The following is a 288,358-nucleotide window of genomic DNA, read 5'->3' as shown; positions in this document are numbered from 1 at the left end:
TCAAGAATACTGTGCCCAGCAAAGCTATCTTAGAAACGAAGGAGGGATAAAGACAGTCCTGAAAAAACAAAAGCTGAGAGAATATATCTCCACCAGACCTACAAGAAATGCTAATAGAGTTCTTCAAACTGAAAGAAAGAGATGGTAAAAAATAAGAAGAAAACATTTTTTAAATATTTGTATAAAAAAAATTATACAAATTCAGAATACTCTAAGATTGTCGTGTTTGCTTTGGTTTTGGTTTTAGGGTTTGCTTTTGTTGTTGCTTATTGATTTGCTTTTGTTTTTTCTGGGTTTTTTTTTATTTGTTTTTTGTCTGTTTTCACATTATTAGGTATTGAATCCAAGGGCACTTTACCACTGAGCTACATCCCCACTCCTTTTTATTTTGAGGATCTAAGTTGCTAATGATCTCACTAAGTTGCTAAGGTTGGCCTCAAATTTGTGAAATTGTTGTCTCAGTCCCCTAGATCACTGTTATTGCAGGCATGCACCACCACACATGGCTGAAATGTTCTAATATTGTAAATGTGGTGCAAAAATCAGTCATATATTTAGTATGAAAACTAAAGTCAAAACAAAAATAATGAAAAATAAATACATTAAGATATAGGCAATACAGAAAGATATAAGATGAAATATGAAAAATTCAAAATGTGGGAGGAATAGAGTGTAAAGTGGAGTTTTTATTAGCGCATATTCTCGCATTTTTTAAAATTTTGTTTTAGATGTTGATGGACCTTTATCTTATTCATTTATTTATATGTGGTGCGAAGGATCAAACCCAGTGCCTCACACACATATGCTAGGCAAGTGCTTTACCACTGAGCCATAGCCCCAGCCCTCTCTCATTCTTTTATTTGATTATTTCTATTTTTATCATTGTAATTATGTTGAGTTGCTATCATTTCAAAATAACTTGTTATAACCAATATATATATTTTGTACAACTAATGGTAACCTCAGAGCAAAAATATATAATAGAAACACCAACTTCCCAGCTACATGACTTCAGGTGTTGGTGTTAGCCCCCCACCCAATCTGGTGATGTATTCTCTTCTCTGTCTTGCCTTTCACATTTGGTTTCACTTTTGCCTTCATATTGTCACTAAAATAAACACTATCTTGTAAAAAAGAAAGAAACAAACAAACAAATATCATAAATAATGAGCAAGGAATTAAAACATGAACTTGGGGACTTTGAATTAAGAACAAAATTCCTCCTTCTGAGAAAGGCGCCAAAGAAGCTGGAGAGGAAAAATGCGACCCCTGCCCCATCCTAACACAGAATAACTAAATCTGCATGTGTTTGTTTCCTGTCTTTTTTTTTCTTCCCATGTTGCTCTTACTTGGACCAACTAAATCTAAATATGTATATCACATGGTTTTTGTGTCCACATAAGTTGTTACTGATTCTATACAGGGCAGCATGGGTAGAGAGAAAGCAGCTAAATTGTTTCTTCCCAACTTGAAAAAACTACATAAAGTTCAATATTAATTTTTTCCATCTTTTGTCTATTTCTTATGTGGACAGATGGCCCATTCCCAGCCACTAGTATGCAGACAGTCACTGAACTAGGCTACTAGTAAGAATCAAAACACGCTAGGCAGTGATAGAGCACTTGCCTAGCAAGTGTGAGTCACTGGGTTATATTCTCAGCACTGCATATATATAAATAAAATAAAAGTTCATTGACAACCAAAATAATATTTTTTAAAAAGATATTCTTTAAAAAAGAAAAAAGACAAAGAACCAAAACACACTACTAAAGCAATTCACTTAACACAAAGGAAGAATAATAAAGCCAGACGGTAGCACACACCTGTAATCTCAGTGCTTTAGGAGGCTGAGACAGGAGAATCATGAATTCAAAGCCAGCTTCAGCAACTAAAAGCTGCTAAACAACTCAGGGAGACCATGTCTCTAAATAAAATTCTAAATAGGGCTGGGGATGTGGTTCAGTGGTCCAGTACTCCTGAGGTTCAATCCCTGGTACAAAAAAAAAGAAAGTAATATCTTACCTATCAGAAATAACCTTGAATGTAATGAACTAAATTCTCCAGTTAAAAGACACACAGTGAGTGAATGAATTTAAAAAACAAGAACCAACTCTATGTTGCTCACAAGAAACTCACTTAACCTCTACGCACACACATAAAATGTACTGGAAAATCAAATACAAGAGGCTTACAGGACCCCAAATGTATAAAATTACAACAGACCCACATCAAGCCACATTATAATGAAAATGCCTAAAAAGCAAAATAAGGATAGAATTTGAAAGGCCACAAGAGAAAAGTAGCAGATTACATATAGAGGAAAGCAATTCAGATCTCAGTTGACTTTTCAATCCAGATCCTCAATGCTGGGAGGTCCTGAAACAACATATACCAAGCTCTGAAAAAAAAAATGGATGCCAAACAAGAATTTTATAACCAGCAAATAAGCTTCAGATTTGAAGATAAAATAAAAACCTTCCATGATAAACAAAAGTTAAAAGAATCTGCAACTAGAAAGCCTGTACTACAGAACATTCTCAACAAAACATTCCACGAAGATGAAATGAGAAAAAAAAAAAGTGAAAACCAGCAAAGTGTAGAGGAACTATACTAAAGGAAAAGTCAATCTAAGGAGAAACTAAGTCAAATTAAAAACCAGAAATAAATAAATATGAATGAGAATATAAATTATATCTCAATTATAACCTTGAACATTAATGGCCTAAATTCATCAATCAAAAGACATAGACTGGCAGATTAGATTTAAAAACAAAACCCAACAATATGTTGTCTCCAAGAGACTCACCTCATAGGCAAAGACATCCACAAACTGATGGTGAAAGGATAGGAAAGCACATATCACTCACATGGGTTAAGAAAACAAGCAGGGGTTTCCATCTTCGTATCAGATAAAGTAGACTTCAAGCCAAAGTTAGTCAGAAGGGACAAAGAAGGACATTTCATATAGCTCAAGGGAATTACATATCAACAAGACATAAAAATCAAAAATATTTATGCCCCAAACAATGGAGCATCTACATCCATCAAAAAAAAAAAAACTCCTCAAATTCAAAAATCAAATAGACCACAACACAATAATAATGGGTAACTTTAACACACCTCTCTCACTACTGGACAGATTTCCAAACATAAACTAAATAAAGAAACTATAGAACTAAATAATATAGTCAATAATTTAGACTGAACAGACATATAGAATATTTTATCCATCAACATGCAAATGAACTTTCTTCTAAGTAGCACATGGATCCTTTTCTAAAATAGACCATATCTTATGCCACAAAGCAACTCTTACCAATGACAAAAAATAGAGATACTACCCTTCATTCTACCAGATCATGATAGAATGAAATTAGAAATCAACAGTAAAATAAAAAATAGAAGCTACTCCAACACCTGGAGACTAAATAATATGTTATTTAATGATAAATGAATAGCAGAAGAAATCATAGATGAAATAAAAAAATACTTAGAAGTAGATGAGAACACCTATACAACATATCAAAATCTCTGGGATGGGGCTGCGGCTGTGGCTCAGCAGTAAAGTGCTCACCTAGCATGTGCAGGGCCCTGGGTTAGATCCTCAACATCACATAAAAATAAATAAATAAAGGTATTGTGTCCAACTACAACTAAAGAATAAATATTTTTTTAAAAAATCTCTGGGATGCTATGAAGGCAGTGCTAAGAGCAAAATTCAATGTATTGAGCTCTTTCATTAAAAGAATAGAAAGTTGAGCTGGGGCTGTAGCTCAGTGGCAGAGTGCTTGCTTGGCACATGTGAGGCCCTGGGCACCACATAAAAATAAATAAATAAAATAAAGGTACTGTGTCTATCTACAACTAAAAATATTTATAAAAAAATACAAAGTCAATGAAAAAATGACCTAGCATTATATCTCAAAGCCCTAGAAAAAGAACAAATAAACACCAAAGCAGTAGAAGACAGGAAATCATTAAAATTAGAGCTGAAATCAATGAAATTGAAACAAAAGAAACACTTCAGAAAATTGACAAAACAAAAAAATTGGCTCTTTGAAAAAATAAATAAAACTGATAAAACCTTTTTCCATGCTAATGAAAAGAGAGAGAAAATTCAAATTACTAAAATTCATGATGAAAAGGGAAATACCATGATGGACACTACTGAAATACAGATGATAATCAAAAACAATTTTGAAAATTTATACTCCAATAAAATAGAAAATTTTGAAGACACCAAAAAATTTCTAGAGACATATGACCTACCCAAACTGAATCCAGAGAACATACATGACTTTAACAGATCAGTTACGAGCAATCAAATAGAAGACACTGTCATAAGCCTACAAGTCAAGAAAATCCCAGGACCAGACAGATTCTCAGCCAAGTTCTACAAGAACTTCAAAGAAGAATTAACACCAATACTCCTCAAATTATTCCATGAAATAGAAAAGGACAGAACCATTCCAAACTCATTCTATGAGGCTAGTATCACTCAGATACCAAAACCAGATAAAGACGCATCAAGGAAAGAAAACTTCAGACCAATATCACTGATGAACACAGATGCAAAAATTCTCAATAAAATTCTGGCAAATTACATACAAAAACATTAAAAAGATAGTGCACCATGATCAAGTGGGGTTCATCTCAGGGATGTAGGTTGGATCAACATATAGAAATCAATAAATGTAATTCATCACATCAATAGACTTAAAGACAAGAATCATATGATCACCTCAATAGATGCTGAAAAAAAGCACTTGACAAAATACAGCACCACTTCATATTAAAAATACTAGAAAAACTAAGAATAGTAGGAACATACCTTAACATGGTAAAAGCTATCTAAGCTAAGCCCAGGGCCAACATCATTCTAAATGAAGAAAAATTGAAAGCATTCCCTCTAAAAATTGGAACAAGACAAGGATGCCCTCTTTCATCACTTCTATTCAACATTGTCCTTGAAACTCTAGCCAGAGCAATTAGGCATAAGAAAGAAATTAAAGGACTATAAATAGGAAAAGAAGAACTCAAACTGTCACTGTTGACATGATCCTATACATAGAGGATCCAAAAATTCTACCAGAAAACTTCTAAAACTCATATATGAATTCAGCAAAGTAGCAGGATATAAAACCAACACCCAACATCAAACATGTTCCTATACATCAGTGATGAATCCACTGAATAAGAAATTAGTGAAACTACCCCATTCACAATAGGCTCAAAAAAAAACTAAAGCACTTGGGAATCAATCTAACAAAAGAAGTGAAAGACCTCTACAATGAAAACAACAGAACACTAAAGAAAGAAATTGAAGAAGACCTTAGAAGATGGAAAGAGCTCCCATGCTCATGGATAGGCAGAATTAATATTGTCAAAATGGCCATACTACCAAAAGCACTATACAGATTTAATGCAATTCCTATTAAAATCCCAATGACATTTTTCATAGAAATAGAAAAGACAATCATGAAAATCATTTGGAAATATAAGAGACCTAGAATACCCAAAGCAATCCTTAGCAAGAAAAGGAAACAGGAGGAATCACAACAGCAGACTTTAAATTACAGAACAGAGGCATATTCACAAAAACAGCATGGTATCCACACCAAAACCGACATGTAGAAAAGAGAATATAGAGACAACCCGCATAAATACAATTATCTCATAGTAAACAAAGATGCCAAAAACATACATTGGAGAAAAGATAGCTTCTTCAACTAATGGTGCTTGGAAAACTGGAAATACATATGCAGCAAAATGAAATTAAACCCCTATCTTTCACCCTGCACAAAAATCAACTTAAAGTGGACTAAGGACTTACACACTATAACAGAGAACCTGCACCTAATAGAAGGAAAAGTAGACCCAACTCTCTATCATGTCAACTTAGGAACTGACTTCCTCAATAAGACTCATAAAATGCAAGAAATAAAATCAAGAATCAATAAATAGGATGGTATTAAGCTAAAAAGCTTCTTCACAGCAAAGGAAACAATCAAGAACATGACCAGAGAGCTTAGAGAATGGGAGAAAAATCTGTGCCACCTGCACCTCAGATACAGCATTAATCTCCAGAATATATAAAGAACTCAAAAAACTTAACACCAAAAACACAAATAACCCAATCAATAAATGGGCTAAGGAACCAAATAGACACTTCACAGAAGAAGAAATGTAAATGATCAACAAATATATGAAAAAATGTTTAAGATCTCTAGCAATTAGAGAAATGCAAGTCAAAACTACCCTTAGATTTCATCTCACTCCAATCAGAATGGTGATTATCAAGAATACAAGCAACAAAAAATGTTGGCAAGGATGTGGGGGGAAAGGTACATTCATATATTGCTGGTGGGACAACAAATTGGTGCAACTTCTCTGGAAAGAAGTATGAAGATTCCTCAGAAATTTTGGAATAAAACCACTATTTGACTTAGTTATCCCATTCCTCAGCCTAAACCCAAAGGACTTAAAATAAGCATACTACAGTGACGCAGCCACATCAATGTTTACAGAAGCTCAATTCACAATAGCTAAACTATGGAACCAGCCTAAATGTCCTTCAACAAATGAATGGTTAAAGAAATTGTGAGATACACACACACACACACACACATAGATACACACACAATGGAGTATTACTTAGCCATAAAGAAGAATGACTTGATGACATTTGCTGGTAAATGAATGGAAATGGAGATTATCATGCTAAGTGAAATAAGCCAATCTTAAAGAAGCAAAGGCTAAATATTTTCTCTGATATGTGGATGCTAATTCACAAGGAGAGGGGCTAGGGAAAAGTAGGGTACTTTGTGTTAGAGGGGAGTGATAGAGGGGAAGGGTATGGGGATAGGAATGATAGTAGAGTGAATTGGACATTATTACCCTATGTGCATAGTTGATTACACAACCAATATAACCCTACATCATGTATAACCAGAAGAATGAGAAGTTATAGTCCATCTATGTATGATGTGTCAAAATGCATTCTGCTGTCACATATAACTAGAACAAAATTTTTATAATATTTATTTTTCCGTTTTTGGCGGACACAACATCTTTGTTTGTATGTGGTACTGAGGACAATTTTTAAAATGCTAAATTTAAAAAAAATAGGGAGGCATAACATACTAATACATATGGGATACAGCCAAAGCAATATTAAAAGGACAGTACAAAGCAATCAAGGCCCACATAAAAAAAGTAGAAAAATCTCAAATAAACAACATATTGCTATATCTCAAGGAGCTGGAAAAACAATAGCAAACCAAATCCAAATTTAGTTAAAGGAAAGCAACAATAAAGACCAGGAAAGAAACAAATGCAATGGAAACTAAAAAGATGATACAAAAGAACACTAAAATGAAGAGCTGAATCTTTGAAAAAATAAACAAAATAAACAAACCCTTAGCTAGACTAACTAATAAAGAACCTGATAAAGAAAATTGGAGATTAAAAGGGAGATATTAAAACTAACACCACAGAAATACAAAAGATCTTTAGTGATTATTATGAATAATTATAACCCAACAACTTTGATGATATGGAAGAAATGTATAATTTCTTTGATACATACACCTTAAAAAGACCAAACCATTAAGAAATAATAAACCTAAATAGACCCATAACAAGTGATGAGATTGAATTAGTAATTAAATGCCTTTTACCAGGACAAAATGCCTTCACCACTGAATTATTTCAAACTTTTAAAGATGAATTAACATCAGTTCTCCTTAAGTTATTCCAAAATATAGAAGAGGAAGGAATTCTTTCAAACACATTCTATGAGGCCAGCATTTCCCTGATATCAAAACCAGATAAGGACCCACATATATGAAAAAAAGAAAACTACAAGCCAATATCCTTGAAGAACACAGATATAAAAATCCTCAACAAAACACTAGCAAACCTACTCCAACAGAACATTAAAAAGCTTATTTTCCATGACCAAATGGGTGAAGATGGTTTGATATATGCAAATCATTAAACATGATAAAACACTTCAACAGAATGACGGACAAAACGTACATAATCATCTAAATAGAAGCAGTAAAAGCATTTGATAAAATTCAACATTCTTCATCATGAAAATGCTGAACAAATCAGATATATAAGGAATGTATCATAATAAAGTAAAATCCATTTGTAAGTCAATAGCTAACACTATGCAAATGGGGAAATGCTGAACACTTTCTAAGCTCTGTCTATTTTGTTTATTTTTTCAAAGAGCCAGTTCTTCATTTTAATGATCTTTTCTATTATCTTTTTAGTTTCCATTGCATTTGTTTCTTTTCTGGTCTTTCTTTTCTGGTCAAGACAAGGATGCCCACTTTTGCCACTAATTATTCAACACTGTACTAGAAATCCTAGCCAGAGGAATCAGGCAAGAGAAAAAATAAAGGGCACCCAAATTGGAAAAGAAAAGGCCAAGTTGCCACAGTTTGCAAATGACATGATCTTATATGAAGAAAACCTCCAAAACCTCCCCCCAAAAAACTATTTAGATCTAATAAATGAATTCATCAATGTTGCAGGATATTAAATCAACATACAAAAAGCAGTAGCATGCTATATGCCAATAGTTAATTACCTAAAATAGAAATCAAGAAGCAATTTCACTTACAATAGCTTCAAAAATAAAACACCTAAGAAAAATTAACCAAAAAAGGTTAAAAAATCTCTATAATGAAAACAATAAAATACCACCAAAAGAAATTGAAGAGACAACCAAAAGGTGGAAAGACATCCTGTGTTCATGGATTAGAAGAATAAATATCATTAAAGTCTACATAGTACCCAAAGCAATCTACAGATTCAATGCAATCCCTATCAAAAGGCAAAATGACATTCTTCACAGAACCTAAAAAATTGTTGATTTGGATTTATATGAAATCACACACACACACACACACACACACACACACACACAAACACACACACACACAAACTGAATAGCCAACACACAAACTTAATAGCCAAAGCCATTTGAGCAAAAAGAACAAAGCAGAAGGCTTTACACTACCTGACTTCAAAACATACCGTAAAGCTGTAATAATCAAAACCATGTGGTATCAGTATAAAAAATAGACATACTAAGCAATGGGACTTAATAGAGAGCCTAGAAATAAATTCATTTTCTCCAGTCAAGTGATTTTTTTAAAAGTTACTAAGAACACACATTGGAGAAAAGACAGTCTTTTCAATAAGTGATACTGGAAAAACCAAATATCCACATGCACAAGAATTAAACTAGACCCTATTTCCAGTTATGAAAATCAATTCAAAATGGATTAAATATTTAAATGTAAGACCTGAAATTATAAAACTACTACCATAAAATATAGAGAAACACTTCAAATATGCAAGAATATTTTAATATTTTTTGGAAAAAAAACTCAAAGCACAGAAAATAAAAGGAAATCTAGCAATCCCACTACACGGTATATATGCCAAAAGGAAATGAAATTAGTCTTTACTAGTTAGTCTATCTAAGGGTTTGTCTATTTTGTTTATATTTTCAAAGAACTGACTCTGTTTCAATGATTTTTTTGTATTATCTTTTTAGTATCCATTTCATTTATTTCTGTTCTGGTCTTTAGTCTTTCTTTCCTTTCAATAATTTTGGACTTGAAGAAAGATATACACTCACATATTCCTTGTATTACTATTCAAAATACCTAGAAAAAGAAAACAACCTAACAGTCCATCAGCTTATCAATGGATAAAGTGTAGTACATATATATAATGAAATACTATTCAGCCATAAAAAGAAAGAAATTCTCTCATTTGCACCAACATTGTTTCACCTGAAAGTCATTGTATGAATTGAAATAAGTCAGACACAGAAAGACAAGAATCACAGGATGTTACTCATATGTGAATCTAAAAAGCTGATCTCATAGAAGCTGAGAACAGAATGGTGATACCAGAGGCCAGAGAGAGTAGGGTTATGAAAATGTTCAATGGATACTGAATTACATTTAGGCAGGAGTAATGTGTTCTGGTGTGATGTTGACAATAGGGTACACAGGTAACAATAATGTACCATGCATTTCAAAAAGCTGGCTTTTGACAGTTTTATCATAAAAAAGTATGAACTTTTGAGCAGATAAATATGCCTAAACTCATTCAAAGAGTACGTGGTGTATACATGTAATAAATCATAACATGGTACCCATTTAATTTGTACAATTTTTATACTTTTATGTATGGTTGAACAGGGAACTGTCCACAATTTTAAAATAAGATACATTAATAAAGGTTGGTGGCATGACTATATGGTAATATATTGGTACAGAACTTTTATTTTAAAAAATATTTTCAGACTTTACCTATATAATATTTTTAACAATTCTAAATCAGGGACAAATATTTTAATCCCTACTTTTTCAATAACTAAACATTCAGCCATTTCTCTGAAATAATAGTAGTTTACAGACCTCACTTTCTAACACATTCCTACCCAGTACTTACTAATGTGAATATCAACAATGCTATAACTACACTATATCTTCCTCTGCACTTTAATGTATGAGAGGGCTCTAATCCCAGAATTAGTGCTTAAAGCTTTAGTCTTTTCTCTCCCATCATAATTTTGAAGCTATTTTTATCACTTCTGTTGCATTTTTATATATAGTTAGAGCAATTTTGAGAGATGTATTAATGACATTCCCATAATCACACAATATAATTTGCTAAATGAGAAGATTTTAATTCATTCACATTTGTTTATTAAGTAACTACCCAGGGGAAATACTGTATTAATTCAAAACAGATAAATGTTTTCTAAACCAGTAAAGCTTATTATGCCTCTCATCCATAAGTGTGAAAAATTTGACACATAAAACAAAATGCCACAATATAAGAAAAAACAAATAGTCAAATATGATTGATCTCTTAGATAAACTTAGGCTTCACATACCAGGTGTACAAATATACTCGTCTATGTTCATGCCACCAACCTTTAACCTTTATTGACATATCTTATTTTAAAATTGGAGACTTCTCTATTTTCTCCTGCTTCCGCTGTTGCCTTTTTTTTTTTTTCAGAGATTTTTTCTAAGTTTCAGAGACTGGCCTTGAACTTGAGATCCTCCTGAATTGCTGAGATTACTGGCATGGGCCACTGAATCCAGCTCTTTTATTCCTCTTTTGATTATTAATAATCATCACTTGGTGTCAATTCCATTATGACTTTTAAATCCCTCTACTCAAATTCTCGTTTCTGGTTAATGAAAGTCTGAGCTTGTCTAAAATTAGACAACTAATATATGATAAATTTTTAAAAAGGCAAGATGACAAGGATCCTGTTGTACAAGTCAAAATCTCTATCCAGATCTCCATAATTTAATAAATTGGGTTGAGATAATTGGGTAATTATCTGCAAGTCAGGATTAATATTTTAATTGACATTCATATAACCAAGTATAAATGAAGAATGTTGTTTCCTGAATAGCTGCTAGGAGGGCCTCAACTCTTATATTTTCTTCATTAAAGATCTACCTTCATGACTCCTAAATCTACAGAAAGAATGAAACTAAATTTGGATTTCTTGAGGACAGACACAGGAGGATATGGAAAGGGGTTATCATTTTTTAAAATGAGAAATTTCTGCATTAAATATGCAACCAATGGATATAGTGAATGTTATGTAATTGGCATTATAGGTAATCATGTGTCTGTTAATTAAGGCTCAACTCTATTGTATTTGGTTTAAGAATAGCATTGCCAGAAAGTTATAAATAATTCGAGTTGGGTAATTTAAATTTGAAACAGTGAATGACAATAGTGCTAACAAATTAACTTTTAGAATAAAAGGATAATATATAAAAGCATTTTACTATGGATAAAAAAAAGCAAGAATTATAGGCCATCTGGTGGTATTACTCAGGAAACTAAGATCGAAATATAAGAAAAGGAAAAGTAAATTAAATACAAATAAATCTTGGAGAACAAAGCATTTAGAATAGTGCATTCCTTTACATAAATGTATTCATCATTTTTATAGTTTAGAGAGAAATTTACATGTATTTTATTATCTGATTGCCACAATTGAGAAGTTATAATATGCCTATTTTACATGAAACTAAAATTCAGCTGGATGTGGTGGTGCATGCCTGTAATACCAGCGACTCTGGAAATTAAGACAGGAGGATCACAAGTCCTAGGTCATCCTCAGCAATTTAGTGAGACCCTATCTTAAAATAAAAAATAAAAAGAGTTGGGACTATAGCTCATTCATAAAGTACCTTGGGGGGTTCGATTCCCAGTATCTACATAAATAAATAAAAAGAAAGAAAGAAACGGAAATCCATGGATCCACGATTACAGAGCTACTAAATAATAGATTTGGAGTCTAGTTCTAATGTTTTTTATTTTAAGTACATGCTCTCTCCACAATACTCTGAAGAAGAAGATCTTAGTGGAGGAAGAGGAGGAGGAGAAGGAAGAGGAAGAGAAAGAAGTGGAGGAGGAGGAGGAAGGGAAGGAAGAAGCATATTTCAACAGGAAAAATAAAGCTTGACAAATCAGACTTGACTTGTATAATCAAACTTCAGAATATAAGGTTAAATATTGAAATGTTGAATCACACACACACACACACACACACACACACACACATACACACACACTATGGATTGAACCTAAGGGCTCTTATCACTGAGCTACATCTCCAGCCCTAAGTATTTTTTACTTTAAGACAGATCTTGATAAATCCTGAGGTTAGCCTTGAATTTACAATCCTCCTATCTCAGTCTCCAAAATCGCTGGGATTATAGATGTGCCACAGCACTTGACTGACTCACTGGTTTTTACATGTGTTTATTATAATAATAATTGTATTGAAGGCATATAAATAAAAATGATTATGCCATTAGAAGTCTAATATAGAAAAGTTCTTTCATTCATTAATCAAATATATTAAGTACCTTACTATGTTTTAGACATTGTAAACTGGAAATTCAATACTGAACAAGATAGGTAAGAGTCAAACCTCACAGAGATTTTAGTTTAAAAGTAAAGATAATTCAATAGAATAGGTTAACAAAGTAAAAGATCAGAGTATAATAATACTATCAGGGTATTCAAGATGCCATGGAAACAGAAGTTGACACCATACACATCATGTTAACAAGTTTGACCTTATACCCAAGGAGGAATGACAAACCATGAAAGATTTTTAAATGAAGGGGAGCATGCCCACTTTACAGTTTTAGAAAGATTTTTAACTATAATGTGCTATATATCTATTAAAACAAGCAATAATGATAAAATTTTCTTCCCTTATATATCAATATATGCAACACTGAATAGTCACCATTTTTATCATTACATATTAGACATGACTAGGAAATTTAAATACTTTTTTTTTTTTGCTAATGAGAATTGAACCTAGGGACACTACCCATTTTTTATTTTTTATTGTGAGACAGGGTTCCACTAAGTTGCCCAGGTTGGCCTCAAATTAATGGTCCCTCTGCCTCAGCTTCCTTAGTAGCTGGGATTACAGGGGTATGCCACTACACCCAACAAGATAATAAATATATTATGAAATATTTATAAGTGCTTAATTCTTATTGTTAGTCTTACTGTTTTTGTTATATTGAAAATTAAGGATATTCATATGAAAATAATCAATAATAAATATGCATATAAAAGTTACCCTTGCATTAGGCTTTAAAAAGAAGTTTTAATATTAAAATTTACAGTTCATGATGACACACCAAAGGTGTCATTTTATTATTAATAATACTAGCTAGGATTTGTTAAACAAGGCTAAGAATTCTGCATAGATTATCTTATTTAATCTTCACAAATTCCTGAGAAACACTATTAGATAGATTTTGCAAATCAGGAAACTTTCCTCCAAGTGAAATTAAGTAATTTACCTGTGTTAGTCAGCTTTTACATTGCTATAGCAAAGTGCCTGAGAAAATCAATTTAAAGGAGAAAAGATTTATTTTGGCTCATACTTTAAGAGGTTTCAGTCCATGGTCACTTGTCCCTGTTGCTTTAGGTCTGTGGCAAGAAATGTGTGTTGGAGAAAATCTGTTCATCTCATGATCACTTGGAAGTACAAGTGGCTGGGACCCCAATATTCCATTTAAGGTCATGTCCCCAATTACCTACCTTCCTCCCACTAGACCTCACTTCCTAAAAGTTCCAGAATTGGCAACAAAGCCTTTAGTATATGGGCCTTTGGGGGACATTTGAGATCCAAACTGTAACATTCTCAAGGCTACACATCCAGTAAATACCAGAACCAGGATTCAAATTCTGGTTTATCTGGTACCAGACCCTATAGTTTAAAGTACTATGCTATACTTAAACTTAGCTAACTAAGAAAAGATCATAGGGGCTGGGGATGTGGCTCAAGCGGTAGCGTGCTCCCCTGGCATGCGTGCAGCCAGGGTTCGATCCTGGGCACCACATACAAACAAAGATATTGTGTCTGCCGAAAGCTTAAAAATAAATATTAAAAAAATTCTCTCACTCCCTCTTTAAAAAAAAAAAAAGAAAAAAGAAAGGATCATAGTGTTTCTCTTTTCTATCACTGTCCTTAGAAATCATAGTTTGCCGCTTCCTTCAAAAACAAATTTAATACACTTTAACAAACACCTTTTTATCATACTGTTTCTCCTAGTGAAGCAAAAAGATATTAGTATGAATTAATGGGTTCACATTATTTCTCTCAGAGAAGTCATATTTTTAATTATAAGTCATGTTTTCGATAGAACATATAGAAATAATTCTATAGAATATTTTATAGAATATTGTTGAAAAAAAGGATGGGAAAATTTAAGGTTATGGAGTAATAAATAGGAAGAAGATAGAAAATTGCTAAATACAATTCTTAAGTCAGCTGTATACTGAAATATGCACCATTCCAGTTATAACAAAAAGAAAAATAAGTAAATAAAACTTAAAAATTTATATAATAGAGAAAATTTCTGTCCAGACTTAAAGCAGACCCTGGAGACTACAACCATTTATAGATATTAGATGGTTTACAAATTATTTTTGTATCTGTGGAAGAGAAATAATACTCATAACAAATATTACTATATGACATTTTCTGTTTGGATTAGATGTGTCACTGTCATTTTGGGGTAGAGTTGCTCCAAAAGCTAATCAGGAAGCTAACTCCATACTACTGATGGAAGGGGATCCACACTCTGAACACACTTTTCTCCTTCTACGACATTCTGCCCCCACCAAAAAATGTTTGGTTGTTCATTTGTTTTGTTGTTGTCATTTTAATTTTGGTGGTAGGGATTGAACCCAGAGGAACTTAACCACTAAGCTACACCCTCAGTCTTTTTTTTTTTTTTAATGAGCACAATATCTTTATTCAATTATTTTTATGTGGTGTTGAAGATTGAACCCAGTGCCTCACACATACAAGGCAAGCTCTCTACCACTGAGCTACAACGTCAGCCCCACACCCTCAGTCTTTTTTATTTTTATTTTGAGACAGAGCCTACATTGTTGAGGCTGGCTTTGAACTTGTGACCCTCTTCCCTTGGCTTCCCAAGTGGCTGAGATTAGAGGTGTGTACCATCATGCCTGGTCAAAATAGTATACTGCTGGTAAGTGTTTGTGTAGCACTTTCCCATTTACAAACAGATTTTACATGGATTGGATAACTTTATTTGATCCTCACAATAGTCCTAAGAGGTATTATTAGTACACTTATGTTTAAGATGAGGAATTTAAAGTTCAATCTTTTTATTTTCTTTAGATAACTTAGCCAGTTAATGTTAAACATTGAATTCCAACCCTCTGTTGTACCATGATAGCATTCACTTATTCAAAGAACACCATAATTCACAAAAGAGCACTGGACAAGCTTCTCATCCTAATTTTATCACTAACTGGCTTTGGAAAAGTGAAGTTCTTATGTATTATTGGATGAGGAAAAGGAACAACACACAGTAAGGGGGGAAAGTATCAAATCTCATCTTTTTTCTTTTAAATATTTTTTTAGTTGTAGACGAACACAATATCTTTATTTTATTTATCTATTTTTTAATGTGGTGCTGAGAATCAAACACAGTGCCTCCTGCACTCGAGGCAAGCACTCAACCACTGAGCTACAACCCTAGCTTCAACTCCAGCCCCATCAAATCTCTTTTTAAAAGAATAAAGTGGAGTTCAAAGGATTACATGATTTCCACAGGTCCACTGGTAGCATTTCATATGAAGGCACATAAACTCTATTTTAATGTGGGAGATTGGCATTTTGAAAAAGTAATTTTTTTCTCTCCCTAAAATTTCCCATTCCCTTTCTTCTTAGTTAAGCAGATAATTGATTCAGAATTTATTGCCTCAGGGAGGTATATGCCAGGACAAAAAAACAAAAGCGATTTTTAAGTTGTTTCAATTTTGCTTTCCAAAAGCATAAATCCTCACAATAAGTATTTCTCACAGAGATGAAAGATTCTCACAAATAGGAAGACAGAGGGACTTCCCCCAGGCTCTTGCCAGTCTAAAAAGAGATTTCCACAGGTGAAAAACCAAATAAGAGACATAAGGCACAAAAAAGGTCTTTGTATCCCAAGGCAGCAGGAATCAAGGCTAACTTACCATCAGCATTGCCTGGAAGGCAGTAAGACCCTAGAGAGAAATGGCATTATAATAAGTCTAGGCAAACAGAAACCCAGAAATTATTGAAAAAACACAGAAGCATGTGACTTGGAAGTAGTAGATCTCTGCCAAACCAGAAAGAACTATCCAGACAAAACAACTCATATTTAAGAGGTAAGCTATTAAATATAGATGATCGTTGACCAGAGTTCACTTCCCCCATTCCAGTGAAGAAGGGAAAATCTCAAGAAGGATTAGAATTATTTTAGCCACTAAACAATGCCTACAAGTAAAAAAAATAAATTTGAATTATAGAAAATAAATGGGTTTTTTTCACAGTACTAGGAAACAAACCCAGGCTCTTGCACATGCTAGCAAAGTTCTCTGCCACTGAGCTACATCTCAACCTAGATATTTCTTACATACCAAAAATAGACCAAAAGTCCAAATCAGTCATCTCTGATCTTGTCTCTTCTTCTAGTAGTCAGGTCTTCAGACTACTGGCCTAGGTTTTTTCTACACTATTACTGTTATTGATGATGATGATGATGTTGGTGATGACGACAATGATGACAACAAAAAATGTCACAGGATGTCAAGATATGTTCAAGGCAAAGAAAATAATTATCTTACCATTTCCTACACTGACTGGCAAACTTCTACTCATCTTTCTTATCTCATCTTAAGTATCACATCTTCCCTAGATGGACTTAAGTCCTCCTCGCCTGTTTCTAGGACACAGCATATCAATATCACAACATTAAAACTGTTTATTTTCACATGTCTCCCTATTTTAGAAATCATCAGAGGTCGAATACCATTTGCCACCACAAAACACACATCTGGCACAGTGCCTGGCACATGACAGGCACTCAATAAATCCTTGTTGGATAGAAAAGTGATTGAATAAATAAATAGAAGTAAAGCTATTACACTAAGTACATACATAAGCTTAACTTTTTAAATAACTGTGGCTTGCTTATTACCTATAAGGGGTTTTAAATAGAATAGAATAGAATATAACAGGTTTATTCCAAGTCATACTATACTTTAGAAAATAAACATGTCACAACTCTCAAAAATGAAAGCCCTTCCCCACCCATAAAGTCTCAAAATTTCACTATAACAGAGTTAGTGGCTAGCAACATAGTGTCTTTTGAAGAAATGAAATATAAAATATTATAATATTTGAACATTTAAATTTAATAATTCATTTTCACAGATTTTCTACCTCATATTCCTCTTGATCTTAAATCCTAAAATAAATGGGGTCAGAAGAACTATTTCATAATGGAGGTGCTTGCCATAATTCTTGAAATAGCTTTGAGTAACTTACTAAAAATTGAACCCATGCAGAAAGCTTACTAGTTAGAATTCAGAAAGAAAAGACAGAAGAGACTGGACAGAAGAGACTGGGTAAAACTCATGATCCTCTGCTGACACAGCAACCTATATTGAGGATACAGAGCCCTCAAGTCTTGACCGTTACAAATCCCTGAGCACAAATCATAGCTAGGGAACAGATCCCTTTCCCCCAATAAAAAAATATTATGCATCTCAGCCTTAGTCTTAAAAAAATTATAATCACTGAAATAACAGTAAATGCTAAAAAGTAAGAGCATAAAAGAATATATATGATTAAGAATGAATAGTATTCTAGCAGTTTAGGGGATATAATATTGCATAATAATGAGGGATTTATTTATTGACAGAGGCATGAATGAACTGAATGTCTCAATTCGGTATTGTAAAAACTCAATGTTTTGTGTATATTTTCTGACTATACTCTTCTACCCAAAAATAAGTAATAACAGGCCTAAGGAGAGATAAAATATTCTATTTTGAACGGAACACTTGAGTAGTTCTCCCAAAACTTAACAGTTCACACATCTGTTACCAATTCCTTAGTGTATCATTTGTACACTATCCCAATACATAATATGTGTAAAATAAAATCTATTAACAGATCATTTTACTTCGATGTCTATTGATTTGCTACACAGCATATTCCTAATCAGTAGTTGAACACAAAAATATTCTCTTACATCTCTATCCAGAATTCTCCCTCTTTATGCCTTCTAGATTAATGAATATTTCCCAATATTAAGAATTTATGGCCCGCAGGGTGGTGCTTGCCTGTAATCCCTGTGGCTGGGGGGCTGGAGCAGGAGGATAGCAAGTCAAGCACCCTTGTGTTCATTCCCCATATCAAAAAAAGAAAGAAGGGCTGGGGATGTGGCCCAAGCGGTAGCGCGCTCGCCTGCCTGACATGCGTGCAGCTCGGGTTCGATCCTCAGCACCACATACAAAGATGTTGTGTCTGCCGAAAACTAAAAAATAAATATTAAAAAAAATTCTCTCTGTGTCTCTCTTTCTCTCTTTAAAAAAAAAGAAAGAAAAGAAAAGAAATGGAACTTATGGCTTCACCAAGATATACTTATAAAATCAAGGGACTCAGGAGGCCGAGGGAGGAGGATCACAAGTTCCAAACCAGCCTCAGCAATTTAGCGAAGCTGTGAGCAGCTTAGCGAGACCCGTCTCAAAATTTTAAAAAAGCCTGGAGATGTGTCCTAGTGGTAAAGCACCTATGGTTCAATCTCTAGTAGAAGAAGAAAAGGAAGAAGGAAGAAGAAGAGAAGGAGGAGGAGAAAATAATAATAATTGTGGCCTCATGATTTCCAATAATCTCTCAACCATCAAGATAGAGAATAGAGAATTAAGGATGGGGGGAGAAATTATAAAGGAGCATACAGAAGTGGGGGTGGGTATTAGACATGTTCTATATTCTGACTGTGGTGCTGATTTCAGAGGTACATAAAAACTTGTCCAAATTCATCAAACTGTACATTTTAAATGATGCAGTTTATTATGAATAAATTATTCCTTAATATAGTTGAAAAAACTTTAGGAAAAAAAGATGACCCTTTTGGGGAATTTTAAGCCTAAAAAATAATCCTTAGTAAGTTATTTATTTTACTGTGAATTATAGAAATTGCCAACCTTTGAAAACTATTTTTTCAGCCTGGCACAGTGGCACACACCTGTAATCCCAGCAGCGAGGGAGGCTGAAGTAGGAGGTTCAAAAGTTCAAAGCCAGCCTCAGCAACTTATCAAGGCCCTGTCTCAAAATAAAATATAAAAAGGGCTGGGGATGTGTCTCAGTGGTTCCATCCCTAGGACCAAAGAGGGGGAAAAGCTATTTTTTTCAATCCTTTCTGGGAACTCCTATTTTTATTAGCTGTGAGAAAAAAAAATTAAACAAAAATTGAAGTTTTATAAAATGAAAAAGGTATCTGGATGTAGTACTAGTATGGCAAACATGAAAGTTCAAACACAAATTTGGTAAAATGTCCAGCAAAATAAATAAAATGTATGCAAAATAAATAAAATAGCCACTCAGGAACTGTCAATAAATTCAGGTACATATTTTCCCCTTTATTGATTCTGAAAAACAATTTTTTAACTTGCAAAAATCTACAGATGGAAGGAAAATACAGATAATGAAAGGTAAATGTAAATTAGTGAGATGCTATAAAAAAAATAAATTAGTTAATCCACAAAGTGCTGGAAACAAATAATGAAAGAAGAAAATTTTAAAGAAGAAATAAGCAAAATAGTTCTAAGTTCTTTTTCTGGGAGATAAAAAAGAAAAACAAAAATAACACTTTTATGAAGAATATAGTCAACCCAAAACAAAGACTAAAAGCCTGTGAGTCCAGGAAACAACAATTTCAATTTCAAGAGAGTACATAAGATACATGAGAGAATCGTGCTTTAGAATTCTAAATACACAATATTCTTCATCTTCCTTTAAAAAGGTATAAAATCAAAACAAATGAATATGAAAATTATAATATTTAGCTTGAAATTCATGGTAAAAATCTGTTTATACATGTTCAATAATATCATTGAGAATGGTTGCAAAAAAGTATTAGAAGGAAATAAAGTGTTATATAAATTAATACCATCAGGCAGCCTTCTATACCAGTTAAGAAGATAATAGAACATTTAAAAAAACAGAAATGAAATGAGCATCCATCTGAAAGTATTAAAATGCAATGATTTCTTTAATATATTTAATAACAATAAGAACAAAAAACTTCAAAAAAGAAACTGCATTGTATTAAAAAAATTCCATTGAAGCACAAATTCTGTTCAAAATTCTCAGTGTTCAAAGATAATATTTTATCTTCAAAACAGCCACTTCCTGCTTGAAAACCCAGGAAGAACATAATTTTTTCCTTATGTTAATTCAACATAAAATTGTATTGATTCAATTTATTGAAATAGCCTTTTACAAACCACTGTGATCTTGTGTCACATCAGAAAATACTAATACAACTTATTTTGGATAAGCTCTAAATTTTCATGCAGTATGTCAAAGATTGTCCTAACGGGTTGGTTGGTAGCAAATCAAGAGACTACCATAGATAAGTGAATCATGAATAAAAATCAACTATTGAGGGGGCGGGAGGTGGGGGGAAGAAGTCTGTAACAGAGAAAATGAAGAGTTCTGTTGACAAAACTGAGATCTATAAAAAATGTGGGGAGGCTGAAGTAGGAGAGATGAAAAGTAATACCAATAAAGCAAAACAGAAGGTTTGAAGCATAGCAGTTGCAACTTATCCAAGAGCAGTCAAGAATAGCACCCAGAAATGGATTTACTGAGATTTCATACCCATTTACCTCCCACCATGATTGCAAGTTATCAATGAGAAAATCTCTTAATTTTGAAAACAGTATACAAAATGAACACTAAATGAAATATGTCTTATGAAAACTTTACATTTTAATAAGAATATATTCAACAATGAATAAACACTTGGCCCAATGGATATAGTTGTTATTTAAAATCACATTAACTCTAGCTTTTCCATTATATCTACTATAAATAACAATGAACAGAAAAATATTCAAAATGATGGCAGTGCTTCATGCAGAATAAATTTAGGTTAAACTCTAAAATATTTGTTTTTCTTAGATTATAGAAACAGTAGAGACAGTAAGATTAGCCAATTAATAGGTAATACACATGTAATAATTTGTTTGGCTATTTGTTATAGTCTTCAAAAACAAATATCTGAATACAAACAATTTTAAGAAATTAAAAATAAGAAATGATTTCTTATTTTTCTCTAGATCAGTTCATAAAGTGAATTACATAATGCATATGCTTTAGTATAACACAAATATGTACTTGTTTTGCTACATAGAACATGTTGATTCCTTTAAATTTTTGATCTATATGTCAATCCATTGTTAAGAAAGACAGAAAAATGTAGGAGGAAAGAGGAAGTTTTTAAAGTATTATAGTTTTCAATAATGTGTCCAGCAATTTCTGTAGGAGTTCCTTTAAATGTGGAAACTTTTAAGAAACTTGTTCTATTGGTTTTAGAAACGTAAGATCAGCCTTTAGCTTAATTTATACTTAAAATATTCATTGGGCTTCCTCCACATATCTTTTTATCCCTTTCTCTTGCTCTCTTCCCACTCTTCCTTCTCTTTTCCCCTTCCCAGTTTCTCCTTCCTCTTTCTCCCCAACACACACACACACACACACACACACACACACACATACACACACACACACACACACACACACACTGTTTAACTTTTAGTCCAAAATATCAAAGTTGTCCAACAAGGCTGTCTAGAGAAATGGTACAAAGTGTAACAACACACAATGAGTAAATAAATCAAATAGCCATATTGTTTATTGCCTACATTCCTAAAACCATTCTTATTCCAAATAAACCAACCTTGTCAGATTTAAACAGGTGTGGCTCCAAAATCCAAAAGAGAGTTTATTTCTCTCAGTGACTACAGGGAAGAACTGGGGGAAGAAAACAACACTAGTTTTATATCCCAGTGTGCAAAAAAAGCACAGCTGTAAGTGTTTCAAGGTTTTATATATCACTGCCCCTCTCTCACATACCAGCTTGGATAAAAGCATCCCAGAGGTTACAATTTTTCTCAATGAATCTTCCATATCCAAAGGTAGAAGCATTAAACACCATGCAGAGCCAGGCTGTGCTTTAACTTACAGTTGAGGCTTTAGTTTCATATTGTAGCAATTCATATAATTATACATTTGGATCCATGTTAGCCCAAGAGAGTAAAATTCAATAGTGTTGATATAAATTTTTATTCAAAACTTTCTATAAACTCTTTTTAATTAATACCATCTTCTGCATCAAATTAAAAAAAAAAAAGAAAAAGAAAAAACAGCTTCACTAGGCTACTTTGGAATAAAGTTAACCTGAGGTAGATCTAGGCTAATTGAATCCCCAAGGCCTGACATATAATAAACTATGCTTCAGGAACCAACTAGATGATCAACTCAAGAGTATGAAAAACTACTAAAGGGGAGAAAAATACAGGTGTGTGCCTCATTTGAGGAAATTGTCAACTATGCTATTAAATAATGCCTGAGTCAAGTTACCAAAGTTGTGCAGGTTACCAAAGTTTTGCTTTATCACAAAAGTGACAGAATGAACAAATATGAAATCTATTTTTAAAAATAAATGAAAAAGCAATAAATTTTCCAGTGAAAATAAAATTACTATCTTTTACAACTATAATTATCTCAATAAATATTAAGTTCATGGTGAAGAGCTACACTCTACATGTTCCTTTTTATAAAGATTGTTTAAAAGTAAGTTTGATGATCTAAGAAAACAAGCTAAAGATCACAAATCCTTCTATTCTTATTACAAATGGTAATACAGACAGCCTGATTTATGAAATCATGTCTATAACTAAATATGATAGTCTTACTTCATTTTGCTGTAGCAAAAAAAAAAACTTACTAAATGATGTGCTACTGAAAAGATATTATTATAATAATTTCTCAAATCCAATCAAAATTTTACTCTCCAATGGAATATGATTTTAATTACAAATACCAGAACCAAGAAAAGGGAGAATCATATATTATATAGGAACCTCATTGCCCACCTTTCTTCTTCACTGGCATTCTTGGGTCTTTCACTGCCACCGGATTCAAGATCTCTTTTCAAGTCTCTGCTTGATCCAGCTGGATTGTGGCCAAGAGCCAGGTAACTGTTGCAAACCACTTCACTCTTCAATTTTGAAATCCAGGTCGAGTCTTCTATTTCAGATAAAGAAAATAATGATGTATTTTTTTCCACAGCTAAACTTTCTACACTGCCCACAGTGTTTAGAGAAAAATGACTTTTGAGTTTTTCAATTTTTATAAAAGACGTACTTTTTTTTAAGCTGAGAAAAGCATAGGAAACGTTATAAAAATTCCTCTTCAGGCAGTAACATTTTGAAAGTTCAATGACCAACTCAATTAAGGCACAAACCAAATTTAGACAGCTGTCTCATTACTTTATAAATGATCAAATTAAAAGATGAATTGGTTGATGATAAAGATCCTCAATTCTTAGAGAAAATATTAAATTCCCCCTTTCAAAAAATACTTTTAAAAACCTCTTGGAGTCTGATCTCTAAAAAAGGTGCGGAGTTTGAACAGTTTTCTCTGGCAGAATACAGACTTAAAGGCCCTTTTTGATTTAATGGACCAGAAGTTCCAGATCTCACCCCCTCAGGTAAAACAGGTCCAGCTTGCTGTCACTTTCATTTTTTTCTTCTGCACTCTCCAAGCCCCCAAGGCTTGATCCTTAATGCCCCTCTGATTCTGATCCTCCCATGTATTAATCGAGAGGATTGAAACGAAGGAAAGCAATCCCTTGGCATGGAGACATTAAAGTGACAGTGCTACTCAATGGGCACTTGATGCAGGATGAGTTGGCGAAGCAGATTTCTTCACACTGGAGTCATTCACATCATGCCATCTCTTCGCATCCAAGCAGCTCCCTATCCGGCGAGGCAAAACACTGAGACTGTTCGAGAGGAGAAACCAAACCTTCCCCCCAAGAGGTGTTTTCGGAGACGTTGTAGTAGGATTAGGTATGCAAGCATAAGCTGTTGTGCAAAAGGTCCTCGATTTACTAAATGAGAGTGCAGCTGCTTGGCTTCCACATTCACCCTCTCAATCTCTCTCCAAACTACCCACCTTCCTTTTGGAGAAAAGACAAGACATCCCTCTGCCACCGCCGGCCACCCCTGCCCAACCCCGATCTTATATAGGAGAGCACTGAAATGTCCTGCACCCTCCACGCGATGAAGTGTTTCCTCAGTCAGGAGAAACAGCAGCACTAGAAATTATATAACTCTCGAATTTGGCTTCTCTAAGACATGGAGACTGGAGGGTCGGGGGTTGCGGGTCTGGGAGATACTGCCGGGCCTCTTCGTAATACCCTCTACCCCCGAAACACTGACTACACGGGGTCTTCTCGGGAGACAAGAGGGGAAATTTTTTCTCGGTCCCTTTCCAAGCGGGGCGAAAGGATGGAATATGAGGGGCTAAAGCCTGGGGAGAGGAAGCTAGTCGGGCTGCTCTGACGGCGCTGGGGCGGAGGGTTGGAGGCTCTGAGGAGGAGGTGCCTGAAAAGCCAGAGCTTTTTCAGGTCAGAGAGGAGACTCCCTGAAACTGTGAAAGGAGCGGGCTGCTAGTGCCCAGCTAGCCCGGTTGCCTTGAGAAGAGAAAGGTGTGCGGCAACATTCCAACGCCCAGCCGCCCCTTGTTCCCCTCAGGGTGGGATGAGAGGGAGGGAGGCTGACAAACAGCAGGGGGAGGAACTACTGGGCTGGCAAGGGGGGCGGGCCCACGGGCACCTGGACTTCCTTGAAGCCAATGAATGCCCGTAATTTCTGGACCCCGAGCCCAATCCCAGACCGGATGGAGGGCGCGGCTTTTGACTGGATGGGGGCGGGCCCGAGCTTCAGGCAAGGGGTGAGCGCGGTAAACCACCCCACTTCCCGCCCCGGGCGTTCTGGGGCCCCGCCCACCCGCGAGTCACGTGGGCCTTCAAGATGGCGGCGCACGGGCGACAGGCTGCGGCTGATCTGAAAGGTTCAGGTGCTACGCCGGTGGGAGATGGAGAAGCGCCCGAGGTAGGCAGAAATTCTTAGTGGTAAGGGCAGTGCTTTCCACCCCTTCTAAGTGCTGGCCGACTCTTCTGAGATGATGCACCTACAGAATTTGAACATTTCAAATGAACAGCTCCCAAGGAGGCAGCGCATAATCCAGCCGCCAGTCGCTTTAGAAATAAGCAGAAAATAGAAGACCTAAAATTTAATCCTGATTATCTGCAGCTTATTTTCTTTTGCTTACGTACTTTGTATAGGCTCTTGTTTTAATTAGGAATATTTCCTTGGCTTCTGTCCCTCCCCACCCTCGCCAAATTCTCTTTTCAGATTTTCCCTTAAATGTTCCTTCCTCCAGGAAGCCTTCCCACATTTCCCCTATCTCAGTTGTTTGCTTTTTCTTATATTAAATGGTATCCTCATTCTCCCTTTAAATTCCCTGTTTTTATTCTGACTTTTCGTTAGGTTTTAAGTTCCCAAGGACATTGACTATCCCAGGTCTCTATAAATGATGAGTGAATGTTGATAAAATTCTGAAGGTCAAGTGAAATACACATAAGAACACAACAAACTAAAGCGCTTTGCAAACTATAACCCTACATATACGCACTCTCCCCACCCCCCCTTTTTTTTTTGTACCCAAGGATTGAACTCAGGGGCACTCAACCACAGCGGCACACCCCCAGACCTTTTTTGTATTTTATTTAAAGACAGGGTCTCCCTAAATTGCTGAGGCCGGCTTTGAACTTGCAATCCTCCTGCCTCAGCCTACCAGTTGCTGGGATTACAGGCGTGTGTATATGCACTCTTACTGGTAAAAGTGTGGTGATCTGTTGAGTGATCTTTCCCTAGTTACTTTTTAGGTAAAATGTTGGCTGTAGCAAAATCTTTACATTTTAATACTTTTTTAAAAGGCTTTCTGGAGGCTAAGTGTATAGCTTAGTAGTAGAGCGCTTGTCTAGCATTCGACAGGCCCTAGGTTCAATTCCCAGCACCGCAAAAAATAAAGTCTTTCTGAAAGTTACTAGTTTGTTTATCTGCTTTAAGGATGAGAGTGTAATGAAAGTAATCACTTCTTTGACAGTGCCTTGCAAAGATTAAGCATTCAATAAATATTCGCTGTCCTGTTTTTATTAGTTCAGTATTTATTTTCTAGTAAGCATAATACTTAGGAGGGTTCTTCTTGTTATTTTGTTTTTGTTTTTTCATGTACAGAGCTGAGAGTATAGACTGGGTAGGTGTTAAAACAAGACATTGCCTGAAAGTTTTCTTTTGGGGTGGAGGATTGGTAAGCTTCAGTGAATTGGATGACTGCAGAACAAAAAATTTATGTAAAGTTTCTGATTAATCGTGTTGACAACCAACTTCATAGTACAGTAGATGGGTTAGGTATAGAATCTCCCTCTCATCTTTCTTTTTTCATTAGTGTGTCAGAAAACAAAAGATTAAGTCTATTCCCTGAAAAATTGTAATTTGTTAAATATTTTACCTTTTTGGTTTTTTCCTAACCCCAGAAAATTTGAAGAAAATTTTCTGGCTTGAATGCAGTTCTGTAATGATGCAGGGAAAGAAACTGATCCATTATTACTCACTGTATTATAACACCATAAGAAGGTTCAGAGGAGTCCAGGACTTCTGTGTTTATCCTATGGGGGATATGGTCTTTTCATTAGTTAGAGTTAGTTTGGATACATATCATCCATTCAGCAAATGAGTATTACAGCAATGTTTAAGTCGTGTTCATAGACCAGAGCCTTAGAAGTTCTTGGTACTAATAAAATGCAGATTTTAGGCCTCACCCTACTCCTGTTGAATCCAAATATTTAAGAAGAAAGCTCAAGAGAGCTCATTTCAGATAAATGTACTGTATTATTCTTGTTCATGCTAGAGGCAGAAAACCACTGATTTATCATCTTCTACATTCATTAATCAATCTATTTTTAATTCTCTTGCCTAGGATTCCTAAAATTTGAGATTAAGTAAATGCCCTTGACTATAAAAGTTTTTTAAAATGGAGATTGGTGTGATTTGTAAAGGGCTTTCTATTTTATCTGTTTATTGGTTAATCTGAAGAAGGTAAAATAAAAAGGTTGAACTTTGCATCAGTAGACCTTCCACTTACATAGTAAAGCCACAAATTTGGATTTGCCCAGAAATGTCCCAATTTCCTTGTCTAAATGAAATTAAACAGAACTCTTAAACTCCATGCCAGAGTGGCACAATATTTAACAAATGTTATTATTAAAACTTTTTACAAAGATACAAATACCCAGAGCAGAACATTCAGGGGATACTTTCTGCGACTCCAAGGTTTTTTCCTCACTGATTTCTGTTAAGATACTACCAGCCAAAACCTTATGGTTCTTTGATGTTAGCAACTGTCTATTTATTACATTTGAGACATAGGACCCTTAGGATCAACCCCAGAGCCCAGTGCCATAAAGCCGGGCTCTGTGATGTATCATATAGCTACTTCTGACTAAGACCCTTCCTCCACCCTAAGTGCTACTAAAGAACTGAATGTGTAACATAAAAAATAAGGTAGTCATGATCTACTGCCTCATCCCAGTTTGAAACAGTATCCCCCTCTCTCTGATTTTCTTTCCTTATTCTTGAAAGCAATCTCTGCTCTCTTTTACCCCTGTAGGAAATTTAACATAATCTCCAAAATGAGCTCATGAGAGACAGAGGAAAGAGAGAGTAGTCACCAAAGGGACTACTACTGCTTTGCCACCTGAAGAGGTAGATCAGAGAGGGCACTGGCTACTTCCTTGGAATGAAAGGAGGAAATTGTACTGAAGACAAAAACTCAGTATCTCAGTCACTTATCCTATACTAAATCCTAAAGCAAATTAATATTTCTGAACCTCAGTTTTCTCATCTATAAAAGTAGAGGTGATCATAATTCTGCCAGTTTCTTAAACTATTGTGTGACTTTAAAAAGCCAGTGTCTAACAAATAATAAGACCTCAATAAATGTTGATTGAATCATTCACTTAATATATGAAAGCAAATGACAGTACTTTACTGAACTCTAAATGTTTTTTAGTCTGAATCTGTAGAATTTTATAAGGTTTTATCATTAGCTATTATGGTTCTGGAATTTTGTGTTTTCCAGGACATCAAGATGGCAATTTATATGCATGGTCAGCCCAGTCGTTCTCTAGGAGATGCAAAACTCAGAAGACCAATGGTCATCGACATCATAGAAAGAAAATTCGAGTACCTTAGAAAAGAAAAGTAAGAGACAGAACTGTACTGAAAGTTATTAACTTCATTGGCAGATCTTTTGTATTGCTGTTGTTTCTGAGGATTATCTAAGAAACTGTCACCTTTAATGACTTGGTTATGAATAAAGCTTATTAAAAAATAAAACTAGAGGGAAACAGATAAAAATACTGAATTGTCAGAATATTGGGGTTATGCATAATTTCTTTCACTTCTTTAAAAAAAAAAAATGCCCAGAATTAGGGGCTGGGGTTGTGGCTCAGCAGTAGAGCACTTGCCTAGCATGTGCCAGGCCCTGGGTTCGATCCTCAGCACCACATAAAAATAAAATAAAGGTATTGTATCCAAGTACAACTAAAACAAAATATTTTTTAAATGCCCAGAATTATTGCTAAAACATTATTTGTATAGTAATTTTTTTTTTTAATTAAAAGTAATTAGGAGGGGCTGCGGTTGTAGTTCAGTGGTAGATGGCTTGCTTAGCATGTGTGAGGCACTGGGTTTGCTCCTTAGCACCACATAAAAATAAATAAAATAAAGGTATTGTGTTCATCTACAACTAAAAAAAAAAAAAATTAAGTAATTAGGAGAAAAATATTTGGCAGGTACTTATATTTCATTGATGAGCAGTTATGATTAAAATCAGTTTAGGATTGATAATCTCAACCACAGTGCCAAGTACAGCAAAAAGGAATGTAGTTTCCATGATATACACAGTCTTAGTTACCATTTGGCTTTTAGATTAATAGAACTCAAGAATAAAGTCACACTAATTAGAACAAATTAAAAAATAAAATTAAAAAAAAAGAATAAAGTCAAAGGACAAATAATACTTAACTTTAGAACTTTTTGGATTTATTCATGAGTCCAAGTTAGTAAAACTAGATCTATCAGATCACTTTGGAAGAAGTTTATTTTTTTCCCCACTATTTAGAGAATATTAGTTTCTGTGTGGAAAAAGTTTTATAAATCATAGACAAGTTATTTTGAAAGTATCTGGGCTAATTAAAAAATAATTATTTTCTAGATAGCCTAAGCAATTTTTTTCCTAGATTACCTTAAGCAAATTAATTATTTTAATAGCAGAAAAAGTATTCTTAGAAATAGGTATGTCAGTAGCCATAACATCTAGCTATCTTGGAACATATTTATGTTTATTTGTGTCCAAGTTAATAGCCACAAAAGAGTTACATTTTGGAACCATCCTAAATCCTCTCTTTAGAATGCAAATTCCATGATGAGTGGAATTCTTTTCTTTTTTGGTTTGGTTTTGTTCACTACCCTATCCTTGACACTTCAGAAATACCTTTCACATAGTAAATGCTCAAGAAATATTTAATGCTGGCCATGCACAGTGGTGCATTGCCTATAATCCCAGCAATATGGGAGCTGAGGCAGGAGGATTGAAAGTTGAGGCCAGCTTCAGCAACATAGTGAGGCTCCATGCAAAAATAAAAAATGAAAAAGGTCTGGGGATGTAGCTCAGAGGTAAAATGCCCTAGGTTCAATCCCTAGTACCAAAAAAGAAAAGAAAAAGGAAATATTTGGTGAATAAATATATAATAACAACTACTGAGCAAAGGATACATCTATTATGAGAATATTACGTTAAACTTAATCATTCCTTTTGTTTTCCCTATTAGGACCTTAAATATACCTGGAATGGTGTTCCTTGGGACAACAGCTAGTTTCTTTGGAATATTTGCAAACTTCATTTTCAGATACTGCTTCAAGGTTAAATACGATGCTTTGAAGACATATGCACCATTGACTGCACTTCCATTTTTATCCACTATAGTTACTTATAAGTTCCTTGTAACTGATGCTTTGTATTCAGGTAAATTTAAATTCATGAATATATAATGTAGTTATATCTAAATAAAGTTACTCATTAACATACTAATAGTAATCCCTTACATTTGTATTTTGCTTTACCACTTACAAGGGTATTCACATATAGTTTCCTATTTGATCCACACAACAATCCTGATCAGGCAGGTCAAGCATTATTGTTAATAAGTAACCAAAACTGATACATGTTCAAGTACCGAGAAACAATATATTTAGAAAAGACCAGGCATTGGCATACTATGCACATGATTTCAGATCCTAGTTCTCATCATCTCAGTTGTCGTATCCATGGATTAGACTAATAGTACTTACCTCACATGATTGTTGTGGGAATTAAAGGATGCTTTTTGTTAAATGCCTAACATAGTATCTGGCATACAATGGGCTTCTAATGTTATTTCCTGCTTCATTTTACCTTAAATTTTCCAGGTAGTAATCGATGGAGCGTCTAGTTGTAATTCATTCATTAGATCTTTGTTTAAAGATCCTTTCCCCAGAGAAACCTCTGATTCCCTCATGATAGGTTAGACTTCTAGATAACTTATGAATACATTTTACTTCCAAAGCATTGAACACACTTGTATTTTTTTAATTATTTGTCTTTCTTCCCTAGTAGACTGGTCAGAATGTCTCAAATTTTATGTACCATTATATATTCCTAGCACCTAGCACATACCTGACGCAGAGTAGATAATATGTGTATTAACCTAAAATCCAGGTGTCTGCATGCTAGTTTAGTATTCTTTTATGAAGTTGCCTCTATTCAAAACACATACATAAGAGGTTATTCTCCATAATAAAGTAAAAACCATTTCTAAAATGATATATTAAGTCTGCTATGTCATCAACTTTCAATTTCTAATCTTTTCTACTGTTTTGTGGTTGAACACAATACAAATAACTACTCTTTGAGGTAACAGTGCTTAACCTGAATTCTAAAGAGAGACTAAATTTACTTTTGTTCTCTAGGTAATATAAGCAAGGAAAATTGTGTTCTAAGAAGTTCACTGGTTGGCATAGCATGTGGTATTTTATATCCCAGTGCATTAGCTTTTTCTAAAAATGGACGTCTGGCAGTCAAGTAAGTTTCTCTGTTCATTCCTTTTCTTCCTTTGTTGTTTTTCTTCCTTCTTTTTTTAGGTTAATAGACTCTTCTTATTCCTTAGATATCAATCATACATTCTAATGGAAACACAATAGTTTGATATTCCAAATAGCTAACATTTAATTTTTTTTACTGTCTACATGATTAAACCTATGATGGAAATTATCAGTTTAGGGAAGATTGATGAACTTTTGTATTTTGGTATATTTTCCCAGGAGGTATTATTAACTATTTTTCATTTTTAGGTATCATACTGTTCCAATGCCACCAAAAGGAAGAGTTTTATTACATTGGTTACTTCTTTGTCAAACAGAGATGAAAGTAATGGCAATTCCCCTAGTCTTTCAGACAGCATCTGGAATACTTATTGGCCTACAGCACTATGGAATGTTTGCGAAAACTGTACAAGAAGATTAATGAAAGAATGAGCTAACTCAGCAGAGTGAATTTTTTATGCATTGTTGAAAGAGTGAAAAGTAACTGTTTCTGTCCCTTTGTCTAGTGTGTAACTGATACTCAGTAAATATTTAGTAATTCAATAAATGTAAATGTAAAATAAAAGTAAGTTTCATATTTCTTTCCTCGTTGTATGTGGAAATGGGTTTGGGCCTCAGATCTATGCAGTTAGATATTCTTCACGAAATATTTATCAAGTCCCTGCTATGTCTCAGGCACTGTGTTACATGGAATAAGAAGTGGTCCTTAGGGCTAGGGTTAGAATGAGAGGGTTTGAGAGATACGTACATAATTTGAGAGCATTCAGGAATAGGGCTGCTAACTACTTAAGCAGAAAGAGAAGTTATGGGGAAAAATAATGAGCAAATTCTAAAGGAGGAATTGGAAGGTTACAAGAAAGCAAGGTATGAAAATAACATCCTGCCCATTTCCTCTACTGTAAACTCTCATTCAGTATATTAACTAGTTTCTTGTTGTTATAAAAATTATCTTTCTTATGGAGTTTTGTTTTTAATTTTTTTTTTTGGTTGTAGATGATCACAATAACTTCACTTATTTTTTTATGAAGTGCTAAGCATTGAACTCAGTGCCTTACACATTAGGCAAGTGCTCTACCACTGAGCTAAAACCCCAGCCCTACTATGTAGTTTAAAGAACGTTTATTGCACATATATTTGCCATTCATTAAGAACCAAAGATGTAAAAATTCAGTTCTTGCCCTCAAGAAACTTAATATATAAAGAGTTCACAAATGCTTCTTTAGACTCTAAAAACTACACATTTTTTCTTAGTTCAGTAAATAAACATTGTTTGATGAGACCTTACAGAATAGAATCCCACAGCTCATTCTCCTTGTCTTAACCATATTCATCTTTATATCAAAGCCTTATAATCTGGAAAATATGACAAGGTTGACCTTTGTTTACCTCCTTTACCACCTGAAGTTGCAAAATACAAAATCAAGATACAAAAATCAGTAGCTTTTATGTACACCAGTAATGAACTTTTTCTAAGAGAAATCAAGATAGCAATCCCATTTAAAATAGCTTCAGAATAAGGCTGGGGTTGTGGCTCAGTGGTAGAGTGCTTGTCTAGCATGTGCAAGGCACTGGGTTCAATTCTCAGCACCACATACAAATAAGTAAATAAAATGAAGGTCCATGAACAACTAATAAAAATAGTTTTAAAAAAAATAGCTTCATAAACAATGCCCAGAAATGCATTTAACCAAAGAATTGAAAGATGTTTAAAATGAGATTATAAAATAAAATTTAAAAAACTGAAGATGGCATTAAAAAAATTCTTCCATGGTTAGAAGAATTAATATTGATACCAACTCAAAGTGGTCTACAAACTCGGTGTAATCCCCATCAAAATACCAATGACATTCTTCACAGAAATATTTTTAAAACCCTAAAATTTACATGGAACTACAAAAGACCCCGAATAATCAAAGTAACCTGACTAAAAACAAAGCTGGAGGCATCATACTACATAACTTATAAACATTACAAAGTAGTGAAAATCAAAAAAGCATGATATTGTCATAAAACAGATGAACAGACCAATGGAACACGAAAGAGATCTCAGAAGTAAAGCTAAAAATCTATTGCCAACTACAGTTTGACAAAAGTACCAAGAACAGAAATGAGAGAGACTCTTCAATAACTGGTGCTGGGAAAACTATAGATATCCACATACAGAAGAATGACACTAGACTTCTATCTCATCATACTCACATATCAACTCAAAATGAATTAAGGAATTTAAACCCTGAAACTAATCTAATAGAGGAAAACAAAAGAAACACTTCAGGCCATTGGTATGGGCAAAGATCTTTTTTTTTTTTAATAAGACCTTAAAAGTATAAGCAACAGAGGCAAAAATTGACAAATGGGATTATGTCAAACTTTAAAATGCTTCTACACAGCAAAGAAAATGATAGAGTGAAGAGACAACCTGCAGAATGGGAGAAATTATTACAAGCTATTCATCTGACAAAGGATTAATATCCAGAAGACAAGCAACAGCAAAAAGTGTTTTAATAATCAGTTTTAAAAATGGACATTGCTTAAACGTGGCTGTAAAACCAATGTGATACTGCAATCTGTACACATGGAAAAAAAAGAATTCATACCCCACTTGAATCAAATGTATGATATGTCAAGATCATTGTAATGTTTTGAGCAACTAATAAAATAAATAAATAAATAAATAAACCAGAACAGATATGCTAATGAAATTGGCAAATAGCAAGATAGCTGATTATTCTGTCTCAACCCATTACTCCGTATGTCTTAGTATCGATCACCTTGTCTGCTTTGTGTCAGTTGGTCTTATTTGATCCATATTGTAAAAAGGAGACTAATTTTCTTAAACAATAAGTTGTTAAAATATATGACTGGAAAGTTTTCAATATCAATTATGATCTTTAGTAATTCTTCTTTTTATATATTCACATTATCCTTCTCTTTAATTTCTGTAATAAATTTTGAGTTTATATTTAAAAAATGGACATTGCTGGTGGGACTGCAAATTGGTGCAGCCAATTTGGAAAGCACTATGGAGATTCCTTGGAAAATTAGGAATGGAACCACCATTTGACCCAGCTATCCCACTGCTAGGTCTATACCCAAAGGATTTAAAAATAGCATACTACAGGGCCACATCCACATCAATGTTTATAGCAGCACAATTCACAATAGCTAAACTGTGGAACCAACCTAGATGCCCTTCAGTAGGCGAATGGATAAAGAAAATGTCGTATATATACACAACGGAATACTATTTAGTATTGAAAGAGAATAAAATCATGGCATTTACAGGTAAATGGATGGAGTTGGAGAAGATAAAGCTTAGTGAAGTTAGCCAATCCCAGAAAAACAAATGATGAATGTTTTTTTCTGATATACAGATGCTGATTCATAATGGGGCTGGTTGGGGTTGGGGGCAAGGGATGATTAGACAAACTCTAGATAGACCAAAGGTGAGGGAGGGGAAGGGAGGGGGTATGGGAGTAGGAAGGTCAGTGGGATGAGATGGACATAATTACCCTTAGTACATGTATGAAGACACAAATGGTGTGACTCTACTCTGTGTGCAACCATAGATAAGAAAAGTTGTGTTCTATATGTGTACTACAAACTGTAATGCATTCTGCTGTCATAATAACAAATTAGAATTTTTAAAATTTTAAAAATAAAATACTTGACCTTTCAAAAAATTAAAATTTATAAATGGAATAGACATTTCTCAAAAGAAGACATACAATGACCAGGAAATATATTTTTAAATGTTCAGTTTTGGGGCTGGGGATGTGGCTCAAGCTCGCCTGGCATGTGTGTGGCCCGGGTTCGATCCTCAGCACCACATACAAGACAAAGATGTTGTATCCGCCGAGAACTAAAAAATAAATATTAAAAATTCTCTCTCTCTCTCTCTCTCTCTCTCTCTCTCCCCCCCCCCTCTCTCACTCTCTCTTAAAAAAATGTTCAATATCACTAATTGTCTGGAAAATATAAATCAAAACCACAATGATATGTCATTTCACCCCAGGCAAAAATGGCTATTATCAGAGGCTGGGGTTATGGTTCAGGGGTAGAATGCTCACCTAGCATGTGTGAGGCACTGGGTTCAATCCTCAACACCACATGAAAAGTAAAATAAAGGTATTGTGTCCACCTATAACTGAAAAATAAATATTAAAAAATTACTATTATCAAAAAGACAAAAAATAAATACTTGTGAGGATGTTGAGAAAGGAGAACTCTCACACTAATGGTGGGCATATAAATTAGTACAGCCATTATGTAAAAGTTTGGAGATTCCACCGGAGGGGTGGGGGACAGAAATAGAAATATCATAGGATCCAACAATTCTACTATTGGGTTTATGTCTAAAGGAAATGAAATTAGTATGTCTAAATGATATCTGCACTCCCATTCCTACTATTTATTTTTTTAAAGATATTTTTTAGTTGTCAATGAATCTTTTATTTTATTTATTTATATGGGTGCTGAGGATTGAACCCAGGACCTCACACATGCCAAGCAAGTGCTCTATCCCTGAGCCACAGCTCCAGCCCCGCATTCCTACTATTTACATCAAAAAGTGGAATTAACCTAAGTACCTATTACAAGATGAATGAATATGTTATTGGATGGTGGTAAAGCACCCCTGGGTTCGGTACCAAAAAAAAAAAGTGACTATTGAAAAATAATAATTATTTATTACCTGGCTTGTAACATTTGTAAAGTAAATGTATGACAATAACACAGATGAGGAAGGAAGAAATGAAAGTATAAGATTCTTATACTATATATAAAGGGGCATAATATTACTTGAAGGTAGGTTATGAGAAGCTAAAGATGTTGTTGTGGGTAGAATTGTGCTTCCTCAAATGTTTAGGTCATAATTCAAATACCTATGAATATGTCCTTATTTGGAAACAGGGTCTTTGTAGGTATAATCAAGTTAAGATGAAGTAGATCAGGTTACAATGTACCTTCATCTATTAATTGCTGTCCTATAAGAAAAGGGAAATTTGGGCACACAGACACACACAAAGGGAAGATGGTCACATCAAAGACACAGGGAAATACTGTGAATACAGAAGATGAGACTGAAATGATGCTTTTAATAAACCAAGGGACACCAGGGATTGCCAGCAATCTCCAGATGCTAGGAGAGAGGCAAAAAACAGATTCTCCTTCAAGGCCTCCCTTAGAAACCAATCTTGCCAATACAGTGATTTTAGACTTCTAGATTCCCAAATAGTGAGAAAAAATATTTGTTGTTTTCATACTTTCTTACAATAAATAGCCTTAGGAAACTAACAGACACATGTTATACATGATAAAACAATCATTATAATTTTTAAAAGAATTACAGCTACTAACAGAGATAAAATGGAATTTAAAATTCAAATCATCAAAACATAAAGGCTGAATAAAGGAAAAAGGGAGCATAAAACAATAAGATGAATAGAAAATACCAAGATGATAAACCTGAACCCTAGAATACAAAAAAAATCACATTATACATAAATGGTCTAAATTTTCCCTCATTAAATTCAGAAATTGTCAATTCTAGTAAAAGCTAAAATCCAACTATACATTAACTATAAGAACGTATATTAAATATGAAGATTCACATAGGCTTAAAAATGGAAAAGTTATATTATATTAATACTAAATCAAAAGAAAGTGATTGGAGTGGCTATATTAATATTGAACAAGATAGGTTTCAAAGAAAGAATAATATCAAGAAATAAAAAAGTTATTCACGATGATACAAGGATCAATTGCCCTAAGTGTAATAATGGATCTTGCAAATGTGAAGCAAGAGCTCATAGAACTGAAAAGACAAATAAAAACCTCCAGAATAGTTGGAGATTTCAATAACATTCTCTAAATAACACCAGTTGGTAGAAATTTAGAAAGAATAAAAAATACTTAAACAACACTATCAGCCTGCCACAGTGGCTTGTGCCTATAGTTCTAGCTGTGCAGGAGGATCTCTTGAGCCCAGGAGTTCAAGGTCAACACCAGCAACACAGTGAGACTTCATCTCTCTAAAGGAAAAGAAAAGAAAAACCGTAATTTGTGCCCATTGGTATTTTCAGAATTCCTGGGACAACAGCAGAATATACATTCTTTTCAAGCACACGTATAACACCAAAATGGATCAGAATCAGCATTACAAATTTCAATATATTTTGAAAGGATTCAAATCATCCCAAGTATATTCTTTGACCATAAAATTAAAAAGTACAAGAGCATGATGGTAATGCACACCTATAATCCCAGTGACTCAGGAGGCTGAAGCAGGAGGATCTCAAGTACAGAATCAGCCTCAGCAACTTAATGAGTCCCTAAGCAGCTTAGGAAGACCCTGTCTCAAAATAAAAAAATAAAAAAGTATAAGGTAAGATTAGGGCTGGGGATGTGGCTCGGTGGTTAAGCACCCCTAATTAAAAAAAAAAAATCAATAGAGGAATAGTATCTAGTAAACTAAAAATATAGGAAACTTACACACTTTTAAATAATCCACATATCAAAGAAGAAACCAAAGAGAAATTAGTTTTTTTAATTGAATTAAAATAATTTGTGAAAATCTGTAGGATACAGCTAAAATGTACTTAAAAGGAAATCTGTAATACTAAATGTTATAGGGAAAAAACAATCTCAAATCAATGACTCCACCTACAGAAACTTGATAAAAAAGTATTTTAAATCTCAGGTAAAATTAAAAAAGGAAATAATACAGACTGGAGAACAAATCAAACACAGAAAATCCAACAGAAAAAAAAAAATCAATTAAACCAAAAGCTGATTATTAAAGATTAAAAAAAAAAAAAAAAGATAAATCAGCCAGGAACATGATGCACACCTGTAAACCCAGCAACTCGGGAGGCTGAGGCAACAGGAAGGCAAGGACTGAGACCTTTTTACTTTATAGTAGTAGAGCACCTCTGGGTTCAATCCCCCTATCAGAGATAAATAAATAAATAAAAAGATCAGCCATGAGCCAGACAGATCAAACATAAAAAAGAAAATTCAAATGACCAATATCAACAGAGATGTTCCTTCACTACAGATTCCATAGATATTAAAATGAGAATAAGGAAACACTTTAAATAATTTAATCCAATAAATCTGGGAACTTAGATGAAATGGACATTTCATTTTGTCTTGTGAGGGCTTATGAAGTTCACTGAAGATGCACATAACCAGAATAACCATGTATCTATTATAGTTATTAAATTTATAGTTAAAATTCTCTCCACTAGAAAAACTCCAGGTCCAGAAGTCTTCACTGGTAAATTCTACCATCTGAGAAATAATACCAGTATAAAACTCTCCAGAATAATTGAAGAGAAATTTGCCAACTCATTTAAAAAGCCCAGTACTACCCTGATATTAAACAGATATCGTAAGGAAAGAAACAACAGGCACTATCTCTTATCTTGCTCTGCTCTGCTCACAGCCCCAAAGGCTTGTTGAATACAGTAGCCCCTCCGTATCCTTAGTTTTAGTTAACTGCAGTCCAAAAATATTAAATGGAAAATTCCAGAAATAAACAACTTTTACTACTAAAAAAAAAAGGAAAGAAACAACAGTCCCATACTCCCCATGAACATAGATTTAAAAAAATTAAATTTTAGCAAACCAATATATATAAGGTAGTGTACCTCATGACCAAGTGAGGCTTATTCCAGAAATACAAAAGTGACTTAACATTGAAAAAATGCATTCATGCTTGCCTAGTGAAAACAAAGGCCCAGGTTTGATCATCAGCACTGCTAAAAAAAAAAAAAAAAAAAAAAAAAAAATTAATACATCCTCTTCTGTATGTATGCTTTTGATTGCTTTCTAATCTGTTTTAAAATCTTACTGCCCAGTTTTATAATTATTATTAATAAAAGTATCTATCCAATATAAGCTACTCTGTCATTTCTAGAATCTGAAAGTCCCTCTTTTGTTTTTTGATTATCATCTTTGGAAAATGTGAAATTGTTCTGGATCAACTACTTTCAGGAGACTTATGTAGCAATGAAGTCAGAGCCACATTCCAGGAATTTTCTTTGCAACACAGAAAGGTATATATAGTCCAGGTGAAAGATGATAGATTAAGGTAGTAGTAATGAAAATAGTGGTAAGTGGTCAGATTCCATTTTCTTTTATTTGGATTGGCTATTTTAAGTACCAATATTTGTTGTTAAAAAGAGCTCAGACAGGCCATAAGAAAATAAAATTACCTAGATATTCTTATTCAGAATTTCTCAAAGCTTTTTTGTAAATCAAAACAGCAACATTCATTTTTAGTAACAGAAAAAAAATATGCTTTGACAAATTGTTCTTCGTTTCCTACTTTGAAAATAAGTACATTGGTCTAGTGCAAGCATCACAGGCATTGCAGATTTATAGCTCCATTTCCATCTCTCTGTACAGCCCAAGTTCAGCTAAACTGTTGGGAATAAGAAATTTTCATAGATGCCATGCAAAAACTGGCTGCAAGAAAGACAAAAGTAGAATCTGTAAGACAAACAAATTACCTCCAGTGCCTAGGTGGGAGACAGTTATGAAGGATACTTAAGAGAAAAATAGAAGTTCATGATTGATTAGCTTGTGGGGAGTAATGTCATTGTATAGGAACTCAGGTTTCTAGCTTGTTCATCAAGATGGACGTTGTCATCAACCCCTGAGAGAGGAAACAATACAGGTCCAGATATGAGAGTGGGAAACACATTTGATTTTTGACTTTTTGAGTATGTCTTCAAGTTTTTAATTTGGAAACACCTAATTAATCTTCATCTTTAGTATCACCACTATTTTTTTTTTCTGTACCATATTAATTGTATCAAAGTGAAATTATGATTATGTCACTCCCATTTTAAACTACTATCTTCCTGCAAATACAGCAAATGAAAGGAAGCAAATTCTTAGACTGACATTTAAGACATTCCATACTCTTTGTTTCTATTTTACCTTCTAAACCTTATCTCCCATTATTCATTACCAGTTGGCAGTTTTACAGTTTCTACATAATTAAGAAACACAGTCTGATATTCAGAATTCCTACTGAATTCCATTCAGGCCAACTCAGTGAGCAAACTACTGTGATTTAGTGTTTGCTTCAAACGTTGAGATGGAATGCAAGGCATTTGAAAGAAAGACTAGAAAATTTCCTTCTTTTACACTTTCATGAACATAAATCTTATATCTCTGCAAGTTTAGAAACTACAGTTATACACTTCCTTTGCACTAGGAAATGAGCCTAAAAGTCAAGCAACCCTGATATGGATTGATAGTAAGGATAATGAAACACTTTATCAGTTGCTCAAAAATTTGAAGGATGAAAATTAAAATCTCTGAAATGTATTATGATCACGTATTTGCTATATTTAACTGTGTACTTATTACAATAGTTTTTTACCTTCTAATAGTTTAGATGTAGCTTCTAAATCAGCACTGTCCAGTAGAAATGTACTACAAACCACATACTATAAATATCACATTTTCTAGTAGCCGTACCTAAACAATTTTATTTCATCCAATATATTTAAACTATTATCATTTCAATATATAATATAAAGAAATTATACTAAATCTTCAAAATCTGATGTTTTATACTTACAGCAAATCTCAATTTTGAAATTTTGACTAGTATATTTCCTGTGCTTAATACTCATGTGTGATAGCAACTACTGTACTAGAATATACAATTGTGAATCAAACATTGAACAATCAAACAATTCCTAAGCAGCAGCATGATGCCAGCTGCTGAGTTGACTTGCCACACTTCCATTGACTTGGCTAGTAATGAGACAGTGAGTCCTACTAGATTAAGTAGACTTTATTAGCCATGGCACAGCAGGCGGCATGAGCTTTCACATTTTCATTGCTTTATCTGGCCACTTGAGTCCCACAAAAGTTATGTGGAGGTGAACCCAGGTGAATGTTTGTTAGTTAGCTTTCCATCGTTGTAACAAAATATCTGGAAAACAAAATTAAAGGAGGAGAGAATTATTTTAGATCAGTCTCAGAGGTTTCATTCCATTGTCAGCTGGCTCCATTGTTTCTGGGCTTGTGGTAAAGCAGTACAACTTGGTGGAAGGGCATGCAAGGGCAAAGCTGCTCATATCCTGGTAGCTAGAAATCAGAGAAAGAGGGAAGAAGAGAAAAAGAGAGGAGAGAGAGGAAAAAGGGAGGAGGGGGGAAGAGGGAGAAAGAGAGACAGAAAGAGCAGGTAACAATATGTAGTTCCCAAGGGGACATCCTCAAGGACCCATTCCCTTCAGTTAGGTCCTACTACTACATTTTCTACACCCTCCCAATAAGTTCATTCAGCAATGACTCCAACAATGGATTAATCCATTGATGAGATCATAGCCCCATGATGCAATCACTTCTCGAAAGTCCCACCTCTGAACATTGTTGCATTAGGAACCAATTCTTAAAACATATGAGCCTTTGGGGTACACTACAGATTCAAACCATAACAGTGTTAGACACAAAGTGGATACATGTCATGGCAAAGGAATACCATTATTAGGTAATTGCCAATTTTACAAGGGAGCTACAAGCAAAGCTGTTCAAGCTTTGTTCATAAGGGAGACATCTTTATATCCCTGTCAGAAAACAAATCTGCGCTCTGACCAAGAAGGAAACACACTTTGAAATTTCGAAGTCTACTATGCAAACATCTAAGAAACAAGATATAGCAGTGCCACTGAGAGAATTGGCTTTTTTCTTAAAAGCCTTCTTAGATATTCCAGGCAGAGTTAGATGTTCCATAGTATCCTCTATGTATCTCAAAAATAGCATAGAACTCACAAATTGTTTTTGTGCTTGTCTGTCTCTCTTACTATTCTATGAGCTCCTGAGAGCCAGTGAAAAAAACATCAGTTCTCAATAAATACTTGATGAAGAAATAAATGCTTTGAAAGAAAGAGGATAATGAGAAACTAATGGAAGGAATTTAGTTTAGACTGGTGGTCAAGAAAAGTCAAGGTTTGATTAATCAAAGAATAAGAAGTCAGCCATGTAAAATCTAGGGAGGAAGAGTGATTAAAGAGGAACAACATGGCTAAAGAATCTACAGCATCAAAAAGCTTGGAGAGTTGAGGAACTGAAAAGCCAAAGCATCTAGATAAACACATCAAGTGAGTATTCAAATGTTTTAACTTGGGAGAAGTGAGAATGGAGTCAAATTATGCAGGATTTTAAAGACCATATTAAGGACCTGGAGTTTTATTCAAAGTCCAGGGAAAACCATTAAATAAATTTTAGAAGGGCATATTATAATCTAATTTTCAAATGTAATTTAATATAATCTCTAACAGGTGCCTTGTAAAATATGGATAGACGTCACAAATTCTTTCATAGTAAATGGTGACCAATGATGTCTTGTTTTGCTGCTTCATCTTGAGACTTAAATTCATCTTTCTTCTCAGGAATTTGGTTCTCTGAGACTAAAAACTGAACAGTTTCCTTTCTCTGCCTTAATATTAAATACTAGCCAAGCCAACCTATTAGCCATTTTCTTAAATACCTTATACTTTCTGACATTCAACCTTCACTTGTAACACCACCTACTACTTAAATTTTATCATTCTTTAGTGTCTAGTTTACTTTTTTATATTTTTAAAATTCTCAATATACTAAATTTTCATTATTAATCCATAATGGCATGCTACCAATTCTACACAGCATGAACATTTACTAATTTCAAAATGGGTTTCAAACCTTTAAAAATAAGGTTGGATAAAGAGTATGAAATAGCATCAGAAAACAAAAAAAGTATTCACATGCAAAAAAAAAAAAAAAGTTTTCCCAAACTCTCTGCATTTATCTCACAAACTTTCCTACTGGGAAACGTTCCACCTAGGAATCTGAGAAATTGTTTTCTTTTTTGGTTCTCTGACCACAGACAATGTGATATTGCTAAATCCCTCTCACACAAGGAGTTTTGGAGCTCTTTATACTACTCACCTTGACTATGAAGGTCCCCCCTTTATCTTGAATACCATGTTCTCCTTACTTTGATAAAATTCAATGATTTTCAAAGCAACCTTGGTAAGCATTTTTATTGGACCCTCACAACTTAACAAAATAATTAATGATGGCATATTTTCCCCTTCTGTTTTAAAGATGAAGAAAGAGGCTGAGGAGAAGAGAACTAAGACAAACGTCTTCAGTCTTGGTCCAAGACACTGATTTTCAATTTTCTTGATCGACGGAGACCCTAAGATGTTCTGGGAACAGTTTCTCTTTCACCCCATTCGTCCAACTGTGGTTTCAAATAAGCGGTATTCTGCAGGACACCAAAAATCCTCTGAAAACAAGTTCTTGCTCTTGCGTTGCTCAGGTTATGTTGGAATAACCCACCAGATCAAAACATGGAACGGAGCGCTTAAAGTCCAAGGGAGAGTATAAAGTCGGTGGAGCAAAGAAATCTCAGCTCCTCCTCTCATTTTAACCAGAGTTCCCTTCACTTACTAACAGCTGTGTGGTTTTCATATACCCCATGCAAACCTCACGAGATGGATTCTACTGATCAGGAAGTTGAGTAACATGCTCAAAGTAGGTTTCTGTAGAAGTCGGTTTAGGTTCACCCAATTTACAGACCAGAATTTATTTCTGCAAGGCCTGTCCTGAGACGCCAGGGTGGGTGGAAGGAGCATCCTCCACAAGAGGCAAACCTCACAGCCGACCCGCCCAGCCTCTCCCTCGGCCGGAAGCCACTCAACAGGAAGCGGCTGCTACCTCCGAGTCACGTGTCTGCCGAAGATGGCTGCGCTGGGAGGAACGGAGTGAAGGTTGTATTTTAAGCCCCGGCGTGTTAGAACTGGGGAGGCACCGGCTGTTGGGAGGAAAGCAGCAGGTACTGGCACGCTAGGAAAGGGGTAAAGCAAATATCCTGGTGACCAGATAAGTACGATGTGGTGACATATTATCCACCGGCAGCACCGGAACGATCAATGGAGGAGGGGCTGCGGCCTTACGGAATTGTCTCTTCACTTTCCACCCTAGAAGTTGAGACCCTATATTTAAACTAAGTCAATAGGGGAAGTTAAAAAAAAAAAAAAAGAAAGTTATGACATAATTTAGCCCCGGGATTACTGCCAATTTACAGGGTGACCGTAGCCAAATTTAATTTTGTCTCTATTTTACCCATTGCCTTTCTCTGGAAGCTCTCGAAAGTGATGTGAGATAGTGCAAAAAAATACCTTTTGGAATGTTTGTCGTATTTAAAGGTGGCAGTGCCTTGAATTTTTTGTTGTTGTTGTTAATAATGGGGACACAGTGCTCATAGGGGGCTATCCAGTCAGGACTTTTACCCAATTAAGGGTGACTTGTGCTAGAAACAACTGTTTCACGGAACTAAGAACCTTACCAATATGCAGAGCAGAGAATAGAAAAGTAATGGTAGCATTAGGCTGTAGATCCTAAGAAAATATTTTTTACATTTACATCACACTGAGTTTGATTACATAATTTCTTCCACCCCATAAAAAATCATCCAGTACTCCTGCATGGAAGAGATTTGTGTCTATCATATTATTGAAGCCAAGGCCCTCAAAAATTTGAGTCCTGGTAACCTAAATGAGTTTTACATTTAAACATATCTAGTAAATATTTGTTAGTCAGTGCTATAATCTTAAGTAAATGAATAGTGATAGTGAAACAAGACAATCTGATGCACAAAACCATGTTGTCCCTAAATCTTTGTTTTTCTTAACTGTTAACTTGGAATCTGAAGCTTTATGCTAAAATTCGTTCACCATTTCCCTACTCTGACATTGACCCTCTCTAGTAGAGATAACAAACTACTGGAATGTAAGCTACATGCAGTCTACAACTTGTTTCCATCCAGCCAAGAATGAATTTTTTACATCTTTTAAAATTCAATAAAGACTATAGGTTACCCGCAGTGTTGAAAATCGTTAATGTTTTTTGGCCCATTCGGGAAGTTTGCTGGCCCTTGCTCTAGGGTATACCAAAAAGCAAAATTGTGGGGCATCTTCTTCCCACTACCAAATTATTTCCAAAGTGGTGGTACCTACTTTAGGTGCAATTTACACTTCCACCCACAACACACAAGTTTCAGCTCCACTAAATTCTTGCCAGTAATTGAAGTCTTCAGATTTTAATTTTAGCTAAGTTATGGGTACCTATTGGTTTCTGTGGTCTTATTTTTCCCTAATGATACTGAAGTGGGGTATATTGTTCACGTTTCTTGACTTTTGTCTTTTTGTGAAGTGCCTCTTCAAATCTTTTCTCAATTTTTCTATTGGGTTATTTGCCTTGTTTTGTAGTTCTGTTTATGCTACAGATACTAACCACTCCTTTAGTTACAAATATGTTCTCCTACACTACCTTATTTTCATGATATCTATTGAAGAAACAAGTTTAGTATTGGCTAGGGTTTTATAAGTCTTCTGTGTTAAGTGCTATTTGTGAATTGTTCAGGAAATATTAAGATTACAAAGATACACTATATTTCTTAGAAGCTTTGAGTATTGCTTTTCATTTTCATGTTTTTTTTTAAGGGTCAAGATGGAAAATCATAAACCACATGATACTATCAAGGAAAAGTCAATTTTTGATATCATAGCCAGAAAAATTGAACTACTACCAGAAGCAGAAAGGTAGGATCCCTTAATTTTAAAATGTTTTTTCCAGGTGTGTTTTCATTGATTTGTTATCTCAAATTTACGTGGATTAAGTATGAACAACATAGACTATCAAAAGGAAAAACTGAACCCTTTTCTTGCTTTGATGAGAAAACTGAGACCCCCAAAGAGCTTAACCATTTTATTCAATATCAAAGCTAATTGTGGAAGTTGAGGCTGGATCTCATGTCTTCAGACATATCCAGTTGTATCATGATTCATTTTTTCATTTTAGCTTGGAGTACAGCAGTATGTAAACAGTCATGGACTCATTTAAATAACAAAACTCTTTCTCAGTTCATTTCAATCAGTGTACTTACCTGTCTAAAAAACTTCCTAATGAACATTTTTTAGAAAACAGATTTAAGGTAGGAAGGAAAAGAAATAGTACAAAAAGTGGCATAGTTATATTGGTGAGCACAGGGTGCAGAGTGGTGGCAGTTGAAATGAAAAAAGGATTTGAAATACATTTTGGAGCTATACTGTCTTCAGGTGTGATGACTACACAAATTCCAGCATTGCTATTAACTATCTCAACAAGGGAGAACCTAAAGTCAAGAGGAGTAGTAAGAACTGGGTGAGATTTTAAAGGTTTTCTGTCCCTCCCCACCACTACATACCACTTTACTTAAGGTAAAGAGAAAAACTTATAGAGCAAAAAAAGATGTTTCCAAGCCAAGCAAGGTAAGGAAAACCATAGACTGACACAAGGAAATAAAGAGATGGTAGCAACTTTGAAAAAGTAGGCAATCACTGGGTCCTTTACCAAATTAGAGAATACTGGGAAGTGAACTAAAACTGAAATGTGAAAATTTAGTTCAAAGATACTAAATTTCAAACAGTGGCATGTAGTAGTGTTCTTTGTTCCTTTCTCTCTTTATTTTCATTTTATCTTTTAATTTTGAATCCTAATCCCTTTGTGCATTGTCTATGCTTAAGTTAGTATGTTCTGAACTATATAAACATTTTATAACATAAAACTTTCCAATCTATACAATAATCACATGTTCCACGTATGTCACTGCCATTTGCTAAATTTGATCTTTTTTATATTTAATGAGCCTGGTAGTTAGCTCTGTTTTCTTTTAAAAGAGAGAGAGAGAGAAAGAATTTTTCAGTATTTATTTTTTAGTTTTCGGCGGACACAACATCTTTGTATGTGGTGCTGAGGATCGAACCCGGGCCGCACGCATGCCAGGCAAGCGTGCTACTACTTGAGCCACATACCCAGGCCATTAGCTGTGTTCTCTAAACTCTTATTTAAAGACAGAAGAGAATTTTTTGTCTTAGCACTAAGTCTGCAATAGGTTCTCAGTGAGTGAAATGATAGACATCATAATGAATATAAAGTACCATGTAAGAATAGTAATACCCTATAAAATATAGGAAATTAACTAGGAGTTCTTAGAAAAGTTGTCTTAAGTATAAACTGAAGAGGTTAGAGGGGATATTGTATGGCTTAGTTTGATAGTAACAAGAAATTTAAGAGGGTGAACTGTGTTGAAGATAGCAACTAAGTAGTAGGCTGAAGTGTTTCGGTTAGAGTATTTCCAATATCTAGTGATAATTTTAGGTATTGTTTTTCCCAAAAAAGAATAGAATGGGAGTTGTAAATTCATACACAACCTTGGCTTAAAATCCATTTCTCCCACTTATTGTCTCAAAACATCAATATATCCGTCAATTAAAGTACCCAGTATAGAGTTATCACTTTACATTAGCACTTCTTTTTTGTCTCCCAATCCTGACACTAATGCTTCAGGGAGGAGTGAAAGGAAACACATTAACTTCACGACACCTTCCAAGGCAGATTTTACTGAAACCAAGTAGAATACATTTTTATATCTGTTATCGTGTTGCTCACAGCCTAGAGGGGAAACCTGCCATGTAAGTTAATGATTACAGGGTAGTTACATCTCATAATATGTTGTGCTAGAGAGCTCAGAAGAGAATCATCCAGAACTTGTTTGTTCACTACTATAGTTGTGGGTAGGTTTGTACACTAATAATTCTTTGTAAAAATCATAAAAACACATTTAGGAAAATCGAAGTATATCACCCTATCCTTAAGTACTGACCAAATTTAAAAGTCTTTTATTATTAAAGTTTAAAATAGTGATTTAAGGCTTTGGTTTAATGGAGCTGTAAAGGATAGATGTTGTATAGTTATTCCCAAAGCCTAATAATGCCAAAATGGAAGAGTTCACAGTGGAACCAAAAAATTATTTCTTACCCTCAGGAATCTACTTGAACATGGATCTACATATATTGGACTTAATGCTGCTCTCTGTGGCTTAATAGCAAACAGTCTTTTTCGGCGTGTCTTGCATGTAACACAGGCCCGAATAGCTGCTAGCTTACCAATGGCAGTGCTCCCATTTTTGACAGCAAATGCATCTTTCAAAGGTTTTGTAAGTTTACCTTTGAGTACAGGTAAATTCTATTTTACTATCACCAAAGACTTTGCCTCTGTGTAATATTATTTTCAATTTAAATATCAAATAACTATATGCAGTGTTTGGGTAAGACTATCTTGATAACCTGTTATGTGGCAATGAATTCATGTTAGCATAGCCTACCAACAAAGTAAAATGCACATACACAGCAGTTCTGAATACTTTATCTGATTTATGTTTCCTCCCACCCCGGCACTCAAGAGTAAGGAATGTTTGGAAACCTCATATTTTACAAAAATGCTGACTGCCTTAGATTTCTTTTTAAATTTATATTCTATAGAGAAATTCCTTAGAGAAAAAATACTTTATGGGAATAAGATTCTTTATGTAGTAAATTTCTTAAAGCACTACATGCATATATAACACAACAAATAAGTAGAAGATTTAACTTTCTTTTAAGTTTTACCATATGTAAAATTTTGAGTCACAAAATTTTTGATAAATGATTTTTTAAGTCCTCCAAATTTGATTAAATTGGATGAGTACTTTGAATTCCCATGGCCACTGTGGAATTTGTATGAACAAAACAAACCTGTCGCCCACTGAATAGTGAATGAAAATATTAGCCCATGTCTCATACAAAACAAGTGCAGAAATCTAGAAGCAGCCCATATCTTGAGATGATTATATCCAGACCAGTTCCAATTGAAGAATTTTTTTTCCCTAAGATGAGTGTCTTTTCCCTACATGTAAATTAGACCTTTTTTTTTGTCTCAGTATTGGGAATCAAACCCAGGGCCTTACACATATTAAGCAAGCACTCTACCACTAACTATCCCCAACCTCTAGTTATGCTGCAGAATTGCATTTGTTGTTTTGTTGCCAGAAAATAAATATTAAGTGGACTTTGTATTCTTTAAATCATGCTTAAAAACTTTAAAACTGTCATGACCAAAATTTCCAAAACTAATTTATTTATTTTCTAGGTGATTTGAATTGTGAAACCTGTACTGTGACACGGGGTGGACTTGTTGGTTTAGTTTTAGGAGGTCTGTACCCTGTTTTCTTGGCTATACCTATAAATGGTGGCCTAGCAGCCAGGTAGGATTCTGTTTTCTTATAATTACTGAAAGCCTTTAATATATACCTAGAAAACTCAGAACTTAAAACAGCAAATATATTTAGATTTAGAAGAAAGGCAATGTTACCTTTTTGCTTAAGAAGATTTGCTTTTTCTTTAACCACTTTGGACTTACTAAGAATTTGAAAATACCCTACTTATGTATATCATAATGTATTCTACTGTCATGTATAACTAATTAATAAATTTTAAAAAATAGTCCATGCCTCTATGGTATAACTAAAAGAACCAACAAATTAATTTGAAAATAGTTCAAGAGTTTGAGCACTTGTACTAAAGGAAAATTCTATCAGGAATGTCTACAGCCATTTTAGTCCCAAATAATTCCCATATGTCTCTGTTGAACTCTTGTATCAGCATTCTATATGAGCCTTCAGAGATTAACCAGGAGAAAGAGGCAAAAAAGAAAACAAAAACAGTTTTTAGTACTAATAGCCACTAGCGAGAATAGCATTTCCTAATCTTTTTATCTATTTTATCTTAAGACTTTTAGGATTATTATGTCTTATACATAGGTTTGCCACTTGATACAAAACTCTATTCTAGTGATTTCTTAACGTTTTCTTACAGGTATCAATCAGCCCTGCTACCAGAGAAAGGAAACACCTTAACTTACTGGATTAAAATTTCTAAGCCTATCTTCAGAAAGATGTTATTTCCCATTTTACTTCAGACTATGTTTGCAGCATACCTTGGGTCTAGACAATATAAAGTACTGATAAAGGCCCTTCAGTTACCTGAACCAGGCCTAGAAATTCACTGATTTAGAGCAAATGTGTATACAAAATAAAATTGTAAAGATAACCTGTCTCTCTTATGTAGACCTGTAATTTATCTTAAGAGGTATAATTCTGGGACCTACAACAAAAGGTTACACAAGGGCAACAAAGGCTGGACTCAAGACACTCACTACATTCAGCACTGAATTTGGACACAAGAAAATATACAGCAATTTTCAACGAAGACTTCACAAAGTCAAACAGGAAAATGAAAACAAAAATCTATATAGCAAATGTTACTTTTACTTTTTTCCTCAGAGTGTTTCCATAGGTATCATTAATTCCTAAAATTTTAGAACTTACAAATTTCCTCACAGGACATCAATGCTAATCTATATTCTCAGAAAGCTATATTTTTATAAGATATAGACAAAGTCTATCTTTTAAGCTTCTATCTAATGTGGGATAGTTCTTTATCATCAGAGACTTAAGCCACTCTTTTTAGTATATATGTACTAACAAGCAAGTTAACTAACTTCTAATCCTCGGTATTCTTATCAGTTACCTCACTGAAGGCTGGTATTACATAAGTAAATTACCTAATAGCACATGACACACCAGGGACTCAAATAGTAACTATATGTTCTTCCTATTGCTTTATTTTGCTTTCTGAAATATCTTCATAAATTCATTCATGAAGAGACCGTTTAAATTATTTAAAGTAATTTACTGTATTCTTCCAAATATTTCTCATCCTAGTTCTTTAAGCCATTTTCTTATATGACAGAACCTTGAATCAGCATTGTCCAACCTGATGTTAGATAATACTCATCTTCTGTTAGCCACTAGCATCTGAAGTATGGATCCACGGCTACAGAATTGGACAGTGCACATCTAGACCATCATTTTCTTATGAAGCAAGTCAGTCACCACAGAAGAGTACCAAGTCAAATCTTACCCATCCAATATCATATTCCTGATCCTATCTCAACTACTACTTACTTCCAAATAGTGACTTAAGTGTTAAGCATTGTATGCTTAGCCTATTTAAAGAAAACAGCTGCCAAAATTTAAAATTCAAGTGACTTAACAAAATACACTTACAACTTTTCAGAAAGCAAAGATGATTTGTTCTTTCAATCGGCACATAAAATGTATTTTTGGTATAAGAAATGATACCAATTGGAGCAAAAAAACCCAAAACTTGTACAAGGGAAATGTGGCACAATGTTTGCTATGACTATCCTCTGGGTTACAGAGTAATTTTATTTGCTTTCTTTCTGGATTTCTCAAGTTTCCTATTATAAATATGCTTTTACTTTTAAAACTAAGGAGAAAAGGCAGACAGTGGCACACACCTGTAATCCCAGCAACTTGGGAGACTGAGGCAGGAAGATTGCATGTTCACTACAAGCTTCAGCAACTTAGCAAGGCTCTGTCTCAAAATTTAAAAACAACAAAAAAGGGGCTGGTGAGGTGGCTCAGTGGTAAAACATCGAAGTTTAATCCCTAGTACTAGTACCAAAAGAAAAAAAATTGTATGTAAAAATTTAAAAGGCAAAAGAAATTACGTGTTTCTTTCACAAGCTAAAATATCAAAAGGAAAGGTTTGGGGCTGGGGAATGTAGCTTAGTTGGTAAAGTGCTTGCCTAGCATGTGCAAGGCCCTGGGATCAATCCCAACGCGCACACACAAAAAAGGACAGGGGGTAAAGGTTCTTTGATCCAAGTTCTCCATTTTACCTGCATTCTATCACTTTTAAAGCAGAGTCTACATCACAGTGAAAATAACTAAAATTCCTTACTTCAAAAATAAGAAATACAAATTAGTCAAGACTCCTTTATCAACTAGATAACCTTACTAAACTGTTCCAGAATATTTACTCCCTGGTAAACCATCTGTAAAAGAGTACAATATTTAATAATGGTTTCCGTAGTCAAAAAGGATTTCTAACATCTGTCCTCTACTACATATTTCTCAAATCATCTTTCCAGTTAGAAGAAATGTGCAACATAGGCAATAAAAGCAATATTTTGTCTGTTGCTACAGATCTGCCAGAATTTTTGTTCAGAAGGCAGATACATGACATGTGAAACCTGCTGTGAGCTGCCTGATCTTTAAAGAACACTGCTTCCCTCAGGAAAGCAGTTCTTCATATCTCAGTCTAGTCAGGGTAGACAGACTATTTAAAATCTTTTACAATTCACTTTGTGTAGGTAAACAGCTTTAAAGGGTCATACTAAACATTTTGTAAACACTGAAGAGTCAAGAGTGGTTTAAGAAATTGATCTTGTGGGAATACATGAAAGAGAATTTGAAAGCACATTCTAAGGAAAGCTGGGCTATCAATAAAATTCAAATTGTTATAATAGCAGAATTATACAATGTCCCAAATAATTAGTGACTAGACTTTTAAATGTTGTGAAAATTGAGAAAAATTAATAATTTTAGGTCAACAAAAAATTAGTACTTTATAAACAAGAAGAAGTGGCCGAATATTCAGAGTACACATAAAAGTATTCGGCTTCAAATATGAAAAATACTGTGCTGACCAAACAGCATTCTCAAGTTTCTAATGGAAGACCTTCCCCTCTGAACCCCTGGCTTAGAAGGTAACTAAATGAAAAAAAGCTCAGGAAAAAAATATAAACCTTTAGAAGGGTCTCAAAACTCTACTGATAGCAAATGGAGAGGGGGAATAAATACTTCTAAGTATATTAATATCTATTAAACTTTGAAGAGTCATCAGATTAATTTGGTGAGATCCTTAATTTATACCATCAAAATGCTGAACTAAAAACTATAACTACATTAAAAAGATAATCACTCATTATTGATGAATTATCCGATTTGTGTTCTATCAAAGTAACAGGAATTAATGCTCACCAAAAATTACTGGCACCTAAATCTTTACTTGTAGAATCACCTGTCCTTTAGGAGCATTAGCCACTTAAGTATAAGTCAGTGGGAATGATTTTTACTGCTTGGCTTTACAGGAAACTAAATTCATTTAGATTATAAGAAACTAGGTAGACCGAATACATTTTGAATAATAACACACAAAAGCCAATTTCAAAGCTATTGTGAAATACAGCCTAACTCCTACCCTTTCCCTTTTCTATCATCTACACAATTCCCAAGTGAGTCATTAAAATGACAGTCCAAACCAGGTGAGAAAATGTATTAACCCAACAAAAATGAGATAAAACAATCCAGAGTTTTTGAGTTTTTTTCATACTTACAACAAACCAGAAAAATATTGTAAAACAACCATATGCCACGAAGAAGCCACTCCCATTATCCAGAATACTAAAGCCCTTATATAACACTACAGATTTTAATACAAAACAGTAGAAACTCATGAGAAACCTCAATATTAAAAAAAAAACAGTATCAAGTACTCAGAAAAAGCTCAAGAATCCACGATCTCAGAATCCACACATCCTAGTCTTACCCTAGATTGCAAATAACTACCCATACATTTTGTCATAATTTTTTCAAAATTTACAGGCAAATCAATGCATCAACAAAACTACCCTTTATAGTTAAGAACTTTACATTAACTTTTATATTCTACTCAGCAAGATGTCTTATCTGTCCTCCAAATTAGCTCTTATGTTCCAGGAAATAAATACAAACTCTTTATATGCTTTGTAATCACTGATGGCCTGTTTATGTAATTCTAGTCCACTATATGTAATTCCATAGAATGTGCTCTTGATTATTAAAGAATCTAATATATTTCTTGATCAAATACTATAATTCTCTTCTCCAATGGTTACAATGTTTAAAAAGTATGCAAAGAACTGAGTATCACTCCCATGAAAGAAAAATATAATTTTGTTCCAAAATTAACTTAGTCTTATGTATTTCTATTAAGTCTTTCAAGCATTCCAGAGAATCTTTTCATATCTCCATTTCTGGAAAGTGAAATCAGTATAGAAGTAATTTGGGAACTTGAAAATGGCATTCATTTTTTTCAGCAGATGCCAAATTTTTGACCGACATGGCTCCCACAATTACTTTGTTACCATCAGTCCAGTCAGTTAACAGGTTGTAGGAAAAGATTCGTTTTTGCAGATACTGCTATGCTGTTTAAAGAGAAGAGAGAGAGATTAATTTAGTGATTATAAAATGCACAAATATTTAAAATATTTTGAACACTTCTTTGGATATATCAGAGGTGTGATTACATTTTAGTTAAGTCTGGTCAAGGAAGTGCAGAAAACAGTAAGTCAATATGATAGAAATAGATCAATATGATGTGTTAGTTCAATTAATGTATGAATTTCTGCCACCATATTCAAAAGTTACATCTTTGGTCTAGTCTGTTATCATTTTACCATAGAGGCACAATTAAGGAAAAAAAGGACAAAAGTTCCCCAAATACTAAATTGTTTCTAACCATTTAAAGTAAACATAACCAAACCTGAAAATGTCAAACAATCATTTTATATTCCAGAAATCTCCTTTATCCAAATACTAATCGTTCAGAACACAATTTTCTAAAAATAGTATAAGACAACAGTTTCATATTAATCATAACTTTTTTAATTAACAAGTAGTGAATCGGACACTTTAAGATACTGTTTACTACATACTGAAATAAACATCTGTTGTAAATTCAGAAACCCAAACATTTACAGTAAAATGTGCTTACACATAAATATGACCAAATTTATTTAAAGCCCTGTTAGATAGGTCCTAAATACATGCAATTACCATGTAAAAACAAGACCATGAGTTGATGTAAAAAAATGACAAAAATCACTAAGTCACCAAAACTAGAAAAGAAATAATGAAATGGAAACTGAGAAAAGACAGTTAATAAAACACAAGAAACCTAACAAAGCAGCTTTAAAAATAATACTAATCTTTCCATTTTCAAAAGTTCTTAAGTAATTCCCCAAATTGCCATTTATAAAATGACATTCTAAAATTCTATACTTGGAATTTCAAAACATCCCAATTCAGAAAGCTTTGATTACTGTTTCTCCCCAGCCCCCAACTTCAAATAATGCAGTAAAAGCACGGATGTTAGGAAGAAAATATTCCAAGGGAATGGTGTAATTTTTAGAAAAACGAACTTACTGCTTCCAGAACCTTTTGATTAAGACCCAGAGTCGGCATTAACAACAATCATTTTTTTTCCTATTTTCATTCATTATTTTCCAAGGTCATGTTAGAGATGAATAAATTCTTTGAGCCCATGACTGAAAGATCAACAAACCTGGTTTTATTATGACACCGTATTTTTGTCATTGGTACTGCACAAAATTATATACAAAGAAATATATACAAAAATGTTCAAGTATTAGTTAAATTTCAATTCAAGGCTTCTCTTTCAAAAAGCTACATTTAACATATTTCATAAAGATAGCACAAATTAGTCATTTCAAATAATCTTTTCCAATTACTTTTGGTTTATGTGTGTGTGTGTATACATATATATATATACTTATATATATATATATAAAAATTCAGTAGGCACTAAAAATCCATGCAGCTGCATTGTGAGGGGCTTGTTCCTGCCCTTATATAAGCAGGTTCATTATTCCAGGTTGTGAGTTTGGCTACTACCCATTCATGCTGAAGTGCAGTAGATGATTTTACAAAATATGCTGTGATGCACTGGAAACCGAGACCAATATAGGTCTCAAACTGTATTATCTAGCAAAAAACATTTACAGTTGTGCAAGAACAAAGAGTCCATTTCCATAACCAAATAACAACAAAATAAAACGTGTAAGATAACTTACATCTTTGGACTGCTGGAAAATATTTTTTAATTATGAACATTTCAAAAATAAAAGACAGCAGAAGCCCTGATGTTACCTCTTTTTCCTCATTTCTTATACTACCTTTTAAAATAAAGCAGGAAATGTGGCCAGCAGCTGGTCCCGTCTCTTCTGCCCCAACAGCTGTATCCACTTTAGCACAAAGAAAAACAAGGATGCTAAATACGTATATACTTTATCAAACAGTGACGTTTCACAAAGAATTTATTGCCTCTTACACTGAAGGACATCAATAGTTAAGAGTACTTAAAGGGAAGAATATGTTCCTTCTTTGGAAAAATAGCATCAATCATATCATTAAGTGGCCAGAACCACTCAATTTTAAAAAGTATTTTTAAATACAGTTAATACTTTTCAAATAGAGAGATTCTTTGTGAAGCCTCACTTTACACTTTTTCATTCACATTTCACAATCTTCAATATCTAATCATACATACAAAAATTTAACCTAAAATTTTAATACAACAAAAATAAAGGCGTTCAACAATTTGTTCATACACAGTGATAGGATAATCACTGTGCTGGTCCTCAAAAAAAACCATTTCATTAACCATTCTTATTCTTCATCCAATTAGTTAAAACACAGAAGTATGTTAATTTCCAACTTCTCTAATGGTGAGAGATTAAAATCTGTATCTGAATAGATTGTATTTTTATATCTTCTAGTGAAAACTAAAAGGCAATCTTGAATATTTAAGAGATTTCTGTCATCTCCAGCAAAAAAAAAAAAAAAAAAAAAAAAAGCTATCACATTTGTGCATGCCTCAAATATTTATTGTCAACCTCTGAAAAGTTGCTCTAAATTTGGAATTCCAGTTTGCACCTTGTACAACTCGGAACTTCCATTCAACTTCACCTGTTTCACTGTCTCCAAACTGTATCTCTATAAGCAGGTTTCAGTGTACAGTTGGAACCGATGTCATCCAAGGCCATGTCCACACTGGGGACAGAAGAGCTAGGTACACGCAAGTCTGAACAAGGGGACACATTAACAGCTATTTCAACCAGAAGAAGCATCTTAAATACATTGACCAGCACAAGTCTGTTTCCAGGGTGGACAGGGCCCAAATTAGATTCCCCTCCCACCTTCCAAACAAGGAAAAAAAAAAAAAAAAAAAAAACCACACACACACACAAATTGAGATGTTGCCCATTAAAGTAGACTAAGCAGCAGAGCATGAGCGTTACGTGAAGAGATGGATCCTTACCAGGTTGTGAGGCGGGAACGACTGTTCTGTAACCCCTACAACGGAGCCTGGCAGGAAGGAAATCACCTAAAAAAGAAACTGTCAGAGAGATTTAATAGTCACAGGTTATCATTAGGAGTTGGTTACAGTGTCACATTCATGCTTTTAGCTAAACACTTAAAGGATTCATTATTACTTTTTTTCCTCCTCTGTAATGTGTCCAGTGAAGATGTCCCACTAAGGTGTTTTACATGGTGTAAGGGAGTTGAAAGGGGTAAACGCGGATAAAGAGCAGATTACTTGACCCTACATTTTAAGAGAAGACGACGCCTTCCGAGCGCACGCCGAGCAGAACTCCACCGACACCTTATCCTTGTCCACATGAAGACACACTCCTCCCGCGGAGTCGTCCTCTTCCAGCAGGTCTTGCTGCTGCTTTCCCACCGGCAAAGCGTAGTCATGGTCACCGGCGGGCGAGTCTCTGAAGAGCGAGGTGGTCAGCCGCAGTCCCACGCCGCTCAGTCGGCTCAGCAAGCGAGCCAGTCCAGTCTCGTTGGCTAGGACTGCCCGTAGGTAGCGACTCTCCTCTTGCAGTGCTTGGACGCGTTTGCCCAGCTCCCGATTCTCGGCCCGCAGCTCCTGGTTCTCGGCTGCCAGACCCCGGACTCGACTCTCCAGGCCCATCACATATTCTTTCTTCTTCAGCCGATTAAGACGGGCAGCGGCCGCCGCCGCCTTCCGGGGACTCTTGGTCGCCGCCTGGTTGTTGTCGTTGCCACTGCCGCCACCGCCTCCTCCTCCAGGAGACTTTCTCCGCCTCTTTTCCCCGCTGCCACTGTCACTGCCGCTGCTGCAGCCTCCGATACCGTTTAACAGCCTCTGGAGCAGATCAGAAAAGCGCTGCATCTCAGCGGCCGCAGCCTCGTCGTCATCGTCCCCTCTCCACAGGCCGCCACTATCGGAGCCTCCGCCAGATGAGGAGAGAGGCCCAGGCGAGCTAAGCCCGGGTTCCAGGTGCCAGTCCGGCTGCCTGGGGTCCAGCAGATCCGCCAGTTCCAGCCCAGACAGAAAGTCCATGTCCTCCGTTTCTTCCCCAGGGACGCTGGCAATAGCCTCTTCCTCCATCTCCTCGGGCGAGGGCGCGCGCACGGCCACGCCGTCGCGGCTCCCCCTCCCGGCCTCCAACTCGCCCTCGTCGCGGTGCGGTTGCTTGCGGCCGGGCGATCCGGCCGCCGCCGTCTCCTCCTCGCTTGCTGCCGCCCGGGTCAGGTCCGGGGGCAGAGAACAGGTCGCGGCCGGCACCGGGCTCTCACTGCGGGACGGGGAATCGCTGCCCGAGGCTGCCAACAGCTTGGTCAGGCTATGCCTCATGGGGCCCCGCGGCGGGCCAGCGTAGGCCCAGGCCCCTCAGACCGGGCCTCGCGGGCCCCAAGGACCCCAGGCCCCAGCGCGGGTAGACGGGTCGCTGGCCAAGACAAAATGATAGGAAAGGTCCGCGTCGCCTCCCGCCGCGCTCGGCGGATCGACCCCCGCACCGGGGCGGGGGGGCTGGGATGGAAGAAACAAGCGGTGAGGCCCAGCGATGACTCGACCGCGCCACCCAGACAACGGCCAGGCCGGAAGTTAGTCTTTCTCTCCACCCCTCCTACCGCATTTCGCGCTCCTACAGGCTGTAGTATCGCGAGAGTTTGTGGTGCTTTGGGGTGGCAGTAATTCTAGCTTTCTGATGATGTCATAACAGCGGTAAAAGCGATAAACCCCAGATCTGTCCCTCCGAATTCATCAGTACTTCCCAATAGCCAGACTCAGCAATTTAACGCTTAACGTATTGTCATATTTGATTTATTTACATATAAATGTTTATAAGCAATAAATGCATACATTTACACACACATATACACACATATACTTTTCCTCTGTAATACCCCTAAATTGCAAAGAAGACACCACACCCCAAAATACGTCAGTATGCGTCTTTAAAAATAAGAACATTCTCCTTCATAAACATAATGTTATTTAATCAAATTCTGAGAAAATTAACAATCATTTACTAATATCTCTTCCATGGGCTGTATTCAGATATCCTCAGTGGTTCTTAGAATTTCTAATTTTGTATAGTAGATATTTTATTTTGAGCCAGGATCTAATCAGGAGTCATTTACTGCATTTAGTTAGAGGTTTGTTTTGTTTTGTTTCATTTCTCAAACTTGAACAAGTCTCCCTATTTATTTAGCATTTTTAAACATTAGTTATTTGAAAAGGACATGTTAGTAGTGTTAGACCAGTAAGAAAAGACCACTGACTCCAATTAAAATCAAATTAAAGCAAGCTTATTATTTCCACCAGCCGGATGCTTCTCCCAACAAAAACCACAGGAACAAGATAGCAGCCCAGCTTTCTTATAGCCCAGCTTTATAGCCCAGAAAGTTACACAAAGTGGGGGTTACAGATAACAAAACTCTGAGGAGCATAACCCAAAGGCTAGTTTATATTTTTGCTGGTCCCACCATCAGAATTTATGAAGGTCATTAGAGCCTCAGAGAGGGTCTTATCTGGCCAGGGAAGGCCAAGATTTTCACTAAAGTTTCAGAGAGGGCTGCTATCTGCACAGAGACAGCCAGGCATGGGTGAGTTCAAGGCAAGGGCAGGCATTCCAAGCAAGTTCAGAATTTGCAGTAATTTATAGTAAAGCTGAAATTAGCTTTTCATGTCTTTGTGGTGAGTTGGCTCCTGATTTTAAGAGGAATCAGGCTGGGTCTATCAAGTAGTTTTGTGTAATACACCATGTTCTAGATTATCCTCCATGATGGTGTTTATCTTTTTTCTCAAGCTTCATAAAAGATTTAAGATTCAAAGCAATTTATAAATGCATTAGAATATAGGTGAAACAAAGCAATTCATGTGTTTTAAAAAGCCAATAAAATATAGATGAAATAGTAAGATAACGATTTAGAAAAGAAGGAAAAATTAGTATTAGAATAGAATGGACACAGACCTCACATAATTACTCTATTTGGGCTCAAAATAAATTGAGCTTCCTGGCAGTCCAAATAAAAAAGAGAAAGAAATTTGGATAATCCAGAAATGAATAAATAATTAGAAATTTGCTACTCACAATCTACCCCAAAATAACCATTCTTAAAATTTTAGTATCCACTCAGTTTTTCCATATACAGATGCACCTTGTTTTATTTCTTTGAACTCTACTATTTTGGTATGAACATATTGTAGACATCTTCCATACAAATAAATATAGATCTAGGTGTGTATTTTAATTGTCTATCTAGAATTCCATTTCATGGAGTTTTCAACTTTCATTCAATTATTCATATCATATAGGTTGTATTACATTTTTAACCATTATAACCATACTAAAATTTTGTGCAAGCATATTAGTTTACTTTTCCTATAACTCTCCTGGATAAAGTCTTAGAAGCAGAATTTCTGGGCACAATTTTTATACATGGATCCTTATTACCTACCAAAAAGGTATCTTTCACCAATGATGTAGGAAAGTATTTAGTTCCCTATCCACTCAGTGACAGTGGATTTATTCTTTTTTTAATGTTTGTCAATTTCCCTAAACATAGAAATGGTATAATTTTGTGTGAATTTGTGTTTCTTTTATTATGGAAAAATTGTATGTTTTTCACATGCTCGGTAGCCTTCTAAAATGCCATTGCATGTCAGATCTTGCCCACTTTTTCTTTTTTAAGTGAGGAAAATGTTTTTCAAAGAACATATTTTGGCTTTTCCTTTTTGACTTACATGAACTCTTTTTATTAAAAGGTAACCATCCCATTGATTATTATATGTTGCAAAATTTTTGTCCAGTTTACTATTGACTGGAGGTGGCATAATAAATTGCTTGCTTTTACAATAGGCTGTATTTTTTATAAAGATGAATTTTTTTATTTTTGTAGTTGTAGACAAACAGAATGCCTTTATTTTGTTAATTTTTAGGTGGTGCTGAGGATCAAATCCAGTGCCTTACACATGCTAGGCAAGCGCTTTGCCACTGAGCTACAGCCCCAGCCCAATAGGCTATATTTTTAAATAGTCACTATCAAAATTTTCTTCATAGCTTCATAAAGGCTTTATTACCCTAAATAATACTAATATTTATCCATATTTTAGCACTTCTTCAATTATTTATATTATACTTTTAGTAGAAGTTTTATCATGGTAGTTATTTTATTAATATCTAAATGAAATGTATCAGTTATAAAATATGAGATAAAAGTATAGCTTTTCAAAAAGTTATCTGCCACAAGAAAATTTATAATTCCTACTTGCTTCATCAATTTCCCAATATATATTTCACAAACAGAATTCTTACATATAGTTGGATCTATTTCTGGTCTTTTTAATTTCATTGATCAGTCCAACAATTCTGGAATTGAAATTGTTCCAATAGCTTTATATTTTAATGCTTCCAGCAAGACTCTGTATTACTTTTACTTTCTCAGAGTTTTTTTTTAACTGTACTTGAATATTTAATCCTCCACATTATTTTGGAAGATGTTTCAAGTTCAAAAAATAAAGCTGGAATTTTCATGGAAATTGCATTACATTTAGTCATTTCTTTTTCCAGTTATGTTATGCAAATTTGGCTACTGGATAGATTATTTTTCTTCCTTGCCATTTTTTAAATGGTTGTTGTTGCTACGTAGGAAAGGTATTTATCTTTTTCATCAAATTTTTAACTGACTCCCTCATTAAACTCTCTTAATAGTTTTTACTTTCAACTTATTTATTCAAAAATTTCTGACAATAATATGCCTTATTATATATAATTTACATTTTTAATACTATGGCCTTATTATATATAATTTATATTTTTAATACTATTTTATTCTCTTGACCAAAAATAAAATAACACTTCCAGATTGATGTTAAATAATAATGTTGATAATATCCTGTCTTGTTCCTGATTTTAGCAGAAATACCTCATGTGACTAACTGTTAATTCGAGATGGGTATTTTTTATCAGGCTAAGAAACAGGCTTCTATTTGTATTTTACATGAAGCCTTTAAAAAAAAAAAAAACTCCTGTGATTGTTTAAAATCGTTATTACAAGATTTCACTGTTTCAGCCCGTATAGATAGTGGTACTGGGGCTGGGAATATGGCTCAAGTAGCAGTGTGCTCGCCTAGCCTGCTTGAGGCATAAAAATAAAATAAAAATATTGTATCCACCTAAAGCTAAAAAATAAAAAATATTTTTAAAAAAGAGATGCTGGGAATATTAAAAAAACAAAAACAAAAACACAGTGGTACCTTCTGGGCACTTTGGCTTAAACTGGGCTTTTTGTATAACAGGAAATGAGTTTGATGAGTTTTCCTGAAACCACAAACATTTTTCTTTTACCACATTTGAATGTTTCCCTTTCTCTGTTTATGTTTTTATTAGTGTATTATAGTTATTGTTTTTTGTCAGCTTTTTCAGTCCTGTGACCAAAAGATCTGACAAGGCAATTTTAGAAAAGGAAAAGTTTACTTGGCGCTCAGTCTCAGAAGTCTCAGTCCATAGATGGCTGACTCCATTGCTCTAAGTGTGGGGAGAGACAGGACATCAAGGTAAAAGAGTGTGGTAGAGGAAAGCGGTTCAGGACATGGCATCAGGAAGCAGAGAGAATTTTTTCACCAAGGACAAAATTACACCCCAAAGTCAGGCCCCAGTGATTCATCTCCTCAAGCCAAACTTCACCTGCCTATAGTTACCACCCAGTTAATTCCTATCAGAGGAGTAATGCATTGATGAAGTCAAAACTATCATAACCCAATCATTTTACCTCTAAACTTTCTTGCTTGGTAGCAATAACAGCCAAAAGAGAGGGAAAGGTCCTTGCCTCGTTTGCACCTTCCAAATATAGCTGCAGAGGAGGCTGGCAAATATAATTTTTGCAATGGTGGGGATCAAACCCAGGGCCTCTCGCATGCTAGGAAATTGTTCTACCACTGAGCTATACCCCAACACTTGTGTTAGCTTTTAAGTTTCTGCAATACAAGAAAATGTACTAAAAGGGGATAAAAAGAGATAAGTACCAAGCAATCACCTCCTCCATGACTTTATGGTAATCTGACACCAATACATACATTTATTGGATTGTCTGTCATAGAATTGGAGCAGAGACAAAGAATGCAGCTGAATCAGGGGTGGGGTTTTCCCTGAGGGGATGCAGCAGAAGTACTGCAGAAGTCAGAATGCTTATTTTAATATTGTTTGCCTGTTTACCCATGAAGTATAACTTCTAAGGGGTGGTAAGACTATAAGGGAATCTTATACCAGACAGAAATCGAAGAATCAGGGGATTAACAGTGTCTGGAACACTGCTGGATTTATATTTATAGCAACTATATATATTTGCATAGATTATATGCAGTTCCCAATATACTCACTGCATTTTCTTCCTTTATCCCCCTCTCAAAAAAGCATTTTTGAATGCAAGTGAATGAGTTATACTGTTATGTAAACTAATCTGGACTTTGTTTAATTTGCTTTTAAAATTACCAGCATTATAGCCAAATAAAATAGTGACAGATTATTGGTATACCTCATAACAATCTAAGTTCTACAGTTATTGCCACTGAAGTTAAAAATCACTCTTTGATGAGATAAGAGAATATAGGTGTAGAGGAAGTTTGAACATGAGATATTTGGATATTGTTTCATCTCTTCCCACGGTGGGCACCTCAGAGCCAGAACTGGACTGTGATGCTGTTACTTTTCATTCCCAATTCAAAATCATTTCTCCTCTCTCCTTCATACACCCCAGTCCTTTCTTAATCTTATTTTTTAAATACTGAAGATTTTCAGTCATACACAAAGGTGAAGAGAATAGCATAATGTCTCCCTGTAAACCCATCAGGCAGATTGATCAATTATCCAGATTTTGCCACTGTTGCACCACCCTGCCTTTTTTTGCAGAAATATTTTAAAGTAAATCCTAGGCCTTATGTCATTCATCCCTACATATCAGTGTATTTCTTTAACTATAAAAAAAGTCATTTTTATAACCACAATGCCATGATTATAATTAAGAAACTGTTACGAATTTCTTGATGTTAATTAAATCCAGCCCAGATTCAGTTGTCTCACAGGTGACTAAATTGGGATCCAAACATTTCCATGCATTCCATTTTGTTATGTCTCAAGGTTCTTTTTGGTTTTTTGTTTTTTGTTTTTTGTTTTTTTTTTTGCTGCTGCTGTTGTTCTTTCTTTCTTTCTTCTTCTTCTTTTTTTTTTTTTTTTTAACCTAGTACAACATTCTTCCCCTGTTTTTCCATTCTGTCATTTGTTGGAAATCAGGTCAGTTGTCCTATTGAATGACCCACATTCTAGATCTGTCTGTTCATTTTCTTGTGCTTTCATTTTGCTTTTCCCATGCCCCTGCATGTGTTTGTAACAGGAAGTTAGCTGCTAGGATTTAGGTATCTGAAGGGTCAATATTCTTGGAATATTTCCTGGAAAGCACTGCTACATCACATCATAGTACTGTTTTTAATGATGCTAAGGTTGATCAGTGTTTTCAGAGAGGACATTCTAATACCTCCCTTGCAAAATTCCTCAATTTCTCATTAACCTTTCTTCTAATGATTTCAATTAATGGTAATCATGGCCTAAATAAATTGTTTAACTAGAAGTTACAAAGTAAAGACTTTTTAAAATTTCATATTCCTTTATTTTCAGTATCTGAATTCTATTAAAGCAACTATATCTCATCAAATATTAATTATCTTGAATTACAAGAAATAGGAAAAATACTCACTTCCTTTTAATAGCCAATTTTCAGAGTAAAGAGCTCTGTATTTGTTTTATTTTTATTATTGTTCAGTTTTCTTCTGTTTCTTTTTATATATGACAGCAGAATGTATTACAATTCTTATTACACATATAGAGCACAATTTTTCATATCTCTGGTTGTGTACAAAGTATATTCACACCAATTCGTGTATTCATACCTGTACTTTGGATAATAATGATAATCACATTCCACCATCATTAATAACCCCATGCCCCCTCCTTTCCTCTCCAACCCATCTGCCCTACCTAGAGTTCCTCAATTCCTCCCATGCTCCGCCTCCCTATTCCACTATGAATCTATTCTTTTTTTTTAGAGAGAGAGAGAGAATTTTAATATTTATTTTTTAGTTTTTTGGCAGACACAACATCTTTGTTTGTATGTGGTGCTGAGGATCGAACCTGGGCCGCACACATGCCAGGCGAGCGCACTACCGCTTGAGCCACATCCCCAGCCCTGAATCTGTTCATTTTTTGACACAGTAGATATGTTGGGTTCATCTTGATTTTTTTCCTACTCCAGACATGGAATCAGTTTCTCCTCCAAGGAGCCCTTCTTCACTTCATTGAAGACCACAAAGAGGGCTCTAGCAATGCTCATAGCATTGGATTGTATTTGGTTTTAGGCCTTTCATTTGACAAAACTAGGAAATAGATGTTTTTTAAAAGAAAGATTGTCATGGGTTACCATTTTGCATTTGACATTAAATTATTTTTATTTAACTTTTTAAATGCCTGCATTTAAACTCTAAAATTTTGGCCCTAGCAACATTAGCATAATTATCTTTGCTTTAGCCAAAATATATATTACAGCTTTCATACAATGACAATAGTACAAATAACAGTAAGACCAGTGCATGAAATTTCTAAGATTTCTTTAGGTCTGCTTGTCAATGTGATATATTCCATTAAGGATAACATTGGAAAATACCATAGTCGAAAGTCATTCAGATAGTGTTTCCTTTTTATGGTTACACCAACATGAAATTCATGCCTATTCATGTCTCTAGGTCACTGAAAGTTATTGCTTTCTGAGTTCCTCTCTTCTCAGTTATATCTTACTTAAAGTCACCCTGTAAATGTCAGGATTGAAGCCACACAGTCTGATGACAATGTACCCTTTCACTCACAGGGCTAACACCTCAGTTAGTTTGCTGATCATAGATCTGGGTTTCCCAAGAAACCTGTAAAGCGTTTGAGAAAGATGGAGCAGGGAGGATTGAGTCAGATTATGAAGGATCAGACTTCTGACAGGCACTAAGGTAAATATGGATGTGAGTGTAATGGAATTAATCTGACTAGAGAATCTCTTGAGTCTGTTGTGACTGCTCATTCTTGCAGGCTTGGATGGCATGACTGTTACGCAGTTTTCTTACAGGAGGTGCTGTGAAGGCTTCTGAGCTATTGTACTCTCATACTTTCTTCTTCCCTTGGACAATTATTACATGTTCTACAGACTTTAGCTTAAATTCACTTCTATGAAAAGCTTTCCCTATCTCTCCTACATTAGATTTAGGGACTCTGTATTTTCATGTCATCCTATTCTTGAGCTTCTTACACATGAGGATGCAAATTCAGTGAGGATAGATCTCAACCTTGCTTGCATTGTATTCCAGCACTTAGCATAGTGCCTGGCCAATAACAGACTCTCAAACAATATTTGTTAAATTAATGCAAAATATTAAATGAATGAGTCGAGCTTGGCCTGCTCTACCTCCACCATCTTTTATTTGTTAGTGCCAAACCAATACCCAAAGCCTAACAGCTTTAGTGTATGAGAAAATAGACTCTCTAAAATCTTTAAAATTTTATATAGATATGTGAAAATCCATGAGATAACTAACACATACGAGTCATGAAATTTAGGAGAGAAATATTAATCATTGAGAGGCAAATTTGGGGATAGAACAATATATCGTCAGTAGCCATATGCTGTTGAACATTTGTGAAAGCAGCAGCTTCCAGCTGAATGGCCTGACCCAGATCTGTCAGGCCATATTTGGCTTTATCCGAAATACATCTTGCCTTACCTAGTTCTTGCAGGAAGAAAATCTGCAGGGTTTTAAATCGCCTATGCCAAAATAGAGCTGACTGAAAAGTTAAAGAAACATATGGAAGATTCTTTTCTTTTTGTTTTGAGTTTTACCATCTTTTGGACAGGTAATATATTCACATGGTTCAATAAGTAAATGATATAAAAATGATATATATTGAGAAATTTCCTTTCTGCTCCTATCCCTACCACTTAATTCCCTATATCCCTCAATATCACTAATTGCCACTTTCATTAGTATTTTTTTCAATATTTATTTATGTTATTCATGTGGAAGTAAACATATTTACATTTTATTTCCTTTTTTCCTCACTACACAAAAGATAGTATATATTGTTCCATTTTTTTAAAAAAGACATATATCCTAGAGATAGTTCTATATCAATATACAGGGAGCTTCCTTTTTTTTTCACAGTTGCATTGTATTCCAAAAGTGTGAAGAGCCCATAGTTTGGTTAACATATTCCTTTTTAATGGTATGTAAGCTATTTCCAATCTTTTGCTATTATAAACAATAATGTAATGAATAACTTTGTGTCAATCTGCTTTCCATCACTATAACTAATGTCTGAGATAATCAATTTATAAAGAGATAAGTTTTATTTTGGCTTAGTTTTGGACATTTCAGTCCATGATTGATTGGCCTGTTGCTTTGGGGCAAGACAGCACATCATGATGAGAGCATGTGGTAGAGCAAAACGGCTCACATAATGGCCCTGGAGCAAAACAGAGAAAGAAGAAAGGGTCAGGGTCAAAGCCATATCCCCGGTGACCTAAAGACCTCCTATTGGACCCCATCTCTTAAAGTTTCCACCTTAAAAGCACCACTCTGGAGATCAAATCTTTAACATATGGACCTATGGGAGACATTTAAGATTTCAAACTATAGCAAACCTTAAAGATGAAGGGGAAAATTGACATTTATAAATAAGAGTAGATTTGAGCATTAAATTGATCCCTGTGTGGGCCTGGTGAGAGGATTGTGGGGCACTATAGTTAGGTGAATGTGTAATTAACGACTGGGCAGATCTTAGCAAGAGAAAATTTTTCTTGAATTAGTTTTGTCTATGTGGGATTAACAGGTTTGGGAGAGAATAACATCAGGTAGGGAAACTCATCTGTATAGCTCTAGGCCTTTAAGTTTAATATGATGTCTTTGGTGTTTGGAAAATAACCTCCAGTTTGTCCTTGGGAAAATAGACCATGATTAGAAAAGTTTATTATTGGCTTCTCCCTCAAATTCTTACAATTTTTTCAAGACTTGTGATTAAAGATAAAAAAACAGGGCTGGGGTTGTGGCTTAGTGGTAGAGTATTTGCCTAGCACATGTAAGGCATTGGGTTGGATCCTCAGCATCACATTAAAAAATAAATAAAGTTATTGTTTCCATCTAAAATTAAAAATATTTTTTTAAATAAAAACACACACCATGCTTGATAAGGATCTGACCATCTAAGTGGATGTAGTACAGCAGACATTGTTGGTGGCCTACCAAGCATTCATCCCTATTCATCTCTACTGGAAGTCCCTGCCTTTCTCAGGTATCCCCTTCCATTACATAGCATAGACTGGCCTCATTCTCATCCTCATTCGGTCTAAATTAATTACGGCCACAGGCCCTATAAAGATCCTTGGCTGAGGTATTTCCAGATGACCCAAATTCAGCTAATTTATACTGGAAGACAAGCCATCCAGTTGGGCAGGATTAGCTTTGAGGAGAGCAGTTAGAGCTATGGTTCTCTTTTCTTTATTCATGGGCCAAGAGGTGGGATTTCGAATTTCTGCTCATTCTTTTGCAATGGGGAGCAGAGAATCATACCTGCACTGACCTAGTCACAGCTAATCCACAGGAATCTGGGTCAAAGAGGGCTGGATAGAACAGCAGGCACCTGTGTTGGTACTTTTTCAGCCCACGCTCTTTAAATAATTGTTGAACTGCAATATGTAAGAAATAAAAAGTCCAGTGGTCCATTTTCAGAATACAGTATTTAGCCTTAAATGCAAAATTGGGATGTAAGAAAGGCAGCTGGAGAGGAAATAGAGCAGAATGGAAAGTTACAAGTAGTTATCTCCCACAGTAGCACCATAGCCTATGGATGTGGCAGATCCAAATTCTATTCCCCTGAACAACCCTTTGATAAACAGGACGGGGTGGGGGTGGGGGGTCTGACCAACAGAGAAAAAAATCTCTGTTAAGAAAGCGTAACTTGGGCTGGGGATGTAGCTCAGTTGATAGAGCGCTTACCTTGTATATACTAAGGCCCTTGGTTCAATCCCCAGCACCACCCCCACCCCAAAAATAGTAACTTAAGAATGCATTCACCTCCAAGACAACTTTCCTGCCACAGGAGGACCATGGGAGGTGGAAACAACTAAAATATATTTCTTCAAATAACCCAACAGGAGACAGTAAAATGTAAGCAAACTTCAGGAACATTGTGCATCCCGTGGTACTCAGCCAATGAGGAACTAGGGGATAAAATACTGATTTTAACTGCTCTGGGTGTGCCTGTTCCTCCGATCTTGCACGATTGTCATTAAATTAAAGCCTTGCTTTCTCTGTACCTTTGTCTCTCAGTTCATTCTTTGGGTTTGGACAGGTGAGAACGTTTCTCACAAACATCATGGAAGTGGGCAGATAAAGATTTCCTATTAATACTTTACTAGAAACATATTAACTTGAATTCATTTTCACTAACTGAAGCAAAGTGAGTACTCTGAAAACCAGTTGGTGAACTTTTCCTATAGTTCTTTCAAGTTCTCAATTTTTAGGGAAGCAGACCAGTTTCTCAAGAGGCATGCTTAAAATCTTACAATTTAAAGATCTTTCAAGTGATTAACTTAGTTACTGAATGCAGTATTTAGTTTTAGAATTTTTGTTCTCTTTCATTTTAGGGATTCTGCTTGTGGGTATTGCAGAATAACTCTCCAGAGATTATAGGTCTGCTTTAGAGAGGAGATCTTTCAGTATTAAGGTTTGAACCCAGAGGTGGTCTACCACTGAGTTACAACTACCACTTGATTGAACCAAGGGCCTTAGAATATACAAGTAACTTTCGATGATTTTATTTTGAGAAAGAGTCTCTGTTGCCCAGTCTGGCTTTGAATTTGCAAGCCTCCTGCTTCAGCTTCTTTAGTTGCTGGGATTATAGGCCTGAGCCACCAAACCACCACACTCAGTCTTTGTTTTTTAAATTTCCTCTCAAAGAGAGTAGTTTGAAGGGGACGGATTTACATTTAAGCGTCACTTTATAGAGCAGCATTCCACAGCCCAGCTAAACTAGTTACTTATCCAGTGTGGTTCCGAGTCACAGATTAAATACAAGATGACTGCCAAGAGGGTAGAATGCAAAGCGGAGCACAGAGGAAAAAAAATGTTTCTGTGGTTATTTAGAAGGTAGTTTGTGTAGTGGGGAAAAGCATGGGTTTTACAGTCAGAAAGCAATCCCAGCTACTTAATTGGCAATGCTGATCACAAAATGAAAACTGTGGGGGTCCCTTGTTAAAAAATTAAGAATTTCATGACAGTGACAGTGTGGAGGCCCCATGGAGGGACACACCCATGAAACCCTGCTGGAAGGTCTTTAGTTCAAATCTCACTCCTGCTTCTCCAAAGCTGCTTGGCCTTGGACAGGTCACCCTCTCTGAATCTCACTTTTTTCATCTGTAAAATAGTAATAATTGAATCTTTCTTGAGAAGGTGGCATAGGAATAAAATTAAAAGCACTTGACATGTGAAAGGTGTCCATTCCTCTCACATTCTTAGTCTACGTTGTGAACTCTTCCCTCCTGTTCTCAAGGCACTGGGCTTTGACCTTCTCATTTTCCACTTTCCTTTCAAAAATCTTTCAAAGTTATAGTGAGCCTTAAAAATGGCCTGTATATGACCATTTAGGATCAATTTTATACAGTTCAACTTATACAAACTCCTTAGCATGACTTTTTAAAATTTTAGTTGTCAATGGACCTTTTTATTTACTTATATGAGGTTCTGAGAATTGAACCCAGTGCCTCACACATGCTCGGCGAGTGCTCTACCACTAAGCTACAACCCAGCCCCACTTAGTGTGGCTTCAAGCGGTATTGTTCTTAGACTTGAGCAACAGGGCCCTTTCCCTTATGCCTACATGTCTTAGGGGACATGCACCTGCCCCTTACCTACCCACCTGCAGGCTTCTTCAGGAACACCTGTCCACCTAAAATGGTAGAGTAGGAGGAGGAGTGGGAGGGAGGGAGGATGGTAATGTCATACCTACACACAAGGGGGCTTGACCTAGGTGTGAAGAGGACTGGGTCTGAGGTTTCCATTTGTTGGCTTGCATCTCTCCTCTCTTCCTTGCTCACCTCCACCTGCAAAACTCCCTCAGCTATATAAGGGGCCAGCCTGGCTTTCAAAGACCCCCTATATACTGGTTTCAACCTACTTTTCCAGTTGTATCTGTACCTCCTCTCAACTACTTATAATTTCTCCAAGTATTCTTGGCATTTTAAAAATTTCCATGCCTTCCACATGATCTGCCTCAAATCCTTGTCCCTTTTCCCTGCCTGATGACATTCTACTAATTGAAGAACTACCCTTCATGTTAGTCATCCCTGGCAGCCTTCTCTTCTCAACCCTTATCCCCAGGTGGCACTAGATGCCCAGTGTGTTTCCGCTGGTGGCCTCATGGCACCACATATAAAGCCACATCACATTGTCTATAATGGTTTGTGGGGTTTTGCCCCTAGACTTAGTCTTGGGGGCTCTTCCAAGGCAAGCAACGCTTCTTTCGGCTTACTCAGTCCTATTCAGAGTGCCAATAATCAATATCTTTCCATATGAAAGATAACCTCACACTGAATAATTTCAGTTGGAAATCCCAGATCCTTCAGTGAAAAAGTCACCTTAAGCAAATTACTGAAAGCCAGTTCCCCCTCTTTGAGACAGGAATGAACCTATCTTCTTGAATACCCCCCTAAAGATTAAACAAAACAATTTATCTGAATTGCTTCAGCAAATGATAGTGTGGGCTCAATAAATGATAAGCACATCTAAATTAGTTTCCACATTGTGATTTGTTGTAAACTATAAGAGGAATATTCTTTGAAGCAAAAAGGGATTTCTATTTTGATGAGAAAATTTTGTATTTAATAGCATAGTCTTAGTATGATACCATAGGTTTAAAAAAATGCATGCACTTTTTTTTTGTTGTTGTTAAAAAGGCACTGGGTTTGGACAGGTGAGAACATTAAAGTGGGGAGATAAAGATTTCCCCACTTAATATTTTTTGAGTAAATCTAATTTATGTAAAACTGGTATTCTTGGCATGAACTGGGCAAGAAAAATACTATATTATAATCTATTTTGAGAAGTAGTCATAATAAAGTTTATAGATCAATAATTAAATTTAGGAAAATAGGGAAATAAAAAGTATATTTAAACAATTACCCTTAAGAATTTTCAGAATTTCACATAAATATAAATGATAACTACTGTGTTTTTATAACTCTTCTTACAAAATTGAGGTATTCCTACAAAAATGCCTAAGAATACATATATACATTCATCTTAGGTTATTTTTTAAAAGAGGAAAAAGTTAATTACAGGAAAATATACTAATAGAAACAGAAAGCAATACCTATGAGTTACTATATAAGTCATTAATGGTCTGCTATGACTTGTTACCCCCAATTGAGGCCTCTTATCTATTAACATATTACACAATATTAAATGAAACTATTGATATTTGCATTATTGCACAACCAAATCCTGTTTTTATTAAGGAGAAAACTAAGAAAATGGGATGAGATCCAAGCTTTAAGAAAAATAAAATTGATTTAACTCATTTGAATCTTATTGCTCATGTAGAATGACTACAATAAAGGTGGCCTATTTTGGTAAATAAATTACTTTTCTAAATTTTTGTTTGCTGAGCTAATGCAAAATAAATAGCTCTTTTCTCTGCAATGTATTCATGCTATTATGCTAATATGTTTGCTTGCAATCTTAACTATGTGAGACAATAAGCCTACCCATCTACAGTTACTGTGCACATCTTATTGTACATTTTAGATACACTTGAATCATAGGAGCTGCTAATTTAGAATCTCAGGATATATAAAGATATCTGAAATTAAGAATGAATAAGTTATGCAATGAGGGAGTTATTGATGGCAAATTTAGGAAGACTTCAAGGGCACAGAAGGAACTCTGTAAGTCTTGTGTATTCTAGATGGTAGAACTGAAAATTAGCGTTAGCTTTACAGTAGTAACAACAGCAATGTTATAGTCAAGTGGGTTTTCTTTAAATTGCCTTTTGTGCTTGAAAGTATAATAAATGGAGTATCATCTTTGCTCTTGCCATAATTTAAGGCACAAATATTTAAATTATTAATCGAAGACAAGAAGCAGGGGAAGCTTCCTTATGGAAAGAGATGGCGGAGTTTGGCATTGAGTTCTCTCTCCTTGCTTAAAAGATCTAGGCTGTGCTTTTTGAAGGCTTCTGACTGCAGCTTGAGTTCATCATAGGCCTTTTGGATCCCATCCATTCTGCGCTGAAGTTCCTGGACTCTCAAGTTGCTGTCTACAGCCACTGCCTCTTGCTCAAAGCGCTCTAGCGCATGCCTCCTAGCCATATCTGCTGCCTCCAACTTCTCCTCAAGCTGCCGGATCTCTGCCTGTTTGTTCTGAAGCACCTTGCCCCTCTCCATGGACAGCTGCAGAAGCTCCTCTTTCTCTTGAGTGATGGTCTGCAGCCTGTCCTGCAGCTCTTGACTCAGGCTGCTGTGTGTCTCCTGGGCCTTTGCCATCTGTTCAATGGCCTGTTGGTACTGCTGCTGGAGGCTTTGCAGCTGGCTGCGCAGCTGCTCTGTCTCCTTGTTGTGGGCGCGGTCCTGCTGGCTCTGTAGCTCCAACAGCTCCTTTTCTCGGGCCTGTGCCTGGCAGGCATCCTGAGCACACCTCTCTTTCAGAGCCTCCAGCTCCTTGGTGAGGGCCTCGCTCTTAGTGGTCAGCTGCAATACTTTGGCCTCCTTGTCCTTCAGAGCCTGGCTGAAGAGATTGCTGTTCTCCAGTTTCAGCTTCTCATTGTCTTCCTTCAGCTTGATGTTCTGACTCTTGTATTCATCCTTAAAGCGGATCATCAACTCGTGGTTGGCTGCCAAGGTCCTGAAACGGTCCTCCAGTTTCAGGGCATGCTCACTTTGGGCTTTCAACTTTTGTGCCTCCTGCATCCTCTTCTCCTCCAGCTCTGAATTGAGCAGCTCCAGGATCTGGCAGCGTTCCAGGGCCTCATCGGCCCTCCGCTTCAGAATGCAGATGAGCTGGGACTGCTCTTGGATACGGGAGCAAAGCATTGCCTTCTCACCCTTCTCCTCCTCGGACAGCCCCCTCAGGTTTGCCAAGGCTTCCCTCAGCCCTTCCAGTTCCTTAAACTCCATCTCCTCTTCCTCCTTTTTCTGTTTTTCATTTTGCTTATCTAAGGGTTCTTCACCTGGTCGAGTGTCCATCCCAGGTGACTGCTCTTCCTGAGGCATAGAAGCTTTCCTCCACTAACAGCTGACCACACAGTCTCTCCCACGCTGATTTCAAAAGCCTCAGGGTGTTGCTAGGGACTCTTGGCACTCCAGCTGACTTTTCCAGTAAAGAGTCCTGTAATTGGTGGGCAGGTCTTCAGAATGCTGTGAAGTAACAATAGGAAAAGGGGGGAGGGGATCCTAAGCAAATCTGTCAAGTTACCCTTGCTTTCTAACCAAGGATCCCTCAGTTCACAGTCAGTATCTGGCTTGTACAGCCAGAGAGATGCTAACCACACTCAATTCTTAGCCCACACCAGGGAAGAAATCTGACTCCCCCTGATTTCCAGTAGGAGTAAACAAATCAAGTTTATACCATCTTATCCCTTCTCATTCTTCCCCATTCACTTGTCGGGAGAATAAATTACTTTCTGTAATTTTTGTCTTCTCAAAAACGTGCAATTTATGAACACAAAGTAGCAGTAGTACTCCTTGAGAGCCAGGTCCCTAAGTGGCTGGGAGTTTGCTCCCTCATGTTTGGCCCCACTCAGTTTGATATTTAAATATTGAACGAGCAAATCCCAGTGAAATTTCCATCATTTCACCTACCACTGTCCTTATATGAAAATAGATTTTTTTAATTCACCACTCCCTGAATTAGCAAAGTAAGATCACATAAAAGTTTAATGAAAATAGATGTAATACATATTAAAACAGAAAAAAAGAGATACAAATGAGGCTTACTTTCTTATTCATCAAAGTCAATTTCAGATGGATTAAATAGTCCAACGTAAGGTTAAGTAAAATCAAAGTATTTTCTTCTAGTAAAAGAAAAGGTAAACATCAAATCCTGGGCCAAGAAGCACTTTCTTAGACATTATGTAAGAGAACAGAAGAAAGCAGCTTGATTAGACTTCATTGAAAATCTGTAGTTACTTGTAATTTTTTAAATTATGTGACCTCTGAGGTTTTTCCAGTTCCTTCATCCTCTGAACTTGCCTGACATTTTACTTTCTAGCAAATCCAAATACAGAAGTTTCCCGTACCAACCAGGTTTCTGGCCTGGTGGAAAGGTGTTGCTTTGTCTGGAATGCCTTGTCCCACTTTGGAGCTTGTCACTCTGCTAATTTACTAAGATTATTATACTTAATTAAGAATCGTTTTTCTGGGAAGGGATTTGTGGCCCTTACATGTGGAATTGTCCACATACCTCTTTTAGCATATCCACTATAACTTTATTTGTACTCTTAGTGCAGCCTGTGAAAGCTTTATTACAATCATTGCTTTACCTGCCTGCCTCTCCCATTAGACTATGAGATGATCTAATTAGACTATGAGATCAAGCATGGAAGGTGTTTCTTCCTTGATGATTACATCAGTGCCTAGCACATTGGAGAGACTCAGATAAATGTGTGCTGAAGGAATTCCAATGAGAGAGAGAGAGAGAGAGAGAATGAGAATGAATGAGAATATCCCTAATAAATGTAAGACAAAATTAACATTTTTATAAAGGCTTATAAATGCCAATAAAACATTAACATGTTAAAAAGAGAAATGGATAATTAAATTCACAAAAAAGGGAATAAAAATGACCAAGAATTGAGTCTCAACAATGATCCAACAAGTGCAAGTTAAAATTAGATACCATATAATCTATCAAATTAGTAAAAAAAAAAATCTCCTTATGACTACCAAGGACAGGTATATGGTGTTGGTGAAAATCAATTGACTGTATATATTGAGAACTTAAAACATTTTTTATGTCTTTTGAACTAAAAATTGCCCTTTAGGTAGATCTTTACTAGGAAAATAATCTGAAAGAAAACATTTTGCTCAAAGCTTTTCATTACAATATGGTTTACATTAACTAAAAGCTGGAGACCTAAATGTCCAAAAGAGGGGAATGTTAAGAAAATTATGATATGTTCATACAACAGTATATTGTATAGCCATTAAACATAATTTATAGGTAAATCTTAATGACGCAGCAAATATTTATGTTAGATAACTTTAATAAGAAACAAAACTTATTTAGAATAATCTTAATGCTAAGATAGACAAAACAGTTGACTATCCCTGTAATCACTATTTCTGGGGGTCCAACTTTATATCTCCTAAGTCATGATGATAAAGAAAAACCTGTGTCATTATAGATGTCAGATGGATTTTTAAAATGCTTCACATCTCACTGGGAACAAAACAGAGTTCCAGATTTTTCCTTTAATCTTAAAGTTTAAGTCTCATTTCCCAAATCATGAATTTCTTGTTTATACAGAAAGGCAAGGAGATTTTCTAAGCTGAAATTTTAACAAGTATTTAAATTATAGGATATTGAAGTTTTGTGAAAGTAGATTCCAAAGATTTAAAAATGTGAATTATACTTACCAGAATTTTTCACTTTTCCTTAAATGTCAAACATAGGATATTTAAGGAAAAGGAAAGTAACTAGAAAATTACAATGCTCTTCTTCTAATTTTAAATATATTGAAAATTTTATTTGTTGATCACTTTATATATATATATATATAGTTTATATATATAGTTATACATATATATGTGTGTGTGTTTATATATATATGGTTGTATGGTGTAATAAAAAGAATTCTTTAAATATATTTCCTATGAAAAGGAAAAGAAGACAGAAAAATACTCAAAATATGAATAGTAGTTGTTTCTTCAGAATGACAGTATGGATGCTTTCCCCCTCCTTTTTAACTTTCTAAGTTCCTTACATACAGTGAACACTCAGCAAATATTTGTCTGTGACATCATTTTTTCACATTTAAAAAAATGTTTCTATTTCTTTATATAAAAATTAGTTTAAGTAGCATCATATCCACAGATTACTTATCAAGGCTGAGAATATCACAAGATTCATTAATTTAATTCAGTAAGTATTTGCAATATAAAGTGCTAGATGCTAAGAATACTTAACAAAATAAATACTTTCATTCTCCTTAAAGAAGTTTAATGATCACCTTTGACTCCTCTGTGTCATGATTATTTTATTTGTTCAATTATTTTTTTTCCAGCTACCTTCAATTCTGAAAGTTTCCAGAATATTCCCTTCTCAAAAGTCCAGCATAAAAGCAGACCATTGCTTTCCCTAAGGGAAACTAATGAGTCTCCTTTACCTGCCTTTGTTGAGTATTTCAATATCTCTTTTTTATTTGAATGTTTTTATTTATTAAAATGTTGATAGCTCTATCTATCTATGGAGAGAGTTTCTATCTATGGAGAGAGTTTGTCTTTCTTTTTAAAATTAATATGATACTATAAACTTTGTCCCAAAGGATTTTTTTTTCCTTTTTGAGCTAAAATTAAATAGAATAAATACATGGTATTGGGCATTTGAACATCTTCTTTTAATCCCAACAATATTCTGGAGAACCAGGCATTTATGTCTATATTTTATAGCTTATAGGGGGGAAAAAAAAAACAAACAAGTCTCAGAGAGGTGAAGCAAATTGCCACCAGATCACCCAAAGAATAAATAATAAAGACAGATTCAAATCCAGATCTTTTTATAACAAAGCCCATAATCTTAAGTCTCACTTTGTTTGTTCATTTGCTCATTCATTCGTCTCACATGTACTGAGAAATGATTATGTCTATTATGCAATTCTAGCTCTCAAGATGAGTTCAGCTTAGTGATGGAGACACACAAATACTATCAGCAATTCAGTGTGGTAACTGCTAATGTAATCTTGGAGAAATCAGACATATCACTCCTCTTATGAATACAATGGTAAGAACCAAGTATATTGTAGACAGAAGGAAGGGTATAAACCAGTCTTTGATGAAGAGGGGAGTATTAGTCATGACTATTTTGTCAGAAACTCAACTTGGTTTGGCCAAGCTAATGGGGACTTATTGCCTCACAGAACATTGAAGGAACTCACGGAATCAAAGTAAGAGTGGCAGGAACTAGAAAGGATCTCAAAAAACAAACAAAATATTATAGATGTAAAGCTACCAACACTATCTTCTCTGTCAGTTTCTCATATATATTGCAGGCAGGGTGGATGTGTGATTTTTCTCTAACTAAGGGCATAAGAGAAGAGTGTTTCAGTTGAACTTATGTAGGGCTGTAATCTGTGATAGTGCTGGGAGGTAGGTATTCAGTGGAAAGAAATGGGAGTAAGTTAAGGCTATTTGTCAGAAAGTGGCTGACTGGAGAGAGGAATGATAATGGGAAGCAACTGATAGAGATTTTAGGGACTGAAGTCATGGATGCATTTTTTGAGTGGGGAGGGGTGGTACCAGGGATTGAACTCAGGGACACTTGACCACTGAGCCACATCTCCAGCCCTATTTTGTATTTTATTTATAGACACGGTCTCACTGAGTTGCTTAGCCTCTCACTTTGCTGAGGCTTGCTTTGAACTTGAGATCTCCTCAGTCTCCATCTCCCAAACCATTGGGATTATAGGCATGTGCCACTGCACCCAGCTTTATGGATGCATTTTAAGAATAGATGTTAAAGAATCATGAACTGAAAGTATAGAAGATTTTAGTCAGAGTGGGATGTTTGGATTTAATGTTTCAGAGGCAGAATGGTTTCCAGGTCATAGGGAACTATACCTATGAAATTCATAGATACATGTGGCTGAAAGGGAATGGAGACTAAGGACATTTAAATCAAGGTCAAGGTACTAAGAATCCAGGGTGTTTGATACATATTCCCTATTCTGTGGAGCCAACTAAATGAGGTTAGTTGGAAGGATGGTAGATGATCTTAAGAGGGAGTGAAGGGGATAATGATAACAGCAAGTATTCTTCTGAGAACTATTTGTTGAGCATGAACACTTTGATTCATGTATTTTTTGCCTACAGAATAAATACAAGTTCCTTTTTTATCCCCCCTTCAACAGACAAGATGGAGAAGTTAGGTAATTTGCCCAAGGTCACACTGCCACTAAGTGGTTTAACTGGGAGATTCAAATCCAAATCCTCTCTTCTGGAAGCTACTTAACCATTACTCTCCATTCCCTGATGTAACTGGATGGCATATTTTTAGAAAAAAGAGGTAAATAAAGAAGCAAAGGTCTGAAATCGGATCCTACATGCTAGCTGAGGTACTGGATATGGGAGAGGCTTCTCTTCATGAAGCTAAAGGAAAACTAGTTTTCTGGAACAAATTAGCCAAAAAATCAGAAGGAATGTTCTGTAATTTGATTAAGTGTGTGGGGACAAAGTTTGTTTCATGAAATAAAGGAAAGAAATTAGTGCATAAGCCTGGGAGGGAGTGGAGACAGGAGAGAAGATAGGAGAGCAATCCCAAAGCAGAATGGGAATGAGAATGCTAGTGAAAGCAGATGTTCAGGAACTTCTTATTTGATAGTAAGTATGAATGACAGGGATATGTAAAAAGAGGACCAAGCACATTATCTGGGAACCATAGGTTGGGAGAATGGAAGAGTGGTAGGTTAACAGTAATCATGCTTTTGGTGGACTCTTAGGTCATGTGAGCAGGCCATGGGGTCCTCAGGATTACTACTACTTCCTTAGAAGTTGTAGCAGATATGATGGATGGGGGAATTTAGGCCTCTCTGGAAGGAGTCACCAGAGAAGATTCTTAGATGTACTACTTCATTTAAAATTTTTGAAATATTTTTGAGACAAAAGTGGCGTGAATGCCCTACTATTCATTTCTCCACCATCCATGTTTAAACAACACTCTATTCTTCTAACTAGGGACCATTTCCCCAAGGCCACAGGGTAGGCACATTACTGAAGACGGGTTAATTATGAAACCTTACTGCCTCTACTCCTGGCCACAGTGAATGGTTCCATGGTGGGAATGTGATGCAAACCTGGCCAGTTTCTCTCAGAGATTTCTCAAATAGAACCTAAGAAGGACAAGTAATCTAACTGGGAGGTTGTGATGCTGGGGCTACCTGAGGTGCTATTTCCCACTTCTTGAGAGAGAAAAGATAGCATCTGAGTTCCTACTTTCAGTCTGCAAGTCCCCCAAATTAACCTAGGTTTCTGAAGCAGTTGCTTAATTCCATGAGCTAACCCAGTGTCTGTCCAATAAATCCCCCTGTTGGGCTTTTTTCCAGTTAGGTTTCCAGGGGGTGGGGGGTGGGACTTAAAAGGCCCTAAAACATGCAGTTTAGGGAAATGCCTCCAGTTTCAGGAAGCATGCTTTGAAGGATCAGCAAGTCTTTGCCTAAGAGTCACACTGGCTCAAAAAAACCCTTCTACCTGATTTTACAGAAGATTTCAGGCTGCTTACATTTTAAAATACATGAAGCTCACACTTAGCCTTCTTCTGTGGTAAGATAAGATCAAATTTATAATTTGTATTTTCCTTTCCAGAAGAAAATGTGTGAAACCCCCTGTGGATAGATGGTTCTATTGCCCACCCACGGTGTTTGGGAGGTGAGGGATCTGAGCATCGGAAGATGCAGGCAATCCTGATCCTAGGTCAGTGCATACCAGAACCTATCGCATTAGTGCCCCAGAGTTGGCTGGATGCTAGGAGGTAGTTGAACATGTAACAGAACAAAGAACTTGTCCACTCTGTGACATGGACAAGCCAGGATGGGATTTACACTGATGGTTACTGCATTCCAGGCTGAGCTCTACTTAACTCATCTTTCCCTTCTTTAAGGTCAAAGAGAATAGAGTTAAATACTCCCAGAAAAGACCTAGAGAGACAGTGGAAGGGGTGTTGTCCTAGGTAAGTCTCTTACTGATAAGTGGACACAAGGCCATCTAGTATCTGTTTGGGCAAGGAGGCGAGCAGTTAGAGGTTTTGATAACATTTACTAGATACCTGTTGTAAGACGCCATACTCATTTATTATCTAGGCTTCATCAAACCTACATTAAATCGGCACTTGTTTTGAGAAAAGCAAATTAGTTGAGTCCTAAGGAGGAGTAAATTTCATGTACTAAAATCATCCCAAGAGTTCTCTGGAGAAAAATTTTTAAGAATAAATATTAACCTATATTATCTGTCTGCTTGGGGGAAATAGTGCCAAAAGTTACAGTGAAGACTCTAGAATAATATTAGCCCAAGTTCATAAGACTTTTTAGGCAGTTTAGATTTTATGATTCCTACTTATAAAGGGTTTCATTTAAAGTACAAAGCCAGGTTAATTTGACAACACAATTTAAATCGTATGATAATTTATTCTAAGGGTTTTTACAAAATATTTTATGAAAATTATACATATATAGGAAATACAATAAAATTTAACAATTTATATTCTAATTAAAACTTTGTTGCAAAGCACATCTGTGGCTACCATTATACTGCTTTAATATAATAAAGTTATGGGGAAAACAATCATATATAGGCAAATTTTTTAAAAACATATTCTATACAAAATACAAACTTGAGACCTACTTTCAAATTAAGCCAAAATAAACCAAGAGCTGAATTCCACTTATGGCCAGTGGGTGGCATCAAAGTACACTTGAGACTGGGGGAAAGAAAAAGCAGTTTCTCAAGGTAGAAATGTGCTCAGTCATGTTCCTCTTATTGCCCTAACATGGAATTCCAGATTATTAGAGATTACAGGGTAAATAGTTATCTTATTGTGTAATTCTTTGTCATCACTGATGTTGCTCCTCTCCAAGGCTACCCCAGGAGTATTTTTGTTACTTTTTTCTACAATCTACCTATTTACAAGTACCAGTACTTGCAGGGGTTTGGGATAATCAAGTGGCAGGTTTAACCATAACACAAATGTGGTGTGAAACCAGAACACTCTGTTGGTTAAAAATACTCCTAATGAAATAATTTTTGGCAGAAAAATCTTTGAAGCAGCAGCAACAGTTCAATTTTTCTAACTTGCTCAGGTATCTCCTTTAATGTTGGAGTTACAAGTAAGTCACATATCTTGTCAGTATTTAAGTCCCTTGGGCCCTTGTAATCCAAGAAACACATGCAGATGACTTCAACATGCTGTGTAGTCTTTATTGGTGGCAACAGAAGGAAGCGAGAATCTTTGTCCATGTAGTCAGATTTTCAAGATCCAATTTGACCTCTGTAGTAGTTTTCAGCAGAGGAGCAGTAGGTTCTGGGCTTATTTGGAAATCTTGGCAATCAAAAGCATTCTGAGGGGCAGTGTTGCTTCAATCCAAGTGTTGGGGGAATTCACCATCTTCTCCCAGAGAGCAACCTCCTCTGAAGTAGAATCCATCCAATCCACTTCAGTCCCATAGCTTTTACCTGATTTAACAATTAAAAAAAAAGAAGGTATGTGTTGGGGGGACTTTGCATTTAGAATGGAATAGCCCATTGGGGAAATGGTATTGGGGGGGAGCGGTGTTGTTATTCCCTAACTATAAGCACCAATAGAAGACATCTATAAAGAGTTTTAATACAACCAGAAAGCAGATCTGGGACATCACATAAAAAAGAACTATTTGACCATCTGAGTAGACCACATTTTTGAGATCATTCTCAGACTAAGTACTTCTCTTCATATGAATATAAAACAGATAACAATTTGTCAGCAGCATAGAGGGGTTTGGAGTATTCTGCAAGTGTGGTTAGGCTTTGGCACCTAGCAGACTCAATTTTGAATTCTGGCTCTGTCCCTTATTAGCTCTGTTACTTAATTTCTTGGAATATTGGTTCTTTTGAGAAGTATATTATTACTTTTTTTAATAGATTTAATTTTTTTAAATACACAACAGCAGAATGCATTATAATTCTTATTACACATATAAAGCACACTCTTTCATATCTTTGTATATAAAGTAGTTACGCCAAAGCATGCCTTTATACATGTATTTTGGGTTTTTTTGCATTACAATTCTTATTACACACTTGAGTCAAATGTATGAAAGATGATATATCATGAGCTTTGTAATGTTTTGAACAACCAATAAAAAAAAAAGAATCAAGTTCATTTAAGAAGACTCAAATTGGGTGTCAACATACTTAATATACAAACAGAGATATGAAAAATTGTGGTATATATGTGTAATGAGAAATATATTATTAATAACCTCATAGAACTATTATGAGGATTAAATGAATTAATAATGCAAATAAAGCATTGAATACAGTGACTAGTCTCTATAAATGTTAGTTGCTATTATTAAAAACACACCTTTAGTCTCAAAGGACCATAAATATTTTTTCAAGGTAGAAGAGTGATATAGACATTTCTGTTCCCCATACCCCTCCCACCAACAATAAATTAAGCTCTGTATCAACAGACAGGACACCCTGTTATTTCTCATACTGAAAGCCATTGGCATACAGTCTGACATCCCTTCACTCATTCATTTCATTAAACTTTATGGAGACAGGATATTTATTTTCACTAGGAAGAAGCAAAGCAACAAACAACCCTCTAGTGTCTCCAGGGGAATTTGGTTCACAGAGAATTTAAAATGTAAGAAACATTACCTGTTCCAAAGCCAATCCGAAGACCTCCCAAAAACTGGTTGGTTAATTTGTAATGGTCCCAGACAGTGAGCTCTACACAGGCTTCCATCAGATCTTCAGGCCTGAACCCATCGTATACCATGGTATGGTTGAAGATGGGGTTGGTGGTTTTCCCTACAGCTCTTGTCTTCTGGCGACTTTTTCTACTTGTGTCTGGAAGGATGGTACTACAAAAAAAGAGGCATTGTTGTGAGAGCATTTTAATAAGAGTGAACACTTATTCTTTCAATATACTTTAGCACAGCTACTAAAGATCAGCAATGGAGGAAAAGGTATGGAGAGAGTGTTGGCGGTTTGGGGAAGGGTAGGAGAAGATACATTATGCTGCAAAGACCTGGACAAAGTTGCCCAGACCTGGTTTGAATCTTGACTCTGCCACCTATTTGCTGTTCATTCTAGGGGAAGTTGCTTCACCTCTCAGACACTTGCTTCTGGTTTACAAAGTGGGAATCGTGTTGCTGACTTCATAAGGTTGATCTTAGAATTAATAAAACATGCAAAATGCTTAGTTCAGTGTCTGTGGTAAGTAAGTGCTTTATACAATAGCAAATGCTTGAGGATTTCTTAAATTTTAGAAGCATGGGTTATCCCAATGCTTTATGGTGGCATAAAGACTTACTCTTATACACATTTGAAAAAAGAAATCAACTTGCTAGGTTGACCTTGGGAATAAAAAAAATGTTGTTTTTTTTCAATTACTTATGTCTTACTTATGGTAATAATTGAAGGAATTTAATACATAATGCTTCTTGTTAAGGCAAGAAGATCTGAAAGTGGTCTCACAATGGGAGATTGACCTGAGCTGAAAACTCTTACCAGTGAATAACTGTGAATAACTATGAAGAATATACACAGGGAAATGATAAAGTCATAAATACCTAAAACTATGTCACATATATTTAAATAGCTACAATTTGTCTTCTAATAGACTCTATATAGATAAAATTAGAGAGAGTTAGATCATCATAATACCTATTCAATTATTACTTACTAGGTTCAGTCACTTTTTACACATAACAGAGAAAAAAGTTTACCCTTTAAAAGCCCCAACAGTTTTAAGCTCTATGAGCTAACTCTTAGTAGGGGGTTGCTTAGCAAATCATTTTCCAAATATCTGCAGTCTGATACAAGAGTCCTTTGCAGATGGATCAAAAACATGTGGGACAAAGGAAAGGAGAAATGCTTCCTGTTTACAAAGAAGTCAAGGAGAATGATATCCCACCATTAGAAATTTGATAAATTTTTTTGTATTAATTATTGCCCTCACCAACAGATGTACCTCTAGAAGATGTTGCTTAGCTGAGTTTGAGGTCTCTAGTTCCATTTGTACATATGACCTCTTAGTTTTATGATTTTAAAACTAAATGAAGATTTGGAAGTTCATGTTACAGATTCCTCTAGTTTAAATCACCATTATACCAAGTAAATTCATTTAAGCTATAATTGATGAATTTCAACATCACAGATACAGAAAACTGAAACCAGCCAGCAAAGGCTAGTCTATAGAAGAACTGAAGAAGACTGAGTCATTAATGCTGTTACCATTTAACAAAAGAATTTAGATGACTTCCCCTTAGTGGTGGCAGATCAAGGCATTCCTTCACCCAGATGTGCACTTCGCCAGTTGTAGGAAGCTTTTTACCTGGAGAGAACAAATAGAAAAAAGTTTTACTGCCATTTCTCTTTTGGCAATATTGCACCCAAAGGTATCAGCCCTAAAATGGTCTAGCACAGGAATGCTAGCTACTAGCTAGTGCTTGATGGTATCAAATTGACAAAACCTATATATGCCTAACTCTATCTTTCATAGTCCAGCTGCACTAAACTCAGAGAACTCCATAAAAATAACTTATAAGAATAAAAAAAATCATATTTATTCTAAGTACACAGTATTTCATCCTTTTTGGAGAGCTTTGCTTGGTTTGACAAGATCAGATATTAGGAATATGAGTTATCCATTTATAGCTATATTAAAAATATCTCAATGAAATACATAATCCTTTCAAATATTAACACCATTATCAATTGGTGCTGATAGAAGGAATTTTAAACGTATCTGAGTATGAAGTAACCAAATAGGTCCTAGCATAGTTATAGCCATTTTTCTTGTTGAAAGTGTTTGTTTGTATTTTATAGGGCTGTTGTACATGCATACATACTAGCTAATATTATGTATAATTGCCAATAAGCTGGTTTAGTCTGAAGTTGCTGTCCAGATGGGGTACACATGGACGGAGGAACAATATCAGGTTTTTCTGGATGGTGTAGCTCAATCAGTAAACCAAACAGTACTTAATGATCATCTATAATATGTTCATCCCTGTGATTGGAATGTCATTAGATATACAAGAAATAATTTATACCCTTGGAGTATAGATTAAATGTTAAGCAGGAGAGACTAGTTCAAATAAAACTATAAAATGCAATGTAAAGTGAAATGCCAAGTTATTACTGCAATATTCTAGAAAATAATGTGGTCAATGAAGGCTAATATAGTCTGCAAAAGCATTAGGGAGGATATGGGACTTCATCTAAGGCTTGGATAGGTTGAGGAGAATAGGAAGTCATCCCAGGGAAGAAAACCTACATAAGGGAGACTCAGACAAAGTAGAGCCCACCACAATATACCATTCTCCTGATCCACACCACAAAGAGACAGAGGGGAAAAGGGCAATGAAGTTAGCATTTCTATGCATGTTGACCATAAATGACAGGATACAAATTATATGCAAAAAAAAAAAAAAAAAAAATCTGCCTTTTAGGAGGATCCAGAAGTTACAAGACGATGTCTGGCAGGATTCTGGCCTAAAGATGTGTCCTGCTTGCCCTCTGATTTTTTTTTTTAAACTTAAATAGAATACCTTTTCTAGTTCAGCCACTGCCCTCACCTCTATTATTTCTTTCATATCACTAACTTTACTACCTTGTTACTGAAAATATTTGAATCTGTAACCACTAGTTTCAATCATAACATTCCTATAGACTCTTAAGGATAACCCCCTGGGGAATTTTCTTGAGAAACAGGGTGGGGATAGGACCTGGCATTTAGTTTCTTCCAGTTTTTTAATTCCTAAACTGAACTGAAGACTTGAGGCCTTAATGTCAAGGATGTGATTAGTAATCTTGAGAAAAAAAATTAATAAGACTGAGAATGGAAGACCGGTGAGCTCTGATTTCTTAAGGACTTCCTATGAATTCTTCCAATTCCTACCTGTGAAAAAACATACTCAAGTTCCATTTTTATCACAGCATTATCATGAGGCCCAAATTATGAATAAAGGAATGGTCATTCACATGGTGAAGATAAAAACTTTTTGAAGAGTGAAGGGAAACTTAAAATAAGGATTGTATAATGGACTGAAAAAATGAGAATTTCTCATAGAAATAGAAAACAGCACTGAAATAGGGGAAAGGGGGAGTTTCAGAGTAGCAAAATGAAAAAGTTCCGGAGATCTGTTTCACAAAGTGGTAAATATACTTAACATCACTGAGTGATGTGATTAAAAATGGTTAAGATGTTATATGATTTTTTGCCACAATAATAAAAAATGAGTTATCTAGTTTACAACAGAGAATTGATTCATTTGATTTATACATTTATTAACTTAGTAAGTTTATTTAGAGCTTCATCTTTGAAAATATAACAATAAATCATTGGAGAGATAAGGGATAAGCAAAGAGCATGGCTCTGAATAGAAAATCAGTACAAACCAGGGGTTGGCTCTGGGACATACTGGAGAGCTAGCTTCATTTCACCTCTGTTTTCTGCTTCAAGGGCAACTGGTGCTGTCTGAAAAATAAAGGAATATCAGCAAGTGTGAGTCACAGATATTTTATCCTGTTTGTGGGTACTTTGTTACAGGGCCATACCTGTTTTATTTCTATGACTATGTATAACTCACGCTATTTTAAAAGTTTCCTCTGCATCATAATTAAACTATTATTTTTGTAACTTGGAAAACAAAGCTGTGAATCTTAGAAAACCCTGCAGAGAACCCAGTAAACATTTCATGGCCTTTAGTCTCAAAGATGGTGGAGAAATCAGATTGGTTTGTTTGGAGGTGGGAGAGGTGAACTAAGATGCTTTCAATTTTATCAAAACACATAAATTTTGTTAGTTATTCAGCCAGCACATAAAACAATTTGCATTCTCTTTCTTTAAAGAAATATGGGAGATAGCATGGGAAGGTGGGGTGAACAAGTCAACTCATTTTCAAAGCTGTATTAACCTGATTATTATAGACCAAATGCATAGGAGTTTAAGAATTACAATGACTGGACAAAAATTTTAATATGCATATCTGTTATTTTCAAGCATGGAGGGGGGAGTTTTACTTTCAAATATGATTATTTAGTTCCAAAACATGTATATGTATCAGAAATGCTATTGACACCTTCTGAGGAATTCAGATTCAGCAGACCTTGGGTAGGACTAGAAACAGGTGCCTCAAATGATTTTGATGCAATATTTGGGAACTATGTTTTTAGTGGAACTGTTTTATTATGATACTAAATAATGGTTGACATTATATATGTTTATCATTTCTAGCTCTGATGGCCTGGCTTAGACTACACCATCACTCATATTAAGATTTAAAAAAAATAAAAAATCAATTTGAAGGAGTTAAAAAAAAATTATTGAGACAGAAAAGGACTCAAATGGACAAGATCTTAGAGCCCAACATTGTTCTCTGCTTTTCACTTTGAAGAATTAGCTATTTTTACATAGTGCAAAACTAAGAGCATAAAAAATCTGGCAGAAAGACACTGCTGAGCTGAGCAGCGCTTTTGGCAATCTCATGGGGCTGAGGGCACAAAAATTGGGATAGATTATCTCCTAAGAATGAATGACACTGGAAAATATCCTAGACTAGTGGCTTTTAATTTATGGTCTCTAGGTGAGCAGCAGCAGCATTGCCTGGGAACTTTTGGGAAATGCATATCCTTAAATTGTCAGCTCACTCTCAGACTGGATTGAGGTGGTCTATCTGTATTTTATCCCTCAGGAGTAAAGTATACCCTTTCAAATTATTCTTAAACTTTTTCATGCAATAAAAAGTGAACAGGAACACAAAGACAAAGGCCCAAGTGATCAAATCAGGATTTAAAAAGAAATAGGAGAGACTCACAAATGATTAAAATACTGAATATATGCTTGTAATAATTTTACTATAGTTATACTATTTATGAGTGAAAAGGAATCAAAACAATCAAATGAAAATCTAAATCTGAAAAATATAATTTTTCTGTTGTTGATGGGTTTAAATGGTAGAGTAGAAGCAGGAGATAAAATTATTGAACTTAAAGATAGGTTGCCAAAAAATAGCCTGAAGCATAGAGAAACAAGAATATAAAATACAGAAAAGAATATGAGACATGAGATAGAATAAAAAGTTATATAACACACATGTAATTGGAAGTTCCAGAAGGAGAGAGAGAGAAAAAGTAGGGCAAAATTAGTATTTGAAGAAATAATTGCTGAGAAATATTCAAAATTGATGAAAGACACAGATTTAAGAAACTTTGTGAACCAAAAACAGGGTAAATACAAAGAAAACTACACTCAGTTTATTATAGTAAAATTGCTAAAAATTAAAGGAAAAAGAATTCTAAAATATGACAAGAAACAAATACATAAACTTCAAAGAAACAAAAATAAGACTAATAACTGACTTTGCAATATAAATGAAAGTCATAATACAATGGAATGACAGCTTCAAAGTGCTGAAAGAAATAATTGACAACCTAGCAGCTGAGCAAAAATATCCTTCAAAGTCTAATGTGAAAAAGATAGTATAATACAAAGAAAACCTGAAAGAATCCATTGCTAGCACCTAAAGTAAACTAAAGGGAAGTCTTGAACACAAAAAAATAACTACACAGAGATGCAGAAAAAGATATAGAGAAGAAAAGAAACATGGTCAAATTTAAATGTACAGATTATATAAAACAAAATGTCTTCTGGGACTTAAATATACACATAATTAAAACATGATAAAAATACTACAAATATGAGAGAATGAATAAATAGAGTTAAAATAGTCTTGGTTTCTTTCATTGTCCTGGAAGTGGTAAAAATCCTAATTTGTATTAGACACTTTTGTGTGTATGTGTGTGTGTGTGTGTGTGTGTGTGTGTGTGTTGTGCTGGAGATCAAACCCAGGATCTTGTGCATATTAGGGAAGTGCTCTACCATTGAAGTATACCCCTTATACTAGACACTTTCAATGCAAGGATGAATAATATAATCCTACAGTAATTAATAAAGAAAAAGAAACTGTAAGTGATATATTAATAGAAGGGAAAATGGAATTATATGATAATTGATTACTCCCAAAGAAGGTGATTGTGGAAATAAGAAAAAAAATTGAAATACTAAGATTTGAATCCAAATATGTCAATAATTACATTAAATGCAAGTGCACTAAGTAATCTAATTAAAAGACAAATATTTTGACTAATTAAAAATATTTCTTATAAAACCATAGCTACAAGAATTCAGAAAGGATGAAAATCAAAGGATAGAAACAAACTTCTAACCAATGGAAGCGGAATGAATGAGCTATACAGACAAAACATATTTTTATGACAAGAAGTATTACTAGAGGTAAAAAAGGATATTTTAAAATGATAGTAGTCAATCCAACAGAAAAATAAAACTATTTTTGCGGGGAGAGGTATTGGGGATTGAACTCAGGGCCACTTGAGCACTGAGCCACATCCCCAGCTCTATTTTACATTTTATTTAGAGGCAGGGTCTCACTAAGTTACTAGCACCTGGCTTCTGCTGAGGCTGGCTTTGAACTCACCATCCTCATGCCTTAGCCAATTCAAAATATTAGTAAGATAAACTAAAAATAAACAGCAAATTAAAAGAAGAGACAAATCCATAATCATATCTCTTTTAGTAATTCATAGTATACAGATACAAGATATAAAAGATTTTGGCAGCCATTATTGACTTAATTGATATAAAACATTACATCCAACAACCAAATAACACACTTTCCTTTCAAGTAAATCATGAAACATCAAATCTGAACAAATACTAGGTTAAAAGTATGTCTCAATTTTCAAAGAAAGGAATTATTTAAATGACCTTCCTAAAGTCTCTGAAATACTTGTTGTTAAAGGATTCAAACATTCTCCCTATAGTTCTTTTTCCTCTTTTTTCACAGAATGTAGAAGCTAAATAAGTTCACCCTAATTTAAAGTGACTCTAAACTATAGATCAGCACCATAAATTAAGTCACTAAACTTTTTTCCTACATATCAGGTCACACACCAACCTAACAAGGACCTCCGAACTTACCTTCCGCTTCAGCGGGTACCACCGCAATTGCTTGTTCTGTTTGTTGTCCCAGTCCCATGCTTCCAAATCAAGTTCCACCTCCCCCAGGAAACTATTGCGCTTAAAGGTATCCCGATGCCAAACAGACAGGTTCAGCTTCTGTGTCTTTAAGATTTGCTTTTCAACTTTATACTGCAGTTCAAAGAAGAAATTTAAACAATGAATAACATTACTTTACTCCAAAGTCATGTCACAGAGATGAAGAGAAAGTCATCTGCATAGATCAAATTTTCTCATTTGTTAGGTTTCAAGTCTCAAAAATATTGCAAAGTCATTTTATTCTAAGTATTTTATTTCAAAGAGCTAAAATTCATCTTTCATTATATCTGATGTTCTTCCCACCCCGACCCCCCCCCCCTCAGGAAAAGTAGACTATGGCTCAAATATCATAGCTGGTAATAGCTTTCTAAAAACAAAAGTCAAGTATTCAATGTTTGATGGATGTTTTCAGACTAGATATAATGTAAATCAAATTCAGTCTAAAAATGCAAATCAAATATAATCTAGTTATCTTTTTCTACCTGAGGACAAGGCTCATTTCAAATAGACTTTATTTTTTAGAGCAGTTTTGGGTTCATGGAGAAAATGAGCAGAAAGTGCTGAGTTCTTATATACCATCATGCACCCCTCCCTATCAACATCCCCATAAAACAAGATATTTTTCAAAAAACAATAAAAATTTGTTTTTTCCCTAGCTTCACATGATCAAGCAGAGAATATTTGTCATCCAACAGTTTTTCATGCCAAATATAAGTTAATCCTTGATTACATATAATCAAGAAAGAATAATAGTACTTCTAATCTAAAAATAATCCCCATTTGGCTTTATGATGTATTACATGACTGCCCATTTTGGTTGTACAAACTTGCCTTTCTCTGCATGTACCATTTAAATTAGCTGGCTTTTCCTGAGTATAGGGTTGAAGCAGCTGATTCAGAAATAGAAAGGTAGTGGGGAATATCACAGTTAAACAGTAATTAAAAACTTGCTTACAGAAAATCCACAGGTGGCTAATTCCACCATGGATGATTAAGAATTTATTTAACTGTTTCTTCTTTTCCCAGAGGATAATCAAATACTTAAAGAGTTTTCAGCTGGGCGTGGTGATGCCCACCTGTAACCCCAGCAGCTCAGGAGGCTGATGCAGAAGGATCACTATTTCAAAGCTAGCCTCAGCAAAACCCAGGTGCTAAGTGACACCCTGTCTCTAAATAAAATATAAAATAGAGCTGGGGATGTGGCTCAGTGGTCAAGTGCCCCTGAATTCAATCTTCAGTACCCACCCCCCCAAAAAAAAAGAGTTTTCAGAAAAAGGTAATGAATAACACTTTTTACAGTTTTAAATGATCTGCTAGTCACAACAAAGACAGCATGATAGAGTTTGGGAGAAGAAAATGAATTATGGGTGTGTGAGCCAGGTATATTCTCCATTCATCTGTTCATCCATCTATCCTTCTCATAAACATTTTTTGGCACCTATCCTACACAGTGTACTACCTATGAACATTTGTTAAATGTTTAATTTGTGCTAATCACTTCACACATATTAACTCTTTAATATCTACAACTACTGCACTGGTAAGTACTACTATTTTTCTTTTGCAGATCCCCAAACCATCATTTTCCCCATTTCTCAGATCTGAGATGCAGATATATAATTTTCCAAAGGTATACAAACTATAAACACAGCACAGCTCTCATGGAGTATAAAATTTAGTGTCAAACAAACCACTAGAATAAAGTGCTGAGTGTTAGCATAAGTTTGTCATAAAACAAGGTTTTTGAGGCAGCAGACAGCAAAGGAACTTAGAATTTAACAACATAGGAACATAGGAAGAGGCATTAACAACTGTGTAGGAGGTAGTTAGGGAAAAAATATGGGAATAACTATTCCATCCCAGAAGAACAGAAAATCACAGCAGTCAAGAAAATGTACTTCCTCCAGAGTACAGAAAGGAATATAAGATGACTAGAACAAAGATTATGAAAAAGTAAAGTTGAGGTCAGAGCTCTGGTTGGGAAGGGACTGGTATGCATGTTATTAAGGATGGACTTGCTCTTCATGGTAATGGGAATCATAAAAAAAATTAAGCATAGAAATATCAAAATTGTAACCTTGAGCCAGTTTCTCTCTCTGAGCTTCATTTGCCTCATCAGCAGGGGATGCACAGGGAGGGCATGACATAACACATATAACACTCATGGACAGCCTCTCATACAGAGCAGATTCTCAGAAATTTATATTCCTTTCTTTTCTTTTTTCCTTGGTGACTGACTTTATCTGTGTAAATACTACCCAAGAAGACACGGCTATTTAAATTGCACAGGTCAGCATTTAGGATTTTCCTATGTAAGAGAGTTCACATATACCCGCAGTATCTCGTTGTACACGGGATTCAAGGTTTTCTTCACCACCACTGTTTTCTTCTTGCCCATTTTGCCTTTGTCTGGTAACAAATAAGTTTTTACATATCTAAAAATAAGACAAAATAAACAAGTAGGTCAGAGAAGATAAAAATGTTTCCACGTCTACTCCTAAAAATCACAATGACATTATTACCCTAGGTACATGTATGACTGCACATATGGTGCAACGCTACATCATGCACAACCAGAGAAATGAAAAGCTGTGCTACAATTGTGTACAATGAATCAAAATGCATTCTGCTGTCATATATACCTAATTAAAATTAATTAATTTTAAAAAAACACAATGAAAACTGACAGCAGCAATAATTATTTAACCACATGGAGAAAAGTAGTAAGTACTAAATGTTCACAACAACACCTTTATAATTAGATACTGAAAGGGATTTTAATGGAATAGATAAACAATATTAAGTGAAGTTTTTTTTAAACATTTATTTTTAGTTACAAGTGGACACAATACCTTTTTTATTATTATATTTATGTGGTGCTGAGGATCGAATCCAGTGCCTCATGCATGCTAGATGAGCCACAACCACAACCCTGTTTTGAAGGATTTTAAGGGAAATTTTCTGAATTCATTTTTGCCCCCTGGCCTCCCAACGTGTACGGGGAAGGGAGAGTGCCTCTAAAATAGTGCTTAATTCTGTTGGTTAGTTTTCTATTGAGAAAAGGCTTTGGTGCTTCCAGTTTTTTGTTTGTTTTGGTTTTTATTGTTGTTATTGTTTTGTTTGTTTTAAGTTTTTGTTATTGTTTTTTGGGGAATATTTAATTTTGACACAAATCTAATTGCGCCAATTAAAAAAATGAAGAACATTGGGCCCCACTGTTTTTACACTAAAAATGAAAGAAAAAATATTGGGTTTGGCCCAGCACAGTAATTAAGAATTAGACTTCTACAAAGGGATGAGTGGAGAATACTATCTGACTTTTGCAAATAAAATGAAATGCAATTAAAATTGTGATTTAAAATATGAATTAATAATTTTCTCTAAAGTTCTTCTGTAGGACTTAATTTAAGTAATGGAAGCTATGTCATTCTAAAATCTTAATTATTTTTTTACACCATAGAACATTAAAAAATTTGAAAGTGTTCTGGAAAGAGTCAGGGATTCAAGTTTTCATTCTTAATTTTGCTGCTATCTGAATTCACATATATGGGTTGTTTTCTCTATCCCTTATTTACTTATCTGTAATATGCATGAACTGGATAAGATGTCTTCAAAGGTTTCTTCCAACTTGAAACTTTTTGTGTTTCTCTGTGATTTTTATAATTTTAATGTTTGACATATAAGTTTATAAAGTAAATAAAACAGCATTTCTCTCCACCTTTTCAAACAGTCCTTTTAACAAAGTCACACAAAGACTCTTTTTCAATTCTTTTATTTTCTTCTTTATTCCTACAAGATTCAGTTTGAAAACTAAGAGAAAGTAGGTGACTCCAAGATGTACTTACGGGTCTGAACGTTGTTTTTTTATGTCTGCTGCTGCTAAGTCCTTACACTGGGCCACAAAAACATGCAGCTCTTTCAGTGAATCCACATAGTCAATTGCAAACTGAATGTTTCCTTTCACTTCCAGATTACCAAAGTCTCCACTGTAAACACTCATCACACTGCCACTCACCTGAAAGCATCAGAAACATGCAGTGTTTGTCTCAGAGCAAAAACTATGGACATAATCCCTGCTTGGCATTATTTCTCCAGCTTATATGAAAGCAGTTAATTCAGCAGGGTGTAAGAACATATCAATATAGACAACATGACATGATATACACGGTTAGGGTTTGTTTGTTTGTGTGTTTAAGTTGTTCCTAAATGACATAGATGAAAAGTGAAATGCTAAGTTATTTACATGCTGGCTCATTTGAAAGGAGGGTGATTTCATGCTAAGTGGCATTCAAAGTTCCATTTTTAGGCATGCATAGTATTTAAAATGCTAAAGACAGAAAATGTGAGAAACTCTAGGTCCACAAATCACAATGACACATTGCTTAAATTTCCAAGGCACTGAAAAGGAATTTTATCCATCCACTGAATCTAGGAAAATGCTTACTGAGCCATGCACTTTTAGAGGTCAGAAAGGGTAGAAAATGGATGATTGATGAAAAGGGGTTTAAAGCCTTCCCAAGGGTATACATTAGATTATCAGCAGAAAATCAATTTAAATAGATTTCTTTAAAAAGGTTTCAGAAATGCAAGGCTAGTAAGAATTGAGGCAAAGCTTCCTTATTTGTTTAGCATACCTGGTGAGATATATGTATGTGTATGTATATGATAAAAATATTTAGATAAGTATATCTCAATACACTTATATATGTATATTTCTATACTACATGCACATTCTATACTAAATGCACATACAACTACTTCAGTGTATGCAAGAAGTTCTATGTAAAGTCAAATTCTCTCAAATCAAATCTAGGCAACTATACTTAGGGAGTTTTCATTTTATAACCCTTTCTGCATCCTTCTATAAGACAAAGGACACCTCTCCTATTCTTTTATGTGAATCAGTATATTTACTAACAGGCTTATTAAAAAGATAGGTACAATTCTATGTCTGTAAACAATATATAAAAGCATATCTGATATAAAGTTTTTATAATAGTTACCCCATTTGTTGCACAGAAAAATTTAGTGACTCATCTTCTGGTAATTTAGGTTTATTTGTGAAGTTTTTAAATCCAAAAAATTTTGTGTATTTATAATGGATATGAAATCCCTTGTGGATTAGAGAAAATGCTTGTGTCCTTACAGTCTAAGAACTACAATAGGAGGTCACTTTACAAAGCAGGCAAAGCAATGTTTAGAGCAGCAGAAAGATATTAACATGGAGCCTTTGGTTACATACAGAAGACAAGGACGTCATGCCAGAGGAGCTGCTAAGATTGGTTAAAGAGCTCGGGCTCTTCTTGTGTCTGCTGAGCTGGTAACTGCTTTCTGATGCTGTATCTGTTTCTCTGTCATCACTCTACAAAACATCATATAATATGCACAGTATTTAAATTAGGTATGAGTCAAGGGCAGAATCCCATTTAGACAGAAAGGATATCTTGATATCCACTGATCTATGACATTTCCCAAGGTTAAAGGATGCTAGCATTAATTGTGGAGGAATAGGATTCAAGAGGGAGTGGGTGGTCTATACTAGACCTCACCTAAGGAGGAAGGTAGTGTTTAGCTACCAGAAATAATAAAGTGATATTTCTACCTGCACAGTGCTATACAAGACAACACTGTTAGGAGCCTTCTTGTCACTTTTTAAATATTATATATTTATGTTTCCCAGGGAACTTTTCTCATAATTACCCAGACAATGAAAGGTCTAAGATATCCTATCAGTACACAATGTTAATTCCTCTCATTTTTATTGTAGACTTAGCTTTAAAAATCAAATCTTTTTTTTACTTGAGATAATACTAAACTAGGAAAAAGAGATGCTAGACTGATCTATTTCAACTAAAATTTTAAACCACCCCTTATTATGTCTGTAGTCTATTGTGCTTAACATTTTATTGCTATAGGAGAGCATATAAAATTATACATTAGAGCTTAACACATTTCTTTGAAAATTTAAAATGCACTAAGATACTTATTTTAATTATGTCCCAAGAAATATGTGCCTGGGACAAGAAAGTAGGAGTGGCAAATTTCATTATATTTATAGCTAAAGTTTTTTGATGGTAGCCTACAAAGTTTGTGATTCAGAATGAGCTCCTTTTGGGGTTAGAGAGCTTATGGAGCAGTCCAAGAATTCCTGGGGTTATGGAGAGTAGTTAATTCATGCCAACATATTCCAGGACCATGCAATTATGTACAAGTATAATATGAATGCCAATTCTAGTGAAGATTAATAAAAGAGTTAGAGAAATAAAATAAATAACTTATATGGATGAGAAAAAAATCCTTTCTAAAGTATTAAAAAAATAATACTTTTTAAATCTCTCTGTTGTCACATTCTCTCCCCACATGCTGAATAACCATTTTCCTCTGTTATATACTATGTTCTACCTAGATAATCAGATAATTAGTCAATTATTGGAAGGGTGGGACCTTGTTGTGTTGAACTGGATCAGTGATTTTCACACAAGTGTGACCAATGCTAAGTCTCAAAGGGACAGTGGACAAAGAAACAAAACCTGATTTCATCTCCACTTTTTTTTTTCTTTTTAAAAAATATCCAGTTCAACTCCATGTAGTTGGGAAGGTAAAATAATACAGTTCATCTAAAGCCCCAGAATGGACAGAAGGGTGCCCAGGATGCATGCGATGGAACATGATTTATATGTTACCCAGAATTTTCCTTATATTCCATCTACTAAGAAAATGCTTGATAATAAAGTCTTTTATTTCACCATCAGAAATCAGATCAAAAGCAAAAACAGCATACACCTTTAGCAGGTACTCACTATGTATTAGTCACTGTACTATATATTTTACTGCACTTAGGCCACTGATTCTCCACAATCTCGTGTGATAGGTACTGGGAAACCAGACTCAGGAAAACTAAAGAATTTGTCTTCTGATCACACAATATCAGAGGCAGGAATGGAAACATCTGACTCTAGACCTAAGACTCCCAACTATCTTACTACAAGAATGTGAGATCTTGGGGCTTGGTTTGTGGCTCAGTGATAGAACACTCACCTAGCATATGTGAGGCACTGGGTCCAATCCTAAGTACCTCATAAAAAAAATAAATAACTAAAATAAAAATATTGTGTCCATCTAAAACTAAAAAAAAAAAAAAATTAAAAAAAGAAAGAATGTGGGATCTTCATTAAGTCAAAGCACCTGAGTTCAAGTCCTGGATCTATTTTTTTGTTGTTATATTCTGGTTTTGTTGTTGTTGTTGTTTTAACTTTTTATGGTGTTGGGGATTGAACCAGGGCCTTGCACCTGCTAGACAATTACCTACAATTGAGTTACCTAGGTCTACTTTTTAATAGCTATTGAATGTTGGGAAGGTGGCTTCACCTCTCTGAGTCTCTTTCCTTTTTTTAAAAGAGAGAAAATAGTACCTACCATGTACAGTTAGTGAGAACTGAATGTCAGAATGCGTATTACATGCCTGATACATTTCAATTCAATGAATAGTGGATGATAATAGTCATGTTCTTACCAGAGGTGGTAGTATACAGTTGTTATCAGCATGGGAATCAGATCTGAGCTCCAGAGTTGGGCAACCCCTTTCTGGCTGAGTAAGTTTACTTCATTTCTCTTTGTCTCAGTTTCCTCACCTATAAATTCTGGGGATACTGCTGATACCTACTTTTCAGGCTTGTTGGATGATTAAATGAAAAAAATTAAGGTGAAGTCCCTGGCACCCTGTAGATGTTCCTGAAAGTTTGCTGCGTCATTGTTACTTCATTATTTTAACAAATGCTTTCAAGGTAGTCTTACTATCTAGACTAAGCTTGTACAAACCAGCTTTAAGCTACAGAGGGGTAATTAATTCATGCCAACATATTTCTGTCTGGATATCTTATTTTGTACCTACTTTGAAACAAAAGTCACATTCCCAAATCTATGCAATCTGACTTCTCTGACCAAAAAGAGTTACTGTTTGAGTCAACTGAGACACAGCTTACCTTGTTCCAGGATCAACAACACTGTCTCCATTGACTTGGAAAACAAGGTCAGACCTGCTGACCTCTTAGGACTCTGCCACAGTGAAATATAACACACTAACCTGGCTTTATTTTTCTGAAGGTGAAAAAGACAAACTTGCCTCATCTTGGAGAAATGCTGGAACAGACTTGCTCATCCTTTTGAATTTGTCAGGGTGGGAAAACAAATTATCTGGTTGTGAAGGCACTGTGGAAACTAAACAGCAGCATTTCAATTTCAAAATTATTCTTTCAATTATAAGATATTAGGTATAAGTTGAAAACACTTTTCTTTCATCTATGAATGGACACGTTTTGTAAAGGTTAAAAGCACAATAGTTCACATGCACAGGAATATGAGGTAAGCAACATGCAATTTTTACAAATTATATATAGAGAGAAAACTAGCAAGGAGTTGAACCAAATACTAAATAAAAATTAATTAAAAACCATTACTTCCATTTGAATTGGAGCTGGACTTGAATTAAAGTATTATGTGGATATGAATTGGTTTTACTTATTTTCTCATATCAGAGCTTTGAAAACCAAGGGCTATAATTTATTGGTTCATCTCCTCAAGATCTACTATATTAATAACATGCTTAGGCTGAAAAACTATTTCATCTGGACAGTAAGGAACTTTGTACATACTCAATAATAAGAGTGTCCTTTTCTATTGAATGACTAAGAACAGGTCTGTTTATTTAGCGATCATAAGGATTCCTTTAATAATAGTGTTTCTTACTCAATTATAAAAAAGTATAATTTTAAAATAATTGTTTCTTTAAATACAAATTATTTAGCCACTTTTGACTCAGAGAAGTCTCAATATTCAAAGCCAAGTGTAAATGGCTCAAGTTAGTATATTTTTAAGAATTTAATATGAAAATATAGCATATATCTTCTTTCTAGGTTTGGAACACACAATAAAAGGATCAATTCTAACCTGAATTTGCATATCTTTAGAAAACTATTTTCTTCTTTAAGAATCAAAAGGTCTAAACTTTTCTATTGTTATATTGTATATTGTGTGCATGTACAAATATGCAACAAATCCCACCATGCACCAATAAAAAAAAGTGGGGGAGGCTGAGGGATATAGCTCAGTTGGTAGAGTGCTTACCTCACATGCACAAGGCCCTGGGTTCAAGCCCCAGCACCACAAAAAAAAAAAAAAAAAAAAAAAAAAAAAGTGGGGGGGGGAACCTTTCTTACAGTGAATCATAATTCTTATAATAAAAAAATTACAAGGCACTTGGTATAGCCTAACACATAGTAGGTTCTGTAAAAATGTTCTAAGCAAATTAACATTATCTGATAGGGAATCTGTCATACTGTAAACCCCATACAAATGTATTAACTTGTATCATTAAGAGGTATAAAAATAAAACTATATTTCTGTGTATAACTCAAAAGACATTTCTAAACATTCATCTCTAAACATTGTATAAACTCATCTTTAATTGAAAGAAATCCAATGGAAAAAACTTATTCACATATCAGTTCTCAATTAACACTTAGACTTGCAAAGGACAATGTAAAACAAAATCCATTCACAATGTGTTATAAAATATCTACTTTAATCACTTCCCATTAAATAATTTGTGTGTGTGTTCTGGGGTGAATTGTAATGATAGTAGTATAAGATGAGGTCACACAGTATGGTTCAATGAGAATATAAAAACCTTTTCATTATAACAACACTGCTTCTGATGTTTTCAAGGTATATTGTTGCATGATGCTCTGCGGGTCAAACTCAATTATACTCACTAACCAAATGTGGTCAATTTTACATTTATGGTCTCTTTAATTATTTAGGTTTTGATCATATGTCTGATCTTGTCTTATGGAAAGAATATATATATATATATATATATAATTTATATATTTATTTATATATATATACATATATATATGTGTGTATATATATATATATATATATATATATATATATATATATATATATATACACACACACACATACATACACTAGTGAAAAGATACTAAAAGTAATTTTGGATAATATTACCAAAAATAGAAATTAATTGATCCAGAGTCCAGCATGCAATTTATCTATTTGCCTTGACTAATAACTAAGCCAATTAGGAGGTCATGTACGAAGATACAGCATGTGTCTACATATGTCTTGCTTTCATTCCTCAGACTAAATATTGAACAAAACAAAGAAAGATAAAGTCAGATGCCCAAACTTATGCAAGTTCCAGTTCAAAAGCAACTAGAAAAACCTCTTCATCCAACACCTCTTAAAGAGCGTAAGTCTTGTTTTGTCTGCAATAGCTAGACAGCAGATACTCACAAGGGCCAGGCCTGGATTGTCTTCTTTCCTAGGCAGTGCTTAAGAATTTGTCAAGTCATGTGCCAAAGCTCAGCGCCTTCACTGCTGGCAGGAAGACCTCATGAGCAAAGTTTCAGATTTCATGCTAGATGTCACTGACTTCTTGCATCAGCACATCATTTCTCTACCAAATGGCTCCTTCATTTAGCTGCTTTCCTTTTAAGGACTATTAGTACATCCAAAGGATGTTGGGAAATTATAATTATTAGAAATGCTATGGACCCAAGGGCAGGCATGTGTCATTATCTTCATAATTCCATAGCCTAGGTTTATAAAACCAATTGAAACTAGGGAGCTAAGGAATCACACATGCATAGCTGCGTGCTTTGCGAGGCCCCCAAAACACCTTTTAATGCATCATCTGTCCATAAGCCAGTAATCATAGCTAAGTAGTGTAACCTTAAAACTGAACAGAAAAGAGAGAACAAACATTACCTTTGCTTGGTAGTGGACACTGATTAGTGGGTGGACATTAGTTGCCACAGGAATACATTTATTTCTTAGGCTCAGATATTCATTTGACCTTTAACATTGAATATTTATTGTTCAAATCCAGTTTTGAACCTGAGTTTAAACCCTGGATGTAATAAAATTTGCTTTTATAGATATGTAAAAAGGCATATACAACCATACTACATACATATGAACTGTATAGTTTTTATGGGTCTAAATAAGTAATAAATCACTTCATTACTATAGTCTTATATAGAGAATGCAATAAATGAATACTCAAGACCTCACTGTAACATAAAAGTCAACTGAAATCAAAAGTGCCAATTTGACTTTAAGCAAAGACTCAAGGATCAGATAGACTGACAAAAGTCAATAATACTCAGTAATAGCAATAGCTATACATAAACACACACACACACACACACACACACACACACACACACACACATTTTAACACTTAAATCTCCCTCAATATAACCACAGATTATTCTTTCAACATAGAAGTAGTAAAAGGTTTTTAACAAACCCTTATTGAAATGAAATAGTTTTACAAGCTGTGGGAGTTTAGCAATAATAAATCCTTTGTTATTAATGGGTTAGTTCTTTCAGTATATTTAACACTATGTGGAATGCAACATTTAGTAATTTGAGAAAGATCCCGCTACTCACTTCCTGGTATGCATTCATTTGTATCTTGTTCCTGATCTGCTTTTTGATCTACTCAGAAGAGTAACATTGAGAATAAATACCATTTTAACAGAAGAATTAAACATACATGAAAGTAAAGCTCAAATATCATTTTCACAACTGAAATTGGAGAATACACGGCAGGTTCTCAACTTGCTTTCCATCTGTATCCCAGTGTGATGCTTCATTAGTCTCTTTAAGGTTTCCTAATCTAACATCCAGCATAGGTGATATGTAGCCTTTTCTGCTGATTTGCTAAGCCACAGCACAGAAATGGGAAGGAGCACTGAACTAGGAGCAATGAAGCTGAGATTCTATTCCCTGCCCTTCCCCTGACTGACTAGCTACAGGAGCTTAGAAAAGTCACTTAGTTTTTCTGAGCTTTTCTTGTCTGCAAAATGAAGATTAAAATCCTTATCCCACCTGCTTCAATGAGATTGTTAAAAATAAGAAAAACAAATCTATTACATAAGAGTAAGGAATAACTTTGAGGAGCTCTATTGCTACATTTTGTATAGGAAAACTCTTTTGAGTATGCATTTTTATGATTACAGTAAGAACAATTTACAAAAATAAAAAAGCATAAAATAAAAATTGTACATTTGCATAAATTCTGAACTATAAAAATCAGACTCATTTCTATCTCCCCCCTGACCCAGACACTATTACCTTATTTATTTTATAACTGAATTAAGTAATACATAACCCATTGATAAGCTTCAAGATCTTCTAGCTCCTTAATATTCAGAATCAATTCTAAATCCTCAGCCTGTACTATTTACATAAGCTGAGACAGGCTTCCCCACCCTTGTTCTGGGGCCCTTTCCTCTGAACTTAAGTCTTAACCATTTGTACACAAAGAGAGCTAAATGCTGAGCCTTAAGCATTAAATATAGGAATAACCTAACCCAGGAACCCACCCCCTCTTCTTGCCTTCAAAAGGAGTTCTGCAAATCAGAGTCACAAAAATCAGCTCATATGCATAGAAATAGAATTTCATATTTATAGAAACCCTTGCTCCCCAAGGGTCTCTGATGAGATCCTTACAACGGTTTCACCAGCAGAAGCCATAAAAATACAAATAGTGTTAAATGTACCAAGTCAGAACCATTTTTATAATAACTTAGGCACTATTCGCCACATAGTGGTAAATGTCGTTCTTCTATTTATCCAACAGCTGCATCCGAGTAACTGCACAAATCACCCCAGAACTTAATACACAAACAGACATGCAAATACATAAAGATATTTACCATCTTCAGCACTACGTACTAGTTCTTCTGGCAGATTATCTACTTTTGCTTGATCTGTTCAGGAGAAATTAATAAATGGTTAACGAGACTGCCCCTTAGAAAAAGAACAATGAGATTGTCCCTGGAAGCTCCCGGAGTTGGAAGCAATTAGTCAAGATGCGGTGAGGGGTGCAACCAAGATGTCTTCCCCAAATACTTTCTCTTTAGATTAGCTACTTGAGCCAGTGCCATAGCAGGAGCTCCCATTTCATCCCGGATGCAGCACACATCAGCACACTGCTGAACACCGACTCCCAAGGGTTAGAGGGTTAGCTCAGAGCAAGCAATTGGCTGACAGCAGGAGAAAGCACGGGGCTGCAACAGCCTCTCTATTCTTCTGGAAAGGGTAAGATGCTGGCCATGACTAACACCTCCCCAAATCTATGGTCATTAACAAATATTTGTGTGAATGCATCATCGTTTGCATATGCCTCTGGGAGGCTTGCTTGGGAAGTCAACTGAAGAGATGTAACTGGGGACCAGCTGCTAAGTGGAATTTTGGCAGGCTAGTGTGAGAGTGGGTATCGGTATTTGGAAGGGAGCCTGCAGGAATACCCGTCAGCTGATGGTGATTTTTTTTTAACCCTACACATTCCTGAATACTTTAAAGCTGCACCATGGAAATAGCTTCATGCTTCAGAGACAAAGAGGTTTGCTAAACTGAAGGATTGTCACTGAGGTTTTTTTCTTCAAGACCTATCACTGACATAAGGAAGAACAATTAAGGCTGTCCAACAAAGGATGGGACTGCCTTCTCTGGAAGCATCCAGGCGGATATGGGGGTTGACCACCTGTTGAGGAGGCATTAGAGGGAATTCCATGGGGGTGGGGGCGCTTTGAAATGGGTGACCTTTAAGGTCCCTCCCAAACCTAAGATTCTAAAATCCTTGGGAGGGTTAGGACTACCTTCCAAATTGGGGACATTTTCTAGATCCCTGGAAATCTCTGAATTTTAGAAATTTAGTTAAGTGTCTTTTTCAGTTTTCTTTTAAAACTCTGACTACTTAGTCTCAACTGAAGGTGTTAAAATATATAATAAACCCAAGGGTCAATTATCAATCAATTAATTTGGCAGTGGTTAACTTTTAATCAATTTTTCCTTATAACCACGTGAAATCCCACAGGTATATCTTTAGCTTTAAAAGGGTAAGAACCAAACCCCTAGAAGTCATAGTTACACTTGTCTGGCACATGGGTCCCTATGGATGTTTTCTGTTAGTACAGAAGAAATCCTTCACCAATTAAAGCAGCAGCCAGTGGGGAATAGTGTACCTAACATATTGTATGTTGGGTAGTCTTTTGGTTTATAGACCCAATATCCAAGAGAAATGTGGGAATAGAAAAGAAGGAATGAGCTGGGTATGGTGGTACATGCTGAGACAGGAGGATCATGTGATCAAGTTCAAAGATAGCCTCAGCAATGTTGCAAGGGTCTGAACGACGGCAAGACCCCGTCTCAAATTTAAAAAATAAAATAAAGGGCTGGGGGCTGGGGATGTAGCTCAGAGGTAAAGCACCCCTCGGTTCAAGCCCTAGTACCAGAGAAAGAGAGAGAGAAATCCTTGAAGCCAGGGACTAATTCAGACCCATATCATGCAAAATTCATTAGACACCTAACACTGTCACATATAATATTATCACTTCACAAATGTTAGTGACAGTTATCTTTTGAGTCCCAGGTCTGCTGTGTGATACTAAGCAAGCTATTTTACCTCTCTGAGCTTCATATTCTTTATCTATTCTTTATATCTATATCTATAACAATTATTCATCTCTCATAGAACGCTTGTATTGGTTAGATGAATTAATACATGTGGAATTCTTAGAAAATTTTTGGCACATAATATTCAATAGATGTTAGCTATTACTATTATTCCATTATTGCTACTAGCTGCCACGATCCTTTAAAACACTGTACTTGAGTAAACACTCAAACTGGGATGCTTTGATTCAAGGAAACGTAGTAGTGTAGGAACCAAACCTCATGCATTATTTTTGAAAGCAGTGTTCTGGACACTTAAGAGTGAGTCTCTGATTCAGTACACTTGGGGAAAGTTATTCCCATCTGTCAACCCCTGTATTAGGAGTTTCAGTGCACATCAACATGCAGTCAGGCCACAGAACAGCACATAAGCACTTTTAAGCTTAGATGGAGCATGAACAGTGGGGCAAACTTTATTCTCACTTGATAAATCTGATGAAATGTCTTCTAGACTTTTGGAAGGCATTTTCCTAGCAGCACTCCTTTCCAAAGCTTTCAAAACAGGACTGGGTTCTTCTTCTGAACCTGTTATAAGACAAAACCGATGAACACTGCACAATACAAAAGAAAAAACAAACTTTAAATAACGAATGGACATTGAAATGGTGGGTTCAAAAGAGAAATTATGGTATAAGCCTCCCTACTTTTATTTGTTCTACTAAGCAACTATTTAACAGAAGAAAATTAAATTTTTCCACTGCTAATATTCCTTTAAATTTTTTTCTTCATTGAGAAATATTTGCAAACATAAATCATATAGAAACAAGATCAGCACATTGATCTCCTAATTGTTTACACTTTTATTTTAGGCACACGATTTATTTTGTCCAGACTTTGAATCTTCCAGCCACAAAATGATTTTAAAAGCATTTTAAAAATTAGCCTGGCGCTGTGATGCACACCTACAATTCCAGCGACTCAGGAGGCTGAGGCAGGAGAATTGCAAGTTTAAAGCCAGCCTCAGCAGTTTAGCGAGGCACTTAGTAACCCAGTGAGACCCTGTCTCTAAATAAAATATAAAAAAGTTCTGGGGATAAGCCTCAGTGGTTAAGCACCTCTGAGTTCAATCCCTGCTACCAAAAAAAAAAAAAAAAAAATGGGGGCGGGGGGCTGAAAACCCTGAAACCATGGAGGGCAGGATTTAGAGATTTAACTCTGTATGCAAATGGGTACACAAATGAGGGACTTATCCAGATCAACAACTCAACAACTATAGGTGTTCTGGATTTTATAATTTAATAAAATTTCAAATAAAATGTTGGTAAATAAGTGGGGAAATCAACTTTTTATTTAACTAAGGCCTTTTAAAAGGGAAGATGAAATTCTATCCTTTACTAATGGCTTCATTTTGTAAAAAAGAAAGACATTTTAGAACAGAGAGGAGAAAAAGGGCATATTTTTAGACTAAGAATAGTCCTGAAATTAAATACATATCATTTTACCAGAAAAAGTCTCAATATTATCATTTCTTTTTTTTTCTTTCCATTTTAACAGTGAAAAAACTCCATCCTTGATAGTCCTGGTCTTCATACTGACATTTATCACTGTCTATACTCAGTGCCTAAAACTGTGGCTGAAAAAAGGCACTTCAAAAATATTTGCTGAATCAAGGAATGAATGATTCAATTAATGAATCAATGAGTTTAAGAATCACTTCTCTAAAAAAATAATTTCCTGAAATGCATTCCAGCTCTGCCTAACATTGATACGCATTCCATAGCAAATAGATTCTAAGATGAACAAGATTTGAGATGTTCTTTGTTCAAATTTAAGAGGTTTCTTATTGCAAAGCTTCTCAGAGATTTTGACAAGCTAATAAAATACATAATTTCCCAGCATTTCCAAAAGTATTTGACCATGGAAAATTTCTTTTCCCTAAAGGAACATATTGAGGTATTGGTTGGTTAAGAGCTTGGCCACAAGTCAAACATGTTAGTTTGTTCAGCAAAATTAGGGTGGTTTTGTAGTAAGGTTCCTACCCAACTCTTACTTACACACTTTCCAGTTTGTTATAAAACAATAATTTAAGTCAAAGGATATGAAGCCATGACTATACCATCGTATACCTCTTACTTGGCATTTAATTTTAAAATATCTTCTCTGGGTTCTGTCTGGGTGATAATTTAATATCACCTATTTTTTTCTTAGGCTTTTTGATATTCACTTAATGACATTGGTACTCTATAAATCTGGCTAGAAATATTAGGTGATAGTCTTTTAAGTGCAGATTTGCAAGCCTCCTATGGGTCAGTTTACCCTAGAAACTCAAAGGGCAGTTTATTAAGAGAATACCCAACAAGGTTAACATGCTGAATTTATTACATGTTTGTTTTTAGAGACTAGCATTTCATTTAAAAAAAAAACAGTAACATTTGTTAAATGGGCTTCAATTTAACTAATTAGGATTAAAGGTAAATCTTTAGTCAGTGTTCAAGGAGTGATGCTACATCTGCTTATAAAGGAACTCAAATCTCAAAAGTCAGCCACTCAGTAAAGCTTATCTAGTTTCTATTAAATCACAAGGGGGACTGCGGTTGTGGCTCAGTGGTAGAGCGCTCGCCTACCATGCGTGAGGCACCGGGGTTCGATCCTCAGCACCACATAAAAATAAAGATATTGTGTCCACCTATAACTAAAAAATAAATATTAAAAAAAAAAAGCACAAGGAAGGTGATGAACACCAGCTGTGCATTTGGTTGAAATGTCCCAGCCAGAGAGCATCTCTATCATTTCATCACTTGAATCAGGTTAACTACTTATTCCAATGTGCTCTGGGGTTTCCCTACTAAAATGCCCAAGAGTTGGTGAGAATAGAAAACTGAGACAAGTCTTCTTTATAGCCTGGATGAAACCAGCACCCTCAGATCCATTTAGATGAATTTTGTGATTCAGTAAGACAGTCAAGGCTAAAGCCAAATAAATGCAGCTGCCAAGCCATGACTTTAGATGGAATCAGGTGAAGTCATCTGACCAAAGTCATATTCTAGAAGGTGAAGTTTTTGCAGATAATTGAAAATGACAGGGAGAGAACAGCGACCAAAACACTGCAGCACAAAGTATCTGAGGGAAGGAAAGGCCCAGCCTTGCACTTCATCCCTGATATTTAGCCACACCTACAGGAAAATGTTACCCTTAAATGGGAAATTTGTGCCCAGTTCATTACTTTTTGTGGTTTTTTTTTTTTTTTACAACTCTTACTAGAAACTTCTATTAGGATTGTCAATTAAGAAATTATAATTATTTCCAGGAGGAAGACTAATTTAAATGTTTTAAAGATGATTTCTAAACCCCAAATATTATTTTTAAAATGTTGGAGACCTAAGAATTCTATAGATTAATGAGAATCAAGGATAGGCTCTGGAACACAAGCTTATAGGAAAGCTGTTTCTATGTAATCCATTTGAATAAAGAACCAAAGTGACAAAAAGAATTTAGTGCCATTTAGAAGTGTCAAGTTAATAAAAAAAAATATTTTAAAGTCATCCTTTACATCAGTATTCCATAAAGCAGATTTATCATGGGTTAAAAATTCAAAAATGCTTACTAGAAGTATTTCTCCAGCTTTCTGCATTAGAACCCGTGTTTCCATCTGAAAAATCAGAGTCAGAGAAACCTTCTTTTTCTTGCTTCTTGACTTGTCTCTTATATGATGATGTTAGCATCAATTCAACTTTACTTATTTTTGTAGGGTTTTCTTTCTTTGTCAGGAGAGAAATAGGTTGCTCACTTTTAGATACACTTGCTTTAGGAGCCTCCTCAAAGCCAGGTTCCTGAAAAGTCCCTAGTTCCCCTGCAACATCACTTTTGTTGTCCCTGTCCTCTGGGGAGCTTACTGTTCTAAGGGTCTCTATTTCATGGTCCACATAAAGTGGTGGGGTTCCAGGGATCTCAACTCCACAAAGAACAACTGATAAGTCACTCACAACTTCATCTCTTCCCAATACTTTAACAATTTGTTTGACTTGAGATTCCAAACCATTGCTTCTACCCTTCATTTCAGAGACTCTTGGTTCTGCCCAGAACCCAGACTGCTCTGACTGTGAGGGTTCCTCCTCAGGAATTTCTTCTTTTACTGATACCTGGAGCCAATGAGGTGGAGCTTCAGATATTTCTTTAAGAAGTTTCTCAAACCCAATATCAAAAGCACTCTCAGTTATTGATGGAACCTCAGCCTTTACAACAGTTTCTTCTATTTCCTTGGGATGGAATTTGGAAGCAGCTTGCCTGGGTGCCTCAGTACTACCTAGTAAGTCTGCTGGAGTGTGTGTCCCTGTATCCTTTTCATATCTTGAAGGGGCGGTTTCTAGTGTTTCCTTGTGGAGCTTTTCTAAGCCAGCACTGAATTCAAGGAACTCTGATTTGGGTTTAATAATTGTTTCTCTCACAATTTCTGCCACTTCCTGAGGTAACTCTTTGCCATAGTGTGCCAGAGTGGAAACAGATGAGCTAAGGAGCTGTTCCGACTCAGAGAGCTGTTCAGATATCTGAGTAGTCAAAGGAGATCCACCTTCATGAGTTTCATCAGGAACTACAGTGAAGGAATAAAAATCTTTCGTGTCTGGAATGATGGTGTCCATGGTAGCCCACAGTGGGATTGCACCCAGGGAATTTGGGGGGCTGCCCGCTGCCTGTACTCCTTCAGGAAATTCTGCTTTCACTTCTTCAGAACCTGCTTCCCTTGCAGAATTACTCATCCAAGCTTCTCTAAGTAGCTTCTTTAATACAGCATTTACATCATTCAATGCAGGTTTAGATGGAAGAATGACTCTCTCTACGGTCTCTGAAATTTCCCTTTGAGAAGGCAATGCTCTATCCTGGGGAGCAAAATGAGCATCCCAGGAAAAAGGCATGTCTTGTGGAGAGTTGGCCACATCCTCAAAAGAACCCTTTCTGTGAAGATGGGAAGGCTGATGCAATGGAGGAGAACTTTCTGCACCCATCTGAAGCAAGTTATCTGTGTTGAACTGAAATTCGCCACTTTCAGCTTTCTGGGTGAGAGCTGTATTTCCCAAAGTTTCAAAGCCCTCTGATGAAGGAGCTATCATCTCTCTCTGACAGCCTTTCAGTTTTATCCCCTTTTCAAAAGATCTATCCTCTTCAAGCTGAAGGTCGGTTCCAGTGGTAAGGGGTTCTAACTTGGTTTGCAAGGGTGAGTGTGATATTCCAGTTGCTTCCTTCAGGAGTTTGTCTAGACTAGCAGCCAAAGTGTTTGGTTTGACCTTTGGAGGCATCACTGTTTTATCTACATGCTCATCAATGACCTCTTTAGGTCCTTTGGCTTCTTCCTCATCATCAGCAAAATCTGTATTTTGAAGCCAGTTCCTATCTTCAGAAATACCTGGTTTGAGTATTTGTTTTCCATGAGCTTCTCTACCAGAAGGCTGAATTGCTGGTGATGAACCTTCTGAAACCAACTTCTGTACACTGTCACTAAAAGTGTCTCTGTAGTCTTTAGATAAAACATGTGCTTTCACTATGGATTCCTGAATCTCTTGATCTAAGTAATCCTTTGCTTCCTTAAATACTGGAGTACCAAAGCATTCCATATTATTTTCCATATTTTTCTTTGATGACTCATTTTCTGCCGAATGATGAATGGATTTTCCAGGTGGCCTCAATGGAAATGTAGCTTCATTTGGTAGCACCTGGAGTATGCATTTTGAATTTAATTTCTCCATTTCCCCTCTTGGCATAACAGAGAGCACCTCTATTTGGTGGGTATTTCTTCCTAATGATTTAATGTCACTGAATTCCTTGCATTTCTGGCTAGTTAAAGACACAGAATTTTTTTGGCTTATTGTAGTACTCTTCTCAGGATTATTCTTACTGTTTGGATTAGCTCCTAAGTCCCAAAACTTTCTCAAATTCTCAAACTGAGAATGATTATAAACCTGTTCTGTATTGGGTTCATCCATTCGTTCTTTTAGGGACATAATTTTAAAGTTGGCATTTGATTCACCAATTGGAAATCTGTCTTTCTCCAAAGAAGTGTGTATTTCATTCCCAATATTTGAGGGATGTTGCAATGCTGGTAAAGTAATGTCTCTTCTAGAATGCAAACTGTCTTCCTCTAGCAGACTTTTTATATGCTTGTTTGTCTTATTCTGAAACAGTGACATTTTATTTGATTGGTCAGCTGAAGGATGGTGTTTCAACAGACCTGATATTTGGGGACTGGTCTCTTTAGGCTTATTTGAGGAATGAAAACTGGACAGATGGGATGCTTGATCATCCTCATCAAAGACTACTCGTTTCGCAGTGAACTGACCATATTCACTCTGGTCTGTAGATAAACTGTCCATGAATATATCCTGTGATCTCACAGGCTGGTTTGCTTTAGCAGTGGATTGTTCCTGGCTACATGAAGATTTGGGTTCTTCATAAGTTAACTCAGCAGCAGCTTTCTCTCCTTCCCAAAAGGATATTCTGTCACTCACTCTTTTGTATTTCTCTCTTTGCACTTGGTTCTTGGGAACCTCATCAGCTTCTTGCTGTAAGTGAACCTCAGGCTTTTTGGAAGGAGCTCTAATGTTGGCAATCCCAGGTAGCAACTCCCTATTCTCTGTCTCTAAGGAAGCTTTCAGGATGGAAGTATTTCCTTCTTTGCTCTTTCTCTCTGCTTTCACATCATCTTTCAAATTTGGTTCCTGGACAATTGCTGAAGAGTCAAAATCTACTTTGGAGTTTCCTGTATATTTTTTATGAACATGAAGCTTGAGTTCTTCTTTACCTAAGCTGCCAATATTCTTAGTGTTACATGAAACTTGGACTTCTGCATTGGATTCTTTCAGAACACTGTAGGGGCAGTTATTGGTTGGGAGAGGTACCCCATTTCCATCTTCTGTGTTTTTTGATCTTTGGCTATTGTCCATATTTTTACTCCCTTGACTTGAGGTATCATAACTTGCAAATGGCTGTCGTATAACTGGACCTTCCTTCGGGGTATCTTGTTGGGACAAATTCATAGATTTGGGTCTGATATTTATAGCATTATCTTGGAAATGTTCAGAAACCAACATATCTCCGTCTTCCTGTAATGTTGAATCAAATTTCACAGGCTTCAATTTAACTTTAGTGAATGATAATGCCTTTAAATCATTTTCTTTCAGACTGGTGTCATCTGTCACCATGGCAATAGCAACCTGCGACTTTGAGTCTGTTTTACCCTTGGGTTCTATTCCTCTGGGATGTTGGAAGGATGACTTACTGTCGTCTGAATGAGAACTTCGGTTAAACCAGTCTAGGACTTTAGTTATGGAATCGTCAGTTGTCTTCTTGATCTCAGTGGCATATGGACCAGAGTGTGAGGATGTCTTAGCTTTCAGAGTTGCAAGAAGAGGGAGCTTACCTTGCTGATGGTCTCTAGAACTGCAATCTGGCACCTGAGATGGTTCAGGTTCAACACAATGAGACAGTTCATCTGCAACATAGAAATGCTTTTCTAAATAAGAAAAAACATGCCAAAGAATGATTGTCAATCACTTATCTTTTTTCAAAATGCACTTTTTATTTGCACTTTCTACACTGATAGCAGCTGTCAGAGGTTATAAGTCATCCTAATTAAAGTATTCTACCAAAGGTACCCACTGACAGTAAAGAAAGGCAAAGATAGACCCCTGGAAGTATGTGTGTAGACCTAATTGGGAAATTTCTTTGAAGTCATTGGCTTATTTTAAAAATTCATGTGAATTTTACATTCTGATCCATGTTATACTTTAAATATTAATTTTCTCCTACTCTCAAATCTTTGTATAGAACTAGCAGTCCAGGAAGATACACCATGCTGATTTCATGACTTTACTTATTTCCTGGCACACTGTCATAAGCCCTAGAGGGCTCTTAAACCCAAGTTTAAGGACCACAGACTTACATAATTTCAGAAGCTAGAAAAACAGCTTTCAAGTAAGTCTAAACAAGAAATTCCCTCCAGAATTTCTGAATAATAAAGTGAGAATATTTGCATTCCTGAGCCTTACTCCTAATACACCAAACAAGAAACTCTGAAAATAGGGCCTGCTGTGTTAGTGATTGTTTTGTACATGTTTAGAATAACCAATAATAAAAAAAAAGAATCCTGATCTCAACAGGCCTCTCCATTCTGCCCCATATTCTAGCATTTGTAAGTCAAAAGTTATTCCTGAGTCAAATAATTCAAAGTAAGGATTGACAGAGAATATGATCTCTACCTGCTTCCTGGTTATCAGCTAACCAATTGCTAGAAGGCTAGAGAAGGATATTTATGTTCTTTCTAAGCTATCAGGAAAGCAGAGTCCTTTCTGAGCCTTAATCAAAAGGCACATAGTACCTTTGGATGAGGGAACTCAGGCATTTCGTTAAGACTCATTAGGCAATTTGTCCAGACTGTAGTCAAGGCTCAGATATTTAAGCATTTCTCCTCTTCCTTAAAACACTAAGCTATGCAATATGTGTGAATATTCCTAAAAATTATGTAAGCTGAAATTTTATGAAGTCAGCTACATTTCAAATATATTAAAAGACATGTCAGATAATCGAATTCTGTCTTTAATTTTAATCATCAGCCCCTAGCTATATGTAAAAAGGACAGAGAGTTTGTACAATAGTTGGCATATAGTAGATATTGATTTCCTTTCTACGTACCCATTGTATTATTATTTGTCATTAGGAAGTCCCTTTGGGAAAATCTTTAAGAATTCTATGTTTACAGACTATTTAAGGATGATGAAAAATATTTGTGATATTAGTGAAAAAAGAATTCTCAGCCATACAAACCCAAATTATACCTAAACATTTTTGGGAGGCTCCAATACTAGATGTTGGCAATAGTTAATGCTGGATGATGACATCACAGGTCAGGTGCTTTTTATAATTCTGTGTGCGTTTCTTCTGAAATATTTTATAATGAAAGTTATTACTTTAAAATAAGGAAAGTTCATTTAAAAATCCAGTGCCAGGAGGGCTGGGGATGTGGCTCAAGCGGTAGCGCGCTTGCCTGGCATGTGTGCGGCCCGAGTTCGATCCTCAGCACCACATACAAAACAAAGATGTTGTGTCCGCCAAGAACTAAAATAAATAAATATTAAAATATTCTCTCTCTGTCTCTGTCTCTCTCTCTCTCTCTCTCTCAAAAAAAATAAAATAAAAAAAAAATCCAGTGCCAGGTAATGTTTTGCTTCCTTTAAGGAATTCTTTTGTTTTTTCCAGAGTGAAAATGAGTATGATATTGACAGTTTGAACTTCAGAACTAATTTCAAATCTTTATTATTCACACATTTAAGATTTTACCTTTTTTCTTTTTTCTTGGTTCTGATTTTCTTTTTATATTCCAGTATTCACTAATATACATCTTTGTAGAAAGCCAAAAGGGAAAAAGGAGGATATTAATGAGTAGCAAAACTCTGTTTATAAGCACTCTTTGAGACCAGAAGGGCTGTCAATCTATCTGGGTTTAGGTGATGACATTCTCCTCCCAAATTTAATAGTCAGTGGGATTTAAAAATCAAAGCATAAATAAGTAAATACAAAATTTTATGATAGTTTATGAGAAAGAAAATACAATTTCAAAAACATAAAAGGTTTACCAATTTTTTATCAGTTATAATAAAGGGAAATATTGCCAAAGAAAATGTTTTCACCCTTTGAATGATTTGTGTAAATATACAATTATTTCATAATGTTTGGTCAAATGTTAGAATTTCCTTCAATATGAGTTGTCTTATTTCTTGGAGAAGGTCTTGCTATCAAAAAAAAAATTTTTTTTGTGTGTGTAGATGATTTTAAATGTCCAAGAAGGAATGAAACCTGATTGTGTATGAAAATTGCTGGGCTCAGCAAAAGTGAGCCAGGGCTAACCTGATACTAATAAGAAAGAAGGAGAGCAACTGAGTTAGAAACTTGAATGTTGGATTATAACTGTGCCTGACTACAAAAAAAAAAAAAAAAATTACCACAGAGTTGGATGCATACTTATTGGATATGAGAGAGATAATACAGCATTATTTTTCCCACTGTTTTCTGTTTTTTAAAAAGTAACAATTACAAAGTAACCATGTAGTTATAAGAAAGTACTTTGGGGTACCCCCTGAGAGGAGTCAGGTATTCAAGAGAGGGCTGGTTAGCAGGAAAGCCGAGTTGCACCTTCCTTGTCTCTAATTTACACTGCCTAAGGAGAAAGGTTCTTCAGAGCTTTTAAAGTCAAAGAACAAATGGCTGGAGATCACGGCCGGGTTTTTCACAGTTGGTATTCCCGACAAATTTCCCATCCTTTGAGGTTAAGAAAGTGAAGGTTCTCTTGTGATTATAGGAGAAACCAAACTTCAGTAAAATGGTAATAAATTTACATTAGATAATGATATATTTACTCCGTGTAAGAATATTAGCAATTTCTTTAGTTCTATATATATACTCTCTATATATACCTAGATTTAACTCAAAACATTGTCATTTGTTTAAATAATTAACATGGCTAGGCTTTTTTTTTTTTTTAGGGTTGAACATAGTGGACTAGAAACTATGCCGTCCTGGTTCTTTTAGTAATACTGGTGATTGAGGAAAGCCTCCAAATCCATTTAGAGTTATATGCATTCCCCAGTGGCCTTGGTCTGAATTCAAGCTGAAATGTGTAGGAGGCAAAATTGATCTTTTTACAGGGTTAGCTAACCTGACCATTCCAACCCTACTGGGTCAATTTTTATAAACTGGTGGTGACAACTCTCTTACCAGCAGGATTTGGGGACAATTCTGATTCAAGCCTTGTTAATTCTGATGATTTAGCTTGGTGTTTATTGGTGGTGGGCAAGTTCTCAATGGTCTGTGGTCTTGCAGTTAGAACTTCCAAGGGTGAATGGATCCCATTATTTGGAACAGAACCAGAAATCGTTGGCTGATATGCTTCATTTTTTGATCCACTTGGGCTTGAGGTTGACTGATGAGGAAGAAAAGGCTTTCTGTACTGGGAGGGTTTAGGGTCATCCTGAAATTCTGTGTCTCCTGCATCTTCTGTTCCATTCTTTGACCTGTCAGATTCTAAAACACTAAATTCTCCCACTTCCCGGCCATGAATTAGCCCAGGACTCTGAGGAAGTTCATCTTTCACTGCAGAGAATCTCACATGCTTTAATGGCTCCAATGAGTTTGAGAAAGAGTCATCTTCTAAAGAATGCTCCTTCTCAGAAATTCTCTCATGGATAGTTAGGCCAGATGACACGATTTTGCTTTTGGGTTCGAAGTTGTAATTTAAACGAAGAGTTTCCGAGTCTGTACTACTGGAACTGGAGTTACGCTTGAGGATCCCTCTTGGAGCCCCTCTTGCACTCATAGAGTCTGACCTTTGTCTAGGAAAAGACTGTTTATCATCTTGTTTTAAACCATCTGATTTGTAGATAAATTTTCTGGCTTTGGGGACTGGAGCCTTGATTTGGGACCCATTCACAGGCCCGGCTAGCACAGTCTGCTTTGATTTCTCTAATTTTTGGCTTGAAATATCAGGGATAGATGACTTTTCTTTTGACTCTGACAATTCACCTGAAAATGAAAATATATTAGGTAATGTAGTAAATGGAGAGCAGCTCTACAATTTAAAATACTCATAAACTTAGTCTATATTTAGCAAAGAATATTAAAATAGTAAAGACAGTAGATAGCCTAAGTGAAGACCTAATATGAAAAGCCTTTAAAAATTCATGCAGCAGAACACAGAGGATTTTTAGGGCAATTAAAGTACTCTGTGATCTGATGATGGATACATATTATACATTTGTCCAAGCCCATAGAGTATACTACACAAACAGTGATCCTCAATGTGTAAACTATCAACTTTGGGTGAAAATAATGCCTCAAAGTAGTTTATTAGTTACAAAAAACTACCATTGTGATGGGGAATGTTAATAACAGGAGAGATAGAGTATACATGGGTAATATGTGTACCTTCAGCTCAATATTGTTTTAAAACTGTTTTAAAACTCCTCTAAAAAGCAAAAGTCTATTTAAAAACTGATAAAATTGGGCTGGGGATGTGGCTCAAGCGGTAGCGCGCTTGCCTGGCATGCATGCAGCCCGGGTTCGATCCTCAGCACCACAAACAAAGATGTTGTGTCCGCCAAGAACTGAAAAATAAATATTATAAAATTCTCTCTCTCTCTCTCTCTCTTTCTTTCAAAAAAAAACCAAACTGATGAAGTTCATTGCATTATAGATAGACTGCATATTTAAATTGCTGTGCTTTATAAACTTTATGGTATTTTATATTTAATATAAAGTTTAAAAAAAAAACTGAAAATTTCTCAAAGGAGCCTTACAGAAAAACATAGAAATCACTTTAAAAATTCTTGTTTTAAAATCAGAAAACGTAACTTGTATTTAAAAATAAAGAAAATCCTGGGGCTGGGGCTCAGTGGTAGAATGCCTACCTAGCATGTGTGAGGTACTGGGTTTGATCCTGAGCACCACATAAAAAAATAAACAAACAAATTATGTCCATATACAATTTAAAAAAATCTTTTATTAAAAAAAATCCTAACACCTAAAACAAAAAATATTTTGTCCAAAAGTTAAAAAACAAACAAGTAACAAGTTCAAGTGATTTTTTTCTACAAAATAGTTTATGTACTATAAAGTATACCTCATGGAAAAATATACTAATATTAAAACAGGATAATTGACACCCCTAGTTCCACAGTTCATTTGTTAATTTTCTACCCCCTGACTAATCTTTAATTCCTATAGCTGCTTTTGAAGAGATTGAATTATCTGGTATTTCCTTTTAATGGTATATAAGAACAGCAAAATTCTGTAAGAGACAGGCTTCAATTAACTCGAAAACTTGATCAAATGTTCCTGGGCACCTGGGCTGATAATTGCAGATTAAAAGATCATAACAATGCCAAGTGGTCTTTTATTATTATTATTCTAATTTGTTATATATGACACTGAAAAGCATTTCAATAAGGTAACCTCTTTAAATAGACAACTGTCAGCACATGGTAGGCATCAACAAATACTTTTAGGTTAAAGACTAAATGCTCTTTGTCAAATTTCCCGGTTCACTGATGAGGGAACCCCCCAAGGCATGGAGGTCACATAAGCAGCAGCAGCTCCACCACTGGAATTCAGAGACTTCCAGTTTCTAAAACTGCTTCCTCTCCCCCAGAGAGGAAAGCAATAGACATAGTGGAATAAGAAAACCATCAGTTCTTTTTACTTTCTCTGGGAAGTTATTTTAGTGAAAGGAACTCTGAGAATTTCCCTTAATTCAGATAGTAAAGATAAAAATATCTTTCCCATAAAAATAATATTTACCCTCTTTTGAAATCTGAAATAAACCAGCTCTTCCATTTTTTGACTGCTCATTTTGGGTTTGTGGTGATAAGTGATCTTCTGGCAACTTAGAGCTATTAAATGGATTCTTCCTTTGCTGGAAAAAAAATGTTGTTTATTAAACTTAGTTTAAATACCATAGCAGCAACTCAGTGTTAGCAAATGCTTATCATCTCTAATATTTGATAGTTTTATTCAGACAATCTTATTATCTGGCATTTTTTGGGGGGTGGGGGGAAGCTGATTATCTGGTTAGTGCAGAATTATCATACATACCAGACCAAAAATAAAGGACAAGAAATGGGCATTCAAATCAAAATACCACATTTTATAGGTGAGAAAACATGGCCCTGGATATATCAAAGATTAGTCAAGGTTAAAGCAAACCTGGATCTGTAAACAGCTCAGATTCCCACCAGTGCTCTTTCTACCAAAAGGTAGGAAAAACAATGGCGATTAAGCTTTCCTAAAGATTTAGAAGATGCTTTAGTTACCTTGAAGTGTTTCACTCATAGTTATGTTCAGTTCTAATGACAGAAAAGGTATTAGTAAATCTATATTTTCATAATTAATATAAAACTGAATAAATATCAATGTTTACTATCTATAGTTTCACAAATTGGCAGTTTCCTCCCAGGATTAAAACTCTTACAGATTCAGGAAGCTATCATTAAAAATAAGGCCTGAAGTAGAACTAATAAGCCACATTCCATATGCCTAAAACAAACAGCATCAAATAGCTTCAGACTTTTTACTTGCTGGGACAAAGAATCTGGGTCTTCTGCAAAAAAACATAGCATTCATCAACTTATCCACTGCAAGTAATTTCTTACAGTAAACAGTAGAAATTACATATATCTTGTACAAAAAGAAAAGTACTACAAAGTTGTCTTTATTTCATGGTACTCTGATAGAATTTAAAAAAAAAAAAAAAAAAAAGGCATTCCCACCAAAATTGAGGTTTTTGGAGACTGGGCTGAATCTACCTTAGCTGGAGATCCAGTTGATTTCTTTGTGTTCTCCTGGGACATATCAATTACAGTAGAAGCTGGATTCACCACACTGGGACTGCAAAAGAATTAGTAATTCAGACAACAAATCGCCACCCTTTCAGGAAGCATACATCTTGCCTCTTGAGTCAAAAGCTATTAAGGTAGGATAGGAGAGGAAGTTTGTAAAACCAAACCACCAGGCAGGGAAAGGGACCTGGGACTGAGGCAAAGGTAATGGTGGCACATAAATGAAAGGAAAGCATGAGAAAAGACAAAAATAGCCAGAAAACATGAAACTTTTATCACAGTGTACAGAAGTTTCACAAGTTAAATCTGTAGAGATGAACTCACTTATCTCAAAATCAGAAGCTAAGAGTTAGTCACAGACTAGAAAATGAGCAATTGATTTCATTGCTAAAATAAAGCTCCAACATTTGGGGGCTTGATACCATAAGGCAAGGCCAGAATAGCAATGCACCAAAGAAAAGGATCTGATGAGACAAGCCACTCAGCAAAGGGACAGAAAAGAGTAGGTCAGAGATGCTGTACAGAAAAGCTGGTGGGCACTTACTGGGCCCTTTCCACTCACTTATCCAAGCTGGCCAGGTGAGTGCTTATTCAAATACAAAGAAATAAAGAGAAATAGAACATGGAGAAGATGGTGGGAGAGTTGATGCCTGGCGCTAGTGTGGAGAAATGAGGAGGATTCTCTAGACTACTTCCCATCCCAGAAACAGGGCAGCCCTGAGTGAGAGTAAGGCCAGAGAGAAGGAGGAAGGTGAGTTGAACAGGCTCCTTCCAGAGCACCACTCCCTCCACTCTGAGTAAGAAGGGCAAGAGAGCGTCAAAGAGACCCCTGAAGGGAAGAAAAACAACCTGTTCAGACTGTCTGCTCCAGTGGCTTTGCCTTGGGCCTAAGAGATGAAGTCATTATTGGCTGAAATCACTGTTAAACACCACTAGTTCTCTCAGTGACATCAATAGTAAAGAGCTTGGAAAATACCTAAGGAGTTGGCTTTCCCCAGAATTGAAGGCCCAGGAGGGGAGCAATTTGTTGCAAGGCAATGGAAATGTGCCCAAGATTACTGTCACTAAATTTGTGGGCTATATGTGCCTGCAGCCTCACTTCCTTTCCTTACCTCTAAATCAAGCACAGTTTTTGTACAGTTAGTTCCAGGAAAGGAAAAGACTGAATTTGTGCAAGCACACGTGTGTGTATGTATGTGCGTGTGTATACACGATGTTACTGGGAACAGAATCCATAACCTCTCACATGCTAGGCAAGCACTGTATCACTGAATGACATGTCCCCCACTCCGCTCCATCCTTTTTATTTTTTACTTTGAAACAGGTCTTGCTACATTGTTGAATCTGGTCTTAAATTTAGACTTCTCCTGCCTCAGCCTTCAGAGTAAATGGGATTACAGAGTAAATGGGATTACTGGTCTTAAATTTAGAATCCTCCTGCCTTAGCCTTCAGAGTAAATGGGATTACAGTTCCACTATCTCTGGGACTAGCTAAGGCTGAACTCTTAAGGAAGACATTCTTCCTTTCATCACCTTTCTAATTGTTTCAGAAAGGAATTATAACAGATGAAATAGACAAATGATTGCATGGAGGAAAGTGGGGGAAAGAGATAAGAGGGGAATGGCAGGGAACAGAGGAGGAACTTAATAAAAGAACCAGAATTTGGACAAAAAGACACATTACAGGAGTCCTCTGTTGCTGTAATAGGAAGACACAAACTTGAGCTAAGTTATCTAGCAGGAAATGTGGAAAAAAAAAAATAAAAAACTGGTCATGGATCAAATTAGTGTTCATACAGTTAAAATAGCCATAACTAAGAACTGAAAAGCAATATCTCTTGAGTGTCATTTTAAGAAGTGAGTGGGTAATAAGAGGAACAACATCCTTATGGCAAATACTATACTCAGTTTCTCAGTGTTCTGTATGATTTACCTTGGTAAATAGTGATGTAATGAGAGGACCTGAGCCAAGTGCTAGTAGTTAGGGTTTTCACATTGTCCTCCTTTCCCCTTCTTGCTCCCCAAGCCCAGAAGATAAGTAGAACCTCTACATTCTTTTTCCTCTGCTTACTGGAAATCTGGTTCCTGCACTTTCAGATCTTAGCCTCAACTGCCCAGACTGTACATCATATTGATCCTCCTTCCTAGAGGTGAATCCAGTCTCTTTCCTACTGAATTATATCCATCTCTGCATTTCATGTCTACTATGCCTCCTCATTCTGTATGTACATATCTTATCATTTATAGTAAACCGGGAAATCACTCAAGAGAAACTTGACCATCTTTATGTCTTGCACAGTCCCTAGGACATGACTGGTGAAGGCAGCAGCAGATATACGGCCAGGGTTTTGTTTTTGTTTTTGTTTTTTTTAATCTGTGTTTTGTTTTTGTTTTTGCCAACAATGAAGCAGATTATTTAGGTGCTAAACAAAATGTCTTTGTTCATGCTATTTGGTGGCGTGGGGGGAAAGGAAGAAACAAAGCAGTCAGAACACATGGACAGACACCACAATGCCAGAAACACACAGTATTCATGGGGTTACCTTGTGGTTAGGATGGGGGGGAAATGGGATGGGGGTAGGAAACTTGGTTAGTTACAGGTCACAGTCAATTTAGATGAAAAAATTAAACCTAGAGTCTTTTGCTTCAGACTCTATCCAAAAACACAGCTACTTCCTAGTAGCTTTGCTTCCCTCAAGGAATACTACAATGTTTTGTTTGCCTGTCCTTTATTAAGCAATGATCATTGCAGTAACCATCTTATTCTCAATTGATTCTTGCAACATCTATGTGGCATGTGTCATTCTCCCCACTTGTTAGAAAACTCTGGCTTGAAGAGGTTACATAACCTACTTAAAGTCACAAAATTAGTTTGTGCAAGAGCTGGGGATTTGAGTCCAGGTGTCTGATTCCAGAGGCAAAAATAGCAGTGGTAGGCTTTTCTGGCTCTGATTTCCTGCATTATTAAAGCAGTGGTTTGTGGCAAAATAGACTGAAGTCAAGTGCCAGGGGTGCTTTCTTCCAGTGATTTTCACATCTGTTCTTCTTTGTCACCTGTACTGGCAACTCCCTTATTTTTGTCAACTGTATTCACTTCATATGTGGTCTCTGAAAGCTCCACTCCCCTAATCCATTAAGTATACCACCACTAAGCTGGAATGGTCCAAAACACAACCCAGGGTCCTGGCTTCTGCTCACTACCTTAACCTGGATCCCCAAAGCCTGTGAAATAAAGTTGGAACTACTCAGCAAGGCACTAGAGAAAAAACATCATCTATCCCCAATATACATCCCACTCCTCCTCTCTGTTGACCATTCATATTAAAGAAAAAAAAAGTCTAGTTACATCTTATCCTAGAACCTCACCTGACTACTATTTCCACTCAATCAGTCCCCCAGCCCCTCCCTCTGCCAAAAGCAATCCCTGTCATCTTCAAATCCAGTCTCAGTCTCACTGCCTGGATCATCCCAGCTGATTATGAGTCTCCCTTATCCCAGTTATTACAGCATATTTTATTGGTATTTCATATTAGAAATATGTTCCATGCCTGGCACTATTCGTTTTCATGTGGTCAGATCTTTATATATGAATGCATCATTTTTCCTAAGAGAATGCAGTTTCTTTATAGATAAATACTATGTCTTTCTTAGAATTCCTCCCAGAGGGTGGTAGACTGTGTCTAGAATATAAAAGACACCCAATACACTCCATATGATAAGATTTTTAAACTGTGAACAAACTTAATTCTATACCCCATGCTCTGTAACTTTTTCCTTTCAGGCATTATTCAAAAAGGGCTTGCAATAAGTAGTACTTAGACAAAATTAGTTTTACTTCGTTAAGAAGATTATTAAAATATTAGATGATGATAATATTTATAGAACCAGAAATCAATTCTTCAAGTTTTTTTTTTCTTCCACATGTTTTTGTCTTGATCTTTCCCTTTGGATGGTAAGTTCCCTGGGGGCTCATGCTGTGTCTCATCCCCAGCACCCAGCACTGTGTTCACACTCAATGAAGCTTGAATGAATAAACAAATCAAGAAATGATGAGTAAGGCTCAGGGATGAGTGAGGGAAGCAAATTAGAAAATATGTTATGCTATGCCCTTTCGGTAAGTATTATTTTTTGGTAAAATATTATTTGTGGACACACATAGTCTTCTAGTGCTACCACAGTTCATATTACAGAATTATTGAGCACAACTATTCCCATCAGTGTATAGGGCATTTGAAACATTTTTAATTGATGCATTATCATACCTAGTAATAAGAATCCTTATGCCGTATTTGTACATGCACGTAATATAATTTGATTAATCTTTTTTTTTCCTAGTATCTTTCTTTTGAAACTTCTCCCTCTCCCTGATCCATTTATATATGAGGCATTTTGATTTCTCAGTGAAATCATTTCTACCACAATTTCAGTAAATACAAGATCTGTTAGGATTAAATATTCTCTAAAGAGCTTGATATATGTGATTCTATAGGCCTGACCTCCTATAAATGCAATCTTCATATTATTATATTTGCTATCAGTACTAAAGAAAACTATCAGATGCATTGTCCTGTAGATTGGCTCAATCTCTACCCTACCACTGAGAATAGGCTAGGTACCTTATATTGATATTATTACTGAGGGTAAGACAAGGAGCTTCTCTTGCTGGAAGAGAGAAATGGACATATACAAACAAAAACCTTCCAGGAAAAAAGCATTAGTGGGGACAACTACATCATTTCAGAGCTAAAGATGTGATTTTTAATTGATTGGTTCCCATTCAACAAAGCTTAAGAAAGAGATTGGGCAGAAGCATCACACAAGCACGGGCAGTGAAGCTCAGACCAGTACTTTGGTTCAATACACTGACTTACAAAATTTTGTTTTAATTTGACAAAAACAGTGTCAGATGCAGATGCGTAGTTTTGCTTATAAGAAAACTCCTCATTTTATCACTATTTCATAGATAAGTGCTCACAAGTAAACCTAACAACTCCATGGAATGAAAATAGTGAAGTATTTATACTAAACTCACTTTGGAAACATTGTCTGGAGATGCTTTTGACTAACATATATTCTGAACCTCTGCAGCAGCCAAGCCCCCGCCCCCCAACCTCTATGCCTCCTAGTTCTCCATCTTGAATGCTTTTCTTTCAGAGTCCTACAAATTTGAGAGAACTTTCAAATCCTTCATCTTCTTATAATCATCAGTGCTCATGGTGATACTTTCTGAAGTGAGAGATTCTTAGTAAAGCAAAGCCATGCAATCCAGATGCTTCAATTCTGTTCTTACTTCATAATTTTGTTTCCTTTCCCTTCTCTTTTCTCTACTTCCTCTATGGGATCCAAACCACTTCATTTGGTCATTCCTTTATTCACTCATTTGTTTCTTCATGACCCCTCGCTCACCATTTAATCATTATCACCATTAACTCATTATCTCGTCAAATATTCATTAATTTACTCACTTACCCAAGTCTCTCCCTATCCTTCATTTCACTCATTTTACAAAATATGTATTGGGCACTATTCAAAGTGCTAGGATTAGGGTGGTGAACAAAACAAGTAAAATACACAGGGAATGAAAAGCCCTTTTCCTAATGGACCTGCTAGAGGGAACAACACCCACACATGAAAATCAACATAATTTCATGCAGTGCTAAGTACAATGAAGTCCAATAAGAGAGAGTAAGGGCATTCTTTTGTTTTTACTGAGAACCTACCATGTGCCAGACACACACGAAGTTAGATGATTAGGACACAGTAGTGAGAAGAATTCAGGCCTTCAATTCCAAGAGAGCAAAGCAGTGATACTCAGTCCTGGGAATTTGGAGTTTTAAAAATTCCCTGGATAATTCTGGCATACAGACCATAGTTCAGAACCTCTCATCTAATAACCCAAATATCCTATAGCAATTCTTAAATATTTCTGTGTGCCTATAAATTCTTCAAATTCCTTCTAATCTCATCTCTACAACTCTGTCATATTTCCTTCTTTCTCCGTTTGCTCAATTATGTTCTCCCTATCTCTCACCTACACTTCTGCTACAATGTCCTATTTTAACTGTAAGACACCAACCTACACAGTTGCCAAAAGGATGGCGATAAAAAGTAAACTTGATCAAAAAAAAAAAAAAAGTCACTTGGTGACTCCTGTGACTTAAAGGAAAAGCCCAGCCTTTTGGTCTGTGAACAAGACTCTTTGCCATCCGATACCAGTTTCTTTCTACACGTGTCCAACACATACACACTTACACACGCACACACACACACACACACACACACAGAGAGAGAGAGAGAGAGAGAGAGAGAGAGAGAGAGAGACAATGCCATGCCAGAACACTTCCAGGTCTCCAGCATGCCAGTCCTTACCGGACCCCCTGTGTCTACATAGCCTTTTTCATCATTCAAGAATCATCTCAAATACAACCACCTCCAGAAGTTCCCAGACAATCCCTCCCCTACACTGGACACAGCACTGCTATTTGTTCTTTTATGGCCTTTATTCTATTTTTGGTACCAGGGATTGAACTCAAGGGCACTTGACCACTGAGCCACATCCCAGCCCTGTTTTGTATTTTATTTAGAGACAGGGTCTCACTGAATTGCTTAGCACCTTGCTGTTGCTGAGGTTAGCTGTAAACTCGCAATCCTCCTGTCTCAGCCTCTGGAGCTGCCGGGATTACAGGTATATGCCACCGCACCCAGCTCTTTCATGGCTTTTTAAATACTGTTGTCAATTATACATGTCAGCCTCTTCTCCAAACAATGGACTCCTCGAAGACAGGGACGAGACCTTAGTCACCTTTGAACTCTTCATTACCATGGTGTATACAATTAAATACTCAATAATGTTGACTAACCAAATAAATGACTGAATTAAAAATGAACTAGTGATTTATTCCATTGAATGCAAGCAAGGTACAAATCAGTGCTTTCAATCAGTTGCCCATAAGAGTATTTAAATACTTTATTTCCAATAAATATCCTAAAAGCAAAATTAAGCAACATATGGATTAACGCTTCTATTTTCACCATTCATACATATTATCTTTCTTTTTCCTACTTTTCTCCACATCTCTCTTATACTTTTTCTGGCCTCTTTTTTCAGTGGCTCAGGTTGGCCAACTGTACATCCCTGGCTACTTTATATATATACACATACATACATATATACACACCAGGAAGTGAAATTAGGAATGTTTAACCACTAAACTGCATCCTCAGCCACCACCCCACCTTTTAAATTTTATTTAGAGACAGCATTTTATAAGTTCCTTAGGGCCTCACTAAGTTGCTGAGGCTGGCTTGAACTTGCAATCCTCCTGCCTCAGCCTCCAAGCCACTGGGATTACAGGTATGTGCCACCGTACCCAGCTCTCTGGATACTTTTGCTACCACAAAAAAAAAAGTCACTAACCTCTGACTGATGATATCTGTTACTAGGGCTGCTTTCTTAGTGTACTATCAGGGCACTGAGATGCCCAATATCCCTAATATAACTCTTTTTCCACCTATGAACTTGCCTCTTTTGGTTGAAGATTCTGTTCTTTATCAGAATGCTTAAGATAATTCTTAAATCTTTTAGAAACCATAAGAACCAAGAATTTTTCTAATAGAAAAGTCTGCATAACATGGGAGCCAGGCACCTGGCAGATATCCAATCTCCACCTTGCTGTAATGTCCTCATCTATGCTAAATGCCAGATGATAGGACTTGAGCTGCATGTTAGGACAGCATAAACAAGTCTATACTCATGTTTCAGTAAGGTGACCGCTAAAAAAAGGAAAGAAGTTTAAAATTTCCAGCTATACAGGCTCAAGTTATTTTTAAAAGGCAAATATTGTTTAGGGTAGAATTCATGTTAGATCCCTTCAAGGAGAAAGGAAACCACCATCAAGCAACTAAGGGGTGTGGGATAGAGAAGGGTAGAAGAGGAGAAGCCAGAAGGAGAAAAGAACTGGAAAGCTTGGAGCATACTTGGGTAACTATCATTTTTTTCAGAGGTCTGAGCTGGCCTGTTTGTAGCTACAGAGCCAAAACAATATAAGCTAGCCAAGGGGCCAGTCCTTAAAGAGATAGTCTTAAAGGGAGGTGAGGTGAAGAGAAAGGAGGAGAGGGGAAGGGAGGTGAGGAGAGGGAAGGAGAGGAGACGGGAGGGAAGGAGAGGGGAGGTGGTCGGTATATCTCCATCAGTCTAAGGACGTACCAGTTATAGAGATCTAAGGCCCTGGTCAGTAGAGGTTACTAGACTGTTCATACCCAGAGCACCCAAACTTGTTTCACAGAACTTGTAACCTCAAGTGACAAAGAAGGGGCTTCTTGTCCCAGAATAGACCTGCCTCTACAGTCAGGACACATTATACAAGCAGGGTCCTGACTCATGTGGGAAGAGCTGTTTGTATCTTTATTCTGTACTCCCCACCTTGACTCAGCCAAGTCCTGTGGCTTATTGTGCACATGTTCAACAATTATTTGGGAAGGGTGACACAAGGTACTATAAATATGTGGTTCATGGACCAGTGTCAATCCATGAACGTATCACTGATTCACAATGAAAAAGTATAGAAATGGAGAGTGTATGTTGGGAATCATTTATAGCTATTTTCTGAGATATTCCACCACATGATCAGTGGTTCATTGCTTTCTGCATTTCAGTTTTATAATTTATGAAAGGTGACAATCTATAATGATTAGAAATAAAAATTTTTAAACAGGTCCTTCACTAGTTTATGAAGTGCTGATCCAACTGATACTGCCTTGCTGAAAGTCAATAACCAGGATTTGAACTGTGAGTGTTTGCTGCTCTAAAGGGAACCTTATTCTCTGCTCATAAACCTCTGCTTCCTTGTGCTACAGGTGCAAACAAAAGGGAGTTCAAAAAGAATGTGGTAGCTGCTGAGGCTTGACTACATGCTGGGTACCCATAATGTTATAACTCTTCATGGAGAGGGCCCCACAGAATTGTGTCCACGAAAGAAAGAAGGACCATGGTACCAAGCCTATTGGAAAAACTCCTTCAGAGCTGGCAATATTCAGCCACTGTGGCCTCACACTTCCTAACTCCTGGCTAAGAAAATATTAACAGGTATTGAGTCATTCCATTGAAACTCACTTAGTCTGAAAGTACAAATACACTTACCACACCCAATTCACAAAGGTTAAAGTATAAGAAACACCGCAGGAATTTAATACCAAGTAAAGCAGTCATTTCTGATGGAAAGGAGGAAGTAAAAAGTAGCTCCTCCTACAATTCTAAGTGATTAGCACCATGCCACATCTTATAGGGTTGCTCTTTAATGAGCAAAACATGCTGGATACACCTAACACTTTTACACTTGCCTTCTTGACCATGCTTATCCGTGTAATAACATCATTATAATGCCACCTGGAAATTGTCAACCTTCCTTCTTCCTGGGAAATCCTAAGTGATTCCCACACTTTATTTCATTGAATCTCACAATATCCTGGTCAGGCAGGTAACTCTGTTCTGATTTACAAATAAAACCCCAAAGATTTGTAAGCAGTCACACAAGGAATGTAGAAAATAATGCAGATGCAAATCATGGAAGTTATTATCCTCAAAGCAAGAAAGACTGAGGGAATGCCCACCAGTCCCATGGAGTCAAGAGAAAAATGAGGTGGGCTCCTCTGTCCCTCAAGCCCTTTGATATGGAAGAGTTCTTGTAAGGAGAATTGGAAGACTGACAAAATAAAACTGTGCAATGAGCTAAGTGAATCCCTGATGTCCCCAAATCTTCTTTCCTCTTCAGTGGTACTTGATCCTTCTTCCCTCAGCTAGTTGATGCTTAGGTGCTCCTCTGCCCCTGTTATACCTGGCTCTTAAGAGTCACACTCAGCTCCTTGGTGGGGAATCTAAATGACTGTGTTCTTTCTCCCCAGGTTTCTAATACTTCAGGTCTCATCTTTCTTTATGAAAGTAAGGCCTGCATCCATTAGAGGGATTGCAAGCACTTGGTAGATGGTGAGACACGAAGAGGGCAAGAACAGAATGCTCCTCACACCCTTTCTTGTGTTTCCTGAAATATCTGTTTATATTTGATAGCCCATGCTTCCATTTATTGAGTATTCCTATGTGCTATAAACTGCATTAAGATTCTACATTCGCTAGCTAATTAACTTGCCAATAATCATATTAGCATGCTATTATTATTCCATTTTACAGCTGTAGAAATAAAAGTCCAGGAATTTGAATCAGTACTACTGCAAGGTCATAGTATCAATTAGCAATTACTACTGAGATGTTTTACCTTCTAGCCAATCTCACATAAAAGAGAACATTACAAATTATCCTGGAGAGATACAGGGGAGCCCACCATTCATGGGAAACAATTGGAAAATGGGTTAATAATAGGTACTTTAATAGAGTCAGTATACATTATCCAACTTTCCCCATCTTTGACTCTGAAATGCGTAGAGGTACCTATACTGCACACCCTTCCCCTCACCTATTATCTATTTGGGAATATCTGTGTCCCCAGGCCCTTTAGTCTTGCACTCTAGCTCAGAGGCTGTCCCACCAGCAAATTAATCAACTTCATCCCAACAGTAGGCTCTGAATTGAATTGTCTTGACTGAAGATCTAAAGATGATGTGCAACTGCCCCTTCCACCAAAGGGTATCCACTGTACTCTAAAGGGACAGATATTAATGGGAAAATTCTGAAACACCTAAAAGCAAATCACCATGGCTCAAAAGGCTGTGGCAATTGTAGCCTCGCAATTGGCTACTACCTCTTAGGAAGGATGTCAGATGAACATTTTAATTGACCAGATGAAAACATGTATGGAAAACAACAAAAAAATCACAAGTGAAAAATTGAAGTATTCTACACACTAGTTCCCACCATTGCCTTTTGGGTATATATTATTCCTATTTATATTCCTATTTATATACCCAAAAGGCAGCAGACTCAGAGGTTATTGACCATGACATCCCATCGTCACATCATTTATAAATGGTAGGCTTAAGTTCTGAATTCATGTCCGTCTGGTTCTTGTGCTTGAGCTTGTTCCATTCTACCATAGGTTAGACTCTCATAATTTCTTGCTCTCCTGAAATGACTTATTCCCCTGTATTCATTTTGGAATATTTTGTCCTATTCTGAAGAGAAATTTTAGTACAAATGAAAAACAGCTATTGCTAGTGCTGAAAGAAATCACCATTTAGCATTTTAATTTTAAGATTCAGCAATTTAGGCTTTGTCTCCAAGAGGATCCAGAATTCTCTCAACACTACCCACTTCCACATGTCTATGACACCAGCCCAACATTTATATTCATAGCCCACATTTTGCCCATACAACATACCAAGCCATGAAACCCCCTTCAAGCAGCAGCTGTCCTAACAAGCTCTGCCTCACCTTGGGCTTGGTGGTGCTGCATCTTCTTTTGACTCTTCTACAGTACCAGCTAGCTCTGGGGGAAGGGAAGCATCTTTGTTGACATTATTCACCCAGCTTTCCTTTGCCTCAGTTGCTCTGTTCTTACTCTGCTCCGCTGAAATAGAAAACAATAAAGGCAGGAAGGTTTATCTCTCACCTCCACAATTTCTCTTATAGGCTCCTATCATTAGGGACTTAAATCTGAACCTCAGGCTTTCTGAGTGCCAAGCCAATCACTGAGTCTTAGGATCAGAAATACATCTTTGAAAGAAGTCAGTAGGTTCCCTTGACATTAGCTCCTCTGCCCAAGCACAGTCTCCTAAGAGCATGGGAGTACATTTAAATGTTATTCCAGGGGCTGCAAGAGCAAAATTCTAACTGTCTCTAGGTTAATCTGATCTTAATCAGTCAGGATTGAATGTACATAGCCAGGCATGAGGTGCTTATTGGGATTGAAGCACCATCCATACTGTGAATTTACTGAACATCTACAATATATCCAACATGATGTTTGGCTGTGGGATCTGAAATCCCAACTCTGCCATTTGGCAACAACAAGATCTTGGGTAAAGGGATTTAACTTCTCTGAGCCCCATCTACAGAATTGAGGAAATAATGCCTTAGAAGACTGCTGCTACGTTAGAAATAATATTAGACACTCAGAGGTAATAGCTATATTCCTTCTTGCATATAGGTGAGACTTGGACAGGGGTTTATGTTGACTAACCCAGAGTTAGAGAGAAGGTACCCAGTAATTATTTAACTAACTCAAAAGAATTCTAAATCAGCTCTCAAAATATTACTTTTATAGATCCTTAAATAAATAATGCACTTTGGTGAGCCAAGGAGTACTAGATATCAAGATCATTGAATAAGGAGGCTGATTTCTTCCTGTCTAAACCTTTTACCTTACTCAGAAGGCTCTGAATTTTCAGAGGTAAAAGTCAATGAAGAGGTGGTAGATTTCTTATAAACCCCGAGTATCTATGCTACTACAATTCAACATTGTGCCTGAAGGTCTTCCTGTGTTCCTCCACCCAACACTGAGTTTACTTGGCCCTGCCCTAGTCCATCTGAATCCAGAGAAGAGGATGTTGAGGGCCACACACTATGGGAAGCATAATTCCAAATGTTTTCCCAAGGCAGATTTCAGCAATGATTCCGCCATCATCCCCCTCTCCTTTCCCGAAAAAATGCTAGCTATAAGCACATCAGCCAATTCAACTCACTTGCCACTTGGAGCCTCTTCTTTCTCATGGATGCTCTGATAATATCGGCACCATGGATTTTATCTCTGTGCCTTTTTGCCTTGGCTTCATAAAACCATTGGCCACTCATATTCTTCAGCTGCTGGTCATCCTTAATTTTTTCAGGCAAATGCCTACAAAAGGAAAAGAGATTTACATCACTAAGAACCCACAGTAAATAAATGAGTTCATTGTGACACTGCATAAAGAAATTTGTAAACATACAGGAAAAATGAAGCTCACAACATTTTATGCCATAAATCTCCCAGATTACTAGCAAATATTCCCTTTAACGGGAAAGTCAGAAATTTCAAGGCCAGCATTTTTTTTTTAAAGCTAAAGGCTTCACCATGATCCTCAGATGATGTATGATATTTCTCAAGAGTAGATTCATGTCTTGGTTGCAGTCCTTTGTGTCCACTCTTCAAATGCAAATAACCCAGGGAGGGATGATATAAGCTTCCTTTATGTATTGATTTCCTTATCTGTAAAAGGGGTTGCTCTGAGGATTAAGCTAATACATGTAAATAGCCCTCTGTACATGACTGGCATGTAAGAAACTCTCAAGAAAATTGGTAGTGAAGCCAGGAGTGGTGGCACATGCCTGTAATCCTAGCAACTTGGGAGTCTGAGGCAAGAAGATCTCAAGTTTGAGGCTAGCCTCCATAATTTAGCAAGATGCTGTCTCAAAATAAAAAATATAAAGGGGCTGGGGATGTAGACCAGTGGTTTAAGGCCCCTGGGTTTAATTTCTAGTACTGAAAAGGAAAAAAAAAAAAACTAGTGGAATAGTTTCCAGCCCATCAGGCCTGTCATTTTGATGAAGTGAGTTTATCAGACTTTCCTAGAAGTCTGTGAAGAATCCGGTATGGCATCCCTGTGCTTAATATTAGGGAAATAAGCAAAACTAGTGGGATAGAATCAGGTAGACCAAATATGGTAACAGGGATGGGTAAGCAAATACCATTTGTGCAGATACTCCTTTTAAGGATTCCCCAATCATTCATGTTCACTGAAAAGCTAAGGCCTAAAACAAACAAAAACAAATGATACCATCCTAAAACTTCTGTAAATCGTACTGACTAGAAAAACATTGTTCTAATTAAACAGTCTTTTAACCTCTGCTTCTATTTCAATAAAATAATCATTGTAAATCTGAGTCTATCTCAATAAAAAAAAGGATCCCAAATCTCTTTTCTTACCCCAGAGATATACTTAGAATAAAGTATCCAAAAAGCCTTAAGGAAACTGAACTCCTGGAAAATGACATGCCACACAAGTCTCAGAGGGTTTTATGACTGTCGTTCAAGCTCATATGTACCCTTCCTAAAGCAGCAAATCTGTTTTAGCCAGAGAATGCAATGGAGCAAGGTAGCATCAAGGCTTGGTGTAATTTGTGTATACACAGACATAGCTGGAAGTAGGGAAAACAGGGGTGGGGAGACAATCACCCCAGATCTATCAATGAGTCTTCTCTCTAAAGGGCTTCCTGTGTTATTTAACTAACTCAAAAGAATTCTAAATAAGCTCTCAAAATATTACCTGTATAGACCCTTAAATAAATAATGTCCTTTGGTGAGCAAAAGATTACTAGATATCAAGATCTACAATGGAAAATGAATGCCTGGAGATATCTATTTACCCACTCTCTGCACGCATTTCCACTCCTCTCCCAATCACTTAGGAAGAAGTGACCCTACTCCAAACATGTTCAATCACAATTCTTGGCCACACATTGTCATGACAGTGTATCTCTAAGTCAAAATGGTGACAGCACACCATCACTTCAGAGACATTATCCTTCTAATTATGGTTTCTGACAGTTTCTCCTTGCCTCAGGTTTTGAGCAGAGCAGATGACCCCTGTCAGGCTGCTTGTGCAGCTTTTTCTTTCTCCTCTCAACAGGACCAAGCCCAAGTTCAACTCCAGAGGAGAAAAGTCCTCCCGCCTCTCCTTGGCCAGAGTGAGCTCCGGAATTGAATACAGGGCCTGTATTCAATCAATACATTTTTGCTAAGTGTCTAGAAAAGAGTGGATATTTATTCTGTGCTTGCACACTAAAGGAATGTCCTGTGAGGTCCCAGACCACCTGGCTTCAGTTACCTTTTTGGATTCATTTTTCAGAACTTACTCCCATACAACATTTGCCAACACACTCAACTGCTTTTGTACTCCAAACAGTTCTTTTGAGACCTCTGTAGATGCTGGAGGAATGGAGGATGACATGGCAGAAAGATATGGGCTTTGAAGGTTATCAAAACTAGGTCCAAATTCCAGTTCTGATTCTTCCTAGATGGGACATGGGAAGGCTATGGGGCCTTTATCAACTTTCAGTCTTCCTACTTGTGAAGATAGGGACCATAGGATCTACCAGGCAGGAATTCTGAGATAACTCATCACACTGTTTGCCTGAAAGTGCTTTAGAATGGAAAGAGGCCAAGGACTCTGAAGGCTCCCAGGACATCTCCCCTTCTCTGTTCAGAATGTTGCTCCTCATCCTTAGACCCAGCTCCAGCACTGGGGCACCCTTTGCCTTGTCCCATGCTCCCATGGCCCCACCCCTACAGCACTCACCACACTGTGTCCCAGTGATCTATTTGCACATCTGTTTCACCCACTCATCTGTGGACATAGCAAACTCCTTAAGGACAAGGATCACATCTTAATCACCTTTGTAACCCAGCATAGTACAGAGCCTGGCACAGAACTGATACCCAATAATAGCTGTTTGTTGAGTGAAAAAAAAAAAAAAAAACAGTGAGCAAATAAGTACCTAGCAGCCACCCTGCCTGAGTCAGGCTAGAGATAATGAAGAGCCTGTCACCGCCAAGGTTCCGTGAGCCATGCCCCACTGCAATATAGGGTCTTCTGGTAAGACAGGACATCCTCAGAACAGGAAAAAAAAAACACCACAAAATATGGTACCCATCATCATTCTTGCTAAAGGAGACCACAAAACCTTGTAGCATAGCAACCCTCAGTTCTCTTCATTTATTTTTGTTTGACTGAAAGGTACTTTGTAGGAATCTTTGTGCAACTCTTGATCTGCTCTCACCTAAATGACTGCCAGTAAACCCCAGCCTGTGCACAACAAGCACAAGCTGTAAGAATCAGACTACTAGAAACAATGGCCCCTAAAAAGACCGGTACCATTTTGGTAATAAAGGGTTTCTGACCCCTTTGTTATAAAGTGGCAAAAGAATTCTTTAAAATTTAATAAGTGCCACTTGCATATTTTCTAACACTATCATGGCCACTATGTTTAATAATCCCTTTTTTCTTTTTCTTAGTCATTTGCTATATTTTGTAGATGACCCCACGTGTGTCATACCAAAGACCAAGTTTTATAAAGATATGAACACGGAAAAGTTCCACTATGATGCTATTTATTTTTTTTCTTCTAACCCACACTGATTGCCTATTTTTCCTGAACTGTAACTGCACCAAGCAAAATTAGCATTGAATTTTCTAATTGTTGTACCATCTAGTTGAAATGAGCAAAGGGTATGTTTCTTGGGACTGACACTTTTTGTCCTTTACCATCCTCTGCACAAACAGTGTTTAGGAGAGAGCTGAGCACAGCGAAGATCTCAGCAAATACCTGTGGGCTGGTGGGAAGAATGAAGACCCAAGAGCCTTTGGCCCAGAGAGGACACTGCCCTGATGAATGTCCCCATTGTTCTCTACCCATCCCCCTGTTCCTTTTGCTAACACGAAGTATCTGCTTTGTACTGAACCACATGCTTGGCAGTTAACATGCATCATAGCACTTAGTCCTTATAATTTCAACAAGATATATAAAGAATTTAGTCAATTACATAATCTGGTCAACTTGCCTCCTCTGTAATTACATAAGCTGGTCAATTTGCCTCCTAAAGGCCAGATCTAAATCCTGTCTGGTTATTTGTTCACTCATTTATCCATTCATTAATTCCCTTTCAGATGCCAGGCACATTCTTGGAATTGTGCATAAAAATTAAATCTACAACCCTAACTGCCAAGGTTGACCCTTTTGGGTGCACAGAGTGTGAGGACTTACAAAGGAAAGCCAGAAGAGCAGTAATGCTTCCTCTCTACCTTCAGCATCTTCCCCATCACACCCCCATTTCTCCTTGTGATCATAGGCACATACCCAGCTTCCAACTCTTCAACATGACTAGGCAAAGGCCCAACATTATGAGTTGGACCTGGTTGATGTTATCTAGTCTACTGTTGCCCGTGAGAATCAGTAGGCTGACCAGAAAGATGACTGGCCCATTCACCAGTCTTTTGTTGTTGTTTAATCCCCCAATATATTCTGGGCAAGCTGGTAAGAGTATAATTTGAAAGTACTCTTAGATGTTTATTTAGACTGTGAAATCTGAAAGAAACCTTATATAGTCACAGATGGTCTCATTTTCTAAATGAAATGATTAAGGCCCAGAGAAGTTAGGAGGCTGGCTGAAGGTCACACAGAGCTGGGACCAGAAGCCCAACCTAACTCTCAGCTAGCACTCTTTCCACTACCCTATCCTGCCTCAGAGAAGCAAACATGATTTTGGTTTCTAAGACAGCTGTCACACTTGACTTTTTCTTGGTAGAAAGAGTGGTAGAAACCTTTGATGGAGAATCTAGAAACCAACATAACTGAAAGCAAACTGCTAATGTTTCTAACAGTGAAAAATGACATGAAATGCATCTCTTAGAGTGGACACAGCATCAATCCCCACAATCAGCTGAGGCGCAGCTCAGTGCACAGGCTTTGGAACTGGATCAGTGCTAATCCTGCAGGGCACTTATCCTCTTCACCCTATTTCCTCATCTGTTGAACAGATTCAGCTATACTGTTCTGAGGATGAAAGGAGAAAGTGTATGGGAAGCTCTGTGTGCAATGCAGTCCCTGGATAAATGATGGTTTCTTTCCTCTTTGCTTTCACAGAAAACATCGCCAGAGGTCCTGGAAGTCAGTTCTTCAATGACAACTGGCTTCATTTAAAAGGAACTTAAGGTCTGAAGGAGGCAGCTGAGAATCATAAGATGTGGTGGTGGTTGAGATGGTATCTTCTGCAGAAACGCCCCTCACTGTAGATGTGGTTTGCCTATTAGGGGGTTGGGGACGTGGTGCTGCTGTGGTGTTCAGACAGGCATGTGCAGCAATTTCCTGCTGGCAGCGTGACGCAAAGCACAGGAAACACCACCTCTACAGTGTGTCATTTTCAAACCATAAAAGACTAAAATTACATATGTGTGTGTATGGTAGTGTTCCCTTAGAAGGCGGGGACAAGGTAGACAGAGACAGAGGGCAGAGGTGGAGGAGAGAAAAATATCCATCCTGATGTCTGCTTCCTTGCAGGCTTGTGAAATGTCCCTGCCCAAGAATTAGAAAGGAGGATAGCTTGGGCCCAGCACTTTTGGCTACAGGGAGAGAGCACAAAAGACAGTTGCAGTGGCAACAGTGGCCTAGAACTGTTATCCTGTCACCTGTACTCCCAGAGGCATCACAGAGGACATTCCCCTGGGTCCAAGTCCATATTCTACCGCTAGCAAATTGAGGAGTTTAGGAAACAGGCATTTCCCCTGCATGATGCTCAGTTTTCTCATCCACGAAATCAATCAGGATGGGAGTTAACTCACAAATCATCTCCAAAGTGTCCTGAGTGAGCTTGGATGTGAACAATTCAAAGCACTGAATGTATTGAGAGTGGCAAATGCTAAACATCACATACAGCCCTACTGAAAAGGGTTGTGCAATGTCTGAGATTGTGGGCAATAGTGCTGTGATCCATCAGTGAAGGCCTCATGGCTAAGGCCCAAAAAGAGTTAGCATTTGAAAGACCAGTCGAATTTTAGTGGCAGGTTTGCCTTTTTAATGATGGTTTGCTTAGGCTAATACTGTAATTATGTAATTGGTGTTTCCAAGACACAAACTGACTAGGAGAACTGGGGCATTACAAAATCATGTTAGAAAAAAAAATTAGATTTTAAATTTGCAAGTGATAATCCATTAAATGAAAAAAGGCCACTAGATGGTAAATTCCTTGAGGCTGAGATCATGTTTTCAATCATCCTGGAATTCCCTTCACATCACTCACTGTTCAGGGTTGTTTCTTGCACTTAAAAGGTACTCAATTAAATCTTACTGCAATAAATAATAGCATTTTAGGAATCATTTCTCGTTAAGAAATCAGACTATTAATCAGAATCTTCTGTCCTTTTGTAGAGGCACAGGAGGAGTGGCAAATAAGAGAACTGAAATGTATCCATTACCTATCACATGTCAAAAAAATTAAGAATTATTTTACTTAGTCCTGAATTTATCATTTAAATTTGGCATTATGGTCATTCTCAGTCTCTGAGTTGAGCTCAGAGAGGTTAAATAACTTGCCTAATGGAGTTAATTAGTGGCGGAGAGGGGATTTGACTCCAAGGTTCATGAAAGGGAGTTCCTGCCCTGTATTATGATTTAATTTTTAATGTTTCTTCCTGGAAGAAAAATAGCATAAGGCAGAGGGAAAAGCACTGGACCAGGAATTTTTATTATCATAGGTTTAGCACTGACTAGTGTGACCCCAGGCAAATCATTTCCCCTCTCTGGGCTTACCCCCTTGTCTATAAAATTATTGACATGAACCAAAAAATCTTCTTTCCAGAGCTGTCAAACTGTAACTCTAATGGAAGAGGCAAAGGCAAACAGCTTAGGGGTGGTGAAGGAGCCCATGGTGTATCATTTTCAGAGACCCAGTTCTGGTCCAGAAACAGAACAGCTTCAGAACCATTCCCACAAGACCCTTACATTCTAAACCAAAGAGGGACATAGCAAGATTCTTCTTGTATGGAACAGGTCATGATCTGGGTTCTTGCAGTGTCCCCAGGCTGTGACTTTGTACCCATCTGATCTCCGATAGTGCATACTGTCATTCCTTCACAGCCCTAGAATCTTGGACCTGCCCATGGTCAAGTCCACAGAGGTGCTTGGTGCCTGACTAGGAAGAAAGTCCCCCACAAAAGTGGTAGATGGACATTACCCTAAGTACATGTACGAAGACATGAATGGTGTGACTCTACTTTGTATACAACCAGAGACATGAAAAATTGCGCTCTATATGTGTACTATGAATTGAAATGCATTCTGCTGTCATATATTATATATTAGAATAAAAAAAGTGATAGATGGAGCTTGACTCATACTAGATTTTGTCAGCCAAGCCTTTAACCTATCATTTATTTACAAAAGCAAAACATAAGGGCGGCACCCTCAGCAGCTGCTAGGACACCCTCAGAAATAGAAGACCAAAGGACAGTCTGCAAAATCAACACTGCCAAGAGATTTGCAATATTTTTGTGATGGCTAAAGACTGGCTGATACTTTATTCCTAAATGGGTGTAAAAGTCCCTGACGTGGAAATCTCGGGGTTTCTATGAGCAACTTAAGAGAACCATGTTCCTGAAAAGGCTTTATAAATCGTGAATGGATAAAGCAATAAGGCTATCAAGAGGCTGTGGTGAAGGATTAGCATCAATTCTGTGCCCCAGGGAGACACTGCTCAATACCTGCTGGGAACAGGAGTAGTGCAAGTGGCTTGAGGGAAAGCGCATGATCCCAGTTTCATGATTACCATTCAGTGTCTTGCCTCACACCACAACACCACCTTCTGGATTCCAGGTGCCAGGATGACCTGTCTGACGAGGAGGCATTAATGGATGAAGACTTCCCTCTCATTCTGACACTTACTGTTCATGTGAGCTTGAGCAAGTCACCTGACCGATCTCAATGTCAATTTCCTCATACATCAGATGGGATAATTATATCCCACACAACGATGTGTGCATAAGCCCTTTATAACTCATTAAACAATGTCTATACACGAATTATCACTAGCTACCATCATACAGTCTGCAGTGCTTGAAGGAAATTTCAGCATGTTCTTTTATAATAGATCCATGTTCAATTAATATAAAAATATGGAAAACAGAGCAAATAAATCCATTGTTCATGGTCCTTATATTCCAGGAAGAACATGGCTTATCCCCTTTTGGTTAACTCCTGTGACAGGGACCATAAAATTAGCACAATTAACATTCAAGAGGCCTTTCACTGCCTTCAAAGCCTAAGATTACACAAATAATAAATGGGGGTCTGGACTATGCCCAGTTATTCAACAGGCTGTTGTAGTGCTCTTTGTATCACAAAGGTGAGTGAAAGTGGTAGGAATGTTGACATGGAACATTCAGGTTCCACCCAACAAGGGTAGTATGTCAGAGTTGCCAGTCCTCCTTATGGGACTCAAGCCTAATGAAAACTTGACTTGTTCAGAGAGTATTTTTAATTTTGCTATTAAAACTGATACCAACATTTCTGAAAGTATGCTGACATTTGAGCTATTCTCAAATGTCTTTTATTTTAAAAATTTTTAAAGTTCTAAAAATTCTAAATTAGTTCATGATTCAGTTAGAAAACCATGGATTCAGTTTTCAAAATTAGATATAAAAACACACACACATATGGATGTAGTTATATATGTTTGTACCTATTTCATTTTAACTCGGTGCTTAAGAAGTTAAAGGAGTGCAGGTTTTTGTTTATTTTCATTTTTATTTTTATTTTTTCTGTTGAGACGGGGGTGGTGGATCTTGCCTGTGTTGCCCAGATTGGTCTCAAATTCATGGGCTTAATTGATCCCCCAAACCAGCATCCCAAGTAATTGGGACTTCAGGCATGTGCCACGGCGCCTGGTTTAAGTGTTTAATCAAGACCTTATTTCTGGCAGACATCCAGTGGAGTAATTTAAGAGACATGAGGAGGAAAGAGTTCTGTCCAGGAAGTAAACCTAAAATTGGAACCCATAAGTTTAGGCTCCAAGTCAGAACTACCACTTATGGTTGAAAACAAAACCAAAAAATGCCCTATTTTCTTATGCACTGCCTCTTCCTTCCTCATGCCTGAGGAGTCCTTGGCCTCTTACCTGACTCTCTCCTCTTCGGTCCTCTTCAGGGCAGCATCCCGCTGCAGAACCTTCATAATGGCCTCTTGTTCCTCCTCTGTCAGGAAGCTTAAATCAATCATTTTGAGAAGTGAGCATAAAAATAGTAGCAATAAATGTAGCTTAAAATTCTCAAGGCTCAACAGTCAGGATTCTAATCAGAAAGCTCAAAAGGTTCAAAAATAAAATGAAATAATATCTTGCTTAGTCCTGTGGCAAAAGTCTTGTTTTAACTCAACAAAAGTTTTTGGGGGGTTGACAGCAGAATCCTAAACGCCCCTTTCCATGAGGCAACAGTGGTCCGTAGGATGACCTCACGAAGAGGCTTTCAGGAGGATGTGGTGTTCCTTGCTAGGGCCTTCAGAGCATTCCTAGCATGCGTCCTCTCTGGACCAGTCTGACTCAGATGCAGTCTATTCTCTCTCCACCTGGTTGTCAATTTGGTGAGTGGCAGCAACATTGGAGTCTCCAACCTGGCAAATCATGAGACAACAACCGGAGAGAAAGTGAGAAGCAGTTCTTATAAGCACTGCTCAGAATTACAAGACTTTCAAACTACTATATGAGATGGTCTCCGAGATGAGAGAAACCAGTTCTGCCAGCTTCCTGAGCATGTGGTAAATGGGTCACAAAATAAGCTTCAACCCAACTCCAGACTGCCAAGATGGAGAGCACACAAAAATGCCTGTCAATGTTTAACAATCACCTGAGTAAGGTGTGGTTACAGAAAAGGAACTAGTTCTCCACTAACTCCCAGCTAAAAAGTCAAGCTAAAGGTAAGAACAGGGAGATGTGATTCCAATTGTCATGTAATTATGGATAAGAAGCTAGAAATAAAAATCATAAATGCTCACCTCTTCACAAATAGGAACGTTCTAGTGGAGTACATATGAGTTCTGTACTGACAGGAGAACTAGTATTAGGTAGAGGTAGTTTGCAGAATAGTGGAATTGTTATTATTCACCAAGTTGCACCTCTAACCTTTGCTGGGTCTGAAGGAAACTACCAACCTTGCCTCCCTTCATTTCTGAATACTTTCTGGTATGTATATACAAACTGGGAAAAAGGAGGAAAGAGACAGAATTTCAAACCATGCCACATTTACAGCAAGCAATTTTTTAAAAGTTGTTGATGGACCTTTATTTTATTTAATTATATGCAGTACTGAGAATCAAACCCAGTGCCTCACATGTTAGGCAAGAGCTGTACCACTGAGCTATAACCCCAACCTTACTGCAAGCGTTTTTGAGTAGCAACATAGGTAGGAATCCTACTTTATTGAGGCATCTTAAATGCATGTGAAATGAAAAGGTAAGACATTAAGAATGCCAAGGCCAGACAGGACCTGAAAATTATCTACTCCAGGATCTAGGTTCTTTTAACAAGCGAAGTGCTGCACATACAGGAGACATTCAAAACCATGTGTACAAGTTTGAAAGCAACCTCACTGAAGAGCAAAACAGAGTATCTACACTACTGAGTGAAGTTTATAAATAAATTCCTTGAAAACCATAACGACTGAGAAGTATTTCCTCTACTACTTGCTAGCTATAAGCCATTAAGCAAATTACCTACCACTCTGAAGCCTTCTTGCTCATTTTACCTAACATTGGGCTATCCTTACAGGTTATATAGTTAATCCTTAAAAGGATTAAATAAAATAATGATTTAAAACATCCCATAACTTGCATCCTGTACCAAAACTAGCTACTAAAAATACATTCTAGCTTCCTCTCTGAGCTCACACTTTTGTTCCATCCTGCTAAATAAGATTACACTTGATTATAAATTTTTCTTTCCTCATTTGTGTTATAGCTTTTTCTAACCTACCCCATGAAGTTTGGACTTAATGGACAGAGCAGTACTCTGATGATCTTTGTTTTCTTTTCCTACATCTTTTGCATATTACAGTGACTACTTAATTCAATATTAAAATATTAATTCAATCTTTTAAAAATTTAATACTCTTCTGTATGTTATTGCTTCCTTGTCTTGAAAATTACCTATGCTTCAGGAAGGATCAAAGTTACCAACTCCAGGGAGCCTTCCCTAACTTCCATAGTCAGAATTAAATGCTGTGATAGATTAAGTTACTGTTCCTAACTCCTCATTCCCTCCCTGTAAGAGACCTGAGCCTGAACCACCTATAGCAGGGACACTCCAGCTGACCTACAGATTTGAAAGCAAGAAATATATGTTGTTGGAAGCCATTGGAGTTGGGGGTTGTTATACAACACATTTGTAGCAGAAACTTGATTGATAAAAAAAGCTTTCTCTTCTGTGTATTTCCACAACCCTAATGCTTTACTTCAATCTCTCTAATTAACTCTAAATATGAATAAATAATTCAGTAAATGAATGAATGAAACTAATCCAAATTTTCAAATCACCCAGACATGGTCACCTCAATTCCTCCTTTCATTTCATGTGCAGTAACTTCCTCAGAACTCAAAGCGGGGCAAGCATACAGATTTAGGCTACATTCTGGGAACTGTGTGCCCAGTGTGGCCTTACCCTGCCATCCGCTTCAATAAGAGATTATTTTTAAGTTCAAGGGGTGGGGACAGGAAGAGAGTAAAGGAGAAAAACAACTTAGGCAGCCCAGCAGTGGTGACTGAAAGAGCTGCTGAAGGGGGAAATGTTGGTTTCCACACCTTCAAGGGCAACTACAAGCTGAAGTGAAGAAGCCTCAAAGAGTTAAAAGTTCTCCCTTAAGGTAAGCTATTCACAAGGCAAAGGACAATGTTCTCATTTTCCTAAGGAATGAAGGGCTATAACCCTTCTCTTCCTAGTCAGGGATCACTATCCAGCCAGATTTCAGGAGAGTGCTCAGGGGGCAGCAAAGACTCTTCAGTCCCAGTGTTCACCCAACTCCTGCTATTCTGGATGACGGCTGAGGGCTAAGTGAACATTTCATTCCTTCCTACAACCAGTTGAGAGCCCAGCATTATTGTACACACCAGAGATGCAGCCATGAATAATGCTGAAGGAACTCTCTGCCTTTGTGGAACTCACATGTTACTGGGAAGAGTACATGATCAAACTAAATATTTAAAAAATGAGAATTTTAATTGAAAACCTAAATAATTAAATTATGTAACATGTTGGAAGGTTATAAGAACTATGGAGGAAATCAAGGCTGGTAGGGAGGAGGATCATTATGTGGGAGAGGGGGAAGACTTGAAGTTTTAAAGATTGGCTAAGGTAGGTCTCATTGGGGAAGTGACATTTGAACAAAAATCTGAGAGAGATGAGGAAACAAGCCATGCAGATGTGAGGGTCCTGAGGTTGTCTGTCTATTCAAGAAAGCTCAAGGAGGCCAGCACTGGTATAGCAGAGTGTGCCAGGAGAACAGGAAGAGAGGTCAGAGAGGAAGTGGGTCAGACAGCATGTAAGATTTCTGGCTTTTACTTTGAATGCCTCAGTGTTAAGGGAGGACAGAAAAAAATAAGGGAATAAACAAATGCCTGGCACTTTTTACCCATCACCTCATAGAATCCTCACAATGAGGGAGGTTTTATTTCTTTCTATTTTTTCTGCAAAGAGAATGAAGCCAAATGAGGTTTTGCACCAAGCGAGACTGACATTTGCCAATGAATTTGTCAGAGTAAACCACCCCAATGCTGACATCTAATTTAAGGCTCCTCTCCACCTGGATTCCTCAAATTAAAGAGGCAGAACAAAACTCTTCTGTCTGTGAATCCTCATTCTCTTCTTAAGCATTCAAGAATCACTAGCCCACAGCTGGCATTCAGCAACGGGCAATCTTGATGCAAAATAATGAGAATGAATTTTGTCTTCTATAGTGTTTGTTATTCTCACCAGACCTTCACAATAATCTCCATAAGGGAATGAATATAACCAAGTCTACAGGGATTACTGATGTGTTTGCTGAAGGAGTAGTTCCTGGGTTGAGCAAAAAGTTCTCCTTGCATTCAGCCCTCCCACCCATCTTCTGCATGCTCTTGAGTGACTTTCTAAAACCCATATCCAACCAAACAACATTCCTAGTCTTTAAACCCTTTACCAACCTCCCATTGCCCATGAGCTAAAGCTAAAAATACCTAATGTGACCTGTTAAACTAGGACTTTTTTCCTCTCCAAGCTCTTTTCCTTACATTCCAGGCATTCTGCACTTCAATTCCTTTTGCCTTCAGGCTTTGCATATGCTGTTCTTTCTTCTTAGAATACCTTCCCTCTTGGGTCTTAACCCCTGTGTCATTTACTGGCATTCCCTAACCTCTCAAGTCCAGGTAGGTGCCCTCCTGTGTGCTACATTAGCACTTGATTTCTTCTGTCACAGTACTCATCACACAGTCTCAAATTTCTATCTACTCATGTTTGTCCTCCACAGTTTATGGGCATGGTTTGGGTCCGTGAGTGCTTACTATATCCAGGATCTGCCTGTCACTCAAAGAGGCACAAAAGTATTTATAGACATTAAATAAACAAACAGGTGGAATGGGATTGAATTTCTACTTCCCTTAACAAGAACCTGACTCAGGGCCTATAAGTGAAAAAATCAAATCCATATTCGTGGGAGTTCTAGCTCCAGGTCTTTAATGTGACACTGTGATTTAAGTCACATGACCAAGTCTTAATTATCTTCTGTGTATGATGAGTACATTCCCTTCCTTAGGGAGATTATTGTGAGACTCTGGGGAGAAAGCAGGACGCCATAAAAGACAAATATGAAACAACAAGCAGCTCTAGGGACAGCAGCATAGAAGAGAAATTTGGGGGTTTCGAATACAGTCTATGCTCAATACCTATTTTCCATGTGTCATCCCTGCCACACTATATCTATAAAAGCCAATGCCCCTCTTCTTGTCAACTCTCTAAAATTTAAACAGTTAGCACTCACCTTTGATGGGAAGTAAGGAGAACAGCTGGGTTTAAAGCCCTAATCTCAATCACCTCATCTGACCAAACCCAGATTCCATCCCCATTAACAAAAGATTTTCCTTCCCAACCAACGTGTTGTGCTGCAAGGAGGGGCCCAGAAAGCATCTTCTCCTGTCCCAGACAGCTGTTGGTCTATCAAAGCCTACAGATTCCAAGGAAGGAAAGGGAAAACTTGTGTAAGCAGTGACTCTCACATGATGAGTTTTGAGAAGAGAAGCAAACTGTTCTGAAAGTCCCATGACACGGAGAATGAAAACTTGAAAGAAAAAAAATCTAGGCAGTAGGAAAGCAGGAACAGACATGCTTTGAGTTGGAAACAATGATGCTTGGCAAACAAGAAAACGCCTGATCAATGGATTCATCCCTCGTGGTAACACTTACAAAACGAATCTTTCTAAAATTAAATGCTTTGTAAACTTCTTAGATCACAATAGCATCAAAGGATGATGGAACAGTCCACAGGCATTTCAGGAAAAGGTGAGAATGGAGTAAGCTGAGTGTGACAACCAGAATCTTTGCTTGTCTCCCTCCCAGCAGAAAGGTCTGCCCCCAGTATTCAAGACAAGGTGGTCAGTAGGCCACCAGGTCCGTGTGCCAGGCCAGGTGCTAAGGTGGTAACTACCTTGCTGGGCTGCTCCATTCCTCAGGCTCACTTCCTACCATGATTGACCTGCCTCAAAGTTCCACCTGTTGATTCTGTTTCATCCTGTTCTCTGGGACCGCATTCAGTTAACTCTCCCTTTCACATAACAACCGAAAAGAAAGAAATATTTCATGCTCTCCCTGAGTCATCTTTGTTGAGAGGAAGGTAAACTTCCTCTTTCCTTAACTATTTTTCACATGATGTTTTCTAAACCTCTCATGATCTTGGTCATTTTTCTCTGGACTAAAAATTGAGGAGGTAGTGCTAAGTGCTTCACACTAAGAATGATCCCAAGTAATCAGTTTGACCACCCAGAAAAGAAGATATTCTCCACATCATGTACATGAGAACACCAGGGCTCAGGAAATTAAATAATGTGTCTACAGTTGCCCAACCAAATTGTAATCTGAACCCAACTCTTATGGTTCTGAAGCCATTGTTCTTGATCTTTCACTGAGTCACCACCCCCAGAGACTATGCAGCCAGATAGAGGCAAAGAGAAGACCAAAATCCAGGTTTCCTAATTCATAGTCCATTTCTCTTTTCATTACTTTCCCCCCTCTGTACATTCTACTTCCTGCTTGGTCATTTCCCATGGGTAATCTGAATTGTCTCTCACACATGGCATGCTCTTCTGTGCACTACTTTTTAGGAATAGAAAAATGATTGGGTCTGTTGGGTTTGCTTTATGGATAGATATGGAAACACCAGACAGAGAGAAAAAAAAAGACATCTGTGTCAACATGCAGGTATTATATTTGTTCATTGGCTTCTTGGAATAGCATAGATTCCTGTAACCATAAACCTTTATTAAAAGAATAGACTTCATATATTTAAACTCAATCAGAATGGTTTGTTATATGATTATAGAGAAATATATTTAAGAAAAGCAAATTTTGCCCACGCAAAATTGTTAGGAAACAAAGCTTCATGAATATTTTCTTGTTTCTTCATGGTCAGGGCTCTCAGCACTCTATTAAAAAAAAAAAGCATACAATCACTTATCCTAATGTGTTGCCCCTAAATTGGACTTCTTGAAAAGAAAGAATAAATTGTTTTGTAACTGGTTCGATGTTGCCATTCAAAAAAATATGAGTTTAATTAATCAATAAAATGAATAAGTGAAATGAACCTATAAAGAATTGAAAAATAAAAAAACACAGATGGAATATAAGCTAATCATCTAATGATATGTTTATGTTTTACCAAGGAGGGAAAACTGAACATTCAAAGCCAACAGTTACCCTCAAGATCAAAGGCCTTTACTTTTGCAAAGATTATTCCAAAGGTAGAAGAATTTTTCTATTTTTTTCATTTTCTCCAACTCTGAGCTTTTGTAACTAAGAGCCAGCATTTCCTAGAAATTGGCTTGGTAATCTTAAGTTAAAAATAAAGAGGAAATAGGGGAAAAGGGAATTTTATTTTTTATTTTTAGTATACATGACAGTAGAATGTATTTTGATATATTATATATACACAGAGTATAACTTCCTATTCTTGTGGTTGTACATGATGTGAAATTAAACTGGTCATGAATTCATATATGAACATAGGAAAGTTATGTCTGATTCATTCTACTATCTTTCCTATTTCCATCCCTTCTCCCTTAATTCATTCCTCTTTATCTAATCCAATGAACTTCTATTCTTCCCTCCCTGCCCCCTTATTGTGTGTTAGCATCCACATATTGGAGAGGAAAAAGGACTTTATGTTTGTAATAGTTACCTCTACTCTTTAATTTCATATTCAAAACTAAGGATAATATTCCTGGGCTTCTGAAAAGCTTAGCTCAGTCATTTCTTGGCCTCAAGTTTAAACTTAGGGTACCCACAGGAATCAGAATTTCATCCAAGCCCCAACCAAGAGCAAGGTAATGGGTCACATGAGAAACACAGCATCACACACAACTAACCCTCATTAGTTTAGTACTAACAAAGGAAGCACAAACCAAGTGTGTGGGGGTGGTGGGGAGACATAAGGATTTAGGAAGGATTTAGGAATGAGGTACACCTTGAAGGCTAAATTAGAAAAGGAGGTGAGTATTCTGGGCAAGAGCACTGGGCTGTGAAAGCAGAAAGGTATTCAAACAGAAGGCTAGTATCTTGAGTATTGGGTATTAAAGGGTTAACAGTGACAGAGGTCAGACCCAATGGCTTAAATGTCAAAGGAGGGATTTTGAGGTTGCTTTCCCTTATCTTTTTTTTCAGTGCTAGGGTTTGAACTTGGGGCCTCATGCATATTAGACAAATGCTGTACCTCTGACTGCCTCCCCAGTCTGAACCCAAATTTTTCACTCTTGAAAAATGTGCTAGAATCATCCTTTTAATCTATTTCTTCTTGATGTGTCAGGATTAAAAGAAAGAAAAACAGTGAAGAAAGAAAAGAACTGGGAAATGGACAGTGAATGGTTCATTTTTAAACCTCACACCAGGGCTAAAAATTCAAATCAATTCTAGAAAAGGGATGACTTGCCTGTGACAGCATATCAAGAAGCTGCTTTGCAACACAGTAGAACAAGGTTCACCTGGTACTGCAAGAAATGCCAAGCCAAAGCCTCCATGAACACCTATGGACTATAGAGCTTGGGAAGCACCACAAGTCCTATCTAAATTCAAAATACCAGCACCCCAGATCCCAATTCTGGAAGAGGGCAAATTTTTATCCTGAAGGTTCTGATAGGCTACACAGTCCCTGCCCTCAGAGAGTTTACATTCTGGAAAGGATGATAGGTACTAAACAAGCCCAAAGAAGCCCTACAAATCAGAAAAGCAAGGGGCTACCAAACTTTTAACTTGGGGCAGGGGAGATTAATATGGTCTTTGGGGGCACTTGGGAAGGCTTCCTTGAAGACATATGATCTCTGTCAACTGCAAACTCCACAGTGACATCTAAATTGAGAATGTTATAGCTTTAATTATATTTGTGATTGCTTCAATAAAACAGTTGGTATCCAAATCTAACTGTTGAGTGGCAGATTCCCAGACCTCACTCAAAACCTACTGAACCAAAATCTTCAGGATTAATGTCTAGAAATCTGCATTTTCTAAAATGTTCCCACATGATGTAGATGTTTGGCCGGATCTGAGAATCAGTTATAAAGGATCCCTAGTAGTTCTGGCTATAAATTCTTTTAACTTTGTTTATCATGAAAGGTTTTATGTTTTCCCTGATAAGTGGAAGCTGATCCATAATGGGAGGGGGCATGGGAAAAATGGAGGAACTTTGATGGGGTAAAGGCTGGGGGAGATGGGGGCAGAAAAGATGGTGGAATGAGATGGAGATCATTACTCTAGGTACATGTATGACTGCACATATGGTGCAATCCTACATCATGTATAACCAGAGAAATGAAAAGTTGTGCTGCAATTGTGTACAATCAATCAAAATGCATTCTGGTGTCATATATACCTAATTAAAATTAATTAATTAATTAATAAAAAGGATCCCTTGTAGGCCAGAAATATCTGATATCTGGCTAAGAAGCATAGCAATTAGCCAAATTGAACACATTCATTTATATGTGTTTTGTTTTTCAACTGTGACAAGAGCAAACACAAAAATACAAGCAGCTGAATCATAGTCATGACTAGTTCTTTGTGCAGATAAAACTGAGACTAATTGCTTAAGGTCACACAGCTGCCTGACGTAGAGCCAGGACACCCAGGGAGACCTCTTATCTTCCAGGACATATACAAGGTCAACATAAATAAGGATTTGCAAGTGGACTAATAAATGAGTTGGTCTGCATTTCACAGCATTCCTGAACCAGCACACTGATTAAAAAGCAGAAATTACAGATGAATTCTAGATTTAATTATTTTCTAGGTTTCAAATTCAGAAGAAGGGAGTGGAGGAACCAGCTGATTTATTAACTAGACTGGAATTAAACTCAGAATCATAAAGTTAACTGAACTGTAGCTATTACCCCCTCAGAATTTAAAATGTCTAAAGAAAGCCTCTCTCTGGATATATTATGTACACATTCTATTCAGCCTGGATAGAGTCTCTCTAAATGCACTAATGCAGGAATTCCCAAAACTGACTGTGCAGTAGTATCACCTGAAAAATGTTTTTAAAATACCAATGCCCAGGGTTTTTCACCCTCCCTTTCTGCCTAGTTGTTCTCAGATACCTGGTCTGAGATAAGACCCCCACCTGGGATATTTTTTGTCAAAGGTGCCCACATGATTGTAATGTACAGAGTTGAGACCACTGAACTAAATTTTGGATCCTGCTCAAATATAGCACTAAGGGATGAAGCAAGCAAGGAATCCAGGGCACAAAACATAAGGAGGCAAGGTCACTAAGCTCGTCACCCTGCTTCTGCAAGCATTCTGAGAATGAGTGCATTCTTAAGAGGGGGATCACTGAGGACATAATATTTAAGGAGACACTCTAAAGGCACTACAAGAATAGTGTCAACACTTACATGACCTTGTCTCCAAAGATTTTGTACCCTTGGCCCTCACCTGGTCCACCCTAGTCTCAGACCTGCTCAAATCTCTCTGGTCAGGCCATTAATTATCCCATCAAAGACACACCAGGTTCCTAGAATGTGCAAGGTCTTCCTAGATCCTCTCCATTCTTTAAAGAGACACTTATTTTGAAACTAATACAGGTGGAAAATATGTGCCACATTCATTTCCGATGCCCCTGACATAATAGGCTGCTGTGAGATGATGGAACACACTGGCTTTCAAGTCAAGAAGCAATTGAATGAGTATGGATCTTTTACTAGTTCTGTAACAGTTCCCCTAAAAACTCTGGCTTCTTTTCCATACCACATAGGCAGCAAAACCCACCTTGCAAGGTTACTGTGAGGATGATGTTTGGCTGTAAGTAAAACAGTCTGGGACACGTGGATGCTCCCTGAGGGCAACTTCTATTGACAAGAAATCTCCAGCATTGCACTACCCAGTACCCTTTCCAGCCTTTCTGCTGCTGCCTTTCCTGTTTGTCTCCCTAGACTCCCTGCTTCTTTATCTCTCACCTCATTTTAAGAAGGAGTTGAATTTTTTGGTTTCTACAAGCCCACACATAGCCACTCCTGCCATGGAGGACTTTAAGATAAAAGATAATCTGGAGGGGGGATTGATAGTAGAAAGGTTGGGTGAAAGGACTTCATTCCTAAATCACCAAGAATTTTTATTCTAAATGTTCTTATTTTAGGTTTTGAGCACCATTTTAGAAAACCAAAAGCCAAGAATTTGATGTTTTTGGCATCTGGTTCTACACTAATTGCAGAGAAGATTTGGTATTTCTGTGTCCCCAGAATGTAGCCTGGTGTCTGGTATACAGCAGATACCTCATTTACTGAATAAATGAAGAACAGGAAAAAAAAGATAGTAGAGGAAAAAAGCAGGACAATTCAATGGAGTAGAGAAAAAATAAGAAATATTTCAAGGGAGACACAAAAGAACACTTAACAAATTATATTCTATGCTGGGGATATAGCTCAGTTGGTAGAGTGCTTGCCTTGCATGCACAAGGCCCTGGGTTCAATCCCCAGCACAAAACACAAACAAACAAACAAAAAACTTATCTTTCATAAATGCATAACTCATAATATTCCAAAGATCCAAATCCTAACCCTGAAACCTATGAATATATAGCCTTACACAGTAGAAGGAATTCTGTGATTAAATTAAGGATCTTGAGTGGGGAGATTATTTATCTTACATTATCTAGTTAGACCCACTATAAGGGTGAAGACAGGTTGGAATGATGTGTTTTGAAGATGGAGAAAAGGATCACCAACTAGGGTACACAGACAGCCTCTAGAATCTAGAAAAGGCAAGGAAACAAATTCTCCCTCAAGCCTCTAAGAAGGAACTCAGAAGACAACATTGCTTATTGGTTTTTGAATCTCCAGTTTGCTGCCTGGACCCTCAGTGACTAAATACATCCTTAAAAGCTACCCAAGGTCACAATTTGGAAATTTCCCTCTCTCTCTGTCCTGTGGCTAATCATTACCAGGTTCAATGGGCTGATCCTCTGCAATCTCCCTGCAGTTCAACCCTTCCTCTCCCTTTTTACACTCAGGTAGAGGGTTGAAATTGTCTCTGAACATTTCTGGTTCTCCCTCCCTTCCACCTGTCATACAGTATCTAGCTAGATTTGTGTTCAAAAGCTTCATTTTGATCATGTCATACTTTCACTTAAAAGCCGTCCCCAGCTCCTCCTTGGTAGCAGAGGAAGTCCAAGCTCCTTATCCTAGTGTTGGCATCCTTCTCATCAAACTCCCTATTCTTTTTCATAGGCCTCTTCCTACCTTTGAACTCCAGTCAAACCACTCCTGAATTCATCTTCTCTGCACCATCATTGCCAGACCTTTGTTCATGCTATTCTCTCCATTTAGAATTGTCTTCCCCTTACATCTTCACACATTCAAACCTTACCTGTCTTTCAAGTCCCAGCTTAAATACTTCCTCCACTGCTCCTGCAACTGATTTCCCTTTACAAATACCCCTATCTCAAGCTGCCAATATTGCCTTGTTCACTGGGCCGTCATGACACTTATCAGTGTTATCTTTCATCTGAAGTAGAAAGAACACAGGCTTGAGTCAAGTAGACCTAGATATCCTGTAGTATAAGTTAATTAGTTTCTCTGAGCTTCAGGCTTCTCATTTGTAAAATGGGCATCATAACTATCTTATTGGGTTGTTGAGAAGATAAAGTATACACACACACACACACACACACACACACACACACACACTCCCAATACAGTAAAAATTTGATAATACAGTAGCATTGTTATAACTTGTAAATACATCAAATTCCCACCTCTCTTTAAAGGAAAGATTTATGCCCACTTTATTTTTTAGACACATAGTACCTTGCACGTAGTAATGGAAAATCTTCTAAATACTAAATAAGTTACTGAAATGTTGAGAATATCTCTCCATGCTTCCCGTCTTACATAGATTAAGAATGGCCTCGTCTTTAGACATTTCAGAGAGCAAGGGAGAAGCACATAGCATGTTTAAAAATCCCATGCTGTGGATTCTCCTTCAATCCTCAGTTGTACATACAAGAGAATTACCTTCTTTAAAGGCATTCCTTAAACCTCTTTTATGCTTAAAAAAAAAAAAAAAAAAAAGCCTAGGTCTTTTTTCCTCTGTCTAGTTGGCAATTTCTTTAAAAGAAAAAAAAAACTATAAAATTTAAAGCTACAGCATCTGGTTTGAAATATGGCCACCCACTTACTAACTTGGTGACCAGGAATGTAGCACTTACCTGAGCCTTAATTTGCTCATCTCTAAAATTAGGATGAACCAGTGCGTATCTCCGTTGCTGAGTCACCACAGAGAACAAATGAGACAATGAATAGAAAGACATTTTGTAAACTGAATACTACACGATCATATTTATCCATTCACCTTCTAAAACAGCATGACCTCCAAACAAACCCCCGTAAGTTTGGAAAACAGGACAGGTTCATAGTACACTCTAGAAGATACAAAGGATGCTCTCACTTTACCTGCCTTCATAAAGTCCCTGAAACCCAACAGACCTTGTGTTCTACTTGTAAATGCCAAGTAACCACACGCATGTCCCCCAGAAGGAGTCTTAAAGAATATCCAGCTTGATATCTGTGAGGCACTAACATGCAGATAGGTGACACTCTCCAGTAAAAGGTGCTATTATATGTAAGTAATTAGAACCATCTCTGCCCAGATATCATGCTAGACTCTTCACACATATGGAATACCTAAATCTTCCAATCATCCTTTAAGGTAGTTACATCCCAGAAGGACATTCACTACATGTGAGAGGTAGTAGAAAAGACCAACAACATCTAAAACTGCATTTAACGTTAATATTACATGTCAAAATGGGAAGCAGCAACTATCTTAGCCCCAGTTTAGTTTTCCCCAAACTCCAATCCCTTACTTATTTCTCAGGCTAGCCTGACTAGGACTCACTCAGCACAATGCCTCACAGAAGGACAAAAGCCCTAATGAGCAAATCTCATGAAGTATTCAGCTGGCCTTCTGGAGAAAAACAGCTGGAGCTGACCTTAGGAATTCCACTAATTCCCCCTACCACACATCCTAAAAATAGCCAAAGAGCATTTTCAGCTGGTGATGGCCTTTCCTTTAAAGGAAATAATATGCAAAAAGTCATGCTGGGGTCATTAGCCCAAACCATGAAGTCCCCATGATAAATCCCTGACCGAATGTTCCTATGAGAATCTGTCTTCACAAGGTCAACAATGGAATTTCATTGTGAAGGTCCCCCTCCACTCCTGCCCCACCCTACTCTCCATGAGATAAAGACACACATTATCAACCACTGATTACCTACATGCATGAGAAACTCATCTCCTTTTCCTTGGTCCCAGTTTCCACATTTGTAAAATAAAGTGCTAGGCTCTGATCTCTCAGTTCTCCTAGTTTAAAACTCCCTGGAAAGTACATTAATTCAATGTCTTCTCAGTACCTTCAGGATCACATTCAACCCACTGTTATAATGGCCCCTATAGATCTAACCCCTGAGCCTTCCTCTTCATTGCCCCCTCCACAGTACTTTGAAGTTCCTGCATGCCTTTGGAACATGCAACACCTCTGCCTGCAAGTCCTTTCCTCAGCTGCTTCAGCCTCTAGTCATCTTTCAAGACATAGTCCAGTTCACCTTCTTTGGAAAGCTAAGGCTAGCCCCTTCCTCACAAGTTGGGTTAGAGTCTCCTCTGCAATCTTACAGGACTTTGCATTAGAGGGAACTATCTGTTTACATCATCCTGACTAGCCTGAGCTCTCCTCAAAGAGATACCATGTCCATCTGTGTAGTCACAGCATCCAACCTGAGCTTGCCATTCAATGTTTGGTTTCACCAAACTACCACTTCCATTTTACAGTGTTATTACAAAATACCAGAAATTTATTTATCCATTTAAAAAATTCTTTCTCATTCAAAAAATAAGAAAGACTTTGCCTTATTAGGAAAATGTATATATAACTGCTCAGAATTGTGACATAATCATTGCCAAGTTAAAATATGTATATTATATTGTCCCTGAGAAAACTCTCTTTAAACTAACTGAACCACAGTTCTTAAAAAGACAATTCAAAGTTAGAAATGATGTCCAACTTGGTGTTTTCTTTTCTTTTACCAAAGAAAGGAAAATCTCCAAAAGGAATAAATTAAACACTAAGCTTTCTGAATTCCCAACCAAACCCTGTAAAATTAAATAAAAAGCAGCAATAAAAAATGTGACTGTGCATAGAAAATTAAAATACCTTATTAGCTGCTAACAATGTTAAAAAGTATGTGCATGAGCTGGGGATGTAGCACAGTGAACAGCACTTGCCTAGCATATACAAGGCTTGGGGTTCAATCTTTAGTACCACATACAAAAAATATGTGCATGTATGATAGAAGATAAACTAATTAATGCAATTAATTGGTAGGACTTGAACTTGATGAAAGAGTAAGAGAAGAGAGAGATATTTTATCTTCCTCTGATACCATTCTCCAACTTTGCACACATTGTCTCTACCATCATAAGCAATGAAGTCTGCATTTTACAGATAAGGAAACTGAAGTTCATGGAGGTTAAGAGGCTTACCTAAATCCATATTGCTTCTAAGCAAGAGTCAGAATTTGAACCCAGGTCTACCAAGCTCCAAAGTTCTTCCTGACACACCAGGAAAAGCCATGGTAAAGGTGGAAGAAAGAGAGAGACACACACAATGCCCTGTAAAGGAACCCAAAGATGCAAGGAGGCCTGGGGTTTCCCTCAAATCTCCACACTCCCAAAACACTAAGCTTTGCAGTACAGAACACTCTTAAACTTGATGTTTAATGCAACCAGTTGCAAAGCGATTTTTATTCTTTATATGATCTCAGTTTAGCATATAAAAATAAACTAAAAGTGTGGGGAGTAGGTAGGAGGTATGATGTTGCAGCATCAGGGAATCTATTTTTTTTTAAATCTTCATGAACAGCAAAAACCTTTGCTCTGATCTAGGAAAGAGGTTTATTGAATTAATCAAGCCTCAAACACCTCTGCAGGTAGGTACAAACGATCACTGACACTTCATTAGTCAGGGTCAGTCCATGTTCAGCCTAGAGAAACAAAAATCTGCATTAGGATCCTTACTCTGCCATGATGACTGAAATCCTTAGCTTCATTTACGTTTCTGGATGGCCTCTCCTTTAAAATGGGGAGTTAGAACTCTGATCACTCAGGTACCCTCCAATCATTTTTCCCTTTCATGGGCATAAAAGCAAATGATAAAATGACTGCCAATAGCACCACCAAGCTAGCTGAGGGAGAAACATAGGGATAGACTTTGGGAGAAAATAAGTCATTCTGCTGTTCAGTTCAAAAAGTCTTTTTAGAAACTAAATACTTTTCATAAGATGTAGATATAGTGAAGGAAGGGGTGATAATTAGAAAAATAGGATATAAAAATGGGTGAAAAATCCTCCTTCCTTTTTTAGTCTCTCTCCTCCTCCAGTCTCCCTTTCTCACTCAGAGTGTCCTGTTTGGGATAGAGGAGGCACAACTACAACTCTTAAGTAGTAAGACCTGGTTTCTGTTGTCAGGAACATTCTGTCTCCAAGCAATAGTATGTGTCCCCATTTGCAGGACATTGAAAGTTTACAGTGTATTTCAGCACCATGTGCTCTTCACAACAGCCTTAGGAGGGAGAGAGAACAGATAAGAATCAGATCACTGTAATTCCCTTCTATAAATGTGGAAACTGAGGCTCTGCAAGGTCAAGGTTTATCTAAGGTCACTCAGATGTTAAGTGACAGAGCTGGGAAGGAAACACATTTGCAAAGAAAGAACTGAAGACATCAAGGTATATTTAAGGTCAGTTGAGGGATTAGAGGGAAGTGAATCAATAAGGATAAGAATTAAGAAGAGCTGGGCCTGGTAGAACATGCCTATAATCCCAGCAGCTTGGGAGGCTGAAGCAGGAGGATTGTGAGTCCAAAGCAAGCCTCAGCAACTTAGCAAGTCCCTAAGTAACTCAGGAAACACTGTCTCTAAATAAAATATAAAAGGGGACTGGGGATGTGGCTCAGTGGTAAAGCACCCCTGGATTCAATCCCTGGTATCAAAAATAAATAAATAAAGACTAGGAAGAAGTGAGAACTGAATTGAGCTTTGGATAGGAGCTAAGCTTTAGACAAATCACCCACCAACTCACTGAATTCAATGCAGAAGAGACGAAAGTACTACTTTGGAGAGGGGAGGATACAGAAAGACAAAAGGATGTCTGTATTTATCCATATACAAAATACACTATCTTTCATTTCAGAAGTGGACATTCTTTAGCCACCATCAGTAATCTGCATGTGTATTTTTCCTAGGATTAGAAGTGGGTGGCATTATTTTCCCCTTTTTACTCACGGTGGGTATCAGGGAGAGGGCTCACATGGGACTAAGATGAAAATACCTGACACCTTGGCTTTTTTTTTTTTTTTTTGTACAAGGGATTAAACAGGGGCACTTACCACTGAGCCACATCCTCAGCCCTTTCTTAATTTTTTACTTTAAGACAGGGACTCGCTAAATTGCTGAAGCTGGCTTTGAACTTGTGATCCTCCTGTCTCAGTCTCCCAGCTACTGGCATTACAGGTGTGCCCACCACTCCCAGCCTGGGCATTCTTGACTATTACTCCAATTATCTGGCTTAACTGGTATTCTCAGTCAAGGTATTCCTCTCTGTGGGTGTGACTAATCACATGCTTGTACAGCAAGCCTCCCTTCCCAGACTACATTCATTGCTACCAATGTTCAAAAACATAATTAACGAGTGACCTGGACCTTCTCTGGAGGGAAGAAGAGGGAGGAGAAGAGCACTGGAAAAGATTTTGAGGTGATGACAGAGCCTCAAAGTTACAGAAGAGCTTAATGAAAGAGGCCCCAGCTCTATATACTAGATAAAATGGGTTTTAGCCAAAAAAATGCATCAGGAGACTTTAGTGGAGATCCTTAAGAGGAAAGACCTCAGACACAAAAAGAATAAGAACTTAGTTAAACTATAGGCCTGTGTTTGATAGGGAACCTAGGTGATAGAAATCCTAAGGCTTAACTCTAAGAGAATCAAAGGTCTTACTTCTTGCTAGTGAGATTTTATAGTCAATGCTCCAGAATTCTGATTCAAATTTTACTTCATCAGGAAACATTTTAAACAATATGTGCTTCGTCAAGGTTTCTGAGATGAAATTCTCAGATGTAATTCGTAGAGACTATGATAAGATTAAATAACCCTCCCTAAACCCCAACCCCAACAAGCAACTAGCAGCTAGTAGAGTTAGTGTGGAGACAGGGACTCTCTGATGGTGTTACCCAGGAAGTGGTTTTGGAGTTCCAGTTTGAAGCTTAAAGTGACTTTCTACCAAAAGGAATTTAAACGTCTCTTCCACCACATCAGTATCCAGCACTAATTGTGGAGCAAATGAAATGACTTAAGAGAATCAGAGATCCCATGCTACAAAGCCAAATTCCTTCCTGTATCTTTTTCAGTCTTTCTGGCATCTTGAGAAACTCATCCAAAGCCTTCTGCAGACACCCACCAGTGGAGACTTGAAGACTTGCATTTGAGCAAAAACAAGAGCCTAATAAGGTCAGCTTACTGAGAAAGAAGGAAGAGGACAGGCACATGCAGGCTATCCATACACACTTTATCTCCCTCTCCCTCCCCACCCCCACATGTTTAGTTCTCAGTCATTTACAAACAATTTATTAATTTCTGAAACTGCCTCATCCTACTCTTATATAGGCAAAGCTGGACTGGATGATCACTAAATGACTTATAAAATCAGTAGTCTGATGTCCAGGCGGTGAGTAAAATCAGCCACCCTTCCCCTACAGAAAAATGTTCTAACAAAACTTATTTTGGTTCAGACGTAGCTGTTTATTGGGAGAAATGCAGTAAGACTAGAATTGAAGTTATTGACATTTCTATGAAGACCCATTGTACCAGAATACTTACACAGATTCTCATGAATCCTCAGCCCAACACTGTAAGGAAAATGAGATTATCATTCCCATTTACAGAAGATGAACTGAACTCAGAGAAGTGGGATAACTTCATCTCTGTAAGTCCTTTTAAACACTGTCATTCATACACACACACACACACACACACACACACACACACACATACATATATATGCATGTTTATGTAATATAGATGAAATACTATCTACAGACTGACATAATGGAATTTCAATTTTAATTTCAAAAATTACAAACATATGGGCCAGGCAATACTCACAAAAACTTCCCCCCCCCCCCAATGAGGGTAGATCTTTAGTAAAAGGTCAATCAACAATAAAAACTAAAAATATTTAGATGAAACAATCTTATTCATAACTTTGATTTCAGAAGATGATGATAAATACTCATAAGTTTAGTTTTTGTTTGTTTTTACCATTTTGGGTAAAAACAGGTTTGTTTTAGGTTTGAATTGAACCCTGAACTTTGCTCATGCCATGCAACCCCTGTACCACTGAGCTACACCCCCAGCTGAGATTTTATAAGCTTTTAATCAACAAAGGTCAATTGATAAATACAACCTAAGGCATAATATGTGAGACAGATTCATTAGGTACATCTCACTGCAGAGAGGAACCATGACTGCAGAAAACTGGTTCATACTGGAGAAAGAGCACTGGGGATTTGGCAAGGTCAATTTTGTTGCAGCTCAGTCACTCCCAGTAATGCTAGGCATTTCACTTAACCTTCTGAAGCTTCTATGTACTCTTTTGTGAAATGAGGGCACTAAAAAAGATGATCTCTCTCAGACCCCTTTCAGCAATAAAATGTTCTGACTGAGATTGGTGAAAAAGCACAAGTCAGGCCACAGAAGAATTTGGCTATGATAAATCATTGCCCAATAACTTATGAGCATGTCACTTTCATTTCAAAGTCCAGGGGAACATCATTCCAACATTTGCAGGAACTTAACAGTTATTTTTTTCAGTAGTATTTAGGCTCCTGTAAAGAGTAGGATAATTCTCAACCAATTTAAATGTCCCCATGTGATAACTGGGAAGTACATATTTCATGTTTATCCTGGTTTCCTAATTTCCTTGGAATCACTAGAGTGATGAGTGTCTTTTATATACTAATGAGATTATTGGTAGCTGGCTGCCCCTAGGTAGCCTCAAGATAGGGGCTGCTCCCAGGAAAAATTAAGTCACCATTAAAAGTTTGGGCTTCTCAGCCTTACTCCTCAACCTCTAAAAAGGAGAGGGACTAAAGGTTAAGTTGACCACCAATGGTGAATGATTCCATCAATTATGCCTACATCATGAAGCCTCCATAAAAACCCTACTGGATTTTCTGGGTTGCTGAATATGTGGAGTTTCCTGGAGTGTGATGTATCCAGAGAAGGCATAGAAGCTCTAATCCCATGTTCCATATTTTGTCTTATGCATGTCTTCCGTCTGGCTATTCATTTGTATCCTTTGTAATATCCTTTATAACAAACTGGTAAATTTAAGTGAAGTGCTCCCCTGACTTCTTTGAGTCACTCTAGTAAATTAGTTGAAATCAGGGAGTGAGTGGTATGAACACCAATTTATATCCTGTATATCAGAAGTATATATAAGAAGTATATATAAGTATATAATAAGTTGACAACTTATTACTTGGAATTTTCAGGTGAGGTGAGGGCAGTCTTGTGGGACTGAGCCCTCAATTGGTGGAATATAATGCTATCTCTAGGTAGTCAGTGACATTATCGAATCAGAGGACACTCAACCGAACTGCTTATTTTGCTTGGAAAACCAGCACACATCTGGTGTCACAAAATGTTTTGTGTTGCAGTGAAAAGAGAAAGGGAAAAACACATTTTAAGTTTTCACATGTCTCTATACCCTTGTTTTGATAGTAAATTAGTCAAAATTAGTTAATTCATTAATAATAAGATTATCAAAGGCTTAGATAGCATTTAGCATATGCCAGGCACTATTCCACTTTAAGTACATAAACTCATTAATTTCCCACAACAACATAATGAGGTAAGCATTTTACAAATAACGAAACAGGCTAAGAGAGAAGCTAGCAACTTGGTCAGGCAGTGTGGCTCCAGCATCCACACTACTGACACGCACACCACGCTGCCTTCTTGGACCAAGACTTTATGAGTCTTTGGCCCTTCTTTTGCCTTTCTCTAGAACCCTTAATCCTCTCTGGATTTGCTCATATTCTAATCTCTAGCTCAGAGTTCACCCATTTATTTGCTCAGACTAGACTTCTCTAGGCATCCCAAGGAGCAAAGGCCCCAGGAGACTCCAGCCACCTGATGAACATCACAGGAGCCAGGTGCCATGTGCCCCAGGGCAGACTTACAACCCTCACAAGGTACTTGGAAATTCCTCTTTCTTAAACCTAAGGAGAACTGTCACCTTTGCCAAAATACCCACAGTCAAAGGGGGAAAGAAAACATTTCCTCAGGAAAGGCATTTGATGAACTCACATAAATTGAGACTGTGCTTTGCAGAAGTTAAATGGCAGAGAAGGTGCAATGCAATAGTCTGAAGAAATAGCTGGAGCTTTTAGGGCTTCTGAACAACTAAATGCCTCAAATTCCTTCTGCCTTATTCTCCCATTAGGAAGTCAAAGCCAGCAAGAGGGAAAGAGTGTAGTGACTCTCATGAATGTCTTGCAAAAAGGGAATAAGTAAATAACAAAAATGGGGGATCTCATCTAAAGATATTATGTTTCCTGCTTCATTGATTTTTTTTGTCTTAGATATGAGAAAAGGTAGAAGAGGGTATGAAAGGAAAGCAAAGAGAAATAGGCTGCAATGCTTTTTCACTTCAAATTCAGGGTCCACAAGTAAATAATTCTCTAAAACAATAGTTTTAAGTGCCACTACTATTTAGGCTGAGATGCAATGGATAACTGATGTCCTTGTAAGGTTTAACTTTATTATATGTTTACTTTATTAAATTTCTGTACATCAGAAACATAGAAAATCACCCGCCTTTAACATCCACACGTACTCAAAAGAATAATGCAAAAAGTATATCACCTTGAATCTTAATTGTTAATTTCTTTCCACAATTCCATTGATCCACTGAGCTGGTAAAGAAAACATTCTTCTATCATACAGATGTTTAAACTAGTTTCAGTCAGTCCAGGGACTTACTAGTTATTCACACATGCCTGTGGCTGCCTGCAGCAACACATCAGCATTTGCATGAAATTGATGTATTATCTTCTTATTTGGATATTCCTTCTTGTTTGAACCAACCAGAAGAGGTGTTAAGGTAGGGAGGGAAGAAGTGGGAGGTGAAAACAGAAATTTAACCCACACTCCTCCCCTGTTGAAATCACAACCATGTATGGTTGCTGGAGGGAAAAGACTTGAATGCCCCCTAAAAGCCAGGTGGCAAAACACCAGTGAGGTCTACTCTGTGGAATTCAGTCTCACCTGAAGTTAGAGGCTCTTGTAATTCTAAATTAAACCAGAATGAAATAACATTAACTAAATACCAGAGTGGATAGGACATAGTTTCAGGATGGGCTCAAGCAAACAACACAGCTTATACAAGAGCAGTTGGAAATTAACCCCCTTAAGGGACAGAAGACAGAAAAGTGGGGTTGTACTTTTCCCTTTAACCATTACCTGCAAATGTCTGACATTTTCCTAGACGTAAAATCCCTTGTGTAATCGTTTTATAAAAAGAAAAGCAAATTGAAATTTCTGTAGAAACTTCTTCCATTTCTGTCTTGAAAATGATTCAAAAGATTAATTTTTAAAATTTTCAATGAGAGTTTTAATCATCATGAAAACTTACAGAAAGTCTGAATTGGTCTGGTATAATTGCTCAGGGTCACACCCAAGTATTAATTCTTGAGGTCAGAACCCACAGGGGCTTAAATGAAGCCCACAGCCTAGATTGCTATTTTGTTTTTTCCAAAGAAGCTATATGTTGAGAACTGTAGGGTACTGAAGCCCAAGAGTGAACAAAGTTGATTTTTACTCAACTATTGCTTAAAATATAAGTAGCACAATGCCTCACCCAAAAATATTTGTTGAGTGAGTCTAAATAAAAGCATGAAATATTTCCAAGGAAGGAGTTAAAGTGAGTTCATACTTCACACTCTGCTTACCGTGAGACACAAAAACTATTTAAAAAATAAAATGCTATTTTAATAATTCTGTTCATACTAGCTTTGTTTATAATAGCAAAAAGTTAGAAATTATTCCAATGTGCTTCATCAAATGAATGGTTAAACTCTGGTACATCTATACCAAGGATAATACTAAGCAATTAAAATAGAAAGAACTATTACACACACAACAACCTGGATGAACACAAGGAAATTATACCGAATATAAAAAGCCAATTCCAAAAGGTTGCATGTTGTATGGTTCTACTTATATGACATTTTTGAAAGAGCAAAATTATAAAAATGGGTAATAGATTGGCAGTTTCCAAGGATTAAGGTTGATGTTAGGGAAGTGGGAGGGAAGTAGGTATGGTTATAAAGGAACAACAGAAAGGAATCTTGTGATAATGGGCAGCCGCTATCTTGCCAGCAATGATAGATACATGAGTTGAAATTGAATGGAACTTAATGCACACAGGTGCATGCTCTTTCCTGGCCCCAACATAAGTATCTATAAAATTGGAGAAATCTGGATTGTATCTATGTCAATATCTAAGTTATATTATACTAGAGTTGTGCAACATGTTATCATTGGGGGAACTGGGTAGAAAGTACATGGATATGCATTATTTCTTATAACTTTATAAGAATTTGTAATTAACTCAAAATAAAAGATTAACTTTTAAAAAATCCTGAAGCAATCTCTCCTTTATCACCACCAGCTCCACTAATTTGAGAGAGCTTAGGGAGGGAGAGCAGTGGTTAACACTCAGCACCTTTCCTAACCACTGCCATCTCTCCCACCTCTAAACTCCCAGTGCACCCATGTTTTTATCATGCAGTCTAACTCCTGTTCTAAAGAACAAATATTTCTCTTATCTCCTTATGTAAAATAAAACTCCTAAGACCAGGCCCATATTTGTATGATACCCTCTCTGTGCCAAACACAGTACTGAAACTAGAGTCTGAATAAAAGTATTTTAACCAATAAATGAATAAGTGAAGGAATGAATGATTACTGTCCTACTCATAAAACTGGGTAAATCAGAAACTGGTAATACTTTTCCCCCCATCTTTTCAACTTCAAAAGATCAGTAATAGCTGTACTCATCTGCCTCACAGGCCTGTACAGAAGTTAAAGGCTATCTTCACCTGGGCCTCCCACTGTAGCTACTACACATTGTGTTGTGGTCACAATGCTGCACTAATTATTTGTTGTGTGATCTCATGTAGTTAATTTCTCTGAACCTCAGATTTCCCATCTGTAAAATGGAGGACAATGCTTACTTTTGCAAGGAAGCTACAAGGAAGAGACATGGTATTCCCAAAAGGCTAGGCTCTATGCCAGCCTCACCAGATGCTCAATAAATGTCTTCACCCTTCCACAGACACTTCCAGGCACTAATACTCACATCATAGTTCAGAAGAGTGTGGCCAATTCTTAATAAGTTTATGTCTTTTCAATAAATAACTAGTGTTTTATTCATGTATTAACCCTCCCCTAAAGGTAAAACTTTGCTTACATTTACAATAGCAAAAGTCACGGGGATAAAGTAAATGTAGATAGAGGATGGAATATATGGGAAAGACACATTCAAGTAAAAGACACTAAGACATTTATGGGTGGCTCTAATTAGGACAAGCTACACTACAAGCCCCTCTCCCTCCACATCACTGCATGAGAAGGCTTGTTTTGAGCTTGGTCTCCTTCTCTATGGTTTCATGCAGTAGTTCTGTTTCACAGGCAGAATAGACTCTAGGGGAAGAAGAAAATCTGCTAAGAATGGCAGGCCAGAGGCACAGAAAGGAAGGAGTGAGAACTTTTGTTTATTTTCCCTGCTAGGGAAGCTATTTGTTTTCAGGATAGGTCTATTGCTTCCTTCTCAGGACTGGGAGTGCCTTAGTCCATTCTTGCCCAAGGGTGGTAACTCTTCCCCCAAGTGTACAGCTGTCTGAAGATATATTTACTGTCGATGTGTCACTGGATCATGAGGTGCTCTCTGACAAATACTTTACATTTGAATATCTCTGAGCCCAGGCAGTGGAGATATTTGCTGACCCATGAGGTAGGGATGAACAAACAGAATATGGTCTCAGGGTCCAGTTTCTAAGAAATATATTAACTCAGTCAGCCTATCATTTTGAGTCATAAGTATACACCTGGCCTCTGCTTGAAACTGAGGAGGGATCATCCATAACAACGACGTGGACATAAACGTCCCCTCCCTTTATGGAGCTTGTGGGCCAATTCTGCATGCTCTCATTTGTCTGCTTTACTTCTAATTAATAATCTTGCATGGCACACAAACATCATCAAAGCAAAGGTCTCAGAAATAGAATTCTAAGTGCAGTCACTGTAACTAGCAGAAGCATAAGAAATGGAATGTAAAGATATGCTCATGTTACACAATGAAGGTGTGGCAAACCCTACAAATCTCAGAAAAGAGGAATATGCTTTCCAGAAGTATTATAAAATTTTAAAGCTTGATGAGTTTTATTTCCTTCCTTATTAATACAATTAACAATAGAATATATTTATTAAGTGCTTACTATGTGCCAGGAGCCATACTAAGCTCTTCAAAGAATCATCTCAATCTTTAAAATCATCTTTTAAGAGTGATGCACTGCCACAGTCTGGCTGGGCACAATTCAGGAGCCACGTGTCAAAAGAAACTAACTTTATTTTTAGAACCACACACGCCAAACAAAACAGCTCCTCAGGAAAAAACCCTCAGAGCCCAACTGCCACCACCGGCTTCCCACAAGCCACACTCCCCAACCACCAGCCTCCACACCTCCCACAATCCTCTTCCTCTTGAGGCCGATTGGCTGGGTCGCATGGGTGGAGCCCAAAAGTCCCCCAATGAGCAGCTCCGTGGCCTGAAAGGGCAGGGAAACAGCCCAATGAGCATCACCACAGAGGAGCCAATCAGCTAGATGTTGCTGGGGCCGCTGTGAGCCAATCATCAGTTGGCAGTCTGAAAGTTTGCTGGGGCCCCTTCAGCTCATCAGCTGGCAGTCTGAAAGTTTGCTGGGGCCCCTTCGGCTATGGCTCTCAACAATGCACATAATATTATCCTTATTTTATAGATTGAAGAAATTTCCTTAGAAAAAATGTAAATCCTGGTTCACTGATTCAGAATCAGTTTTCTCAATTTCAACACTAGGCTACACTACTATTTACTTACTTGAGAGAGAAGACCAAAGTTATACATGCTGTTGTTGAAACAGGAATGTATATAGTACAGATCCTTCAAAATATATTAGATGGGGCTATTATAAAAATTGTCAATATACAACTAATTTGACCCACATAAGTAGCAATTTCACTTGTTTAATCCAATGTAATATCAAGAGACAAAATAGCACTATCCTATCTCCAAGGACAGCACCTAACATTTCTAGATTTTACTTGCTTCAACCCATAAAATGAAGAGGTTAAGCGGAATTTGTCTTTATATTCTTTCCAGCTCTATAAATGGGAAGAAAGAAAAAAATCGTAATTCCATTTGTTTAATAATGACTTAGTAAGTTCCTACTATCTGCCAAATGTTGTGCCTTCTCTTCCATTCTAAATTCATCTGCATTCCAGGGACAGCTCCTAACAGCTTCCTATGACCCCTGGGAGATAGAGAACAAACTTGAAGATTCTTGCTTGTCTATTTAGGGAACATGAGATGCACCCTATGGTGCTGGCAGCTCCTGCCAGATCATAATTCCACAGCAGAAGAGTGAACAAAAGGAGATGGAAATCACTTTAGTGCCAATAGATGAAGAGCGGAGCAAATGTTCATGTGAGCAAATGCGTATCTTCCAAAAAGAGAATTCTCATTTAATACTCTTGTTCATGATTGCTTCTAGAAAAATCTCCCACTTTACTTACACCTGTTCAGAAGACAATCATCCAGCCTTTGGGGGGAAAAAGATTCCAGAAAGAAAAGCCCTCAGGTTTTGCTCAAAAGCACTTAAGAATCCAGTTACAATCTTTCAATAAATAAGGATTGGGAGCACGGAGTTATAAGAAAACACCAAACTGCAAGCCCAAAGAAAGCAATTCAATGCTTCATATGCCGCCTTCTAGTTTTGTGAGCTTGGAATTTTCATATGACCTGCACATAGCACACTGTGGATGTTTTCTCATCCACAAAAAGAAGACTGAGATAGATGACGTCTAAGCAAGCACCTTTCCTGTTCTAAAGGTAAACCAGACTAGTTCTTTATCATCTAAGATTACCAATTAATATGCCATCTGTTGTTCCCTTTTGTACTGTCCATTATATGTCCATTATGGACACAGTAGACAGCTGTTTCCCAACATGCCTGCAACAGCTCTTCAAATACATACTTGAAGACTCTTACTCATGCCCACTTCACTCCCTGTCCTCTAGCCTAAGTCCCAGATGAAGTTGTGTGGTTAGCAAGATGTTGAAAGTAATGCATGTGGGGTTCTTTCTCTAAACACTGAGCTCATAAGGAAGGAAATATGTGCAGCAAATAGCTGTTTGCTTTCTCAACATTTTTTTTCTTTTTTTTTTTTTTTTACTTTTTGTGGTGCTGGTGATCAAACCCATCATGTACATAGGAGGTAAATGCTCTTCCACTGACTTCCATCCTCAGCCCTTCAACTTCTTGTATCTGAGAAAGACCAATGACTCCAAACCTTATTCCCTGGGAATTCTACAGCTGCTCTAGCAATACAAAAGCTGCGCGAGAAGAGGATTAATTACCTTGATGTGCTGACAAATAGCTAAGAAGATGGAGTATACATACTATAAGTAGGTGGTAAACTTCACAGGAAAGATTATTGTAATGTGTGAATTTGGGAATGTACCTAGTAAGAGTCAGAGATCAGATGAAAAGGTTAGATGAAGGGTAGGGTCCTCCCCAGGAAAGCCTGGTGCTCTATAGGAAGTTAGACTCTGAATCATTTAAGATGATATAACTTAGGAAGCCATTCTACCAACCCAGTCTCCATTAGGTGTGATCTTCAAATTAAGAATGACCAAGGCTCTAACAAAGAGCTCCCTCAAACCCATTCTTCTAGAAAAGTTCAGGATAGACTACTTGACAGTATAGTGGGTGCAACTGAGAGCTAAATGTCCCTTTGTCTTTCCGAGTTCTATTCCATGTCAGGGCCAATCATTTCTTTTACCTCAAAGTTTAACTTTGTACTTCATCCAATGAAAAACATCTTTGAATGGGGATTCAATGAAATGTATTACTTTAAGGGCCTTGTGTCCTCCAAAAAAGATTATTTTTTTCTTCTACAAACAATAAACCAAAAAGTAAAAATAATTTCACAAGAGAAATCATAGAAGTAAATTATTTGTTAATGAACACACCCCTCCAAGACTCTTAGTTTCAGAGCCTTTATTGTGTCTCTGTTTCAAAATATGAATACCCACAAGGAAGGAAATGATTGGAGATGGTTATTATCAATTTCTATGTTATAAAGATGAGAAGTTTCTTTTTTCTTTCTCAGGGACTTGGAATTACAACGTTTCAAAGAGACAGATATGGAGAAGTTTTAACTACCTCAAATTTTATAGTATCTATGAAATTTAAGATGATCTATCTTATAACTGATATTTTATAAACCTGTCCTTAGAAATCAACAGCATAGTTTCAACACTTTCTGTCATGGAAATTGTTCCAACAGGCAAAGAAATACACATTTCCATGGCTAAGTTCCCACAGCTGTCACATTATTTAGTTCTGCACAGATAAAAAAAAAATCTTATTACTGAAAAAAGGGTTGGAGGATCTGTGACTGGAATTTGGCAAGCATGTATTTATTTACACATTGATTGAGTCAGTATTGTTCCTCCACACAAACATGATGAACCCTGCAGAATATTTAATAATAGGTTCAATACAACTTCAAACATATCAAAATCAGAAGTTAATGCTCTGTTATCTTTAATTAATGATTTTGTGAAACTCATTAGAGAAACTAACTCAAGGTTCCTCAATCTCCATCTTCCAATCACTCAAAAAAGCAAATGTGAATTCTTAGGGACAACAGAATAATAAAACTTCCCACTTCCTCAAGGTCACAGAATAAACTCTCATATCACAAAATTGAAAAGTGTCCAAATTCCCAATTAGGTATCATGCATCTCATGAATTGATCCCTTAATTAGGGAACTTGCATTCATAGTCTTTTATGCTTGTTTGGGTTTGATTTCTACTATTTGCTTGGTATTTGGGGGGGGGGAGATATCATTAAATTGGGGGTGGGTATATAAAAAACAAGACTCAAACATTATTATTTCTTTCTGAAAAAAAAGCATAAATAATAATTTGAGGTTTACATAGAGGTAAAAGAAAAGAAGAATTTCCAGGAACTGCTCCAAGAGTTCATGGAAAGTGAAACCATTTACTTGCACTTTTCTTCTAATAATAATAATAATTTTTAAAGCCACAAGAAATAGATGGCCTTTTTAAATGCCTTGGTTTCCATTCCCTTATAATATCACTAAAGAGAAGTTAAGTAGCTGTACTAAGCTGATGACATTTACATTTCCAAATAACCAGTTACTATATGACTTTGGGCAAGTTACTTAGCTTCCTCACTGGTGAATATTTATTTAAAACTGTGATGTGAGGATTAGATGAATTTGTATATATCTATACTTTGTCTAGCAATGGGTGCATAGAGAATACTATGTAATTATTAATTATTATTATTACCATCACAACTAACTCAATTCTCAGCATCCCAAAGAAAATCACATCCCACCCCCCCAAAAATGTTTGTCTCATTCTCTAAAATGATGATGGTCTGGCCCCAGGTTCACCTAAAAAAATTGGAATCCTCCCATCTCCAGCCAGAGCACACTAATTGGAGGTAGGACCGAGCTGCTATGTCCTTTGGGCAGAAGAGGGCAGATGCTTATGCCTGGTAGTCTCAGTCACACTCATTTAGCAAATGTTCATTGTGTCCCTAGTATGTGCCAGGGATTGTACCAGTCCAGGATTCACTTGCTCATGGTCAACACTTTCCACTGCACTCTCTGGAACCCAAGGCCTTGTTTCCTTAGCACAATGTACTGATAATTTAAAAGAAGTGTTATACAAAAACATTTCTCAGGATGAAACTAACAAGAATAGTACAGAGTACCCAAACCACCCACTTTTCTTTCTTTTAGTCCTATAATATAAAAATATTTACCTACTTTTAAAATTTGATTAGGTGGATTATTCACAGATGATGATATTTTACCAAAGATTTGCCAGAAAGGATGCCTTCAGGCAAGCTGGCTCTGAAATCAACAAACTGAAAGAGACACCATCACCACCCCTCACTTATACCTGCCACCCTATGAAGAAAGCAGGAAGGCTGCCACTCTAGAGTCCCATCAGACCCAGGAAAGGACACATGAGCTCAGAGCACACACATATACTATCATCACCAAGGCAATCTTTTTCTCTAAAACTTTGAGCTGAGCACCAGAAGCTTGAACTTCTCAACAGAACAGCCTTAACATTTACTCAGGGTAACAGATAAGATTTAGCCATATGTAATAGAGCTAACAGAGCTGATAGAATGACTGTGATTGCATGAAGTCACACCACTGTGTTCAGGTAGCACAGGGAAGAAAAAGAGCACTGACTTGTATGTCAGGCCTGAACTCAAATTCCAGGGCTACTTCCCCTCCACATCTGTGTTACCCTGTGTTATTTAACTTCTTTAAGTGTCTCTTGCTTTTTTTTTTCCCCTAGAGGCACTTAACCACTGAACTATATCTCCATTCCTTTGTTTTGAGAAAGGGTCTCTTTATTTTGCTGAGAATCTTGTTAAGTTGCTGAGTCTAGCCTTGAACTTGCAATCCTCCTGCCTCAACCTCCCAAGTTGTTAGAATCATAGACATGCACCACCATGCCCAGCTCTCATTTTGCCTCTCTATGTTTTATGGCTTTAATTTCTTACTTCTAGGTATGTTTGGGATGATTAAAGAAACTCTTCAAGTTAAAAAAAACTAAGTCGGGTGCCATGGTGCACACCTGTAATCCTAGCTGCCTAGGAGATTGAGGCAGGAGGATCGCCACTTCAAACCAGCCTCAGGTAGAGTGAGGCGCTAAGCAATTCAGTAAGACCTTGTCTCCAAATAAAATACAAAATAGGGCTGTGGATGTGGCTCAATGATTGATTGAGTGCTCCTGAGTTCAATCCCCAGTACCTGGAAAAAAAAATAATAACAACTAGTTGATGTGTGACACATAGATGAAAAAACATGGTAAACTGTGCACCTCTTTTTTTCAAGCAGGAAAAATGCCCCAAGGAACTCATCCCTCAATTTCAAAGAATAATTAGAGTGAATCTAAGGCAAATATTGCCCATAATTTTTCTAATAAACTAGTTCTGATAAGTGATATTTTTAAAACTCTGATAATACCTGATATGTTTTAAAAAGTGCAATCAAATCTTCTCCAATATCTCTTTCTTGACAAGATTTCATTGGGAGCAATTGAGAAGGCTTCAAAATTGTCCTGCAAAACACCATGAGCTCTGGAACTGGAGCTCACGTCCTCCCAGCTCTCCTGTCTGCTTCTGTTTCTATCCAAATTATAAATGCAGTTGCTGAAAAAAAAGCAAGTCATGCACAATATGCCCTATGGCAGGAATAGGCAACTTAACTTCTTTCATTCACTCATTTATATCTGTTATTTCTGCCAGTTGACTAATAAATACTTTAAAATAAATTTAAAACCTGAATGTATTTGGAGGCTAGGAAAATTCATAGTTATTAAGTTTTGCTGGATCTAGATTTACAATTTGAAGAACTGAATTTGAGTTCTAGTTCTATCTCAAATTGATCCTATCACTCTAGGTAAACTATTCAATTTTTTATGAATCATAGTTTCTTCATCTGTGAACTGATAATATTACTTACTAACCAAGTTATTTAGTGTTACATGATATCATATGTGAATGCATTTTGAAAAACTGTTAATTTCTACATAAATGTTACATTAGAAAATGTTTGTTTTTGTTGGCTGTTGCCTGGTCATACCATATCTGTCCACTCATCCATCTCACCATACCATAATCTGCACTCAAGTTCAATTTTTTGTTTGTTTTGCAAGTCTTCCCATTTTCAGTTTGCTTGCAAACCAAAAGATCATCAGATCCTAACACTCTCAAAGATAGGGGTTTCAAAGTTTGATATTTATTTCCAAAAGGTGAAATCTGTTTTGACTTATGGGATAACCAAAAACTGTGAAGCTTCTTTAGCATCTCCTGCATGTGCACATACACAATCTTAAGAAAGGGCCTCAATCTCATGGAAAGACCAGTAGTCTGAGTCATGACTACAAAGTCCTAACTTAAAAAAACAAAAAAGGTTTGGCTCTATATTCGTGGCATTTTGTGCTGTGCTGAAGGGATCTCCAAGACCTGCTTTAGGTTTCAAGAGAGCATACAGTCATACTGACAGCTCTGACTCCTTATAGTGAAGGGATTCAAAGCAAAGTCAAGAAAGGAAAAAGGGGTATAGGGTAAAGTCAGGAGAAAAACAACTGTGAGCTTTTAAGGGTATCTCCCAATGGAGCCACTCAGGACACACAACACACAGTGACAACATGTGTGAAATGTTAGCACCCAGGAAGCTCATTAGACATTCAGTGCAAGGTTCTTATTGGGGTCTGGCCACATAGGCAACCCCTGCCTTGCATGTATCCAAATTCTATACACCCAGAAGGAAAGCAGCTACTCAGCATTAACCATACTGTTTGCACAGTTGAGCTACAGCGACCTGCACTGAACTGCCCTTATCATTTAGATTAGTAGGAACCCTCCTGAAATCCAAGTTCCCAGATGCCAGACAAGGGCAGCCATCTAAGCAGGCTTTTCTAAGCATAAGCGGTTTAGGGCCTGCTATGTTAATTCTTTTCTGCTCAAGTGGGAATATAAAACACCCAAATATCTAATTAACAACTACCTACTGACCCCCAAATTCTTATAGCAAACATAACTTAGCACTTAAAAATATTTTCATTTGACATGCTTATACTGTGTCAGTCTTATGAGCTCTGAGCATTAAGGAAAAAATAAGTTTCCTGAGTCCCTTCCCTCTAAACACTTTCAGACCAATAGGGAAGATGAGCACATAAAGATTGATAACATTGGTATGTGATGATGGCCATAAGAGAGGTATAAGCCAAACATTAAACTAGGTAGCAAAGGAAAAGAAAACTTGGCTAAGATGTACAGAAGAAGAATTGCCATAAAGCTGCAGCTTTAAGGACAGGCAGGATTCCAAAATGATAGGGTCAACAAGAGCTCAACCAAGGGGAATAAAAGTCCATACAGAAGTCCAGTCTCCTTAATGAAATGTACCAAGCTTTCCCTGATCAATCAACCAGTTCCTATCTCTCTGACCTCAGCTCTAGCCTTGCTTTGAACATGAAGCTGTGCTCACCACACATTTCCCACCATTCTTGACTTTGATTCCTATTTATCCAAGTTCCCTTCTAAAGTGTCACTTCTTCCAGGAAGCTGTACCATGGCACTCATTTTCCCCTACCTCTTGCTACCCCACTTCTGTTCTTATACACTGCATGATAATGGTAGACATCTTTCTTTTCCACTGGACTCTAAAACAATTAATTACTGGCACATAATAAACATAGCGCACAGTGTTTATTAAATGAATTAGATCTTCCACAAATCTAAAGTGCATTTCACTAGAGCCCCTTTTATCAATAAATGTTCATTATTTAATAATAGTTTTAAAAGAATAGCAATAAATTTTCAGTGAAGACCAACTGATCATGCCATACTTAGATATTAAGTTCAAATTAAAAACTGGATCATTGCACCTACAGACAGTAAAGCATGCAAACATACTTCCAAGGACTTGAACATTCTCACTCATAGTTCGTCATTCTTGGTGTTTGTTCTCAAAGGAAAAAGACCAAACCAGAATCTATTAAACAACTAATTCTAGGCTCGATTAATACAAGTGAGAAGAATATGGGCCTTGGCACAGGAAGGAGGTCAGGTTCAAAGGGTTAGTATTCTCAAAATCCAACATGGAATGCCTTTAGGGTTTAAAATATACATCTTACTCCCTATGTGCTGAATGTCACCCTAACTTACTTTTAGTTCCTGGCTACTCAGTGAGTGATCTGCAGAGAAGGGTAAAGATAAACACATCCATCCACCCCACACTTCCTCACACACCAAGCAAACACCTGGGTTCAGTTTCATGGTAGGGTCACATCTGTGCCTGGCAGAATCTGACAGGTGGAGCCACATTTCCTCCACACCCTTGGCTTCTGGCCATAGGCTGGCTCCTGCGGGGAAGCAAGTGACTGTCTTTATATTTAGGCACCTCTAGTAACCAAGGATAATCTCCCTAATGGCTTTCCCCCAAAGAATTACGGTTATAGTCAGGTTTTTCCCTCTGGTCTGAATAAATCAGACAACACTCAGGAAAACATAAACACAGGCCTAGAAACATAAAAACACACACTTGTGTCTGATCCTGACTGCTTGAGGTGAAGAGCCACCCAGCTTCTTAGCATTTCCCATATAAGATAGTTTTGTAGCCTGAGTCTCCCTGCTCTTCCCCCCAGGAAACTCAGAAACTGCTAACCACAGCAATGCATGCTGAACACAAGAAATTCTATAAGCAGTGACCAAACTCAGCATTCACTGGGTGTTGACTATTCCTAGAATATTAAACTCAATTCTGGAGATATGAAAGGGGGCCTTACACTTTTCTCAAGGTTTCAATCTGCCAAAAGCACACTGGAATGGTAAAGATACTTAGCTCTAGACATGACACATTTTTCTTTTTGAAATAATTTGTCTCCAATGTAATCCAGTCCATAAATTAGTATATACGGTCACCATTTTCTAAGACATTACGTATCTTCCTAGATAAGTCTTGAATTAAATGCACCGTCTCTAAAAATATCATCAACTTTTGCCCCTCAAAAAACTTTAAAATATAGCATCTTATCCATACTCACAGGTTTAAGTAAGCATGCCAATCAACTTCAAATCTATCTTCCATACATTAGGCAGTATTATAGTCTTAAAAAAGTAATTTAGTTATTTCACTCATAGAATTTAGAAACTTCCATGAGTTCCTTGCAGCCTCCAAGATAAAGGGCAAAACTTTAGCTTGATTTCACCTTTGGTCATCAGCTTACCACATTAGCAGAAACTCCACCCACAACTTACCAGCCCTATGTGCTAACTTAGTGGTCTCTCCCTGTCTTAGAATCCCATGCCCCTCCTCTCTCTATGCCTTTGAAAGTGAAATGTCTCTCAACCTGTGCTTTCCACCTCACCTTCTTCTCAATTTAGCAAACTCCTACTCAGACATGGGTATAGTTCAACTGTACCTCCCAACTGTCCCTGGCAATTGCTCTCTCTGCAATCTCCCCAAAAGCTGTATTTTTACTACATTGACCACATTGCACTATATTTACCATTTTTCCCCTCAAGAGCCAAAACAAGCAGCCAAGAGAAAGGGAAGGTGGGGAAAAAAGAAAAAGGAGAGGAAGAGAAAGGAAACTGACATTTACTGAATTGCAACTCTGTATAAAGCACAATGTTAGCCACATTAATATATTTTTTATCTTATTTATAACTTGGAGCCACATTATGAGATAGTGAAGCAATTTTTTTTTTTTTTTTTTTTTTAGAAAAGGAAACAGACTCAGAGAAGTTACGTGCTCAATGACGTAACTAGTAAGTGGATTCAAGGTTTAAACTCACACTCACCTGACTCCAAAGCCAATTTCTTTCTACTTCAAAGTGGCTCTGTGAGAAACATGGGCATCCAAATTCACACTTGCCCATGGACATTACTCAAAAACATACTGTAGCTCCTCTTTTATCACTTTTCTGGCCATTGTGCTTCATAATTCCAGCTTTTGACCTTCCACCTTTGAATATACTTAGAAACTATCCGTTATTAAAGTTATTGGCAAAGTGTCCCTAGCATTCTAGTAAGAACACAGTGACTACGTTTGTAAAAAGGTGGTATGTGCTATTTCAAAAGGATTTGAGAGTGCATGTTACAGGTTGAGGATTCTTAATTCAAAAATTCAAAATGCTCTGGAATACAAAAATTTTGAGTGTCAATGAGACCCCACAAGTGGAAAATCCAACTCCTGACCTCATGTTGTAGACTAGAGCCAGAATAAAGGTGCAATAAAAATATTATGTAAAATTACCTTCAGACTATGTGTAGAATGTGTATAGAAAACAAATGAATTTCTTATTCAGATGTGGGTCCCATCTCAAGATATCTCCCTATGTGAATATTTCAAAATACAAAAGCTGAAACACTTCTGACTCCAAGAATTTCAGACAAATGATACTCAATCTGTATAAAATAGTAATAGTGTGATGTCTAAGTGGTCTGACTAGGGAAACTGACATAAAGAAGTCTTTAACTTTAATAAATCTATTATCTACAGATAGACTATTTTTACTCAAGTTCTTCAGTATATTCCCTTTCATTTGTCAAATTGTGATGCCCCAGCACAAAATGTGTGAGGAATCTTCTAGAAATAGAGCTTAAGGAAAGATGGCTTGCAAGTTCTCCAGAGTCACATTTCAGGTACTCTCATCCCAGGCAGAGCAGTCTCTTAACTGTATCAGTAAGCGCCTGATTCCTTAGGCCCTACTGTGCTGGGAGGAGCCGATTTTTTTTTTTTCCTGGAAGATTTTGTCAAGTCCAAAATTTCACCTCCATGGTAATAGAAATATATTCAGGTTCCCTGGAATAGTCTCAGTTTTAAATACTATTATGAGCCTCATGCCAAATAGTATGTCTCAACACAGGATTCAGTAAGAACAAACATAACATCTTTCCTCTAAAGAACTACACAGTAGAAAGTGCACAGGCTTTTGTGTCAAAGTAACCAATCTGAGTTGAATTAATTTGTCATGTACTAATTCTGTGACCTAGGACAAGGTGCTTAACTTGTCTGTGCTTTTATTTCTTCATCAGCAAAATGATAAATATCATCTACTTCAGAAAGCTGTCCTGCCAATTAGATGAGCAAGGAACTGACACATAATATATACTCAGTAGATAATAAGTATTCTGTTCATTACTGTGTTCTTATAATTATTTGTAGCATCTCCAAAAGGAGTGGAAGAGTCTATTTTTGCTTTTCTAAATAAATTAAACAAATTATATGACTTACCTAATGTAAATAGAACTATTACTTAGCCTTTTAACCATAACATTTTAGTTACTATATTCACAGTCAGTACTGATTCTTAAATAGGCCACTCAGTTGCTGAGTTATCACTTTGTAGTCTAGTTTACCTCCAGATATTTCCTGAAATATTTAAGCTTCCTTAATGATTAGTATCTCTCTGTAACAAAAAAAAAAAAAAAAGGTTTTGTAACAAGCTCATTTCCAAGAATTATTTTGTGTGGCTAAACACCAGTCAAATTCTGAATTCTTATTCTGTATCTAGAACTCAGTTTGAAGGTTCCTGATTTCATGAACAAAAGAGAAGAATGCTATTAGGCTACAAATAGAATAGGAGATCATCAGATAATCTTCTGATGATCCAAAGCATGGGCACTGAAGTCAGATTTCCTAGGTTAAAAGTCTCTGTTCTTATTTTTATTAGCTATGTCACCTCAGGCAATTTACTTATCTAGACCTCAATTTCCTCATCGCAAAATGGGAACAGTAATAGTACCAAAATAGTATAAATAATAGACTATTGTGATTAAATAAATTGAGGCAGGCACAGTGCTTAGAATAACTTGATACACAGTAAGTGCTCAGTAAACGTCAGACATCAGTATCATTCACTTGCCTTCAGATTCCTGAAAAGGAAATAGATAAAATGCAGTATGTCACATTAACAACCCAAATTCATCCCAAATCAGGTAAAATGCTTTTAAAGTAACTGAGGAAGATGAATCCTACATAACCAATTTTTTCTCTTAGATGCCATCAGTTCAGTAGATCTATAGCAATTGCATTCTGAATACATATTGTTTTATCTATTTACAAGTTACCATAAATATGTCACACAGAAAGCGTAACTAATTAAGAAATGGACTCAGATAGGAATGAGAAGGTGAGTCCTCGGCCGACCACCTAGCAACAGTATCTGTTTTTGCTGGTTTTCATTAAATGACTTCATCCAAGCCTTTCAACAATCTTGTGAGGCAGATATGATTATTCCCATTTTACACACGCATGAAGATTATAGACTAAGATAATAGTTGCAGACTTGGGGGGATAGTGAAGGTCTCCCTGAACATGTCCTGGGATTGAAGAACAATACAACCAAACTGAAAATTAAAACCCTTTACTTCTAAAATGCAAATGACTAGTCGAAAACCAACAGTGGTAAAGAATCTGACTTAAAGAATCCAACTTGCCACAGCTGTCTTCCTGCCAACACAGATCATGGGCAGAGATGGGGCAGGGACGGTCAGGGTACAGTTCTGACTGAGCAACTCAGTCTGGTCTGAGATCCAGCCCATGCCCTCAGCCTTAAAGCCCTGTGTTTTAAGCAAGTGACTCAGCCAGTGACAGGAAAGCCCAGGCGCCTGTGGCCATGAGTAATGGCGGCACAAAGCACATCTGTCTGATCAGAAGCTCATGTGTCAGTTTTGTCAAGACTGACAGCAAAACAATGCTTCTGCAAGGGGAAAAAGAAATGTCTATTCACCCAGAAGCCAAGTGATGACTGCCTTTCTCCTTTTAGCTCACAATGCAAATTTGTGAAATTGTTTACTAGATCTTAAATTCATCCCAACTTCAAAAGCATTTTTGATGCATTTATAGAAAGAGGACATCTAGAAATAATAAGCCAAATCTATTTCTACCCATAAGTACAAAGTATCTACAAAGTATGACATTAGGAAATGCTTTTATTTTGACCTTCTTTTATCTCAATCATCAATATGAGGGATAATGCATAGGGAAGTGTTTCTGCAGTTGAATGGACATAAAGAAATCACTGTAACTATCAGAGGGACATTGTATCATATTTCAGCAAAGACTTCATTTCAGAGAACGATTAATTTCTTTCTTTCCTTTATTTTATTTATTATTTAATTTTAAAACCTTTATGAAGTTCCCACTTAGTGCCAGAAACTATCCCAGGCTAGGAGATTGCAGCATTAAATTACACAATATAAGCGTTCAGGGACTCAATCATTTCCCAAATTGGTCTTTTCATCTCTTTCCTATTCTAACCACAGCTGTATACCCCTGTGTTCTGTATCATCTTCCCCACCCCTTCCAGTGCTGACATCTGAAGAATGAGATCTTGTGCCTCTCCCACATTTTGCACAAGTTCTAACACAAGGCCAAGTGCCCAAGGGACACTAAGGAAAAATACTTTATTTAGTGACTTGAGAGGCAAGTACTCAGGAAACACATGGTTTTATTACCAGAAAACCCTTGCTTTCTCTGTATTTCTATACACCCACCTGTCCACAAATTGCCCCCAAATAGTCCTCTCTTCTAACATTGTAAGAGGTTTTAGATTAATAGCAACAAATGAATAGAAACAACTCCTCTCAAAGATTTGTGGAAGGATGTCAGGTGAGAAGATCCTTAGAAAAATCAATAAGGGCTCACCAAAAGCTCACAGCAACAGAAAGTGGGAACATTTTCTGACACCTGAGTTGTCTGGATGTGATAATTCTTTACCAGATTTCTATCTGGTAAGAAATTAATAATTTAAAAAAAATGAACCAGAATGAGACTTTAAAGACTGTAAAGAACCTCATATAATCCAAATCCCTAACTTTATAGTTAAGAAAGGAAAGCTCTGGGGGAGGATACAACTGAACCTAGTTTGAGCAACTTGCCTATGACAGATACAGAGGTAGAAGCCAAACCACCTGCCTCCCAATGCAGGATCCACACTTCTCCCCAGAGCTGCCAGGAGCAGGGTGCATGCCTGAGAGAACCCTTAAGCCAATGGCTGCTGATGCTCATCATCCCCCACCCCACCAATGGACACACTGACTTCCAAGCTATCGTACTGCTTGCTTCTAGCATGCCTTCTACCTTGCTTAAGGCAACTAGAGATAATGCTAGGAATTCCTTGTGCAAATCAATAACTTCCTTGGATGGCAAGCCTGCCTTTACCCAGGAAGTGCAACTATCCTATTCAGGATTGTGATGAAGATGAACAAGATACTAGCCACCAAGGAATCCTAGATTCTTTGAAGAAAACTTAGGGTAGAGTTCCAAAATGGTTATTTATATGATAATTAAGTCCTATTAATGTTAGGGTTGGATTCTAGAATTTCATAAAGTCTGACAATGCTTTTCAACTTTCTATGTTTCAACATTTTTTTTAATAGTAAACATTCTAACATGCAATTCAAATAACAAACAATTTCACCAGACATTTGGTCTTCATGTGACTCTGGTAGAGAAAGGTAGAGTAGTGTTATAGTTTGGCTATGAAATGTTCCCTGAATGCCCATTGGCACTGTGGCGCTACTGGGGTCTTCATAGAAAAGGGTTAGGTCACTGGAGGTGGACCTTGATGGGGATATTGAAACACTGGCCCCTTCTTCTCTGATTCCTGACTGCCATGAAGTGAGCAGTTTCCCCCACCACACACTCCAACCATGATGTACTGCCTTGCCATAGGCCCAACAATAACAAAGCCAACTGCCCATGGACTGAAACCACAAGCCAAAATAAATCTTTCCTCCTGTAAGTTGATTACCTTAGGCATTTTGTCACAGTGATGGAAAGCTAAAACATTATCTCCAATTTAGAGAAGTCAAAATCAGTTCAGAGATGCAACTTGTGCTACTCAAGTTCACAAGGGATTAAAACATGATGCTGGAACAATAATTTTATTCAGGGACCTCTCTTCATTTTGCAGATGAACTTTTGAATTTTATACTCAAATTTTGCACATCAACAACACTAGGGAGCAACCTTTACTATTTTATTTGAAACTTTAACAAGGAACAAAGCTTGGCCCTGCAACTTCATCAGCAGCTCCACAAATGGAAACCTGTCTCTGCTGGAAACTAAACAACACAGAGCAACTATGGGGGGTGGAAAACTTTGGGCTCAGAAACAGAATTATCCTTTATGATGCTTTTAATTATTCATAATTCATTCTCTGCATTCTTTCAAAATTAATATGAGATGGCTCTAACTCTGATAAGAATTCAATCAAAACTAAGAGCTATATTCATTCTTTTTAAAATTTACTCAAGACACAGACACAGGATCTGGAAAACTATATCTCAAGTTTTGTATCAGTTATATCTGGGTATAGATGTATTGATTTTGTTTATAATTATAATAATAATAATTATTATTACTACTAGTAGTAGTATTTTCATTATTACTAGTATTTTCATTATTTTCTGTAGTATTAGTAGTATTTCATTATCACTATAGTTCACCGTTTTTCTGCAGCAAATACGTACAGTTTTGATAATAGAGTATAATAAAGAATAATTTTAAAAACATATTCCTTATTCTGAAAAATGAGGGAAAGGGCTGTGTCCTCTGCCAGGGCAGTAAAGAAGCTCTGTTACTGTGAACCAGAGAATGGAAAATGCAAACAATACTCTTAAGCCCCCAGACCAAAAACTCTGCCCTGCTTCTCCACCTGGGTCCCCCCCAAACACCAAGAATATGAAACAATCTGCCAGGACATTAATTTTACTCAAGTATTTTTGAGGAAAACTTTTTCACATATTTAAACTGAGACCCACATATCATGAAGTCAAAGTTTTAAAAATGTTATAAGTCCTTAAAACATTTTCAAGTTGCTGGAGCCAATCTGAACTACATCTCAATTCCTAGAGCACTCGTCAATATTCTTTCCCATTAGGGACTCTTCTGTAGAGAAGTTTGGGAAGTCCTAAGATAAACAGTACCATCTTATTTTCCTCCTCCCCTTCCCTGAGAGAGTGATCTTATCAATACTAAGTCACTCTTCAGGTTAGATTGGTCGGGGGGGGGGAGCCAAACACAAATTTCTTTTAGTGTACTATTTCTTTAAAAACTATAAACTGGTGTCAGCAAACTTTTTACCAAGAAGTCTGGATGCGCACAGGAGCACAGTTCTCCATCACCCAAAAGGGAGAACCACCTGGCCTGGCATTACAGTTTTTGAGGATAGGGCCCAGACTGCCCCTGTGCTGCCTTGCATTTCAACAGGGGAGCAGACCATGCTGCACAAGGTGCTAGTTCATTCACTCCACAAATGTTTATTGAGTGAAGCCTGAAAAAGGCTTCCTAGGGGACAGTGGGATCATTCACAAACCAACGGTCAGGTCTAACGGATCAAATGTGGACAATTAATCTTTCATTAGACCCCAAACCACTTCTAGGAAAAAGCAAACAGGGCCCTTGCCCCACCCACACACTAGCAGCTGGGCTGGATCAAGCAGGAATTCTAGAACAAAACTGCTGCTAAGAGAAAGGAAGGCAGTCACTGACTCCCCCTAGAATAACCAAAACTCTGGCACTGTAAATGACATACCACCTCTAAGACACTTTGAACAGTGAAAGCACCTAGAAAGAGCTCAGTAATACCACTTTTTGTTGTTTTAATTTCAGCCTACCATTACTCTAGGAACACAAAGTAGAAATTCTAAACATGGGGTTTAGAATTTGATATTGGATTTGAATCCCAGCCATGCATGCTACTTACCAGCTAAGGGACTAAGAGAAGCAATCTTTCTAAGCCTCAGTTTTTCATCCATAAAGTGGGGTATAGTATGCCACCTCTCATGTGAGTTTGTGAGAATTGAGGACACATTATATGCAGAAGAGTTCCTGAAAGTACCCAGTAAAAGACAGTCAACATTTTCCTGCCCTCTTCCCCATGCCTTTTCTTCTTCCTGGGCAGGCTTGAGGGGTCCTAGAATCTGTTCACACCTAGATAACACACTAGGGAGGAAGTGGAGCAGAAAAACTACAGAGGTGAGAGAAGTTGAAGGGCGGGAGCTGCTGTATATCTAAGAAACCCACAACAACTTTCAACCATCCTCTATCTGGCTGCTAAATCAAGTGGACAGCAGAGGCCACCATACTAGCTGAAAAATAGCTGACAAGAAGGGGACAGGAAGCTAGACAGAGTTTGAATCCATCCCACCCTCCATAGTCTGTATTTCTGAAGCTCAGGGACTTGCCAGGCTATGTGCACCAGCAGGCTACGATTCAGAGTCTGTTCTTATCTAGACTTCTATCACAACCCAGAACTGGAGCTGCCAGCTGGGGTCACAAATCAGCACTGAACGAAAATAAGGACTTTTCATCGCAGCAGGAAGTGGAGCCCCTCAAAGGGGATTTATAAAGAGAAGAGTACGGAAAGGGAAGGAGGAGGCAGAATGGGTGCAAAGAGAGACTATTTCCTATACGCTGATGGAGCCCTATGTTTGGTCACTGAAGCAATCAGTTTTCTTCTTGAAAGATGATAAATCCCATTCGTGTGGTTTACAGCACGCCCGGACGAAGTCTAGTGTAGGGGGAATGCTGCGAAATAAATCTGCTTACTTTCACAGGTGAAATCATCAGCCTCTTACCTGCCCGTTCCCCACCTGTAGGTAGGGCGTAACGCTCTAATTTTCTTCACCTGAGCACTCCGAGGGCCATTCGTCACTGTGCAGCCTATTCCAGCCAGCCTCCAAGCCTAGCGTCAAAGCCCCCCAAAACGCGACAGCCCCACAGCACCCCGCCCACCCGGGGACCCCAGCAGCCTGGGTAGCTCTTAAATAAATGGGGAACTGAGGAAGGAAGCTTCTCAAGTGCCAAAACTCTGTTCACATTCTAGAGCTCAGAAGACTAAAGAAGACCGTTCTATACCAACTCCTTCATCTAACAGAGGAACAGCAACACAGAGAGGGAAAGAAAGTTGTCCGGGTAACACAGTCAATGGACAGAGAAGTCAAAACTAAAACCCGGGTGCGCTCTTTTGAGTCGCCCTCAGGCCAGGAGCACATCTCTCCGCCTGCCGCGTCTTCTAGTCCCCAATTCCCGGCCTGGGGGGTCAAAACCCCGGGCCCCGGGCGCTGCGCGTTACCTTCCTCGGTGCAGGGCGCTGCGAGCCTCCCTTCTCCGGGCAAGACCCTGTCGACTCTGCCCTGCTGGCTCGCGCGCTGGCGTCGCGACCCAGGTGTCGCCCGGCAGCTGTCAGCGAAGGGCTGCGCATGCAGGCTCCCTCCGCGGGCTGAGGGCGGGCGCGCAGGACCTTCTGCCCCGCGCCGGCGAAGCCCCGCCCCGCCCCGCCCCCGACACCCTACCGCTCCCGCCTGGCCCCTTCCCTTCTTTCCCAGGCTCCTCCTGCTGCTTCTCTTTTTCTGGCCTCCTTCTCAGGTGTGAGGTGCCCTGAAACAACATGGGTTTTGCACAAGTGAAGAAAGCAGTATATATGTGCTGTGTTAAGGTGACTGTAGCCCGAGAGCGTGGAACCTGAGATGCTCCCCACCCAGAGCCAGGATAGGCACCGTGCTGGAAAAGAGATATGGGGATTATAGAGCCCTGAGATGGGGCTAAATTGTTTAACTTTTCATATGTCAGTGTGTCCTTATGTGTACAGGTTGTTGAAAGGATTAAACAAGATGATTATTTTAAAGTATCTAATACAATAATATCTGGATTAAGGTGTACTGCCTGAGCCACCCATTGGGTGTGCAAAGAGGACTGGTCAAGCTCCTGGAAGGTGCTAACTAGTGGGGAGGCAGGTACACCTTTAAATACAGGGTTGATTCATGATCAGTGTTTAAAAGTTACTGATAATGGGGCCTCCAGGCAAGTTTCTGAACCTTAAAGTCTTCTCCTTCCTACCGTCTTCCACACTGTCATCCCAGCTGAGGTTGACCCGGGTCTGCCTTAAGTTCTTCCAAACCTCTGCCTTCTCCCAGACTTACAAATGCAAAGCTGCTAACCTGGCCTAGGAGTCCTTGCACTATGGGACCTTAGGGTGTGCGTTCTGGCTTTTACCCAGCATTTCATGGGAGTCTGTGAAAGAGCACTCAGGAGGCAAAAGAGAACTAAGCCACTCCCCTTGCTTTTCAAGAGACAAATTTGTAAATCATTTCAATTCAGAATAAGTGCTATCTGGATGTCCAAAAGTGTCACAAGGCACACACACTAGGGGAAAGGGATAATAAAGGTTTTAATGCAAATGTGGCCAAGGTATTTCTTGAAGGAGGGCTGCAAGTTAGGTGGGATGAAAGAACAATGGATGCTGCAAGGCTGGTGATGACAAGAAGAGATGCCTGTCATATGTCATGGCTATTGCCATGTGGGATGCTGAAACAGACAAAACTGGTAAACAGATGCTGGAAGCCATCCCTGTCTTGCTGAGGGAAGCAGGCTGCATCCTGTTGGTGATTGCTGTTGGTGAATGACTATAAGCAAGGGAGTGGCAGGATCTTAGATGCTTCTAGCTCCTCACTTTCATTGTTGATTGCAGGCACTGGGTGTTGCTCACCTGTGGCTCTTTGCATTACCTACGACAGGGCTTTGTAAAAGGAACTTGATGCTTGCTATTTCCAATGTCCCTCTGCTCCTGAAAACAAAGGCAAGACCTAACTACAAGGGAAGGTCTCAGGATCCTCATTTCAGACTCTGGCATACAGGGGAGAAATTTTGAGGTAGAGTCTTCTTGGGGTACTCATCCAAATCTTGTATGGCTGAGAGATTAAAATCTAGATTCCTGATGTCAAATGACCAAGGTCTAAACACTGGCCCTATTTGTTTCTAATAGGATCTTACACCAATTACTCATTCTCTCTGTGCCTCAGATTGTTCATTAGTTAAACAGATAATGAATATGCTCCTCTCTCCAGCCAATTGTGAGAGTTAAAATGAGAAAATACATGTATCATACAGTGCCTTGCACACAGTGAGTCCTGGATAAGCCTTAGTTAACATGATCTTATCAAGTCAGCAGTGGCCTGGTCCACTTAATCACAGGAGAATGCCATATATCTAAATGGTTGCCATATAAATGACATTTAAACTTGAGAAAATTCCATGCTGATATTGAAGGGGAAAAAGGGGGGACAGGGATAGTGCAGGGCAGGGTTAAATGCACAGACTTTGGTCCTAGCTCCAACAACTGAACTATCTGCATGAATTTGGACAAGTCATTAAACCTCTGTGACTGTTCTATAAAATAGAAACAGTAATACTATATGTCCCTTGCAAAGGAGACAATGTTGTAACACACTTAGCACATTGCCTGGCCTAACAGTGAGTTTACAGTGGCATAATGTTTGAAAGTGAGCTTTTAGAGTTTTTGGAAAGGGAAGAGCAATCTAACAGCAATGTATGGGGAGCAGAGATTGCAACCCTAGAAGAAAGTAAAACTCGGTGTAAAGGTTGGTGCTGGATCTGTGAAAACTGACTGGGATAAGAGAAATATGCTTAGAAATCTTAGAATGGAGCATGGGCCTGGAGGGATTTTCTAAGTGAGTATGAGTTAAATTTGGAACCCTGTATAAATAGGTATAAAATTCTGGCACTTTATGAAACAAATGAAACAATAGAATATTGTTTACAGGATCATGTGTAACACTCTCTGAGCTTTCCTCCGGGACAGGTGGGATACCACAAGGCTACTGCTTTCAAATGAGAATCTTGAACTTACCCCTACCATCACACAGCCATGACTTTGTGGCACAGTGCTAAATTGTTTAGTTTCACCAGCTAGTTAGTGGGTAAATATTAATTGTTGGAATGGACTAGGTGTGTTTCCTTCAAGCTTGAAATAGCCTTCCCTTTATTTCTGACTTGAGGGATTCTTCTCATACATCAAGGCTCAGAAAAAGTGTCACCAGCTTTCCCTCCTAGATGGAATGAATTAACCCTAGCACCTTCTTTTACACCTATGGCTTATTTATTGACCATTTTGTTGGCACTGATTTCATTTGTCTTTACAGTAAGTCATCACAGGATCTTTCACTAGTATTAAAGCTCACCGAATTCAGGGACCCTTTCTCTCTTGCATTTATTCTCACCACCTCTATCCTCCCTAACCCCATGACTTATACACCACAAGCATTCAATAAATGCTTGTTAAGTTGCATTGGCAGGCAGGTCTCTCTTAGTAGATGTGTTAGAGAGAGCAGCATTTTTGGTACCATGGAAAAGTAAAAGAACTTTTAAAAACATGACTTTGTCTTTATGCTATGTGAATTTATAACTTCTTACCCACTAAAAATTTGGATATTGCTGAAATGCTGTATAATTGTGTCTGGTGTGGTGATGTGGTTAGATGACTTATAGCAGTAGGTATCAAATGTACAGCATTTAGAACACAATTTAGCCACAGTACTGGGTCACCAAGGCAAGAATTTGGCTTTCTAAATAATTTGTAAATACTGAATATCTTTAAACTCTTGGAAATACAAAACTTTGGCCTTGACTCAAACTGCGTTAGCAATCTCTCCACAGCCTTTAATAATGTCTTACATTTCTACAAGGCTTTGTAGTTTTCAGAGGCCTTTCACTTTGATTATCTTATTTAATCTTCACATCAACCCTATGATGTAGGAAGGACAGATTTTAGTATCTGCATTTCATAGATGAAGATAGGAGGGACTTGAAAAGAACCAGGCCCATTAAACCCAGGCCAAATGAAAAACTAGCAACAAAGTCAAAGTTGGAACCCAGAAGTCTACCATATCAGAAACATTTCTGATGAAGATTGTGGCATCATTATTTATAAACTTCATGAGCAACAATCTTATGTAGAAATGTCTTTTTATTCATCTATGTACATTTTAATTTTAAAAATCCTTTAAAAATTAAAGAAAAATCTTTGCAGTGATCACCTCAAGCATGTATATATAATAATCACTACTTATTATCCATGTTTTAGAACAAAATCTCTTATTTTATTGTTTAAAAAAAACAGCACTTCAAAAATTAGACCTCCTCTTATTTGAGGTACCTAGCAGGTAAGGAAGAAATGAAGAATTATTGTTTTATGGGTAGAGTTTCAATGTGGGATGATGAAAAGGTTTTGGAGATGGATGGTGATGATGGTTGCAGAACCAAGTGAATGTATATAATGCCACAGAACTTTATATTTAAAAATAATTTAAAATGGTAAATTTTATGTTTATTTTACAACAATAAAAAAAAAAAAGACCACCTTGGGCCAGGGTGTGGTTCAGTGGAAGAGCATTTACCCAGTATGCATGAAGGCCTGGGTTCAATCCCCAGTACCACATACGCACACATGTACACACACACATACATACATAAATTCATTCTTGTTTTAGTCACATGAGAGTCTCTCTGGTAGAAGAAGTCTAATTACTTCATAACTCATGACAATTTTTTGGTTTATCTATCAGTTTTTGAAATTCATCTTACTTAAGAACCCTATAGAACTTACCTTGGAAGAGTAGACAGTGAATGTAGGAAACCCTATTAACATTTTTTAAGAAAGTGGAGTTTGAGTTTGTGTGATTCAGTGAGATTCCCAATAGATTCTTATAGCTACCACTAATTGAGTACTGCCCACCTGCCAGGTACTTGACTAAACACTTTTGTAACCATCACTTCATATAAAGCTTCATATAATATGCAGAGTATCTCATCTATAATTTTTTATTGATTACATATTGAAATTATAACATTGGAACATAATTAACTATAATATATTCTCAAAACTAATTTCATCTGTTTCTTTTTACTGTAGCTACTAAAAAATTTAAATTAAATATATGGCTCACTTATTTCTATTGGACAGGGCTGTTCAAGACTGAGTTGCATTCTCTACCTCAGTTTTCCCACTTGGGAGAAGGGACATTAACCTCTGTTTTTCATTGTCTCAGTGGCAAATTCTCTCTTTACCCCCTTCCTACCATTGTACCATGTCCAGAAGGCCTTTTGAGTTATTTTGCGTAAGACACGAAAGACATACTTAAAAAGCTAACTTCTATTTGTTACTCTGCTTTAGAATTCAAAACATAATAATCACAAAATGTTACCATTTCTACTGACTGGAAGTTTTATCCCCTGTTCTTTTTCATACAGAGGAATCTTGATTAACCATATACTTCAAGAATGGAGTGCCTTGTGCAGGTAAAATATAATTTTCTTCCTTCTCTTGTTTATTCAGTTACTCATTCACTTATGCATCCATTTCACATTATAAATATTTATTGAGTGATCATCATGTACATGGTATATTATCATTAAAAATTCAAAATTAAGCCAGATTAGTGTCTTCTGTTTATTTTCTTTCAAAAAATTGCTTTTTATACTGGCCATTATAGGCAACACACAATATAATGAAAAAGCCCTGGACCAGCCTATGCTGGTAGCCACTGGTCACATGTACCTATTGTGCATATAGTCCTGGTTTTACGTGAGATGAATAGTCTTTTTTTCCAGATTTCAGATTTTTCATCTATAAAATTGGAAAGGATAAAAATACATACTTTGTCTATTGTGAAAATAAAATAAGATAATGGAAATGGCAGGCAGCATGTTACTATTTCTTATTTATTAAAAGACACTGAGTTAGGAGTCAGGAGATTTGGCTTCTCTTCTGGACTCTGCTAACAACATGGATAAGTTATTTACCCTCTCAGACGTCAGTGAGTGTCCTTATCTCTGAAATTAAGAAATTAGGCTACATATATTCTAAGATCTTTTCTAGTTCAAAAATCCCAGGTTTTAAGAATGTATGGGGATTGGGGTTGTGGCTCAGCGCCTAGCACGTGCGAGACCCTGGGTTCGATCCTCAGCACCACATAAAAATAAATAAATAAAATAAAAGTATTATGTCCAATTACAACTAAAAATTAAATATTAAAAAAAGAATTTATGATTTTTAAGATAATAAATCATTCTCTGAAAATTAGCATTTAAGTTCACCAGAATCATATTCATCATATCATTTCTCTAGGTATAGCTCTTATAAGATTTAAATATATAAAATACTAGAAACTTTAATTGTGCTTACTTGTATGCAGAAAAATATCTGCTTCAGATTATTATATAGTGTTTTGTCCTCCGCAAACCACTCTAAGAAACCACTCTAAAATATGGTGGTTAAAACAATGAGTTATCATTCCCAACAATTTTGTGAGTCAAAGGCTCCAGATACTGCTCTAGCTACTTGGAGTTTCTTATGCAGCTGCATTCAACCAAGAGCATGAATTAATCCTAGCATCATCTGTAAACAGTTGGAACCCCCAAAATGGCCCCCCAGCCTCCAGGAGTTCTCTGGACATGGCCTCTCCCCATTCTGTAAACTAGCCTAAACTTTTTGCATGAGAGATGGATTCCATGGGTCAAGTCCCAATGTGTGAGTATTTGTTTCATGCTTGCTAATATTTGTTTGGCCAAGGCATGTTTTGGATCAATTTGTGAGAGGGCCTGGCTATCTACTAGCATGTTTCACTACTCTCACAAGTGCCATTCAAATGCACTCCAGTTAACTGGGATCTTACCCCATCTCTTATGCTACAGCATATATCATTTCATTCTTTACTTCTATGCTCCATGTGTACTTCTATTTCTACAGATGTCACACTGTACTTATATTTCAGTCTTCTCTAATCAAAATGGAAAATTCTTAAGTAAGGGTAGAGATGATGTCTTAAGACTTAGAATGTCTAGTATCTGGCCCAGTGTCTCCACATAGAAGGTAGTTAATAACATTGAACCACACTGAATTGAGTTCTTTGGAACTCAAACAAATGCAAAGGATAGATTGTTTGAGATTGAAGTAGGGAAAGGATTCCTAATCTAAGTTCTTTATTTTCACTAACCTCTACTTGAAATTTAGCATTTTATTCTAATATATAATTTTCTTCTATTATATATATGAAAAAAACCAAAGAAGTAGTATCAGTAGATGTGACTTTGTCACCAATAGAAATCCCCAAAATTGTCATACTACATTACAGTTGACTTACAGATATTGTAAATATTATAGTTTTAAAGTAATTTGAACAATCAATTTTAATACATTTGGTTTTCTTTGTAATCCTTTGTATTTAATCTTATGTTATTTAGAAACATTATTCTGAGAAGTACATAAGCATCAAGCTGCCTAGATGTCTATGGTACAAAGCCCTGCCTAGTGTGAGCACCTGACTTGGAAGACAGATGATAACCAAGGGAAGACCCCAGGACTACCTCACTGGAGCAGCATCAGCATTACCTGAGAACTTGTTATAAAAGCATATATAGGCTCTACCACAAACATTCTAGAGCAAAAGTTTGGGGTGAGGCCTATCTGGGCTTCTATAAGGCTTCCAAGTGATTCTTATACACACTGGAGTTTGAAAACCATTGAACTAGGGAACACAGTAGTGAGCTGAAACTTAAATACACAGAAGTGGCTGAGCCAAGTTGAAGAAAGAAAGATTTTAGAAACAGGAAGATCAGGGCTGGGGCTGGGGCTGGGGCTCAGAGGTAGAGTGCTCACTTAGCACATGCAGGGCCCTGGGTTCGATCCTCAGCACCACATAAAAATAAAGTAAAGGTATTTAAAAAAAAAAAAAGAGGAAGAACAGGGTCAACTGGAGGTTAGGAAGGAACAGCTCTGACTACGAGACACAGATTTGTGTGGGACAGAGAAGGAGGGTGTTAGGAAGCAAAAGGGCCTGAATGACTAAATGTGTTGAAATCAGATTATAAAAAGCCTACAAAGTTGAGCAATGGTACAGGTAAAAACAAGTCCCTGCCTCCACTTGCTAGCTACCCTCATTCATTCACATACTCAATTAACAAATATTTGGCCCTCCACTAGAACATAAGCTTCATACAAGCAAAAATGTTGCCTTTTCATTATTTTAAAGCTTAATACCCAGATAAATTTCCGGCACATAGTAGGCACTATGTATTTAGTAGAAGGAATGAATAACTAATGAACATTTGGGAAAAGCCTTGGGTCCTAACATATTTTGAGCTGTGACAACCTTAAGTAAAGTATCAAGCATATGTTGTCTGCCAATATTCATCAACAATAAAATTAGAGATTTGAGTAGGCTAGCTGCTATTAGCTTATATTCTCTTCAAACACTTCCTACATCAAGATAATTAAAAATTTTCCAAGAAGTAGTATGTGAACTTGAGAGAAGGTAAAATTAAACTTTAGTTTTTAAAACATCAAAAATATACTAATTTTTTTGGTTTTGTTGTTGTTGTTCTTTTTAGATATACATGACAGTAGAGAATATTTGACATATTATACATACATGGAGTATAACTTATTCTAATTAGGATCCTATTCTTGTGATTGTAGATGATGTGGAGTTACATTGGTTATATATTCATATATAAGGATATGAATACATTCTACTGTCTTTCCTATTCCATGCAATGAACTTCCATCCAATGAATTTCTATTCTTCCCCTCCCTACTCTCCATTGTTGTGGGTTAGCATCCTTTTTTGGGGACTGGCTTATTATACTTAGCATAATATTCTCCAGTTCCATCCATTTACTGGCAAATGCCATAATTCCATTTCCTTTATGACTGAATTAATAGTCCATTGTGTATATATACACCACATTTCCTTTATCCATTCATCTGTTGAAAGGCACCTAGGTTGGTTCCATAGCTTAGCTGTTGTGAATTGAGCTAAACACTGATGTGGAGGCAGCACTGTAGGAGACTGATTTTTAAGTCCTTCGGGTATAGACTGAGAAGGGGATAACTGGGTCAAATGGTGATTCCATTCCATGTTTTCTGAGGAATCTCCATACTTCTTTCCATAGTAGTTACACCAATTTACAGTCTCACCAGCAGTGTATTTTTTTCCCCACATCCTCACCAACATTTATTGTTACTTGTATTCTTGCTAATTATCATTCTGACTGGAGTGAGATGGAATCTCAGTGTAGTTTTAATTTATCTATCTCTAATTGCTAGAGGTGTTGAACCAAAAATGTGCTTACTTTTTCTTTTTTGTGTTTCCTTAATTTTAGTTTAATTTAAAAATATTTTTTAGTTGTAGATAGACACAATATTTTCATTTTATTTGTTTATTTTTATGTGGTACTGAGGATTGACCCCAGAGCCTCACATGTGCAAGGCGCTCTACCACTAAGCCACAACCCCACTCCCTATTTTAATTTTTAATGTTTTTATTTTCCAAGTTTTTTAATTTGTTGTTGGTATTACTATACTATTAAATATTGCCACTGGGTTAAAAAAAATGCCTGGAAATTGCCAAAATTGTAGAGTCAACCTGTTAGGTAAAAACTATAGAGCTAGACCACAAAATGTTGCATACTTGAATGAAGTTCCAAAAAGAAAATATTGATGCAAAGCTTTGAGATTTTACTCCAGCTTACTTCTCAGGGCACTAATTTAAATAACACTCAAAAGCTTTCAGGATGCATGTAAACTCTAGGTAAGCCCCAAATCATGTACACATTGACTGTAGGATGGTGTGGTTAGTCAGGATGAAGCTCTATCTGTTGTTTGTTCAGAGTAAACAAACAACAGTTCTGAGACTTGCAGAGAAATGATGAGAAACCCTCTAACTTTGAATTAAAGGAAACCACATGCCACCACACTACTAACCATGAACATGTTTACATTTTGTTTGAGTGGGGGTGAGTGCAGAAGGAGTCTTACAGAGCTATTGCTTATGATGTGGCTAAAACAACCATTAGTGGCCTCTGAGCAGGACATACTGGGACCTCAGCAATGCAGATGGAAGTGGAATATGACTGGAGAGAATGGATCAGAATACCCAGATAACTCCGAGCTAAAAGGTCTGAAGATCCATGGCAAACTTGGGCTGTGTTGCGCAGACATTACCATCTGTTGGGTATGTGAAGAGAGAGAGGAGACGTTCATACAAGAAGCAAGTGTCATTCAAAATGGATGACAAACATAGGGAATTGCCTGAACTCTGGTTTATGGTCATCTTCCTTAAGACATCAGACTGTGAAAGAAAGTATCAGTAGAGTATGGGGAATGATTAACAGAATTCAACTGAAGATTTCCCACCTGAAGTCATGCTGCCGAGGAGTAGAATGGTTTGTATTGAGTAACAGAGAAAATGTTGCAATGGTTAGTGGGAACTGTCAATGATGCATTTGAATTATAATTATTTCTAAATTCTGACATTTAAGTAAGATTAAGCAGTTGAAGCAACAGCAAATATTTGTTCTTTCCCCTGTCTTCTGAGTAATTCAATAGAAGTGAACAAACTAATAGGAAGTGAGCCCTTTGCTTACTTGAGAAGTAGGCCCTGCTTCCAGGGGCAGGGAAAGAAGAAGCCGGGAGTACTAGGAGAAGTCAGAGCCATGACCACAGAGTGGCTGTGGTCTGTGAACATTCTCCCGTGCAGATGGCTTGTTGAGAATCTATTCCACTCTTTCTGCTTGCACAAGAACCTTGTCAAGAAGTCAAGGTAAAGCTAAGATGAAGTCTGGGACAAGTTACATCAGGGGCGCTACTAGTTGCCACATCCACCCCTAGGAAGATACCTGGACCACTGGCATTACTGCCCTAGATTAAGAGGTTGGAGAACAAATGTTGCATAAGTTAATGATACTTCCTTTTTTGTTCACTATACCAAATACATGGCTTGCTAACTTTTTTTAAACTCAGGCTTATACAGAGTATGCAACTCCAAAGAACCATGAGGATAAGTTCTAGAGGAAAGAGAACCTTCCTCTGATGCGTTCCTAAAAGTTACTTTGCAACATGGAGCCATGTTTTGTGTTTTCAGGCAATTGGACCCCAACGGGGGGGGGGGGGGTGGGGATGGTAGGTGATGGGTGGGACTTGAAAGAAGTAGGTCCTTGACCTTCAACAAGGTTGGCAAGGTTTGCATAAGGGCTCAGCATACGCCAGAAACTAAAGTGTTAGGCAAGGAAACTGAAGTAGAAACCCAGCTGTATGGATTTTGGCAACGCAAAAAGATCCAGGAAAATGTGTATAATATATCCTAGAAAGCATGAAGGTTCAGAGCCAGAGAAAGGTGAACTGGAATCCAAGCTGTCATTTCCTATTAGCATAACCTTGGACAAATGTCTTCATTTAGACTATTTCCTCATGTAAAGAATGGGAATAATAATAATCTCATAGGGAGTTGTAAGAATTAAGCCATGTAAAGTATAGAGATTACTTATTCTATTAACTTGTAAAGCCCTTAAAAGCAAATAGTGGATCTTAGCAGCAGAGCAATTGCCATAGAGAGTGGGTTAATGAATATTTACTAGTAAATAAAAATCAATTTATTCCAGATCCTACTCCCACATGAGTTTGAGGTTTCCAGTCTTTACACATTCTTCTTATCCCTCAAGGTGCAGTTTCATGAATCATCGACATCCCCTGAGAACTTCTTAGAAATGCAGGACCTCACCTTATTCACTTTAGCCAGATTTCCAGGTGATCAATTGCAAGTTAAACCATGAGAAGTACCACTTGTGTCAGGATTGACAGGAGGCCTGAGTCTCCTGCTAAAGGGCAGCTAGGGGCTTCAGCCGGGAAAGATGGGGAAGGCAGGAGATGTCGAATACTGTCCAAACTGAATCCTTAAAATATGGCCACGATCTGTGGGGACTGAGGCAGATGGTCAGGCTGTTCTGCATGGGGGAAGCTATGATCTCACTCTGGCTAGGCAGGACCAGTGTGCAGATTCCATGCATGTGTGAGCAAGGTTGAGTTTCAGAGCAGCATCCTGGACCCAAGGTAATGTCCACAGGTTGAAGAGGCAAGAAGTCAAGGATGAGGGAGTCAGGTGAGAGAGAAGTTAAAACAGGTTATGCCAGTCTAGAGAAACAGAGCCTAAAAACAAGAGGCAGAGGGCGGGGGTGGAAGGAGGGAGTTGCTGACAGTCCTCCTAAGACTTAACTGAGCCTTTTCTGGGAAAGAGTGAGTTCTTACTTGCTGAGTGCCCACTCCTCTTGCTCACTCCCTTCAGTGTGAAAGCAGGTGTGCTTTCTAGCCATGTGTCCATGGTTGAGAAAGCCTCAGCATGGTGTACACTTGCTCCTCATGAAGGCAGATATGAAGCTTGCTAGAAGGTTCCTCTCTCCTGCTGACATGAAGAGACATTAGTGAAGGTGGGAAATTGGCCATTTTTTTTAATTCTGTGAAAAATAGGACAGAAAATACCAGGAACTTCACTCACATCATCACCCTGAATGTTTTCCATTAGGAATGGGCTGCTTGTCAGGTGACAGTAAGCCCAGGGACTCAGTAACCCAGAGAGCAGTGCCTAAGGAAAGTAGCACAGAAGCCTATAATCCAAGGAGGACAGAGTTGGAGGGACATGTGCTTTCCATTTTTTAAATATTTTAAATCCATAAAGCTCTGTCTTCCAATACCATCTTGCTCAGATCCCTAACAATAGGAATGGTTATTAGCAAAGTTTGTCTTACTAAGACAGAGGTTGAATCCCAGAGCCATTTCCTTCCACTTCCTACTCCCTGAGGCCCTCTGGGATCCCTTGGAGGAGCCCCCCGATTCCATGGAATAGTTTGAGGAACCTGCACTGGTCCTATCTTTATATACAAGGCAAAGAAAGCAATACTGACAAGGTCTTCCAAAACCTGCCCCCTGACCTTATTACCCATGTTACTTACATTATGCTACTGGGGACTTTCTTCAGTTATCAGAACATGCCACACTCTGTCTTCTGGGCCATTCTATCACTCTGCTTGAAATACTCTGCTCCCCTCCATGCCTCTTTGTCTTTCCACCCCAACTCCCACCTGTTTGACTCCTTCATGTCCTGTGGATCTCAGCAGAGGACTGTTTTGCCCACTGCACTCTGCACAAGGCTAGGTAAACAGTAAGCTCTGTGTGTCTATCTTGTTATTGAATGAATAGAGTATGCTTATAGGAAGCTTGCTCCACAAGTGCCTAGCCAATTCCAAGGTTCAGGATCATTGACAGCCCTTCCACTCAAATATGGGGTGGTCACAAGCAAATCTCACAAAGTCTGTGTTGATTTACCCTCAGAAAGTTCTAACTGAACCACACAATGTTGGACTAAAGATCCAGGGGATGGTAAACAGAAGTCTTTAGGAAATGCAAAGTGACACACACTTAGAAAGAGTTGTAGGTCCAGATGATGGCTGCCTTCAAATGGTCACTGAGTGTTATTGGCAGATGTCTGTTTCTTAGGATGACAGCTTTCTGGCACACACTGATGTTTTGGATCCTGAGGGTTGGGAAATAAATAGGTCTTAAATTTGACTACCTTCTAACTCTAGTAACCACACTGGACATTCCAAGTAGATAGTCTTCTGAAAGTTCCACAAGAATTACTCATGACTTCCCTGATGACAAAATACAGCCATAAAATATGTTATTTGGTATTTCTAAGGTACCTCTGTGATGAATGAATGAATTTCTCCCAAAAGCCCCATCTGACAGGTCAAAAAAAAAGTTAAGTAAATATGAATTAATGTTAAACTATATTTTTTCTGACTATGCAACCAATTAAAAAGGCTAAATCAACATATTCCAAAATTGGCTCTCCCTATTTGTATGTGGGCAGCAAATTGTTTTTAAAAACTAATTATATCTTTAGATAGTATGACCAAAACATTTTTTACAAGCTTTATAGAATGATTCAACCAGTTAACTCAAGTCTCTGCTTAAGTATCATTTTATTTAGAGTGACTCATCTTGGTAAGCAGGTTTTTAATTTAAAAAGTAAATTATATTTGCATCCCTCTAAGATAAGGGAGAGACTACAGACCATTTAACTATCTACCTTCTCTATATCTCCCTATCTTTGGCACCAGTTACAAAGGAAAGCTACTTGGAAGGATAATTTCTCCCACAATAATCCCTTTCAATTAAAAGGAGCTTAGCCATTCATGAAGCATGTTCACATATATGATTTCATTCAATCGTCTCAACAGCCCTTTAAGAGGGTATGACATGAATCAGTCAAGGTAATTTTATAAATGATATTGCAATGGCCATGGAGGCCACAGGATTTACTCATGATTACCCTGCTAGTAGGGATATAGCTAAAGTTTGTGGTCTCAGGTCTACCTTAGTATCCCCATCATCATCAAGTAAACCATGGATAAGTTTGCCAGATGTCTTACTGCAGAGAGACCTTGGTCTTCTAATGCCGTACTTTTTAAGAACCTCAAGATCCACAGTGGTATGGGGAAAGCCACTGTAGAGCAGGTAAAAAAGGTACTAGACTACAATCTCAAACTAAGAGCTCTATTTTAATATGTATTTTACATGTCTGCTGGTTTTCAAGTAGAATTTCTTTGAAAGGAAGCATTCCACTGATTTAAAAACATGTTTGAAATATCATTATATTAGTTCAAACTTATCATTTTATAGATCAGGCTGGGGTGAAGCCCAAGAATTTTCTTTCCAAACTATGTCAGGTCATGCTGATGCCACTGAAGTCACACTTTCAAAACCAGTTGTCTACAGGATACCAAACAACTACAAAGAATTGACCAGCTAACTGTATATTTCATCAGTTTAGTTCATTCTGGGATAATAATGATGAAAGGAAATCCCTGCTTCAGAATTTATAAACCCCGTTGTTTTATCCACATCATACACATTCATCAACACCCAGCACTGGCATTCTATCACATCAAAGATCCTAAACTCTCCATGTAGCAATTGATGTTATGAGCCGGACATGTCCTCCTGTCCACCCTTTGAGTATACCTGTGGCTGCAGTGAGCAGTTCCCACAGACAATGCCATCTTTCCTCTATGAATGGCATCTTTTGTGTTTCTGTCTGGAACTTTCTTCAGCCCAGAAGAGCTTTCCCAGGCCACAGTGTTAAAGGGGAAAAAAGCAACACTTCCATTTCTCATGGTCATCTTGCAAACCATAAAGATATGAAACTAAGCGTAAATATTCTAGCGTCCCTACCCACAGTCTACAGTGGGGCAATTTTGAGGCTCATTCCAATGATCCCACAGAGTATCCCTATTGAAACGAACCCATTTCCCACAGCACCCTTTATTGGCATTTCTCCTTTACCATCCACTTCCTTCACTTTCTCCATGTCCTCATTTGTGCTTCCTGGGATCACTTCCTAAATAAATGATCTATATTTCAAGTTCTTATATCAGGTCAGCTTTTAGAAGAACAAACAGAAGCTAAGACATCTATCTGAATCCCCAAACTCAGGGAAGCAGCACTTGCTCAACTTATAGTTCTGTTCCATCTAGTTTTATTCACAGATCTTGGGCTGGCAAACCCAAGTTAGGTGTACCTGTTGGGTGTTCGTAAATAAATCCTACATACTGTTGCTTCGTCAACAGTAGCAGAAATACAGACTGTTGAATCATGCAAGGATTCATGATTCTTCTGTTGTATACTTAAGCATTTACTCTTCAGAAAGAGGCCCAGATTCACCAGTAAAAAGATCTACAAAGGATCTAAACTAAAAAGATCCAACTAAAAAGAACCTTGCCATTCTGCATATAATTCAGGGCACCACTATAAAAAGTATCTGTCAATTTTGAAATGTAGATAAGTTTCCTTTTTTACTGTCAAAGCAAGATTAATCTTCAGCAAATATTTACATTTGAGGAGTGGAGTTTCAGCAGTGATGGCATCTACCTTTGTCATACTGCAATGCAAATCTTCAAGAAAAAGGAAATGAGAAACTAATAGTTCCCAAACAGAAGCCAAGTAATAGAAAGATTCTTCCATTTAAAAAATTATTAAAAGAATCAAATATTACCCAAAATAACATTATCCAAAATAATTTATGTATTCCATTACACTCTTTGTTGGTGGCTGTTTTTTTAAAAAACAGTTTTAAAAAAATTGGTGGGTATGTTCAACACCCTGGTTATGGTAATATTATATAAAATAGGTGTGTACATATGTCTAAACCCACAAAGATGTACACATCAATTGTTTGCAAATTTTTATATGAATTACACCTCAATAAAGAAATAAAAACTTAATGGGTGTATAATGAACCCCATATGTTTAAAGCATGGTTCTAGTACCACTTTAAGTCCTATGTCCTTCTACAGACTCTAGAGAGCAACTTTATCTACTCAAAATCATCTCTCTCCTCTAATTTTCTACCTTTCAAAATTTTTTTTCTGAAATTTCCCATTTGCTGATGTCTCCTTTCCAATTCTCTGTCTTCATGAATTTATATTCCACCCCAACACACACACACATATTTATTGAGGTTTCAGCAGTTGGCCATGTTCAACTGCAAGTCTCTATCTCATAGAGCTATATTTGTATGTACATATGGCACTGTGAGATATATGATATTATAATAATGATAACAATATAATGGGAATTGTGGTAGACAGTCCTAAATTTATTCTTCTATCATTTCTCCCAAGGTGTTTAGGAGCCCTGTTACAAATAAGCCTCTCACATCCCAGAGTTCTCAAGGTAGATATGCATTGTGGTCATTGACACATATCAGAAAGAGATGAATTGTATGAGAAGTAAAAAAAAATAATAATTTGTATTTTTTTCTTGGTGGTGTTGGGGATTGAACCCAGGGCCTTGTGCATGTAAGGCAAGCACTCTATCAACTGAGCTATACTCCCTTATAGCCCCCCAATAATTTGTATTTAAAAAAAAAGAAAACATTTCTGGCTAATAGCTATAAGCTTATATTATATATTATATTTAATATAAACTTAGTTATACATAGTGTATCTTATGACTCCTTCCAAGTGATAAAGCAACTTTAGATCTCTTTGGAAGTATGCATGTATATTATATATACATATACATACATATTACATACATATACATACACATGCATACATATGTATACATATGCATATATTTAGATGATAGATGGATACACATAGACACTTAGACATACATTCCTCCTAGTATTATTTTTTAACTCTCAGAAGTGACTTCTTCTCCACCCATTCCATTGCTTTACTATTACAAAAACTGCTTATATGTTTTGGTTCTAACCTTTTGTTCCTTTCTATAATCATTCCCAAAATGGCTAATTCCAAATTTTCTCATGTGGGCACTATGCATTTTTTCCCTAGCTTTTCATTTATAGAATCAGACTCCAAATTCATCATCCTTATATCCCATATTTGTTTGCAATACTCCTGCTATAGACAGAATTGTGCCCCTTCCCCCAAATTCATATTTGAAGCTCTAATCCCCAAACTGACTATATTTGAAGATAAGGCCTTTTGGGCACCTCTCTCTCCCTGTGTGCACAGAAGAAAAGTCATGTGAGGACACAATCAGAAGGCAGTCATCTAGAAGCCTGGAAGAGGGCCCTAACCCAGCACCACCCCTTGATGGGACCCTGAACTAAAACGTCCAGTCTAAAGAATTGTGAAAAAAAAGCTTCTGTTGTGTAAATACCTAATCTGTGGGTGTTTTATTGTGGCAAATTAACTAGTTCGCCAATTTTCCTTAATATATTCTTATTAAGTCAAAATAGTGAAGCAAGGAAACCATATGAAGGACCTATTCCCCATCGTTGCTGAAAACCAAATTAAACCTTCATGACTGCAGGGCAAGGACCTCAGGCCAGAGAGGTGATGATTCTAAGCTTAATGTCTACCTCTGCCCCGAAGGAATGCACATTATAAAAACTAATCCTCCCTCAGGTAAAGAATGGGTAAATGACAATGGAGCATATTTGCTTTACCTTCTGCTAGTCTGTAATAGTCACCCTTCTGAAACTGGCCTTTTCTAAACCAGGGTTTTTCTCTTTCAGCAATATTTAAGTTTGGGTCAGAGGTTGCATTGTAGGATGTTTAGCAGCATCCCTTGTTTCTATCCACTAAATACTAGTAGTACCTTCCTCTTCCAAGTTTAAAATGTCTCCAGACATTGTAAAATGGGCCCAGGGGAACAAAGTCACCCAGGTTAAGAACCACTGCTTTAAACATTTAGAGGTTATGGGCTACAGTTTACTGAAACTTGTCAACCTGCAAAAACTGTTTGGTTCAAAAATAAGTCAGAGCCAGGCACAGTGGTGCACACTTGTAATCCCAGCAGTTTAGGCGGCTGAGACAGGAGAACTGCGAGTCCAAAGCCAGCCTCAGCAACTGCGAGGCACTAAGAAATTCAGTGAGACCCTGTCTCTAAATAAACTACAAAATAGGGCTGGGGATGTGATTCAGTGGTTGAGTGTCTCTGAGTTTAATCCCTGGTCCCCCCACCCCCCCCCCCAAAAAAAAAAAACACTCAGGATGAGGGCTGGAGTTGTGGCTCAATGGTAGAGCGCTTGCCTAGCATGTGTGAGGCACTAGGTTCAATTCTCAGCATTGCATATAAATAAACAAAGTCCACTGACAGCTAAAAAAAAAAAAAAAAAAAAGTCAGGATGAAAAGTGATGTATTTTCTCCTGGAATACAGAGTTGGGACAGGAATTTGTGAAAACTAGAAGATCTGGTGATAGTAGGAAGAAAGATATTGTAGGGGAGATAGTATGTATCCCATCTTTTGAGTTATATAAAACTATTTTCTCAGGAGATATATAGATTAGATAGATATAAAGATATCTCCACACTTATATTAATCATGAGTTTGGACATATGTATATTTCCATGAAACCAACACCATAATTGAGATATAGAGCATATGAAAGAAAGCTTTCTTAACTTGAAGTTTTTTTAATTTATTTTTTTAGTTATAGATGGACACAATAACTTTATTTTATTATATTTTTATGTGGCAAGCACTATACTACTGAGCTACAACCCCAGCCCTTAAAGTTTTAAGAGGAACCATGTTTATTAGTTTCAAAGAAGGGCATGTGATATATACAGAGGAGATTCATATATTATCCTATGAACATACAAAATAAATACCTGTGGGATTTCTTGATTATTTTCAGGGTAGCTCTATGATTGCTTAATACTTTTCTTACAAACACCTCATTAATGTTTAAGGATAACTTCAAACTTAAACAAGAAAGCATTTGTGAGGGGGTTAAAAACCTAAAGTACATTTGCACACTGTTTTACTATGACTAACTCACTGAGGTGACTCCTTTATCCCTAACTAGTATAGTGACACACTATCTAAAGCGTCACACAGCTATGAAGTTTGTCAGTCACATTGTCTCAGGCCTCCTCCCTCCCATCTTGCCTCCTAGCCTCAAGTCTCTCCCCAATCCATTACTGCTTCATTAATTTTTCTGAAATCCTGCTTTACACCTGATGGGAATCCTTCCACAGCTCCCCAGTGCCCACAGGATAAAGTTTAAGCTGTGTACCGCCACACTTGTGTGCTCTACCTGTTTGCCTCATGCAGACAGACAGATGGAAGCCATCTCTAGAGGTCTTGGAGTGACCTGTTTGTTGTTACATGGAACGGGATGGGCATGTTTCACTTTCTCTAGCCTAGGCACCATGTGTGGAGTGGTCCAGGTCTAGGGGAAAAAAGATATTAGGAATGTTTTTACTTCAAAGGGATAAAAATTTACATCCTAAGCTTTATTTAGAAAGCCTAGCAAGATCCTTAATTAGCTGTTAAGAAATGACAGTAATTTATGTGAAATCAGATGTCACAATAACTTAGAGGTTTTATTATGCATGTGTAATTCATTTGTCAGATACACAGCATGAGATGCCTGGGTTATTTTCTGGAAAGAACAGTCATTTATTCATATGTACAAACATTCCCCAAATAATTTTTCAGCACCTTTCACATGTTATACTATGTGCTAGGCAAAAGTGGTATAATGGTGAAGCAGAGAGCCCCTGTCTATCCTATTGTAAAACTAACAGATTAGCTGAAAGATGAAACTGAATGAGTCCTTTCAAGGAAATGTGGAGCTATAAAGAGGAAGTAAAGTGCTTTCTGAGAGCTGTGACTCTCCAAGAACCCTCTCAAATCTACTCAGCATTCACCAGGCAAACCAAGGAAGGGCTTCTACCAGTATCTCCAGATGGCAGTTCTTGGTGAAGACTTCTCTGGCTGGCAGCAGGCAGAGGCCTGCTTATCTCCTGCAAGCTCTAAGTTCTAGGTAATCAATGCTTTCAGGAGCAGTCCTCAATCAATGACAAATGAGATCTAACAACCCAAGCCTCATCACCCTCTCTGTGGGACAACTCTGAGAGCACTCCTTACTATCAAGTCCCAAGTACTCATCTCTCAGTAATGTGTTCATTAACACATCTTGAAGTGGCTTCTTTCTCCTCCTTTCTTAGTTTTCAATTTTCCTCAGGGCTTTCTGAGACCACCTTCCAAATAAACTCCTTGCCCTCACACCCCAATCTCAGGGTACACTTCTAGGAGACCCAACTAACATATAACTGACCTCAACCTGCGTGGGTCTGGGTCTTGAAGGGCACCATTGGCCATACCAGGATCAGTTGGAATCCAGTGTAAGATCTTAGACAAGGGAGTGAATCTCTTGCAGAATGTAGAGAAAGAATTGGATTCAGGACTTTATGAGAAAACATTCCTTCAGTTAAACCAAAAGAATGGGACCTATACTAAGAAGGAGGCAATATAGACAGAGTCCAGTTCATAGTAGCTGTTCAATAAAAATTTCTGGCTAAAAAAATAATGAATGGATTCAACATATAAAATCTCTAGGCATGGGGCTGGGGTTGTGGCTCAGTGGTAGAGTGCTTGCCTAGCATGCATGAAGCACTAGGTTTGATTCTCAGGACCACATATAAATAAATAAATAAAGTCCATTGACAACTATGAAAAAAAATCTCTAGGTAGACTGACAAAATTTGAAGATTGATGAGATCTGTTGGTGAGTTTAGAACAACTCCAAGACTTGAGGTTTAAGTATATAAATGAATGCTGGTGCCATTTACTAACTATCAAACACAGTCTTGAGAAGGAAAGAAAAATTGGAGGTGGGGGGAGATAATGAGTTTGGGGCATGATGTGAGCCATCTAATTGATTCTGTTAGTCAGCTAGCTTTTTGATGCTGTGACCCAAATGCCTGAGAAAACCAACTTGAGGAAGGAAAGATTTATTTTGGCTCACAGTTTCAGAGGTTTCAGTCCATGGCTGGCTGGCTCCATTACTTTGGGCCTGGGGTGAGGCCGAACATTTTGGCAGAAGGACACGGGGAAGGAAAGCTGCTCATCTCATAGCAGCAGGGAAGCAGAGAGAGGGAGGAAGGAGCCCAGGATAAGAAATACTATTCCAGGGCACATCCCCAGAAACCTACCTCCTCTCAGTAGGCCTCACCTACCTCTTATAGTTTCTATCACCTTCCAAAAATGTCATCAAATTGTTGATGCATCAATAGATTAATCCACTGATGAGGTCAGAGCCCTATGAACCAATTACTTCCCCAAGAGCTCCACTTCTGAACATTGCTGCATTGGGGACCACACCTTCAAGGCATATGAGCCTTTAGGGAACACTCCAGATCCAAGCTATAACATTGATGCTAAATAGGAAGCTAAGTGGGTAACCTAGGTAAAAGGTATAGATTTGAGTTCCAACAAATATGGATGCTCTCAAGCCACTTCGGTAATGTGACTCTGGAGAGATCCACATTATTCTACTCTCTGGGATTCCTAATATTTTAGAAGAGATTCCAGAGAGATCTAACACTTTTTGAAAGTCTACCATATGCCAGCTCTGACAGGTATGCAATGTTATGTCCATTTTACAGATGAAAAAATTGAGATGCTATGGACATTCCTCAGAAAACTTGGAATGGAACCACCATTTGACCCAGGTATCCTACTCCTCGGTTTATACCCAAAAGACTTAAAATCAGCATACTACAGTGATAAAGCCACGTCAATGTTTATAGCAGCTCAATTCACAGTAACTAAACTATGGAACCAACCTAGGCGTCCTTCAATAGATGAATGGATAAAGAAAATAATAGAATATTACTCAGCTTTAAAGAAGAATGAATTTATGGCATTTGCCAATAAATGAATAGAGTTGGAGAATATCATGCTTAAGTGAAATAAGCCAATCCCCAAAAACCAAAGGCCGAATGTTTTCTCTAATATGTTGATGCTAATTCACAGTAAGGGCGGGGTGTGGGGAACTAGAGAAGAATAGAATTACCTTAAATTAGGTAGAGGGAAGTGAAGGAAGGGGAGGGAAGGGGATGTGGGGATAAGAAGGATAGTAGAACAAAACAGATATTATTGCTTTATGTATATATATTACTGTATGACCAATGTGATTCTGCAACATGTACACTTAGAAAAATGAGAATTATATCCCATCTATATATGATACATCAAAATGCATAAATGCAGTCTACTGTCATGTATAATGAATTAAAACAAATTTTAAAATTAAAAAAAAAAAGAAAAGAAATTGAGGTACAGAAAGTCAAAGTAACTTGTCCAAGGTCACACAACTAGGGAGCGGCTTCAGAAGAATCCACACTGACTACAAGTTTCATGTTCTTTAAAAAAAAGATGCATTAACAACATGTGGTTCTGTAAACACTCTCTCTGTCTCGCCAGATCCCACAATGGCAGTTCCCATACTTAGGTGCGGTCAGTAGAAGAATCTCCAATTTCAGGGTCCAAAGACTGTTGTTTGCAATGCCCTGGTCAGCTGCTCCTTTCTTCACATGGACAGCTCTCCCTCCAAGTGGTCCCCCTGCTGGTGACCCTATGGTGTATAGCCCTTGGTGAAGTCTCAGTTTCTGTCTCTGTAGACTTGCCTACATTTAAATGAAAACACATAATGTGGCCTTTTGGCAGTTGTTTCCTTAGCTAGTGTGTCATGTGAAAAGTGAAATGTGTAGGGAGTAATACACAAACTCATTATTCCCCTAAAAATGCAGTGCACAGTCAGGTGAAGTACTGCTGCCTAAAATCCCAGTTTCTCAAGATGCGAAGGCAGAAGAAATATAAGTTCCAGGCCAGCCTGGTCATCTTAGTAAAACCCTGCAGAAATCAAAATTAAAAGGGCTGGGGATGTGGCTCAGTAGCAAAGTGCTTGTCTTACATGCGCAAAGCCCTGGGTTCAATACCTAGCACTGGAAAATAAGTAGATGAGAATTAAAATGCAATGCACTACCTTGAATTTGCTAATATTGGTAGGTATGCCTAAAAATGTCCTTTTATGTTTCCTTCTGCAAACAAATGTGTAGTTCTTAAAAGATGAAAGTTAGAATTTATGCTGCCTCATTTTCCAGATGTGAGGTAGTATTTATTATTCCATACGTTCTAATTCTTTTAATATGCTTGTTGATGTTGTGGTGATGGTAGGGTTTCATAGACTATGTTCTAGTGTGGGGGTTGGCATCCTACTTGAGTCATAGAGGCAGCCAGAGATTAGGCAAGCTGAACTTGACCCAGAGAGATGAGGTCATTCTTTTTGCCAGTTACTTTTATCTGATGAAGGGCAGAATCTGAGACATGCTTCTTGGACCAGAAACTGGACCCAAGTGAGAGAGGCCCTTAGGCAAAAGAAAGATTGAAACTGTGGTCAGTGGAGTTCATCCTGGAACCTGACCCAGTTCTGACCCTTCCCACTCGCTTCTACAGCAACCAAAGGAAACTTCTGTCATGGTAACAAGGCTGTCATCATCAGCATAGCTCAGAGGACCCAATGTGATCTGTCCCTGACTGCTTCTTCAGCCTTCTTTCTCCTCCCCTATCTGAGGGCCCTATTACCCAACCATGGTAAATTTCCTTAAATCCATTAGGACCTTATTATTTTCATTTTTACTTCTAGGTCTTTGTAATATTCTAGGCTCTCTATTCCATCACCTCCCCCCAACACCTCAAGGTGACTAATTTTTGCTCATCAAGTCTCAATTCAGACCTTGCTTTTCTAAGGCATTTCAGATGGCAAGCAAAGTAAATATTGTATATATTGTGTGATAACGCATGTTTTTAAAAAAATTCAGACCTCTCTTCCTCTAGGAATTGTTCTCTGACCCTTAAGACTGGGGTAGGTTTTCTGTAGCATGCTCCTTGCATGCCCCTAATGGGGGTTTTCCGACTGTGTTGTAAAAAACTATTGATTTGATTGCTCCTCTTTTCCCCTAGACTGAAAGCTCCTTCAGGCAGACATAGAATCTGGCCAACATCTGACCTCATGAGATACAGCAAGCTAGAACTGCCCAGTCAAGCTGCTCCCAAATTCCTCATTTATAACAATGGTGAGGTAATAAATTATTGTTGTTGTCTTAAATCACTAATTTGTTATGCGGTAATAGATAACTGATACACTATCAAAACTGTTTTAAAAAAACCCTTTGTTATATCTCAAAGATCCCACAGATTAGTAACTGGTGATCTCTTGTTCCTTATGACATGGGTGGGTAGGAAGATCCAATATGACTTCACTCATATATGTGGCATTCTGTGGGCTAGAAGGTGGACTCAGCTAGAAGAGCTGACTTTAATGCCTATTTTTGGCCTCTTCAGCATGGTTGCCCCATAGTAGTTGGACTTTTTATATGGCAGCCCATGGCAACCAAAGCAAGAATCCAAAAGAGGCAGGAGGAATTGTCATGACTTTTTATGATCTAGCTTCAGAAATAACACAAGAGTAATTGCCACCATACTCTGCTGGTTGAAGCAGTAACAAGATCAACAGGATTCAAGGAGAGGGAACAGTGACTCCATCTCTTAATGAGAAGATATCAAAAAATGTGAAGCTATTTTGTAAAAATTAACAATATAGAGTTATAATAAAATGTACACATTTTAAATGTATAGTTCAATGAATTTTAACAAATGCAAACACTGTAGTTACAACCATCACAATCAAAATATAGAGTATTACCTTTCTCCCAAAAAGTCCTCTTCTGTCCCCTTGCAGAAATCCCTTCACCCACCTCTCTGCAGTAGGCAACCACTGATCTGCTTTTAGACTTTTCAGGAATTTCATGTGATACTATGTAGTTTTTCACACTTGGCTTCTTTACTTAGCTAATTTTTTTTTTTTTTTTTAGAGAGAGAGAGAGAGAGAGAGAGAGAGGGAGAGAGAATTTTTTAATATTTATTTTCTTTTTAGTTTTTGGTGGACACAACATCTTTATTTTATTTTTATGTGGTGTTGAGGATCGAACATGCATGCCAGGTGAGCACGTTACCGCTTGAGCCACATCCCCAGCCATTAGCTAAATTCTTTTGAGATGCATTTACATTATTGCCTGTATTAATAGTTCATTCCTTTTTATTGCTAATGGTATTCTATTGCATGGATATTCAACATTTTGTTTAAGCAGTTACCTGCTGATGGACTTCTGAGTTGTTTCCAGATTTAGATTATGAATAAAACTGCTATAAACATTCATTTTCAATTCTTTTGAATGAATAAATACCTACAAGTGAAGTTGAACTATATATTGAAGAAAAGACTACCAAATTGTTTTCCAAAACAGTTATATTATTTTACTTTTTCCCCAGCAATATATGAAAGTTTCAGTTACTCCACATCCTTTGTCAATGCAGAATGTTGTCAGCTGTTTTAAGATCAGCCATTCTGATTGGTGTGGATTAGTATCTCATGGTTTCTATTTGCATTTCCCTGATGACTAATAATGTTGAGTATCTTTTCATATGCTAATTGGCCAAGAATATATTTTCTTTTGTGACACATATGTTCAAATCTTTTGGTAGTTTTTTTTTTTTTTTTAACTTTTTATTGAGCTTTATGAGTTGTTTGTAAATTCTGGATAGCATTTTTTTGTAAGGTGTATGTATTACAAGTATTTTTTTTCCAGACTGTGGCTTTTTCATATTCTTCAAACTATAGAGCAGAATTTTAAATTTGGATGAATTATTACTTTTTCTCCCTTTTTTAAACCATGCTTTTGTGTCCTATATAAAAAGGAATTTTTGCTGACCCAAGGTCACAAAGAATTTTTCCTGTTTTACTCTAGAAATTTTATAGTTTTAGCTTGTGTGTTAAAGTCTATGATATATTCTGAGCTGATTTTTTGTATGGGCCCAGTGCAGCAGCACACTTCTGTAATCCCAGCTATTTAGGAGACTGAGGCCAAAGGATCACAAGTTCAAGGCCAGCCATGGTAACTTAGAACTTGACTCAAAATAAAAAATAAGCTAGAGATACAGTTCAGAGATAGAGCACCTCCAGTTTTAATCTCCAGTACCATATACGCGCCCCACATACAAAAGCATGTTTTTGGTTAGGGTCGAGGGTCATTTTCCACATAGATAGCCAATATTTAGAATACCATTTATTGAAAACATTATCCTTTCCTCATTGAGTTACGTTGGCGCTGTAGTCCGAACCAGCTGACTATATATTATGTCTACTTTTGGACTTTTTATTATGTTCTAGTGATAATAGTTTTATCCTTTTACGGTCACTTTCCTGGTCATGTTTTAAAACTGCTGTAGGCACACAGCAATCCATTGTCGTTGAAAGCTCTCAAGACATTATATGCTAAAGCCCTCAGGCACAATTCATCCCCTGGCCCAGTCCCTGGGAACCCAGAACTCCAGCTTACCATCCTGTGCTCCTCTTTTCTCACAGAAAACAAAGAGATCATGAAAATAATTTCAAAATTTAGTTGGGAAGAAGAGAAAAGGGGGAAAATAAAGATGTGATATCTTTTTTGCCAGAGTTCTAGTTACTCAGGTTAAACTTGGATCAACGAGATGAAGAAAAGAAGATTGAAGGGATATGGCTCCAGGCTTAAAGGGAAAAAACTGGGACTCTAACAAATAAAGGAGAAATGCTCATTTTATAATATAGCAACATAGCAATGGATATAGAGTTACAACATTTTTCTTTCTTTTTCTTCTTTTTTTGCAAAGCACTGATTTGTTTCAAATTTGTCAGGATCAAAATTTCAAGAAAAGTAATTTTGCTCTCAGTAAAATGTCTGGTATTCCAGAAGTTTGAAGCAGCTTGCAAAGTCAAAAGGTTAATCTTTAGTTCAGGTCTCCAGAAATTACTATGATATTTAACACTAATATCTAGTTGATTGCTTTGTCTATTGGCAAAGGTAGTAATCTCTAATGAAAACAGATATTTAAAAGTGTGAACAAGTATGTTCATGGTTTTTAAAATCATATTGTCAAAAAAAAAAGTCCCTGCAAATTTTATTTTGCAGTACAGGAAGTTGAACCTGGGACCTCACAAACAATAGGCAAGGCTTCTATCACTGAGCTACATTCCAGCCCAAATTAAAATTCTGAGACAGTGTCTTACTCAATTGCTCAGGCTGGCCTTGAACGTGCAACTCTCCTGCCTCAGCCTCCCCAGTCCTTGGGATAACAGGCATGCAGCACCGCCTACAGCAGACCCTGCATTTTTTTTTTTTTTATCTATCAGATGTTTAGCAATTGTTTATACCAAACAGATTATTTGTGGTTTTGCCAAAAAACAGACAGCATATTAGGCTTGTTCTACCTTAGATACTTTTCTACTTCTATTTGTGCATCATTCAACACTGCAAGACTCACAGAAAATCAAGGTCAAATGAGGAAACTCCACAAATGTTTTTTATCTGGTTTCACTGTTTGACCACTAACTGGCAAACACCATAAGAAAAACTGAGCAGGAGATAAATGATAGGGTAAAAGTACATTTTTGAACATAGGCCCAGGGCCTCATAAAAGAAGCAGGCCTAAGATTTATAAGAAATGATGTGGGAATGAATTCAACGTGCTGAAAAAAAAAAAAAAAATCATAGTTTTTCCACTTGACTAGAAAAACTCAATGCTTTAAAACTTTGGGTAGTAACTTTTTCTCCTGCCTTTGCACTCTACTTAATAAGTTCACTCTACAGTCCCACCTGTTGCCATTTTAGGAAAGACCAGGTAACTAAAAAACCTTTTAGCTGGGGCTGTGACACAGTGCTCGAGAGTTCGCCTAGCATGTGTGAAGCACTGGTTCGATTCTCAGCACCTCTTATAAATAAATTAATTAATTAAAGATCCATCGACAACTAAAAAATATTTTTAAAACCTTTTAGATGCATAGATCACAAAGTACTTATTAGATATAAAAAATAATTTTTGCACAAATGGAGGTTTAAATGAGGTAGAACAAATAAATGTCCACAAACTGGTTAATTTTTGGATGGCTTTTTACTGATGAGAAAAATTCCCTGAACTAAAAGTTAATTAATACTTTTATTAACCAAGAGGTTAATCAGTTCTCTTCCTTTAAGAGGTTCTTGAAAGTGTTATAACAACATATTTTTTAAAAAAACCAAAAACACATGACAATCTATTAAAAAAACAAAAACGAATTCAAGAATGTCAAATAGATGACTTGGGAAGAAAGTAAAAGCCAAAAGGAGCTTCACTTCCGTTTTCCCGGGTCAAAAGGATAAATGACTGGGAAGTCACTAGGGGAAGTAGGTGCTTCCTGGATCTAGGAGGCCAGTCTTCAGGCACAGAATGGGAAAGAATGCTGGAGAGTAAAGGGGAACTTTAAAGACGGTCAGTGTGGGACTTCTGACCCCCTCCCCCCACAAAGAAGGACAGAGCTACAAAAGGTGAAAAAGAAGGAGGAAACGGAATCTTTGTTGCTTTTCTTGAGGTTTAGGAGCTTTCAGAGCCAAAAGTTGTCCTATTCAGTTCAGGTGTTTGTCATTCTATCTGGAGCTGAAACTCGGGTACAAAACAAAAGTGGAAGAGGAGCTGCCCTGGTGCCGAGCGCCGAGCAGGGCAGAGGCGGGCAAATCCGATCGCATGCCCACGGTCCCTACCCCACCACTCCAGTTGTCTCATCTGACAGCAGAAAGCCCAGTGAAACGACCTCGGCTCCGTCACGGCACGGCGCCACGGCACGGCGCCACGTCACGTCTCCGCACACTCACCACTTCCGGGTTTGCGACTCGACGGGGGCGAGCAGAGCTTGGGCGCGGAAAATTCCGCACAGAGGGCGGCGGTAGAGTGCGTGGAGGTACCGGGGCGGCGGCGCAGACCCTCCGCCCGGACTGCTCCCCGCAGGGCCGCCAGGTGGCGCCCCCGAACCGCTGCTCGCGCCCGGGAGGGGCGGGCGGGCGGGCGGGAGGATGCCAGTCGCCTGGGAAACCCAGGGCGCGCGGGCGGCTGGGGAGCTGGTGGGCAGGGTGCGGGGCTGGACCAGTTTTCTGGCTACAAGCCGGCGGCCCTTTATCCGCACCTGGAAGTGTTAAGGGGATGTGGGGAGGCTGGTCCTGCTCGGCCCCTGATCTGCCAGTCTGAGGCTTGCTCTGTGCCGAAATGAGACTGGGGTCGCGCGCTGGGGTTTCCTGGCTGGACACCAGTCCCCGGCCGTTGGGAGCTACTGGGGGCGGGGCGGGCGGGGGCAGTCCTCCGTGCCCCACCCCCACCCTGGCCTTCTCCCCTTCGGAGACCGGGAGGAAAGCGGGCCTTCTGCGAACTGACCACAGCTGACCTCCCTCTCTTTCCGCCTCCTAGTAGAATCCCTGCTCATTGACGCGTTGCTCATTTGCGCTCCTAGATCTGCTCCTGGAGGGCAGGGTCTGACTGCAGGTTTGTAACCTTCAGGGTGCCTCACACAGTCCCTCGCACACAGTCGGTGCTCACTTCACTCACCCAGTTAGTCCTCCTTAGGCGGGTAAGTGCGGTTCCAGTTGCATGCTGATTGGAAAGTATTACGTAGAAATTTCCTGAAATAAAATATTGTCAGTTTTAAATAACTTTTACTACAGTATGTAGTTATAATTTTAATATTAGTTGTTAACTGTGCCTAGTTTATAAACTAAACTTTATTGTAGTTATGTATGTATAGGAAAAAACATAGTATATGAAGGTTTGGTACCAGCCCCAGTTTTCAGACATCCACTGGGTGTCTTGGAACAACATATCCCCCACCAGTTGAGGGTGGGGGGCTACTGTGATGCTTTCCATTTGTAGGGACTTCATAACTTCATTCCCAAAGCAATTAAGTCTTATAACCCTGACAGGAAAGATGGAGGAAGAAACTGAGGGTCAGAGAGATTCAGAAATGTCTGAGGTTATAAAACACAATGGAGAAAATAGACTGTTTCTCTTAGTGCTTTGCTTACTGAATTCCCATTGTAGTGAGTGCTTTTTGAATGAGGATCTCACACATCCTTGCAATCCTCAACTCCAATACACCTCGCAATATAGGTACTCCCTATGTGCTCAGTTTGTTGTTGATGACCATTCATCTCCCACACTCTCAATCTGCAGATTGGCTTTGATTCTTTACCTGAATGCTATAATAGATGTCCTTCAAAAGAGAATACTTGGGTTCTTTCTTTACTTAGATTTATATAGTACATTTTTTAGTTTCCTCACTCCTCTATTCCCCATAATTCTCTGATGGGGGGAGGGGCGGGGGTTGAAGAAGTGGCTAGAGATGGGAAAAGATGCCGCATCTAAAACCAAAAAGAAGGACTAAACTATGGAACCAACCTAGGTGCCCTTCAACAGATGAATGGCTAAAGAAAGTGTGATATATACGATGGAATATTACTCAGCCTTAAAGAAGAATGGAGTTATGGCATTTGCCAGTAAACGGATTGAACTGGAGAATATTATGCTAAGCAAAATAACCCAATTCCAAAGAACCAAAGGCAGAATATTTTCTCTGATGTGTGGATGCTAATTCACAATAAAGGGGATGCACAGAATAGAGGTACTTTGGACTAGACAGAGGGGAATGAAGGGAGGAAAGTGGGTATAGGAGGAGGAATGATAGTAGAATGAATCAGACATTATTACCCGATGTGCATATATGATTATAAGACCTGTGTAATTCTACATCATGTGCAACCAGAAAAATGAAAAGTTATATTCCATTTATGTATAATGTGTCAAAATGCATTCTATTGTCATATGTAACTAATTAGAATAAATTTTTAAAAAGAAAAGATGGATAGGGAGAGGAGGATCAGCAAAAGACTCATTTTTGTTAAAGTAATAATCAGTGTCTGTGCTCATATATTTCCTGACATGCATCTACAAGACCTGGTGGTAGTAGGTCCTGTTTATATTCACTACTGCTCTTTGAAGAAAGATACTTTTTGTTCTTCTCCACCAGCAGAGTATATAATGTTTCCATTATCCTCTCAGTATTTTTTTTTCTTATTTATGTTTCTTTTTTTGGCATTTTTTAAACTGAAGGACAGAAGGAGTTGGAAAAAATGTAGTTCTGATTACTAGATAAGTTAATATAATATACTGCATTTCAAACTATTTGTTACTAGCAATTCTGAATTAGAAGAGAGACCAATTCTTATATTTTCTTTTTTATTAATATGGATGAGTTGTACAGATTAATGGGTTTCACTGTGACAGTTCTATACATGCATTTGTCATGTATTGATCATGTCTACCCTCTCTCTACCCTGTCTCCATGTAATGTCAAAACATTACCTTTTGTTATTGTTGTTAAGTTTCATGAGTGCCTTATATATTCTGGATATTAATCTATGTCAGATGAATGAATTGCTGACAAAGTACTTCTCCCCTTCTGCAGGCTGTCTCTTCACTCGGGTCATCCTTTCCTTTGCTATGTAGAAGCTTTTTAATTTGTTACAATTCCATTTGTCAGTTCTCAGAGTTCTATCCGGGAAATTGTTGTCTGTGCCAACATCTTGAAGTGTTTTCCTATGTTTTCCCCTGGTAGTTTCAAATTTTCAAGTCTTATATTATTTGACCCATTTTGAGTTGATTTTTATACATGGTGAGAGATAGGGGTCTAGTCTCGACCTTCTACCTATGGATATCCTGTTTTCCCAGCACTGTTTGTTGAAGAGTCTGTCATTTCTCCAGTGTATGTTGTGGCATTTTGTTGAGACCAGTTAGCTGAAGATGTGTGTATTTATTCATGGGTCCTCCATTCTGTTCCATTGGTCTACATGTCTATTTTTATGTTAATGCCATGGCATTTTGTTACTGTGGATCTGTAGTATGTGTTAAGATCAGGTATTGTGATGCCTCCAGCATTGCTCTTTTTGCTCAGTATTGCTTTGGCTATTGGGCATCTTTTGTGCTTCCATATGAATGTTAGGATTTTTTTTTTTCTAGTTCTGTGAAGAATAGACCAGTTTTAAAGAATCCAATATAATTTAGGAACGGCAGTTCAAAACTGTGCCAGTGACTATAGGATTTGCATCGGTAAAGAAAATACATGCTAATGTAATGTGTGTCTTCAATCATCCAAAGTAATTGCTGAAAATGTCATTCATTTAAATACCTGATTTTGAATATTGGGAATTAACATCATTTCTCCAAGGTGGGTGAATTTTAACACCAACAATTTGGGGCTCTATACAAATAATCTATATGTATGGAGAGCTGAAATTCTTAAAAATTAACCATTAAGTGATATTACTTTTTAAAGTGTTTAAATAATTTTTAAACATGTGCTAGAAGATCATTTCTAATTGTATTAATAATGCATTCTGATGAGCCAAAATAAATCTTTTCTCCAAGTTAAAACTTGTTTCTGGTATAAGTGAAAATTTGAGTTTAAAAGCAGTTTTAATTATTAAATTTGGGTAGATACATTATTATTATTAACAAATAAATAAGGCCTTTGGAGAAGAAAATTAGTATGCATTATGTGCAAGTCAAGTCATTTAAATCAAATGTTTATTGAACATCTGGTTTGTGTCCATGAGATATGCTGGCCTATGTGCTAAGATCTATATTTGAATATCCCAAATAAGAGTTTGTTGAAGTAGTATTGTTCAGCATTAAATTATATTTTGTTGAAGATGAGTGCCATGAATGTTTATGTTTTTGTTTGTTTGTTTGTTTTTGTACTGGGGATTGAACCCAGTGGTGCTTAACCACTCAGCCATATCCCCAGCCCTCATGAATGTTTTTGAATATGTATTTCCTTGCAATTAACACTATGCCAAGTTCTATGTCTTTTTAGTTACATTGCTCTTTAACAAGGTTTATGGAAGTATTATGTTATTATCACTACTACTACTACTATCAGATTTACATAAATTTGTAGCTAGTTAATGGCTGAACCAGGCCTAGACTTTAAGACACCCATATGGAGATCTTTTAAATACTTCATATTCTCATCCCCTGATGGAATCTTATTCAGAACTGTTGTCATTATTAATACTATTAGGTAAATATCTTTAATTTTAATCTTCATTTATTTAAAACATTATTCACCAAACAGCAGGCTCCATTTCATATGTCCAGAATGTTATTAGGGAAGAACTGTCATCTCTGCCAACATCAACAAAATTGTGAAAGGAGGCATTCAGAGGCTTCTGGATATTTATGACTCTGTACATACTTATAAAAAGAGTCATTAAGAGCCTTCTAAAGATTGAGGCAAGCCCCCACCGAGACTACAGGATGGGATGCAGTCTTGTCTATGAGTAAATGTTCAAGAATTATATATTGGCCAAATTCTATTGTTATATTGTGTCCATATGTGAAAATGTCACAACAAATCCCACTATTATGTACAACTATAATGTACCAATAAAAAATATTAAAAGAAAGCATTATGGGCTAACAGTACATTTGAAGAGAATGATATATATCCATTTTTACTAAATAGACCTCTTTTCACTGAGAAGCTTTAGGGAATTTATTTTTTAACATTTTCTGAAATAATGATTGTGGAGTAGATTCAGGAAAGCTGGAGGCCTGAGTCTTTCAAACCCAGGCTGTTCACCTGCCAGGCCGCTGCCCCCTGCCCCACCCCCACCCCGCCCCACTCCATGGTGAGAATTACAGTGCCCAGAGTTGGGTGCAGGAAAAGCACAAGAGCACAAAAGAGAAAGAGGTCATGATTTTGCTAAAGACTTTTGAAGTTGTTCATTATTTTGTTAAGGTGTGGCTACTTGTGTGCTTCTTGCTTCCCAATAGTCTGAGCAGGGATCTTACCTTTTCTGTACAGCCAAGGGCCAGGTAAAGTGCCATGCACAGAGCAGGCTCTGAATAGATGTTTGCACTTACTGACAAAAAGATTAGGTTTCCGTTTGTCAGGAGTTATTCTAAGTGTAACCTTCCTAGAAGATAATAACATTTACTTTGTGAATATTTTTCTAGGATTCTCACCCCTTACTGTGATAAATCCTTTGGGCGATTAGGAACTATAATTTTTGATGAAGGTCCCCATTGTTTTAAGACATTATCAAATACAAAAGTACATTTTGAGGTAGTGTCATTAACTCATTGCAAAAATGCAATGGTCAAACAGGCAATCCAGTTGACTTACTGATTTTCTTGGAAGTGTGTGGAACAATGACCCTTAATATAGCTTATGGATAAATCACTTGTGTTTTAGTGGACCGCATTTCACTCATATTTTATTAAAATCTCGCTGTGAGCTTCAGTTAGGTAACTAATTATACACAAGAGAGTTAAAAGCATATGGGCCAGGTAACTGAAGTAATTTAACAAGATGGTCATTTCTCCTCCAGCCCCAGATGGGTACCACAGGTAGAGACTACATCATTTGGTCTCTTCTGTATGATTCAGAAAGATATTAAATGTTGACCTTTGCTTTAAGTTTTAAATAAAATATTTTTTAATAAAACTAAACATTAAATAGTAAGTTCTTGTTTTAAAATGAACCTTTGTCAGCATGCTATCTTCTTGTGCAACAGTCAAGATAAAAATTTCAATTCTAAAATAGAAAATAGTATAAAAACACAACTCTGTATCTGGAATAAAAGAGAACAATTTTTCCTTAGCTGATAATTTGCTGTGAACTGTGCTCGTATAATGATGATACATTTTGGTATGGAGCTTATTGAATTATTCTTCATACTTCCACATTTGAGAAGACACTGTTTTAATACATTAAATCTTTTTTGTATTAAATCTTTTTTTCTGTTGCCTGTGTACTTTTCACTTGGAAAATATTGTAGTATATTTGCATTCATGTATACACTTGGCTAGAAAAATCTCAGACACCAAGATAGCCTCACTAGAGGTCTGGGTACGTGAGCAATGTGTCTATAGAAAAAGTTGTGTTTTCATTTCAGCAAGTTTTTCCACAGTGGGTCTGAATGGTATTTGCAGATTGCCAATTGGTTGATTCAAATCAAAGGCTGACAATGGCAAACCTCATGAATTAGTCTTTCCACAAATCATTGTACTTGGCAGCAGGCAGACATACTCTGATTTACAGTTATTTGGAATTCTAAGGATGATCTGTAGCTGTTAACTGAAGAGAAAGACAAAAGGGCATAATCCTTATGAAGTTCTTTCTATTGGTGAAACACTATACCAGGTGCTTTAAATATTAGCCTATTTTAATCTTTACAGTAGCTCTTAGAATAAGATAGCTATCTCATTTTACAGATGATGAACCTGAAGTTCAAAAACATTAATTATCTCAAGGTCACAAGGATAATAGGAGGGGGCCTAGGATTAAAATACTTCTGCCTGATTCATTTATCCATTCACTCTGGTATTCATTTGACAGGGATACGTTTGTGTGGTTAGTGGAGAAATACAGATATGCACAATTATCACATCCTCCTCATGCTCATTAATTTACAACCATTTAAACAAATAATTACAAAGGTCATGTGTTTTCTACCACACCAAACTACTGAACATTGATTGCAGTTTAGGTTCTTAATCTTATGAGAATAATAGAAATTAAAATATAAAAACCTGTTAAGGAAAGCTGTACTCTGTACTTTAGGATCTGAACCAAAACCATGATGTATACTTGCTTAATAAAAACACTAGTGAACATTGGGTCTTGATTTTTCTTTTTAAAAAATATTATTCTTGCTGATTTTTATTAAAGTATAAAAGCAATTACTAGCTTATGAAAAGTTATTTTTAGTGATACAACATTATTATTTGCATCTGTGAATATCTTAATCACATAAAACACACTTCAATGTATGTTTTTACTTGCTCTTTCTAACAATCCTGGCCAAACCTAATTCTTTGGGATCCTAGTTCTAATTCTTCAGAATCCTAGTTTCTTGGCGCTCATAAAAAATTATGGTTCTTTTTTTAATTTCAAAAAAATTAATAGATATTTATTGAGCTGCTGCTATGTGCAGTGCACTCTGCCAAACACTTTGGAGAAATAAAATTATTTTTATAAATTCAGTTCTTTGCTCTTAAATGATTTTAAAAATTCAGCCCTTCGTAAATCATATGTAAGAGACTAATCAATCTGCTGATAGGAGCAATAGATGTAGATAGCTAACAAATCTCTTAGAAAGTTTTGGATCATGCATGGTAGGTTGTTATACTGGGCTACACATGGAACTCACCAGGCTCAAGAATCCAATTGATTCATGATGATTAATGATTCAACATGTCTTGTGGTTGATGTGAAATCTGAGGACAAGGATGGCAAAGCTTCAAAAATGAAGTCCTAGCAGTGCCTTACCTAGCATCAATACAAGTGGAGGAGCAAAGGGGGAATTTATTCATTTTTTTGTATATCTCTTTGCTAAACAGATACGTACCTTAATAACTAACCAGAACAATGGAAAGCACAGGGAAAGCAAATAAAAAGGATATGCAAGATCTGCCACAAAGGGAAGTCAAACTGCCCATCAGTGAAGCGCTTCTAGACTACCAGTAAGTTTGTATTTTGAAATCTAAGTGTTTCTTTATGTAAATACAATCATTGTTAAAATTTATGTAACTCCAGATGTAAATGATGCACTTAACAAATGCCAACAAAACAGAGATGGATTGAAGATTTAATTAAATGTTGTGCTATGCACACATTTTTAAAGTTTGTTTTTTTTAAAAAAAAAACTTTGAATATAACATATTTCAAGTCATATCTATGAAATAGCATTCATGGATGTGGTTTTGGCTCCTTGCATGGAATAAGTGGTCACTCTCTGCTGGACATGCCACAGCTGGCTTACCTCTTAAAATACAACATGGGAGGGTTAGGGGACATTTATAGACCAAAAGGAGAGGACATTTCCCTGTATTTAACTTTCTATTTCTTAGACATTCCAACTTACATTATTCCTAAGTGGCTACAGATCAAATCCAAGTGATTTAGAATTATTTAATAAAGAGGACATTTCATAATGACTTACTACCAAGCATTGAAGATAAAACTAGAGGTGACGTTTTTGTTGATGTTTTATTCCAACAAATAGGGAGAAACCCCTTGAGGTCTTGTGAACCTCACTTTTGTTAGGGAATTAATAAGTATCAGTCTTTTCTCAAACAAGACTGACATTCCTTTATTCATTTTCTCATTCACTCAGAACTTGAGTGTTTATCATGTGCAAAGCAAGTGCTTGGTATTGGAGGACAATGAATAGGACCACTTGGTCCTGTTGACCTGATGAAGCATAGAAGTCAAACATTTTATATAAATACATATATATTGCTATAAGGAAGGTACTGTGGAAGGAAAGTGTAGGGTGCTGCTCAATGTTGTAACTAAAGGACTCGACCTAGTCAGAGGGATTTAGAAAAGCTCATGTAAGGAAGCTAATCTCTGGAAAAAGGAGAAAGCACCGTGGAGACAATGCTTACGGAAAGATACTAGCTGGCAAAGACCTTACCACTGTCCAGGAACTGAGAGAATGGAGAGTGAGGGGGAGAAAGCCGGGGCAGACACCAGTGATTTAAGCAAGGAAGACCAAGCAGACACAAGGAATTTAGAAATGGGAAGTCATTTTTGGAGGGGTATGAGGTTGAACATGGGAAACTTGTGATACTCAGCTAGGTCTTTAAGAGAATTGTTTTTAACAATGATCAGGGAAAATTTGTCTCCTTCCCCTTGAGAGACTCCAAATGTATTCATACGTCTTTTTTTTTTTTTTTTTTTTTTTAATAAGGCAGTGAGTCAAAAAGTCAGAAGTCTAGGACAGAAACATCCTCTGGAAGGGGTTTTTAACAGTTTCCCTTTATTTTCTATCTGCGGTAACATTAAATAATAACCAGATACTATTTGTACTGATTTTTTAACATACTGAAAACATCCTTTATCTCATCTTAGGAGAGGTTATAAAATGGCTTTGTGAACACAACCTGGTCTCTAATTTATTCCCATGGTTTATAGGGAGGACATCTAGTTATAGCTGTTTCTCTTTCTTTGGGATCAACCAGAGGCCAGTCTTTCTTCTCTTTAACACATGTTTATAAGGAGAACAATATTGAAGAATTCTCATAATCTAGTGACAGATATAAACTGAACATCCCATGCCTTTGTTCTCTTTTATTTGTTAAAACTTAATAAATAATCTAATGCACTAGAACAGCCAGACTTGCTGTACCATGCTCTGCTGGTGACAGATTACTCATTCCATGTGTTCCAATATAAGAGAACTTTTGTCATGTGACAAGTAGCTGAGCCACCTCCTCTCATTATCTAAAGAAGGATTGTCCAGGGATTTTCTAGCAGCATCTTTTATTTCTCATTCCATCTATTTTCTAAGGATGTAGTAAGCACATAGTAGATAGTCAATTAATGGTTTTTAACAATTGAACTTTTAGAAATAATCTGAATAATAATGTTTTTTCCTCCTTTACACTTGTTTTTATACAATGAATATGGTTATAGATACAGAAATAGGTATGGATTAATTGTGGGTAGAAAAAATTGATTATATATAGGGTTTTTTAAAAAGTAAAGTATATTTGGTTGGTTGATTTGGGGATTTGTGTTTTCATTATTGATCAAGCAGTTAGAATATTTAAGGTGTGAAGAAAATATGATAGTTAATTTCTGCTTGGCTCCTTCAACAAACTCTGAACTCCTTAAAGACTGTATTTTATAATTCTTTGTATCTCTTATGCCTAGCACAGCTACTACATAGTCTAAGCTCAGAGCTTCTTTCTTGAGTAAATATTATTGAAGCTTGTTTGAGAGCAAAATCACAATCATGAAAACAAAGATATTATTTTTACCTATCTGATGGGAAAAAAAAATTTGAAGTGCTAATCCTCAATGGCAAAATGCTTACCAAGAAACAGGCATGATTTTACCCACTAGTGAATGTAAATAGTTTAATTATTGCCAAAACATTGGCAATAATAGCAATAATTATAAAACAAACCTGTCCTTTGATCAGGTAACTCCATGTATGTTGGAATGCTCTCCCAAGAATATGAGATTGTGAACCTCTGACTTTTTGTGAAAGGCTGATACTGTCAATGCTAATTCTGTAAAGTGATCATCTCTAAGTAATGATGACTTTTATTTTCTCCTTTATAGTTGTTTTCCCTCACTTTTCTACAATGAAAATGGATGGATATAGATAAAGGAACAGATTTGGGTATAGTTATAGGTTTAAAAATATTGATTTTTTTGAAATTCAAATTCATTTGTTTTCCTTCCCGAAATTTTCAAAGAAATTTCATGGAGGAAAAAAGTTTACACATAACTAACATTTTAATAACACAGAGAGGGAAGGGATAAGGTGACACATTTTATTATCAATGATTTATTATCATTGTTCTTCAGAATAGTGCTGTGTCCTTTTCAAACCAACTTAATATATATTGGTTTATCATCCCACTTGATTCAGCATTTATAATGACATGTGGGATACTAGGGTACTGATGAGAGAGATATGAAAAGGAAAAGTTAAGATCAAATTCCATAAGGTAGCTAAGAATATGGAGTTCTGATGTTTAAGCCTACATGCTTCCTGGTAAGTCCATCTCTTCCTGGGAAAGTCGAAGTGGATTCCAGAGAGATCCGGCTCAGTTAGTCCTGCCATAATTAGCAGGGGGCCACAAGGGGGCCAGGAAAGCTGCCAAAACATTTAGGGCTTCTCAGAATTCCTCAAGGCCTGTTGACACTGCTCCAACCATCCTAAAGATGTTCACCACTAAATGAACATTGAGACAAAGTCCTAGGCCATTGGCTCCTATATGCTCTGAGGGTAGGGATGATAGGCTTACGTGTCAGGTTGCTAGATGTAACACTTAAAATATATATAATGCCAGATTAAGTTGGAATTTCAGATAAACAACAAATAACTTTTTTTTTTTTAACTATAAGTATATCCCATGCAATGTCAGAGGTGGGGTTGGATTTGGTTGCTAGCTTACTCATTGCGTGCTCAGTCATCACCAAGTAGCAGCTCCAGCCTTGAGTCAGCCTATTAACAAACCCATCCAAAGATTCAATCTCAAGCAGTGGAGGTCACATCTCTGAAGTTCATTTGCTTATTTCATCCATACAGAAAAGTAATAGTACATTTATAATGGCAGAAATTATGCAAGTAATTTGCATGTTTTTATATTCTCATTTCAGATAACTTTTATTTACAGTACTTCAATTTTTCTTCTTAAATGTGGGAGATAGAGAAGGCATTCTTTCACAGTTTTTGCACACTTAAGCTTTAAATAAGAAGTAAAGTTTATATCATGTACAACCAGATAAATGAGAAGTTATACTTCATTTGTGTATGATGTGTGAAAACTGCATCCTATGGTCATGTATAACTAATTAGAATAAGTAAAAATATATATTAAAATAAGTAAATAAATAAGAAATAAAAATTGGCTTTTACTTAAGGCATATTTCTTACAGTTGTGTGGAACCTAGTACTATAGTAGTTCCTTCCACTTACTATCCTTTTCATGTCCTGATAATTTTCCCCATAGTATGGATCAAAATGTATAAATAATGTAGTTTTATACTTACTTTTTTATTATGTAATAGACTGTACTCCCTGAGGACAAGGATCAGGAAGTTTGTGTTAAAAACTATCTCTAACACCCAAAGCACTGGAGGCAGCCACAGAATCTGTTGCACAGATGACTGCATGAAAAGGAGCATTGGTCAACATAAATTGCAAAAATCTGAAACTCAAAGGGACCACCAAGCTCATCTCCTTTAATCTTGTTTACAAAAGAACAGCCAAGGCCTAAATAGGTTAAGTTTCCTTTGTCAGTTTTTGGGAAACCAGGACTAAATCCAAGTTTCACAGTATTATCAAATGCAGTTTTTTGCCACTAAAGGATTTATTGTTTTGGTTTCATATTACATTTTCATATCACTTAGAAGAAAGGAAACTTATTTTTCTCTCTGCTAAGTATGCAATGTCACAATATAAATGATACTTTAGAGAGAAGATTGACAGGATGTCAGGTTTAGAATCAACAGGAATTTATAAGTACTTTATTCTAGAAACATTCACACATGATTTCTTACTTTAATCATCACAATAATATGTGGAACTGGGTATTTCCACCATCATTTAACAGCTTGGAAATTTAGGCCCCGAGACTCTGAGTGACTTTCCTGTGATCAAGATGTGGTAAGGACAAGATATAAAACCAAAACACCTCATTCTTTAACCACTGCTCTGTCCACCACACCAGAGGAGCTCTGGTTTTGCTTTTGTTTTGCTTTGAATGGAGGCAAGGATCTTAGGTGAAGCTATTTGTGTTGCCTTATTTTGGTCTCAGATTTAAAGTTATGATTTACTAGATAATAGTAATATAGAGATGTACTAGCACTTCAGAGAGCCTGTACTAAAGTCTTCCTGCTCATTTCTCTTTCTTATTCATTCCTAAGAAATATTCAACAAACACTTTTTGGGGTTTTAAAGAAATGTCTTTGTTCAGGAAAGAAGCTTTTAAATAGACAAGATAGAGCACTATTGAACTTGATCCAATAGGCACTCCTAAATTACCTTAGTATTTCAAGATGTGCTTGCCCCGAAGTATCTTTGTTTTGTCATTTTTGTCTCAATGTTTTAGGAATTCTAGAAAGCATATTTTCTGTGCCCTATCCTATGTTTTCTTTGAGCTGAATTATTTAAAGATAATTAGAAAGTATAGAAATTACATCCATAAAGCTGAGCATGGTGGCACACACCTGTAACCCCAGCAGCTAGGGAGGCTGAGACAGGAGAATCAGAGTTCAAAGCCAGGCACTAAGCAACTCGGTCAGACCCTGTCTCTAAATAAAATACAAAATAGGTCTGGGGTTGTGGCTTAGTGGTCAAGTGCCCCTGAGTTCAATCCCTAGTATACAAAACAACAACAACAAAATTAGATCCATGAAATATGACCAGTAATTAATTCTTTTTTTAAAAACCTTGAAATTAAAGAGTTAAATAGATTCAAAATCCAAAATCATTTAGGAAACGTTCTTTTCCCTAAATGGGCCTTTTTTTTTTTTTCTTTTTTTTTTAATACCAGGGATTGAACCCAGGGGCACTTTACTACTGAGCTACATCCCCAGTCCTTTTTATTTTTTATTTTGAGGCAGGGCCTTGCTAAATTACTTGGGGCTTTGCTAATTGCTGGGACTGGCATCAAGCTTGTGGTCCTCCTGCCTCAGCCTGGATGTCACTGGGATTACAGGCATGTGCCACTGCACCCAGCCCTAAGAGGGCATTTGTAATATATTTAATAATTTACTCAAATTCAAATAGTTTAGTTTAATTTTAAAATTACTCATTACTTTTTCCTAAGATAAATACTTATAACACATCTTATTTTTGTTTATTATCAGCTGTCAAATAAAGGAAAATGCAGTAGAAAGACTCATGTTTCAAATAAAGAAGCTTAGGGAAAAGAACCAGAAGTATCATGAAAGGGTGAGTATAAAACTTAGAGTAGCTTCATGTAATTATTAAAAATGTACATGCATGCCATGAAAAATTGTGAATTATGGTGAAGTACATCCTAGGAAATTATTTTCTTCAAAGCTTGTAATTGATTTATAATTCACATAAGTTCTTTGTATATGTGAGAAAAGAGGGTTCCTATTGTATTGATTATAATGTTACCTTAATAATGTCATTTTGATCATAAGGACAACAGTTTAAAATTTTAAAGCTTTGAAAGCACATTTTACTTTTTGACTTCTTATTTAATCAAACTATAAACAGTGTTTCTCTATTTGCAATATCTGAATCTTCTAGATTTTTGGTGTTCATGTTTTATATATAAATACCTTTTTAAAAGTATGATCTTGATTGTTAAAATGACTAATTGGACATTTAAGGTGGCACATTTTATAAAATCAGATTAAAATGAGTATCAAAGGGGTTTGAGATACATTTATCAGGACTAAGATCAACAGAAATAAGATTTGGAAGTAGCAAATTATAACTAGCACAACTTACTCCTCAAAGTATATCATGAATGAGGAAATACTAAGGGTATTTGCATATTTATTTTTTATAGGAGTGAAACTTCCACAGTTAACTGTTTTATTTGGCTTTTCTTTACAAATGCTATATCTTCAAACTTTAATGCAACTTGAAGTCAGAGATAGAGACCTGAGCTTGCATTGTGACTGTACAACTTACTGGTGATATCTTTTTAGCCAAAGTTGCTATGAACCTCAATTTCCCTCTTACAAAACAGGGATTCCTCTTTCTCCCACAGGGTTAATTTTTTTCATTCATTCAGCAAATGTTTATTGGACAAGTCCTGGTGGTGATACAGCTATGTCTCTAATACTGTCACAATTCTCTAGGATCTGTATCTTTTGGGGGAGGGCAGGTAAAAGTGATTGAACCCAGCCCTTTTATTCTATTTAGAAGCAGGGTCTCACTGATTTGTTTAGGGCCTCACTAAGTTGCTGAGGCTGGCTTTGAACTCATGCTCCTGCTGCCTCAGCCTTCAAAGCTGCTGGGATTATAGGCATGCACCACCACATCTGGCAAGGATCAGTATTTCTAATAGGGACTAAAACAGAAACAGGTCTATGGCTAAAGGTGGAGAGGAAAAATCTGGTCTGGGTGCTTGGATACAAGTTCCATATATGAGATCCAAAGCACAAAGAGGAGAGAGCTTCCATCAAGAGATCAATGCACATCCTCTAGTGGTCAGCAATGGGGCTCCAAAGACAGGACTAGGTTATGGAAAGTACAACAGATCAGGACGGAGTCATCTCTTTGCCCATTAGCCCATCATTTAGAGGGTTAAACAGATGAAGTTCTTGTTTCCAAGATGATTAGCTTAAGAATGAGACTGACCAAAGTGTGCACATTAGAAGACCCATCGGGGAGGAGCAATGAATGGGCAGACTCTAGCTCCAACTGAATGTATCTGAACGTCAACATTTCTTTCCACTTCTGTGGCTGATGCCCCAATCTAAGACACCATCATCTCTTACCCATCCTTCCCGCTCCAGTACAATTTCCACATGCAACCAGAATTACCCTGTAAACCTCCCTATGCTTAAAACCCTTGAGTGACTTCCAATGAAAAATAAAATCTATCAACCTCACTAAAAATCTTCAGGGCCCTGGAAAAACCTGACCCCTGCTCACCTCTAAACTTATCTCCAGCTGATTCACCCTTTGCTCATGATTGCTCCTTTTAAATCTTGGAAAAGCAATCTCTCTTTTTTTTCTTTTCTTTTCTTTTTTTTTTTTTTTTTTGGTACTCCATTCTTTCTTTCCTCAGCAAACTTTCTTTCTCTTTTGTTTCCCTTTTTGTTGTAGTGTTTATGACTCTTCAAAAGAAATAACATTAGCAATTTAAATTTAAATCATTTTGTAATACATGTTCTTTTATTTTTCTTGGTAGATTTCATCCCTCAGATTTATATATATATATATATATATATATATATATATATATATATATATATATATATATATATGGTATTGAACTCAGAGGTGCTTGATCATTGAGCCACATACTCACCCTATTTTGTATTTTATTTAGAGACAGGGTCTCACTGAGTTGCTTAGTGCCTCGCTTTTTGCTGAGGCTGGCTTTGAACTCTTGATTCTCCTGTCTCAACCTCCAGAGCTGCTGGGATTACAGACATGCACCACTGCGCTTGGCATGTAATGCTCTTTTAATTTACAAATGAAAAAAATCACAGGCCTGAAAAGGATGGTCATTGTGTTTAAATTTTGATTTAAGAGAACTGGATTCACTTTGAGACTTTTGTGCCATGTGTGGAAAATAAAAGGCAAATTTATTTGTATATATACGTATTTTATGAATTTTAGATAGTGGGTTTTTTTTTCCTTCTTTCTCTTTCTTGGTGCTGGAGATGGAACCCAGGGCCCTGCCCATGTTCAGCACTGCCCTATTACTGAGTTCTTCCCCTAGCTCCTGTGTATTGGTTTCTTAATTAGCCCTGGCTTTGGAAAATGTTGGTGCATATATCATGGTAATTTTTTTAAAGCTGGAATTGAATTCAGAGGCCATTGTGACTTTATTAAGTAAAATCAGATATGCTTACTTAGTTTTCAAAACATATATAATAGAAGAATTTTCTACTTGTACAAAAATAAGTGAAAAAGTCTATATTTGGAAAAGTATTAGCAGTGTAGGAGTTTGGCAAGGGATATTTCCATTGCTATCACTTATATTTGCTACAAATATTTCATTTTAAAATAACCCTTATGTCAACTCAAAGTAATTCAATTTAGTTTTAATTAAAAAACATGAATATTTCATTCAAGAAAATGGAGTATCTGAAAATTGGTTAAAGAGTAATACTTTGTGTATTTTTCATTGTTAATGTGATTGATTCACTTTTTAAAGTTACACATTTTGAGATAATTATAGATTAGAGCATGCAGTTATAAGAAATATACAGAATGATCTTTATATCCATTACCTAGTTTTCTATACCATATTATAAAACTGTAGTTCAGTATCACAACTAGAATATTGAATATTGATATTCTAAAAAATATAGAGTTTATTTAGACATAAGAAAAATGAAATTATGTCATTTGCTGGATAATGGATGGAATTACAGACCTTTATGTTAAATGAAGTAAGTCAAACTCAGAAGGTCAAGGGTCATATATTTTTTCTCATATGCAGAAATTAGAGAGGAAAAAAGAAAAGAAAGGTAGAGATGGATATCATGGAAATCAAGGGGAGATTTAACAACAAATTACAACATTATATACAATTATGTACAATATAATGCACCAATAAAAATGTGGGGAAAAAACGTTTCCATCACCAGGAGTGTTCCTTATGCTGCCCTTGTATAGCCATTCCTTCTACTTCCACTTCTACTCCCTCATTAACCCCTGGCAACCATTAATCTATTCTCTATTTTTACTTTTTAATTTCAAGAAAATCATACAAATGGAATCATAAGAAACCTTTTGGGATTGGCTTTTTCATTCATCACAATTCTCTGGAGATTTACCCAAGTTGTTTTGTGTATCATGGTTTATTCCTTTTGATTGCTGACTAGTCTTCCATAATATGCATGATTCACAGTTTGCTTAACCACTCAACTGGAGGTTATTGGAGCTGTTTCCATATTGGCTATTACACATAAAGCCAATAAAAACATTCATGTGCAGGTATTTATATGAACATAAGCCCTCATTTCTTTGGTTTAAATGCCCAGGATTTAAGTTGCTGGTTAGGATGATAGTATATATTGCTTTTTTAAGTAACTGCCAAACTTTTTCAGAATGACTGTACCATTTGACATCCCAGTAGCAACATACCAATGAACCAGTTTCTCCTCATCCTTACCAGAATTCAATGATGTCATATGTATTTTAGCCATTCTGATAGGTAGGTAGTGAAATCTCATTGAGGGTTTAATTTCTGTTTGCATAATAGATAAAGATATTGAACATCTTTTCACATGCTTATTCACTAACCATATGTTTTCTTTGGTGATATTTATTTTCACATCCTTTTAAAAAATATTTTTGGTTGTAGATGAACACAGTACCTTTATTTATTTTTATATGGTGCTGAGGATCAATCCCAGTGCCTCACACATGCTAGGCAAACGCTCTACCACTGAGCTACATTCTCAGCCCCTATTTTCATGTCTTTTGCCAATTTTCTAATTAGACTTTTTCACTATAGTTTTGATAATACACACACACACACACACTCACACACAAATAATACATGTATTGTTTGTTTATATGTGTTTGTGTGTGTGTGTGTGTGTGTGTCAGAGAGAAAGAGAAAGAGAGACAGGAAAAGAGAATAGAGGGTCTTCTAAATACCAGTGCCTTGTTAGATATGTTACTCAAAAATATATTTTTTCTTTCTACATTCCCCCTCTCCCCACCACTGGGGATTGAACCCAGGTCTTTGCACATGCTAGGGAAGTGCTTTCTACTGACCTACAAACCCAACCCCTGCAAATATTTTCTCTCAGACTATAGCTTGTCTTTTATCCTTATGAAAGAGTAAAAAATAAGGCCTAATTGATCAGTATTTCTTTTTATGGATCATGCTTTTGGTGTCAAGTTTAAAAACCCTTTGCCTAGCTCTAGATCCCCCAAATTTTCTCCTATGTTTTATTCTAAAGTTTTTATAGTTTCACCTTTTACATTTAAGTCACAGTCCACTTTGAGCTTGTTTTGCATGAGGTATAAAACTGAAATCAAAGTATTTGGTTTTCTATTGTGTTTTTCTTTTTGCCTAAAGATTTCCAATTGTTCCAGTACTATTGGTTGATAAAGCTCTATTTCCTCCACTGAACTGCTCATACATCTTTGTTAAAAATCACTTTGAGCCAGGTACAGTGGTGCGTGTCTGTAATCACCAGTGGCTCAAGAGGCTGACGCAGGAGCATCACAAGTTCAAGACCAGCATCAACCACTTAGAGAAGTCATAAGCAACTTAGTGAGACTCTGTCTCAAAATAAAAAATAGAGCTGAGGATCTGGCTTATTGGTTAAGCTCCCCTGGGTTCAATTCCTGACATAAAAACAAACAAACAAAAAGAACCACAGAAAAACAAATCAGTCTGGAACTGAATAAACATTTCTCCAAAGAAGATATACGAATGGGTAATAAGGACATAAAAGATGCTCAACATAATTATTAGGAACATAGAAATCAAAACTACAATGAGATTCTACTTCATAACATCTAGCATAAAAATTGGGATCCCATATGTCCCTGAGGTTCTTTTCTTTCTTTTTTTTTCTATTTTCTCTCTGTTGTTCAGATTTTATTATTTCTATTGTTGTATCTTCCCTTTCACTGATTCTTTCCTCTGTCTCCTCCATTCTGTTGTTGAGTTTTTTTATTTCAGTTATTATATTCTTCAGTTCTAAAAATTTCATTTGGTTCTTCTTTGTATATTCTGGTTTGGGGGCTGAGACTTTCCATTTTTTAATTTGTTCCAAGAATGTTCACCATCGCTTATGGAAACATTTTTATCATAACCACTTTAAATCTTTGCAAATAATTCTGACATATTAGTCACTTTGGCTTTGGCATCTATTGATTGTCTTTCTTATTTGATTTGAGATCTTCTTGGTACTTGGTATGAGTGATTTATTGAAACTTCAACATTTTTATATTATGTTACGAGGTTCCAGATCTTATTTACAACCTTCTATTTTATTTTATTTTTTTTCTTTTATTGATTTTTATTTTTTTAAATACATGACAGAAGTGGAATGCATTACAATTCTTATTACACATATAGAGCATAATTTTTCATATCTTTGTATATAAAGTATGTTATGCCAATTCATGCCTTTATACATGTACTTTGGGGTTTTGCATTTCAATTCTTATTACACATATATACCACAATTTTTCATATCTCTGTTTGTATATAAAGTATGTTGACACCCAATTCAAGTCTTCATACCTGTACTTTGTATAATAATGATGTCCATCACATTCCACCGTCCTTGATAATCCCCTGCCCCCTCCATTTCCCTCCCACCCCTCTTCTTTATCTAGAACTCATCCAATCCTCCCATGCTCTCCCTCCCTAACACATTATGAGTCAGCCTCCTTATATCAGAGAAAATATTTGGCATTTGTTTTTTTGGGGGGAGGGATTACAACCTTCTATTTTATTTGGCTCTTATTGACATCATTCTGGCAAGAAAAGTGTGGAAATGCCTGATTATTGACTGGTGGAAGTAGTGTAGGTTCCCTACATGGCCTTAATTAACACCTGACGTGGGGGAACTTCTCTTTATTGCTGGACAGAGATGGAAGACTCATGTATTTGGGGGTTCTAATGTTGGGGTATGTATTAGTTTCCTTTGGCTGTCATAAACGGATTGTCACAAATTGTGTGCCTTAAAACAACAGAAATTTATTTTCTCACAGTTAAAACCAGAACTTCAAAACCAGTATGCTGACACACTGGAAGGAAGGTTGGTTCCTTCTGAAAGCTCTCAGGCAGAAATCATTCCATCCCCTAATTTCTGGTATTTCCTCAAATCTTGACATTACTTAGTAAACAGTAATTCCGATCTCTGCCTGCATCTGCACATTACCTTTTTCTCTGTGAGTATCTGTGTTTTTTCATGCTGCCTTTTTTTAAAAAAAAAAAAAATTATTTTTGGATCTTCAAAATACAGAATCATGTTGTTGGCAAATAGGGATAGTTTGAGGTTTTTTTATATTCATATTCCTTTAATTTCTTTATTCTAATAGCTCTGGCTAGAGTTTCAAGTATGGTGTTGAATAAAAATAGTGAAAGAGAGCATCCTTGTCTCGTTCCAGTTCTTAGAGGGAATGCTTTCAATTTTCTCCATTTATAATGATATTGGCCTTGGGTTTAGCATATATAGCTTTTACAATGTTGAGGTATGTTCCTACTATCCCTAGTTGTTCTAATGTTTTGAATATGTAGTGGTGCTGTATTTTGTCAAATGCTTTTTCTGCATCTATTGAGGTGATCATATGATTCTGTCTTTAAGTCTATTAATATGATGAATTATGTTTATTGTTTTCTTTCCTTGATTTATCTTAGTCTGGTTTTGGCATCAGGGTGATACTACCCTCAGAATGATTTTAGAAGGATTTCCTCCTTTTCTATTTCATGGAATACTTTGAGGAGGGTTGGTGTTAGTTCTTCTTTGAAGGTCTTGTAGAACTTGGATGAGAATCTGTCTGGTCTTGGGCTTTTCTTTACTGGTAGGCTTTTGATGGTGTCTTGTATTTCATTGCTTGAAATTGATTGTTTCAATTGTGTGTGTCCTCCTGACTCAGTTTGAGTAGGTCATATGTTTCTAGAAATTCATCAATATCTCCCAGGTTTTCTATTTTATTGGAGCATAAATTATCAATAGTTTCTAATTATCTTCTGAATTTCAGGAGTATTCATTGCGATATTTCCTTTTTCATCACGAATTTTAGTAAATTGAGTTTTTGCCTAGGAGTTTATCAATATTTTGCTGAGAATGTTCTATAGTGAAGGCTTTCTAGTTGTGAATTCTTTTAACTTGTTTATCATGGAAGGTTTTTATTTCATCTTCAAATCTGAAGCTTAATTTTGCTGGGTATAGAATTCTTGGTTGGCATGCCGGAACACTTCACCCCAAGAATCTCCTTTGGGTTCACTCATGTGGTGTAGGAACCTGTTCTTAGCCCACTAAATCACTTGCAGACCCCACAATTCCTGTTTCTTTGATTCAGTCTCCAAATTCAATCTCTCCTGTCCCTGTGCTTCTCTCTCAGCTGGTCCTGAGGGCTGGGGCTGAGCCTGCAGGCCAGTCCTGAAGCTCTGTGCTGGACCAGGTAAGTCTGGTGGCTAAGCAGCATGTGGGGTGTTGAAGCCCAACCATGGCAGGGACCCAGCTGTTCTCTGTTGGATGGGTCAGGGCCACGCACCAGGATTCAAAACTGCAAACAATGGGCCAGGTTGGGAGCCACAGAGGGGTTGGGGGACTGGGGAGTCAGAGGACTCTGTTGGATGCTGGATTCATGCTGGACCTAGCAGGACCTGGGACTAGGGGATTCTGGGGAGGGAGTCGGAGATCAGGCTGGTGCCATTGCTGGCCTGGGTGGGCCCCAGGGATCAATGGGTGCCAGACCAGCTGGCTAGGGAGCTGAGAACAAAATGCCCTCACACCCTTTTCCAACCTTCCAACTCTGGGACCCGCTGTCCCATCAGTCCCTGTGAGCCTCAGGATTCACAGGGCTGGGGAGACCCCAACTCTTTCCAGCCTCTCTAACCTGTGTTCATCCAGGCAAGATTCTCCCAGTTTCTAATGTTCCACAGCAACCTAGCTGCAAATTGGGATCTGAGTTTTCAGATTTTGTAGGCTCTTCCATGCTGTATCCCATGGCTCCTGGATGGGCTCTCAGAGGACAATTGATAGACTCCAGTGGAGAGGTTTTAATTATATCAGATTATTGAGTCAAACAGTCTCTAGTTGGGCTAGGGCAGACTGCCCCTCCAGGTTTTTCAATCTAAGCTCCAGGGGGTTGTGGTATTTCCACTTTTTAGGGGGTTGTGGTATTCCCACTGTTTGAGTTCTGCGTAGCCAAGCCAAGGGAAATGCTGCCTCACGCTAATCCGCCATCTTTGAGCCCCACTTTATGCTGCCTTTTAACAGTCATCGTATTATTGCCTACCCAAATCTAGTATGATTGTCTCTTAGCTATTTATATTTGCCAAGACTTTTTCCAATAGAGTCACATTCTGAAGTTCTGAATTGGCATGAATTTGTGGGGTACCTACCTCAGGACATATAGGTTTCTCATTGTTACATCTTCTTGATAGTTTCACTCTTTTATTTTTTTATTACATAACAGCCTTTTTGTCTTCAGTAGCCTGTATTTTTCATAAAGTCTATTTTTTCTTAACATAATTTCTCTAGCTCTCTTTGGTTAAATGTTTGTATGATACAACATTTTTTCATCTTTTAAACTTTCAGTCTAGCCTGGCACAGTAGCATTTACTTGTAATCCCAATGATTTGGAAGTCTGAGGCAGGAGGATTACAAATTTGAGGCCAGTCTTGGGAACTTGGTAAAGTCTTAAGCAACTTAGTGAGAACCTATCATAATTTTTTTTAAAAAGGTCTAAGGATATAACTCAGTGGTTAAGCACCCCAAGATTCAATGCTTAGTACCAAACACAAAAAACAATAAATTTTAGAGTGGGGGAGAATTACAAAAATACATTTATTCTGTTTTTTTTTTATATTTGCCTATGTAGTTACTTTTATTGGTGTTCTTATTTTTTTCTCATGGATTAAAATGACTGTCTAGTATTCTTCACGATGAAGTGAATGACTCACTTTACTAGATTTAAAATTTTTTTTAGTTGTGCATGGGCACAATTCCTTTATTATATTTATTTATTTTTTAATGTGGTGCTGAGGATTGAACCCAGTGCCTCACACATGCTAGGCAAGCAAGCACTGTACTACTAAGCTACAACCTCAGACCTTCACTTTACTAATTATTGTAGGGCAGGTTTGCCTATGATTTTCTCAGGTTTTATGTATCTGCATATACATAGTAAGATAGCAAGGGCAAGAATAAACTTTAAGTTGATTAAATAAGCAACTTAGAAACATGGATGGGCTATCCACAAGAAGAACTGGGCCATATTTCAAGTGTGAAATTTTTGAATGATGAGCAACTTTCACTCTAAGTAAAAGAGGATTGGTATCATTCATGAGAAAAATCAAAGAATAATATAAATTTTACAAGTATAATACTACCTTTCTGTTTATTCATTGATATAGTCCTAGTGCCCAGCATACTACTTGGCATGTGGTAGATGAATAAATGAATAAAGAATACTAGAGAAGACCAGTGTTGCTGGGAGATTGAAAAAAAATGATTTCTGAGGGTTAACTTTAATGTTCATGAATTCTGATAGGATGATACACCTGTAAATTAATAGCACGATGTTTAAAATGTACAATTCTATCCAGTGGTTACTGCATTGATAGGTTTTGAGTCCTAGGTAACCCATAAATCTTTAGAGATATTTTTGTATAATTTATTTGATTAAATGTTTCTCACTTTGCAAGTCTCAATGTGTGCTTCTGTTTGGGGAAAAAGATGTTAACTACTGTCAATTTTCATGACAGAATGGGCGCTTAAAGGAGGAACAGAATTGGCACATAAAGAACCTACTAAAGGAACTGAGTGAGGATAAGTCACATGGATTACCAGTTGTAACAAGAGAGGATGTTGAAGAAGCAATGAAGGAAAAATGGAAGTTTGAAAGAGACCAGGAAAAAAACTTGAGAGGTGATTTAAGAACTTAAGAGAATTTTCATGGAAGTGTTAGTTATTTCTTGAATGTACTAATGCTTTTGTCTTTCAATATATTCAAAATGCTGTGAATATATTTCACATGACATATTCCCACCACAACCACAAACACATGGAGGTAAATGAGCAGGTGAGGGAAATAACAAAGTAGGCAGAGGTACTGAAGCCAAGTGAGGAGGAAGAATAAGGGCAGTGATCAAAAATGAAGATGGATGAAATCTGACTCTTAACACTGAACAGCATCTGTGAGAGACCACTCTGAATTTCTTCTCACAGTGTGGATTTTTTCTTTCTTTTGTGACATTCTATTTTTTGGTGAGTTCATTGGCTTTAGATTGGTAATGATAAAATTAATATAACAATGGAATACCCACTCCCAATGTCTCTAATGAAGATAAGCCCCACATTCAGATGGGGGATAGAGGCATTAGACTTAGGAAAGGGAAGTTTGGAGGACATGGATAGAAATGATGCTAGGAGTGGGAGATCAAACACCTAAGACATATTGACCTAGAAAACCATGGCCCTGGGGTAAGCTGGACATGTACAGTTTTAATGCATGCATTTTCTTTATTCCTATTCCTTCATCCTAAACTTGTAGCTGAGATTTCTAAAATCACTTTTGTCAAAAACTCCATAAATATTATGTCTGCTAGGAAGCTAAAAAATATGGAAAGAGACTTATGCACTCACTATCATTTCTCTAGGTTTTTCAGAACACCTACTTAACCAAGCACATTGCATAAAGCAGTCACACCACTCTAGATATTTGTTGTTTGGAGTGAAATAACCTCCAAAGCCAAACATGAAGAAGTAAGCTCTATTTTTAGAGGTCAAAACTGTTCCGTAAAACTCTTGCTTCCCAAGTCTCTTTATGGGCAGTAGTGAGGCTATGAGGTGGTAGATAGGGTATTTTGTAAGACTTCTCTCCAAAAGAGTTCTGCATGTGTTTGAAAGTAATGCGTTAATATGTCCCTTGAGTTGGGATTGAGACCTCCCAAAGGATGCTCAGGTCTTCTTGGTGAACTGTCTTCTAAGGGGAGAGGGCCCAGTTGAAGAGTGCCTGTTTATGGTTTGGACTGTATGTGTGTGTCATACAAGACCGGGCCAAGTTGGATAACTGAGCACAGCAGAGGGAGGGAGGACATATGTGGTTTTCCAAGGAAGAAAGCTCACGAAGGCCAAGGAAGAGAGGCAAAGTGGGAGAACAGATTTAACTGGAAAGAATTTCTGAGGCAGATGTGCCAACTAGTCTCTTACAGTTCATTTTGATTTGAAGCAGAAGCAGCAGCTCACCTGGGAGCTTCTTAGATTCATGGACTCTTAAGCCCCACCCAGACCTACTGAATCAGTGTGCATTTTTGACAAAATCCCAGGGGGTTCATCCTGTGCACAGCAAAGTTTACAAATTACTGCTACAAGTCTTTTCTTCCAACTTTTAGCTAAGATCGTTCAGGTACAAGGATAAAAATCCAACTCAAACTAGTCTGAGCATAAAGGGAATGGTATTTTTTCATTTCATATAACCAAACCACAGAAAAGGCAGGGTGCTGCTGACCTCTATGCAGGGTCTACATGCTATCAGATCTCAGATTTTTTTTTAAATCTGTGTGTGTTTGTGTATGTGTTACTGAAAGGGAAGGAAAAGCAGTTTTAAAGAAAGTAAAACAATAACCACTACCTCTACCTCTTTCCAATACTTTAGTGACAGCTACTAACCTTCAACTCAGGGGCTGAATGTAGCACAGGGCAGTCTGCTCAAATGAGAGAACAGTTGCTCTCTGGGTAATAATAGTAGTACTAATTATTAAATAACAATAACAGGCACTATTTGTTAGGAGATTTTAAAATATATAATCTTATATATATATCTCTGGGGAAAAAAAAAACATGCCTAAAGTCCTTACAGACCACTGGACCCTAGAACATCCCTCTGGTCTAACTGGAATGCTTCAGTTGCTCAAAAACATTTATTGAGTACCAACTAATTGTCAGGCTCTGTGCTAAGGGCTTTATTTACAGAGAGTAATAAGATGTGTCTTACCCTTAAGGAACTCTCAAACAGGTGGTGTGTGGTAATGATTCAAACAGCCATTAAGTTCATTGGACTGTGTTGTATAATGTTTCCTATTAAAAGATATTCAGGCAAGAAATGGCGGCACAGGCCTGTCATCTCAGTGACACAAGAGATTGAGGCAAGAGGATCACAAGTTTGAGTATAGCCTTGGCCACTTAGTGGGACCTTGTCTCAAAATAAAAGTTAAAAAGGGCTGGGATGTAGCTTAGTGGTAAAGTTCCCCTGAGTTCAATCCTCAGGACCCCACTTCCAAATTCTCAGCAGTATTATACTCAAGTTTAAAGACTGAATAAAATATCATGTTTAGCAAGTGCACCAGAGTAAATGTTATATGTTTAAAACAGCTCAATATTTATGCATATTTATTTGGGGGAACTCATTTTTCACTCTAAAGTCTTACTAAGTGGGAGAGTAGGAAAAGACATGTTATCATGACTTTCATATGCTATCATTTCACACAAGGGAAATTCAAACTAGTGCATTTACTTACAAACAATTTACTTACAAAAATGACTGGCAAAGACATGAAAAGGACATAAGTTGAAATCACTTTTGTCCAGAGGCATAATGGCCAGAAAAAATGACAATCTACAAATAGAGAATACATATGATATAATGTATTGCACAAAATAGGACCCATGTTAAGCCGTCACAGGACTATTTAAACTTATGGGTTCCTAGGAATATATATCCTTTGATCACAGACCCAAACCACACATCTACTCTATAATTGGAATCTTAATTTTACTTGGCTTTTAAATCAAGAAGAATAAGCAATAGTTTAAAGTTTATATTTCCTAAAATTATATACATAAAATAGTATTTATAAATTAACAGAATTTTAATGCCAGACCTTAACTTCATAAAACCAGATTGCAAAATATTATTGCAAGGATAATAAAAATGACTTGGTATCTTGATTTTCTTTCCAACAGATATGCGCACACAAATAGGTAATGCTGAGAAACTGTTTCTTGAGAAACTCAGTGAAAAGGAATATTGGGAAGAGTACAAGAATGTAGGGAGTGAACAACATGCTAAACTCATTACATCCTTGCAAAATGACATCAATACAGTTAAAGAGAATGCAGAGAAAATGTCAGGTCAGTTCCAACAAAGCTAGATCAAATTCATTAAAAGGTCTTTAGGGGATATGTATTTGGTGGAAGAAAAAAAAAATGGGTACTTCTACATGAATCTCTGCTATGAGCACAACCAGCTGTATGTCCCCTGTATCAAGGGAATGCAAGTGAAATATCTCATGGAATGGGGAAGGAGGTCCTCTGAGGCATCCATAAAAACATTCCCATGAAAGAGGGAGTCAGCCTCTATCCAGCTAGGACCAGGAAATGAACATGAATTTTGAGAAGGTATCAGTCAAGTGAGACCTCTCTTTCCCTTCACCATGCTCCCCTCTTTGCTTCAGCCCTGAAATAGGAGGCTTGGGAGCTCAAGGCAGAGGAAACACAGCAGTCCCAAGCTAGGAAAGAGGAATAGCCATCATTTTGAATGAACCTGAGTGTTTTGTTTACTACAGTACACTGGACATATTAAATACTTATTAGAGGACCTTTTATTACCACAAAGGAACCAAAAATTTCATAGAAATTGCCATATATTTTATCAAGAGGAAGTCACTAGCCTCATACAATGAACTTTAAAGGAAGAAAGGAAATAAAATTGCTTGACTTCCCATGGGTCATGCTTGTTGAATGTGACACTTTCAGTGAGGAAAGGGAGGACATTCCTCCCATTGATTGAATATAGAATCAGAGGGCCATTGGTTCAGTGGTGGCTTAACAGATGGTTCCTCCTTATCTTTGAAGATTTGTGATTTATTCTCTTGAGGCACTCCTGATTTGCTCTGTGGGCTTGTCCATATTCTCTTCTTGCTTCCCATGGACTAATTCTTGCAGTGTTCTCCAGCCCAGCTTCTGAAGAGAAGCCAGGTGTCTTCATTTACCTAACTAAAAAACAATCAAAGACCTTTGTCCATGACTCCTCATGGATTGCTAGTGAGCCCCAAAACAAACTCTTTGGTCAACTGTCCCAACTTGCTTTATTTAGTAGCCATCAATGATCCCTGACAGGGGTAGGGGTGGGAAAAAGTACTCAGGACTACTTTTATGAGATTTAGCCAGAAGTAGGAGTTGGGAGATTGGGTATAGAAAACAGGCACTGGTGTATCCTGTGATGTACAGGTCAAAACTAGTTTTTTCCCCCAAAAGAAAAAAGAAACTTAGCCCTGATAAGTAATTACAGTCACAGAGTATTTTGTACTTTACTAGGGGCACAGGACAGGGATCCTTAAAACTTTTTTGTATACTAAGAGTGAGTTAAAAGACTTGGGTTCAATACGCAAGACCCTGGGTTCAATCCCCAGCACCACAAAAAACAAAACAAACAAAAAGACTTGGGTTCAAGTTAATTTATAAATAAATAAATATTACATCCTTGAGTCTTAATTTCCTTCTCTATAAAATGGGAGTCCCCAGGTGTTCTCCAAGATGATTCACCGTCCCAACTTTGCTTTTCCATGTAATCCTTTTAAGTTCCTCACAGATTAATTGGGCCTACTTTAAAGATGTGAAAAAGGCTGAGAGAAGTTAATTGACTTAACCAAATTCACATACTTAGTAAGTAGTGGAAAAGGATCTTTGAACCCAGGTGCATCAGACACTAAACTCACATCCTTCAAATAGGCCTCCTAGCTCTGTGATCCAGTGAGGCAGGGATGGCTCTCTAATACCAACTGTGCCTGCAGAGATGACTGCTTCTGCTCAGTTTCTCCAGAGGAAACTGAAAGGAGACCCCACCCAGGAGAGGATCAGCTCAATGAAGTTGTGTCATGCCCAGAAGTGACAGAGCACAAAACTCTCAGCAGGCATGGAGGAGTAAAACAAAGTGGAGCCAAATACCACAGGGAAGTCAGAACAATGCAGAGCAAGCTTTAACCAGTGTGATTTGTGGGCTTGTCCCTATTTTCTTCTTGCTTCCCATGGACCAAGGTCCAGGTTTTATGGTTTCTTTCAGATGTTAAGATTGTAAAATCCATTACAGCTAAACTCCTGTTCCATTGCAATTTTAGGTTGATTGTTGTTTTGTTAGACCTAAGTTTCAAACTCAGCCTCTGAATAGTAGCCACATTAGACTGAGCATCTGAGCAGCCAGGAGTCTCACAGCACAGAGTCATAATCTTCCAAGCTCCCAGTTGCAGTGTCTTGAACTTTTATGAAAAGGAGACTTCTGCATATCCTTACTCTCTTTGGCTATCTTCACAAATGAGTGGTTAGTAATTGTCTCTCAGCTACAGAAAGCATCATTCAAATCACAAAAGATAATAGATTTTCACAATTTGTGCTGGTTATATTGTTTTTAAGAAGAAAAACAGTCCATAGAATGTTAACGGGTTTGGAACAGTTATCAAATGTTAATACTGTTTCTTCAGTATTAATGTGGCAATAGAGCTATAGCTCTAGGTAGTCTATTTTTTATAATTTACAGCAAAAAGTTCATTTTTTTTTCATTTTTTTTAGTTGTAGTTGGACACAATACCTTTATTTATTTTTATGTGGTGCTGAGGATCGAACCCAGCACACTGCACAACCCCACTGAGCCACAACCCTAGCCCCAAAATAGTTCATATTTAATGTTATAAAGGTCCAGGTTTTATGGTTTCTTTCAGATGTTAATATTTTAAAATCCATTACATCTAAACTCCTGTTCCATTGCAACTTTTAGGTTGATTGTAGTTTTGTTAGACCTACGATTCAAATAAATAAATAATATTAACCTGATGAGCTTGGGCTTAAATAAAAAAAAGAAATTCCAGTGCTGGGGTGATGGCTAAGTGATGGAACTCTTGCCTCACACATGTGAGGCCCTGGGTTCAATCCTTAGCACCACATTAAATAAATAAATAAATAAATAAATAAATAAATGTGTTGTGTCGATCTACAACCAAAAAAGTTATTAAAAAAAGAAATTCCATTGGAAATGAAGTTGAAAGGAATAAATAATCAAGCAATTACTTCAAATTAGAGTAAGGAGAAATGCAGGTAGATGAGAATGTGTAGGAAAAATAAAGATGTCTATTTCTTATTTTCCAGATGACAAGTTAGATTAGTTCTCCAAATCTCATGAACTCTCTTGTTTTGAACCATGCCTCAGTCAGACACTCTATCTAACTCTTGAGGCCCTCTCTGGACCCATTTTTCTGGCCACTCTACAACTTGGGCAAGCTCTCTTCTCTCTTTGCTTCCCCTTCCTCTCCACCAGTTGCCCCTGAGGAGCATCATTTGCAACCCTGGTGCTGAAATCATAGATCACTGCCCATCCAAGATTTGCAGTTAGCCAAATTTAATTTTCTTTAAAATGTTTTTCAATATCTATTGTGTCCAGGAATTCAGTAATAGAAAGAGATGAAAGTTTTTATTTCCTGCTAATAGGGGGAACTGAGTAATTTTTGCCTAGCTCCCTAGTTTCCTAGAAGCCACCTTAATTTAGTTCCTGGTCTGTTTGAAGACTGGACCTCCAGATCTGCTTTCCTATGGCATAAGATCTCAAGCATTCAGCTTTGACAGCCTTGATCTGTGGAGAAAAATTTGCATTGAGACAACATCCTAAATGGCAGTTACGTTCTACAGCACTCTTGGTACAATATTTATGTTTAGTTATAGAATAAGTTAAAAAGGCCTCTGTGGGCCTTTCCAGAAATCTAGCAAACACAGTTTTCAGCATTATTTATATGGAAAATACATCTAAGTAATCATCTTGGATATGTTATAAATGAAGATAGGGGACATATAACTTTGATGTTATAAAAAACACAATTTTGATTACTGTTATGTTAACTCATCTGGAGTAGTACAGTTCCCTTGTATTTCACATTGCTGACTGTATCACTTTATTGAAGAATCTGCTCAGATGTTAACTCCTCAAAAAAGCTTTCTCTGATCATTCTACCTGAAAGAGATTTTTAGTTTCTCTTCATCACACACATCACCACCTAAAATAATATTTGTTTTTTATTTTATGGTGAGCCTTTCCCATGAGAATGTACATGCCATAAGGACAGGGGTTTTGTCTGTAGTAATGAGCAGTATTCCCAATGCCTTCAATAGTGTCCGGCATATAGAAGAACTTGATAATTGTTGAAAAAAGCAAACAAATTGAACTCCTTTTATCCAGCATTATTCCTCTCCACACTCTAAAAGCAGTCTTAATATCACGGTACCTTAATTTTCTTTAAAAATATGTTTGTTTGTTTGTTTTAAATTAAAGGATCTCTAAGCATCTTTTAAGGTCTAAACTTCTATGATTCTTTGTTTTCTCAACAATGACATTTAGGACCATAAGAAAATACATAGATAGAGAATCCTGCACTTGTCTCTGTCCTTTCTTCTGGTAAGCACAACATAGAATCAGGTCTATTGCCTCTCATGCCCCTTCTGCTCAGAATGCTTCTCATTCTGTTTTTCCCTGCCCCAGGAAATGCATGCCAGGAATATTGAAAATTTAGTTAGGTAGAATTTTTGGTAAAAATGTACTAAGAAGCCAGGTGCTGTGATGCATGCCTATAATCAATCCTGCTATTTGGGAAACTGAGATGAAAGATCAACCACAGCAAGACCCTGCCTCAAAAAATATTTTTCTCTGAGAATTTAGGAGAAAAAAAATGTGTAGAAAGGAGAGATGTGGATTATGGAAGGTGACATTTGCTAACATATAGATTTACCCAGGAGCAGTCTTGTTAAGGCTTATAATTTTCTGTTTAAAGAACAGTATAAAATTACTCTGGAAGATACTAGAAAGAAAATAATCAGAGAAACTTTGATGCTACTGGACCAAAAGAAGGAATGGGCTGCGCAGGTATGTTTCAATTTTCTTAAAACAAAACTTTTCCCTTAATTTTTCTTATATTATAGTGGTTAATAACTTGTGTTCTAAAGTTAGGCAGTTTGAGTTTAAATAACAATTCTACCACTTACTGGATTTATAACCAAGTTTATTAATTTTTATGGGCTTCTGTTTCCTAATTAATACAATAGGGAAAATAATAATATTTCTCTCAAAAAGATAATGTGAGGAATGAATGAAATGATTTAAGTATCCTAAAGTCTCATAAGAAGCAAATAAATTACTTTTTTTGGCTATTTTTAAAGTATAATAATAATAATAATAATGGCTACAACAAAAAATTAAAATAAATCCTTTGGATGAATAATAGAATGAAATATTATTTGTCTGAAAGATAGTTATTACATATCCAAACCCAAGAGAGTACACTCTATACTGCTGGCACTTTAAGTTTGGGATATAAAACATTTTCTGAGACATAATTTCCAATCATGTATGTTCTTTGTTTACACTAAATACCTAAGTTTTTATTTTTCCACAGTCCTTCTACAAACTATCTCCTAAATCAGTAAAGGAGTGTTCAGCACATATCTTGGACATCCTTTCTTCAGAATCACAAACATTTGGTCTTTTTAATTTCAGTTGCTATTGTTTGTTGCATCTTCATTGGTTCAGTTGTTTCTGCCATGGTACTCTCTCTATTGCATGACTTTTACTAATTTATACAAATATAGAAGATTATGGGGAAATGATCAAGAGTTTGTCTGCCCATGCAATTGGGTCACTTCGTGACTGAATCTGAGTAAATAGTGAAATTGACCATTAAGTTATCCGACTATAGTTAAGATGGTTGAAAATACATATGTAGATCAAACAAGCATACAGTTCAAGCATGTATCATGAGAACTGTTCTAAATACTTCTCTAAGCATTTTACGTTTAAGTCTCTCAGCAACCCTACAAGGCCTAGGAAGCTGATGAGGAGGAGATTGAGGCACAGAGAAATAACATGACTTGCCCAGAGCAAGTAGGAAAACTCACAATCAATTCAGGAGATTTCTTTCAGATAAATCATTGGTGATCACACTATACATTTTCTCTTTTCTACATACTGCTAAATACTCAACATGGTTGAATTACATTTTCATTTTAACTGGCTATGTTACCATACAGTTCACCTTTCTGTACAGGACTTTGCAAACTTAGCTACACATTGATGTGTCACATGAGGAACTTTTTTAACCTAACCTGGTACCCGGGTCCCACTCACAGAGATGCTAATGTTATTGCCCTGGGATGTTACCAGGGTTCACAGATTTTTCAAAATATACAGCAGATTATAATATATTGCCAAAGTGGAAACCACTGCCTCATTGTTAGTGAATTAAGCTGTTAGTCATCTGACCTCAAGAGCTACTTCCTGCTTTTGTTTAAATGAAATTTTACATTGGAGGAAATTAGAATTATAATAGGAATATAAAAGTTCCTGGTTCCTAGGGCATATTTAATAAGCATGATTTAATGATTTTTTAATTGAAAATATTTCATCTCTAAAGACAGCAGAAAAACTTACCCTTCACATACCTTTAAAACTATTTCTATCCATATTTATGATCTAGACTTTCTCTTTTCTTTTTTGTAGAATATTTTTTTTAATTTCTCATCTTATCCCAGTGAGAGTTGGGAGGTTGAAATAGGAGAATCATAAGCGTGGGGCCAGCCTAAACAACTTAGTGAGACTATCTTAAAGAAAACATGGTGAGGACGGGAACTGGCAATGTGGCTCAGTGGCAAAGCACCTCTGGGTTCAATCCCCAGTACAAAAAAAAAAAAAAAAAAACCTCTTCTTTTGATTCTGCCCTTCTGTTACTGAATATTGAATTTATATCATGATCTTCATTTAAAATCATCTTACAAAGAAATACAGTGTCATCCATTATAAAATTTTTACAGGTGAAATTTAAAATCCAAGTATTTGAAAAAAAATGCATTTTATGAATGTACTGATGAAGTAAAACTTTTCCTGTTTCTTTACACAAAATCTTTCTAAGGAGACAAGCTAATAGCCAATATCCCTAAAACTAAGTGTTATTAGGTTTATAAATGTGTATATTGTTACTACTCATGTAGAAATTGTTCTAATTAAAAATATAGAAGTGTCATTTACTTATGCTTTTGCTATATGTTGGATTATATCTGACTATGGAGTGTTTGATCACTGCAAGTTAGCTATCTCAATTGTGGAGCATGAATGGACAGCCACACACTGTCCATTTCTCCAAATCACCTGTAGCAGACAATGTAAATCAACAAAAACAAAAATACAATAGGATAAGAACAAATAACTGAACCAAAAGTTCTCACATGTTCCTAAAAATCCTTACAAAATATAATTTAAAATGAATGATCAGTTAGACTGACTGTGTGACACCGTTGGGTAAAACTCTGAATCATCACATGGCAACTCTTGGTTAACATAAACTTTCTTTTAGAATGCTGTAAAGTTAATTGATAAAAACAGTTATCGAGAGATCTGGGAGAATGACTGGCTGAAAAAAGAGGTGAGTAGAATACATCAAAACAGTTTTTTCTTTCTTTCCTTTTTTTTTTTTTTTTTTGTTGTTGTTGAACTGGAGATGACATTTAATTGTAAAATGAAGTCATGGGAAAAGCATGGAATTTGAGATCAAGTGAAATTCTAATCTTTTTAGTAAGTTGCTATTCAACAAATACCATAGTCTCAGTAATAACCAGAAGTAATTTGGGGGCTACAATTCACACAGCATACTCAAATCTGTATAGTTTCTTCATGTCTTCTCCTGGGTGCATTCTGACTTCTGATTTAAATCACCTTTTTTGGATGATTTTAGAAAAGTGTGACAAGTGTTCAGTTTTTTAGATTTTCCTTCTTCCCTCTGATCTTCTCCAAGAAGATCCCTGGATGTGTGGGAAAGAAGGCCATACATAACCTTTTGTGGGTATACTGCTGAAAAAAAAGTCAGATCCGTGGGATTTCCTTTGGATCCTTGCTCCCCCTGCCTGCCTGTTGGGAAGGAACTGCTCTGGTCTTCTTTCTGCACTGGTGACTTCTGAAGTGGACTGGGCTGGCTTTTGCACAAAACCTATAGCTCCGCCTTTTTTTGTTCAAGATGATCCTGTAGAATGCAGCATCTGTGCCTCTATACCTCACTCAACCTGATCTTTAGGCCTTTTCACATTTCTTAAGAACATATAGAAATTACTGAAACCAGGTGTGCTGCCTTAGACTCAGTTGTCCACCTGTCTCCCTATATCAGTCTACATGCAGGACTGCTCTTTCTGGATGTGGTCATGTGATGATTTCTAGAGCAGAATTTCTCAATCTCCACACTGTTGACATGTCGAGATGGATAATTCTGTGTTTTGAGTTACTGTCCTGTTTTCCTTACATTGTGCATGCTGGTCCCTCTGCCCTTATCTCTATTACCTCCTTACTTTCATCTACCTGGAAAACACTAACTCTTCCTGTAGGGACAGGCATTTTTTTTTTTAAGTTGTAGTTGGACGTCTTTATTTATTTATTTTTATGTGGTGCTGAGGATTGAACCCAGGGCCTCACACATGCTAGGTGAGCACTCTACTGCTAAGCCACAACCCCAGCCCATAGGGACAGACTTTGATGACCAATTTCCTTGTGAATCATTTTTAACTCCCTCAGGAAGTCTTGAGTGATTCTCCCCCAATGTTCTTTGGTTTTATTAAATTCTTGTTAAATATGTTGAAATTGTCTGTTTACCCATTTGTGTCCTTAATAAATAGAGCTGGCTGTTTTTTCAATTATCTATCTATGGCACCTGATAAATAATCTGTGCTTATTAGCTATTGAATGAAGAATGTTAATGAATATAGACACATTATTGAAGGATGAATTACATATATGGCTGAGATCCTGGATGAAGGAAAAGTTATGTGAAAACCTTTGTAAATTGTTTATGTTGTGGTTTAAGATGATATGGGCTAGAGTTGTAGCTCAGTGGTAAGAGCACTTGCCTGGCATGTGTGAAGCACTGGGTTCAATCCTCAGCATGGCATTAAAAAATAATAATAAATGAATAAAATAAAAAGGTATTGTGTCCATCTACAATTTTAAAAAAGGTGATATACTACATCCTGTCTTTCCTGAGGGTCCACTGAAATGAAACGATAGAAATACAAAAAAGATCCTTTCAAAAGTGATGTTCCAACAATTGTCTGGAAGACAAAAAGCAGATATGAAAGCATGTTGAATAAAACTGGCAGATAACATTTGGTCCAGATGTTACAAGAGTGCTACAGAGAATGTGCAGAACTCAGTCAGCTTCTGGAAACCTGAGGGATTCTCTGCTTGGAGTCTGTGTGTACTATGAATGGTAGGGATGGGAACTGAAGCAGAAAACAAGAGTTACATGATGATCTGTGTCAGCAAGCATCCACCAGGACCTGCTACTGAAGGCTCTCCTCTGAGAACACTGAGAATTATCTGAAAACAGCTAAGGTTTCTAATGTAGACATTAGACATTTCTATGCAAAAAAAAAAAAATTCTTCCTATCATGGTATTTAAGAGTCTGCAATCTAGATTTCTAATCCACCATCTGAGGTGGAACTGCCACTGAGATGCAGATTTTCATAAAAACCCTTAGGGGAAGACCATCATGCTTGAGGTTGAACCACTGGATACTATAGAAAATGTAAAAGCCAAAATCCAAGATAAGGAAGGAATTCCTCCCAATCAGCAAAGACTAATCTTTTCTGGTAAACAAATGGAAAATGGGTGTATTTATCTGACTACAACATTCAGAAAGCGTCTACCTTCCATCTTGGGCTAAGGCTTTGTGGTGGTGCTAAGAAAAAGAATAATAAACATAAGAGAAGAAAGGTTCAGTTGGCTGTCCTGAAATACTGAAAGGTGGATGAAAATAGCAAAATAAGTCAATAAAATAGGTGCTGGGTTCTTAGGGCCAGCTACTTTGACAGACTTTATTATGGCAGGTACTGTCTGACTTACTGCTTCAACAACCCAGAAGACAAATAACGTGTATGAGTTAATAAAAGACATGAACGAATAAAAAAAAGGTTCACAATCTAATATCCTATTCTTGCCTTTCATCCCAGAATAAAGTTTATCAGTCCACCTACCCTGATGTTCCATAAACTGAGTCCTGAGTCCATGCTCCCATTCAGAGGAAAAATCTGTTATGAAAACAGACTACAAAACACAGTGGTAGAGAACATCTACTTCATTCCCCCAAACCTCTCTTAAATATGAATAAACAACCAAGGACCTTTAAGCATATAAATACAACCAATACAACAGAAGAGAAGAACCAAATGAACTAACATTAACAAAGTAGAAAACAATAAAAACTGTCCCTGAGAAAAAAATTCAAGGAATAAAAAGATCTTTTTTCACTCTAAAAAAAAAATCTGATAATGTATTTTATTTAGAAAATGAGATACTTTAAGGCAAAAATAATCAAATATAAAGTAGGAAACAGAACAATCTTTCATAACAGGAAAGACAAACCAGGTGCAATGGTGCATACCTGTAGTCCCAGCAACTGGGAGGCTGAGGTAGGAGGATTGCAAGTTCAAGACCAGCCTCAGCAACTTATAGAGATCCTAAGCAACTTAGCACAACCCTGTCTCAAAAAATGAAAGGGGACTGAGAATGTGGCTCAGTAGTTAATGCCCCTGGGTTCAATTTCCAATAGCAAAAAAAAAGAAAAACGGTGGTGGATATGACATAGAGTACTAATGTAAGATGTACAATATCCAAGGACCAATTCCAGAAATAAAAAAGTAAAGGAAAGAAAATTATGAATGAAATAATAGAAATTTTCTGGGTGCTGAAAAAGACAGGAGTTTTCAGAACATCAAGAACAAAAGGAATATCCTAAAGGTTTCTGGCAGAAGGTTGAAGGGGTGGAGAGGAAATTAACTGCAAAGAAATAAGAACCAAATGGCATTTGATTTTTCAATGGCAAAGTGCAGATGGAAAATTATTTTCAAATTGGTATTCTATACTCAGCCTAGCTAGATTAAGGGCAAAATAAAGCTGTTTTCAGAAATGCAAGAGCTCAAAATATTTATTTCTCAATCTTCCTCAGGAATTTACTTAAACAATGCACTTCGGCAAAACTAGACTGTAAACGAAGCAAGAGAAAAACAGGAAACAATGTAATTCCCAGTACACCACAGAAGAAATGTCTGAGATAATTGTTTTGCAGGCCTAAAAAGCATTCAGATTGAAATTGTTCTCACTTCTAGGCCCCAAAACCACATTATCCACAACCAGCTGTGCAACTCCACCTAAATGCATCACAGACATCTCCAATCTCTAAATTGAATTCATCTTCCCCCTTGCCACAAACACCCTCCTTATGCTATCTGTCCTTGTTGAGGATCCCACCATTATCCAGTTACCCAAGCCAGAAACTTGGAAGTGCCTTAGAAATATCCTCTTCTCTTCCAATATGCAGAATGCCTCTTCATTCCAGCAGGTCAGGTTTGTGACCACCTCGCCTTTCCTTTTTTTCCATTGCCCTAGTACAGATCCATTATCTTTTACACAGATCTTTCAATTGCATCTTACCTGATTTTCCTCCCTCTGGACTAGACACTTCCCCTTTCTTCTTCACACTACCCTAGAGATACCTTTCTAAAACATAAACCGGATTGTGTCAGTCTTCTGCTTAAAAACACTCCATTACAGGTTCTCCAGTCAGTTCAGAGGTGCCAGGAAGCATGTTCTCCAGAAATCAGTCAGGCCATGCTTTGCATATAGGCAGGTTAGACTCTACCTTGTGGGTAACAGATTCACTGAACTCTAACAGCCTGAGTGTTTCTGGATTCTGGAGAAGGTGGTAACTTGGCCTTCAATAGCCCTTCTGTTCCCTGAAATTTCCTTTACATACAGACAAGGTAACCACCTAGCCTGTTTTTAATTGCTATCTATAAAACCAAAATCAGTACTTTTTGAGAAAATTCACTTCAAACTACACACAGGTTTTAGTGAGCTAATCTTTCGTGATTCTTGAATGTATATCTTCAGCACTAACTTATGTGTACTCTCAGCTCTGAACCCACATTTGTATTTGTCTGCCAAATATTCCCACGTAGATATTCCAAAGGTCTTTCAAATTCAACATACCCATGGCAGGACTTATTAAATTCATCCTTAAATTTTCTTTTTCTATGTTTCCTTTTCTACCATCTGTTAGCTTCTCCTCTTTCCTTTTCCTTATCCTCTATTTCACCAAGTAGTTAGTGAGTCTAGGAAACAAGGAATTAAAACAATTTATATGCTTTCTATAGTACTTACAACTATCTTTAAAATTCCTTTATAAAGTCATGGTGAGTCAGGTGTGCTGGCACATGCCTAATCCCAGCTACTCAGAAAGCCGCGGCAGGAGATGGGTTTAGATTGAACCAAGTTCAAGAACGTCCTGGGGAACTTAGCAAGATCATGTTTCAAAATAAAAAATAAAAAGGACTAGGGATGTAATCCAGTGGTTCAATCCCTAGTACCCAAGTAAATAAGTAAATAATGCAAAGATAAAATTGTGGTGAATAGAAATTCATACTATCCCCAAAAACTCATCAGGATAACTCTCTAGTTTAAATCAATAATTTAAAAATAAATCAAGGTGGGCTTAATAATTAAAGAGTATATTAGGGATAAATTTAGTTCTTACAATTTTTTAAATTATAACAGCACGATCCTATAATAATAATTATGCAACTCATAAGATGTTATAGATTTTAGGCTTAGGGGAAATTACTACAAAATTGATAAGAAAGGATTGGTGCCTTGGCTCTTTCTGCTAAAGTCACAAATTATGTTTTACTTTTTAAATATTTTTTCCTTTTCAAAATTCAATGGAAATAAAAGAGAAAAATATCAAGTTTAATTGAATCACCAACAAAAAGAGGTTGGTAATAAAGGACAAATCATTATAAGAAAATTCAATAGGTTTAATTTCTCATTAGTTCAATAATTAGTATTATTAAATTTATTCAAAAGATTAATGAAAACTATTTCCAGTTATAAATATTATCATAAGAATTAAAAATTGGAAACAGAACAAAATGTATGTAAATTTCTTTGAGGAAGGTTTAGAATGAGTAACAAAGGATATTTGATAATGGAACTTCTGGAAACATTTTTTCCAGTTAACTATTTTTCCAACAATAACCAAAACCTTAGATCTCTGGGAAGGATACAGAGATGCTCTATTGCACGGTTTTTTTCATTATCTGGCTTTATTTAACATACTTAAGAGGAAAATGAGAATTGGAATTTTCTAACAACTTGGACTAATTTAACAAATGAAAAGCCAGAGAAACGAGACAGAGGAATTCTAGGAAGTTAGCAATCAGAATGTCAAGTATGAAGAGACATCAACTTAAGTAGATCTTCTAGGTCCCTGACTTATATAATAATTTTAACTAAATTATCTTTCTCAATTTCTAATTTCTATTTACATTTCTTAGGTATTTGGGGACAAGTAGTATTTCACTTTTTCCTCCTTTTCACTGTCTTATCCCAGAAATCTAAAGGTACTTATATGACTGTGAAGAGGAACCAGTTTAAATTTTCCTAATATTTTAAAAGGCAGAGAGGGAGACAGCAATTGATGAGAACATTACTGAGAACTTTAAAGGGGAAGATGATATTGTGGATATCTTTAGCCTGAAAAGCTGGATGTAACTCTCCAAAAAGGATCTCATTCCCAACTTTGGAAAGAGACCAAGAACTATGTGTGTTACCTCCCAAACATGCCAAGCCCTTAGGTCAAACATTTCCAAATGTTCTAGTATTTTTCTCTGCTTATAACCTCTAACTCTAATTTGTTTCTTATTCTTTGACATTTGAAAATCACAAACTTCTCCTTAATGCATTCAAGCTTATAATCAAGTTAATTATTTCTCAACATATGAGATCCTTGAATACCAACCTCTAGCTTTGTAATTTTGTATTATGAATCTAAATGATTTTGCTAAATTGTTTTATGCAGGAAATAACATATGCTTTTCTTTCTAACTCAAAGCCACCAACAGTGTTTGAGCCTTTTCTGTGACACTGGTATTACTTTATAACTATTTGTGATTTTGTTTATGGGATTATAAACTGTCTTGAGGGAAGGAGACATGACTTACTCACCTTTGTATCTTTCTACTTATAAATCAGAATCTTGTCTACACAAGATTTCATATATTTAATAAATGACTTGAGTGATAGAACTATGCATGTGGAAATATATCAAATGTTTCAAGATTTTAAAATACAATTAGATCCCAGTGACGAAGCAGAATGTGTTAGTTATTTTCTTCCATGTACTCATCTGAGTTCTATTCTCTGCAACTTTTGACAAGAAATAGTGAATCTAAATTCTGTGCCTTCATTGTTTCGACTCATTCCCTCAAACTTGCATTACTGCCTCCTATTTGTCCTCCTACTATCCTCATCAGCCTACCACTTTCTATTGTATACTCTTAGTTCTAATTCTTCTATCTTTCTGATCCTTCCCCATGAAGACTTATATTGCTATAGGTCTTCTTCTATATTGCTCAAACTGCTTTCAGTGGCAGAGATGTGAGTTGGGGGTTCTATCTAATAACACCCCTTGATATATTCTTACCATTATCAAGCCTTCTTTAGTCAAAATTTACCAAAATATACTTCTTAAGGACTGATGAAAACTCAATCAACAGAACTGCCAATTTTTATTCATATTTTATTTCTTCAGTACACATTAACTAAGCTTGTTGTGTCTAGCATTACCTGCCATCAACTAGAGGATAAAACCCAGGCTCAATAGCTTTATTTGACCCTGATTGTCCACTTCCTCTCCTGCTTCTCTCTGCTGCCACTTTGCATGTATCCACATCAAAATAACTGTGCCTTTGCATATGTTGTTCCTTCTACCTAGAAAGCAACTTCTTGCATCTGCTTGAGGGATCTCTACTCGACTTTCAAGATCTGGATTAGATATCATCTATTCTATGAATTCTCCCTATCTGGACACCTGACAGAAATAGTGTTCATCTCTCTCTCCTCTCACAGCAGCAGGACAGCTTCCATTATGGTTTTATCACATTGATTTCTATTTTAACTCCATTTTCTCACTAGGCTAAGAGATCCTAAGAAAGCTATTGTTATCTTGTTGTTCATTTGTTTCCAAAGCATAATATTGTTTTTGGCACATAGTAGGCATATAAAAAATTGAATGAATGAATGAACAAATAGTATTTCATCTACCTGCCATTTTCCAGAACTACCCCAGCACTTAGAACATAATTGTTTTATGGGGTCTAATAAAAAGGTCTGTGCTGCTGCTTCTTTTTTTTAAATACTATAATATAGCATTTCCCTCCAGTGTTTTCATTGTATTGTTTATAATTACCCTTAGATAGATTTTCATCTAGTCTTCTTATTAATCTCTGCCTCTAGCTTTTATATAAATTCAGCAGTATTTCTAAAGGTAGAAAAGAACAAACTCTGCTTCCTGTAATAGCTACCTAACAATGAAACAGTTTCTGATAATGACCTAGAAAAGAGTCCTACCTATTCCTTCTTACAGAGGAAGGATAATGCAAACCCAGCAATAAATAATACCTGATAGAGCTACTCCTTGGGCACATGCACTTTCAGGAATTAAATTTGCTATAGAAGTCCTTATAGATCTAAATCAATAAGTACCAACACCTATTCTCTTCTTCTGACAACAGATTGCAATTCACAGGAAGGAAGTTGAAGAATTAGAAAATATTATTCAAGAACTGGAAGAAGAAAATTTGGTGCTTATTGATCAACTGTTCAACTGTAGACTTGTGGATCTTAAAATACCCAGGTGAAAGTCATTAACATATCTAGAAAGTATTTGGTAAACATTTGTCATCTGTAAAAAAGTTCTGTTTTTTAAAAAGATAATTTAAATTTTCATTGCTTCAGTCAGATTGCAATAATCAAAAAGAGAAGAACTCACAAAATGGCCACAATGAGGGTATAGGATTGTCACTATTGACCATTGATTGGTACAGTGTAAACTTTGACTTATTTTTTCTACCAATGCATTATAGTCACAATAACACAACAATGAATATCACAACTGTCAACCTTCAGAAGCCTACACAGCCACAAAAATGGTAAACAGAGCAGCAGAAAATGTATGAGGTGTAGGATTAGCACAGAGAGGGGTGAGGGGAAAACCAACTTTCTCTAAGCTTTTTGGAAGTGTTCGGGCCTTCTGGTTATCTCAGAATTATTTCCTCTGACAAAATAGTCAAACTGCTTTGGAAGTAAAGAAAACAGACTAGCATTCCAAGTCACATTTGTTCTTGTACCAGAGAAACCAAATATATATGTATATATATAATATATATAGTTAGTGTTTTAAGTTAGCGATTTTTCTTACCTGACCAAAAAAAGAGATCCTGGAATATGAAATTAAAATCAAAAGTAACTTTTATTCTTTTATTATTTGGATAGTCAGAAACAAGAAGTAATCTGAATTGTAGCAGGTTTAGGAAGAGAGGGAAAATCACATAAATGGGTGTACATGTGTGATATGGGAAATGAATATTTAGATCTAGGAATTTGACATTAAGCTGAATACAATAGAAAAGCCAAGAAAAAATTTTCTCCCAAGTATTTCCCAATGCTGTGTGACATGGAAAAAATACCATCTGATACATGATGAAGTATTTGTTATTACAAACTTCCTATTGTGTTCCAAGAAAGGTAGATACAGGCAAGTTGTGGGTTCCTTATTTTCCAGGCTAAGCTATGGGTATATGGGAATATGGATATAAGATTAAAGAAATTGGGAGATAGTGTAATTCCTTTAAAGGCTGAAAGCTGTATAGGAGAAGATAGAGAAGAAGCCACCTGCCTCCCTTCCACAATTGTTTGCTGCTCCTGGAAGAGTAGATACCAATGTAGATGGTGAGGCTGAATGAATTGATTACTAGACATCTGTACTTCCAGTCTCTTGCACTGATGCCCTGGAGAGCCCCTAAGAGGTAAATAGTGCCTGTCTGCTCTCCAGTAGGCAATGCTTCTGTAATCAGGTCTCTTGGCTCAATATTTCTGTCCTTCCTCTAATCCTTTGCTGCTGCTGATTGCTGCCTTCTTTGTGATCAGGTCTAATCTCTGCCATCTATTGCAAGTGTGTGGCTTCTAACCACTGTTAGACCTGTTGTTAACTTTCCTGTTTTCTGAATTGGCCAACCTTAGGAGGGAGCTACCTTCTAAATGGCCAGCTCCACTTTTCTGCTTCAGTAAACCTAGTTTAGTATATTTGATTTGGTGCTGACATTGATATGAAGTTAGTAATAATCATAACAGACAGAATTCTTTCATTGACCACAGAGGACTTGGCAAGGACAGAAAGGGATATGTTTTCTTTCTTTCTTTCTTTCTTTTTTTTTCTTTTTTTTTTTTTTTTTTTTTTTTTCAGTGCTGGAGCTCAAACCCAGGGCTTTCTTTGCACATGCTAGGCCAAGTGCTCTGCCACTGACCTACGTTACCAGTTCAGATGTGAAACATTTAATGTGGATTTTCATTAACTTTTTTTGCTGTGTAATGTAAAATTTAACCCTATCCTCTGTCTACTCCATGAAAATCTTTAGTGTAATCCACATTGTTCACCGATGTATTAGGGATTTGTTTTCTTTAGTGAGAAACATGGAATTCTTGCTTCTAAGTCTTGCTTCTAAGTTGGAAAAGATGAAATCAATGAATTGATGAGCATATGCTGCTGCACCTCTCTGTGCTCTCCTTTTCAGAATGCCCCCTGAATTTTCAATAAGAAAATATGATTCCTTGAAAGCTCTATATGGCATTTCCATGAGATTTGCCTGAAAAGAGCATGAGGCAATGAAACCCTGGCAGATGTGCAAATCCCTTATACTTACATCACAGCAACTAAAGTAAATCCCTTAAATTAGGGGCTTTCAGTTAAAGAACATAAACAAAGTGTCATCCAGATACTTATGGCTCCAGCAAATACTGCTACATACAGTGTGTACATATTTAAAACATAAAGACAATTTAGTAGATTGATTTCACATTTAGCTCTGATTTATAGGCAGATATGTCTGAGGCTATAGAATTGTTTCCTGAGTTTACCATTTCAAATAATTAAGACCTTACTAAATATCATAACCTTTATAAACATAGCTTTCTCTCTCTGAACAATTATTTTTATTGTCACTTCTGTACCACTATAGGGCAGCAACACTTGATAGTTCAATTCGCTGGGCTTGTAGCCAAAACATGTAACTCAGGGAAAGCCAGGACCCAGATGGCATCTTGGGTTCCAATGGTTCTCTTCATCTCAAATCCATCCCATTCAGGCCACTGTCATTCCTCACCTGAATTATAACAACAGCAACCTAACTGGTGTCATGTTTATTCTTGTTTCTGGAACTTTAAATGTGCTATTTCCCTATCTTAGAATGCTCTTCCCTCACTCCCAGCTCTTCCCTGGTGAACTTCTGGTTCTTCAAGACTCAGCTGAGGTTTTATCTCCTCCAGGAAACCTTCCCTATCCCCTAAGGTTAACTCAGATGCTGCTTCAGTCTTTCTGCTCCCCAGCATTCTCACACTATGCCAATGACCCATCTTGGTACGAACAATTATTCTAAAATACTGTAGGACTATATATCACCCACTGTGCCCTATACCTATGTTTATTTTCTGTGTGTCTCCAGCACCCAGGAGAGAAATGGATACTAGTGAGCACATAATACAATATTTACTGACTGAAAGACTGTTTTTCTTGTTTGTTCTTTTAGGCGACTGTATCTTACTCAAGCAACTGGGCAGGAATTGCCACCTGAAGAAAAGCCTTTGGAATTTGCAGAACCATTTATAGGTATTATTTTGTCACAGTGGTGTTGACATGTTTTTCTTTTAATTAGATAAATAGCTATTAAGCATATATTATAGGCAGCAACTTACACACAAAAAAGAGCTATTCAGGGAATAGATATAGGCCAGCTCCTCTGGATTTCTCTCCTTGTAATGCTTGAACTAATCTGTCTCCTCTCTCTCATGGCACTTTCTAATCAAATTCACCATGTTTCATCATGACTTAAAAAGATGGTAATGAACAGTGAGGGGGTATTGCCTACATTGACATAGTTCCCAATTTAGCCAACCCACAGATTCCCAAATGATTACTGTAACTTATTAGCTAACAGAAGGAATTACAATTTAAGAGTTCTTTAAAATGCCCTCTCTTACTTTAATCCATAATTTTTCCATTTCTAATCCTCAAATCTCTTTCAAATTAAAAATGTGACAAAGGATGTATTGCTTTGTCATAATTTTGCTTTTGTCAAATAAAGTAATTTATTTGCATTCATCCTAGAAGAAAAGACAAAAAAGCAACCCACAGAAAGTGGAGACATGTTGAGCTCATCATTTGGGAGCAGTCTTCTCCATCTCAGTCATGAAGATGGTATCAGAGATGACCAGCATCTAAAGATAAGGGAAGAGGACACGTTATGCACAGAGTTTGGAGATTCTCATGTGAAATATTTACTATATGAAGATGAGCGGGATTTCAAGGTAAGATTCATGAGAACACAACTTTGACTACTAGGAGAAAGCTGTTTTATTAACTGAGAAAATTAACTTAAACCATGTATAATGAATCCTATTTGCAATTCTTACTAACTGGCCCATCATTCACATCTCTCATCGGTTATTATTTTTGCTCCTACCCTTGGCCAACTTGCTTACATATATTCATTTATAGACCTCCATTACTAGAATACAATGTAAGTTATCTAATGTTGCATAATGAATTATTCCCAAACCTACCAGTTTAAAACTATATTTATTCTTTTTTGGGGTTTCTGTTGGTTAGGAATTCAGGAAGTACATTTCTGGATAATTCTCACTTGGGCCCTTGGGCAGTTGTACACGGTCACCTAGGGCTACAGTAAGCTGAAGGGTTGGTAGGGCTAAAGTATCCATTTCTGAGGTGGATTACTTACATGGCTGACAAGTTGATGCTGGATAAACTGGGCATCTTAGTTCCTCTGAATAAGGGCCTCTCCAGTGGGTGTGAGTATCCCTTTGTTATGATGTTTGGTTTCTCCTACAGTGAGCATAAGATAAAACCTGCAATGTTTTATATGACTTAGCCTTAAAAATCATATACTATCATTTCCATCATATTCTATTGCTTGATGTATGTTCCAATCAAGGAGAAGGAACATAGCTGTTACATCTTCATGGGGGAGGGTTACCATCACATTGTAGGAAGAGCATGTGGGGTAGGACATATATTAGGCATCTTTGGAAAGCACAAACTTTCACATATACCATCAGTTGAAGCCTAGATTATAAAGGCTTTTTATTTGAAGTTCTCTTTTTGGTATATTCTGGTTACCCCCATGTTCATTTATTGCTATTTTCCTCCTTGGTCCCACCAAAAATTTAAAAGTTCTTCTGGAATTTAAAGTCTGGTAGGAGAAAGAAGGATGCATAAAAGCAGAAGAAATGAAATAAATCATTATTTTAAGTAATTATAATTCAGTCCTTGCTATCATCAAGTGATCATTTAAAGACTAAAATTCAGGGGCTTAGGAAACAGCTTGGTGGTAGAATACTTGCCTCACATGCTTTAGGTCCTAGGTTTGATTCCCAGCACCATCAAAAAGATTGACGTTTTAGTCTACCATTCAAATTTCTCCATGTGGACCTTGAAATCATGAATTCTGGTATATCATGATGATCTCAGGCTAGAGGACAATTGTCTATACAATCCCCAAATTGGGGTTTGTGGCTGGGGATATGGCTCAGTGGTAGTGCTTACCTACTATGCACAAGATCCTGGGCTCAATCCCCAGCATAGGGGGGCAAAAAAGAATTCCAAAGGCATTCTTTTATATTTTTTACAATATATTTTTTTAGTTATAGATAGATACAATATCTTTTATTTATTTATTTTTTAATGTGGTGCTGCGGATCAAACCCAGTGCCTCACATATGCGAGGCAAGCACTCAATCACTGAGCTACAACCCCAGCCCCAAAGGCATTCTTACTGTTCATGAGTTTGTGGTACATACAAACTGCCATGGCCCCTGTATGCAACATGTAGACCTCCTATCTTACATTTATCTTAGCTCTATAATTATATATTTTGAAAACTAAATACAACTCTACTAATTTTTGAGAAATAAACACTGCTTTCTTTTTTTCATTCAACCTTAATTCAAATAAATATTGAAAACCTCATTTCATGCCAGGTACTTGTTAGATGCTTGGAAATTTAAGCGGGAGAACAAGAAAATAAAGTCTCAAAGATGCCTGTATAGTAGGCACAACCCCCAAATTATTTAGAGGTTCATAGAAGACAAATAAGAATACCAACAATTACCACACGAGAGGAAATGTATCTCCTGTATCTGTGTCTCTGATGGGTCTATGTGCTTGTTATTGCAACCCAGCACTGGATGCATGGACACTCAGGAAAGGTTTGCTGAAGTGTTAAAGGAATTCAAAAGCAAGGGTTACAGGTTGGGAGGTTTCCAAGAGGAAAGAATGTTGGGTAGTACCTGAACTGGTTCAACCGAGTTTGGGGTTAGCTATGGAATGTCATATAAACTAGTTTTCTAATTCTGCTTATTGACATCTTAGACCAATTTGGCAAAATGTGGTAAGTTTTATTTATATGATATCCAAATATCCCAGGAAAACAGTGAAGAATGTGAAAAGATGTCCAATATTAGGATATTTAAAATATTATTTGCAGAATCTTCCCCTTGGTTCTTGAACAATACAGAAAAGTTTGTTTGAGGGCTCTGCATATAGGGCCAACACTCTTTTTCCAATTAAAAGCCTGCAGTGGATTTCCCCTCTAGCCAGTATCCCACCTACCTCAATTCCCTATGAGACAAGAAACCAGCCTTGCTTTTGCTTTTTAGGATACTTACCTACTATGCCCTACCAGGCATGTAAACTTACAAAGTGTTTTTTATTGAGTTTTCTTTTTTTATAATGGATTTCATATTCATGTGTTACACAGCATTCAGGTAATAATGCAGAGGGCTATGGAATCTGCCAGTTAAAGGCCAACTATAATATAGAAAACCTAATCTTTCAACATTAACTTGCTAGATAACCACTCCTCTTGTGTTTCTTCATCATAGGATTTTGTAAACTTGGGCCCACTGTCCGTGAAGCTCATGAGTGTGGAGAGCAAGAAAATGTCTATTCATTTTCAAGAAAAAGAGAGTCCAGTCAAAATCTTTGAAGATGTCAGTTACCCAGAAAGCCGCATCACTTACAAGATGATGAAGTCCTTTCTCTAAGACTGAAAGTTGCAAAGTAAAAAATTTTCCTTATAAATGCTTTGGGAGTTGAAGTAACCAGTTGCCCATTTTACTTAGTTACACTTTGGTCCATTTTTAAACTTATCTCTAAAGGTTATAATTGTAGTTAAAATCAAATTTCAAGTATTCAGTCATTTATTTGCATAGCATTAATGTCAAAAATCAAAGTACACTTTGTATTTCTACACTGAAGTACTGAGAACCATGACATTGAATTTAAAGTGGTCTTTGAGGTTCCTTCCCACTTAAAAACTCACTGATTAACCTATGACTCCAATATGAACTAGATCAATTAGAAATGTTTCTAAGAAAAATTTCAAGGTTTGCATAGCATTGATTATACGTATTTCCTTGTTAGGGTGCTGAAAAGCCAGTCTATAATTCAAGCCTATTCTTTAACCCTACTTATAATGAATATTAAAAATTTAGATACAAGTAAGTGAGGGAGTTTATTTATTTTTTTAAAAATAATCCATTAATAGGGGGATCTTCCCCTCACCAACTATATGGAGTCCAAACTGCTGAGTCCCTACCCAAGGCAATCACCACTTCCCTCTCTAGGTACCATAAGCCACATGTAATGTGACATTGCACTCCTTGGATCATCAAGAGTAGATACTAACACTAAGTGCCATGTTTCTGTAATCCTTAGTGATGTAAAAAATAAACCCTTCCAGTCATCAATGGGAGATATTATTAACATTTTGGGTAATAACAATTGTGTGTTCTTGTTACAGTTCCTAGTTCCTCAATCTTAAATGCTGCTAACAACACACTCCTTAGTCACTAAAGTCAAAAATACCGACTGATTCAGCTTCCCCTGGTGGGGGGTGAGTAGTACCAAAGTACCAACACCAATTGAATATCATTAAGTGTCTGTTCAATCCCCATTGTGTTCAGTTTTCCTGTCCCTTTCTACTATCTTCTAAGTAGCCCCATAAAACAATAGTAAACAAATACCATTGTTGAAAGTTTCCTCTACTCTGTGGTCTTGACTGGCACCTGACCTTGACTGATGCCTGGTTCTTCATTTGTACTTCTTTCAAGTGGATGGTATTTATTCTTCTATTCCTCCACATTTTCTAATGTCCATATAATTTCACAAGCTCAATGCCTGTTCCAGACAGCTATTCTGCAATCTCACTTGAAAATATTCCTTTTGAAGTTGTATATACATGTAACCCTCTACCACTGAGATAGAAAAGAATAGGCAGTTGAGAGAAGGTAAGGGACAATAAAGGTTGACAATAGGGTGATCATAAGAAAAGCCATTTTAACATGCCCAGACATGTTAAGAAACAGTTCCCATTTCTCAAAAGGCATGTTTTCATCTCAGAAGAGCAACTTCATAATCTGGCCTGTGCCTGCTATGGTATAATTGAAACATCAAAACCAATCAAGAGAAGCTGATCAACTTCTTCCGTTGTGCCTTTAGAAGAAGGAAGACTTACACAGCACTCTTGCCCCTCCCAAGCACGTTGCATCAGGATTTCTGAGTTTTTCACCTTCCTTTTAATAAAAATTCCTGCTCCCTGGCTTACCTTGGCATTCATGCTGTTCATCCTTGGACTCCATGAAACACAAACCTGATCCTGACTCTTGCTGTTAACACCACTGTCATTTTGCTATAACTTGCCAACCCTTCTTTGTCACTTTTCTCCATGATCTTGAATTTAGCACCTGGTTCACAAGACTCCTTTCTACTCTACTCCATGCCCTACTGTATCCAACTATGCTTCTATTTGACCATTCCAGACCAAATCTTACCCTTCTGAGTCCCAAAGGGTGGCCTTTATGAACTACATCAACTGTCACCCTTGACTTCTAAGTTCCAATTTTTTTCCCCCAGTGGGAAGGATTCTGACAGATAAAAGAGAGGAAGAAGGGTAAGATTTATTCCTCTGGCTTCTTCTCTACAAGGTCATATAAGTTAGTGGGATCTCACTGCCAAAAGATACAACTCACTAATATAGCTACTCTTTTGTTTTTGGTCCTGGGGATTGAACTCAGTGTTTTACCGCTAAGTCATATTTCCAGCCCTTTTCATTTTATTTTGAAACAGGGTCTTGCTTATTTGCTGAGGCTCAAATTTGCAATTCTCCTGCCTAAACCTCTTGAATCACTGGGATTATAGGTGTACACCACAGCAATAAGCTCAATACAACTTCTATTTAGGTCCAGTAACTGCTCCTTCCCTTTGCCCCTTCAGGCCCAGGAGTGGTAACAGTTTCCACCTGTTGCTATCCCAAGGGAGTTTCACCATATCTTTTAATTTCCCTTAATTCTGCCTACACCTTTGTATATATTCCCTTTATTAAACTTTCCTTAAATAGCCTGTTGGAATTTGCCCTTTGTATTCTGCTGGAAGAGGTGAAGGCTAGAGATATAGATCTGGAAACCAAAAGAAAAAGATTGAAATTAAGGCCATCAGGGGCTGGGGTTGTGGCTCAGAGGTAAAGCGCTCCCCTAGCATGCATGGGGTTCAATCCTCAGCAGCACATAAAAATAAAATGAAGGTATTGTGTCCACCTATAATTAAAAAATAAAGATATAAAAAATAAGGCCATCAAAGCCTAGGTATTACCTAAGGAGCAGAGAGTCAACAGAGAAGAGAGCCAAAGATGCATTTAGGATACTGTACCCTGCAGAGGTGGGGCTTGAAACAAAGGTATCCACCTTCAAAAGATCTGAAAACAGGTAGACTGAGTCTAAGTAAAACTGCAAACTAGCTGTGAAACAATTCAAATCCTGATTGCTTTGGGGGTGATTTGCTCCTTACTCAATATAATTAATAGAAGATATAAATTCTTTCCTGTTGGGGGGGGAATTCAGTTTCACAGCTGGAGATGTAGTTTAGTGGTAGAGTGCTTGCCTAGCATGTGCAAAACCCTCAGTTCAATTCCCAGAAATGGGGAGAAAAAAGACATTAAGTATACAGATGATCCAGATATTCAAGGGAGCAATCTAAAACTTTAAGGATGTTATTACAAATATAGTAAAGAAAATCAAAGGAAAATAATGAAAATACAGAGAATTTCAACAGAAAATTAGATTCTATAAAACATCATAAAATGAGAATTTACAAAATAGAAAAAAAATAAAAAGTTGTATGGGTTGTAATGGTAGACTAGGATCAGAATAAGCCAGGATTAGTGAGACTTGGGAAAAGTCAATATCTGATAGTATTCTCTCTAAAATCAAACACAATTTTAGAGAGAATAAAATACAGAAAAAGCAGAACGGAGTGGTAATGAACATCTGGGATTAAATACTACAACATACATAGAGTTGGCCTGTGAAAATAAAAGATGAAGAAATAGTTGAAGACATAACACTTGATAGTTTTTCAACTATTAATTACCTGATGAAAGACATTAACCTATAGATTCAAGATACTCAACAAACCCCAACCAGAATTAATGCCAAAATAAAACAGCAACAAGCTCACATAGACACACTATAATTAGATTGTTGAAATCTAAAGTGAAAGGGAAACCTTTATGGCAGCCTAAGAAAACAAATATATAACCTTCAAAGAACCAACAATAAGACTTTAAAACACAAAACTTTCGGTTGAAACTATGGAAGACAGAAGACAATGGGAGAATATCATTAAAGTACAAAATTGAGAGTGGGAGAGTCAACCTAGATGTCTAAACACACACAAAAAAATTCTATCAAAGTTCAAATACATTTCCTAACAAATAATAACTGAAACAATGTCAATGATACACTTGAACTAGAAAAAAATATTGTAGGAAGTTCTTTAGGCTGCAGAGAAAGGATCCTAGATTGAAATATGAATCTGCAGGAAAGAATAAAGAGCAGAAGAAAATAATATTATTTTAGTAACTAATACCCAGTGCAGGGTGAATGTGGTTAAAATGCTGTATGCTTCTTATAATGTTTGAAAAGTAGTGTAAATACTGGTTTGTGGTAAACAGTAATTTGAGAATGAAAAATGCAATTTTAAGGGTAACCAATTAAAGAAAAATAAAAACAGTAATATATAAAAAGATAAATGATACAAGATGATGAGATTGAATGGAATAATAAAAAGTACTTGGTTTATTTTTAAAAAGGGAAAGTTGAAACAGATAAAGAACAAAGAAGGCTGGGGATGTGGCTCAAGCCATAACACGATCGCCTGGCATGCGTGGGGTACTGGGTTCGATCCTCAGCACCACATAAAATAAAGATGTTGTGTCCGCCAAAAACTGAAAAACAAATATTAAAAAATTCTCTCTCTCTCTCTCTCTCTCTCTCTCTCTCTCTCTCTCTTAACAAAGAACATGAATAGAAAACAAATAGCAAGATAGTAAGTATATTTAAACCAAATAATATCAGTAATTATAATATATGTAATAGAATAAATAATCCAATTAAAAGACAAAGATTTCTGAGTACACTAAAAAAATCACTTATGAAGATACACTACAAAAGGTTTCACACAGATTGACAGAAGTTAAAGATTACAAAATACATACCATGCAAAGTCAACTAAAAGGAAGATGGTTTGCTAAGCTAATATCAGGCAACTTCCACTTTATGGTAAAATGCACTGAGAGAAATAGAAAATGAAGGAATATATTTCATAATGATGGGTCAGTCCATTAGGATGATTTAACAATCCTAGATTTGTATGTACATAGTCTCAAAATATCTCAAGAAAAATTTGCAAAACAAAAAAAAAGGATAATGAATTTAATATCATGCACATCTTAGGCTCAGGAGGCTGAGGCACGATAATCTCAAATTCAAAAAAGCCAGCTTCAGCAATTTAGCAAGATCCTAAGCAACTCAGTGAGACTCATTCAAAACAAAATACAAAAAAAAAAAAAAAAGTATGGGGATGGGGTTCAGTGGCTGAGTATCCCTGGTAACAAAAGAAAAAAAAAAAAACAAGGAGACAAATATAATCTAACTTGAAGATCTTACCACACGTTTCTCTCAGTAGAACAATTAGACAACAACAAAAAAATCATTAATGATATAAAAAGTGAAACAACTGTAGAATACACAGTCTTTTCACATGTACATTAAATATTTACAAAAATCAACCTGCAAATCACAATGAACAGTCAAAAAACTGAAATCACATAGAAAGTGTTTTTTATTTTTTGGGGGGGAAGCAGAATTGAACCCAGGGGTGCTTAAACACTGAGCCACATCCCTAGTCCTTTTTAAATATTTCATTTAGAGACAACATCTCATTACGTTGCTTGGGCCTCATTAAGTTACTGAGGCTGGCTTTGAACTTGTGACCCTCCTGCCTTAGCCTCTCAAGCAGTTGGGATTACTGGTGTGTACCACTATGCCAGGGTTAGAATGTGTTTTCTGACTACAATGGAATGAGACTAAACAGAACAGAAGACACAAACAAACCCATATACTTATAACCAGCTGATACTTGACAAAGGTGCCAAAAATATATGTTGAAAAAAATATATGTTTTTTAACAAATGGTGTTGGGTAAACTGGAAATCCATATGTAGAATGAGACTAGATCCTTATCCCTCACCCTGCCCAGAAGTCAAATCAAAATGGATCATAGGCAGAAAATTTGCTACTGCTATAAGAAAACATAAGGTCAACACTCCAGCATATTGGTGCAGGCACTGACTTTCTTAACAAGACATCTAAAACTCAAAAAATAAAACCAAAATCAATAAGTAGTGTGCCATCAAATTAAAAAAGTAAATCTCTGCACAACCAAGGAAATTATTAGAGTGTGGAGAGTGTACAGAATGGGAGAACATCTTTGCCAGCTGCTCCTCTGACAGAGAATTAATATCTAGAATATATAAAGAACTCAAACTTAACACCAACTAAACAAATAACCCAATGAATAAATGAGCAAAAGAATTAGACATTTCCCTAAATAGAAACACAAATGATCAATAAATATGTGAAAAAATGTTCAACATCTCTAGCGACTAGGGAAGTACAAATCAAAAACTACTTTGAGATTTCATCTGACTCCAGTCAGAATGGCAATTATCAAGAATGCATATAGGAGGAAGACCTGTGACCGACCAGTAGAACGGGCCCAGCGGCCTGCCGGCGTGGTAGACACGTCACCCCAATTGGAGGAGGGGCAGACCAGAGCCGCCGCTGACTGCCCGCGCCTGCAAGGTAGGCAGACCTGCGACTGATCTGCAGAACAGGCCCAGCGGCCCCCCGGCGTGGTAGACACATCACCCCAATTGGAGCAAGGGCCCAGCTGCCACCCGAAAGTTAGGCAGACCGCGTGTCCCGGAGAAGGAGCCCAGCGGCCCACCGGCCTAGCTGAAAGATCACCCCAATTGAAGAAGGGGCACGACCGCCGCCCGCGCCTGCAAGGTAGGCAGACCTGCAACCTGGAGAACAGGCCCAGCAGCCCACCAGCATGGTAGACAGATCACCCTTATTGGAGGAGGGGCCCAGCCGTTGCCTGCAAGGTAGACACACCATGTGACCTGGAGAAGGGGCCCAGCGGCCCTCCGGCGTGATAGACAGATCACCCCAATTGGAGGAGGAGGACAGCCGCCGCCCGCCCCTGCAAGGGAGACTTTGCAACTATACAAGAGCAATATAAATATATAGGGGGAAAATTCAATAACACAACAGTTTCACCAAGCAGAAAGAAACACGAGCAGTATGAAAAGACAAGGAAAGAAAGGACCACAAGCAATGAAGTTCAACTCAACTTTAGAAGAGGTAATAGCTGCAGTAGATGGAATGTCAGATAAAGAATTCAGGATTTACATGCTTCAGATGATCTGGAGTCTCAAGGAAGACCTTAGACAGCAAAATCAGACAATGAAAGATCACTTCAACAATGAATTACATAAACAAATCCAAGAAGCAAAAGATCAACTATACAGGGAGATAGAGGTTATAAAAAACAAACAGAAATCCTAGAAATGCAGGAAGCAATAAACCAACTTAAAAACTCAAATGAGAATACTACCAGCAGAGTAGAACACTTAGAAGACAGAACATCAGAAAATGAAGACAAAGTATTTCAACTTGAAAAGAACATAGACAGCTCAGCGAGACACTTAAGAAACCATGAGCAGAACATCCAGGAAATATGGGATAACATAAAGAGATCAAACTTAAGAGTCATTGGGATACAGGAAGGTATAAAGATCCAAACCAAAGGAATGAGCAATCTGTTCAATGAAATAAGACGAGAAAACTTCCCAGACATGAAGAATGAGACAGAATCCCAAATCCTAGAAGCCTACAGGATGCCAAACGTGCAAAATCATAAGAGATCCACACCTAGACACATTATAATGAAGATGCCCAACATACAGAATAAGGAGAGAATTTTAAAAGCTTCAAGAGAAAGGAAGCAGATTACATTTAGGGGTAAACCAATGAGGATAACAGCTGATCTTTCAACACAGACTCTGAAAGCTAGAAGATCCTGGAAAAACATATTTCAAATGCTGAAAGAAAATGGGTTCCAACCAAGAATTGTGTATCCAGCGAAATTAAGCTTCAGGATGGAAGATGAAACTAAAACCTTTCTCGATAAACAAAAGCTAAAAGAATTTGCAGCTAGAAAACCATCTCTTCAAAACATCCTCGGCAAAACATTACAGGAAGAGGAAATGGAAAATAACAATGAAAACCAACAGTGGAAGGTAGTACAGTAAAGGGAAAAATAATCAAAGAGGAAAAACAAACCATGTTAAGTAACATAAATAAACAAATATGGCTAGAAGAACAATCCATATCTCAATAATAACCCCAAATGTTAATGGCTTAAACTCACCAATTAAGAGACACAGGCTAGTACAGTGGATCAGAAAAAAAAAGATCCAACAATATGCTGCCTACAGGAGACACATTTGATAAGAAAAGACATAACATAGACTGAAGGTGAAAGGTTGGGAAAAATCATATCACTCATATGGACTTCGGAAACAAGCAGGAGTGTCCATACTCATATCAAATAAAATAGATTTCAAGCCAAAGTTAATCAAAAGGGATAAAGAGGGACACTACATACTGCTCAAGGGAACCATACACCAACAAGACATAACAATCATAAATATATATGCTCCAAACAATGGTGCAGCTATGTTCATCAAACAAACTCTTCTCAAGTTCCAGAATCTAATAGACCACCATACAATAATTATGGGAGACTTCAACACACCTTTCTCACCACTGGACAGATATTCCAAACAAAAGTTGAATAAAGAAACTATAAAACTCAATAATACAATTAATAACCTAGACTTAATTGACATATATAGAATATACCACCCAACATCAAGCAGTTACACTTTTTTCTCAGCAGCACATGGATCCCTTCTCAAAAACAGATCATATATTATGTCACAGGGCAACTCTTAGACATTATAAAGGAGATAAATGAAAACACAGACACAGCATATCAGAATCTATGGGACACAATGAAAGCAGTTCTAAGAGGAAAATTCATTGCCTGGAGTTCATTCCTTTAAAAAAGGAAAAACCAACAAATAAATGATCTCACACTTCATCTCAAAATCCTAGAAAAAGAAGAGCAAAACAACAGCAAAAGAAGTAGAAGGCAAGAAATAATTAAAATCAGAGCTGAAATTAATGAAATCAAAACAAAAGAAACAATTGAAAAAATTGACAAAACTAAAAGTTGATTCTTTGAAAAAATAAATAAGATTGACAGACTCTTAGCCATGCTAACGAAGAGAAGAAGAGAGAGAACTCAAATTACTAGCATACAGGATGAAAAAGGCAATATCACAACAGACACTTCAGAAATACAGAAGATTATCAGAAATTATTTTGAATCCTTATACTCCAATAAAATAGAAGATAGTGAAGGCATCGATAAATTTCTTAAGTCATATGATCTGCCCAGATTGAGTCAGGAGGATATAGACAACCTAAACAGACCAATATCAATTGAGGAAATAGAAGAAGCCATCAAAAGACTACCAAAGAAGAAAAGCCCAGGACCGGATGGGTATACAGCAGAGTTTTACAAAACCTTTAGAGAAGAACTAATACCAATACTTTTCAAGCTATTCCAGGAAATAGAAAAAGAGGGAGAACTTCCAAATTCATTCTACGAGGCCAACATCACCCTGATTCCTAAACCAGATAAAGATACTTCAAAGAAAGAAAACTACAGACCAATATCTCTAATGAATCTAGATGCAAAAATTCTCAATAAAATTCTGGCGAACTGGATACAAAAACATATCAAAAAAATTGTGCACCATGATCAAGTAGGATTCATCCCTGGGATGAAAGGCTGGTCCAATATACGGAAATCAATAAATGTTATTCACCACATCAATACACTTAAAGATAAGAACCATATGATCATCTTGATAGATGCAGAAAAAGCATTTGACAAAGTACAGCATCCCTTTATGTTCAAAACTCTAGAAAAACTAGGGATAACAGGAACATACCTCAATATTGTAAAAGCTATCTATGCTAAGCCCCAGGCTAGCATCATTCTGAATGGAGAAAAATTGAAGGCATTCCCTCTAAAATCTGGAACAAGACAGGGATGCCCTCTCTCACCACTTCTGTTCAACATAGTTCTCGAAACACTGGCCAGAGCAATTAGACGAAAGAAATTAAAGGCATAAAAATAGGAAAAGAAGAACTTAAATTATCACTATTTGCAGATGACATGATTCTCTACCTAGCAGACCCAAAAGGGTCTACAAAGAAACTATTATTGCTAATAAATGAATTCAGCAAAGTGGCAGGATATAAAATCAACACACATAAATCAAAGGCATTTCTGCACATCAGTGACAAAACTTCTGAAACAGAAATGAGGAAAAACACTCCATTCACAATATCCTCAAAAAAAATAAAATACTTGGGAGTCAACCTAACAAAAGAGGTGAAAGACTTATACAATGAAAACTACAGAAGCCTAAAGAGAGAAATAGAAGAAGATCTTAGAAGATGGAAAAATATACCCTGTTCATGGATAGGTAGAACTAACATCATCAAAATGGCGATATTACCAAAAGTTCTCTATAGGTTTAATGCAATGCCAATCAAAATCCCAACGGCATTTCTTGTAGAAATAGAGAAAGCAATCATGAAATTCATATGGAAAAGTAAAAGACCCAGAATAGCAAAAACAACTCTAAGCAGGAAGTGTGAATCAGGCGGTATAGCGATACCAGACTTCAAACTATACTACAGAGCAATGGTAACAAAAACAGCATGGTACTGATACCAAAACAGGCGGGTGGACCAATGGTACAGAATGGAGGACACAGAAACCAATCCACAATATTACAACATCTTATATTTGATAAAGTGGCTAAAAGCATGCAATGGAGGAAGGATAGCATCTTCAACAAATGGTGCTGGGAAAACTGGAAATCCATATGCAAAAAAATGAAACTGAATCCCTTTCTCTCGCCATGCACAAAAGTTAACTCAAAATGGATCAAGGAGCTTGATATCAAATCAGAGACATGGCGTCTGATAGAAGAAAAAGTTGGCTACAATCTACATACTGTGGGGTCAGGCTCCAAATTCCTCAATAGGACACCCATAGCACAAGAGTTAATAACTAGAATCAACAAATGGGACTTACTCAAACTAAAAAGTTTTTTCTCAGCAAAAGAAACAATAAGAGAGGTAAATAGGGAGCCTACATCCTGGGAACAAATCTTTACTCCTCACACTTCAGATAGAGCCCTAATATCCAGAGTATACAAAGAACTCAAAAAATTAAACAATAAGAAAACAAATAACCCAATCAACAAATGGGCCAAGGACCTGAACAGACACTTCTCAGAGGAAGACATGCAATCAATCAACAAGTACATGAAAAAATGCTCACCATCTCTAGCAGTTAGAGAAATGCAAATCAAAACCACCCTAAATACCATCTCACTCCAGTAAGATTGGCAGCCATTAGGAAGTCAAATAACAACAAGTGCTGGCGAGGATGTGGGGAAAAGGGTACACTTGTACACTGCTGGTGGGACTGCGAATTGGTGTGGCCAATTTGGAAAGCAGTATGGAGATTTCTTGGAAAGCTGGGAATGGAACCACCATTTGACCCAGCTATTCCCTTTCTCGGTCTATTCCCTAAAGACCTAAAAAGAGCATACTACAGGGACACTGCTACATCGATGTTCACAGCAGCACAATTCACAATAGCAAGACTGTGGAACCAACCCAGATGCCCTTCAATAGATGAATGGATAAAAAAATATGGCATTTATACACAATGGAGTATTACTCTGCGTTAAAAAATGACAAAATCATAGAATTTGCAGGGAAATGGATGGCATTAGAGCAGATTATGCTAAGTGAAGCTAGCCAATCCCTAAAAAACAAATGCCAAATGTCTTCTTTGATATAAGGAGAGTAACTAGGGCTGGGGATGTGGCTCATGCGGTAGCGCAATTGCCTGGCATGCGTGCGGCCCGGGTTCAATCCTCAGCACCACATACAAAGATGTTGTGTCTGCCGAAAACTAAAAAATAATAATAATAATAAAATTCCCTCTCTCTCTCTCTCTCTCTCTTTAAAAAAAAAAAAAGGAGAGTAACTAAGAACAGAGTAGGGAGGAAGAACATGAGAAGAAGATTAACATTAAACAGGGATGAGAGGTGGGAGGGAAAGGGAGAGAGAAGGGAAATTGCATGGAAATTGCAGGAAACCCTCAGGGTTATACAAAATTACAAGAGGAAGTGAGGGGAAAGGGAAAAAAAACAAGGGGGAGAAATGAATTACAGTAGATGGGGTAGAGAAAGAAGAGGGGAGGGGAGGGGAGGGGAGGGGGGGTAGTAGAGAATAGGAAAGGCAGCAGAATACAACAGACACTAGTATGGCAATATGTAAATCAGTGGATGTGTAACTGATGTGATTCTGCAATCTGTACGGGGTAAAAATTGGAGTTCATAACCCACTTGAATCAAAATGTGAAATATGATATATCAAGAACTATGTAATGTTTTGAACAACCAACAATAAAAATTATAAAAAAAAAAAAAAAGAATGCATATAGGTGTGTACACAGTTGCTGTAACAATCCCTGCAGCAGAATCTGTTTGCAGTGCCCTCCAATTTTAAGAAGGTAAACATGACATCGAGTGCCTAGTGAAAAAGGATGAGTCCTAAGCCAGAGCTTACTGAAGAGCAGAAGCAGGAAATCTGGGAAGCTTTTGATCTCTTTGATGCTGAGGGAACTGGGACCATAAATGTTAAGCAACTAAAGGTGGCAATGAGGGAGGGCATGGGCTTTGAACCCAAGAAAGAAATTAAGAAAATGATAGGTGAAATTGACAAAGACCGGACAGGAAAAATTAATTTTAGTGACTTTGACTGTGATGGTCAAGAAAATGTTTGAGAAACATATCAAAGAAGAAATTCTAAAAGCTTTCAAGCTCTTCAATAATGACAGTTTGGGAAAGATATCATTCAAAAATCTAAAGCTGTGGCCAAAGAGTTGGGCGAGAACCTGACTAGTGAGGAGCTACAGGAAATGATTGATGAAGCTGATCGAGATGGAGATGGAGAGATCAATGAGGAGTTCCTGCACATCATGAAAAACACCAGCCTCCATTAATATCAGTGTCTTCTGTTCTACTGAAAGCACTCGTGACTAGATTTAGTGTCTGCCATTGTGTGAAAACTGGCTTTTGAGAACACAACCCACTACCACCCTGTACTACTTTCCTCATGACCTTGAGTCTATTTTAGGTTTTTGTAAAAGTTCTTTGATATTAAAGTTCTTTTTAAAGTGACCTACCAATTAGTTTAATTCTTTTTTTTTAATAGTTTTTTTCTCAGCACATATTAGGACTGTATTTTTTTTAAAGAGAGAGAGAGAGAGATGAGAGAGAGAATTTTTTAATATTTATTTTTTAGTTTTCAGCGGACACAACATCTTTGTTTGTATGTGGTGCTGAGGATCGAACCCAGGGTGTACGCATGCCAGGCGAGCGCGCTACCACTTGAGCCACTTCCCCAGCCCCTAGTTTAATTCTTGAAAGCACATTAGAGTGGAAAAAAGGGGCTTAAATTTTGACTACCTGCTATTTCACCTTGCTTCACGTGTGTCATGCATTTCCACATGGATACAAACTCAAAACAACTTCTGTACATGTTGTACTTCTGTCGCCACAGCAGTACAGCAGTGGTCATTCTTCAGTGGCTCTATTGTTAGTTGACATCTGTGTGAGGTTTTCTTTTTTAGTAAACTCATTTACTGGCATTTGCATGTATGTTAATGTTATATTTCTGGTCTGAAAAATAAAGCCTTTCTTAATCTGAAAAAAAATACAAATAATAATAAGTGCTGGCAAGGATGTAAGAGAAAAGGTATACTCACACATTGTTGGTGGGACAGCAAATTAGTTCACTCACTCTAGAAAGCAGTGTGGAGACTTCTCAGAAAACTAGGAATGGAACAACCAGATGACCCAACTATCCCACTCCTTGGTATTTATCCAAAAGAACTAAAATCAGCATACTATAGTGATAAAGCCACTTCAATGTCTACAGCAGCACAGTTCATAATAGTCAAATATGGACTCAGCCCAGATGCCCAACAATATATGAGTGGATTAAGAAAAGGTGATATTTATAAAAACAATGAAGTTTTATGCATCCATAAAGAATGAAATTATGGCATTTGCTAATAAATGATTGGAACTAGAGAACATAAGGTTAAGTGAAACAAGCCACACTTAGAAATTCAAGGGTTGAATGTTTTCTCTCATGTAGAAGATAGGAAAAAATAAGGGAAAGAAGCAGGGGGGATCAGATATCATATAGGGAAGGTTATCAGACTAGAAGATCAAGAGGTAGAGAAGAGGGACAGGAAAGGAGAGGAAATGTGGAATGAATTTAACAAAACCATGTTATATGCATATGTAAATATACCACAGGAAATTTCACCTGTGTGTGTTTGTGTGTGTGTAAAGCACCAATTAAGGATGGATAAATGGATGATCAAGGGGAGAATCAGTGGACTGGGGGTGGGTAAGAAGAAACATGGACTGAAATGGAGTGAGTCAGATTCCAAGCAGGTAAATAATTTTGTCCAGATGAATCCAGCTACTATGTATAATTATAATGCCATAATAAAAAAAATGGCACAAGAAAAATTTCAAACCCAGATGACTACACTTTTGATTTTTCTAACATTCCAGAAAGAAATTAACACCAAACATATATAAACTTTTAGAGAATAAGAAAAAGTAAACAAATAATTTTATATGGTCAAATTAATTATAATAACAAAACTGGGCAAAGGCATTACAAGAAAATAAAATTAATTACAGGACAGTATCTCATGAATATAGATGCAAAATACTAATATATAATGACAGAAGTATAGTGGTCAGTTTTGTGGTGGGTAATAAATAGAATCAGACATAAAGAAACTTCCTATAATCATGATCTCAGTGGCAGTTAACATGGGTGTGTTCTTTGTTTAACAGTCATTAAACAGGACAAGATTTGTGTATCCAGTGGATATATATTTTATATTTCAAAACAATCTCAAAAAATGGTCCCTTAAATACCCATATTCTAACCCATGCCATAAAGTGACAATATGCAAAGTCCATGCTTATGTCCTGCAGTATGAAGGGCAGCAAGGATATTTCCTTAGAAGAGGGCAAAATGTCTTATTAGGGCAAGATTTCAAAGATCAATAGAAAGGGTGATATGGAATATATTTGTCAATTTTAAGAAAGGTAAACACTTTTTTTTGGTACCAGGTATGGAAATCAGGGGCACTTTAACCATCCCTTTAATTATTATTATTATTATTATTATTTTAATTTTTGAGACAAAATTCTTACTAAATTACTTAGGACCTCACTAGATTGCTGAGGTTGGCTTTGAACTTGTGATCCTCTTGCTTCAGCCTCCTGAGTTGCTGAGATTACAAATGTGTACCACCACACCCAGCAGGTAAATACTTTTTATAGTTAAGATTTATCTGTATTTTCTTCAGATGGAAAACAATATAGGGCTAGGGATGTAGTTCAGTGGTAGCGAACTTGTCTAGCATAAGTGAGGCCCTCAGACCTCAGGTTGGATTCCCCAGCATTGTAAAAACAAAAAGCAAATGAAAAAACCTTATTCTTCCCACTGGTACAAACCAAAGATCATCTAATACTAACAGAAAGCAAAGTCCACATGATAGCCCATTGAATTCAGTAGCTCAGCAGAAATTAACTTTTTTTTTTTCCTCTCCCACTTGGAAAGTTTGGTCCATGAGATTATTAAAACAAACCAGGCACATGTTTGTATTCTGGCATAATCTGTTAGTTGTAGTAGTTTGTTCTTTACAATGTGAATTTGCAGCAGAAGAAAATATCAAATGACTATAAAAGTCTTGTTTGCTGCCAAGATTTCATAGTTGAAAAAGTATCATTTGGAAAAGGGAGTGTCGTACCTCTAGAATAAATCTGCAGGGTTTTCTTAACCAATCTCTTTTTAGCTAGCTCTTTCATTGCTGTGACCAAAGAACCTAACAAGAACAACAGAGAGGAGAAAGAGTTTATTTTGGCTCACGTTTCTGGCCAAGGTTGGCTGGCTCCATAGCTCTGAGATCAAGATGGAAGTACATGGTTGGGGAAGGTAGCTCAGGATATGGCAACCAGGAAGCAGAGAGACCAAGCTCTGTTCACCAGGGACGAAATATATACCCCAAAACACACCCCTACTGCTTGAGATGGTGGCAGACCCTGGCATAAACCACATGGTGCTGGTTCTGCAGGAATGCAGGATTCTGGAGTTACGAGTCTGTAGGCTTTCTACTGAGATTTTAAAGGAAGGCGTGGGAGGGCAGGCAAAGTGTAGCAAGGTTGGAGTTCCTGTAGGGTACCTGGGGATGATGCATGAGGAAGCCGGAGATCCCCAAGATTAAGAAATGCCAGTAACTAAGGAATTTGTGAAGGAAAGCTGCAAGAATAGAGCAGATAAGCCAAGAGAGAGGCCATGTGGGCTGCCACCAGTGAAACTGTAGGAGTATAGCTACACAGCTCTTTGGAGAAACCAACACCATAACATATGCCCTAAATGCTGGATGTGGAGCTACAGGACTCATTTACCCAGCTGGATTTTTTTTTTTTTTTTTTTAAAGAGAGAGTGGGGGAGAGAGAGAGAGAATTTTTTAATATTTATTTTTTAGTTCTCGGTGGACACAACATCTTTGTTTGTACGTGGTGCTGAGGCTCGAACCCAGGCCGCACGCATGCCAGGCGAGCACGCTACCGCTTGAGCCACATCCCCAGCGCTACCCAGCTGGATTTTGATCTTGCTTTAGTCCATAATGCCGCAGTCTGGCTGGCACAATTCAGGAGCAACTTGTCAAAAGAAACTAACTTTATTTTTAGAACCACACACACCAAACAAAACAGTTCCTCAGGAAAAACCCTCAGAGCCCAACTGCCACCTCTGGCTTCCCACAAGCCTCTTCCACAAGCCTCTCCTCCACCCACAAGCCTCCTCTCTTGAGGCCGATTGGCGGGTCATGTGGGCGGAGGCAAAAAGTCCCCCAATGAGCAGCTCCGTGACCTGAAAAGGCAGGGAAACAGCCCAATGAGCATCACCGCAGAGGAGCCAATCAGCTAGATGTTGCTGGGGTGGCTGTGAGCCAATCATCAGCTGGCAGTCTGAAAGTTTGCTGGGGCCCCTTCAGCTGTGGCTCTCAACAGTCCATCCCTTCATTCTATGCCCCTATATCTTTCTTTTGGAATGGAAACATTTATTCTGTGCCATTACATATTGGATATATGTAACTTGCTTTTTATCTTTACTCTCACAGCTGAGTTTGCCTTGGATCTCAGATGAGATTTTAGACTCAGACTGTTGAGTAATGCTGGAATTAAAGACTATGGAGACTCTTGAAAATGGACTAAATGTATTTTGCATTGTGTGACAGGCATGAGCTTTTGGGGATCAGGGGTGGAATACTATGGTTTAGATAAGGTGTTCCCCCCCAAACTGTAAGATAATGCAAAAATTTTCAGAGATGAAATGATTAGATTGAGAGTTGTGGTCTCCTCAGTGGATTAATCCACTAATTGTAACTGTAGGACACTGGGGACATGACTTTAAGTTATTCTTTTCATCACAGAAAAGCAAAAACTGACCAGAACACAACCCAAACTCAATAGTTATAGCTTTGCTAGATGTCTACATTGCAAAGCAAATCTCAATAAACTCATTCAACAAAGCATTTATGGAACAAGTCTTTCCAGCCTGATACTGTGTGAGGCTTTAGGGATAAACTTTGCCCTTTTCCTCAAGGAGCTCATATCCCTGTAATAGAGCCTGAACCACCATTGTTGCTTTTTGATCTTCAGCAATAGCAAGCAGAGGAAAGAGAGGACCATAGGACAAGCTATTTCAGGTATGTTGGTTGAGGGATCTCATGCGGTTAACTCCAATTATTCTACTTTAAACACCTTTAGTAATTGGTCTGGAAATTTTTTATATAAAAATGAGTTTAAATAGATTTTATGTGGGTTTCAGTTCTCAGAATAATAACCAAGTATATGAGCTTTGAGTGTTGTTATTTTAGATTTGGGGGAGCAGGGACTAGGTAGGAGTATAGCTACACAGCTCTTTGGAGAAACCATCACCATAACATATGCCCTAAATGCTGGAAATTAGATAGGTTTTAAAAAATTAAAAAGATGTAGAGGCATAATATGGAAAACACATACCTTGAAGTCAGGCTAGTTGTCTCTGAATGTTGGGTAGTCACTTAACCTCTTTAAAACTGTTGTCCTCATCTGTACTTTCTGGGCCTAATTTCTTTTATTATTATTATTATTTTGTATTCGAATTTGTTATATATAACAGCAGAATGCATTACATTCATATTATACATATAGAGCACAATTTTTCATCTCTCTAGTTGTACACAAAGTAGAGTCACACCATTCATATCTTCATACATGTACTTGGGTAATGATGTCCACATCTTTCCTACCCTCATGCCCCCTCCCTTCCCTTTGCTCTATCTAGAGTTTGTCTAATCCTCCCATGCTCCCCTGCCAACCCCATTATGAATCAGCATCCTTATGTCAGAGATTTGGTTTTTGGGGACTGGCTAACTTCATTTAGCATTATTTTCTCCAACTCCATCCATTTACCTGCAAATGTATGGGCCTAATTTCTGTATTGCAGGATTATTTTTTAGATTAGAGTGTTTGTAATCTGAACACAGCAGACATGCATTATATGGCTGCTGAAATAACTACTGACATTTAACAGTAATCTCAAGACTTTGGGAACAAAGCCAAAGATATTTGGTTGCCTGCAGTGTGTTCCTGTGAAGGTGCACAGAGCAGTGACTGTGACCAAAGTATGCTAGGTGCTACCCAGTCTCTGGTGACAGATGAACTCTTACTGGGGGGCCTGCCCCATGTACACCTTCTCAGCTGTCCCCTGGTTGAGGACCTGTGGACCCTAAGAGGAGCCGTCAAACTAGCTCCAAAATACTTGTATATAAGACAGGGCACCACATAGGGCATTTGTTTCTTTTTGAGCCCTGTAGTCAGGCACTGGGATGATTCAGGGAATCAGGAGGCTAGGGCATTTTTTTGTGGCAATAAAGGGCTGTTTGTTAAAGGCCTGCTTGGTCTCACTAGATGTCAACACAACACCTCTCTTTCTTGGAATCAACAGGCTTTTAAGCCAGGAAACATGCCCTCAGGCAATTTTGGCTTTCTAAATATTAGCGATTCTGATTGAATTAAGTTATTTCCATTTCCCATTCCTATGACTTTGAGGCTCAAATTCCCAGAAAGGCTGCTTATTTAGACCATGATTCTTTAGACTGGTTATGTTGTAGGTCATTCCATTCTTCAAATCTCAGTGATACTTTTAAAGATTCTTTAAATAGAAACATTTCAGATTTCCAGCATAGCAAATGAATTCTACAGTAATGGTAGACACAAATAGATTCTCTGGACAAGGTTTTGTCAGTATTTCTTTCCTCAAGTCCTGGAGTCAATTCGTTGACCTCTTGCCTGCTTGGGTTAGTGCCATCATCTCAGCTATAAAAAATATGCTAGCCCTAGCAATAATTTCCTCTTAAGAGGGATGAAAATTAGGGCTGGGGATGTGGCTCAAGCGGTAGCATGATTGCCTAGCATGCTTGCAGCCTGGGTTCGATCCTCAGCACCACATACAAAGATGTTGTATCCGCTGAAAACTAAAAAATAAATATTAAAATTCTCTCTTTAAAAAAAAAAAGAGGGATGAAAATTAATTATGTTGGATTCTCCTCTGTAAGAATGCTCCAAATAAAGCCAGTGATATATTTTTACCTTAAAGCCCTCAGACACCAAACCGAGAGATGGCACATTCCATCTCATTTGAGATTCTTGGGCAAATGGATAATTAACCTTGGATCTATGATGCTCTCTTTGGCTGTTTCACTTCAATGCTTTATTACATTTATCCAGCAATAGCAATTTGGTTTGCTCACTTTTCATTTTTTAAGCTTTTGACATCTTGTTTTCACTGAAATATTTAAATTTTAAAACTGTAATTCTTTTTTTAGGACTTCCCAATCTCAACTTACAGTATCTGACATGGCAGGGCTTTGAAGTCATTAATGAGAAAAAAGTGTCAAAAAATTGACAATTCTTTTAATAAAAATTGTATGGCTAATGGTAATGGTGGCCAATCTATTTTGGCCTTCTGTAAGAATGTTTTCATATAGTTGTTTTCAATGAATACATGGCCATCCAAACTAAAGATTCAATTTCCAGTTGTTTTTCTTCCATGTGACAAAGTTCTGGCCAACAGCATATGAACAGAAGTTACGCACAAATTTGGAGTCATCTCTTCCCTTCCCCCCTTTCTTCCATCCTGTTGTTGGGAATGTGGTTCTGCTGCTCAGCCACACTGGAGTGTCCAAATGAGAACAACACCTTTAAGGACAATAAACTTAACACATAAATATGGTCACCCGGAAAATCTTATGAGTTGCTGTGCCAGCTGACTTACATATGAAAGAAAATAAACATCTATTTTGTCTGAATCATTGTTAGTGTAGGTTTTCTGTTATATACAACCATAACAAACCCCAATAGAGTTAAAATCTTAAATGCAGGCAAAAATCCTGATGCAGAAGCAACTTAGCAAGAGAGACTCTGTCTCAAAACATAAAAGGGCTGGGGATATGGTTCAGCGGTTAAGTGCCCCTGGGTTCAATCCTCAGTAAACAAACAAAACAAAACAAAAAACTCTTCGGTATACTAACAACAACAAACACTTAAATGTATTCATTATATGTACTATCCATATATCATCCTGTCATAATACTATGAGGTAGGGTCTACAGCTATCACCATTTTACAGATGAAGAAACAGGCAGAAAGTAAACTTAGTATTTTCCCACAATTGCCCCCCTAGTTAGGAACATAGCTGTTTGAACACATATGGTTTGCCTTCAGAATCTGGGCTTTTGACCATAAGCTATTCTGTATCCCATTTAAAAAAAAAAAAAATTGTGGTTGAGCACTTGCTTAACGTGTGGAGGTCCCAGGTTTAATCCCAAGCACTGCTTCCCTCCCCACCAAAACCTCCAGGAATTATGTTAAACCTTTGCCAGTCAATTCTAAGTGGTTCCATTTATCAAGTAAATACAACCCTCCTACTGACTAGGCACTACTATCATACACATTGTATACAAGAAATTCAGGCACAGGAAAATTAATTAACCTTACCAAACTGGTATTTAAACTCACAGCATGGCTACAAAGTCTGTACCTTTCCTTCTATGCTGTCTCACCAAGTAGGAACTGTTTCCCTCACTAGAAAGGCTCTCTGTGGGGAAAGAGATTGCACTTCAAGAGACAAGAATATCTGCAAATAGTCCCTCGTGTCCATATTTAGGCCCACCATTTGCTTCTTTTAATCTCCTGCTTCGTTTCTAGTCCTCAGCATTCCCGTCTCTGTTGATTCTGCAACCTGTCTTGACCATCTACCTTTGGCCAGCTCCTTTACCTATGGCTCTCAGATTTGTTCATGCCTAGGACTTTTATAATAGACTCCTGATTCGATTGCCTGTTTGTTCTTTCTCCATATTGTCCATTTCTGGTATAGCAGTCAGAGTATTTTAACTTAGTTTTTAAAACAATACTCTGCTCAACATATCTAGTGTCTTTCCAGTTCAGGAAGGAATTCAAGCCTCAGTGTGACCTAGAAAGCCCTGGACCCCTGCCACCCAAACCTCAGCTTCCACCAAGCTTCCTCTGTATCACATCGCTAAGGTCTCACTGGCAACCTTGCAGGTGCTCAGAGAAACCCATCACAATCCCCTTTAGATCTTTGCCCTTTGTTCTGCTTGTATCTGCAGGAGCCACTCTCCACATCTTACCACATTGCTTCCTCATTTCATTCAGGCTTCTATTCAAAGGTCTTCCTTTCATACTCTATTCAAACCATACCGTGCTCACATCTCTCTCTAACCTGTTTTTCGTATAGTACTACATCACTTGTCAAAGTATTTGTACATTTCCTACTTTCCCCCCAAAATAAGCTCCATGAAAGGAAAAATTATGTTTTATTTCTTGATTCTCACACCTACAACTGCTGGGCATTTAGTTTGAGTGGCTGAACAAAGAAAATCCACTTTCAACTCTTCTTGTTCCAGCCCATATGACCTTTGCAGATTGCCCTTTACCTCTTTTAGTTCACAACCAAGCTTCTTTCATCTGCGTTTTCTCATCTTTTCTTACCCTTGTAACCTTCTGCCCTTATCTATCTGCAGTTTAGCTAAAGTTAAGGTTCAAGTTGAAAACGAATGGATCCAATGAAATTTTTCATATTTATTTCACTTGTGCCAATCATTCTCTACTCCTTCAATTATATCTTTGAAATCCCTTCTCTGGTTCTCCTCTTCCAGCTCTCGTTGTTCTTTTCTGGTCTCCACCAATCCTTTAAAATCTCTCTTAATAAAGGAGGTGTTCTTTGACACTCATCTTTGGCCTTATCTAGCAGTTGTTCCTTTAGAAATCTCAATCACTGTGATGGGTATTATTCTGCATTGTCTTTTCCATACTTTAGATTTCTAGAGACAGTTTACAAGGCATAAGATCCAACATTTTTAATGGCTTTCTGAAATGACTGTCCAGTTTACCGTGCTGCTAAAAATGATCAAAGCTACTGTATTTCTCTCCCTGAAAAGACAGGAGTTGAATAAGCAAATTAGAGATGTGCAAACAAAGGGGCAGAAAATCCCAGAATTCTATTAATAGATAGTGAAAGGTTGGCCTGAGTAGAAGAATCAAGAATGGAAGTCTGAGAATGATTTGAACTGTTGAGGCTTTTGATAATATAAAATATTTGATAAGAAATGAGGTAGATACACTGAAGTATTCCACCATTTAAGGCCCAGGACAAAGGGAAAAGGTTAGAAACAAGAAGACAATTCACCATGCAATAGATTATTCCTTCCCTTCTCAAAGTTATATTTGGGCAGAAACTTATCAAGTAAGGAAACTTTGTGAAACATGTATACAAAGCTTGCAACCAAGAAACTATGCCTGAAAAGTTCATTGATGAAGTTTAAACATGCTTTATTATTTTCCCACATCACTCAAGAGACCTGGAAAGTTCCACTTAGCTCTTGAATCTTCACTAAGACAGTAAAATAATGCTGGTGAGTAGAAGACCCTTTTCTGTTGGGTGACTAATAGCCCTTCCTCAGAGAGATAAACCCATTCTCCCTTTGGTTGGCCTGGGAATAAGCAGAACCTGGTAGAACACACTGCTTCTGATCATCAACTGTAGTAAATAAAGACCTAAAATAAAGCCTGTCTGTTGATGCAAACAGACCCAAGACCAAGGCTATTTTGTACTGCAGGAATGTTGAGGGGTAGCCTTAGGCAGCATGATTTATCCCACGAATTTGATTTCCTATCCCTTAACATAAATTCTTTTAACTTTTCTTCCATGCAACACAAATTCTCATCCCTAGATTATTTATCTAAGTAAATTCTCTGAAAGTGAAAATTACTGGATTAAGGGCATGAACTCTCATACCCTACATATACCAGTATGCAGAGTAGTTATGAAGAAGGCCAGATACGAGCCATACAGATTCAGCCATTGAGTTGTTAAAGATGACACAGTAAGTGACTCTCTTTCTAGGCCTCAATTTCCTTAACCATAAACAGGCACATACTAAAACACTCAGGCCAGCTTTACACTTGGAAAATGCCACTTTGTTCTCAGTTGAATTTTTAATTACTATTAAAGATGAACTTTTTTCATTGTTACTGTTTCTTGGTAAACTGTCATATTCTCTTACTTTTCCTATTTGACTACAGATAAACTTCCTTTATTTTCTTAATCTTAATAATCCTTATATTTTCACTGTGTGGAATTTATTTTATGTATACTGGAAGGAATTCACCCTTCCCCACAACAGGTATTTGGTACTGGTAAAACTATCTTGTTCAATAGACTTACTTTACATATATTTTAGTGCAGGACCTGTTCATCATTGAACTATACTCCCAGTTTGTTTTGTTTGTTTATTTGCACTGGGGATTGAACTCAGGGGCACATGGCCACTGAGTCACATCGCCAACCCTATTTTGTATTTTTTTTAGAAAGGGTCTCACTAAGTTGCTTAGCATCTCACTTCTGCTGAGGTTGGCTTTGAACTCTTGATCTTCCTGCCTAACTCCCCAGCTGCTGGGATTACAGGTGTCAGCCATAGTGCCTGGCTATTTTGTTCTTTTGAAATGCTACTCTTATGGCATATTTTAGCACCCATTATTAGTCTTCCTTTCCTGGTCCTGTTTCTTTTAGGCCAGTATCATAATCGTTTAATTTACTTTACTGTTATATGACCAAGTAAGTGAACCCTCAGTTCCTCTTTTTTTTTTTTTAAACTAACACATGGTATCCCATGATGAACTGTAAGTTCCTTAAAATATTAGCTTCTGGTGATAATTGTTATGAGTACCAAGCAATGACTGAAACAATCCTTGTACCCACCTTAGACCAAATTGCTGGGTTAATTGGAATCTCCCAGCAAGTCTTTTCCTTTCAACTGCAGTGCTTCTTCCTCTGTTCAGACCTTCAAGCTGCCCTTCAATAAATAATAAGGAAGTGAAATGCTTTTAAGTTCCTACCTTACTTCGAGACAAAAATGACCAGAGATGCAGACTTTATTTTGTGCTTTCTAGGACAGCAACTATGCTAGCTGGCAGTACTAGTGTGCTGTGCTTGATACTTCCAGATAAAGGGTTCTTCAAATAAGGAAACCAACTTCCTAAACAGCTTGGAGTCCAGATGAATGGTGGGGAGTAAGCAGCTATTTACTTCTTATATTTCTTTCTCTTTGCTTCTAGGTAAGTGTATGATAATCCAGTGCTTGTTTATCAGGAGCACAAGAAGACAACAAGCATCCCAGGTTCAGAGACAGTATGTAGGGTGCTTGACTGGGAAAGGCTCAAAAGGACCATTGCTTTGTTCCCAAGGTAAGTCTCACAAAATTTTTACTTCAAAACTGTCTTT

The 288,358-nt window shown here is 37.0% G+C and overlaps 6 protein-coding genes and 2 pseudogenes across 14 annotated transcripts; 5 read left to right on the top strand and 3 right to left on the bottom strand.

The window, feature by feature from the left end:
- The first annotated feature begins 25,488 nt into the window (after positions 1–25,488).
- Tmem126b (transmembrane protein 126B) lies at positions 25,489–32,299 on the top strand. Its single transcript, XM_076843907.1, has 5 exons — positions 25,489–25,581; positions 28,673–28,794; positions 30,426–30,619; positions 31,603–31,714; positions 31,984–32,299. Exons 1-5 carry the CDS (start codon positions 25,501–25,503, stop codon positions 32,153–32,155), a joined length of 681 nt encoding a protein of 226 aa, XP_076700022.1. The 5' UTR covers positions 25,489–25,500; the 3' UTR covers positions 32,156–32,299.
- A 12,156-nt stretch (positions 32,300–44,455) lies between these two features.
- On the top strand, positions 44,456–50,714 carry Tmem126a (transmembrane protein 126A). Of its 2 annotated transcripts, none has more exons than XM_076846571.1 (5): positions 44,456–44,516; positions 46,251–46,349; positions 48,613–48,806; positions 49,756–49,870; positions 50,481–50,714. In XM_076846571.1, the coding sequence occupies exons 2-5, from the start codon at positions 46,258–46,260 to the stop codon at positions 50,671–50,673; spliced, it is 594 nt and encodes a 197-aa protein (XP_076702686.1). In that variant the 5' UTR covers positions 44,456–44,516; positions 46,251–46,257; the 3' UTR covers positions 50,674–50,714. The 2 variants fall into 2 exon arrangements, with proteins under 2 accessions (XP_076702686.1, XP_076702685.1); XM_076846570.2 differs by having other exon boundaries at positions 44,470–44,581.
- A 3,081-nt stretch (positions 50,715–53,795) lies between these two features.
- Positions 53,796–59,223, bottom strand: Crebzf (CREB/ATF bZIP transcription factor). 6 transcript variants are annotated; one of them, XR_013090393.2, is made up of 3 exons: positions 57,925–59,223; positions 55,721–57,713; positions 53,796–54,720 (listed from the first exon to the last, which is right to left on the bottom strand). XR_013090393.2 is itself a non-coding variant. In XM_076846569.2 (1 exon), the coding sequence occupies exon 1, from the start codon at positions 58,983–58,985 to the stop codon at positions 57,921–57,923; it is 1,065 nt and encodes a 354-aa protein (XP_076702684.1). In that variant the 5' UTR covers positions 58,986–59,223; the 3' UTR covers positions 53,796–57,920. The 6 variants fall into 6 exon arrangements, 1 of the variants encoding a protein (XP_076702684.1); XR_013090396.1 differs by having other exon boundaries at positions 56,491–57,713; XR_013090395.2 differs by having other exon boundaries at positions 53,796–56,559; positions 57,284–57,713.
- A 14,650-nt stretch (positions 59,224–73,873) lies between these two features.
- On the bottom strand, positions 73,874–74,989 carry Ccdc89 (coiled-coil domain containing 89). Its single transcript, XM_076843906.1, has one exon. The coding sequence runs from the start codon at positions 74,984–74,986 to the stop codon at positions 73,874–73,876; it is 1,113 nt and encodes a 370-aa protein (XP_076700021.1). The 5' UTR covers positions 74,987–74,989.
- A 7,231-nt stretch (positions 74,990–82,220) lies between these two features.
- On the bottom strand, positions 82,221–215,319 carry Sytl2 (synaptotagmin like 2). Its single transcript, XM_076846565.1, has 20 exons — positions 215,243–215,319; positions 142,225–142,715; positions 133,265–133,416; positions 132,015–132,150; positions 120,602–120,683; positions 119,598–119,712; positions 117,021–117,824; positions 109,867–113,742; positions 106,746–106,847; positions 104,522–104,575; positions 103,251–103,298; positions 99,895–99,989; positions 97,015–97,134; positions 95,618–95,787; positions 94,105–94,207; positions 91,695–91,865; positions 88,094–88,172; positions 85,925–86,024; positions 84,344–84,549; positions 82,221–83,152 (listed from the first exon to the last, which is right to left on the bottom strand). The coding sequence occupies exons 2-20, from the start codon at positions 142,323–142,325 to the stop codon at positions 83,007–83,009; spliced, it is 6,660 nt and encodes a 2,219-aa protein (XP_076702680.1). The 5' UTR covers positions 142,326–142,715; positions 215,243–215,319; the 3' UTR covers positions 82,221–83,006.
- Positions 214,574–264,469, top strand: Ccdc83 (coiled-coil domain containing 83). Of its 3 annotated transcripts, none has more exons than XM_076846567.1 (12): positions 214,574–214,604; positions 215,105–215,179; positions 222,095–222,217; positions 228,090–228,174; positions 238,355–238,517; positions 241,554–241,721; positions 246,398–246,489; positions 248,969–249,037; positions 257,227–257,348; positions 260,296–260,375; positions 260,877–261,073; positions 263,666–264,469. In XM_076846567.1, the coding sequence occupies exons 3-12, from the start codon at positions 222,123–222,125 to the stop codon at positions 263,825–263,827; spliced, it is 1,233 nt and encodes a 410-aa protein (XP_076702682.1). In that variant the 5' UTR covers positions 214,574–214,604; positions 215,105–215,179; positions 222,095–222,122; the 3' UTR covers positions 263,828–264,469. The 3 variants fall into 3 exon arrangements, with proteins under 3 accessions (XP_076702682.1, XP_076702681.1, XP_076702683.1); XM_076846566.1 differs by having other exon boundaries at positions 260,874–261,073; XM_076846568.1 differs by lacking the exon at positions 241,554–241,721 and having other exon boundaries at positions 260,874–261,073.
- Positions 251,110–251,527, top strand: LOC143391258 (ubiquitin-ribosomal protein eS31 fusion protein pseudogene; annotated as a pseudogene).
- A 5,369-nt stretch (positions 264,470–269,838) lies between the features above and the next one.
- On the top strand, positions 269,839–276,413 carry LOC143388055 (centrin-2-like; annotated as a pseudogene).
- Positions 276,414–288,358: the final 11,945 nt, after the last annotated feature.

This window comes from Callospermophilus lateralis, chromosome 2, assembly GCF_048772815.1.
Source record: "Callospermophilus lateralis isolate mCalLat2 chromosome 2, mCalLat2.hap1, whole genome shotgun sequence".
Lineage (NCBI taxonomy): Eukaryota > Metazoa > Chordata > Mammalia > Rodentia > Sciuridae > Callospermophilus > Callospermophilus lateralis.
Note: the sequence above shows the minus strand (reverse complement) of the source record. Positions and strands in the feature narration are given on the sequence as shown.

What these genes read in the sequence shown, in the direction of transcription:
- Tmem126b (XM_076843907.1), top strand. Translation starts at nt 25,501, where the DNA reads ATGGCGGCGCACGGGCGACAGGCTGCGGCTGATCTGAAAGGTTCAGGT. An exon ending in GAGTACCTTAGAAAAGAAAA is followed by an intron (nt 28,795 to 30,425) that starts GTAAGAGACAGA and finishes TTTCCCTATTAG; the next exon opens with GACCTTAAATATACCTGGAA. An exon ending in AACTGATGCTTTGTATTCAG is followed by an intron (nt 30,620 to 31,602) that starts GTAAATTTAAAT and finishes TTTGTTCTCTAG; the next exon opens with GTAATATAAGCAAGGAAAAT.
- Tmem126a (XM_076846571.1), top strand. Translation starts at nt 46,258, where the DNA reads ATGGAAAATCATAAACCACATGATACTATCAAGGAAAAGTCAATTTTT. An exon ending in AAGTTTACCTTTGAGTACAG is followed by an intron (nt 48,807 to 49,755) that starts GTAAATTCTATT and finishes TTTATTTTCTAG; the next exon opens with GTGATTTGAATTGTGAAACC. An exon ending in AATGGTGGCCTAGCAGCCAG is followed by an intron (nt 49,871 to 50,480) that starts GTAGGATTCTGT and finishes GTTTTCTTACAG; the next exon opens with GTATCAATCAGCCCTGCTAC.
- Crebzf (XM_076846569.2), bottom strand. Translation starts at nt 58,985, where the DNA reads ATGAGGCATAGCCTGACCAAGCTGTTGGCAGCCTCGGGCAGCGATTCC.
- Ccdc89 (XM_076843906.1), bottom strand. Translation starts at nt 74,986, where the DNA reads ATGCCTCAGGAAGAGCAGTCACCTGGGATGGACACTCGACCAGGTGAA.
- Sytl2 (XM_076846565.1), bottom strand. Translation starts at nt 142,325, where the DNA reads ATGATTGATTTAAGCTTCCTGACAGAGGAGGAACAAGAGGCCATTATG. An exon ending in AAGCTGGAGAAATACTTCTA is followed by an intron (nt 106,848 to 109,866) that starts GTAAGCATTTTT and finishes GTCTTATAACAG; the next exon opens with GTTCAGAAGAAGAACCCAGT. An exon ending in TGTCCCAGAGCCAACCCCTG is followed by an intron (nt 86,025 to 88,093) that starts GTTTGTACTGAT and finishes TGTTCTCTCCAG; the next exon opens with GTAAAAAGCTTCCTACAACT.
- Ccdc83 (XM_076846566.1), top strand. Translation starts at nt 222,123, where the DNA reads ATGGAAAGCACAGGGAAAGCAAATAAAAAGGATATGCAAGATCTGCCA. An exon ending in ACCAGAAGTATCATGAAAGG is followed by an intron (nt 228,175 to 238,354) that starts GTGAGTATAAAA and finishes TTTTCATGACAG; the next exon opens with AATGGGCGCTTAAAGGAGGA. An exon ending in GTGGATCTTAAAATACCCAG is followed by an intron (nt 257,349 to 260,295) that starts GTGAAAGTCATT and finishes TTGTTCTTTTAG; the next exon opens with GCGACTGTATCTTACTCAAG.